The sequence below is a fragment of the Lepidochelys kempii genome, chromosome 4, assembly GCF_965140285.1.
Source record: "Lepidochelys kempii isolate rLepKem1 chromosome 4, rLepKem1.hap1, whole genome shotgun sequence".
Lineage (NCBI taxonomy): Eukaryota > Metazoa > Chordata > Testudines > Cheloniidae > Lepidochelys > Lepidochelys kempii.
The window spans coordinates 23,119,587-23,365,140 of record NC_136383.1 but is presented as its reverse complement, the minus strand read 5'-3'; the positions used below and the strand labels follow the sequence as shown (position 1 = coordinate 23,365,140).

Sequence of the window (245,554 nt, the reverse complement as noted above, 5' to 3'; positions counted from 1 at the left end):
AACACATTTCAAGAGACCTTATTCCAGAGTTAAGGGTTTAAAAACTGATCTTGCAGAGTCTAATGATTTAAAATCCTTTAAGAACAAGTAATAGTATATATTTAGTTACCAACCAGAAGCTAGACACATTCATATCAACAGAAAATGGGCTATACAAAGTTGATACTCAAGGCCTAACAGAATGCATCCATAGTAATGCCATTTGAGTTAACATTTTGTTGATTAACTTTTCGTAACTTCCATTTACCAACTTCTGTGGAACACTATTGAAATTAATCCACTGAGTGCTATCAGACTTTAATATGGTCAGGAAAGAGAGAAGCCTTGTCCTTTAAAAAAAAAAGAGAGAGAGAGAGAAAATACTAACTTTTGTAGTCCCTGCAGTAAAGAAGAAATAGCTACATGATATTTACATCTTGTGAGGCATGACCAGAAAGGGTTAAGCATCCTCCGGGATGAATAACTCAAATTCAACCCTTAAAGACATATGGGAAGATAATGTTTGTGTTTTTGTGTATTTACATATAGATTGGTAGTGGTCAACAATGTAATCAACAGTCCCTGTCTATGCTGTATTCTGTTAATTCAGAGTTCAAAAGAACATCCTAGCATTTAAATTAACTGTAAACACAGGATATCGCTGTTTTCATCTCTCTTTGAAATGTATAGCCAATCATCTGCAAATGATGGAAAAAACGGTAATTGCCTTACGTTAATTTGTGGAGCTAATTACCGGTGATGGACCTACTTCAAGTCATCCCGATTGCCCACTGTAATCCAAGGCACTCCGGCCTGTAAAAGAAGGCCTGAAATTATATAAAAGATCCTTGGGTCCTGATCCTATCATCTCAGATCTGCTTAAGCTTCATCTGGGGAAGTTTGAGTCACAAGATGAGATCCCAGTTGGTATGCCCTGAATATGACATTGAACTATAAGCTATGGACGAAATTCTAAAAGAACTCTTTGCAACTACAAAGCTCTCCATCTCTGCTATAAATCTGAACCTCAAGAATTGAACTTATGTCTGTATGTATATTAATCTTTTAACCATAGTCTGTCTCTCTCTTTTCTTTTTTAAATACATTTTAGTTTAGTTAATAAGACTTGGCTGTAAGCGTGTATTTGAGTAAGATCTGGAATATTCATTAACCTGAGAGGTAACGTGTCTGATCTTTTGGGATTGGTAGAACTTTTTTATATGATGAAATAAGATTTTCATTAATCCTCATCATATTTGACTTGGGTATCTCGGTGGAGGCCTGAGGCTGGGTTACTTTAAGGGAACTGTGTTTTGGACTTCTGAGTAACCAATAAGGTATAACAGAAGCTGTTTAGTGCTGTCTTGGTAAATCAAAGCCACAAGATTTGAGGTTGTCTACCCCATTCTTTACAGTTCACCCTAATAGAGTGACCTCAGCTGGGTCCCCTGGGATCTCGGTCAGACATATACACAGATAACTGTCTCTCTCTCTCTCACACACACAGATACATGGGAAAATAAAATGAAAATAGAAAAGGGTGTCAGGGAACTGAGAACAACACTGATTTACCTTTGCTTTTAATATAGTTCTTCATTTGTGACAATAGCTATCATATGCTTACAGAGCCTTTTTTCTACTCAGAGTTAAAATATATGAATCACATATGTTCAGACTCAATTGTCCAGCCCTCCAAGTGGTATGAGGCCTTCTTCAAGACCCAAAATGGTGCTAATCCACTGATGACATGCCCAAGAGCTTACTGATTTCCAAGTACTACAGTGCTGAGGAAGCATATAAAAAACCTAGATAGACAGAATCTCGATTATGAAGCATTTAACTACTCATAGATATATCGTTAAAAACTTGAGACTAGCTCAAGTATGTTGTCATTTTTAAGAAGGGACCACTCAAGATGGCATGAAGTAAATATTTATTAATATTAAGTTATCAGTAAGATCTTTTTTCCAAAGACAAACTTGGAACATTGACAAAAAATATGGAGGAAAATACTCTTCTGAACTTTCCAGTGAGTCCTTAATGTAGCTACTTGAAGCTGTAATGAGAGACACTTTCTGAAGGATTTTAGGGCATATAGCACTAAGAATGGGCATCTTAAAATTGTAGCAATGGACACATTATGAGTCTGTGGATGGGATGTTAGTTAACACAACTGAAACTTACAGAATGATTTTCACCCCTTCTCTCCACTATAATCTTAATTTAAATCATTAGCTAAACAATCTAAAGTTTTAAAATGATCTTTTGTGGGAAGGCCAGTGGGTAAACTGAATATACTAGAGTGAGAACAAGGTATATTCTGGACGCTCCAACTGATATTTTTTCTCAGGGAATATAAATATTGATTTCTTTTTAAGCCACTGTGACATTTAATTAGAACACATACAAACTACAGGGGCTGGATAACAAATGCCTCTGGATACTCTAGTCAAGTCGACTGCTTTAGAATTTTAAAATATCATCTGACTACAGAGCTGGTAATAGCAGTGATCCTGTGGGGGGAGAATTTAATCTAATTAATCCACAGATGGATTAATCACTTTTAGGTGCTTATTCACCAGCAAATATGAAGAATTCATTCAGCCAGTCAGCCTAAAATCTTCCAACAAGCCTCCCACAGTGCTAGTGACCACCTGGCCACATCTCAGGAACTGGTTCAGTGAAGTGTTAAGTAGTTCCCCTCAGCAGAATATGACCATCAGCCTTTTGTTCTAAATACATCGCAGTCAGGTGGCGCTCATCCTAGAGCCAGGAAAAAAAACAAAGTGCAGCTCTCACGCAACATGCAGCAGTATAAGGAGCCTTCGCTGAGATCCAATTGTATCAGGAACCTCCTTAGGAACTTCCCCAAAATGTGTCATCGAGACCTGGAAAGCACATAAGACTAAAACTCTATATGATACTTCCTTGGCCCAAAGAAAAGAACAAATGTCCAATTCCAAAACTGGTTTCATTGTGTGTTATTTTTTTTAAGTTGATAGGAGGCAGGGGGGATTTCCCTCTCACCAATAACAGAAGCTTTGTCCACCCTTAAAGATCAGCTACGACTGATGTTAGTAGGTGATGATGTGGAGATAGACCGTGAAAAGGGAGCTTGTAGAAGTGTTACTGGGTGGGTTCCATGTTTGTCCCTTAAGGCCTGAGCTAAATCCCATTCAAGTTAATAGGAGTTTTTCTACTGACTTGAGTGGGAATTTTCTTGGGTCCTTAATGACAAGCACATCAAGTTGGCTCAGTTGACAAGTGGAAAGTGGAGTTTTTAACTGCCAGTCCTACAAATTCAACATGAGATACGAAAGTCAAAATTCTGTTCCTTTTGAGTTAAGCATCACCAGGAGAAATAAAGATTCCAATGCTGGAATCTATTTAACACATCTGTTGAGGATACATATGGCCAGAAAAAATAATCCAGCTCACTCTCTTTCAGCTGTATTGGATCTGCATTGCTAGCAGGAGTAAAGAATAGCAAAATGTACTCTTCACGTTGGTCAGTAGACAACTACTGGAATACACTTAAGGGCGAAGTTAAGGGCTAAGCCCATGTGCAGTGGGCTACCGCAAAGCCAATGCATCACTTAAGTTCCACTAAGTGAGCTTAAGTGCTTCCTAAGCCTGGTGCTGTCCCTTAAGTGGCAGATTTATTGCTGTTTTATAGAGCCAATTTTCCAACCACAATTACATTTTAAGGTCATAACTCTTCATTATTGTAAGGCACAATTGTTCCAGGTACTTCAAAGTATATGAAACATTGAATGCTAAGAGAAATTTCTTTTAAGTATCTCTGTTTCATGTATTTTATATCAAGAGTAAATTTCTCAACTCAGATGCCTGTGGTGAACCTGGCATTCAATATCCTACTTTCCCCGAAGGGGTTAATGACACGTAGAAAGGGCAGAATGTCACAGCAGAGATCCTCCATGTGTAGTTGAGAGAATTCAGACCCTCATGATTTTAAGACCAGAAAATAGACAAAATCTTTCAGTAACTTTCATAACCTTGGGCACAGTGTTTCCAGGAGTTGGACGAAATAATCACATTGCTGTTAGCACCTAAAACTACAAAGGGTACACCAGAGTGTCACCAAGTTATTTTATCATCCAAGTTTAGATAATCAGAAATTAGGAAATGCCAGAATTAAGGTTCCTGTTCCTGCTTTATTTGGCCCCTTGTGCATATGCACTATGATATAGTTTTTAATTACATGATCACATACTATATTTAGCAGAAGAGCCCTACCTCATCATTCAGTGCACAGGATGGATGGTGCTCAGTTAAAGAGCAGCTATTCAATATTTTGCTTTATTCTCATTCTTCCGGGTGTAGCCCCATGCTTTATTTATTGCATTCTAGTCAAACCCTGCCCTGAAGACAGAATTAACAATTTCTTCATGGTTTTTCTCTGCTGATCATTGTAGCATTTGAGTACTTCACAAACATTAATTAACTTATTTTCACAATACCCCTGTGAGGTGAGGGGGTATTAGTACCCTCGTGATAAAGATAGGAATGTAGGCATAGAGAGCAGAAGGTCAAAAGTATCCACTAATTTTGTGTACCCAATTTGAGAAACCTAGGACCTGATTTTTCAGAGTACTTAGCATTATATAGTGTTCTATATGTTCAAAGCACATCTCATTGACTTCTGTTGCAGCTGTGATTCTTCAGCACTTTTGCAAAACTGACCTCAAGCACCCAGAAAATGAGGAACACACCGTTACTGATCACCTGAGAAAAGCTTGGTTTAAGTGACTTGCCTAGCATCTCATTAGAGTTCTAAGGCACAAGCAAGAATAGAATCCTATTCTACTGCATTAACCAGGAGGCCATCCTTTCTCTTCTTGCAGTAGCCCGCCTCCTTTACAACTCTCCCTCTCCAGCCCCTTGTCTCATTCTGTTCGCTGAGAGTCCCAGTTCTCCTCCTGCAACCTAGCTACTCATCACATCTCTCTTCCCACCCCTGCTCCCAATGGGTTCTCATTCCCAATCTTTTTGCCCAGTCAGTCCCAGTCTCCTCCTAGCTTCTCATCTGATCTCAGGACACCCCTCCCAGTTTTCCTCCCTGGTTGTCATTCCCACTTCCACCTCAACCGAGTTTCCTTGCTTATCCCCCTTCCCCTCAGCTCTGTCTCACTCCCTCTGACCTCCAGTCATCCCCTCATGTTTCCCAGTCCCAACCTCCTAACCTGGGCTTCTGATCCAATCTCAACATCCCCTCCCCGGCTCCTTGTCCCGGTCTTTTATCTCCAGCCAGTCCCACTTCTCCCAGCACACTCTGGCGCCTCATCAGAACGCTCTCTCTCTCATAGATTCATAGATATTAAAGTCAGAAGGGGCCATTATGATCATCTAGTCTGACCTCCTGCACAATGCAGGCCACCAAATCTCACCCACCCACTCCTGCGAAAAACCTCTCACCTATGTCTGAGCTATTGAAGTCCACAAATCGAGGTTTAAAGACTTCAAGGAGCAGAGAATCCTCCAGCAAGTGACCCGTGGTCCATGCTACACAGGAAGGCGAAAAACCTCCAGGGCCTCTTCCAATCTGCCCTGGAGGAAAATTCCTTCCTGATCCCAAATATGGCGATCAGCTGAACCTTGAGCATATGGGCAAGATTCACCAGCTAGATATCCAGGAAAGAATTCTCTGTAGTAACTCAGATCCCACCCCATCTAACGTCCCATCACAGTCCATTGGGCCTATTTACCATGAATAGTCAAAGATCAATTAATTGCCAAAATCATGTTATCCCATCATACCATCTCCTCCATAAACTTATCGAATTTAATCTTGAAGCCAGATAGGTCTTTTGCCCCCACTGCTTCCCTTGGAAGGCTGTTCCAGAACTTCACTCCTCTGATGGTTAGAAACCTTCATCTAATTTCAAGTCTAAACTTCCCAATGACCAGTTTATATCCATTTGTTCTTGAGTCCACATTGGTACTGAGCTTAAATAATTCCTCTCCCTCTCCGGTATTTATCCCTCTGATATATTTAGAGAGAGCAATCATATCTCCCCTCAACCTTCTTTTAGTTAGGCTGAACAGGCCAAGCTCCTTGAGTCTCCTTTCATAAGACAGGTTTTCCATTCCTTGGATCATCCTAGTAGCCTTCTCTGTACCTGCTCCAGTTTGAATTCATCCTTCTTAAACATGGGAGAACAGAACTGCACACAGTATTCCAGGTGAGGTCTCACCGGTGCCTTGTAGAACGGTACTAAAACCTCCTTATCTCTACTGGAAATACCTCGCCTGATGCACCCCAAGACCGCATTAGCTTTTTTCATGGCCACATCACATTGGCAGCTCATAGACATCCTGTGATCAACCAATACTCCAAGGTCCTTCTCCTCCATTACTTCTAATTGATGTGTCCCCAGCTTATAACTAAAATTCTTATTAATCTCCTTTCCCCTTCCTCATTTGTTCTCACTTCCAGGCTTCTTTTCCAGCCAGTCCATTTCCACCCAGCTCCTTGTCCAATCTTAGTTCCCTCCTTTGACTTACTGGCTCCCAGTCTCCACCAACTAATTTCCAGTCTCCTCCCACATCCCACCAGTTTCCTTCTTCCCCTTTCAGTCTCAGTTTCTGACCCACTCATCCCAGGCTCCAATTTACTCACTTTCTCTCACATCCAGCTCTTATCCCATCACCATTGGAATCAGGCAGCTTCTTCCTCTATGTTGCCTGGGCATCTGCTGGGAGTCCATTCGGAAAGACAAGCTCCTTGCTCTTAGTTCCAGTGTGTGGACCTGGCATGCCCCATAGCAGCCCAGAGGAAAGTCCAGGCTGGAGCATATTTAGAGTGATTGGAATCTTCAGAGATTTTAGCTGTGAAGTTCTAGCAACTCTTTGCTGAGCATTTTTTCAAAAGTTTATAATTTGGGTACAATTTTCATGGTGATGGCAAAAAGGCATAACCCTGACATAAAAGACACTCCTGCCAAATTTCAAGTCCTTGCTCCAAAGCATGGAGGTGATACAGCTTCTCAAAGCTTCTCCAGATTTTTGTAACACGGGCAAAACAATGTATTTTCTCTAACTTCATTCTCAGAAATGGCTGAAATATATTTAAAAAAAGAAGAAGAAAAAAGCCTGAAGCTGACAACTAGCATGCAAAAATGTAGCCTGAATGGTTAAAGTTTGGTGAAGTGATAACAAGCAACTGAAAACAGGATTTTCAGATGTGAAGTATTAAGCAACCTTAATAATAGGCAGTGTTACCTGCTCTGAATATAATGCATATAAAGGTAATGGGAATTCAATAACAAAAAGTCATATAATGTTTTAGAATCCTAGAGAAGATATAGAGTTTTTATAGATGACAAAAATATCGTAGAGCCAAATATGTTTTGACATTTAAATTTGCAAGGTGAGGTTTGCTCTGGTCACAACATTTATTAATATCACAAATATATGTTAGGTGTATGAAGATAGATATAAGCAGGCATACTGACAGTGTTTAGTAATAAAAAGCTTCTCTTTATGTTGATGGTACTTTACTGTCACAAAACCAAAAATCTTTACAATATATTTTGCTGGAAACAGAAAAACACATTCTGCAGTTTGCAGTCAAATTCATTTGCAAAAATCAAATTCACCAAAGGTACCTAGGAAATATACAGACATAAGTATACGTGAAATGTTTAAAATACTGTTCGGGATGTCAATTAATCACAGTTAATGCATGCGATTAACAAAACAAATTAAACTAGATTTTAAAAACTGTCAATGAATGGTAGGTTTAATTGCACTGTTGAGCAATAATAAAATACCAATGTAACTTTATTATAAATAATTTTGGATGTTTTTATACATTTACAAATATATTGATTTCAATTACAACACAGAATACAAAGTATACAGTGCTCACTTTATATTATTTTTATTACAAATATTTGCACTGTAAAAAAGATAAACAAAAGAAATATTTTTCACTTCACCTCATACAAGTCCACTCAGTCCTCCTCCTTGTTCAGCTGATCGCTAAGGCAAAAAGGTTAACAAGAGATAATGCTGCCTGCTTCTTATTTACAATGTCACCTGAAAGTGAGAGCAGGTGTTTGCATGGCACTGTCGTAGCTGTCATTACAAAGTATTTATGTGCCAGAAATGCTAAACATTCGTACGCCCCTTCATGCTTTGACTTGTATGCTCCAACATTTTAGATTGCTTTGTTTTTGAGTGCAGTTATGTTAAAAAAAAATCTAGCTTTGTAAGTTGCACTTTCATGATAAAGATTACACTACAGTACTTGTACGAGATGAATTGAAAAATACTATTTTATCTTTTTTACAGTGCAAATATTTGTAATAAAAATATAAAGTGAACACTGTACACTTTATGTTCTGTGTTGTAACTGAAATCAATATATTTGAAAATGTTAGACTAGCTGCTGACAGGATAAAACAGCAGCAGGTAGAGGAGTTCCCAAAGGAGCTTTCTTTAAAGTGAAGGAATGATAAATGTGGGTCAAGATGCTGCTTCCCCAATTAGGGGGCTAACCAAACTAAACAGATATTTCAAAGATAAAAAAATAAAAAAGGCCTGGATGGCACACAGAATACTGAGAGGAAGTATGAATTTTTGGAAACTAGAACACGCTAATTTAGGAAGTATAATGGAATTTTATATTTATATAGCACCTTTCATCCCAAAGGTTCCTAAAGTGCTTGGCAAATCTAACAAATTGATGTACACTATATACCATACATAGGAATCATTTTATCTGCCACTGAAAGGTATCCCCACTGGGGTGAAGAGTTACAGCTGTTTAACAGCTTAGGCTAAGTTGTGAAGACTACTGTATCAAATTAAAGCTGCAGGGATCTTCAGTAGGCATAATATAATTAACACAGCTGGAATTTGGTCAGAACCTGGGGTCGAACATCTAACTCTTGCAAAAAGCATTGCAGGATTTTTAAATGATAGCCAATGGTCAAGACCTCAGTTTTATACTGACTGCTTATATAGCCCCCATCACTACAGCATTTGAATATTACTCTCATTTTACAGATATGGAGCAGAGGCACAGACAGTTAGTGTCAAGGAACAAATTAAGGCAGAGGGATAAACCCAAGGTCACACAAAGTCTGGCAGAGCTGCAAACTCAACTCAGATCTCCAGCGTCCCAGTCCAGTATCTTAAACACAGGATCATCCTTCCTCCATCTCATCTGAAGGATGGCAACTCCAGAAAAACGTTATCCCTCCCCAGCACCATAATTGGGCATTAGTTCACTGGCGTTTCAGACAAAAGAACAACTGAAATAGCAGCACTGCTTCCCGTGGAACCTAAGCCTGGAAGCACAGTGCCTGACCAACACATCAAGAAACCCATAATACTGTTAATCTAGTGAGCAAAGGCAGACAGGATGGAGTGCACAGCTATGGAATGTCAAACAGATTGGACATCAAAGGAGCAGTGCAAAAACCACAGAAAAGATCCTACTGGGTATAGATTCAGCAGGATGAATAGTTTTCCTTTCAGATATTAATGTCAGGAGTCTCAATCCTTTTAAGGAAGTGGTGTTTGCCCATGGTCAATTATGCTATTTTCACTGGTGGATCCAAGACAATGTGCACAAGCAGAGCCTGGTTATTAATTTACAAAAAGCAGCAGTAGAATAGTATTAGGTATGTGAAGTGCATAGTCATGGAATAGGTGCATTATGTTACAGAAGGAAAAGAAATGGCGTCTCCAGACATCGCAGGATGTTTAGTAGTCAGAGCCAGAAAGGAGCTAGAAAGAGAGTGCGAGAAATGTTACATTGCCAGAGATCACAAAATAATCTGGGATCCCTTTGTTTTCTATGTGCTGTACCACATGGAATTATAAAGCAGCATATTTGGAAATTCATCTGTTGATTTGTAGCCTAGAGCAAAAAGAAACATAAAATAGGAGTACCACCCTGCGTCAATGAGCCAAGTGGATTGACCCAGTGGTTGGATTTGCTCCAGATGAAATTTGTCAGTGCTTTAGGAAAGCTACAGGTTGGTCTGCCAATTAACATGAGCGTTATTTCTGAGTCACATGGCAAATGCTCACAAGTGACAAGGCTCACATCGTCAAGATAACTGAAAACTTGAAAATACTTCTACACATTTCAATAGGTTTCTACCACATTTTCATTTCGAAGAAGGAGAATCGAGAGCTGACAAGAGCCAGCATGCCTTACTTGATGTGTGAAAGAAGTAGGGAATTGGAATACGTGAAAGCCACATTCATTTTTTTGCCTTACAAAGAGCTAATTCCTGAGATGCATTCCAAGTCACTGCTGCATTAGAGAGCCAGCCGGATGTCCACTGTGCGACAAGGGAGAGTATTCATGTAGGCTGGGTTTTATAATCAAGTAGCCCCCATTGAGTCATCAAGCTGGATTTGGCTGACTTCTGGATATCCATCAGGCTACACCCTATGTCCACACAAAGGTATTTAAAAGCATATTGAAAAGCATATGCACCTTTATTTTTACGGATGCAGATTGGACAACTCCCATGCCTAATATGTAGTCAGTCAAGAAGGCAAAGTTTAAATCAGTTTGCATTATTGGATAGCTGACAAATGGATATTGCTATGTTTAAAACAAAGGATTTCTGTCTCCTCACGGCATTTTTACCAGCATGACCCACAGCTTTTGATACTCCTACTGCACTGAGTGTACTTAGCTTACAATCCACTGATATACTTGTTAAAAAGTCACTTCAGTGTACAAAATTAATCCAATAACTTTGACTATTTAGCAGCTTTCCTCTCACCCCATCTACTGAACTCTCTCTCTTCTAGACTTCTGACAAATCTGAAAACTGAAGTATTTCTTTGAGTTTTGATGCAAGGGGTAAAATGCTTTGTTGCTTTTTAGTATGTATTGATTGCCCATGTGTGCCCTTTTCAGACAGCATTCCATGAATAGCATTTATTGATAAGGAATTAATTTTCAAACGTGGATGCCTCAAGTTAAGCAGCCAAATCCATCTTTCGACATTAAATACTCATTTCAGGCACCCAAATTAGCCCCAGGTGCTTAGTTATGGATGTAGATGCCTAACTTTAGGACCCACTTTTGAAGAATAAGCCCACAGGATGCAATTCAACTCAGTATGAAGGCCCTTGCAGTACCCTGGGCATTATGAAAAAAGCCATAAAAGTCATAATCTCTGCCAGAGCAGTTTTGACTGTGACAAACACTTGTGACGGTCATACTTTCAGCTTCCCTACTGAAGTTTTCCAAGCCTAGGCAAATGTTCTCATACTGCAATATTTTAATTTTAATTATTTTATTTAAAAACAAACAAACCAACCAACCCTTGCGTAGATACTAGGCTAGGAAAGTTTCACCTGAAAGGTGAATGTTTCAGAATGCTATAAACATTGAAAAGGGGCCTTAGCAATGGAAACACATAGGCTACCTTATATATATACATACACACACACACACTTACACTTACTCCAACTACACTGTGACTCTACAGATTTAATTAGGAGCAGTGGAGGGGGGAAAAAAGAAGAAGACGACGACGAAGAAGAAAAAAAGACCTACCTGGAAAGGCTTCAAGTTCTACAGAATAAAGCAGGTGGAAGTATATTTGGATATGAAATAAGAACCTCCAGTGTGTCCTTGAACAGACAGATTGGCAACAGTTAAAATCCCAAAGGAATATACCTTCAGTAGCAGTGATGTATCACTTCTTGAATGGCTTAGCCCAGAACACTTAGCAGAAAAGCTTCTATTCCTGTTAAGTGTGAACTCTAGAGAACTTGAAGTATCACCTAAGAGATCCCCAATGGAACAAACATCCCAAATGTTATGGCAAAGTTAGTTACATGTGTAGTTCTTTCACTGTATACCCACCAATAACAATCCAGCATCTTCTAAATGTGCTACTTTCCAGAGAAAGGTTATAAAAGTTCAAGTACATCCAAGACCTTCTTCTTGAGGCTTGCCCTGACGAGTATCTCAGTGTTCAGACACCAACTCTGTTTCCATAGTCCCTTCACTTTTGCAATTCAGTAGGAGATGGGCCATTTGCTATGGTGCACTATAGGATGGGGAACTCATTTTCCCCTTGACGTTCATCTCAATGAGATTTTCAAATCTACCTAAGGGATTTGGACATGCAATTTCCATTAAAAATAATTACATGAAATGGCATCAAACTTCAAAGTCACTACCAACCCATGCTGTTTTGCAAATTGGATGCGGAAGTGAAGAGTCTCATAGAAAACATTGAATTCCCTGAGCCATATAGTACTCATAAAGGCTATGTTAGAGTTAATCTGTATATTATCCTTAAACCAAAAGCAGAATGAAAACAAGATGCCCTTGGAAGGCCAACACATCTATTCATCCCAATTTTTTGCCTATATTTTTCACTACTACAAGGAGATCTGTCCCCTGTTGGCTCTCTCATCTCTCCAGGAGACCAGAGAGGGAAAAAGGGAGATTTTGGTGATAACATGTCCTCCCCTCCAGGGGAAACAGGAGAGCCTACTACCAGATTTCCTTCCCAAATCCAGAACCTGTGAGCAACAGTAGAATGGCCCGTTCAGTTGCTGCTCCTTTCTTGGCACCCCAGAGAAGGGTGTGTGGGAGCCCAAGGAAGCACCTCGTATATCAAGCTTTCCCAAACTTACAAAAACTGAGGCTTCTTCAGGAAAATGAACCCAATTATGGATCCCTTCAGGCCTGCCATGTGTTGTTGAAGGCCTACACATCTTAATTTATACATTCTCCATGCCCCCACAGTTAGTCCTTCATCTTCTCCAAGGGGACCATGCCCTTCCCAGTTCCACATTCTATATGTTGTGTGCACGCAAACACACACACACACACACACGTCTGGCTGGACGTAGGCCTGATTGATGGCATGGAGTCCTTTCAGGTACGTTTATTTCCTTTTGCCCATTCTTTTCCATGTGCTATATATTGCCACAGATTAGTTACATTGCCACCTCAGCACATGATTTCAATACCCATGACATCATAGTAGCACCAGAATTGGAGTGTTCCCCCTTCCTTTTTGATCTACTGTAATCACTGTGCCTGTTGTAAGTAGAACCATTTTAGCTCTTTGTACTAGTCCTTTGGGGAAAAACAGGATCATGTGGGAAACATTTGTATGTATTATCTGATGGACAGCTGTAAGTACAGTGCATGTCAAACTGCACCCATGGCACTGGAAATATACTACATCAACGGATTACATAGGAAAGCTCTGGTGTTTTTTTCTCCCTCCTGGTAGATAAATGTAACAGCATGTAAACACACATTAAACTGCGTTCCTAGTCACAGTAATGTGGTTTAGTACATGTACTTACATCCAGCAGGAACAAATGAAGGCTTCTCAAATAATCCACTTCTCCTCTTCACCAAGCAGACGAGCTCCAGTATATAAACTGTTCTCTGTCTGTAGTTTTAGTTTCTGGGCTTTGCTCAATCTAATACTGATGAGTTTAGGTAATCCTTATTCTATCTGGCACAGCACTCACCAGTACAAGTTTAACTTGCCCAGCAGAATAGCTGAAAACACCACACTTCCCCAAAATGAAACACACAGTATCAAACCTGCTTCAGGAAAGCAAAGAATGAACCCAGCAGTGCACACAGGTGTAGTGTATGGGCATCGTATCCCTTTAAATAATTTGTGAACCCTCTAGAAGTGTTCACTATGTCCTATGTTTTAAAAGCTACCAGAATCCTGCAAGAGCAGTACTATGCATATATAGCCAGGCCCTGCAAATTGTGTGTATTCAGTAAACAAAGTTATTTGGACCCCACCCTACCTGTGTGGTTCCTTCAGCTTATGTTTGTTGCGTAAAGAGCAAAAGATGCAACAGGTATATATGTACAACTTCCACTGTCTCCAGTAAAAACTACACAGATTGACTTGAGAGCCTCGAGAGCCAAGTATAGCAGAAACAGTAAAAGTAAAGACAGAGAGAAACTGACACACAAAATCCTTCAAAAGAACAATACAAATTCCCCAGAAGAGGGAGAATGGAGAGTCCTAGAATCTTGGGTTAGACAGCATTTTCCTGCTTCAATGAACTCTCTCTAATCCATCCCTCCTTCGCTGTGGGGAGGGTGATTCGAGCATCAAATCAAAGCATCCCTGGCGGGTGGGAGTCAGCCTTGACTGTCTTAGTGATAGCTACTCCACAGCCTCACACAGTTCAAAAGCAGAAAGCAGGTGAAACCATGATAACATGACAGAGAAGCAAGAGAATAAAAGAATTTTTTTAAGGGCCTGTAGGGAGAGGCTGTGGGATGAAGCAAGCAGAGACACTTCCAGGACCGAATAAGGTACTTTTTGTATCCTGCTTTCCAAGTGAATTGTTGCTTCCTTACTTAATACTGGGGGTCTGAATCTATATATTTAAAATAGATTTTAAAGACCCTAATTATGGTCCCAGATGCACAGATGCTATTGAACATTTTGGACTAAAGCTCGAAAAACTCATAAGGCACCCTGGGCAGCGAGCCCAATCTCTGTGTGTATGTATGTTGGAAAGAAAATAATTACAATACAGTCTATTTCAATGTAAACTGAAACAGAACCATTAGCACGGAACAGTCTTCACACACACAGTAGGAAATCCATAGATAAAATCAGTTTGATGCCACTCAGTTCAGACTTCTCCTTTTCATTTTGGCAAGAAAAATAATTTCCTACTGTAGTGCATTTTCCACACTGTGATGTTTGTTGAAATCAAAAGTACTTACACCTCTATTCAATGGAAAATTACCCCTGGTCTTTCAATGGCTGCTATTTTGGCTCTTCAATTTACTGATCCTATTCAACTGAAAGCTGGTTGGCCTTCAGAAACCATGTTGTTTACTATTTTAATTTCCCATCCAGAGCCCCAGGCCACTGAAGAGTTGGAAAACTCAAGCCTTCAATCTCCCTATATGAAATTGAATCTGAATCAGTACAACCCCTTAAAAGAATTTCTATAAACACAGAAGGACTTTAGTCCTCTCTCGATAGCAAGCAATACTGCTGCATGACCATTCTTAAGGAAACCTTAGCCTGAGGCTCTTAAAAGCCATGGGTTCTCGTAAGGCCCAAGAATTTCTTTTGCTCTTCCACCCTAATTTTACCCTGCTTCCCCTATCCTCAAATGAACCACATCATAGTGATGCTTCCTACCACCTGACCACAGCTTCCTCTATCATGCCCTTTTGCATTACTTCACATGTCCTTCATGTGGTTCATTCTTTGGAGCAACAGCTCCCCTTTGATCTCCCAGAGCTGGGATTGGCTTCTCCACACACAGCATCTTCTGGATGAAAAGGAGGTAGCAGAAGAATTATGAGAAATAATAGAAGTTAGAAATGGAAAAGACCTATTAGATTGTCTAGTCCAGCCTTCCCACAGCTTCCACTGTCAGTCAATGCAAGGCATATCCTCCGGGAGAACATAGATATATGTTGTTTCTTAATTCTCTCTGAGTCCCAGATACAATGTGATTCTCCAAAATAACTGAAATAAAGCAAGCAGCTTGTGTTTTGTATTCCACATATACTAACACATGCTTACAAACTGCCAAGTGTATTTAAGTTAAGTGTCCCAATTCTGTCAGCAGCCAATAGCTGATGCAGCAGAAAAAGGTGAAGTCATTCTTTCGTCTTATCCCTACCTGTTGTTTTCCCTTTGATTTTAAGGTGTTGGTTTGACCAATTTATCTAAGAGATCATGTCTCTGCCTGTGAGATACTGCCCAGTTGTGATCATGGCAGCTGAACTTGCATTTGATTGACAAAAGAGAAAAGGGTCTGCTGGCAGGGCATTCACCATTACAGTGCCAAGGAATTTACTCTCCCCCTTGGCTTCTAATATTCCAAGCATGTTATTCCAATTCCATGTTCATATTCCAATTTTCAGGGAATGCTGCAAAGCCCATCTATTTTTCTTGGCTGGTAAGGAGCGGGGTTAGGCTGGGTAGTGGAGTCTGGGAAGGATTCTGTTGCAGGGTTGTTACATTTATGTTATTGGCAGTGGTATTACAATCTGTGGGTAGCTGACGTCTGTTTACTTTAAGAGTTCATTTTTAAAGCCAATGTCAAGGGTGTGCAGAGCTTGGGATGGGTGCTCGGCTGTGGTTGAGTCGTACAAATTGCAACAAACAAATAAGTGGTTGGATCTACCAGTTCTACAGCTAATTAGTGTCACTACAACATTAGCTCCTGACAACTGAAGCAATCTTGTAGTGCAATTAAAAAAAAAAAGTTCGTGCACCCACTTTCTGCACCATTCATAAGAGATGAACAGCAGGGTAGATTTAAAGAGAACTTTGACGTCAAACATGGCATACTTTCAGATGGCCATTCTGCATTGCCCCGGGATCCTGGTGAAGGTTGCTTCTAACAAACTGCGTTAAATAATTTTTTTGCACAGAAAATTCACTGACAGATTTCCTGAATAATTTTTTGATCTATGAAGTGTTTGGATCATACTTATGAAACCTCTTATGGCGTGCAAAATTTGTAAGTGAGATGGATTCCATTTGAACTAGTTATTAATTGTCTAGATAATCCAGATTAAAGTGAGTTTCCAAAATAAAAATCCCAGTTTCTGCACAGCTTTTATAACCACTGACACCACTTCTGACCTACACATTTTACGGTTCCATCTTTTTCTGCTCCTTTCCTTTCCTTGCCAGAACTTCCCCACTATCTCACACCATCCCCAGCTCCTGATTTTTTCAGATGATGCCTTCTTTTCCTGTTAAAACTCCCTGAAGGTTTCCTCCTCTCAACGTCTGCCCTACGTCCCCACCTGAAACTCAGACATCAAACCACTGAGAATAGGCAATAAGGGTACGACAAATAAATCAGGCTTTGCCTATTCTAGCATTTTCTTGACCATCAATGAGAGACCATATTGATCTGGAATCATTCTCGGTCATGACCAAAACAGAGAGTTATTCTAATTGAATGCAATACATGGTAGTCCTGTTCCTCCATTTTAAACTAATTTTGCTCACAATCATAACCTGGCCATGTCATGCCATCAGGACTTTAAGCTGAATTTCCCACTGAATTGAATGGTGAGTGCTGCTTGAAAAACAATAGTGCAACACTGACCCGATTTCTGCAACACATTTGCATAAATTAACAGCACAAATGAATATTTCTACAGCACCGAATTTTTACACACTTGAAACTTAGGCAGTCACTAACTATTTCTAAGATTAAAAGCCAGTCATGAAATAAAATTTAAAGTAGTAAGGTCACGACCTCACCTCTGTAACCAGAGAGACTCTGCTCCTCCCACCACTCCCCTCCTGCCCCACCTCTGTGAGGTCACTGCCTTAACTCCCTGTACCCAGAAGGTATGTCTAAAAGGGCCACCGCAGCAAGCCTCCCAGCCTGGGTTGCAAACTTGGGCTAGAGAGGCTCATGCCAGTTCTCTAAAAATAGCTGTACAGACAGTGATTTGAAGGTGTGGTTCAGGTTGGAGTTTGTGCTTTGAAGCCCAAGCAGGGGAAATGTCAATCCTTGATCCACACCAAAGCTGCCTTATACCATTACTGGTCAGATGGCGGTCATCCATGAATAGGTGCTTCATCAGAGCAAGACCCTCAGCTAGTCACCTGCAGAGTCAGTTCTGGAGAGGGGGGTTAACATGTGAGGGAATGGTTAGGGGTGGGATTTCTGGAAAAGGGGAGGGATACCCTGGGGGCATGGCAGAGAGCTGGGAGGGGACTTTCAACTGGCAAACTAAGGAGGTTCACTGCCTGAAAGATATGTCAGTTCCAATAGCTATTAAGCATGACAACAATACTGAAAATCCATCAACTGTGCCACACTGGCACATAACGGATTGAGCATCAATTAATTGAACACCAGTGCTTAACTACAAATTTCAAGGGTATCTTGCACCCTGTCATTTGCAGGGGTAAGCTGTGGGGCTCATATGATTGAGGCTGAGTTGAGCGTGTGCCAGGGTATGCAACACATTCACATGGTGCTTGCAGCGTTGAAACTTTAATGCAGGTAAGCATTGTAGGAGTTTACTTGAAATCAGCAGCCAAATTTGACTCATGCAGGAATGAATCACAGATGTTAGAGATGGACTGGATCGCTTAGGCCTCCCAGACAATCTCCCTGCCAGCGCAGGACATTAATGTTTTGATCAGTCTAGCTTTAAACATTACAGGTAATGGAGTATCTACCATTTTCTTTAAATCATTCCAGAGCCTGGAATCACATTTCACTCCCAGGAAGTTTTCCCTGTTATGCAGTCTACATATTTCTATTCTTCATTTCATCACATTATTCTTACCTGCACCCCTGCTTTTAAAATGTTCAGTGCAGAAATTATTCTTTCGTCAGGAATTCATTTCACAGGAACAGAAGACATAGAAGTAAATAGGAAGGGGTTTGGTATTTTGAGAGACTAGATCAGATAAGCACCTGATTCCTTTACCTGGTATGCATTTCAGTGGGCTCAATAGTATAGGGCTTGGAGTTGAGCATGAATCCCCAATATGAACTGCTAAAAACCTCGATCTCTGGCAAGAACATTAACAACAGCGTCAGCAAAACACAACACCAGATAATGCACTGATAATGAGATGGACTGAATGACCTATTTTTTGTAGATCTTTTTCATCTCACGTGTGAGATTTGGATAAATGGTAAGAAAGACTATTTTCATTATATTCCTTTGATTCTCAACAATCTTAAATTATATAAAAAAGAAAACCAACACCAGTTAATGTCAGGAACTAAATAAATGAGAAAAACACAAATGAATAGAGGGGAAAGATTTATATTTAAGAAAAGCAATTTGGAATCCAGTTACATACTAAGGCCTGATTCCTAAGCCCATTGAAGTCCATGGGCACCTTTCTATTGACTTTGATGGGATTTTGATCAAGGCCATAACTAGCCAGTGTAAACAGATGTTCTTATTAGTTACCCCACCTGCTTTGGGGTGCCATGCATGTCCAGGAGATTAGGGATAGATAGACCAGTCCCTGCACTTCTCTTTGTTCAGACATTGCCTCCACAGATCAGAAGACAAAGCTACCAGAAGAGTACACTTGTTACCACCTATTTACTTTGTTCAGGCAGCAGGAGCACTTCAATAAACATCTGGTTAACAATTAAATGCCACATTTGTTTTATTAGCTGATTGTCTTGGGAGGATTGAAAGAACCCAGGATAGGGGATAGAGTACTGTAATGTCAGGACCAAAGAGGCAAACTGGCAAGTACAGAACAGTCAGTCATGTAGCAAATAAACATTAGTATCTTAAAACGGCTCAAGGCAAGTTTGCCACTTGTTGAAATTCAGAATCTGAAATTGTTTGACATTTCAGACATTTTTGGTACAGAAACAAAATTGTTGATATTATTATTTATTACTTATATTGTGATAGCACCTACAAGCCCCAGTCAGGGACCAGGGCCCCAATTGTCCTAGGCACTATACAAATAAAGAACAAAAAGATGGCCCCTTCCCCCAGAAGTTTAACAATCTAAGACAAGAGAAAACAGGTTAATACAGACAGATAAGAGAGCACAAGGAAACAAGGAAAAATATGCATTGCTTAAAAGTTTAGCAGCAAGCCACACAAACTTTTTTTGTGTGTAAAGATGTTTTACTGTTTTGCTTATAGTGAAGCACAAAGAATTGAGGGAGCCCATGTGAAATATGCAATGTCTATCAGATATTCCCCTCCATATTCCTGACCAGAACTTTGGAACAACCTAAGTGAGAGACTTGCTCACAGAGAATACATTCCAGATTTTGCAATGAGCCCAGTGCATGCAGGTGTAGGACTTTTGGAGCTTAATGCTGTGTGAATACACTTGCAGTGAGTGATCAATAAAGTTCAGCGGTGTTCTCATAGTGGCTCCGTGCATTGTTTTATGAGGCTCTCAATGAGAATAGAGACAACAAAATATGTGCAACTATGCTAATGGCACAACTAGGATAACGACTTTCATCCAACAGAACCCCAAATCCTTTATGAACTATGGCCTCAATCCTGCAGTGAACTCGGGGCATCCAGATACCTGCACGTGCATGAAGCACTATTGGTATCAAGGAGAATTTTACCAGACACATGCCATGTATCACTGACAGACACACACATTTTTGAAGGAGGCCCTTGTTAAAAATGGGACTCTATGGGTCTCTGCAGGGACATGCTGCAGAACTCCCAAGTAGTTAAGCAGTGGCAGCATCTTGATCCTACCACCTTTCCTACTTGTGCACTGGTGGAGAAGTGGCAAGGAAGGTGGGGCTGACTCGCCAATGGGAGACACAAGGTGGAAGTTCCTCTAACAGCAACTGCTTCAGCCACAGCAATAGCAGGGACACAAGGGGAAGCAGCAACTGGCTCAGCATTTTAACAAGCTTTATCCATTTTGGACAGAGCGGAAAATACTCCTTTTTTGTTTGCTATTGTTCCCCTACTTCCTGACCCCTTCTCATTCCCCATGCCCACCCTCAAAAAATCTAATTCCTGTCACCATGATCACATCACCGTGCACCACTGGCTGAAGGTTTTGGGAGAGGGCTGGGAAAACTCTTTTTGGGATAAACACTAAATGTAACTACAAAAAGAACAGGAGTACTTGTGGCACCTTAGAGACTAACAAATTTATTAGAGCATAAGCTTTCGTGAGCTACAGCTCACTTCATCGGATGCATAGAATGGAACATATATTAAAATATGTGTGTGTGTATATATATATATACACACACACACACACACAGATAAATTGGAAGTTACCATACAAACTGTGAGAGGCTAATTAGTTAAGATGAGATATTATCAGCAGGAGAAAAACAAACTTTTGTAGTGATAATCAAGGTGGCCCATTCAGACAGTTGACAAGAAGGTGTGAGGATACTTAACTTTAGGAAATAGATTCAATATGTGTAATGACCCAGCCACTCCCAGTCCCTTTTGCAGATACAGACTAACACGGCTGCTACTCTGAGACTAAATGTAAATGACTCATTTTTTCATTTCAAGTATGCACGTAGGGTGGACAGGGTTAGATATCTTATGTGTTGCCTGGACAACACCCACCGCTTCCTGCTACAGAAGTGGAGCTCAGCTCCTTATTCCTTTTAACCCCAGCAAGTGATTTCCATTTTCAAGTTTTTAAAGGGCTGGAGAATTATTTTAACAAATCAAAGTCAAGATTCTCCTTTGCGGGATGTAGGTGCCAGTTTTATTAAAAAGGAGTTTACATAACCCCTCTTCTGATCATCAATACCTTGAATATAATGACAAATTCTTTCCTTTGGCTGGTGTGTCCATATATCTCCTCACTAGGACCTTACTTTGGGGGGAGTGACTTAAAGTTGGCCCTTAAATATAGTCCTTTGCCTTCAAGGGAATTAATTAGTTAACTGCTTGCAATGTTTCATGACAATATCAATTAGTTGGTCCCTTACTTCAGAGCCTCTCAGGGAAATGAAAACAAGATCAAACTCTTGACCTCAGGGTGGAAAAAAAAAGTCCCTAACATGCTCTTTCCCCAATACCAGCTTCAGTCCCAGAAAAACCCAGTCTCTCTGGGTCAATGAGGAGACAGAGCACCTGATATTTCACTGTCTTGCCTATTGTCAGGTCACCTCCGCTTGTGTAAGGTGGATGTAACGCCCCTAAAATCAGAAAAATAGTGTTTTTCACTAACACCACAGAGGTGTAAATGGTTACCAGAGGCAAGGTATTAAAGAATCAAACCAAGAGTCTCTGTATACAAGCCAGTTTGGCCCCTTACTCTAAGGCTTCTTAAATTTAGGCTTCTGATGGACAGGGAGAAGAGAGGTTCTGCTTTTCTACTTGAAAATAACCAGGTTAAGACTTCTTAACAGGCCTCATCTGAAAGGCTCTCCTTCTATTAACGGCAGATTATACAGTTTCCCTAGTCTAAGCCAAATTCCTTTTCTCTCTCTAGGATTTTAGCCCCTAATTTGCTTTGCATGGGTCACACTGACAGAGCTAGAATCCATGCATATTTGGGGCCCATAAAATGTTAACACAAAATTTAGATTTTGTTCTGGAACACAGCCAGTATTTAACAAACCCTGACAGTGCCACATGCCCTCTGAAGATTGTGACCCACTGGGTAATCATCTCCAATATATATTATGTACATGGAAAGTAACTGCTGGCCAGCACAAGTAATCACACTACCAAAACCAGACAAGTCTGTCCAAATATGAACTGATTATAAGGTCAAAGTAAAGCAGTTCAGTCACAATAAGAGCTCTCTTCGACAGGTCAGGCAATCTGGCCCAGCATAGAGATGCAGTACTAGCCTCCTAACTCATCCTTGCAGCCAGACCAGGTGGGTCCTAATAATGCCGGCCTAAGACTACAAAATGTGCTGGAGAGTTTCTGGGCGGCAAAGAGAACTTGGGGGCAGGGACAGAGACAGAACAGTTCTGCAAGGAGACAATCTTAGAAACTGACAAGTTCAGGCTGTAATGTATATTGTTTGTTAATTAAGTTAGAAACAAAGGAAATCCCAATAAGAGGATACATTTGAACAATATTTCAAGTGTGTATGTGTACTGTGGTAGGAGCAGGGGGAGAATGACATCTGATTACACTATTCTTTGTCCACTATGGGAGATTTATTTGCAATGCTAGCAGGGATCACTTATGTAAGTAACCCAATTTGTCAGAAGGCTTATGCAATGTAAACTAGATCTGGACTCAGAGGTGTAGCGGATGGTAAATATTTACTGAAGACTGTACCACACCCTAGACTGCTGTATAACTTTACAAGTGTGCCTGGCATGTTTCAATTGGTTATATACAAGAACTTACAAGGACTTGATTTTGCCACATGATAATGGTAAAGAATTACAGATTGTCACTTTCTACTAACAATGAAAAAGCAGCTATATCAGAATAAGGAAAATACCAGTATCCTTAAACCAATTCACTTGCTATCTGCTTCACTGCCTGGAGCCTTCCCAAAACCCTTCTTCCTGGAGACCTGACACAGATATAAAGAAACAGCACATACCTTTTTAGTTTCTTTGACGATAAATTAACTGCAAGCATGTCTGTAGAGAAACACCTCCAGATTCCAGAGAAGTGCTTACTTTCCTTACCACCAAATATGTAATATGGTGAGCCATGAATGCTGAAGCTGTTGCAGTCGTATTCCAGGCATTCTAGGCAAAAACATTTCTGAACTCCACTCACTTTCAGGTGTTTTCATTAAATGCATTTTGGTACTTTTAAAGCCTTTCATCTGTAGTATGATAAGACCTTTATACTGTATCTATAGGTACAAAGTGGCAAGCAGTGGATATGGCCAAAGGTGTGCAAGATTGCTTTTAATAAATGCAAACAACAGTTATTAAGATTGCTGTTCACCAGTGCATTGTGACAAACACAAACCATTCTGTCAAGCCTTTGACAAGTTGCATTGTGCAATGGGAGCTTTGGTGCAAGGTGATACAAAGAGAGACTAACTGGCTTGGTCTCTATAACTTTAATCATTAGCGAAAAGAACTGCAATTTGGAAAAGAGGTAAAAAACTTGGGTCCAAACTTGGATTTGGAACCAAAATTCAGGTTCCAAGGTTTTGTTTCAGACCTGTCTTTAGTTATAAGGATGGATCTGGGCAATCTCCTATTTGAATATTGTACCTCAGTAATCACTCTGTGTGGATGCAGAAAGCAATGATCTTTTCAAATAAGTGATGTGCATAGAAACAAAGACTTCATCTTGTCAGGACACACAGAGTTCTAACAGGAATTTTAATTCAAATCAGGTTAGACATTTTGGCTTTGAATAGAACTTCCACAGTTATTTTTTTTTAAATTGCAGCCAAATGACAATCAAAAAGGTATGAAATTATTTCTGCCTTGGCAAACAATTTACAAAACCCGACCTCTCCCACTTTGAGTTACACCTTTGAAAGCTTTGCTGATCAGTGTACTGATGAAAATGCTAACCGCAATGGAAACTTGCTTTCAGAATGTAGTGTTTGCTCCAAACAGTAGAATGATCACTAAAAGCAGTGGTCAGTGTAACCAGATTACACTCTAAATACCAATAAAGTGCCACGAGCCCAAGAGCAGCTTTGTAAAGGATTACTGAATGTTATTGTTATGATGTAACCATGAATGAACCAAATCTTAAATTAATTTAAACCCATTGAGCAAATTCTAGCAGACGACATACCTGTCAAATTTAGCCCATGCAGAGAGCAGCAGAAAAAATTAAATGTCAGATTGCCATTTTCTTACCCATCACCTTTCTGCAAATGCATGCAAAAGCTCCTGCCACAGATACCTTCACCACTGGAAGGATGGTTTCACCACTGGAGGGGGGGTGGAGGGTGACTCCATGTTTCTGTTTCCTTTTCTGTCTCTGCTCGAGAAGTCAGACATTTAGAACAGTTATTAGTCATCTTGTTAGGAGAAATTTTGAAGATGGGAGATACAGTGTCTCTTGCCATGCCACCCTCACCATCACAAGAGAAAACGAATATTTGGGTGTGACAAGGGATCACCTGACAATAGGTTGACTGATACATAACAAAACCTGCTTTCCTTGGGCCAGAATGTGGGGGGGGGGGGTAGACGTGGTATGTCTGGACTTTAATAAAGCTTTTGATACTATCTTGCATGACCGTCTCATCAACAAACTTGGGAAATGCAATCTAGATGAAGCTACTACAAGGTGGGTGCAAAACTGGTTAGAAAACCTTTCCCAGAGAATAGTTATCAGTGGTTCACAGTCATGCTGGAAGGACATAACGAGTGGGGTCCCGCAGGGATCAGTTCTGGGTTCTGTACTGTTTAATATCTTCATCAGTGATTTACATAATGGTATAGAGAGTACACTTATAAAGTTTGCAGATGGTACCAAGCAGGGAGGGGTTGCAAGTGCTTTGGAGGATAGGATTCAAATTCAAAATGATCTGGACAAACTGGAGAAATGGTCTGAAGTAAATAGGATGAAATTCAATAAGGACAAATGCAAAGTACTCCACTTAGGAAGGAACAGTCAGTTGCACACATACAAAATGAGAAATACTAGGAAGGAGTATTGCGGAAAGGGATCTGGGGATCACAAGCTAAATTTGAGTTAACAGTGTAATGCTGTTGCAAAAAAAAAAAAAAAAAAAGCAAACATAATTCTGGGATTTATTAGCAGGAGTGTTGTAAGCAAGACACAAGAAGTAATTATTCCGCTCTACTCTGCGCTGATTAGGCCTCAACTGGAGTATTGTGTCCCGTTCTGGGCACCACATTTCAGGAAGGATGTGGACAAATTGGAGAGAGTCCAGAGAAGCACAATAAAAGTGATTAAAGGTCTAGAAAACATGATCCTATGAGGGAAGATTGAAAAATTTGGGTTTGTTTAGTCTGGAAAAGAGAAGACTGTGTGTGCATGGGGGGGGGGCGGGGGAGGAAGCGGGGGGGGGGGCAGGGAGGGAGACATGATAACAGTTTTCAAGTACATAAAAGTTTGTTACAAGGAGGTGGGAGAAAAATGTTTTTTCTTCACCTCCGAGGACATGACAAGAAACAATGGGCTTAAATTGCAGCAAGGAAGGTTTAGGTTGGACATTAGAAAAAACTTCTTAACTGTCCAGGTGGTTAAGCACTGGAATAAATTGCCTAGGGAGGTTGTGGAATCTCCATCACTGGAGATTTTTAAGAGCAGGTCAGACAAACACCTGTCAGGAATGGTCTGGATAATACTTAGCCCTGCCATGAGTGCAGGGGACTGAACTAGATGACCTCTCAAGGTCTCTTCCAGTCCTATTATTCTACGAATATGTCACAATGGGAAAATGCAATTTAACGTTGAACTGGCATGAAACAAAGCATTCTGGGTCACTTCAACAAATTGAAATGAAAAATTTCATGAATGTCAAAATGTGGTGTTTAGATTGAAAACGTCAAAACAAAGCATTTAGACATTTTTTAACTGAAATTTTGTGGAATTTCCATTCCATTGGAAATTTCAACGTTTGGACACAATTTGGGACAAAAAACAATATTGAAATGTTGGAGTTTCCCAGGACAGAACTTCTGAATTTTGCTTAGCTCTAACAATGATATAAAAGACATGTGGGAGAAATAAATATTGAAATCAAAATCTGTTTTTGTAAATTCAAAGGGTTCATCTTCCTCGGAAATGTTCAGACAAAGATTATTAGTCTAGTACAATTGCTAAACTGGACAAGTTAATTCACTGAAGGCAGTGTGCCCTGTCTACACTGCACTGTTGAAATGTGTTAGCACGTTATCTAGCGTGCTAACATGAAACCTTCAATCCAAGTCTAGACAAGATCTTGAGACCAGACATGGCAGGGGCTCAGGCCACATCAGGTAACAGTAAAAGGGATCTGGGATGGCTTATAGCACAAACTTTATAGATTTCTGGAATATAAGTGGAAGTCAGTCATTCATAATTAATTCCTCTTGCTCATTTTCTTGTAAAATAAATCAATGGTTAATCAGAATATGTATTTACACAAAAGTTCCATGGTACAGGAACTCTTGAATATAAAAGAAAAACACTAACATGATAGATAATAACTCCTTGGCTTGCAGGGGTGGAATGGGAATGACTGTTATTGCACATAGTATCTCATATTAATAGGGAAGAATTAAAGACAAGAAAAAGACAAATGGAAAGGGAACTATTTTACCATCACGAACATCTCCAATGATTATTTTGAAGCTCTCCTTACATAGTTCTTATTTCTGAAAAGAATATAGCAGCAAATCATTTAGATTAATAAAATCCCTTGAAGGCATTTTACAATTGTGAAAATTTCACAATTTCTCAAAACAAACATCCCCCTCCCAAAAAAGCCACAGAAATGAAACACCCCCCTCTACCCGCATTTTTGGGGGGCTTAGTAGCCAGATGTGAGCAGGGACCTTGTCAATAATAAACTTTCTGATTAGTTATTCAGTGAGAAAGAGGTATTATGGGCCAACTTCTCTGCTGCCATAATTCCACTGAAGTGAATGGACTTCCACCACCAGATATGCTGGCCAAGTAATTTGATCAATAGCTATTTTCCCCTGTCTAATACCATCACCTATATAAAATGGACTCAAGTAAAGCTGTCTCATATGTGATCAGCAAAGAGATTTTTTTCTCTTTTTCTTCTAAGCAATGTGCCACAATTGCTCAATTTTCAGAAAAGTCTGTTAAGAGAGTAAATTTTATCTTAAACATCAGGTTTCCATTTACCATTTACTTTTATTTGTTTGGTACTTTTCCATTTGGAGGACCAGACTTTTTCCATTATGAGGCTTTGCAAGCTGCAGTTAGTTTTATTTGCAGCTAAGAAATGTATCCTTAATCACTGGGCGAAGGATAGGAGGACCCACTGATGAGCTTCTCTTTCAATACCTGATCCCCATGCATGGGATCTCATATCAGCGCTGGTGAAGATGGGGACTTCTGGGTGAAAAAAGACAAAAGAGTGCTTTCAACTTATTCCATTACTTGGCATTCAATTTCTTTAAAGTCTAACTGTTCTCTCTTCATTGAGCTAGTCAGTCAGAGCTGTCAGATGTATACATACTTTCCTCAAATAACCCTCTACCTGCGTTCTTTAGAGAGAAACAGTATATTTTGCTAGTTCACATGACTATGCAGCATGGTTACTGGGAAGGGACTTTTCTTATTTGTTTAGCTGAAAGAGGGATCCAACAAAACTTCACAAAGCTTCCAGAGCCAGCTGCGAGTCATTGTTATTTGGCTGATAGATACACTTTGGTGAAGTCAGAAAGGAGACTTGATTTGACCAGTGGTCAAAAGAACAACAACACTAGAAATAGTCTCTTAGCAGCCTGGTCAATAATGAAGTCTCCAGTGAGTCCCCCATTTTGGGGACAAAAGAAAACTATGAAGTAATTGTACGGGCCTCAAGTCAGGAAAGATGAAAGTTTCATGGTGTGTTAAACTTGCAACGTGTCTCTCAGAAAGAAGTTGTTCCAAACATAGGCAGGTGGGACACAGTCAAAAACAGAAAGAAGCAGAAGAAGCAGTCAGAGGGTAGGTAAAAAGGAGGGTAATGGGCAAAAACACAATATAGGGCAGAGTCATGCAAAGCACTGAAGGTGAGAACTTGGGAACTTGATGAGGAAAGAGGATGTAATCTAATAAATACTTTTGTCCATAAATCCTGAACAGGCATGCTACAAATCTACCTGTTTCTCTCTCAACATTGAAGACAATGGGCTAAACCCACCCTAGGATTTGTGTAAGTAACCTTGCCGTGCCATCCTTCAGAGTGAAAATCCGCTCCAACACTCAGGCTCAGGAGGCTAGTCTGGTACTTAGTGGTATCATTTAAACCTCCCTGTGCCAGGATCTCTGCATATGGTCCCACAAGTGCTAGAGGTCTTAAATGGAGGCTGCTAAATTATGTCCTGATCCTTCAAGCAAGTCAGCGGGACGGGCTGAGGAGATGTAGAGCAGCTTTCAGGAAGAGGGCCCTGATGATCTTGGACTCCTCTCTCCCTAGTTTTTGTAGACCTGTTTGTTGAAGCCACTAAGGCAACAACCAAAAAAACCTAACCATAAAAAAATTAAGGAGCTGCATTTTCCTTGACCCTATTTTACTTGAAAATAGTCTAGGCGCTACATTTGCATTAAACAAAGAACTCAGGAGTCTACCACTACCTAAATTCCTTCTGCATTTTACTTTTCTACTTCTGTCCCTCATTATGGCCCTGATTCTGCAAAACATAGAGGCAAGTGCCTAACATTATGCCTGTGAGTAATTTCCCAGTCCTGTTCAGCAGAGCATTTCACCATATATCTATGGCTATGCACATGCTTAAGTGCTTTGCAGTCCCATTGTTTCCATCACTATGAGTCAAGTCACAACAAGACAACAGTGAGGTTTCATACAGTATTTCAACACAGAACCCTAAAGTAACTGACAAACTCCAGTGACAGGTCTTTCTAAGTAAAACTTACTAAATTATTGGAGTGCAGCTAATAAAGCTAATTACTTCTTCGCTAATAGCTGCTGGGCTCCAACAAACAGCTAATGGCATTGATCCAAATGAGATCAGACATCAGTTCCTCAATACTATCAAGCTCTATTTGATTTCATGGTTTATTAGAAAATCAATTCATTGTTTCATTGCTTAGTTATTTTAGGAGTTATTTATAAAACATGTGCTGGACATTCAAAAGATAGTAGTCAGCCAAAATATTTTGTCCAGCTAAATGTGTTTTGGACATGCAATTGTTTGTGTGTGAAAAATGGCATTAGTTTCAAAGGATGCAGTAGCCATGAAATGATGCCGGAAATCAGAGTTTATCTGGTCAATGCAAAGCCTCACAATCACTTGGACCAGCCATCAAGCATTTCCTGCATACCTGCTGTTTCACAGAAGCTTCAAAGACATATAGATATATGGATATGTGAATGACATACCCTGTCATTCATTTATTTTAGAACGGCACGGTATGTCATTCACATACACATCTTCCTCCTCTCCTTTCATCTCACAATCTTCCATAGAAGTCTCTAAATCTGTTTTCTGGGGTGAAGGACATCTGCTCAGTGCATTAGATATATTTTAGAAGCTAAGTAAACCTAAGCATGAAACAACAGTCAGCATATACGCATGAATAAGACACACAGACCTTTAGGGGATACGCCACACCAAACAATGCTGAGAGCTTATCTGTCTTTGCATACTTCAAAAGGAATTAAAAATACTAAAGGTATTTAATGTGGATGATTATGGGAAAATATGCCATACGCACAAGTAGGACTTTCCAATTGTCTTCTAATTTCATTTTGAAGGAAATGATAATGGTACTGTACTGTACACTGGCATGTTTGTCATTTAGGCCTGGATTCAAGGAAGCACATAAGCATGGGCATTCTTGGCAATCTCAAGCATGGGTTTAAGTCCCATTCAAGGAAACAAAACACTGATACATGAAGCCAACATATGAATTTAAAATGCACTTCCCATGAATATTTACCAGGAAAAATTAATGTTAGTATTTTATGAAAATAAGATTCTAGAACTAATATTAGCCATCAGCATAGGGAGAACATTAGCCCTTGATCCTGCAAACATCTAGGCAAATGCTTAACTTGATTGAAAGGTATGTCTACATTGCACCTGGAAGCAAGCCTCCCAGCCCAGGTTCACAGACTTATGCTAGTCTTAGTTCATGCTAGTGCTCTAAAAACAGCTGTGAAGACATTGTGGCTCAGGCTCAAAGCACGGTCTACAAGTTATTTTTAAAGCTCTAGCATGAGCCCCATTATCACAAGTGGACCTAGGCTGGGCAGCTTGCTCCTAGATGCAGCGCAGACGTACCCACTGAGAGCTGAGCTTGAAACCTAGAGCTGGCTGGAAAAAGAAATGTCCCTTTTGGGGGATATTCTAGGTTGCTGATGTTTTGTTCCACGTTGGAATAAAATGCCGACATCCCACGATTGCTGGCAAAATGAAAAAATCCATTTCACTGACCAACCTGTCTGCTGCCTGCTGGGCAGTCAGCTAACAGGCCAGAGCGCCAGACATCCCACCCGCCCACCTGTCAGCTGGGGAGCCAGCTTGCCCTACCAAGATGGCAGCTGGACAGTCTGTCTACCCACCACATGGATAGCCGGGGAACTGGCAAACCAGGCAGCTGGAGCTGGTAAGCTGGGCAAAGCCCACCCTACCAGCCAGCCTGTTTTCCATCAAAAGTGTAGACAGAATTAACAGGTTCCTGGAACATTTCGATTCTGCCAAAGCAACTTTTCCCAATGGAAAATAGTTCTGTCAGAAAACTTTCACCATCCCTACCTGGGACTACTGAAAAGTAAAGCTAAGCATATGCTTTTTTGTTTGCAGGAACAGAGCTTTAGTGCATATCTAAAAACTCTAAAAATCACCTGAACAGAATAAGAGAAAAAATATTTCCAATATCTGGATGGTCCAAATAAATCTTTGCAGCAGCAGTAACCTGATTCAAATTACTTTCCAATTTTGCCTCTATTTCCTGCTTATGCTACGGCACCTCAAAGGTTCTAACTGTTCAAAAGATAAGTTTAGCTACATCATAATTCAGAAATATAAAATGTTATCCTTGATAAATTACTATTAAAGTTAAAAAAAAGCTTCAGAATTCAACAGACAGAAACTGGATCCTAATACTGCAGGCTGTTGCCTTCTACTCTGGTGGCATAAAAAAAATATTAAAGTATCTGAATCCATCAGAAACGGTTCTATCTGGAGGATGTGATTTCAGTGGAATGGGAAATGCTTTCTCTATAGCTGTCATATATTGTTCCAACAAGTTTATCTACATACTTATATGGCCCCACCATGGTAGTTTCTCGAACATTAAAATATATGCACTCACTATACCCCTGTGAGGTATAATTCTCTCCAATTTTGAAGTTGAGTTACAGATTCAGTTCAAATTACTATGCACAATCTAGAGTTTCATTAAATTTTGTTTTCCTGAGTTAGTGTACCCATCCTTGACTGTTAACTTGATCGGCGGTATTCAATATGGTCTATCCACTACCCTTTAATTTTACTTGTGAATCATTTATCTTATTCTCTACTTCTGTGACTCTTAAAATATTAGTCAGGCATCAAATTTAATATACAGAGATTGTACTAAAACTAATATTTATTTCAGGGAAATATATTAATGTTGTACATCTTCTGCTGAAAACTTATCTTGCATAAGGGAGGTGCAGAGAGAGATTGTCTATTGCAATGTCCCATTCCTTCAACCCTGCCCTTTTTTAAAAGGTAGAAATCATTTCTGCATCCCCTGTTCACAGTAGTTCTTAGATCTCTCCCCATTAACATAGGAGTTGCTATACTGAATCAGACCCATAGTCCATCTATCTCAGTAGCCTGTCCTTCATAGTGACCAGTATCACCTGTTTAAAATGAACTGTGCTTTGTGAAAGCTACCTGGTCATTGGTAAACACAGTCACTTTCCCTTGAGAGAAAGCAAATCACAAGGGGTGGACTAAGGTCAGATCTGCTGGGACAGTCCCAGTGAATTACAGTGGGACTGAAAGCCCAAATCCCAGGTCTGGGAGGGAGAGGGACATAGGTCCCTGCCCATAGAGAGATGACAGCTGGAGGCCTGAGACCGAAAGGGGCACCCCTGCACAGGCCATGAAGGGGCAGATGGGCAGTTAATTCTGGCTCTATGACAGGGTACACGCAGCTTTGTTCAGTAGACAGCACATTGTGCAGCTAGCTGTGCTAGGGCAGACCTAGAGTTAGGTTGAGCCTTGAACAGGAAGTAGCAGATTTGCCATGATTCACTTAAAAATAAATCAGTGTATTGTTAGTAAATCGCCATGAATTTGTTCATGGATCTTGTCTAGGTGGCTAGAAAACATGACTGGTCAAGTCAGATATATTTTTAAAGGAACAGCAGTAACTACAGCGAGCCTGATGACAGAAGAATCGTGCTACACTGTGCCAAAATCATCCTGAAAGTATTCTCATTTGCTTAACGAAATCCCTGGTGAATCAGGGTTGCTTGTCCACTTACAAATTAACATAATTCCATGGATTTCTTTGCACTTTATTTCAGCAGCCATCAGCGTTTCTATTATTAAAAATAGGAAGCACAAGTAATATGATGAAAGTCTGATACAATATACAGATTATATATCAGAATAGTTCCACATTATTAGTACTTTTATTGTAAGTTTGGCTGTCTGGAGAGTCACATACGAGAAAGTATTCAGATGCACCAGGATGCACATCCAGTTTCAGAACTTTCCTCCTCAGTTGAGAGTCTGGACATGAGGTGTGCAGTTGCATTTGTTTTCCTTGGGAAAAGAGAAGCTAAGCAACAATGCATTGTGGTGAGAAGTATTTTGCAAATCCTGTGTTGCTAGATTACTCACTCAAGCAGACTTTCTTCTTTTCTTTTTGTCTGAATGAAACAGCAGTGCACCCGTCTCTAGAATTAGATAAATCTACCCTTGACAACAATTTGTGAACGGCCCAATCTAATATGAATCCCACACTTCACTCATGTCATTGAGAACTTCATACCAGCCTTCGTTCCAGGCCTCTGCCTTTACTGTTACAGCATCAATACAGGATGGCTGAGTACTTACTGGTACAGTATTATGCCTCTGTCTGATCAGAGAGATAGCCAAGTCAATAAATTTAAATTCTGAGAAAAGATTTCTGAAGGGTATTGTTGCCCCTAGGGAAAGGCAGACACAAGAACTATATACTTCATCATCATTCAATTGTTTTCATGTAATTTATTGACTTCTGAAAGCTTTCAGTTTCTATAAAATCATAACGTTCCCTCCCCTATAGATTGTTTTATTTAGTGTCTCTGTAACGAAAACCCAAAGTGCCAATTCCTACAATGCTAATAAACAGAACTCAAAATTCGCCAGAGACTCCAAAGCTGCAATTAGATCATAAACAAAATGGAGATCAGGAAAAAAAGCATTATCTGGGGAAGTCTGCAACTTCCCCAAGACTGTAAAATTAAAGAGACGAGGCTGTCAAAGCAATACTGCTTTACCTGCAAACTGACATTGTCATCATGACGACTGCTCTTTAGACCTCTGAACTGTCTCCATGTTCCAGCATTAGAAGCAATGGAGCAAATCCATCTGTAATATAAATCTACTGACTTTGGTGGGGTTACAACAGAGACACATTTTCTCAGTGAGTGTCACATTAGTTGGTTAACTACACATTTATATTAGGGCTGGCTGAAAAGCAACAGTTCCGTTACACAAAAATTTCAAGTTTTCAATATTTCATTTTGTGCTGCATCAGAACAAAACCTAGACCCTTCATGTTGTTGTAAAAATAAAATAAAATGAGACTTCCCTTCCTCCCTCCCTCCCCCAAATTAAAAAAGCTAATAGCTCAGTGTTGAGGGTGCTCACCTGGGATGTGGAAGAGGCAGGTTCAAGTCCCTCTTCTGAATCAGGCAGAGTGCCTGCATCATCAGGCCATTGAGTTAGTCTCTCCTGTTGGAACTGTTCCACTTTGTACAAATATTTACATATTTATTCTGAGAGAGACAGACTCACTCTACATCCTAGTGGGTAGAGCATTCACTTGGGATGTGGGAGATCCACTGCAAATTAGGCAGGGCAGTGATTTGAACCACATCTTAGGTGAGTGCCCTAACCATAGGGCTATTGGCTATTTTGATCTCTGTCTCTTTGCTTTTGTCCTTGCTTGACCTGAGGAACCTTCCCAACCCAAGTTTTGTTGAAACAGATACGTTTTCATGTTTCGATGAATCCATGTGGTGTCAAATAATTTCTGACCAGCTCTATTTTTATGTATATTTTTTGTAAGAATTTTTTTTTGACAAAGGTCTTTTGCAATAAAAAAAAATTGTATCTGGCCAGCTTTCTGAACAGGTAAATGGTGCCAGTTTAGACAACATTACAAGCAATCTCCTTCAAGGAAGTGGTAAACCCCAAAGCAGTAACCATAATATCAGGCAAACCTGTTGGACGGTTACGATGACGACACTTCCGAAAAAATATTTCTAGTTGTCAGCTAATTTGGGATGGTGGGTCTGGGTATTTACAAACAGGCTGACTACTTGTAGATTACAGCGGAGTACCTTAGCAAAATGAGAAGCCCTTTCTAGGGCTCAGTGCTCTGAAGTGCTGGGCACTCTCAATTTGCATTGGCTTCTGTAAGAGGTGAGGGTGTGCCAAACCTTACAGAGCCAGGTCCTAAATTTGGCCACTTCACTCAAACTGGTGGACACTAACGAACCTTTTGCCAGGAGCTGGGCACAGCATAAAACCCAATTTCAAGAAAAAGCACAGTTTCAAGTGTTTTTATTAAAACAAACAAACACACACCACTGTACTTGGTAGTACCACAACGAAACAAATATAATATCTGACCTATGACAGTTCATTTTCTTGCACATGCAAACACATATGAACACATTGATTTTCACATCATGTGTAGCTTTCACTGTAGTACAAGTAACAACAATTAGTTCTCATTGATTAGCTCTGAGTTGGTGGGTAATTTCAGGAATCTAGGTCAAAGATAGCTGCAGCAATGGAACAAACCTGTCATCTGCTGCCCTGCTGTTCAGTCAAATTATGTGCAGCCAAAGTCATAAAAAGGTCAGTTTCTTTCTTTCAAAATAGCACACTGTGTTGGAAGGGGTTCCCTCGTGATGGCTAGTGATTACATTGGCTACAGAGCATACAAAACTCTATGTTAAGTAAACCTTGCCAAAGCTGTGAACCATGAGAGTGTGTCATATAGAGTGCCTGAATATTTGTCATGTTTTTTCTGAAGAAAGAATACAGAGGCATGTTAATTCCTGAGTTAGAAAGTAATTGGTCAACTCATGTACTTCTGAATGTTGAGATCAATCAGGGCTGGCCTTGCCGTGAGGCGAACTGAGGCAGCCACCTCAGGTGCCAGACTGTGCGGGGGAGGAGGCCACTCCCAGGGTACAGAAAATTGTGTCTGCTGCTGGTGCATATGTATTCTCTCCGCTCTAGATGCGCAGAGACGGCGGAGTGCTGTGCTGGAGGAAGGAGGGCACAACAGGCAGGCAGGAGAAAGGGCGAGAAGGAAATAACAGAAAGCAGCAGGAGCTGCAGGGAGCGAGAGGAGGAGGAGCCTATTATGTATCTCTCTAGCACCTCCAGGAGCCTGAACTGATTAACACCAGCTTCTCAGGGAGCGTCCTGTTTCCTGCTGCTTCCCTGAACCCACTTGAGGAGAACAGGCAGTCCACTGAAGTAGTAGGAGTCAGTTAAGATGCTGATCTCTTCCTTCACTCAGGCCCTGCGACCAGCCTGCTTATTTGTCCCTTTCCACTGAGTGTTGAGAGCCACTATAGCTGGCACAGAACTGCAGTCCTGAGTGAAAGAAGAAAATGCCCCTCTGGGGCAGCATTCAGAAAAAGAAAGCAAGCAAAGGAAGCTTTTCTATCTAAGCAGGAAGGAGCTCTCCTGAGATACACAGATACAAATGTTCACGGTGAATCTTCCGGCCCCAGTGAGGATGTGAGTGGTGAGGAGATGCCTGATCTTCCCGTTAGTCAGAGTGCAGGTGACCTGGCAGCTACTGCAGCATCCATGTCTCCATCTCAAATGATGTAACCATGCACATTCGTGAAGAAAACTGTAGATCAGAGAAGAGTGTGGCGGAGGCGCAAGAAACAGCTGCTGCTGAGTTTAGTTCCTTAAGTCGAGATGATCCAGGACTGTGGATCCACTTGAGCAATAGCCTCAGGAACTTCCTTGTACTGCATGGGCCACAGCAAGTGAAAAACTTCATGTTCCCCAAAGACAATGAAAATAGAAGTTTCCATCCAACACATTACTGGTGTGAAATCCCCAATGGTGACAAAGTGGAGAGGTCATGGGTTATGTACTCAAAAACCCAGAATGCTGCATACTGTTTTTGTTGCAAACTCTAATGTTCCAGCCACATTAGGTTGTACAGGAACAAAGGACTGGAAAAGCCTGGCTAAAAAAACTGGCATGCTATGAAAAGACAGCAAATCACCAGAGAGCATTCCATAGATGGAAAGACCTTGAGATGAGACTAAGGTTAAAGGCCACCATAGATGATCAGCATCAAGAGAAGATTGCATCAGAGTCTCTTTACTGGCAAAATGTTCTGAAAAGGCTCATTGCCATTGTGAGAACTCTTGCAACCCAAAACCTAGCACTGCGTGGCACTTCAGATCAGCTGTAGGTGCCAAACAATGGAAACTGCCTTAAAACTGTGGAGCTGATGGCGGAGTTTGATGCTGTAGTCCAGGAGCATCTAAGAAGAGTCACCACCCAAGAAATGTACACTCACCACTACCTTGGAAAAACAATTCAAAATGAGATCATACAGTTCCTGGCAACAAATGTCAAACAGAAGATTGTGGCAGATCTGAAGTCAGCAAGATATTACTCTGTTATTCTGGACTGCACACCTGACATCAGCCATACGGAACAAATGACTTTAATGGTGCGTTTTGCAACAACAACAGAACCTAGGGAAATTGTCCCTACAATGGTGACTGTCAGAGAGCATTTTCTAGCGTTTATTGACATTGATGATACTACAGGAGGTGGTATGACAAATGTGCTTCTTAAAAAGCTGGAAGATACGTGAATTGCGATAGCTGACCTCAGAGGTCAGGGCTACGATAACGGTGCCAACATGAGAGGAAAGAACGGAGGAGTGCAGACACGGATCCGAGAGTTAAACCCTCAAGCTTTTTTTGTCCCATGCACTTCTCATTCATTGAACTTGGTGGTCAGTGATGCAGCATCAGCTTCTAGTGAGGCTGCTGAATTTTTTAATGTAATTCAAAGCATCTATGTGTTTTTCTCTGCATCAACTCATTGATGGAAAATTTTGAAGCAACATCTGGGAACATCCTCTCTGACACTGAAACCACTGAATGCCACAAGATGGGAAAGTTGAGTGGAGGAGTTAAAGCCTATCAAACACCAAACTGGGAAGATAGATGATGCCATACTTGCCATTAGGGAAGATAATGCTATGACAGGAACTGTTCATGGGAGAACAGTGGCAGAGGGAAATGGAATCAGCAGAAACACACACAACTTCAAATTTCTGTGTGGCTTAGTGTTGTGGCATGACATACTGTTTGAAATAAATGTTGAAAGCAAGAGACTCCAAGGTGCTGACCTTGATATATCTGGAACAATGGAACAACTGGACAAAGCAAAGTCATACCTACAGTCTTACCGGTCAGATGAGGGATTTCAAAACATTCTGAAGAAGCCACAGAAGTTGGCAGAGGAACTTCACACTGAAGCTATGTTCCCACCCATTCAAAAATACAAGAATCGCTGAAAAAGACGACATTTTGATTACGAGGCACGGGATAATCCCCTAAGAGACCCTAAATAACAATTCAAAATTGAATTCTTTAACCAGGTGCTAGATTGTGCAATACAGTCAGTTGAAGAACGTTTCATGCAGCTCAAGGAACACAGCGGTATATTTGGAATGTTGTGTGATATTCCAAAACTCCTCACTAAACCTGAAGAAGATCTACACCAGCAATGCAGGGCACTAGAGACAGTGTTGACACATGATGACATGCGCGATATTGATGCGAGTGATTTAGGTGATGAACTGAAAGCCCTTTCAAGATACATTTCGGCAGGATCAACTCCAAAGGCTGTTCTGGAATATATGTGCACAAATAAGATGACCACCCTTTTTCCAAATGCTTTTGTTGCTCTGCGCATACTTCCAATACTTCCTTTAACAGTTGCCAGTGGAGAACACAGCTTCTCCAAGCTGAAGTTAACAAAAACACATCTGCGCTCCACAATGACCCAGGAGAGGCTGGTCGGCCTTGCAACCATCTCAATAAAGCATGAGCTGGCCCAGACTGTGGACCTTCAGGAAGCAGTTCAAATCTTTGCAACCAAGAAGGCAGAGAAAGCACCACTTTGGTTATTCAAACAGATAAAAATGCCAGTGTTTACTATGCAGACAAGAAAAGTTGGATTTGCTGTTCAGGCGTCTGAAAGTTAAGTGTTACTAAAAATTTTTGAAAAGGCATTTTAAGTTGTTAGTTCTCCTTTATTGGGGTAGGTAGCAGAGCAGTACCATGAGAGGCGTAGAACAGGAAGAAGGCAGAATTGAGACCTTTCAAAGTTTTGGCCCAAGCGAGGGGGCGTCGTTTGAGCTCCCCGCCTCAGGTGCCAAAATGTTGTAGGCCGGCCCTGAGATCAATACTCAGCGTGACAAATCATAATAAAGTCCATAGTCATGTTTAAGCTCTACCACACATCCAGTCACTCACTGGTAAAATCCCACAGTGCTTGGGCTCCAGAACACTGCATTTAATCTGATTATAGTCTTATCCAACCCATTAACCTCTTTACAGCACCATCAAAATATTAAGATAGCATAATAGCATTATCCAACATTGTTTAGGCCTGGACTGTGGCTGACTCCTGTATTAAGGATAAAATCTCTTAAAAGCAGCTCAAAAAAAAAAAAATCAGCACCATCAAATTCCTGCCTGAATGTAATCTGTGAACTGCTTCCCCGGCTCCTTACCAGATAAGAGTAATCCAACTCATGGTAAAGGAGCACTGATGTAGGAAGTGTGGGAAACAGGACTGTACCCCCCCTTTTTTTGCAATATCTTCCTTATAAATGACCAAGGGACTTGCATCTTCATTACTTTTACTCTCCAACTTTTAAAACCTTTAAACACATTATATGAACCTTCAAGAAAATGAAAATCTTTTCAATATTCATTATACTGGCCTAAAAACCTCAGAACAACTTTTGGCTGCTACTTGCTAGCTCTACAGGAAAAGAGAAATGTGTCACCAAAAGCATGCACAGTACAGCAGTTATCTTAATCTCCTTCTCCAGCTGAGAAAAAGAATCCTTCACATTTAGTAAGATTGCTGAGATTTTGGCAGGAGTAGCAGTTTCAGAACAAGAAAAGAATGTACAGGAAATAGTGCCAGCATGTATAACACGCGCTTCTCACTAACATTTTTTTCTCAGTGATTACTCATGCGTCACAGGGTGCTTCTTCAGCTACCCAGGCAGCAGCACTGCCTAGCCTGTGTTCATGGTCTCAGTCACAAACACACACACACACAGTTTATTTATTTTCCACCACATGTACCTTTAATCCTCTGTTTTCAAACAGGGCAGGATATAGAGCAGGTATCCAGCAGGAGGCGCTTCCCACACAGCTTCTCTCCTCCCCTTCCTGTTCCTCCCAATTATATATACTCCCAGGTACTGAACCAATTGTCTCATCAGCCCAGCAATTACTATCAAGTGTCAGCAGTCCCCACCAGAAACAGGTTGATTGGCTCCAGTTAAGCCTGCACCCATCTCTGTGCCACAGCAACTTCAGTCACCAGGCTGCTGCAGCTAGCCCTCCGTCACACCATGCTATTGTGTGTCTGAGGACAGGCAGGGCCATCCTTAGGCATACGCAGAATACACAGCTGTGTGGGTCAACAAATTGTCCTAAATTTCATGGTGCCCTAGGCAGCTGGGTGCTGCATACACGTCAGCACCAGCCCCAGTGACCAGCCCTATCCCTTGGCCGGCCCTCGCTGTGGGCTACACCCACTGCAAGGGGCAGCACCATCCCTAGGGGGGTCCGGAGCCCCGGAAAACTCCACCCCACCTCTTACCCTTCCCCCCTGCTCTGCCCCCATTCCACCTCTTCTCCCAGCGACCCCACACTCACCTGGCCCCAGCCTGCTCCACTCCGCCAGCTCCCAGCTATGGCGCTCTGCTTCCCGCCACTGGTGAGTGTGTGGGGGGATCCCTTCCCCCAAGCTCCCTCCCCTGAGTGACACAGCTGAGGCCGGGGTGAAGGAAGCGGAGCGCTAATCCCCCGGGCCACTCTGGGCCTGTGGGGCACCCAAAAGTGCCCCCCCACAGCTCCTGCCTCACAGACCCTGGAGGGGGGAGGCCTGGGGCTGTGTAGGGCACCCAAATGGCTAGGGACGGCCCTGCAGACAGGACATGTATTTATATGTACACTGCATATGTTGTGGTTAAAGGAGAAGGAGTTCACCATTTCTAGTACTTTCGTGTCACTTTGGTGGGGGCATTAGATCTTTTTTTGGTGCAATACAGCAGGGAGAAGAGAATGGGAAAGAGGGAATACATTTATCACATTTATCAGAAAGGAGTCCACGTCCCCAAGCAAGACCACAGCCATCCGAACAGAGTGTCTGCTCACACATAGAATGTGGGACCATGGAGAACAACAGTGTCCAACCCGTAGGCCCACAAGTCTCTACGTTTGCATTTGATTATGAATTGAAAATGTGTTCCCTAAGCCATATAGTTCTTTTTAAACTCAAGTGTTTGAATCAGGGCCATTGCAATGCACAGGTGGTATGGGGAGCCTCCTCCCCAGCTGTCTGCAACCTCTTCCCCTTCAACTGCAGGAGGAGTTAGCAGCCAGATCCGAGCAGCTGCTATCTCTTTCCTACAGCCATCTTCCACATCAACGTGGAAGAGAAGTTGCTCTGGCTACACCAGTGCCTGCTTTCTTGCCGGGATGAGAGAGTTCCGTGGAGAGCAGGATGAGAGTTTGGGAGCTTAAGTGACTCTGTCTGAGGCTAGGAGAGCATCTGGCAAAGGACAGCTCCCTGCCAGGGCAGTCTAGGAGATAAGTAAAGCGAAGAAGCTGAGAACCAACAGCCCACTCGGAAAGAAGCCTGCAGGCAAGCCACAGGATTCTCAGTCTGAAAGTTAAATTTGGGGAAATATCTATTTTTTATTCTATCTGCCAAGGACACACCATACCGGCACAACTACACATCCAATTTTCAACACCACCCGAAAACTAATCCATTCTTCCAAAGATCCGTGTTATAACATGCTTGCTTTGGTTCCATACATCTGACAGCAAGTCACTGGAATCAGGAAGGTGCATTGTCTGAACTAGCGAGCAGTAGTGATTAAGCATGACTTTCAAGAAACAAATCACTGGCAAATGAAAATAAGATGACAATTTATTTAGCCATGATTTCAGTCCTGTGTAGGAAGAGCAGTGTTTTTTTTTTATAAGTGCGCCGGGCAAGAAGCTTGTATCTCGTTTGTGGACTACATGTGTCCACAGCACCGATGCTCAGTGTAGAATATGGTTATAAGCCAAACCATATACCGTGTGATGATAAGTACCCAATTGGGTCAGACTTCCACAAGGAATTAAATGGAAGAAGTTTCTTCAGATTCACCAAGAAATTTCTGTGAACAAAAGCTTCACAGGAAATTTCATTATTTTTGGTTCAGAAGAAACATGGATTTATGGATGAAGAAGAGGTTGGGAAATAAAGCCTCGTGACTGCAGCAAATTAAGGACATACCACCTCAGTGCAGTTGCAGTTTAAGGAAATTGCTCTCTCGTAAGACAATCAGGATGTTGGATGAAATGGCCTGAGATGTGTCTGAGCAAATCAAATGATTTCGGTCAATGTGCCATTTTTTTCAGTAAGAAAAGGAGTACTTGTGGCACCTTAGAGTGGTGCCACAAGTACTCCTTTTCTTTTTGCGAATACAGACTAACACGGCTGTTACTCTGAAACCATTTTTTTCATTGGGAGTTGACAAAAGTATTGTCTGCAAAATGACAGTTCAATGTTTTCATAAACCTGGAAATCCTGGGCGCCCCATCATCTCAGGCATTGGCACCCTGACAGCAGGATTGTCTGGCTATGTAGACTCCCTCCTCAGGCCCTATGCTACCAGCACTCCCAGCTACCTTCGAGACACCACTGACTTCCTGAGGAAACTTCAATCCATCGGTGATCTTCCTGATAACACCATCCTGGCCACTATGGATGTAGAAGCCCTCTACACCAACATTCCACACAAAGATGGACTACAAGCCGTCAAGAACACTATCCCCGATAATGTCACGGCTAACCTGGTGGCTGAACTTTGTGACTTTGTCCTTACCCATAACTACTTCACATTTGGGGACAATGTATACCTTCAGATCAGCGGCACTGCTATGGGTACCCGCATGGCCCCACAGTATGCCAACATTTTTATGGCTGATTTAGAACAACGCTTCCTCAGCTCTCGTCCCCTAAAGCCCCTACTCTACTTGCGCTATATTGATGACATCTTCATCATCTGGACCCATGGAAAAGAAGCCCTTGAGGAATTCCACCATGATTTCAACAATTTCCATCCCACCACCAACCTCAGCCTGGTCCAGTCCACACAAGAGATCCACTTCCTGGACACTACAGTGCTAATAAACAATGGTCACATAAACACCACCCTATACCGGAAACCTACTGACCGCTATTCCTACCTGCATGCCTCCAGCTTTCACCCTGACCACACCACACGATCCATCGTCTACAGCCAAGCTCTGCGATACAACCGCATTTGCTCCAACCCCTCAGACAGAGACAAACACCTACAAGATCTCTGTCAAGCTTTCTTACAACTACAATACCCACCTGCAGAAGTAAAGAAACAGATTGATAGAGCCAGAAGAGTTCCCAGAAGTTACCTACTACAGGACAGGCCTAACAAAGAAAATAACAGAACGCCACTAGCCGTCACCTTCGGCCCCCAACTAAAACCCCTCCAACGCATTATTAAGGATCTACAACCTATCCTAAAGGATGACCCAACACTCTCACAAATCTTGGGAGACAGGCCAGTCCTTGCCTACAGACAGCCCCGCAACCTGAAGCAAATACTCACCAACAACCACATACCACACAACAGAACCACTAACCCAGGAACTTATCCTTGCAACAAAGCCCGTTGCCAATTGTGCCCACATATCTATTCAGGGGACACCATCACAGGGCCTAATAACATCAGCCACACTATCAGAGGCTCGTTCACCTGCACATCCACCAATGTGATCTATGCCATCATGTGCCAGCAATGCCCCTCTGCCATGTACATTGGTCAAACTGGACAGTCTCTACGTAAAAGAATAAATGGACACAAATCAGATGTCAAGAATTATAACATTCATAAACCAGTCGGAGAACACTTCAATCTCTCTGGTCACGCAATCACAGACATGAAGGTCGCTATCTTAAAACAAAAAAACTTCAAATCCAGACTCCAGCGAGAAACTGCTGAATTGGAATTCATTTGCAAATTGGATACTATTAATTTAGGCTTAAATAGAGACTGGGAGTGGCTAAGTCATTATGCAAGGTAGCCTGTTTCCTCTTATTTTTCCCTACCCCCCCCCCAGATGTTCTGGTTTAACTTGGATTTAAACTTGAAGAGTGGTCAGTTTGGATGAGCTATTACCAGCAGGAGAGTGAGTTTGTGTGTGTATGGGGGTGGGGGGGATGTGAGAAAACCTGGATTTGTGCAGGAAATAGCCCAACTTGATTGTCATGCACATTGTGTAAAGAGTTGTCACTTTGGATGGGCTATCACCAGCAGGAGAGTGAATTTGTGTGGGGGGGTGGAGGGTGAGAAAACCTGGATTTGTGCTGGAAATGGCCCACCCGATGATCACTTTAGATAAGCTATTACCAGCAGGACAGTGGGGTGGGAGGAGGTACTGTTTCATATTCTCTGTGTATATATAAAGCCTGCTGCAGTTTCCACAGTATGCATCCGATGAAGTGAGCTGTAGCTCACGAAAGCTTATGCTCTAATAAATTGGTTAGTCTCTAAGGTGCCACAAGTACTCCTTTTCTTTTTGCGAATACAGACTAACACGGCTGTTACTCTGAAACATTTCTGATGTCATCCAAGCACCTCTTGACCTACAATTGCAACACAGAACAGCAAAAGGAGAAGATTTGTTTGAAAAACTAAGTGTTTCTGTTGAATGTGCTGTACTGCATTGGTCTAATTTTGGAAGCATCTGTAACGATGGAGCCCCAACGATTACTGACTGACATTCTGGATGTGTTCTTGGAAAAATTCCTCAATGGTTTGTTGTCCAAATACCATTGCATTTTGCATCAAAAATGTCTGCGTAGCAAGTATTCAAGATTCACAGAAAATTGTCATCGTCAAATGTGGCAGAATATATGCAGAAACCTAGAATCAGTGAAATTGGCAATGTCACTGAAGAAATAGAAGCTGGCTGAGGTGAACTGTTAATACATTGTAAAGTGAGAAGGCTGCCAAAGGTGAAAGGCGCTCTCTTGATTTGGGTTTCTTAAAAATTAATCATGTAGCTTATGAAAGAAAAATGGGAATTAGAGGAACTGAAAGTATTAGAGGATGATGACTATTTGAATGATTTTGCATTCCTCAGATACTACCGCACACTTGAATCATATGAAGGGGATATTTTCTTCACCTCTCCAATGATGATGATGAAACGTTCAGAATTAGACTAAACTTCTTTTTTAGTCATTTACAAAACAAGAATACTGACCATTTCAAGCATTTACTATTACAACATGAAATGGACTTTGATCATAACAAGAAAATGGTACAAAAAAGTTTCAATTCTGCTTTGAAGGCTTCTCTTTGGAAAGTGATGTTTGTTCAAAAAGATATTATCCTGTATGCCGCAGAAGATAAAAAGAAACAAGGCGGTCTCCAGCCTTCGTACGGAAATACTAGTGTTGAAGTATAATTCTGCACTGAAGGAAAAGTATGATGGATTGGCAGAAACAAAGTCGTCTTCTGACAAACTTGTTTCATCTGGGAAATTTTTACCTAAAAGTGACTGTTTACCAGCTGTGTAAGTTCACTCAATGCTGCTTTGGAAATTACTACTTCTGTGAACAAACATTTTCAGCTATCTAATAATAATAATAAAATATTGGTCATGACTCACCTATGTGAACTTAGCCAAGGTGCTTTGGGCAACATTTCCAATTCAGCCAGAAAACAACAAGTGAGAGACAAGCAAAGCAAGGGGAGGATAAGGTAGGACAATTTTTCTGTATAGAATTTACAAGAAAGCATATTGATTGTGATCCCTGACCTTTTGGAAACAATGTGTTCAGCCATCAGGCGGAGAAAGTTGGACCCCACTGGTGTTGGGGGACATAATTTTGTTCTGAATCACCTATCTTGGTGCCCGCAAGGAAGAGGAAACTCAGAGGATGGGAGGAAGAGCTAAAAGCAGATGGCTTCTTCCCTCTCAGTCCTCTGGAGAGGAGAGAGGACCAGAAGGGTGACAAATAATAATACAGTAAAAAGGAGGCAGATAAGGTACTCCCAGATTGGAGAACTCAACTTCTCCCAGCAGGTTCTGGGGCTCTTCCATCTCCTAGTAGGAAAGGCTTTGAAACGAATTCCTCTGCCAAGCACCAACCTGGATTCTCCTGCCCAATGAGTCTTCATTTCACTAGACAACACAGTGAAGACAACACAGGTGGAAAATTGTGAGGCATCTGAGCTTCCCCAAACTGAACAGAAGTAAAGAAGAGGAGTGGGAGTTGCACTTTCCCGTGATCCCCCTTTGGTACCTACTTAGCAACTGTGGTTTGCTGGTTGATGTCAAGGCACAAGTCTGTGTGTGCTCACTGAGCTCAGCTAGTGATGCGAGAATGCTCGTCTGATCAGAAAGCTCTGGTCCCTGTGAGGTTACTGGCTCGGCACATCTAGCATGCTGAGTGAATTGTCCATGTATAGGCTTCTGCGACACCACTGCCTCAGCAGCTACAGTCTACTGGGCTGATGTCAAGGCTCAGGCCTCTTTGTCATCATCAGCTCAGCAGCTGTAGAATAGTGAGCTCATGTGAAGGCCCAGACTTCTGCGAGGTCTCAGGACCTCTAGTTTGTCCAGCTCCCCTACAATAAGAGCTAGTCCGCAGTTAAAAGTTTTACCAGCATAACTATGTCGTTTAGGGGTGTCATTTGCTGGCATAATTATTCTGGTAAAAGCCCTCATGTATATGCATTTATACCAGCGTAAGGTGTTTTACACTCATGTAGTTTACTTCACTTTGCTGAACCAGAATGAGCTACACCACTAAAAGCACTTTTCGATCAGTATAACTGCATCTAATCTAGGTGTTTTTGTTGCTCTAGCTATGCCAGAATAGTTAAAGTGCCAAGGCTTAAGTATAGACAAAGTCAATGATTTCTGATCCTATCCCTTGTAGGTTGTGACATTCTGTTTGAATTAACTGCATAACTCAGTAATTAGTTTGTCACTTCTGAGGAACACAGTCAAACACATGATTGATTCTGTGTTAACTGGCTTTAAATATCAGAAACACAAAATGCAGGAAATTCCAAGTCAAGGTTCATTCACAAAAGTTTAGCATCATTTCCTTTTCCAAACATAATACCTCAGTGAATTCACTCATGTCAGCATGAATAAAAACAATTCACATAGCATTCTTAACCCTGACTACAATAACCTTAAATTCAACTTTTCAAAACAGAATTCAATGCATTTCTGTGCTTACGTAACTCCTTTTCCTGGAACCCACTGATACAAAGCTGTGATCTGTTTCCCACTTCTCGTTCCAGATAAGGTAGCGAGCCCTCCTGGTGCGTGGCCCTCAGCTTCAATTTAATTGTCAGTGAACGAAGTGAGATGCAACATCAGTTTGTACTTGCCTGAGAAAATATAAAACTAACAGTAATGTAATGCAAAAAAATAGAAATATGAACCAAACCATAAACATATTTCATTCTGTACAAACTGAGGTGCCCTGCTGCAAACACAGCCATCACAACCCTGTGACAGAATCCCTCAACCTCAGTGTCTCCCTTACACCGGCTTTGCTTTGATTAAAAAAAAAAAGGTGAATTTTTCACATTGATATAATTATCTCACTGTCAAATCCTAATGGAGACAAGGCACAGGTATGCACAGCTACTTGAGGTAAACCCCAGATGGAGGTAGGGTTGCTAATTTGGGTTGGATGTATTCCTGGAGATTGTGTCACATGACAGTCTTTAATTAAAGATTAATCTTTAATTCCTTGAGACTCCAGGCCAAACCTGGAGGGCTGGCAACCCTAAGTGGAGGTCTACCAACCTCAAGGCAAAAACTACCTTTGCTTTGTCTTGACTAGGTATTTAATCAAGTTAGGTATCATGTAAAAATACATTTTTTCCAGCAAAGACATAGCCAGAGTCTGTCAGGCCTCTTCTGGACTTAGCCAAAATCTGACCCTTTCTGGCCTCTGTTTCTCAGAACTGCAGAGTCACACACTCACCCCCCACACCCATCAGAATGGCTGCGCTCCCTTCAGTCTTTTCCAGACCCTCACCAAAACCGGGGTTAAGTAGCAGCCACAAATATCGAAGAGAACCAAGCTGAGAGATGATGATGAAAGAGTGAATCCTTTCAAGGGTTAAACTTGCAACATGTTCAGACCTCTTGTGAAAAACTTCTATGCTCTTAACAATTGTATTTGTATGATATGGCTCATAATGTAGGTACATGTACATCTACTAAACAGAGTAAAATGACAATGTAGTGAATCGATTAGAGCGCACTATTGTCACAATATATGCATATTGCCACCCAAAATCGTCACTACAAATCACAAGAAACATTTCAGAATGCCACATATAAACAAAAGATAGTAATGTCTGATTTACACTTGTTTCATGGACTTTAAAAATAACTTTCTATTTGAGACATTATGAGGCAGAACCTGGGTGTGGCTAAACTGCAGAGAGCTCAGATCAGATAGTGGCAAAAACACTCACCTTTGCACTCCCCTGAACATGGAGTTGCTCTGGGCAACCTATTCCCCTGCACCAAGTTAGAGCAGCCTCAGTACTTCTCTAACTTACTCAGGGTCGCAATGGCCACAAGGGCTCAAAAACGTGGATGACTGCAGGGTATCATAGGGGTATTTCGGCCTCCCCTCTTTCCTTCAGCCATGCTCCCTTTTTTCCTGTTGTTACAACTGTAGCCTCTTGCAAGTTGCATTAACCAAGGATTTAGCACCTAAACTTCAATTAGATCAAATTTCTACTGCAGTGATGCTTACATATTTCTAAAGGATCAGAAAGAGCACAAAAGTCTCTGCTGTGTTCTGAGTACTAGCTGCCATAAGATGCCATTTTGACATTAAAATTATATTATGGATCTCTGAGGCACTCAAGGGCTTGAAACCTTATCATGTTAATGGTTTGCAAGCTTCATATAGAGTAGAATGGGCTTTAGGTCTTCATCTGCTGGTTTGTTTTCAGCCCCTAGCTTTTACCTTAAGGTGACCTGAAAATAAAATTCATAAATTTCATTTGCTTCAGAAGTCTATGCTGAATGCCCCCCTGCTAATCAGGATTAGAGGGACATTCAGCACATCAACTAAAAAATAATCTTTTTTTTGTTTAGATCTCTCAGTTTTATGCTGCTTTTAGCTCTACCATGAGGCTCTGGAATATGTTATTCTAAGGCATTACAGGCAACAAAGAAATCCTGCTGGAGTGTGGAGTTGACCAGTTAGCTCAATGGGTATAAAAATATAACAAATGTATGTTGAAAACCACAACCCTCGCCATGTCCCTATCGCAGCTTGTATGATTCACTTGACCAAGACCCTCAATTTGCTGTATTGAGTCCTGGGCCTGGAAAACCTCCAAGTAAGCACTTCTAGACAGAGACAGCAGCAAAAGTTTTAGGATCAATGTTTCAGATGTAGCCTCCAAGTTTGTGGCCCTAATTTTGTACCCTGTATGGCCATTTTGACTCCTACATTTTGGATGCTGAAAATGTGAATGTGCAACATATTTGTACGTGCAACTTGGGAATATTGCTATCTACCTGACTCCCACATCTGAATTTTCTGCATCCAGAACTTTAGAGGCATCGAAAAAGAACATTCCCAAAAATTTAGGGGGATAAATTATGGCACACAATACTGGAGGCTGGTCTGAGGCCCCTTTGAAAATCTGACCCTTCAAGACTAAAATCTTGTAAACCAATAAGTCAAGGGGAAAAATAAAAGGCTTTAAACCACTAGAAAGCTGGGAATCGCATCTCTCTTTGACAACAGTATAGCATAAAGTAATTGTTCCTGGTTATGCTGAGAAACAGGCTGAAGTGTTCGTTCCCAACCAGAAACGCCTTGAGTTAAAAGTCAAAGCTCTGATTTTTATCTGAATCATGACATCAGTTCAGATCCAGTTAGCAAGTGAACACAGTAAAAATCTCATGAATCACAGGTTTGATTTTTGCAAGATTTGTCTCTCTCCTCCAAGCCAACCCCTCACCCAGGACTCTCTCCTACAACATGCCCGTCACTCACCACTATAAGCCCTTCCTAAAGGGGATCCCACCCCCAGATTGCTAAGGATTCCAGGAGCACCCACTAGCCATTCCCCTGCCATTGGCAATTTTGTGGGAGAATGCTCTCAGATTTGCAGTCTATCTGGATGTAACCCCTTTGGGGTTTAGAGAGCATGGCCCCTTTAACTTTTTTTCTAAGGGGGGAGGGGGAGCAGTGGGAGAAAGGAGGGAAACTCCAGGGGTATGGCTCTGGAGCTCCAGAGAGAAGGGCTGCAGCCTGCAGGCCCTCACAAAGCGAAGCAGCAATACTGAAGCCTGGGAAGGACAGGGTGGCCGATCGGGGATACCCCAGGACAGGAGCCAGGAGAAGCACTGTGCCAGGGAGGAATTGCCCGAGAAGGACAGGCCAGAGCTGGACCCAGTATCACTGGTGCCCAGAGCTACATGGGGCTGTGAGTACTGGGGCTTGTGACTCTGCATTGGGAATAAGGAGGGAGGCTGCTAGCTAGTTAAGTGGGGCGGTGGTCGCTCTGTGTGGCTTTGCAGAGAGCGGCAGAAGATGGCACCGGAGGGGTTTGTTGGGGATAGTTTACTGGCGCCAGCTTCCAAGTAATATAAAGTATTCACTTTATCTTGAGTGCTTTATGAGCTGTCTGCTGCTAAAACACAATGGTAATAAGACTAATGGTTTGATCTCTTGCCTCCAGCCCACGCTACCTACATTTTGGCAGGCCACATCAGATACTTTCAGGAGCAGTGAACTTTTCCAAGTCTGGGCCCCAAACAGCAACCTGAAAGAAACAATTCCTTCACTTACCATCCCTCCATGTACCAGCAGGGTTTCTGTGGTAGCTGTCATATTTGCAGGATGATGCATTTTGTCGAGTCACAAAAAGAGCTGTTGCTTCACAAAAAGAGCCTGGTGTGATGTGAGCGGAAATCTCAAGTTTTAAAAGGGTTGATTTGTAATTGTCACTATAGCCCAGTTTTCAAATGCACACATTTGCAATGATCCAACTTGCCAAGTGTGCCACAAAGCAGCTGGGTTCATATGTGCTCACTGCCCCTCTGGATGTGACCAGTGAGAGCATTCAGCACCTATTTCTGACATAGATGAAACTCAGTTTTTTTATGATGGACCCCCTTAAATGCTTTTGATAATTGCTTGTTATGCCCCACATTTTTGAAACTTTGTCCCTCTTGACACTGGTGGAAGCTGTCAGTGAGAGTTTATGCAATACATTAGCTCAAAGCTTAAAGTTAACCTAATTGCACTGACCTACTTCTGCGAATCAGAGATTTCTCTTCTTTGTACAGCATATTTTACTTCTTGGTATAGTTTCCTGTGCAGTGTAACACAATTACATTAACTAGCAGAGGGTCATGAAGTTTAAGAAACCCAGTGAATTAGCTGTGAGAACACACAGAGCCTTAATGAGTTTCATATTTAAATGTTGATTGCACAACATGAGCAAAATCAAGAACCACGTCAATTTACCGCCACCTATCCCTTTTATGAAGGGAAATGATTAAGTTTTTCCTCTTGCTTCCTTTGGTTTGTGGGTTACTGCAAATTTTGAAATCACAAATGTGTCTAGCAAAACCAGCTGATTTTTAAGCCAATCTCACGATGTCATGCAAACTTGGAGTTGGTAATACTGCGTTCTCTCATTCTGGGTTAGATGTACTCTAATTACACAGTGCTCAGGTATTCAAACTCTTTCTGGGTAGAATAGGAGTGAAATCCTCCCCTTCATTCCTGTAATCTTTCTCCAGGCATTAATGATGGCCTCAGCCCTTCAGACTAATTTCATGAGGCAATGAGGCCACTGCATCTGTGGCCCATCCCAGGTTCCCCATGCCAGTTTACGTACACTTTTCACTGAGATAGGGGTGCACCTCTCTTTTTATTGGTACTTTTATATTTTAGGATTTAGCAAACAAATACAGGCATCAAATGACAGCAAAGCTCACCCTTAAGAGCGTGCAGCACAGAAGCATACAGCTGACAGGCTACAAAATTATTGCTGTGCATGCTGCTGCGAATCTACAAGAGAGCCCATTTGCACAGCTATTGTATGCTGTGTAATCTGTGAAACAATAAAGCCCCCAAAATATTAAACTTACAGGCCTCTTTTTCACTATGCATCAGGTTACCTCCCCAACCTGCCTAATTTTGAAAGGAAATGTCAGGACACAGAGATTCTAATAATTATAAATGTTGCCTACAGCTGGGCTACTACCACCCCCATTTTTTTTGGCTAAGAACTGCTGTCATCAATATAAAGGGAAGGGTAAACACCTTTAAAATCCCTCCTGGCCAGAGGAAAAACCTTTTCACCTGTAAAGGGTTAAGAAGCTAGGATAACCTTGCTGGCACCTGACCAAAATGACCAATGAGGAGACACACACACACACACACTCTCTCTCTCTCACTTACCTGTCAGTTGAGCCATGAAATAACCCGAAATTAAATTGAAATTTAATTAAAAATATATTTTACTGTTTTCTCAATTAACATAATATTTTGAGGAAAAACTCCTCAAATCGCTGTGCAGGAACATATTGACAGGAGAAACTGGTAGGATATTCTCTGTAATCTTGCAAGCTCGCTTAGTTGAGATATCTTTGCTGAGACCACGCCGTCATTTTTACTCTATGCTAATTACAGTCCACGTTGTAGCCATGAAGAATAAGAAAACACCAACTGAATTAATTACACAGTAAACTTAAACCACCAAAAGGGGAATCATCAATAACTAGCTACAAGGATAAGAAGGCAGACGAATGACAAATTAAAGTATGAAACAGATTCCAGCTAAGATCTGAGGAAAACAGCAGCAAAATGGGAAGGAGAAGTAGCTGAGGGTAAATAAAGATACAGGGTCAAATTTAGCCTTTGTAGCATAAGTGGTCTCTGAGTTCAGTAGCTTTACAACAAAGCTGTATTTGGCTCACAGCACTTAAGAAAAAATTCAACTTTCTGAAATATTTGTGAGCTTCCTCCCTGCCCTGCCAACCAGTAACCTCTGCCTTGAAGAAAAAAGGTCATTCATTATTTACTTAGGATTTTTCTCATACCAAGCACATATAGAATTTTGCAATTCTTGCAACATGTCACCTTCTGTGTTATGCACTCCAAAGCATGCAGGAAAGGGATAGAAAAACATTTTGCTTGCCTTAGAGGCACAAGAATTAAAGTGGCAGAAAGAGAAAAGAGGTGACTAGCTCTCATCTATTCTGAGCACCCATTATGATAGGAGCACCCACAATGAGGCTCCTTTTTCAATATGTGGAGCTCAGCCTTGGCATAAGTAACAAACATTAATAAAAATTACTGATGGGTAAAAGCCTCAAATGTTTAGGTGCTTATCCAAACCTATGGGGGGGGGGGGGCTTCTCTCTCTTAAGAAGCCAGTGTGATCATCCCAACTACATAATAGGCTCACATTATTCCTTCCCTCCTCCTGCCAGTCCAGGCCTGAGTGACTCACTTTCTTTTTCTGATGGGACTTCTGGTCATCCAGTAGAGGCCCATAAAGCACCCTTGCCTTCTGGTCTTGTAAAATTCTCTCTTCTTCAGGCCTAGCTCCATACTGCCTAATTCTTCTTCAGACCAGTACCACGTGTCCTGTCCTTCCTTTCTGGGTCCCAGAAACATTCTTCTTTCTTCCTAGCCAGGGTCAAAAAATCCCTTTCTCTTCCATCAGTCAAACCAGCATGCTCTTCCAACCCCACATATCATCTCAGAAAAGTCTCTCTCTTGGGCTTTGGAGTATTTCTTCCTGTAAGTATCTTGATGTTTCAGGGCTTCCCTGTTAGTTTCAAGGTGATACTGCAAAGCTCCGAGAATGAAATTTTGAAGCAGCATAACATTTAAATGTAAGATAGTTCTAGGCCCATCAAAGATCCCTCAGTACTTTATTAATTGTAAGGTGGTTAAGGCTATAGGGAGATGGGTGTAATTTAACCAAACTGCAGTGAACACTGAAGGAGGTTCAGGAATAAAGCTGAAGTTCAAGACTCGCCATTTCCCCAATAAAAACACAAATGGATGTGGTCTCTTGCTCTCTACACAACAAACGTAAAATGAAGAAACCACATGGGCCTGGTGATCTCCAAATAACTGTGTTTATAAACTATATACAACATTCAGTGCCTAACTACTTATATACACTGCTGCTTTGGCAGGTTTCGAAACATAGAAACTAAGCGCATGTATAAGCGTATATACACTGAAAAAAAAACCAACACAGCGCTGTGGCAGCGAGTCTCAGACCATGGGTCAACTGACTCAGGCTCACGCTACCGAGCTAAAAATTGGGGTGGAGAGGTTCCGGAGCCCTGAAACCTGGTGAAGGGGGTGAATCTCAGAGCCCAGGCTGCAGCCTGAGCTGGAACATCTACATGAGTATTTTAAGCCCTGTGGCACGAGCCCTGTGAGCCTGAGTCAGTTGACCCAGGCTCTGAGACTTGCAGCTGTGGTGTTTTATGGTTTTGGTTTTTTTGCAATGTGGATGTATCCTAAAGGGCTTACAAACTATCTAAAGGGTAATTACTCAATTCTTATACTCTACAGTGACCGACTTAAAAAACTAACCTACAGTATGAAACTATTGTGTCATTAAACAACAAGAAGAAGGGACTATGTTTCGGGGGGAGGGGAGAACTGAGCCAAACTGCTTCTCTTTTGAAATTGGATCTCAGACAATAAAAGTGAAGAAAGAACCCTGAGCCAGATTCTGATCTCAGTTATGTTGGTGTAAATCCACTGATTTGAAGTTACTCTGGTTCTACACCAGCATAGCTAAGATCAGGCTATGGTCCCGATTATGTTTCTTTTACAGAATCATCTTTATTGAACACCTGGGAGTGTTGTCCCCAGACAACATTACTAGAGCTAACACGGTACATTTTATAAGTCAACTATTGGAGATGGGGGAGAAATTACACACTAATGCCAACACCCCTGAACATTTAAGAATTCTTGACCAGAATCTAGAATAAATCTCAAGTTAAATATCACCATCTTAAAACACTATATGCCTGTTTAATTCCGGTCTTTATTGACCGCCCCTTCTCTCGGGTCTGTTTGTATCAGAATACAGGGGAGTCTGCTATAAGAAATATTCTCCTGTACTGCCCAGGGATTCATCAGTTGATAGGAACTACACTGAAGTACAGAGGGTAGAGTTTAAAGATAGTGATTTAAAAAATGGCCTGTTTTCAGAACTTGATTCTTTTGTATTTCACTCTTGGGGAACCTGTGGAATAATCAAAGGGGGGGGACTTAAAAAAGGACTGACACTTTGTTGTTGCCCAAAATAAACCCTGATAAATTAATATTAGAAACGTGATCTTACATACTCTAGCCCAAATCAACTAATTTTTTCCTTTCAGGTTACTCAGAAGGAAAAATCCCCACAACACTCCTGGTTCTAAAGACGATTAAAACATGGCTACAGCTAATTATTGGTTTACTAATTAAAGGCTTTTTACTCTCCCACGCATGCAAATGTAGTCAGACATTCTACATGGCCTACCAGCATCATTTATATGGAAAGGGATGGCAGTAAAGTTTTAAGAATTTAAAGGCCTATTCTGCCCCATGCTAAATGACCTTTGTGACATCCTGACAGCACCAAGGTGACTTAAAACGGCACTAAAGGGTCATCTGGGGATTCCTCTTCCATAGGACAATCCCTGAGTATGTTGGAGCCCCCACTGTAGAGAGTGAGAGGGTCCAGGGCTGCAGGCATCTGAATTCTGGTGATCCTTGACAACATCACTGCACCTCGGACTACTCTAACTCGCAGTAGGGGCAGACCAGCACCTTAGCATCCCCCAACTCAAGGGGGATGGTAATGGAAATGTTAATTAACCCCACCTTGCACAGCCAGCTGTGTCAGCTGGACCTTGGTGCACCTGAGAATTGAACCCTCCTGGTAAACAAGCTGTTCGATAACAGAGACCAAGTATCCCAAGAAAAAGTGCTATGTTGTGTCATTGCTTAACTACTAATATTGGGGTGAAGAGTAGAGCCGAGCGTGGGTGGAGTGGGACTGGGAAGAGGATCTGGATAGTGATTCAATAATATTTACAGAATCACGGAGAAAAAGGACTGTAGAACTGTAGCATGATTTACTGATCCAATAATAGCCCACAAACCCTCTGAAATAGACATCTGCCAAACTAAATCTTGGATTTAATTTTAATCCATCTGACTTCCTCTGGATTTATCTAGGGCTTTCCAATAAAGAGAAGAGCCCCAGAATTCATCAAGAAAGAATGTCATTTAATTAATGTCCTCATCTCCCTTAATACATCCTTCCCATGCAGTCTCAAGTACGGCATTTAGCTGACACTATGACTGGAGCCACATCATCTCTAAGAAAGTCGCCCTCTGACATTGCCCATGCTGCTGTGTTAATGTGAGTTTCGGCCCACTTTGATTAGTTCTGCCGTCGCATCACAAGGAACCTGGGCCCCATTCTGTATCCGAAAGACAAGCTGCTGAGGTGAAAGCAGTACCGTCACAAATAGGTTAAAACTGGAAGCTGAGAAACAGTGGCATTTGAGGAGACCTCTCATAATGAAAGACCTGTTATAGCTCTGCCATTATGTTGATTGATTTGGATGGATGTTCTCTTTACTAGACTAAGTCCATGTCTTTTTTTTTAAATAGACTGCCACCTCTTGTTTTAGCAACTGTGATAAAGTTGTCTACCCTTCATAAATTTGGAGACCAGTATAAGTTCCCTTACATGAAGCATCTCTTGCACCAGACTGTAAAACACAGTTTCTGCTTTACTGCTCTGTAGGACTAGGCAGTTTAGTGCTCTTTTTCATGCTAGAAACATCTGTTGTAAGCTGAAATGGAAAAATATATAAAGAGCTTAAACTGTAGGAAATCATTATCAAAGGAAGCTAAGTCTAAATCAGTTCATTACATTACCAACTGCAGCGTTTTAAATTTAGTGGTATAAATCATTCCAGTTTCAGCAATCTAGTGTAATTACTTCATTGTCCTCAAATAAATTAAGCAGATATCACTGGGGCTATGCATGATCAGAATCGAACAGAAAAAGGGATTATTTTTTTCTTCAGAATGATAAATCTACTGTGTGATCCGGCAAAAACCCTTACTCACCTGTGTAATGTTTACATGTCCAAATTGTGCCACTGAAGTTAATGGGAGTGCTAATTCACACATAACAGTTTGCATGATCAAGATCTTCATTCGTCCACTGGACTTTCAAAACTGTGGTGGGGGAAGACTCTACTTATATAGGTCTCTTGTACAAGGGGCAGAAGGTGGGTTCCCTTTAACATGGACACAGTTATACAGACTAAAACATAGGTGAAATCTTGGCTTGATAGGTCAGCTGTCGAATGGGCGAACACTTTTCCCAAATTGATTACTCTATGTCTGACCTATCAAGGAAATCCTGAACGCTTTCAAAAAACGAGCACGGGAGCTTAAATTCATTACTAGACACTAAAAATCATGGACTGAATAGAGACTCTGGATTTATGGTTTAGTACAATAATCCGTAACCCCATATCCCCTTTTTTTTGGTCCTAACTCTGCAGAGGTGTTAATGGGCCACTTCAACTTAAATGACAGGTTTCAGAGTAACAGCCGTGTTAGTCTGTATTTGCAAAAAGAAAAGGAGTACTTGTGGCACCTTAGAGACTAACCAATTTATTTGAGCATGAGCTTTCGTGAGCTACAGCTCACTTCATCGGATGCATCGGACGGGCTTTGTTGCAAGGATAGGTACCACACAACAGAACCACTAACCCAGGAACCTATCCTTGCAACAAAGCCCGTTGCCAACTGTGCCCACATATCTATTCATGGGACACCATCAAAGGGCCGTTTCCACAGTATGCATCCGATGAAGTGAGCTGTAGCTCACAAAAGCTCATGCTCAAATAAATTGGTTAGTCTCTAAGGTGCCACAAGTACTCCTTTTCTTTTAACTTAAATGGTCCCTTACACTATGTGCGAACTACTTATGCTAAACAATCTTGCATTTAGCTGTGATGCTGGGAGTACCTTCGGGTCTGGGAAAGGAGAGCTCTGTGTGGCTCAAAAGCTCGTCTCTCTCACCAACAGAAGTTGGTCCAACTAACGACATTACCTCACCCACCTTGTCTCTCCCTCTTCATTTTACTGCCAGTTCTGAAAAAAACTGGAAATAAACATTTGGTTCAACCCAAACTGAAACCATTTTTTTCCAGCATTTTTGGCCAATCAAAAAAGTTGGGGAAAAAGTATTTTTGAGACAAATTAAACATTTTGTTTTGTGCATTTTAACAAAACTAAAGGCAATGAAAGGCTAGACTCACAAAATTGAGGTGGTCGTGGTCCCCTTATAGCATTTAGCCCAGTGGTTTGGGCACTCACCTGGGACATGAAAGATCCATTTCTCGTCCCCCAGGCTGTACGATATAGCCTGACTCCCAGGCTGTCTGGTAGTTTGGAGAAGAGCTCCCTCAACCTCTCCTGCTGAAGTTGTTCCACTTTGTATAAATAATCAAATGTTCCCTGCACATGGGACTGGAAACTGTGTTCACCCCACTCTCCAATAAATGAACTAACCACCAGGCGAGAGTGTCTTTCTCTGGTTCAATGAATATTTGATTATTTAATTACTTATTCAAAGTGGACACCTTGAACAGGAGAGACCTGGCCCGAAATACTCTATAGCAGGGTCTCAGACTCAGTTTACCTCAGGGCCAGTGCCAGTCCTCAAATCCTCCCAGTGGGCCAATAATGTCACTCATGCCACCCAGAATCCACCCCCCAAAACTCTGCCCCCCACCTGCCTAAGGCTCTGGGAGGGAGTTTGGGTGGGGGAGGAGATCTGGGGTAGGGGATTGGGGTGCAGGCTCTGGGAGGGAGTTTGGGTTCAGAAGGAGAGAGGCTGGGCTCTGGGAGGGAGTTTGCAGGCTCTGGGCTGGGGCAGGAGGTGGGGTTGCAGGCTCTGGGAGGGAGAAGGGGGTGCAGGCTCTGAGAGGGAATTTGGGGGCTTGGGGTGTATCGGAAGGGGAAGGGGGTGCAGGCTCGGGGAAGGAGTTCATAGAATCATAGACGATCAGGGTTGGAAGGGACCTCAGGAGGTCATCTAGTCCGACCCCCTGCTCAGAGCAGGACCAATTCCCAATTTTTTTTGCCCCAGATCCCTAAATGGCCCCCTCAAGGATTGAACTCACAACCCTGGGTTTAGCAGGCCAATGCTCAAACCACTGAGCTATCCCTCAGGGTTTGGGGGCTGGAGGTGTGGGGGAAGGGGGTGCAGACTCTGGAAGGGAGTTTGGGGATGGGAGGGGGGTGTGGAAAGGCAGGGGGTGCAGGCTCTGGGAGGGGGTCGGGGATGCGGTGCTTACCTGGGCTCCAAGGCAGGGCGGGCCAGGGAGCCTCTGAGCGCTGCTGCCCCCAGGCCCCGCCGCACAACTTCTTATTGGCCGCAGGGGCATTCGGGGCAGGGGCAATGTGCAGAGGCACAGCCTCACCCTGGGGCTGCAGGGAGGGGCCGGCAGCCACTGGAGCGAGCAGGCAGATGCTGCTCAGCTCCGCTGCGCTGCTGGGGCCCCTGGGGCGGGGGAGTGCCTGGGGGCAGCAGGTGGGGCCAAGGGAGAGACCCGGCCCCAAAACTGCTGGAGCCCCGCGGGCCACATTGGGGAGGTTCGCGGGCTGCAGATGGCCTGCGGGCTGGGAGTTTGAGACCCCTGCTCTATAGGATGAGGGTCAGGACCACTGTTCCCTCTAAGCTGTGTGTACGCACACAGATCCTAAACCCCATGCACATGGCGAAACACCCCACGCACAAAAATTTGCACAGAAACACAACAATTTGCACAGAACAAATTTTTTGTGCACATGGCCTGTCAAAAATTAGAGGCAACATTGGTCAGGACATGCACCTGGAAGGGGCAAACCTGGATTTAAAATCCCTGCTCCAGACTGGGAACTCACACCTGGATTTCCCACATCCTGGGTGAGTGTCCAAACCACTGGACCAGTGGGCAGAGGGTGCTATATCTCCTTGGTTTTTTGAATGGCATCCAAAACTATCCCAAAAATATTCAAGTATTTTATTTTGGAAATGTGTAAAGGAACTGTTCTGACATTAACACTTTTTTTAATTTTCTTGTTTTGACCGAAACAAGTTGCTGAAATCAACACAAATTCACAAAACATTATGGTTGGCCCGAATCTGCATTTTTACCCCTCCCCCCCAAAAGTTTTGGCTGAAAAATGTCACCTAGCCTGAAGTTATTGGTTACCAAGCTATACTGATATCACACACAAAAACTACATTTACAGCATATGAAAGCTGTGAAGTCAAGCATTCAAAAAAGAAGAAATGCCAGAATTAAGATTTATTACGCGACTGGCACAAAAGCTGTGTGTAGACCAGCCCTTTGCAGTGAAGCTTGACTCTATGTATCAAGTTTCTCTTTGCTGTAAGAGATTGGGATACTGATGGTGGGCAGGGGAGGGAAGTAATGTGTGGTAGAATGCATTTATACAGCGTTTAGCAACTACGCAGCAGATGATTAGTGCTGCTAGCCCTAGGGATTAAGCACCTCCTCCATGAAGGAGAGTGGTGCCCTGGTTAGTCCTGCTCCCTGCATCTGTGAAGAATGTGATGAACATTTACAAATATTAATTAGGCCTCACAATGTCTCTGTGTGGGAGATTTTATGCCTATTCTTATGGCAGATGTCACCAGGTGGCTCTGTTGCGCCATGTTCCAAATGAGCCCAGTTCATACAAATCTGTGTCTAATAGGCATGATGAGACATTCTAATTCAATTAATGATATCTTCGAAGTGCTATAAAAATAGTTAAATTTCTTTTGTAAAACCAAAGAGATTTGCAATCATGTAAAAAAACAGGGGAAGCAATTCACCTAACTGGTGGTACAGTGAAAAGACTGGTCACAAAAAGACATGTTATAAATTCAAGGCCAATCAGGACGGAGCATCACAAGTACATAAAGATCATCCTTCACCCAGTGAAAACAGGAAAAACAGACTGACACCAAATTGAGGAACCAAAGCTTGGTGGTAACAGGGAATAGTCCTCAAATTTTGTTTAGATCTGGGCAGCTAACAACAATAATGAGATCATGGACATGGTGATAGAAACTGTGAAGTGCACAAGAATTTTAGATAGTGGCTCAGATTTAATAGTTTTTAGATCAAATATAAGTAAAAATGCTCAGGGATGGAGGACCTAGAACTGAGCAACCTAATTGGTCTCAGATTGGATTACTGTAATACACACTTAATGGGCATACACCTAAAACAGCTTGACAATTTTAGCTGGTACAGAATGTGGCTTATTTTTGTTGATCAGGAACAGGTTTCAGATAAAATAAACTAACATGAACTGTAGTTTGCATCAGTTACCTAAACCACACCAAATTGCCCTGGAGGCAAAACAAAGTTAGAGGAGTGTCCTTCCAAACACGCTGCTGCAATTCTGGTGAACGTCAGCACTGCAGAAATGAAAATATACAGTAAACAATACCAGACTGTCCCTTCCCCTTAATCTTCTGTTGAATAAGCTATTTAAAGATCAAGTTGCCAGAGAAACAACAAGAACTTTCAGCACATACTGTTCATGGTACCAGGAGGAGGAGCAACCCTGATAGCAGTCCAGTCCAATCCCTGCACTGAATGCCAAATTATGCTCTACAGGAACAGTGGAGAGGATTCTTGGCTATTTCTTTCTTTATCATCGTTATTATTAGTATTTAACTAATAATTAGTATTTAAAACTATTTGGCATTCCTGTAGTGCTTTTAATCAAAGGATCTGAAAGCCATTTTATAAACACTAAGCTGCATACCAGCACCTCCCCCTCTGGTAAGGTATTGTTATTGCATACAAGTTACAAAGGGATAAACTGAGGCACAGTGAAGCTGAAATGACTTGTCTAAGGTCACAGCACAAGCCTATGGCAAGTTTAGACTCGGGGGCCGCCAGATCCTCAGCTGGTATAAATTAGTGTAGCTCCACTGACTCAAATGATTAATGCCAGTTAACACCAGCTGAGGATCTAGCCTTGAAACACATCTTCATTCCCCCAACCTCCCAGTGTTCTAACCCTCTGGAACACATTTTAACAGATGAAGATCACTTCTTTCGCCACACATTTCGTTTTACCTGAATTGCAGCAGAATGCAAGTGGAAATTAAGTGGGCCGAAATCTCCTGATAGTTTATTTATTCGTGGCTATCATGGGTGAAAAATGTTAGGCTAAATCTGAGCTAGTGTTCAGTTGGCAGAGTCTAAATCAGTCTGGCTATCCACTTTCAATAAGTAAAAACATCTGTTCTATGTTTCTGCACATGCGTAAAATTCAGACACTACTCACAACTTGGTCATATAGACATGTTTTCGATTTACAAGTATTTTCCTAGACTTCTCTTACATCAATGCCCTAAAAAGGTACCAAAAGTACTTCATGGTGACTTATAAAAATTTTGGGATTGTATTGATTAATTTTTTACTTCTTTTAAGTACCCATGCCTGCCTCTGTCTAATAAGGTTGCAGTCATTTAGTGCATCACTGTATGATTAGATAAAATACTGGAGGGATTTGCATAATCTGTAGACAATGCACGACAGAAGAGTCTTGGCTTCTTCCACACTTTTTATAAGATGTGGTTTGGCTGAGTTCTCTGGTGCTGTTCACTTTTTTGTTGTATTACCTGACCTCATTTTTAATATTTTCTACAGTTAACCTTTAGATGAAAAGGTCAGATAAGACACCAACAGAATTCATGTTTACATGTGGTCTTTATCTGAGGAAATGATGTGTCTGCTATTCTTAATAATGTGTTCACATGAGTGTGTGTAAAGAAACTGATGACTGCGTAGTCTGAACTACTGGGAGTGGTCTGCACATTCACACAGTGATATACACATAACCCTTTTCAACCAAGACTAGCATTCAGAAAAATTCCTGTTCGCTGAAGGAAGGATTACATTGACCAGACATTACTGCAATAGAAGTGAGTGATATCTAAGAATTGAATAAGACAAAGAAACTGACTTCTCTCTCCTCTTTTCAATTTTCCTTTTCCAGTCTTATTCTGTCCCCTTTAAATACATTGCTGCTACTAGGTAGAAAGAACTATATTCTCCTACCATATATGGCACTTGTACAGCAAGTACTTAAAATGTGTCATGTTTGCAGTTTTGGGGTTATTAAACACAGAACTGAGGGACTAATCATGCTAGCTAGAGTCAAGTATAATAATCAGTTATGTGCAACAATTCCTGTATATATTAGCTTGTAAGTGTATCTCAAACATACCTGCAATATACTTGCTATTCTGCCTTTAGGCTTTTTTTGACAGCTTGTTGCGCTGAACTGCCTGGAGGTTTTGTGATCTGCACAAACCACAAGTGCACTACAAACTAAACTAAATTCATGAACTACAGTAGGTGTTCAGAGGCAAAAAGTCAGTGCAGTAACCTGCTGAGTGAGATAGCATCAGTTAAATGATGAGGAACAGGGGCTATTTGTTTTGATCCATTTTGACAGTCAGGATACTTGTTTAATATGAGCTAAAGAGATACTGTGGAAGAAGCAAACACATTCAAAGAGTGAAAGAACAGGTTTGCATGAGAGAGCTGCTCCCATTCTGGAATAAGTTGCTTCAAAGCCTTTTATTAAGTTAAGACAATATTCTGTTATAAATAAAAGCTGACCTTCATCTCTGTAGCCAGTGGTTCTGGAACAATTTGCATACTGGGGGTGCTGAATGCCATTTAACAAAACTGTAAACCCTGTACATGGTGGAAATCAGTCAGAGCCAGGAGGTGCTACTGCACCCCCAGCACCCTTAGTTCCAGCACCTATTTATGTAACCAGCCCAAAGGCAGAGTCATGTCAGAGGAATTAGATGGCTATTAAACAGTACTGAGCAGTGCCTTTGGGCTTCTCACTGGTCATTTTCTACAGGATCTCCTCTCTTTTCATTCATCCAACCACACTCAAACTTTCATACCCCTTGCAGTATTATTATGCAGAAAGACAAGTAGCTAAAAGCGTTTATTTTAGCTGGGTTTTTCTTCCTTTGCAATTCAGCCATTGTTATTTCAGTGTCCAAATATGGTTTTCAAATTTTTGAAATCCTATTGTAAATCTTTGCCCAGACTTCTTCTATTCTCCTTCTATCTGGCTCCTGTCTTTGTCCACAAATACACCTGTGCACAGAATACACCTGGGCACATGTCCTTCGTTAATAGCCACTTTCATTTAATAGCAATACCTTTACTGTGCAATTTAACACACAAAACTTTGCATATCTTTAGCCAGAAATATCCTGCCATTGCTTTCTGTGCTCCGTGCCTTTACATTTTGGACAACTCTGCCTGTGTGCAGAGACGGCAGCCATTTTGTACTGACTTGCTGAAACTTTTGCAAAAGAGATGCACACACTGAGCTCTCTTCTGGAGATTTTACTTTTGTTCATTCTTCTTGTTTTTCTTAATCTTAAGTAAAATACACCTACATGCTGAAAATATGCAGTTGCTCTTTGAATACAGAAAAACATAACACTTAAAATATGTTTTCATCTCAAATACGCTATATGGGGATGAAGGAGTTTTTCAAATTGTATGCAGAATAGAAAATGCATACAGAGTGGCTCGGTACAATTAGTTTAATTTCATATTTTCAGGGGAAAAATGACTAGTTTAAGGTTCATGCTGTTCAGCTTAGTATCAGATAGTAGTCATATATATCAATACAGCCATACTTTGTCATTTAGTTTCTTATATACGTATATATTTACAAGAGGCTTCACTCACTGAGGTGATTCAGTGGAAGTGGAGACTTTCAGTTTAATTATCCTCTTTTCATTGCATGGATTTGTTAGATAGCCATCATTCTTACCTTTGGGTTGTTTTGTTCAACGAGGGAAAATTATTTCATACAATAGGTCTGAGCTATGTGGGAGTGGAACCTGAATAACCGCACATATTGTCCATGAATCCCTTTTCCAGAATGGTTTTAAAGCTAAGTATTCCCACTCTCTGCTTCTACACTTTGCAACGCTACACTACTGCTACTGCAAGTCCAATTCCTGCCATGTTTTTGCAGAAGTCTAAGTACAGGAAAGGGAATTTTGGGGGGAAGGGGACATTAAGTATAATCTCATGTTCTTTGTAGTTTACTGTGTGAACATTTTCTAATTCCACTGTTGCGAAATCTCCTTTAAAATTTGCATTCCGTCGATTTTAAATTTTTTGTCTCAAAACCCAAGTCAGTACATCATAGGGTGACAGAACATGGAACTGAGTGGTATAATTTTTCTAGCTTGCACTGGAAGCAAACACATCAGGAGTGTGTGGCACAATGTTCTTGGCTGCAGTTTGGTAGTCATATATCCCTACTGAGCAGGTAAGGGGGTGTGTGTGTGTGTGGGGGGGGGGAGTACAGTAAATTAGATGTACTACAAGCTATCCTCACTTTAAAAGTGCCCTGGAATTAAAGTGTCACTGGGAAGTAATTACATTTAATAGAAAAAATGGTTTCTATAAAGATGGACAAGATCCTCATCTGGTATGCCTTCAATAGAGCTACGTTGATTTACGCTAGGTAAGGATCTGGCCTCTAATGCATATATCATTTCAAACTGGCAAATATTCTGCATCCTATAAACATTGCACCGGCTAACCCAGGTGATTTTTTCTAGTTTAATAATTATATATATATATATATATATATTTTAGATCCCACATAATATAATATTGTATGTAATGATGAATCAAAATAATCTAATTTATACAGAGTCAGTGGGTCCAGGCTCTCTAGGAACCTTACACAACAAACAGAAAATATTTGATCAAAAAGAAATGGTACCCTAACCCCTAGAAAATGAAAAAAAGCCTCCGTATTGCCACTATATAAGTGGCTAAAATCCATGACACTGCAGTGCCAAGGTCACACAGTAAGGCATTTTGAAATGGCCCAGTGAAAACAAATGGGCACTGGAAATATCTCCCTTACAACCCTCTGAAATCCAAAGCACCAGCCCCTCTGACCTGAAAGGGGAAAACACATGGCAGACAGAAACAATTGGTAACAATTAGAATAGCTTTAGACCTCTCTATGTTTAATAATCACTAAAAGAAAAGAGAAAAGCAACACCTGGATATTAACAGAATATCAGAGTATTCATATGTTATATGAAAACAGTAACCGTTAGGCTAAGACCACTAGGGTGGGCTAAGACCACTGCCTATCATATTGACCAATACCATTTCATTGTTACCTTGTATTCTCCTGTCTGGTGTCTCTTGTCGGGCAGGGACTGTCATATTGTTCGGTTTGTACAGTGAGGTCCTGGTCCATGACGTGGGCTCCTAGGTACTATGAATGTACAGATAAATAATAATTAGGTTCTTGAAGACTCTGGGCCAGATCTCCAGCTGAAGCATTGAAGTAACGGAACTGTACTGATTTATATCAGCTGAACATCAGGCCCAGTAATTTTTGCTCACATGAACAGGGCTAAATTGACTGCCAAATATGGGGTCAGGAATCCATTTCCTGAAATGTTTCGGCAGAGATCTTGGTTTTTCTGCCTGCCTTTGGAATATTGAGCAGGGGTTATTTCCTACATGATTAACATCTTTTCCTGCCATGGGGCTGGGACATTCTTGGACTCCAGGACTTTGTGTCACCTCGGTATCAGATTTCTGAAAACATAGAGGGATGTCAGAAATGCAGACTGCACACACACACACAAATATGTACCATATTTTTACCATTCATTAAAAAAATAGTGTTTAAGTTTATATTATCAGAAAAAGATCTACGGCCTTTCTTCTCTGCCTTAACCATTTAATCCGACCCATTTACATCATCTTTCTCTTGTAATTTATTTTTAAGATGGTTCACTGTATTTGGCTCTTAGATACTTGAGAAATGACAGAGATATTTGGTTTCCTTATTCCTCTTCATCCTACATACATGTGGGCTGGAAGAGAAGATCCTCTCGTTTATCACAAGTGAAAAGATAAAAAATGACAGACTGTGTTCATGCAAATGAATAAAATGAGAGTTTAGACAATGGGCAAACATTGATTTTGGCAAGTTTACCTGCCTTGAGAAAGCCCAACTAACCGAGTCAGAGGAAGCCAAGAAATTGCTTTTATGTGAATTATGTTCTTTACTATATAAAATATTCTCTCAAGAATTAATTAGGCATGCATTTATCTGGAAACATACACAATTGCAAGAGGAGGAAATATTCAACAGGAATGACCAGTGCAGACAGGAATTATTATGAGTGTTTTATGCAATAATTCCACAGACAGCCATCTAGGGAGTTGAAAAAGTAAATAAAAAAATCATCAGACTCAGACTTTAAGAGCAGAAGGGACCATCGTGATCATCTAGTTTGACCTCCTGCACACTGCAGACTACAGAACCTTACCCACTCACTCCTGTAAGAGACCGATAAGCTCTGGCTGAGTTACTGAAATCCTCAAGTCATGATATAAAGACTTCAAGTTACAGAGAATCTACCATTTTCACTAGTTTAAACTTGTAAGTGATTCATTCCCCACACTGTAGAGGAAGGCAAAAAAGCCCCCAAGGGTCTCTGCCAATCTGACCTGAGGGAAAATTCCTTCGCAACCCCAAATATGGTGATCAGTTAGACCCTGAGCATGTGGGCAAGACCCTCCAACCAGACACCTACAAAAGAATTCTCTGTAGTAACTCAGAGCCCTCTCCATCTAGTGTCCGATGACTGGCTGTTGGAGATATTTGTTGCTAGCAGCAGCAGATTGGCTACATGCCATTGTAGGCAGTCTCATCACATCATTCCTTCCATAAACTTATCAAGCTCAATCTTGAAGCCAGTTAGGGTTTTTGCCCCATTTCTCCCCTTGGAAGGCTGTTGCAGAACTTCATTCCTCTGATGTTTAGAAACCGGTGTCTAATTTCAAATCTAAACTTGTTGATGGCCAGTTTATAGCCATTTGTTCTTGTCTCCATATCGGCACTTAACTTAAATAACTCCTCTCCTGGTATTTATCCCTCTGATGTATTATTGAGAAGAATCATATCTCCCCTCAGCCTTCGTTTGGTTAGGCTAAACAAATGAAACTCTTTGAGTCTCCTCTAATAAGGTAGGTTTTCTATTCCTCAGATCATCCTAATAGCCCATCTCTGTACCTGTTGCAGTTTGAATTCATCTTTCCTAAATATGGGAGGCTATAATTGCACACACTATTCCAGATGAGGTCTCACCAGTGCCTCGTATAACAGTACTAACACTTTACTGTCTCCTCGCCTGATGCATCCTAGGACTGCCTTAACCTTTTTCATGGCCGCATCACAATGACAGCTCATCGCGATCCTGAGATCAACCAGTACATTCCGGTCTTTCTCCTCCTCTGTTGATTTGAACCAGTACATCCCCAGTTTATAGCAAAGTCTTGTTGCTAGTCCCTACGTGCTTGACCTTGCACTTTGTACTATTAAATTTGATCGCATTTCAATTACTCCAATTTTCAAGATCTTCTTGTATGATATTCCAGTCTTTCTCCATATTGGCAATACCTCCGAACTTTGTGTCATCCACAAATTTTATTTGCACACTTTCACTTTTTGTGCCAAGGTCATTAATAAAAACGTTAAATATGACTGGTACCAAGCCCGATCCTTGAGGAACTCCACTAGGAACCTCCCTCCAGCATCACAGTTCACCTTTCAGTATGACCTGTTGTAGTCTCTCCTTAAACCAGTTCCTTATCCATCTTTCAATTCTTCTATTGATTTCCATCTTCTCCAATTTAACTAATAATTTCCCATGTGGAACTGTATCAGGTGTCTTACTGAAATCCAGGTAGATTAGCCCTACTACATTTCTTTGGTCTAAAAAAATCAATTATATTCTCAAAGGAAGAGATCAGGCTGGTCTGGCACAATCTACCTTTTGTAAAACCATACTGTATATCATCCCAATTACTGTTTACTTCTACGTCCTTAATTACTTTCTCTCTCAAAATTTGTTTTAAGATCTTGCATACAATTAAGGTCAAACTAACAGGCCTGTAGTTTCCCAGATCACTTTCCCCCCCCCTTTCCCTCCGGCCACCTTTCTTAAAAATAGGAACTGTAAAAGCAATTCTCCAATCAGATGGTATGATCCCCCAAGTTTACAGATTCCTTAAAAATCCTTGCTTTTGGTCTTGCAGTTTTGTGTGCAAGTTCCTTTAATATTCGTATATGGAGATTATCTGGGCCTCCTGATTTAATCCCATTAAGATGTTTGAGTTTGATTTCCACCCCAGATGTGGTCTTATCCTAGCACCTAAGAACTCTAGTCAAGGACCAAGACCCCATTGAGCTTGGCACTATACCAACACAGACGGCCCTGCCTAAAAGAGTTTACGATCTACGTATAAGACAAAAGACAACTCATGGATAGGCAGGCAGACTGACGGGAATAATGGTCAGCAATAAGAATTTAATTTAATTAATTGAGAAACTGCTTTAGTCATTTCCTTCTGCATGCTTCATGTGACATCTCTTGTTTTTGTTTTTGTTTTTTTATTGTGAGAATCTTGAATATAGAAGTAGCTGATTTATCTATTTAGTGCTCTTGGCCTAACAGATTATCTGGGATGCTGCACAAAAAAATTTAAAACAAAATTTTCACTGGGGCCAGCCAATGACCAGCCAACAAAATTGTACAAATCCAGAAGGAAGGACTGGAGTCAAAAGAAAACCAAAACTTTCACGGGCGTTCCAGTCCCAAATGAAAAACTTTGCACTGAACCTGAGCAGTAAAGGTAAAAAATGAAGCTTCAAAGAGATCCCAACACAACATTATGGTCCAAGTCATTAACAGTAGTACATAGCATCAGCCAACCCCCGCCCCTCCTCGCCAGGTTTCAGAGTCTGGGCTACACCCCAAGCCTGAACATCTACTCTGCTATTTTTAGCCCCACATGATGAGCTCAAGTCAGTTGACCAGGGTCTGAGACTCTCTGCAGCCAGGTGCTGTTTCCTCCCCGCCTCCCCCCCGTATATAGCCCTTTTCATTCACAGATCTCAAAGCACTTCACAAAGGTGGTCAGTCGCACTGTCCTCATTTTACAGATGGGGAAAATGAGGCACAGAATTGATGTGACTTGCCCAAGATCACCCAGCAGGCCTGTGGCAGAACTGAGAATAGCACCCACTTCTCCCGAGTCCCCATCCAGTGCTCTACCAGGCCACCCTGCTTGAATTATTTTTACATAGTGTCCTGTCTGTGCATCGTACTAAATTTGAATGGTTAGGGTTGATTTTTTTAAATGCACATGATGGTGTTTGTGAAATGGAAAGCTACATTTGTTGTCTGGCACTTATTTAAGGTTTTTCCAAGTTTTCTGCTGCATCGGTTGCAAAATGCACAAATCGCCACTAGGTCTGCATCTCCAAATCACCGCTTATATGAGTTGTTTCTGCTACCTCTGAAATTTTCTATGAAGGGATGTCAGATATAATCTATCAGTTTAGTGTTATATAAAATCATATGCAGATATACAAGATAGAGACTTGTGCAAGCTTGAAGCAACTGTTTCTCCACAATAGGCTTAGTTTATATATTCTTCCCATCTGGAATAGAATAGAAATACAATTCATCTTCAGTCTGGTCCAGACTATGTGAGACATTTACAAGTCAGAATTAAACTTTGATGCAAGCCCATGTCTTCTTGCTCTATTGTATAAAGAGCTCTGCGGAGAACGCTGAATTTGTATCAAAAAGTGATTATGAATTTAAGATAGGTAATCACTACCATCTGCTGGGAAAACAGCTACAAATTCATCCATCACTTGTACTAGAGAGACAATGAGGAATGTTGCCGTAGTCTAAAAGCTGCCTACCCCCTTCAGCTATTGCTCTATTCAAGTGAAATCCTTGAGTCTCATTTGCTGTCAATGGGGTTGTACACGTATTGTTGGGGACATAATCTGGCTTCCAATATTTTACTATTGGTGGTGATGACAATTACAATGAAGATTTTGGGGGGAATTTTTGTTTTGGGTCAAGATTTTCTAGTTTTTCATCAAAAAACAAAAAATGATTATTTTTTGGTAAAAAATTTCAGTTCTTAAGTGTTTTAGTTTTCAAAAGCTGAATATTTTTATGGAGAATCAAAAAAAAAATTTTAACCAAAAGTTTTTTTCCAACAATTTTTTTTTCTATTTTATTTAAGCAAACTCCAACATTTTGGATCTGTGGGCAGGTCTTAGAGGGAGATTCTCCACTCTGTTACTTTTGCCCCTGGAGTGCTTGCTCCTGCTCTGCTATCTTTATAGGGAGCAGAGGGGTTTGACTGGTGCCTGCTCTGCTCTCCTCTCTTAATTAATGCAGGATTTTGGATGTGGAGTTGCTAGATCCTGCTCCCCCACCTCCAGTTCCCTGCCAGCTGCAAAGTAATGATGCTGACCCACTTCTCCCCACAGCTTCCACATACTTATTCTGATCAACTCCTGCTGTTACTATTAGGGGGCCCTAAGTGGCTCCCTATCAGATATCAAAGCCAGAAATGGGTGAGTCTTATTCCTGGTTTGGGAGGGGGAATCCCACGGGCTCTCCCTCTGGCTTTCCCACCCAAAACACACACCATGCTGGGCAATTACTAACTCTCTAACCCTTACTTTTTTTTTTTTAAGAGAAAAAACAGAAGTCAGCCATCCTTTAACAATATTACTTATATTTGAATAATGCAGACAGCAGCTTGTATCAAGTGCTATATTATTCTACTAAGGTTTCAGAGTAACAGCCGTGTTAGTCTGTATTCACAAAAAGAAAAGGAGTACTTGTGGCACCTTAGAGACTAACCAATTTATTTGAGCATGAGCTTTCGTGAGCTACAGCTCACTTCATCCGATGAAGTGAGCTGTAGCTCACGAAAGCTCATGCTCAAATAAATTGGTTTGTCTCTAAGGTGCCACAAGTACTCCTTTTCATTATTCTACTAAGACATTCCTTTTATAGCGTAAAGTCACCAAACTAAAGTCAGCTCAGGCAGGCTTCTTCGCAGTTGCGAAATCATGACAGACTCAGCCCCAGTCATATGGTTGCTTCTAGAGTCACAGATTACTTACAGTCAGAGCAAGATTGTCCTTTCCACTCTTAACTCATTACATCCACCCACACGCCTCAGATTCTCACAACAGATGCAGCTCTGTAAGAAGTACACTGTATGTGTCACTTGGAAGCTTAAGTACAGTTTCGGTAAGAATCATTCCCTTAGGCCTTGTCTACACTATGAAATTAGGTCGAATTTATAGAAGTCGGTTTTGTAGAAAGCGTTTTTATACAGTCGATTGTGTGTCCCCACCCAAATGCTCTAAGTGCATGTAGTCAGCGGAGTGTGTCCACAGTACCGAGGCAACCGTCGACTTCCAGAGCGTTGCACTGTGGGTAGCTATCCCACAGTTCCCGCAGTCTCTGCCGCCCATTTGAATTCTGGGTAGAAATCCCAATGCCTGATGGGGCTAAAACATTGTCGTGGGTGGGTCTGGGTACATATCATCAGGCCCCCCCTTCCCTCCCTCCTTCCGTGAAAGCAACGGCAGACAATCGTTTTGCGCCTTTTTTCCTGGGTTACCTGTGCAGACGCCATACCATGGCAAGCATGGAGCCCACTCAGCTAACCGTCACCGTGTGTCTCCTGGGTGCTGGCAGATGCGGTACTGCATTGCTACAGAGCAGCAGCTTATTGCCTTTTGGCAGCAGATAGTGCAGTATGACTGGTAGCCGTCGTCGACATAGTCCAGGGTGCTCTTTCAGTTGATCTCGAGGAGATCGGTGTGCCTGGGCAAACATAGGAGTGGCTCAGCCAGGTCATTTCCCTTTTAAGCTTCATCTCATGGCGATTCAGTCCTACTGGCAGTGCACTGTCTTTTAATCAGCAGCCAGGGGAAGACGCTGGCACTTCTCTCAGAGTAGAATCCCATGATTCACCCCACTTTTAGATTGGGTCTCAGTGCTACAGCCCCCCCCCCCCATTTAACCAATCATGATCCCTCAGCAGATCCAACTGGGTGTGGATTCCCTTTGGGACCAGTAATCAGTAGATAAATGCAGGGACTCAGAACAGCCTCTTCAAAACACAGTATCATATATTTATCCATAAGAACAAATCAATCAGAGAGAAAGGTTAAAACAGCACAAGGGCTACATGCATATCAGTCTTACCTAACCACTTAGGCACAGCAACACCTAGGGAGGGAGCATATTCTGTTTCCACTAGAGTTAATCTCCCTCTTATCTTCAGGGCTGAAGCTTTTAATCCCTCCAAAGCTGTTTCATTTCTCCCTTTTGGCTTTTGTCCCTTGGGTTACTAGCCATCCTGGGGATCAGAGCATGGTAGGGGCTAAACCTTCCAAGGAGGTGATATTTAAGTTTAAGTACCTACAATTGGGTTATTTGGAGCCACTGACTTTGGTTCCTGCATATGTGCAAAACCACCTGAGACTGACTTAACCCTAATTTTCCTTTAGAAATTAATACCATAGCCATCCAACAGAGGGATACAATCTTCATCAAACCAATACAGATAGCTCCCGTGTTCTTCACAATAATAAATGAAAGCTTTTGCCAACCTGCACCTCTCCGACTCCTGTGGTGAACATGAAATCATATTCTGTGACTGAAGCTCCCAGTGGTGCCATGTTTCACCTTCCTGGGAAAGTTTATAACAAAGGATGCTCTTTATTGATTCCAATAGAACAAGTCAATTGTCATCCACCGAAAGTTCAGTAAATGTGTCCGGAAAGTTCATGGACTTAAAGGCATCAAGTTCAATGTTGATCAGACTAACCACCTTGGTTGAGATTTTCAACATAATTCGTGATTTTGGGTGCCCAATTTGTGATATCTTAAAGTGCTGAGCACCATCTGAAAATCAGGCACCTTTAAGGTATCTGAATTTGGAGACCCAAAAAATGAGGTACTCAGAAATCACTAGTTGCTTGGTTCTAGTTTAAATATATTAAAAGGCACCTACACAACTTCTTAGTCATTGTTCAACTATTACAAACACAAGAAAAGGAGACACATTCAAAACGTTCTCTATAGCCCAAGCCACTTCACAGCACAGCCTGCTTAACAGTACTGCCAAAAGCCCATGAATAGCAACACCCCATGAACAACCCCAGATCCCTCAAACCCTCCCATAACAGTCAGAGAGCTTGTCTACAGCGGGTTCGAAACTGCCGCAATGGATGCATCTACAGTCAATTAAGCGGGTCGAGTGAAGACCCACTAAAGCAACTGCCGATCTCTCTCCGTCCACCCCTGTACTCCACCTGAATGAGAAGTGCAAGGGGAGTTGATGGGAGAGCATCTCCAGTCGACACTGCGTAGTGTGGACCCCGTGGTAAGTAGATGTAAGTACATCAACTAAGCTACGTTACTCATGTAGCTGAAATTGTGTAACTTAGATCGATCTTCCCCCCCCCCCCCCGCCCAGTAGTGTAGACAAGGCCTAAGAAAAATAGGTGAACCTTGCAGCATGCCCTGAAAGTTAATCTATCTGGGCTCCATGAAATAAAGGGGGTGGAAGTAAACTCCAGATTAAAGGACTCTTTCTGGAAAAATGCTTTTCCAGTGCCCTTCCTCCCACCCCCTTTTATACCATGGGACTATCAGCACAAGTGCCTCCTCTGATTACAACTACCAGCTAGCCACAGAGGCTGCCGGATAACCAAAGCTCAAATCATTTGAAGCTTTGTAGTTAGAAACCAAACAACCTTAATTTCTGTCTAAATTTTTATGTTGCCCCTATCACCATTGAATCTGAGCCCTTTCCAAGTATTTTAAATAAAACCCAAACTCAGTCACCCCCTCTTTCTTCCCTTCATGTAAGGAATCAATGGCTAGCTTGATGAGAGAGGGGGAGAGGAGAAGCAGTGTTTAACTTCATTCCAAGGGAGAGAGTGTTATTTAGAGGAGGCAGGAAGAAAGGAAACAAACAAATGGTGGAGAATGTGGTCTGGTACAGAAAGATTCCTCCAGAAGTTCTTACAATCCTATGCCATTGCTTTGAAGGAGGACACCACTTTTCCACGGCACACCATCAGCAAAATCACGCTCCACAGAACTTTTCCAGACTGTAAATTGCTTCATAAACCCAGTGACACTCCCACTCAACTCCAGAACCTAGCATCTCTCACTGTAAGGAACTAGCTTATTTCACTGAGAACAGCAACAGCATCTGAACAGGCCTCATGAGTCAGGGACTGGGAGGATGCCTTGGTCAATAGCAGTCGTCTGATAGCGATTGTGGTGCTTCACTAAATCTTCAGCTCTTTGGCCTCCTCATTGGGCAGAGTTTACAACAAGCACATTTTGAAATCTAGCAGGGTCCAGGTGGCTTCAGTGAACTATGGTGGTGGTAGATTCCTCTTGCATGGCAAAGGTAAGAGGGGTTCAGATTTTCACCAAGAGGAGGAAATAGTCTTACCAAAAGGTAGGTTAATTTGTTTTTAATATATCCATATCCAGGCCAAGAAATTGCTATCAGAAACTAAAAGTGCAATTAAAGGAGACTTTTTCACCACACGGCACTTCTTCATTTGTGGAGAGAAATAGACCAATAGCTAAGCTCAGCTATGTTCTGTTTTCTCCACAGCCCAGGGAAGAGCTCATGGTGGGCCATCACCTTGAATCTAATGTTATTTTCTTTAAAAGAAAACTTATTGTGTCATCTGCGTTCAGGTTACTGTATCTGTGACTAGCCTGAGGAAAATATATACTTGTACTGTACAAGGAAGTTAAGGCTGAATTTTTGAAAATTAGGAGTGAAATCCTGTCCTCTAATGAAGTCCACAGGAGTTTTGCCATTGACTTCAGTGGGGCCAGGATTTCACCCTGGGCAAAAAAGGGCCCTCACCTGTATGCACTTAAGTCAGAGGCAACATGCAGTGGATACAGGATAAAGTCAGTAAACTGTACCTGCAAAAATACATACATATCCAAAAAGAAGTAGCTTGAGCATGTAAAATGAAAGCTGTACATTTGGGAATTACTTCACAGCACAGCAGGGATACTGAATTGCCCTCAAGATAGACACACATACTGCAAGTGTCTAAATTCATTGTGCTTCTAGAAACAGACTCACATCACAAATCTGCTCCTGTATTGAGTGGTTTCATGCTCTTTAAGTCAGAATGTTTACTGCGTACTGGAACTCTGTGAAATTCAGCCCCTTTGGTTTTCAAGGCTTCATGCGGACTCATTCCTGGCCTTTGGTTTGTGCAGATTCTTATCAGTCCAGTTTAGCTTTTGAGTTTGAGGTTTGAACAAATCCAGGAGCTTAGCTGCAAGTTGACAGGATTTGCCTTGTTTTAGTTTGAAAAATGGTCCAGGCTTGCTGAAAAGTTCATAAACATAATGTGAGTTTGGGTTTGCAACATAACCTGAAGGGTGCAAATGTTTTGCATTGTTTTGCTGTTTACATGCACTTTTTAAACTCTGCTTGATTGTAGTGGTTTTATAAAGTTTGCAATAGGCTGACTATAGTAATGAAACACACTTACCCATTGTTTAAAATTTAAATTAGTTTTTTAACCAATTTGAAGTTATTGCAGAGGAATGTAAAACATACAGAAATCTACCAGTGTAAGATGTGCTTTTTGGAGGATCAGAATTTTTAATAAGAGACCAAAAACAAAACAACAAAAAAACAGAACTAGGAGACTGGGATAAAAATAAAAAAAAACCAGAACTAGGAAGACTGGGACTTTAAAAACACCCTCAGCACTGTGTATGTGTAGTAACTATTTGTGAGTTGGCTTTTCAGTGAATTTTATGCTCGTGACAATGGTGATACAATAGCACACTAGAAGACAGACATACTACACCAAAATGCTACAAAAGGCCCCGACCCTGCAAACACTAATGCATTCAAATCAATGGGACTTATGTGCGTAAGTGTTTGCAGGATCAGGGTCCAAGATGCCTCACATTATTTTGCCAATACCTCTCCTTAACTAAAGTGAGTCAAAACACTTAAAAACAATGTTGCAGAAAAAATTCCAGTTCTGAAGTTTTAATTTTGTAGCATTTAAATATGTTTGATATGTGTGGTTTCTCTTTTTATATTTTTTTCCTGTTTTCCCTTTCCTTCCTCCCCCCAATCATTTTAATAAATTGATTTTAAAGACAGGAAAGGAGATGGGAAAAAGAAAAGTTTAAGTAGATATTGCAAACCAAAATCTACATTTAAAAAAAATGAATTTTATTTTACCAAAAATGCCTATTTTGAAAGCAGGCCATTTTCTAATTAAAAAACTTGTGAAAATGTTTAGCAAGCTCTAGTACTGATGTTCATCTACTTTAATACAAATAATTACAACAACACACACACACACTCAGAAAACTGCTTTTAATTAAACTATAAAGGTAAAACAAAATCACAGAACAAATGTCAAATGTTTTTGGTAATGTCCTAATGGGCATTTCATCAGCAGATGAAGTAAATGCATAAGATAAAATTTACATTGAGAATTATACATTTAGCTAGATTAGAAATACTTGATTTTCCCTTACGGTATATATACTAGAGGTCTGTCTAGCTCTGTTTTAAATGTCTCAAGCAACAGAGCTTCCTCTACTTCCTTTGGGGAACAAAAATATTCCACAAGCTGCTATACATCTCTGTTAGGAAATTTTTTGTGACGTTCAGCAAAAATTCCTCTTTCATTTTTTTATTCCACCACTTCCTAATACATGTTATTGTACTATCCTAAGTAATTCTGCCATGTTGGTGTACACACCACCTTGAAATATTGCATACTATTATGCAGTCATCTCTTAGCTATGCTATTTTGATCAAATGCATCCCTATAGTCAAACCTTGCACACTCATGTAATAATCTTCAAACAAAATATGCTTTGTGAGATATCATTTGAAAACTAATAACTCACTTTACACAATAATATCATGGTGAAAGTTATATATATGTGAAGTTATGAACATCAACTGAAATGATGACTGAAATATGTTTCGCAAAAAGAAAAGGAGTACTTGTGGCACCTTAGAGACTAACCAATTTATTTGAGTATAAGCTTTCGTGAGCTACAGCTCACTTCATCGGATGCTTACCACACAAGTCTTGTGAGGGGATAAACCTGTTTCGCAAAGACAAAGGACAAGCTGATGCCTCTAGCCAGGTCAAGCTGATTGGCTGGTCAAATGGCCATTCTTTGGCAGAGGAGCGGGGCAGGAACAGATCAATCCGCATATTAACAAACAACAACCTGGAACCCCGAGACTCCATCTCTCTGTCCTCACAGTGGGAAAAAATCTTTATCTGGGGTAACCTTCAGGAAAATGCATTTCAAAGGGTGACTGGACTATAAAAGCGAGGGGTAAAAAATACCCCAGGGATTCTCTCTCTTTCACTGAAGATGACAAAAGAACCAGCCTTTGAACTTTGGGATGAGTTCCTACGTGAGTATTTCGTCAGCCCTATTGCTGGGAACACGAGGTAAAATTTTTACTTTGAACCAAGTCTGGTTGACTAAGTTTTAGCTAATAGAAAGCATTTTATCTTTACTTCTCTGGTAACTATTTTTTACTTTAATGCCTTATACCTGTACTCACTTAAAATCTCTCTCTTGGTAGTTAAATAAACTTGGTTTATTCTTTAATCACAATGAATCCAGTATTGTGTTTCAACTTGACTTGTGTGGTAACACCACTTAAAATAGCCAACTGTTAAATATTGGCCCCTTACGGGCAACAGAATGCTAATATCTCAGTTGTCCAAGAGAGGACTGGACACTGCAGAACTCACTTGTTTAGGGGGAAATCCAGGACTGGGAGTGTGTTGGGCTTACTTGGCAAGTGTTAACCAAGGCTGGTGGAAGCCAGAGTGCTACTGGAGTGTTGCTGGAAGGCTGTAGCTATACACAGACACTCAAGGTGTGACCTGCATGCTGTTTATGAGGGGCCCAGGTTGGGAGTTACAGCAGCAAAGCATTGTAAGGCACGCAACATTGCAGGGCAGGTGGTGACACAGCCCCTCCCTAGTCTGGATTTCACCCCAGGAAGTGATAGTTAAACATATTTATCTATTAACTTTTCCTTTTGTCAACATCTCTCGCTTTAAGATCTTTTGTTGTTCTTTTCTCAGCTCCTTCCAATTTGTCAATATCTTCCTGGAAGTGAGACTCACAGAATTCAATACAACATTCGAGGAACTTGAGCTATGCTGGAAAAGTGCTGTTAAGTCAAATCTGCTTTTGTAAAAAAGCCTCTTGGAATCTTTACTGATCACAGATATTCAGGAGCTCAGGCTTGTGTGTCAAAAACGAAACCACCAGTAGTACAGAGGCCCCCGTATTACGATTAGTGGAAAGCAGGCTTTTCTGGTTTTCACCAAAATCGAGAGAATTCTGGTCTTTGATGCCTAGAACATACCCCAAAGTTTTGTAGTGTTTCTTTTTCAAAAGTTATTGCACCACTGACAGACAGAAATACCATCAAGTTCAGTGTAAGGCCTCACTTTCCTTGACCAACAATGACCTGACATCCTCTGTTTCAGTGGTCATTTCTGGAGCTATGTCTGCCAAACTGCACACAACATTGTAGGTGGAATAATAAACATGTGCCTTTTAATACAATTTCTTTTGCCTTTAGTGCCTCGTTTTTCATAAGGTTAAAAAAAAAAAGCTCAGCTTTCCTAATTTTGGAAACAATGACAGCAGTAACTTTGTTTTGAAGCTACAGCAGACGTTTCATCCTTTAAGCTCAGGATGTCTGTGTGCAACTGCTTCAACTCCAGGCCATGGTCTTTGAAATCTTAAATGATCAAGAATACTTTTTGTCCCTGCTGCATGCTGCAAAGGAACAGATATCTTTCATGGTAAATTTAGTGAACTCCCATGTGCTTATCTGCCAGGAAAATTATTGGTTTTTTGACTGCTCTCTCACTGTAATACAAAATACAGCGCTGTACCTCTGAGGACAGAAAACATACTTTGTTTCAGAAATAATCAAGTACAATCAGTCTTCATGTCTCCAAAACAGAGACCCCCTTCTTTCAAGTGTAAAACCAGTCTTTCATCTGCTCTCAAGAGCATATGTTTTGAATCGTGATGGCTAAATGGCCACCGTCTTTTACAAATCTAAGTATCACAGGTTTACTTAGCAGAGTTAACTCATTCCATGAAAATGTTCCCCTTCTACTGTAGTATTGAGAGATTCAGTTATGTGATTTATTACAAAGACTAGGGCTGTACCGTTGATCACTTCGATATAAATGGATGTATAATTAATATGTCTGCATATATGCCAGACCACCCCATCCCCATCAATTGAAAAAGGACTTTTTAAAGTGATCTATATATTTAAATAATGTGCCCAGCTCTATAGTATGTAGGCAGTGTGCCAATCTATCAGACACACATCTTTTTAAGTGGATATTTTCTTTAGATACCTGTCTCCTGTCCTAGAGAAACATAGCTGTATCTCCTTACCAACTTTTTACAAAACCCATGCAAATTTAGCCATTAGGCTTACTTTGTTTTTTTAATTCTGGACCAGGAATATAATTTCCTCTTTCTACACAGTTCCTTTAGTAATTGTCTTTAAGCACCAGTAAAGAGATTGTAATGGAATTAGATGTCTAACCTTTGTTCAAATTTATCTTATTCCTTTTATTCAAAGTAATGTATTTCTTCATAACCTCCTATATTTACCTGGAAATTTGCACCTATTTGCTGAAACTGTATTAGAAGCCTCTTGTGTTTAGTAACATTTCTGAAGGACATGCATTAAAACAAAATAGTTGAGCAAAACTTACAACACATATAGAGCACCAACACCTACCTCCTTCTTTCCATAACATTTAACATATATCCAAAGCCAGTTTGCATACTATTTTATAGATAAACCACATTAAGCACACATTCAAACTACATTTATATTATCTGATAGATAAGTCACCCCCACACAAACACTAAGGGTTGTTCTTCAGCATTTTTTATAACATGCACAGTCTAACTTAAAGGAACTCTAAAAGTGCAAAATTAGCTAATACGCTCATGTATGAGACAAAATGCAAGCTTAGTTGATGTCAGAGTTGATAACACTTTTTTACTTCTCCGTCCACAAGCTATGCCCTTTCCATTAAGGTAAAGCTGTAACTCTTCCAGAATTTAAGGCATGGAATGGAGGTTAAACTTATTAAACTTGGATTTAATAAAATAAAACCAGCAGTGGCATATTAGAGAAACCTATATTCTAGTATTTAAGATACGATAGATACAAATCATGAACGTAGACACAAGCATCTACACACAAACACACACCACCACAAGACTTTTAAAGGTAGCCTGAAAAAACAAGGCACAGGGATAAAAAAATCTGATCTGGATTTTAAGGGGAAACTTTGACATGGGTTTGAAGTGTTTATTTAATGAAACCGTTTTGTGTCTGTTCATTGTTAGTTATCACGTTTTAGCATGGGTAAATGCATGTCATACAGCCTCCTCCAGCATTCTGTTCCCTCCCATCTCTCCTTCTCCCTTTGTTTTTCCAATTTTCTACTCACTTTTTCACAAGGGGTCAGAAAACGTAAACACCACCCACAAAGGCACCAGGAGGATTGGGCATACATACCAAGGCAAAACTGCAAGAGTGGTCATTTCTGACTGGGATGAAACACAGTCACTACTGAAATCCTTGTCTATACATGCTTAGGGATATTTTATAGAATAAACTTAAAAGCAATCACAACTTTTCGTTGGGCCCTAGAAGAGCAGCAGTAACTAAACAGGAAACCTAACAAGAACAATATGATTCACAGCCAGTGGCAGTGCATGCAGCCACACTGGTGCAAAAACTCCATGCCCAGACATTTTTGGACTGATAAAAAAGCCCTGTGAGATCATTAAAATGCAACATCTTTACATTTGTAGCTGCAAAAGAGAGACTTTTCCCCCATCTAATTTATCATCACTATGAACAGCATCAAAAATTAATTTTCTTGAGCTTATATAAACCTCTATACTGTACACAATGGCTTAAAAAACATAACCTCTAGCTCACCCTTGTCCTACCTCACCTCCCCCAGACACTTGCATTTTGCATTTACTAGTGAGGAAGAAGTGAAATAAAAAATAACAACACAACATTTAAAAGAGATACTATTCCAGCCTTTCAAAAATACCATTGGCTTGTTTTTAAAGTTTTGCCTAAATGAACTGCTTAGCCTGCAAATACCCCCAAAGAAACAAAAGCTTCGCTAAATGCAGTTTACGAAGATAGAACATAACATCATTGTGGGCTCACATCATTTATAAGTTGTGAAGTGCTTCAGATTCCAGAGAATATAAAACTCCCTCATTTGCAGATGGGTTTTACAATAAAATAAAACTGTAAAAGACAAGCCATAGCTTTGTAATTGCATGAAGGAGAGAGATAAAGACTGACATGCCCCTGTCCTCTTCTCTTCCTGACTCTTCTTGTTGAACTCAAAATGATCATCTTAGCTTTAAGCATCCAACTTGGACTATTTTGGCTATAGAATGTGGATTTACAGGTGTAGCATGGGGTGGCCACGCAGTACGATATATTGTGGGTAGGAGGCTAACATACATGTTTAATTTGACATTATGGTCACAGTATTGACATTTTATTACCATGTCACAAACGTGTAGGTATATCTTCTGTATAAACGGGGCAGGGTAGTTAACGTGTTAAATCATCAACATGGGCTTTTTCTTTCAGAGATCCATCATGCCACACTACAAGCTAACGTATTTCAATCTGAGAGGAAGAGCAGAAATCATTCGCTATCTGTTTGCCTTTTCAGGCATAAAGTACGAGGACCACAGGATAGAACAAGCTGACTGGCCCAAAATCAAACCAAGTGAGTAGAACAGATTCTTGCATCCAAAGCTTTACAAGAAATCCCATCAGAACACAAAACCGCATGGGATGGTGCTGATTTAGGATGGGAAGAATCCATACATGCTAAAACCTCTCAGGTGAAATCTTGGCTTCATTGTCATCAATGGGAATTTGGTATTGACTTCAGTGAGGCCAGGATTTCATCCCTTGTCTCTCCACCAGGGAAGACGAGTCCAAGGACCAGATCCTCAGTCAGTGTAAATTGGCATAGTTCTTTTATCTTCATTGAATATACTGACATCAGCTGGGGATCAGGCCCCAAGTTTTCAATTGCTGTCAGCTAGGAACTGATGGAAGCAAGGTATGCATTAACACACTAAGGCTCTTAGGAAAAAATGGTTCCAAAGGGTACACTAAAGCCCTTAAACCAATTTCAGAAACAAAATGAAAATTAAAGAAGCAAAGAGGGAACTGCCCCTAGTGGCTTGAAAAGTTCTCTAAGAGCGAAAGCAACAAGAGCGGTTGAAAAGGGAAAATGTTAAGAACACAGCCTTCCTCTGAAAAGCAATATACAGCCTACTGAGAAGCTAACAGTGCACAGAAAGCTACAGGGCTCCTTTGTGTTTACAGTTAAATTAACTTGAGATTGACATAGAATGAGAATAAAATGTCAAAAGGTCAAAGCAATGTCAAGTGTATACCAAGCCCTTTGTTTACATGGCATAGTTTCTACCCTTTAAAATTGTTTAATATCTTAATTCATCAGCAAGTCTTAGTCTGGAAAAGACTGACGTCAGGCTGGTAGTTTGGAGGTAAGCAATCAGAGGACTTGCCAATTTCCTCTATATTGTCACTTGAGGAAATTGGCTTCTATTGTTACCTCCCGAACAGATTGCTTTTGTACTTTCTATATGGGGGGAGGGAGGTACACTTTAAGATTGGGAAAAATGTGGCTTTCCATTTGTAAAGTGGTACTTCCTGGAAGAAACACATGAGATGATCAGCACTGGCTTCCAAATTCTTTCTTGGTGCAATCAAAGGTTATTTTAGCCTATAAAACCCCAAATGGTTTGAATCTTGAATGCTTTAAACATCATTTTCTCCCTAAGTGACACTGAGATGTTTGCTATTAGCTGGGGTGCTCAAACTAAGACACCCCTGGCCAAAATAAGAAGGGGCACAAGGGGAACAGGGCAGAAATAGAGACACGTTGTTTTCAATGAGGGGCCTTGGATTTTGGAAACCATGTCTCCACCAGAGCCTGATTCTGTTGACCATCACGTCATGCAGTATAACTTGGGTGTCCCCAAGGCATTTTCAGGTAAGAAGGGGAGAAAAGTGGGTGGGAGTGATGGTCAGAGAGTTGGTTTTGGAGGTATTTAGGAGAATTTTTAGTGCTGGACTTTTTTCAAGTTGAATTTGTGTGTGTCCACAAATAAAGTTGGTTTACATTTTCTACACGTACCTAAAATTTTGGATAGGTGATTTTTTAAATAAGACTAAATAAAACAGATAATATAAATGGAGACTTAGAAATCACAAATGCATTTACAACTTAAAACATATGAAAATCAGACTTACTTGCCAAGTCTTGAGTTCAAACTGCTGTATCTCCCATGCAGCAGTTGAAGATATCACAAACACTGAAGCCAGTCAGGCAGTAGGGCAGAAAAATACTTTCCAAAATATTTTTAGTGTTCAGGACATGAAGCCATCAATGATGAAGCTTTTACATTATCCAGTGTCTGTTTGCCATTATGCTTGACTGCGGCCCATCTGCACTACCATCATCATGATCGAATGATAAGCGATGCAAGGTCTCTTGAAAAAGAAACTGGGAACCATGATTTCTAAGCTCGGTTCTTGGATCTGCCCTTACTCTAGTGCCTTGGGCAAATCACTTAACCTTTGTTTCTCAATCTGTTATATGAAAATAATACTGACTCCCCTATGCCCCCCCACCGGGGTGTTGTAAGGTTTAATTAAAATTGTAACATACTTTGGAAGTATATGTGATGAAAATTGCTATATATACACATTGATAATGTTACCATTATTACTATGACTCTTACATTGGATTCAGAGTAAATAAGACATTTGGTAAAGTGCAGGGGGAGGAAGGTTCAGCTGGTGTCCCACTTGGGGCTAGATTCTGCAAACCCTCTGCTTGGAACTCCCACCGACACAGTGGAAAATCTGTGAATGGCAAAATCAGGCACATAGAGTGCTTCCTCAGGGTCACGAATTGTTTTAGAAATACAAGTAAAGAGAGAGAGGGAGGATTGGACATATAGTGGTGATTGTCATGGGAAACTCTAAGCCTACAAAAATAATTGGATAGACGTCTGAAAATCCCACTTTGGCCAAGAGTTGGATCCTGAATCCCTACCTCTGGACAGCTCAAGGCTCACATCAATGAGACTGGGTGAGGGTGAGTTCATGCAGAGATAATGGCACCATTCCAGCTGCACTATGTAAAAAAAGAGTTGCATAATTTTCACATGTACCAGGAGCTAATTTAACACTGCTGAAGATATGGGTTTTGTCATAAGACCAGCCAGCAGCAGAATACTTGCTGACTATGGGAAAATCTACTCCATAGGAAATAATAATAAGTTATTCACCCTTACAGTGTTTCTAGACATAGCATGGTGAAATGTGTCATGTTGTGTCACAAGAGTATATAAGTGCTAATGTTTAATGGATATTTAGGTACTCAAACAATACAATTTCGCCTCCACCCAAATGCAAGTCAATTTGTCAGATTCAAGGTTCATGTGTGTGAGGAGAGTGTAGCTCAGTGCTTCTCTGATGTTGTTTGGTTGTATTGCAATTTATGCAATAAATATAACTTCAAGTTGCACGTACATAATTATCAAGAGCTATGGGTAGTAAAAGGTTTCAATGCTGAAAGTGTCAAATCACAAGAACTCTCAAAGAACTCCACAGCAAAAAAAACTCAAATAGCCGTTCTAGCCAACTCTGCAGGCAAACCTTCCTTCCCATGCCCTCACAGCCAAAAGCCTGAATAAATAGGTAGGTTCAGTCATGTAAACTTGGGCCCTGCAGAGGAATCAAATGACAGTCCTTCAATGCAATTGCACTGCCTCCAACCTCAACAAATAAAAATCTAGACTTTTCTACCTCAGCTGATTTTAACCATCAGGATGGAGCACAAAGAGACAGTCTTTTAGCCAGGGCCTAAGCTGTACAGGGTTTTGTCTATCAGAACTATGGTAATTCTAATAGAATAGAATATAGAAACAAACTGGAAGCCAGTGTAGTTTTCACAACACAAGTGTAAAACTCTCCATGTAAGAAACAGAATCACATTCTGCACGAGCTGAAGTTTCTGAAGTGTATTTTGTTTTTACTAGTGTCAAGACATAATTAGCGAATGTAACATAATATAATACAGTAATATAAATAAACAAGACAGTCAAAAGAAAATAACCTTGGCATGAAACAAGATCCAAATTAAATATGCCATCTTGTTTTTTAATTGTTTGAAAACCTCGCTGTGGAAAATATCAAATAATATCTTCATTCAAAATGTTCTGATTTAGATGAAACCACAATTTTGGATGGAACACTGTTCTATCGAAAAAAAATTCCACCAGCTCTCCTTAAAACTGGTCTGCTACAGACTTCACCTACAAAGAGAATACTGACATTACCAGAACATATGCCCATGTAAATCATGGGCTGTATGTTCCTTCTTATCCCCTCATTTCAAACTGCCTCGCCTAAAAGTAGAAGCAATAAAAACTGCTATGTCCTGGTGTTTCAGTTAAGCCTCCCCAATAAATCCTGGATAAAGCAAAGCCACAATGCTACATAATCACTGAAAGACTTTCTGCTCTAAAATACCAGCTTCACAGTTGTAATGATAAGACGACCGCATCAGCTCCAGTGACTAGCTTTTACCACTGATACGAGCCAACAATTAGGAATTACACTAGTTATGTGGTTATCATGCTAGATTTCCTCATTCACATCTGCAATAGTTTGTATCACAGTTCACACAGGTCTTTAAATATTAGGAGACTTTGGAAGACTACAAACATTAGCAGAAGGAGATGCAGCAGCAGTGCGGTGCATGGCTTATTTGCATCTCTCTGAAGTATTAATTTCATTCAGACTAGACAATAAATCCTACATAGCTCAAAATGTTTTGTGCAGATTCCCTTTTTAAACACAAAAATTATATCTGAAAAAAATAGTCTATACAATATAGCAGAGCTGTGTATTTTTGGTTGCTACAAATTATGTAACTCTAATATTGAAAATAGGTTGGGGGAAAGCACAGAAGCTAAATTTCCATGGATGACCACATACACAAGAACATGCATGCATTTCTACACTTAATTCTGTGAACAAATCAGGGCCCAATTGTGAATGCTGACATCAGAAATCAAGCCCACAATCGGACTCTTAAACTACTCTTTCAAGGGAAGAAAAAGGTTGAGCTATCCAGGGGAAAGAACAGCATCTCTTCTCTCCTCCCATTATTGTAGACAAGGGACAGATCTTCTGATTCAGAGTCTAAGGGAGCTCCTCAGAGAACATTTCAGATTTTTAAAAAAAGTTTGGAAAACCACATCCACAGGGACCATAGCCATGGAAGCATGAAAAACCACAAAGTGGAATTTTTTTTAAAAAACGAAACAAAACAAAACAAAAAACCAAGCATGGGACAAAAAGTGTACTCTCCATCCTGTCTCACAAGCAAAGATATTACTGAAAAATAGCATGCATGTATCTCTGTAGAACAGAGTTTGAAACCTCGTCCCTTGCCCAGAGTTAGAATTCATTTAAATTCTCCTCCTAGGAAGACCAAGGCAAACAAACACTGCAGGATGTTAAGAGTTAATCTTAACATGCAGAACAGTAATTTAGAATACTGTAGCTTTTACTTTTGAACAGGATTAAACAGTATGATGTAGCAGTGTGTGTGATTTTGGAGCGGCCAATTTTGCCAATCTTTGAGCATTTCTCTTAACTCAATATTACTGTTCAGCAGCTTTGGCTGGACAATTCATTCTTTACTTCTAATGCTATTCTCTCTCTCTCTTACTCTTTCGCCAATTACTATAATGTGTTCTCAGTGCACCATAAACATGAAAGCTTTGCATGGTTTGGTTTAGGTACTTTGACAACAAAATGTCTATAAACGTACATTTCATTTATTTCCTTTTGTCACCAGTCAGACAATCTACTGTCGGATTTCAAAATAGCAATTTCGGGAAAAAATTCTGTAACTTCAATATTCAGCAAATTCAAGAAGACCGGTAAACAAGCAAAGCTATGTAAATGCAACTCTTCCGGGTTGCTTTTCAATAGAGCTGGCAAGAAATAGGAATCTCCATTTTGCAGGAAATGCCAAGTTGCCAATGTTTAGTTCTGTATGGAAATTTCTGACAAAATGGAACAATCCATTTCACTGTCCAGCCCGCTTGCCTCCCTGCCAAGTGGACATTCATGAACTGGGAAGTCCTGGGGCTGGCAACTGGGGAACCAACCGGGCAGCCAGGACCCTGACTGGTTTCCTGCCAGCCTGACCAGCAGGCTGCCAGTATACCAGGCAGGCTGGCCAGTCTGTCAGTCTATTTGGTTTCCAACAAAAGTATCAATGGAATCAACACACTCGCATGGAATGTTTCTATTCCATCAGATCAGCATTTTCCAGCCGAAAACTGTTGCACTGGAAAAACTTTACCCGGCTCTCCTCTTCAATGCCTGCTCAGGGCTAGCACAGACCACCTTTAGGCTAATATCCCAAAAGCGGGAAAGGTAGTGCGTGTGAGACATTGGATCCAGATGAGCTTCCAGTCTTTTTCGGAGCCCCGCAACAGTTGTTATAAGCAAATAAAGCGTAACACTTACCTAACACTTGATTTTCGACACGCTGTACAAAGTTTAATTGTTATTAATTTGGGATTCCAGGTCTGATGATTTAGGGACAAATCCTGAGAGAAGCTGACCCCTGCAACTCCCTTCGAACTCAATGGAATTATAGGTTTCAGAGTAGCAGCCATGTTAGTCTGTATTCGCAAAAAGAAAAGGAGGACTTGTGGCACCTTAGAAACTAACCAATTTATTTGAGCATAAGCTTTCGTGAGCTACAGCTCACTTCATCGATGCATTCAGTGGAAAATACAGTGAGGAGATATTTTCCACTGAATGCATCCGATGAAGTGAGCTGTAGCTCACGAAAGCTTATGCTCAAATAAATTGGTTAGTCTCTAAGGTGCCACAAGTCCTCCTTTTCTTAATGGAATTATAGGCTGTCAGTGCCTCTTGAGATTTGGCCTGAAATCATCACACATGCAGACTCAGCAAGCACTAGGCACCCCACCTGTCAGCCTACCTCCTCTTGATTGCCAGTCTCTCTTCCCTGCATGAAGCCTCTCTGAGCTCCATGGTAAATCCACCCTGACAGCCTGCCTGACCTGCTGATGAGACCTGCCTCCTCACTACTGGGATCAACCAGGAACTTGCAGCAGGGGAAAGCATTTTGCATAGTGAGTGCGAGAAGGGAGATAGATACAAGAGTGGGCAGACTCTCCTGTTTGGCACAGGCACAATCCTATATTCTTAACCTGGTTCTGACTCTCAGCAGTCAAGAGATCCTTCCCATCTCCCCAGATGGTGCCTCTTGGCAGCCACCAAAACCTTCCAGAGTAAGTATTCATGTCCCACCTGGAAATCACCCAGTTTCCAATAGTTTACATCCACCAGGAAAGTTCCGAGTTCACAAAGGGTTGAAAATACTGCCAGATCAAGAGGCTGGGGTTGGTGTTTTGGCTAAAGAAAAAAAAGTGGGTGGTTTGGATTCAGGCTCCATGGGATTTGAACCAACAAAGTTGAGGGTTGGAGTGGAAAGTCAGGGTAAAATGATCTTGTTTCAACCTGTCCCAAATTAAAATAATGTAAATTGCCAACCAGTGCTAGAGAGGAATGCACTTCAAATGTAGGTGCAAAACGTGGCTACCTGCAACTATAGCCTGTCAAGCTATTTGGCTTTATCTGAAGCCACATCTAGATGGGAATTTTTGATTCTGACTCTAATCTTTATAATTCATTGAACCAAAATCCCAGGCCCATACACTCCCCAGCTGTGGGGCATTTGGATTAAGCGATGAATCTGGATTAAGCAATTTGAGCTCACCTCGTATCATTCTTGTCCATTTCAATAGGTACAGAAATGTAAATCCGGAGACACAATCTCTTCATTCTAGATCCTTCAGAACTTGGGAAACAAAATTGGCAGAGAGGGTTCAGATATAAACATACAATTTAAATGACAGAATTGAAACTATTTCAATCACTAGCAGAAATGTACTCAATTCAAGACCTAAAATGTCACAGAATAGACTCTTTTAAAAACGTTTAAAAATTCCTTGGCATAGAATACACTGAAAAGGAATGGGTGTTACCATTTCATCGTGTCATAAAGCTACTAACATCTGCAGTGTGTTATGTGAACAACTACAGTTCAAGGGGAAAGCAATGACAATTAATAGCCACTTTGTAGAAGTAGCATGGAATATTTTTATGTCATGCACTGCTAAATATTTACCATCTCTTCAGGGAATGCTCAGAGGTTGGAAGTGTGGTTGAAAGGTCCAGAGGGAAGTTGCTGAGTGGGTGATTATTGTGATGAAAATTAATTCTGCTGTCATAAAACAGATGAATCTTCGGAGATTTAGTGTCTGACAGCAGAAAGCAAGCAAGAATTCCTCAGGGGATGCTCACCCTTTTTCCTGAATGGCTCTTGCTGGAGTGATATAAAATAGCTTTACAGAACACCACTTGGGCTCTTGGTGAACAGTCACTTTAAAAAGAAACACGTATTATAGTATTACTTGTATTAGGGTAATAGCTAGATGGCCCAACTTCAGTCAGGGCTCCATTGTGTCACAAACTCATTTCAAAGGATAGCTCCTACCCTAAATAGCCTACATTTTACATTCACAAGATGGACGGGCTCGGGGGAAAGAGTATTATTCCCTTTTTTTGCAGAAAGAAAACTGGGGCACAGAGAGATTAAGTGGCGTGCACACAGTCACATGGGAAATCTACAGCAGAGCCAAGAACTGAACCCAGCTTCCTCGAGTCCCAGTCCAGTCCCTTCAACACAAGACAATTCTTCCTCTATTGGCTTTATAAAATCCTTCTCAAAAGTGAAATTTCCTTCCATTTACCCCTTCCAGCAAATTCTCTCTCTAAAACATTTCTGACATCAAATATTAATTAAGCATTTGTTTCCCAGGGCTCAGTTTAAATAAACATCCACTTAACCGCAAAGAAACTGATGCTATTGTTGATTTTGGGAGGTTGTCATTTCAACAGACAACACAGCAAACAATGCTGAATGTAACTGTTTGTCAGTCTCTAGACAACCCAAGTACCCTGTTTCAGAGACAAGTTAGCCTGCTGGCATTGCACCATAACTGAATGAAGCTCTGGGGTCCAAGAGAAAGCTTAAACACAGACGCATCCTGGCTTGGACTCCAGCAGCTCTAGAAACAGTTTTAATACTAAAAAAAATGGTGTAGAGAAGGAACAGTTCATGTCAGGAGTGCAAGCCCAGGGAAGGGAGGAGGAAGGTGAAATCACACATGGGAAAACAGCTGAAATGAAGGATTGGGATCTACGTGGAAAAGAAGAGTGGACACCAGAAAGAGGGGAAGGGTATGAGACGGAAGGGAAAGGGAAAAGAAATAAGACTAGTCATATTGATTTACCTTCTCTGTCTCCTTTCCTGGTCAATAGCAGGAAGGAGGTGGAAACTATTTTAAAAAGTCTGGCCCAGAAAGGGAGTTGGGTCTCCAGGGTCCAGCCACGGGAGGTAGCTTGAAAACTAGGAGGCTGCTGAGGGGCACAGAGCCCTTAGGAGAGCAGGTTTATGCAAGGAGAAGCTGCAGTAGCCTGTGGGAAAGGGCTGTGGGGTGATGATTGTGGGGCATTCGTCATGCACAGGTCAACTGTCTGTTATCAGGAGCCATGTAGGAACCACAACCAGGAAGCATAACACAGGTGATGTCTAATTGCTTTTGTTGAAATGGACTAAAAGCGGAATCCCAGTTACAAGGCCTGAGGAGCCTTAACCCTGTCTATTGGGCTGCCCCTAAAGGGCCAAGTAGGGAGCAGTTCTTTATCATTTGTTATGAGTGAGAGGTTGTACCTTGAGTTTGAAAGACCTTCCTTTCTGTCCCCCTAGGAAACAATCCTTTCCTTGAGCAACAGGCCTAAGTGTTTATTGGGAGTCACCAGGTGCTAGAGTCTTCAGGAGCTAGCCAATGAAACACCTTCACAGCTTGTATCTGAGCTGAGGCACACCCAGCTCCAAACTTCTGAGGTGCACTCAATGACTTAATTGGGTGGCAACATTATTGACTTGCAGAGGGGCTATGTGGGATTTAGTTCAGTACAGAATTCAGGGCAGTGTGCCACACCCAAAAACAAAGTGTAATCAGGAAATGAGCAAAAACAGGGAAGTGCACACAATTAGCTACTGAAAGCATACATTAAAAATAGCTAAGAATTAGAGGAAATAATTTTTATTAGCCAGTGACCCATGCTGTTTGCTTGTTCTCAGACTCACCTTCTTATTAGACAGTCCTCATTCTAATCTAATAAATCAAGTCGCACTCACCACACATCCAGAGGCATGCAGATAAGAAAGGCAGCAACCGGGAACTGCACAGGCAAGGAAGGCAAAGCATTTATTTCTCACACAGCTCAGACATGGAGATATTTCTAGGAAGACCACAAGATGCTTTTATGGAATCCTTTCTTAAAATTACTCCCGTGAGAGTTGCAGTTTTTTGTAGATGAGAATTTGTATTACTGAAAAGGCGAAAATACCACCCATGGACACTTGGAGCTAAACTGACATAAGCACAGAAGATGACTTCCTAATTAAGCAGGACTCAAGGAAAAAAAGTCACATTTATGATTCCTTCCAGCTTGTCAAGGCTCCATACACTGAGCCTGACTGTTAACCCATGACTTCTCTCTCTCTGGTTCTCAATGCTGCCCAGAAACCTTATCTCCAAGCTATGGAAGGCTTTCCTCACCTCATGCTATCATTTACTAGCCCTGCCACTCACCTTTATCTCCTGCTCACGTACAAGTGCAATAAGTGGCTTCTTATAGGTGGCCAGCGAGCCTGATCCATAAAGAAGCTGATGGTTGGCAGGAGGGACTCAAGTGGCACTGAAAATGTAGCAACATTTTAATAAAGCTTCTGCACAAGCCCTGGCAGTACAAGTACAAATTTTACAATGTTCTTTTTCATCTGTGTTGTGAATTCACTAGCGCTACTGCGAGACATGCTAGGCCTGGAAAGAGCCACCTACACGGATGTAACAGCAGCTTTCAAATGTGTTTTTAAGCACTCTTTTAGCTCATTTGTGGTTGGGTCATATCCTAACACGTTTTAGCCTGTCCCTGGGAATGGGGTCCAGCCGTGTCTAGAATGGTGCTAAAAAAACCACCATGTTCTAACTGAAGTCCATCTGGACTTGTGCCATGCCTGGGCTTTATTCTCAGCAGACAGCTTAACTGTGTCAGAAGCTGAGTCAACTACTGCTGACTTTAAACTGTGCTTAATCACACTTTAGAAAGTTAATTATTCTAGCCCTGTATGGGACCGTTGCCCAGGACCTTGCTCATTTGCAGGATTGCTGTATTCTAGAGTAAGGCCCTGTCTACACTGTAAAAACGTCCAAGTTGGATAGATCAGGGCATGGTCTGGGGACACCAAAAAACACCACAAGGTTCCACATATGCTAGTGTTTTAACCCTGTTGGGGGAGATCTGTATTGTAACCAGGTTCCCTGACAGCTGCTTTTACAAAGAGAATGGCCCTGAGACAGTTAAAATGAGTACTCTGAAAGCAGGGTCGAGAAGGTTTCTTTTTATTTCAATCACTTTTGAAAAAACATTCCCTTTCTGAAAGGGGGGGGAGGGGAGAGCAGAGCAGCACAAATGTGGGAAGTATGATGAGCGCTGTAACCATGGATGGGTGGGTGGGAAAAGTCTGACACCAAGGAGGAGTGGGAACAGCTATTATACAGAAGGCAAGTGGTGGAAAGAGAGAAGGAAGAATAGAAGAGTTGTTTTATTAAAAAGGCAAATTTGGCCCTCTGCTAGTTCTTCCATTTAACATCAATGGGAAATGTGTACAGATACCGGATAGCTGAATTCTGCCCAAAGTGCAGGTGACGAGAGACAAGAGGAAGAAACAGAGAGAGAAAGTGAGGTGTCAAAATGGAGAGAGAATATTGAGAGGGGGAAACAAACAAAATGGAGACAGAAGCAGGACTTCTGTCAATCAGACAGGAATTGCTGCTTCCAGAAAGGCTAATTCAGGCAGCAAAGCAGTCACCTGACTGAGAGAAAAGAAAACTTTTAAAATAAAGTAAAAAGAAGAAAGGAAAATGTTAAAAGGAAGCTGCAATAGGAGTAAGAAAGAGTGGGCAGCAACTCTGTAGGAGATGTCTCCATCTTTGTGTAGCTTTATAGCATTGATGTTGGGTTTACTTAACAGTAAGATGCATTTTTGAAACATCTTCTGGGCATTTTGGCTTGGTCTGCTCTGCTCCTTTGGGTTGTAGAATCATAGCAGAGAGCATTCTGAAGCTACCCGAGCACTTTTGGTTGTGGTGTAGAGAGTCAGTGAATGCCGAAGGTTTTTGTTTGTTTGTTTTTACATGTTCCTATTGTTCTCTTGAGGAAGGAAATGGCATCAGATTTCCCCATCCCATCCAAAGTGGGACCACAGGGGAAGCCATGTTGATCAGCTAACATAGTGTTAAAATACAGTTTGCCCTGTCTACATTAGAGCTTTCAAATGAATTAGTTAAAATATGTTACATAGTGTGTTCCTTAAAACCACCTTTTATCTTAGTGTGGACAGGCTGTGTGAGGGTAACAGGGAGAAACAAGGATGGAGAGGGGAGCAGTTAATGCTTCACTTGTGGGGGAAGGGTAAGAGAGCCGGCTAGAGCAGAACTTACCCTCAGTGCTGAGGAAATGTGGCTGCTGTAGAGATCCCCTTGGAAGCAGGCTGCCTGAGGGACGCTTCAGGATCTGAGGCACAAAGAGAGGCAGCATCAGAGCTGGCCCTCTTGTTACTGTGTAAGGGCTCTCAAAGATAGGAGTGAGATTCCTTTTCTACTCCTCTGGTCAGAGGAGGGATGAGGTCTGAAAAACCCTGTCTTAGAGCCCTGGGAGATGGAAGGAGGAGGGTTGTCTGGGTTCTGGGGGTGACCGTGGCAGGAAACTCAAAGGCAGAGATACTATCCTTTTACCCATCTCACCATCTACTTTCTCTCCTTTCTTCTAGTTCTTCTTTATCCTTCCTCTTCTCCTCTTTCCAGGACTAGAAAGGGAGGAGGGAGGGAAAGAGGCAGAGTTTAAAAAGGAGGAAGCTGGGTAAGAAGACTGAGGCATCGACTCCATGCTTCTAGTCACAAGGCAGCAAAAGAGTTGGAGGGAAATGGGTGCACTGTGTGGTATTGGGGACGGTCTTTAAGAGCTGAATTTCCCAAACACAGTCTGGGTGGGGTGCTGTGAAGCTATTGCTATGCACAACCAGTTTGTCATAGTCACAGAATAAAGAAAATCTCTTTCAAGCTCCTAAAGCACTGTCTGATCACTGAACACAAGTCCCAGGAATAAAAAGGAACTAACGTTTCCTACGTGGAAGAATGAAGCAGATAAAAATTCCACATAGAGTCAAAACTAGACAGTAGAAGACAACTGGAGAAGATTTAAACAGTGCTTCATCCTGCATCTTCTGTGCCAGCAAAAATAAAGACAGCTGCAAGGGAGCCTCATAAAAGTTTTGTGAATTTCTCTCATGATAATTGCGGATCTTAAAAAGTGTCCCAGAACATATTTAATTCATATATTAAGGAAGTGCTTGAGATTCAAGTGAATACCTCCATCCAGTAGGGAAAGTCTCCTTCCTAACAATCACTACGCTGCTCAAACTCACTCTTCGTCACTGGTAAATGGTGATTTAAGTCTCCAGATGGTGCCAATCTCTGCCCACAACATTTAGCTTCACATTAAAAACTATTCTCCGGTGACATTTGGGTTTTTATCTGGACCAGGTCTACCCTGTACAATCCGCAAAAAAGAGAGAAAATTTCTGTGTTATTTCAGATATTTAAAAGCCATGGCATTTCCTGATTTGTCTTGGTAATGACACTTCAAAGGAAAAAGGCATTTAACTTTTGCAGTGTGAAGTTGAAAATATACAAGGGAAATTTAAACTTTTATAGCTCTACCTCTGTCCAATTATATGGAATAATTAAATGTATTGTAGATAATTTATGGCCCTAACCAAGTCCTGTTATTCTGAGGGATAAAACTGTAAAGCAATATAAGCATCTGCCACACACTCTGGTTTGATACACTACACGAACTCTAGAGGAAGGATCACTGATGAAATGCCAGACATTTAAAATGGTTTATAGCATGAGTCTGTTTGTCTTCAGAAGTGTCAAATTAGTCCCTAAATGTGTGGATTAGTAGCTCTGCATTGGAAAACAGATTGGTTATCCTGACTGTGATGGGTTTGGTCACAGAGACCCCCTTGGGACTGTCACCCGATGTGCTGAAATTATCTCTGAGCCAGTTTTCCCTGATGGCTTGGGACTCCAGAACCCTGCCGACTTGAGCCAGACATGCTAGTCTGCTGCAACACAGTCCCAGGTCTGAACCACGCCCCCAAAGCTGCAGGCTTTAACCAGAAACTGCTCAGCAGGTCACCTCTCCCCAGCACCCAGTGGGATCCAACCCCCAAATAAATCCATTTTACTCTGTATAACGCTTATACAGGGTAAACTTATGAATTGTCCGCCCTCTATAACACTGATAGAGAATATGCACAGCTGTTTGCTCCCCCCAGTATGAATCACTTACTCTGGGGTTTACTAATAAACAAAAGTGATTTTATTAAGTATAAAAAGTAGGATTTAAGTGGTTTCAAGTAATAACAGACAGAACAAAATAAGTTACTAAGCAAACTAAAACAAAACATGCAAGTCTAAGCCTAACACCTTTAAGAAACTGAATACAGGTAAATCTCACCCCCAAACATGTTCCAATAAACTTCTTTCACAGACTAGACTCCTTAGTCTGGGACCAATCCTTTCCCCTGGTACAGGCCTTGTTAGTTCTAGCTCAGGTGGAAACTAGGGGATTTCTCATGACTGGCAACCCCCCTTGTTCTGTTCCACACCCTTTTATAGCTTTAGCACAAGGCAGGAATCTTTTGTCTCACTGGGTCCCCACCCCTCCTTCTAAAAGAAAAAGCACCAGGTTTAAGATAGATTCCAGTACCAGGTGACATGGTCACATGTCCTGTGAGACCCCCCCCAAGCCTCCATTCTTTCCGGCCTGACTCTCACAAACACAGGAAGGCTTACAAGGAAACAGAGCCATTTACAATCAATAGTTCTAGTTAATGGGAGCCATCAAGATCTTTAGTCACCATTAATGGCCCACACTTTGCGTAAATTACAATACAACCTCAGCGTAATGCTTCATTTTTCCAGTTTTAGATACAAGAATGATACATTCATACGAATAGGATGAACACACTCAGTAGATTACAAGCTTTGTCATGATACGTTACAAGAGATCTTTTGCATGAAGCATATTCCAGTTACATCCTATTCATCCTTATAAACATATGGAGTGCAATGTCACTCCTAACAAATATATATAGTGCATATTCATATTTTTGTCATATATATACATACACACGAATCATGGACAAGAAAATGTAATATTTTCTGCTTTTTCCTCTTTCCCATTGATTACAAAAGATCACATTTTGAAGAGTATAATATGCTGCCGATTCAGAACAATTCCTTACGTTCAAGGGTTAGATGTTAATATTTTCTGTTGTCTTTCTTTTTTGAAAAATCTTCATCCATGTTTGCTCATTTCAGGGGGTCTGTCACCCAGTTTATGGCCTGAGATAGTTGATTGATACTGATGGGGACATTATCTGTACCATCTCTTTACAAAGATCTACTCATCTTGCCTTCTGATTTTAAAAATGGGAAAACATTTGCAATAAAACTATTCAGAAGTGATAGTTTTTGTATTTGCACTACTAGTGAAAAATGGGCCCACGTCACATACACAAAAAGACCCATATTTCAAAAACATTTAGAGATCTAAAATGAGTCATTTCTCCAAGAAAAATCTCAGCTTATCACTGAGCAAAAATGCTTTACAAATGTGAAGCTTGACGTTGCCCATGTTTTCAATGCGAAAATAGCCAGTTAATGGAAATCTGCGAGTAAACAAAATTTGAGGCTCTGTAACAGGGGTGGCCAAATCGCGGCTCATGGAACCCCTCATACTCACCCCCATTCTCTGCCTACCAGGCTGGGGTGAGCTCAGGGCTTCTGCCCTACAGCAGGCTGGTGGGGCTAGAAGCTTCTGCCAGAGAGGACTGGTGTGGTGCCCGCTGAGAACTGGGGGCACGATTTAAAGGTTCGGCCCCCTCCAACAGCTTGAATCACGCCCTCCCCAGCATGCCCCCACCCTTACCCTCAGCAGTCACTCCTTGCAGCTCCCAGGCCTTTGCTGCTGCCTCTTCACTGAAGCTAACAGCTGGGAGCTGCAGGGAGGGTCCTCTGCTTTAGCTCTGCAGGGAGAGGTAGCAGCAAAAGCAACAATTCTCCCTGCAGCTCCCAGGTGTCTCCTGCTGCTTCTCCCCAGTCACAGCTCCCAGCTTGCCAGCTCCAGCAGCTGCCCTGCAGGGAGGGAGCCCAGCAGCACCATGTGACAAAGTGGGGCAAGCAAACCCTGGCAAAAGTATGGGGGGGAATGTGACCCCATGTGCCCCCAACATGTGTTGCCTCCTGCCCAGCGAGGAGGAGGGTCTTGGGGTTTCAGGCCCACCGGACGCACCAGTCAGGGCTTCAGCAGGAGTGGGGCTGAAGCCCCAAATCCCAGCCGGCGTTGCCCAACGGGGCTGAAGCCCCGAGCCCTGGCAGACACGCCCCGGCTCTCAAACTTCTTAAGATTGTTGCATATGGCTCGGATGGTCAGTAAGTTTGGCCACCTCTGTGCTATAAATTATCTAAAACCAGCAAAATAACAGAACTTCAGCACTTACCAGCTTTGCTTATCTCATGAATTCCCTTGATAAACTGCATTTCCTGTGTCTCAATCTACTTTCTCCAACTGTCAAGAAAGCAACGTCCTGTAGGGTTCATGTTTTTTTGTTGTAACTGACAAACTTTGAAAAGTGATTGACTCTTGTTTGTAATTTGTAGTGTTGAACAACGGTTTTCAACCTTTTCATTTGCAGACCCCTAGAAAATTTCAAATGGAGGTGCAAACCTTTTGGAAATCTTAGACATAGTCTGTGGTCCTCTGGGGTCCACAGACTACAGATTAAAAATCAAGGGTGTAGAATCATCTTTCATACTGTGCTGCTAAGTTTGGTGTGTGTGTGGGGGAGAAATGATCTCATTGGCTCAAAGTGAGGTGCCAATTATAAAATTACACTGTTTACCTCGCTACCCTTCGTAAGTGTTTGTGTAGAAAACAGAAAAAGTAATCCTTTGCTCAATTCAGTTTCCAGATTAATCAATTCTGGTTTCATAACTGCCAGAAGCTGGGGCTAGATAATAGGGGAAGGATCGTTCGATAACTACCCTGTTCTGTTCATTCCCTCTGATACATCCAGCACAGACTTCTGTCAGAAGACAGGATACTGGGCTAGATGGACCATTGGTCTGACCCAGCATGGCCACGCTTATGTTTTTAGGATTTTATATATATATATATATATATATATATATATATATATATATATATAATAAAATCAGTTCCACTGTATTGTGTGGCATTTTGTTTTAACAGCAACTCCAAAAGTTGAGTCACACTGATCCACTCACTGACTGCATGATTTTTGATCAGTCAGCTGAAATCTTGTGCTTCTCTCATTTCTTCCGTTAACTTAATTCACTGCTGATCAGCCACTGCTCCCGATCTGGTGCGGCTGTACTATTGACATTGTCAAAAACAATCACAGTTTTGAACGTAACCACTTCCTCAGAGCAGGGATGTATTGTACACTGCTGGTCACTAAGTACACAACAACAGTTGTTGAGAGCAGCCTTGTTCCACGGACAGCAACACGCTCTGCCTGGATGTACTTGGAAGGTTCAACAGCTGATAGTGCATAGTGATAGCAATAGTGTACCCAGTTTATCTCACTGAAACAAAAAGCTTTGGGCATTATCCTTTGTAGATAAGCCAGCTGAAGATCACACAGCTTTAAACATAGTGGTAATCAGGGCACAATGCACTGCTAGCGCTGAATACAAGGCCAAGCACTTTGTCAGCTTCACAGTCATGGGGTCTTTCAGTTTAGTAGGCAAGAATGTGCCCTTCTGTTTGATTCTTAATTCAGTAACACACTGTTGTTGCCTGGAACTTGCTGCTCTCTAGCTAATAAACATAAAAAACCCTGTTAGCAGAAGAACTCCATTACTGCATCAGTAGTGACGAACAGCATGTGCTTTCTCATCGGGGCAAAGCAATTCTAATTTTCTCTTGGCATCATCCTCATCATCATCAAAATTTATCCTGGCACCCTGGGATGTTGCACTCAAAAAAACCTGCTGTCATTGGCACTGCATACATGTAAATTCTTGATGTACCCAGTGAAAGTGCATACAGGAGCCCTTTAAGTTCTGGGCAGCTGCCAGCTGGCTTATGTCTGACATCTAAATTCTCTTACCCAATGTGATTTATGTACTACATGCTAAAAAACAGAAGCATGAGGTAAAAGTTAATCAATTTCCATATCAACTGAGCTTTTCTTGAAAGCAAGTCCTGGACTCACAATGCTTCAGTGTTTTTCCTCTTTCATTTTCTCTCTCTCGACACATCTCACTGGGGACTCTAGTTTCTTCCTCCCCCCCCCCCTCCCCAAAAGATGCTCATTGTGATGTATTGTCCAAACTGAAATCTGGGCAAATTTGTTCTCACTGGAGAAAGTGGCAGAAACAGGAAGGAAGAAAATAGAGCTGAAGCAGCGACAGACATAGCAAGTCACCACAAACTCTTAAACCTGTCTTAAAGACAGGTTAGGCCTTGTCTGAAGAACCTTGCACCATTGTAACTCCATTTAGAAACTGATTTCGTTAAATTGGTGCAAACCCTGCATGTGGACAGTTATTTTGGTGTATATTCACCTTTGTCCAGCTTGTCCTCGTCCACCACTCCACGAACGCAAGTCAATGCCACACCATTCCATTTTGTTGTGAGCATGTTCTTTCCAGAGAGTTTTGTCATGGGATCAGTCCAGTACGTTTTCAGTCTGCCCAGGGGTCACTTGTGGTCTCTGGGGTTCCAGTCACTGATGTGGGTTGTCCACCTATTGTCTTGCGTATGGACTATGTGACATGGTGTTTATTGATTCAGCTTAAGTCAGAAGGAAATCAATCCCAAAATAAATCCATGTAAGGCACTCTTTAAACAAACTAGAGCATTCACCCAAGGAGACTGCACCCATCTAACTAAACCAATTTTGAAAAAGGGTACGATTTTCTCCTGTAGAAAAGGCTTTAGTGTTGGGAGTAACTGAGAGGTCCTCAATAGAATAAAAATGCCACACCAGCTATCACTTAATGATGATCGTTCTCCAGGGGTTGAACATGCCTTGTCTGTTTACAAGCAGCAAGATTATCTGTTGTGTTCTTTTGTATGAGATATGGACTGGCAACAGAGCTTGCTTAAGCACACACCGGATGCATTCATCAAAATGCTGTGCCAGGTCTGGCTGAGATTCATTAAGCTAGGGTATTTTATACACAGTGCCACCTAGTGGCTGCACAGTATAGTTTAGCCTTCCATTCGATCTCCCCCTTTAAGTCCTATATTTCTACCATTTGCAGTATTTACACGATCACACTGTCTTAAGTTCAGTATGAATCACTCTGTTGAGTGTCTCTGAATCGTTCATAACTCCATGACCTGAATGCATAACAACTTGGTCATCTGGCTGTCCATTAGTTGCAAGGACTGGCTGTGGTCGGTTTTGTATCCTTGAGTAGTCTTCTTCTGCATCTGCCATCTTTAGAGTTTGCTCTGTTGAGTGTTCTCTGTGAGGAACAAACTGTAGATGTTCACAGTTTCTCTTGAACTCTCCACTACTGGTCTAAAATCACATATGAACTAGGTGCTGAATTCTTTTTCTTCACAACATATGGAGTTGTCCATCTTTCTTCACCGTCCCATTTGAAATTAACATGGTGATCAGGCTCTAGACCTGGCAGTTCTCTAACTGGGTGATGTCTGTTGTACAAGTGTTCATAATTCTTTCAGCCTTTTTATCTGATTTGGCTACTCACTTCATGTCTGGCCACTTAGGAAATAGGTTCTTTTCCAAAATTGGAACAGTAGCTCTGTGTTGTCTTCCCATCAGGAATTATGCTGAACTATGTCCAGTAGTAACTACTGGTTTTAATTTTTAACTTAGAAGAACAAGGAATGGATCTTCCTGCTAAAGGATTTTCTTGGCTGTCTGTACAGCTCTCTCAGCTTCTCCATTCACTGACTAAAGAAATTTGCCAGAATCTCATCCAGGCATCCAGCTTGGAGAATATCATAGCTCCTCTCTCTTTGGGGAGGAAGTTACCCAGTGTTGGGAGAATATATTTTTCTCTTGCTTCATTAGGTGTTTCAAGATCCACAATGATTTGTATTTTTCCATTTTTCTTTATAGCTGGCACCACTGGGGCATAATATGCTGTCGGCTCACAGATTTTCTTGATTATGCCAGTCCACTCCATTGTCTTCAACTCACTTTCCACTTTATGCAGTAGTGGAATAGGAATCCTGCCAGGTCAATGTACACTTAAATGGTTCAGCACTGTCTCTTAAGGTTATTTGTACTGGATCTCCTTTCACAAGTCCACGGTCACTAAACATTCCACTGTTTTCACTAGGCCCATGATGGCTGTCACTCTGAGGCTGACAAGGCTGTTGATCTGTGGTCCTTTGATCACATATCCTCTAAATGCAGAGCTTTTGTCCAAGTTATTTCTGTGGTGAACTGGCCCATGCAGTTCAGAATATCTTCAGGGCTAGACAGAACTATGTCAGGTGACTTCAGCCCTTGGAGGGGTTGAAGGTGATTTTAAGTCCCTCTGAGATCACTGTGACATCAGCTCCTGAGTCAATTTCAACGTCAATAGTCTCACCATGCATATTTAATTTCACTCTCCAGGCTGGTTCTATGTAATCACAAGTGATGATCCCAGAAACAATGGCTCGATTGTCTGTAATATGACTCAACAACCTTGACTGATTTGGTATTACAAACAGGGGTAAAATGTCCATATTTCGTTCATGTATTACATCATGCGCCTCTGGCTGGACACGCATTGCCTCTTGGGAAATAGCTTTTTCCACACAGTGTGCATGTAGGCTGGAATTTATTCCTCTTAGCCTGGGGGTTCTCTCTCCTTGCCTTGAGGGTTTTATGACAATGACTTAGACATTAAATGGCCTGTTTACAGCATCTGTGGTAGTTTCAGGTGTTTCAAGTTGCTCCTGCCTTTTGTTCTGTTTGACTAATTCTGACTACTTTGCTATCTGTATAGCTGTGGCTAGGGTTAAATCTCTCTTCAGTTGGAGCTGCTATGAAAGGTTTTTTTCTGTTAACTCAATAACCAATCACACACAGATATTTTCATGTTTTGCATTCCCAAAATCACAGTTTTCAGCCATTGTATGCAGAGATCTTCCAAAACCTTCAACATTTACTCCAGGTTCTTGAATTCTCTGATGAAAACATGCTCTTTCATAAACCATGTTTCTCTAGGATATAAAGTATACATCAAACATAACCAGAACCCTTTCATAGTCATCCTTGTGAGTGTCTTCAACGACGTCAAAGGATTTAAAGATACGTTCCTGCTTGTTTTTCCATAGCATATATTCAAGACGACATCTATATGTTGCCAGTTTCTTCATGGAGTTTGTTTGCAGGAAAAAAAACGTACAAAATCTTTTTTCCAGTCTGTCCATTCTGAAGGTTTTCAAAGCTGAAGTTCTCTGGGGCATTGAAGAGTGGCATGCTGATGAATCCAGCAACCTTTGTTGCTCTCTTCTTTCTGATTCTGTTCTTAGTTTGCTGCTGACACCATGTCAGATTCCTATGTACCAGATATGGACTGGCCAGAGCTTGCTTATGTGTTCATCATAAGAGCCTTTAATGCTCTGTCCATAACGTACTGCATTTTATACTTAGTGGCTCAATGTATAATGTAGTTTAGCATTCCATTCCATTATCATTTACACACTATGATCTCTTTATACTGTTCTGACAGATTAAAGGGGCTGCAAAATGAACATAAATTATGTTTATGTAACCCACACACCTTCTCTGGGTGTGGTGTTCTGTCTCATCTAGTGGCACTGAGACCCCCTAGAATGAGTTAAATCAGTCTGCTCTACAGCCTTAGCTACCAGCCAGTTGGCTTTTCACTCATGCATGAACTCCAGAGGCCCCAGGTTCAGTCCTGCCTGCCAACGAACTGGGTCTGTCAGCATTACATTTACAGTCACTTTAAGGGGCCTTAGTGTAATTAAGAATCAGACCCAGTGTCTCTTGCTATTATCAACACGGATGTACACTTATAATTTGCCCGAACAGCATCTGCTTGAAATTTATAATCCCTTCAGTAGCTGAGATGAGAGAACGGTGGTTAGTTCCCCACAGGCAGATTCTTGCCACCCTAAACTCTCAGGTCTTTGTTTTAAATATTGACTCACACTACTCTTTAAGGAACAGGGTTTCCCTCACCTTTACATCATAGAGACCATTTCAGGAGATCCTCTCATGGACCATCTCCCCAAAGAAGTAACTCCTCAAATCTTGGTCCTCAAAACATTTTATTCTGTGGCTCACAGATTGAGAACTGCACCTCAGTGCACTGAAGGCTAGTATAGTGGTCAGTATATGCCAGGTGAGTACACACTGCTAGTATCTCCCCCTCCCTCTCCTTAAGAGAACAAGATCCATCTCAACTCCTTAGCCCCGTCGCTCAAATCCAGAAAGATAGGGGACCCTCCTCCTCTGGACTGACTCATCTTACACTTCAGCCTCCTTCCCTCTCATATCCACCCAGCTACCTGTTAGTTTTTCCCCATTCCCAGCTTAACTGCATCTCCAAGGCTTTGTACCAACCCACTGGAGTCTCCTAGATAGAGCAAAAGATGAGTCCGAGCTTCTAGGTATATCATGCTACTGGACCAGTGACATTTTTATTTAACTCTCTTTAAACACTGGTCTCGTCTCAATTTGAGTTGCACAGTTGATGCCAGAGATTAAGCCCTCCTCTCTCAGAATAGCCATGCTAATTTTGTTTTGGTTAGAACTTCGCTCCCTCCCTATTTCTCAGACTTCGTGGTTTTCCTGTAGTTGCTTTTTTTTTTTTTTTCCTTCTAACTGTCTCTGACATGGAAGCCAGGTCATAATGTATTGCATTAGACTTGGTGTTTGTGTCTTGGTGTCAGAAGCAGTTTGCCCTTACCCTTCTGCATCCTTTGTTCCTCTGCTGGTGGACTGTCAGCTGAAATGCTTGATGTATTTCCTGCCACAATGTGTTTTTTGGAAGAAAAAAATGTCTGAGTCAGTGAATATGATTTTTTTTTAAACAATAAGAGCATAACAAAAGCATCTGTGTTAGCCTCTGCCCACCTCCCCACCAGGCCTTCTTCACTCCTCCAGAGTTATAAAGCCTGGACTGGCCCTTTGTCAGTAAGATCCAGACTATCCTATTAGAAGGGAAAAATATTAGAAAATTAAACCTTACTGAAAATTCTCCTTGCATACTATTGGATCTGCAGAATTTCAGACACTGAGGTAGCACATTCAGTCAAAAGAACACAAAACTGGGTTCTGGTCCCTGCTCTACCATTGCATCACAGAGTGACCTTGGGAAAGTCACTTAACCTTGTACCTTTGTTTATCCATGTGTAAAACAGAACCTTATGGGGTCCTGTGAAACAGTTAAGTGCTCTGAGATTCTCAGAGGGAAGGCACTATTATAAGTGCAAACTATTACACTGGTGTTGAGTTTAACATTGTTCTAATGTTTTTCATGTGTGATTTTTTTGAAGCTATCCCATTTGGAAAAATCCCCATTTTACAAGTGGATGGAGTTACCCTTCATCAGAGCCTGGCCATAGCCAGATACCTAGCCAAAGAAACAGGTAATGTAACACTGCTACTTTCTTGGTACTTTTGACTGCTCCTGTGTTTAATGCTGCCTACTAGTGTGTGTTGACAATACAAACAAAGAGCCAGCCTGACAAACTGAAATTAATAGAAGTCAATGTGAACAGGCCAATATAGGCACAAGTAGTTTTCACAGAGCGACAAAATTTATCTGTTGTCAGCATCTCCTGCTGCAGCTTCATTTCATCTGATCACAGAAATTTAAGGGGCATTGTGTGATGCTGCAGGTCCTGTGTCATATCCTACACTAGATCTCCACAGTTGATAATGATGGTTTAAAGTACCCCTGCACCCAGAAATGTCATATGGAGGTCATCTTTGAGGGGAAAGGGGGTTGGCAAGGTATACTTCTATAATTGTCCTGTGGGATGTTATCAGTGTAAATCAATTTCCATAGCACCTCCAATGCGGCCCTCTCCCCTCCGTCTCCATTGCTCCCAATTAATTTACCTTGCCTCAAGCACCCATTCTCCACCACTATCCCAAGGGGCAGTAAAGTATGTGTGGACAATGTGATGTTAGCTGAACCTTGGGTAGGGCGCCTGGAGGGATGTCTTCCTTCTGGATATGGGCTTGGACTATTCCCATATCTGGATCCTAGAGGGAAACCAGAGAAGAAAATTGCTACCTCAGCTACCAAACAAATAAAAAAAAAAAAGCACTAAACTGAAACCAGAAAAATAATTAAAAACTTACAAAGCTTATGGAAGGTATACAACGCTCAAAGGTGCTCCTCCAACGAGGACCAGAGTTGGGCAACTCTGCTATGCCATCTGCATTGACAAGGAGAGCGCACAGATCTTGCCCCTCATGATGCACACACAGTAATTTGTGCTTGACAGAATCATTTGCAGCATCCATTGGAACAAACCAAACATGGTGACCAGGTGCAAAAAGGCATTCTTATACCATACAGAATAAGGCTCCGCCCCAGAGTTAATACATCCAGTGGTTCAAACAATAGGGAGATTGGTTTATGATCATTACTATCACAACTCCAGCACAGTTTTCTGACCAGTGCAGCTGAGATGGATGGTTTTCAATTAGCTGTGTTAGACTAGTCTAAGGAACATTTGTACTGCGCAAATATCAGAATAAATCCCAAGCTTTGCCAGCCAGAAGAACTATGCTAGAACTTGAGTATTAAATCAAGTTCAAGTACCTGGGTGTGCTACCTGGATTTCAGCTACAGTGTGGGTAACGTTAAAAAGATATTCGCACAGTGAGACTTCTTGCATTGGTTTCTGCCTTTCATAGAATTTAGAGAAACTACAATCCCATTGTCCAGCTCCCTGATCATGCCTGCTTGTTCTCTCCAACGTATTATAGCAGAATGCTAGCTCTGCTATAATTAAGGTTAAGTTTGCTAGTGTTTTATCCAGTCTAGTTTTAAAATTTTCAAGCAATCTGACTTCCACACCTTGTCGTGGGACTCTAGAACTATCAGAATCCAATCCAGTTAGAAATCAGTGCATAACAAATAAGTGTGTGATTTTCCTACCAACTTCAATATAAAGTTTGGAGAAAACTCGAGTAAGCTAGACTAAATTAAGATAAACTCCTCGGGTCAGGGACTCTCTCTCTCTTCATATGTGTTTATATAGTACCTAGCACAGTGGACTTCCCAATCCTGCCTCGGATATGTAGGCACTACAATAATACAAATAACTTCCCTCCTTTCTGCTAATCCTTGTTGCATCTGCAATGCAGACATATTCCATACTGAACTCCCATCTTCTCTCCTTTACAGCAATAAAAAAACATAAAATTTGTAAATTCTCCCCACTAAATTGGTTAGAGTTCAGAACAACTGCAGCTTCCACCCAACCAACTGGCATTGTCTCTGCTTTTCAAAAGCAACATAGTCAAAGCATCCTCTGACAAGATCAAGCTGTACATCATCAACAAGGTTATGACAACAGTGTTGAAGGGACATGCAAATACTACATGGGGATTAACAGGTGCCAGACAAGAGTGTACCTGTTGTATAAACTCTAGGCCCAAGGTACTCACATTTTAAGTCACTCTAGATAGATCCAAATTTGCATATAAATGTATATACTTTAAAAAATTAACTATAAATGATACACAACTTAATATCGGCTTGAATTTATATCTCCTTGAGAGATCAGTACACTGCTTATTATCCGAGTTTACCAGCAACAAAAATCTTACAGCTTTGCCCTCACTTTGCAGATACAAGGAGAAGATAGCTGTGGTTTCCCAAGATGTTGTAGTCTGTATTTCATGAGGCTAGGATTTTGGGCTCTTGTGCTGTGGGGAGTGGAGGTTAGACTTGGTCCTCTAAGTGCATGGTACTCTCCAACTGTTTTTCAAGGCTGGAAAGTCTTGTTTCAGGAAACTGCTAAACTAACCTGGACAGAGCACTTAGAAAATATGCTTAGGGCACAATCCCACTCTGGCAATGAGGCTAGATCACCTAATAAGATCACTCCCAACTCTAAATTCTATGTTCTGTGGCAGAGATTACTCAGCTGCTTTGATAATATGAAGTAAGATTCTCGAGTAACGTCAGTAATAATGAAAGTTGCAGGAGCCAGGGTTTGTTTTAGGAGTTATCAACCATGATTCAAATCCATTTGCAAGACTAACACAGATGAAGGAAGATATTCTCAGGGTGTGCTGAATTTATGCAAATGAATAATGGGAACTTGGTAGTACATTTCTGTTGCCTCTTTCATATTGTGAGCAAACAGATGTAATCTTCCTTTTCAAATGTTTCCAAACATTGTTACATTTTCCAGTCTGAAAGAAATGTACAATAAACTCTTTAAAATGTAGTAAAATAGTTTTACCCATGTCTGCTTCCCTGAGAAAGTCTGGCCTTCTGCAGAGTTCCTTTTTGTTTGATAAAATTGGATCATTTTGAGAGAAGCATTAATACAATCCATAAAACACCAAAAAGTGCCAAAATATTAGATACTGTAAAAAGTGCTATAACAAAAACAAACAAATCTAGTATTTTAATGGTTAATACAAACAGGAAAAGGAAAGAAGCATGACTGCAGAATGGAATAGCAACTAGGATCATAGTTTCTACCCAGCTTATGTATAGTGTGACAGAGCTCTGTCCTTGTCTCTGCGGGCGAATTTCACTAGCCTCAGAGGCTCACTGTGACCCTCCACATAACCCTTCTCTCTCTAGAGACAAGGGTCACAGTCTACTGAGCCATTTTCATCATAAGCCAGCGAGGGAGGGGAGGAGAGGAGAAGCTATCCTCCCTTGCACAGTCTCTGTTGTCTCCCAGTCTCAGTGATTAATCGTGGGAGGGCGGGGGGAGAGGGGAGAGCCTGGGCCCGCCCTCTACTCCGGGCTCCACCCAGGGACCCTAATAGTATCAGCTATGGTAGCTGACCTTTTAGAAACATGACATGTACAATTCCTTGCGCTACTTCCCCACAGCAGCCCCCACTTCCTCAAGCTCCACGTCACCCTTACCTCAGGGCCTCCTTCCTTGTGCCTGATATGGCATGTACTGCTCAGTCTCTCCAACAGCGCAACTTCCTCTCACAGCTCCTGACATTCACACCCACCTGATTAACTGGGAGGCTTTTAACTAGTTTCAGCCAGCCCCTGATTAGCTTCAGGTGTCCCAATCAACCTAGCATTCTCCCTGCCTTCTGGAAAGTTCTTAATTGGCCCCAGGTGTCTTAATTGACTTGGAGCAGCTGCCATTTACCTTATCCTGGTACCAAGAATTTGTTTAGCCTGGAGCTAATATAGCTGTCTCCCACTGCTTTTCTATAGCCATCTGACCTTGCCCCATCACAATAGTTTATTACAAAGTAGACAGCAGAAATGAAATAATCTACCCGGTTTAGTAAGAATTTTAGCTCTATGTGGGCATCCATGTAATACAGCACAAATCATGGCTCATTTTCTTTATAAGCTGCCACTAAACCCCACACTTCTAAAAGGCATATATGGCATGCTTTGCACATGGTATCCAATAACTCAGAAGTGAAGAGGATAACAGTAGAGGGGATGAAGAAATCAAGTGACCCAGGAATCAATCAATACAGTTCAAGGGACCTAACCTCTGAGTCATTTTAAAACAACTTTTATAACTGCAAAAAGGTACCCAAGTTGGTGTTGTTTGCATTTAACCCTTTTACCTGGTGTCTATAACTCCATCTTAAACATCAACTAACAATCCATGTCTTGACATTTCTTATTGCTTAAAATGTGAAGACTCTTCATACATAAATCATATTAGAACTCTTGCAAAATTTTCATAAAACCCAGAACATCCCACATGTCTAGGCCAGCCAAGAACTCTCCTTCCCTTTCAATAACCGCTTTCTTCCCCAGAAGCCCAAGGTTTCCCCTCAACTTGAGCAGTTTTAAGGAGAGCAGGAGAGGTCATTTGGCCTTCTACGTCTCTCCCCTCCAAAATGTCTTCAGAAGATGGCTCTCCCACCAATACTCTGACACAAGCATGGCAATTTCCCTAGGCCAAATGCACTTAAGAGATCTCTTAGCCCCAAAGTTGAACAACAATGCTACAGCAAAAACAAATAGGACTGTTTCCAGTGCAGATGTTGTGGAACAGACTGCTAGAAAGCTGCCTGCGCCTGAAGGCGAACGTATGGAATTGGCCTACTAGCTAACATGCCCTCTGCTCCCATCAGAAAATGGACCAGAGAGAAGACTGGACCAACTTGCTACCATCTGAAAACCGATGTGAGAAGGGTTGAAAGCCACTGACCTCTTCCTTCTCCCCCAAGAATTTAGCAGCTAAAAATAAAGAGAGCCTGAACTTTCCGGAAGGAGGGGGGATGTCCCCAGGAGTTTTGCTGTATGATTTCAGCTGTTTCTCTGATTCGCTTTTTGAGTCAATGTCAACGCAAAACACAAAGTGAAACTTCTGGGTGCTGGACCTGAATGAATTCAATATACCTCCAAGGTTTGCTGGAATCTGTGAACCTGAAAGTAGCAGGAATCAGGCAGAAGAGAGGATTTTCACAGAGCAGGTCTTGGCTGTGGAATTCAGGACCAGAAGAGATAAGAGTGACCTGACGATGGTCAGAATGAAATGTAGAACTCCTTTCTTAAACTTATTTCTCCCACAGTAAGTACTGTATGCCTGACACCTTCCTCCCCTGGCCCCGCACACATGCACGTACACCGCCCCCTCAATTTTAATTCTATTCCAGCATTTTAGTCTTACTTGCTGGAAAGTAAAAGTAGAATGTAGTTGTGTTTTTAATGCTCAGACGCTGCAGTATTGGCATCAATATGAAAGCAAACAGGATAAAGACAGAAGAGTAGACTTAAAAACATGTCTGGGATTTCCAAAGCAACCCAAAGGAATTGGGTGTCCTAATCACACTCAATTCAAATGTTGCCAGCTTGTGCTTTGGGTGTTTGTCGTAAAGCCCAAGCTCCTGAACTAGTGATTAGATGAACTCAGCTTTCATTAAAGCAGTCAGTTTCTAGACCTGACGGATTGAAGATAAGGAATTAAATTTTCAAGCTTATCACTCCACCCAACAAGAGGCAAATAGAAAGAACATCAAATTTATTATTTTAAATCATCATCATATTTTGGGGGGACTGACTCAGGAAATTGAATGCTTGGGATTGGCAATAGGCTCCTTCAAAAATCCCAGCCTTCATGTAAATAATGTACACCTTAAAAATGTATTATTTCACAACAATTTCTCCTTCACTTACCTACTGGGTCCTAAGTTCAGGAGTCTCAAAGTTTTCCCTGCTACAGCTGTTGACCTAGCTCAGTCCAAGCAGTGAGAGGGATGCAGTGCCCAGCTCAGATTAAGGTTCTAGTGATGCTGTTAACTCTGGCAGAAAAATATATGGAAAGTTTTTGAAAAATAGCCTTTCAGTTCATATTGAAAATATATCACCAGTGCCTGTTAAGTTTACATAGGTATCATTAAATCATTTTGAAGTAACTAACAACATTTCATGTCCCTTTTATTGCTGAGACTCATTTATGTCATGATGTAGGTTTACAAGGCTTTACGTGTACAGAAAGAGGCATGTTCCCTGCCTTGAAGAGCTTGAAATCTAAATAAGGCAAGAGAATAATTCAGCAGAAGGAGCGTGTGGGGATTATCGGTGGAAGGAAAAGAGGTTGCCTGAAGGGAAGTTTTCAGAAGGAACTGGAACAAAGTGAGATGAGGAGGAGTAGCCTGTACCAGACAGCCTGAGTTAGGGCATGATGGTGGGGTAGGACAAGAAGACAAAGGGAAGAGTAAGGTGAAAAGGTTGGGAAGACCGCAGGTGGAAGGAATATAATGGGGGAGAGTAAGAGTGGAGCTGTAGGAGGGGACAAGGTTAAGCTAAGGAACATGAATATAATGTATTAAGACACAGGAAGAGGGTTTCAAAGAGGGGGTGATATTGAAATGGAGAGGAAGGAAATGGACTTCAACTGAGGCACTTTGGGAGGAGGCAAAAGCCAGGAGAGGATGCGATTCCTGGCAGTTGGGACAGGAAAGGGTGGAGTCTGATGATAGTGAAAAAAATTGTATCAAGGCTTTGAGGGTCTGGGGAAGCAAGACTCAGAGATTACAACAAGATCGTGGGGCTGGGAGACAGGAAGAACAGGACTTGTCAGTGAGTGAAGATGGAGCAGGGAGGCAGGAGGATGAGTTCAGTTATAGAGCAATGGATCTGAGGTAGCTGCTGGATGTGAGGGGTCAGAAGCAGCTTGAGAGATAGATAAAAGCTCTGCAGCATTTGAAGTTTGCATTGGTATGAGCACAAGCACCTTATTTTTAGGAATAACCTATTTGTGCGGATAGTGTCTCTTTACTCTCCCTTTCTAAATTTGAATTCCACAGGTCTGGCCGGTCAGACGCCTCTGGAACAAGCTCTGGTTGATGCCATTGTGGACACCACTGATGACTTCATGTCTATGTTTCCCTGGGGAGAGAAAAATCAGGATGTGAAAGTAATGTGATCACTGATTTAAAATCAAAGAGATTTATACCTGCCAAAGTGTCTTATCTAGAGTGACACCTGTACACTGGTCCCTGATGTCACATGGTCACTTGCCCAGCTCCACTGCCACTCAATAAGTTGGGCAGCAGATATCCTCTGCAATTCTTCCTCCAGGCTACTGAGCAACCAGCCAAGGATTTCTGCTTCCCCCCTTTTCCTCACTGTTGGGAGGAGGATGCGGCCAGCACCCTGGCTTATCTTGGATGGAGGGTGCTATCTATACAAATGCCAAATATCAATACATTATTATTAAACAGGGAAGGACAGGCTGAATCAGAAAAAAAACTCTGTCACTTCACTGACTACTCAGGTGTTGTATTTTGATTCAGGCTAGTAGTTAAAGAATCTAACTCTTATTTCTACTATTTAACTAACTCTAAAAGCATAATGGCTCTATGCCATCCTATGCTTTCTGTACTTCTGACTACAGACACTCCCTCTGGTGTTCGGAAGCACGTATTGTCTCCCCTTGCTCCTCCTCTGCTCAGCCAACTTCAAACATAATCTAGGTTTTTAATTACAACTTTACAAGTTGTATTAAAAAAAGACAGTTAGACATGATTAATTCCTATACCCACTGTGCAGTTCTATGACCATGAATATATTTAAGATCAATTTCATTTGCTTCTAACTGCATTCAGTTTTTGGTCTGCTTTAACTTGTAACATTAATAGCATTCCAACTACCTCAAAGAGCGCAAGAGACAAAACCCACACCTGAAGCAAAATTCTGGAAATAAGACTTAACTAGGGAATGTACCCCAGTTAGGTGTGCCTCTAAACTCTGTTCTCTCTAAAGCTGTAAAGAGTGGCTTAATCCAGTGCAGTGTCATGGGTAGTTATTTAGAACAGCAAGATTATGTCAATGGTAATGACATATAGGTTGCTACAGGATGAATATTGACAGGTGCTGTATAAATTCTAAAGATGTCCTCCTGGCACTTCTAATGAAACAAAGCAACGTTTTATGTATCCTTTTGTTCTGGTAACTAACTGACTCTAGAGAGAGCATGAAGGGCTGGACACTGAACTGAACAGATATGTTTGGGGGAAGTTGAACTGATTCATAAATAGGGGGAATAAGTGGTGGAAGGCATGTTTGAAAAATAAGTGGACAGAAGGGAAGTTTCCAATTATTTCAGACAGCTAGCCGTATGGTGGAAGCAAAGTATAAAATGGTGTCTTCCGGGCAATATATAACCCCCAGCTCCATCCATCCAGTCCCAGTCAGTTGTGAAGCCAATTTAATATGAAGAATCACAGGTCAGAGCGAGGATGGTTGGGAGGATTTGTAGGACAGAAAAAAAGGAGACAAGATTATGAAGCAGTTACCTTTTAAATCTAGCCTTAACACGTGCTTTCCTGTAATGCTTGGAGATACAGCTTCCCTATAATATTTACCACTATTAAGTTTCTGATGAGTACTCTCAACCTCAACTCCACCTCACCATGATTTTTATCTGGTAGTTTCTTTTTTTTTTTTACACTAAAAATTTTCATTTGTGAACACAAAATAGAAAAAAAAACAACTCGTAAATTCTCAGAAAATTCATTCAGTGCTCAGAAGTGCTGTAATTTCAGGGGAGGGTAGCGTTGTATTCTTTGTATGTTAAGAGGTTGAATCCCTCCAGAAAGCGCAAAGTGTTGTCAGCTCTCACGATTTTTATCACAAGTCTCATACTTGGGCTTTCCTCGAAGCCCCAGCTGGAGTCATGATTATGTGAGAAAGACAGCTTTCAATTTAAAGAAAAAGTTTCCTACAGAGCAGTGCTTGAAAACATGAACCCTAAAAAGGCTCAAATCCCAGAAAGCAGAATGCCCTCAATCCCAAATCCACTCTTTTTAAAAATCATTTGGGGAGGGGGAATGTTGTTTTAATACCATGGGGATGGCAGTTTTGCTGTAACTCCTGAAGTGACCAGTGCCTCCATAATAATCGAAAGACATTTGCATGATGCTAGCCTATACTGCACCTGTTTTGTGGCTGGAGTTTTTAATGTCTCCAGGGCTAGCAGTGAAGCTTATGTCACCAGCACTAAATTCAGTTTAAAAAAAGACAAACGCACCAGTGCTCAAGTTGTGGTGGGGGGAGGAGGGGAGGAAACGGGCAGGAGAGGAGACACAGGAAAGATTGGAGTGCTAGAATATAGTTTCTTTAGAAACTCATCTTATGAGCCTTCTTCCTTTTAGCCACTGCCCCCCTTCCTTGCTATTCACCTTACAAACTTTTCTATTTTGGGTTGGGATGCTGCCATCTTATGGTAGAAATGAAACCTAGCAATTACGGTAACAAAAAATGTTGAGCTTCCTGGAATGTGAGAGATTTGCAACATTTAAATTCTTTACACTGCATGGAATTACATTCATTTTGTGATGCACAAAACCAGGCAGCTTTCAGACACCTGAAAAATGATAGCAGAACAGCATATCCCTAGGGTAAACTTATTAATGCTATCAGCAAGGATGTGTTGGAAAAAGAAAAAAACACGCCAGAAACTGAAGATGGCTATGAAAAGCCCTGATTTACTGCTTGTGATTTGTGATTTTTCAACCTGTTCTCCCACCAATGCTGACGTTGCAGCAGCCTTGCTGAGGGTGGTGGAATGGCCTTGGAAGTTAGGAAGAGTCCATCAACATTGCAGAGGGTTCAGCATCCTGACTTGGTTCCCACCATCTTAGGGACTGAAGGCACCTGGTAATCATGGGGCTGGAATGAGCAGATCACTAAGCTCAGGTCCATAGGCAACCCAGCAGAAATGAATTTTAGTGAGGTAGCACAGGGTATTTAGTACATAGTGAACCTGTGAAATTGCTTATAACAGTCCTTATAAATAGCGAAGACTGCATAAAAGTAAGCCTAACTGCAGCTTCTCAAACTTGTAAGAAGTCCGCATCAGAGAAAGAAGGAATTCCAGGAGTGTAACACTGTAAGTAATGTTGGACAGGACTCTTGTCTTTATTTGCTCTGTGAAGTGCCAGGCACATGCAGGGTGCCACACAACAAGAATCAAATAAGAATTATTAAACAACTCAATACAAGTAATAAGGCAAAGCATCAATACCTCACCCCTCTTTGCCAAGGAAGTATGAAAATGCTTAGTAGGCTAAACTGCTAACACAAATGATACAGGAAAAATCTGGCTCAAGATGAGTGCTTCTGAAAGTCCAAGTTACCAGCCCTTTTCATGTCAGACATATAAGGGAAGGTAATGCACTGACCGCTCTGTTTGTCAGTGGACCTTGACTGCCAGTGTTATGGCTGCATCTCAGGACCTCCTCACGTGCAGAACTCTTAGCTACCTTTGGGTTTCAGATTGCAGCCTACTGGGAAGGTTTTGAGAGAAACATTTCTCACTCCATTTTGCAAGCTAGAGCAGCTGAGTCAGTGACATGACATCAGAATGCCTCTTGACATCTGCCAAGCAGGAGGTACTTAGCAATCACCTCACAAAAGTCAGTCCCTCTTGATATTATTCACAGCAAGTTGAAGGTGCTGAGCCAAGTCACAAACCTCTGAGAGGTCACAAAAAACCCAGGAATCTGACATGACTCAACATATATTGGCGAAAGAAATTTTAATTAAAAAACCATTAGGAGGAGTATGTGGAAGCTCTGCTGTTCCTGCGATGAAAGCATAGGGAAAGCTCTCCTGGTTCCTCCTTGGCTTGTGGGTGCAACAACCAAACACTGAAGCAACTGAGACCTGAAAGTGAAACAGACCAAGAACAAAAATTGAACTGACTTCACAGCCTATCATTGTGAAAATGGGGAAAAATACAAAAGGCCAGCAGACAGCATGAATAGGGGAAATATGTAAGGTTTTCAGTTGACCAGACGAAGATGTTACTATCAGATAATTGTTTATTGTGCTACATCAGATCAAGTTCAGGTAGCAAGTAATGTAAAAGAAACATTTTTGTTTTGCTATTAGATGGGCGATGGGGAATGGATCACTTGATGATTACCTGTTCTGTTCATTCCCTCTGGGGCACCTGGCATTGGTCACTGTCAGAAGACAGGATACTGGGCTCGATGGAGCTTTGGTCTGACCCAATACGGCCATTCTAATGTTATTTAGCCATTTGGGTGCAATATTGTACTTGATGGTTTATACATGGTATCTGATGTTGTTTGCATTAGGTGGTTAGTCTGGGACTTGGGAGGCTCACTTCCTTGTTCCACTCCTACTTCCCATGTGATGTTGGGCCAGCCATTTTGTGTCTCTGTCCCTAAGTTCCCCAGATGGGGATAATACTACCTCGCAGGGGTGTTGAGAGAAGAACCATATTAAAAGACACTATAGCAATGGGGGTCATATAAAACACCTAAGATAAAACTTTAAAATCAGTAAAACTAGATGATGGTAAGAGGAGCAGAGAAGGGGCTTTCCACTGACATCTTCAGGGTCCAAGAGCTGGACTCAGAGGAATGGTGACAGGGCTGGAGAAGTGAGGGGGGGTTCTAAAGAGCATCTTCCAGCATAAAGGCTGTGCAGGTTCTCGCTGGAAAGTGTAGGATTTTAAGGACTATATGTATGGGGCTTGACAGACTATGTTTTGGGACTTTTGTTATGAGCTGATTTATACTACGCTTTGTAAGGAACTGGCTCCCAGGGGAAGTAGTATTTAAGCAGAAGAGCCTGAAGTTGAGTCCTTTGGGTTACCTGAGAGAGGAAACTGAGGCAGACATGCTTGTTGCGCTGTGGCCTGTTGCATGAGGGTGCTCCAGGTGGGGTCATTGTACGACAATCACACACTTTGTTGCTTATGTAGTCTGAGTACACCCTGCTGTGCATACCAGAATGAATACGATTATGCTCATTGATACAGAGAACATTCCCTGCAACGTTGGAATTAAGCAGATGTGGTTTTCAGAAGTTATTGCATTACACACAGAGAAATACCAGTGAGTTGCGTGTAAGGCCTTGCTTTGCTTGGCCAAAAAATCTTTAAACAAAGCAGTAAAGAATTCTCACCCCAGTAACACATCTTATTTGATATACTATGCAAGAAGAACTCTAAATAGAACATACGTAATAGTTGACTCTTATTTTTCTTATAGATTCATTGTTCTAAACAGCAGGAATGGCGCATAACCATTCCATGCATGTCTCTACACCAGCCCAAGCTTTTATTATTTTAAAGCAGTGATATTCAGACTGGGGCTTGCAAGCTGCCAGTGGGTCTTTTGTGCGTTTCTTGCGGCTCTTTGCAGCACACGATATTAAAACACTGATTTAATTAACCTAAGTTATTAGCCAGTCAGGATGCTTTTACTATGTTATTAACCAATTGTAGTTGATAAAATAATAATACTTGGGCAATCATTTTGCTGTGAGAATAATACATATCTCTCACACACACACACACACGGGTCTTTTGGGTAATGTTGGTTGCTAATTTGGCTCCTGAACCACTGAAATCTGAGTATCACGGTTTTAAACACTACCAATATCAGCAATGAAAATTGTTCAAGGCTACCATATAAGGAGTGAATGAAAATATTAGTTTGGGGGCAGGGTGGAACAAATAAGAGGAGACATGAGGGACATAAAATGATTGGTATGGGGAAGGTTTATCTAGGAAGTTTTAGGCCCCATTACTGTGGTATGGAAATATCCAATTAAACTTGTTTTTAAATGATAAAGGAGATTTTTTTTACCCAACATCATTAACTTGTGGGACATTGCACACAAGATATTATCATAACATAGAGCTTAGTAGGGTTCAAGAAAAGATTAGACATTTATGAGAATATCCACCGATATATTAACATAACATTCAAAAGGGATATAAACCTGCATGCTTTACGTAATAAACCAACTATTAGCAGGAAGAGAACTTCACTTACAAACAGGTTATTCCAAAAATGGTCCATTGCAGTTTCTTGCACCTTCTTCTGCAGCGGCTGGTGTTGGCCAAAGGCAGATGACTAGACCTAGCTGGACCAGCGGCTCAGCCCATCTAACTTGCTGATCCGACGTCAAAGGAAAAGCTTCTGTGAAATCACCGAGTTGTTGGTTTGATGTCAAGGTGCAGGTCTTGCAAGTCAGTGGAGGGTTCACACCTCTTCTCTAGGTGTCTGGTGTCAAGACAGAGGACTCACTGAGGCTTGTTAGGCTCATTAGCATCAGACCAAAGAAAAGGACATTGTGCAAAAATGCCCTTTTCAACATCAATATATCAGGCAGCTCCTCAGTTAGCTTTAATGAATAGTGCAGTGCCCACTTGCACGCTCAAAAGAGGTACAACTACTCAATCATTTTGCCAGTAAATATTTTTCCGGCCCCATTCATCAGATCAAATGACTCCATTGTAATGAAGTTTTCCAAGCCCTTATTTATGCTATATTTTTGGTTTCATAGAACAGTGCACTCAAGAAATAGAAGGATCAAATTTGACCACCCTCTCCACTGACATGTGCTTTTTTGCAGCAACAGATATTTAATGACCTCCTCACGAATACAGCTCCTGGACTACTACGAGATTTGGAAAGTTTCTTAGGGGATCAGAAGTGGCTGGTTGGGAAGACTGTGAGTATCTTCTTTTCCCTCTTCCAAATCCAGTTATCATTGTAGCAAAGTAACTGGAGGAAATTAAACAATTTTCACCTTCGCAGCTAGAGATCTGAGAAACATCCTTTGTTGTGTGTTGGTTTTAATTCTTTGCTTTTCTTCCTAACACCCTTTCAGGCTCCGACTACCCTCACAATTTCAGGCCCACAGGCCTGGACTCATGTTTGCTGAACCAGTTTTGAACCAAACCATTTTAAACACTGCTGGTCAGCGTGGCTGGACCTAACCTATGTTTGAACTGAGTTAAAAATAATGATTCCAGCTTTGCTTAAAAGCCTCAGGGTTTGACACTAGACATTTCAAAAGTCAATTTGCATAGATTGATCCTGTCCATCCTGCTGACCAAAGCCACATATAAAAAGAATATAAATTGAACTGGTTTACAACCACATTTTAAAATCAGTTCAGCAAACATGATTTCTAAACAGTTTAGGCTAATATCCTTGTCTACAGCTAAATCAAGTCAGTTGGATCAAGTTACAACGTGGTTAAAAATTTATCGCATGGATAGGATTTAAACATATCACCTTACGCTAAAAGCAGTTGATTGTAACCTCATCAGGGGATAACTTCTGTAACTGTAGATCGAAGAAAAGGAGTACTTGTAGCTCCTTAGAGACTAATAGTCGCTAAGGTGCCACAAGTACTCCTTTTCTTTTTGCGAATACAGACTAACACGGTTGCTACGCTGAAACCTGTAGATCAATTAAACAAGATATAGCTGGCTAACGTAGGAGGGGCCAACCCATATTTAAAGTGTGGTTCTCTATCCTCATTTTGGATCGACCAGGTCTTTGATGTTAATAGGTCTGCTATTTGATTGTATATACTAATTGAGTAATTTTGTTTTACCCTTTCATTTTCACCAGGTAACCTGGGCTGATTTCTACTGGGATGTGTGCAGTACTACACTTCTGTTCCTTAAGCCTGACCTAACAGACAACTACCCGAAACTTTTGGCTCTGAAAGAGAGAGTACAAGCACTTCCTGCTATTACAGCCTGGATTCAGCAAAGACCAAAGACTACGTTGTAGATCCGCTTTTCTTGTTTAGAAGAACATGTGTATTAAATTAAACACAGTTATAATTGATTATAAAATGGAATAAAACCACACCAGACTGTGTATTTTTTCTCTCTGACTATAGTATGGAAATTTATACTAAGAATGCATTTCAATACATGTTTAAGCGTGTAATGATTATTTACGATATCTCAGTGACTGATCATGCTTTTCACTGTAGAAAAGCAACTTGATCAGCATGGTAGAGTGGGAATGCTGTGGTGAGTTTGGAGACTACCAGCACTTTACATCACTTCCCCCACCCCATGTTCAAAGATTTAAAATACAGCAATTCTGAAACTCATCAGTCCAATTCTGCTTTCACTGCACTTTCCAGAGAAACATGTTGGGGAGGGGGAAGAGACAATGGAGGAAAGTTTCATGAACAGAAATTGTCTTGACAGTACTATTCCACATCTTTATGATTATCTCAATGCGAGCGGTAGTAAAACTAGTTCAGAGAGGGAGGAAAGGGAAGAGACATAGGGCAAAACAGAACACCAGTGTGGGTGGGGAAAACTGCACGAACCCAGATCCCTGTGGGTTCTGTTCAAACGTGCTGTTGTGTCGGTAGGTAAAACTGGTTACTCTTTAAAAGGCAGCCAACTTTACCTCTCTGCTCCCACAGGAGAAACTCACACACAATGCTGCAAGAGGAAGCTGCAGCAGGCAAGATTTTGTGGAGCACTGGCTTGCACCAACAGACACGTCTCACCTCAAGGGCACACCATGTACCTATCTGATGAGTGGGGGAAGTGGAGCTATAAAAGGAAGGGCAAAGCAGGAAGTAGAGAGAGGAGCCAGCAAAAGAATGGAAAAAATAAGGGAAACAAGTTATAGAGAGAGAGGGAGAAGAAAAAAAGATAGAAAAGCTGAAGACAGACAGACACAATAAGATGGCAACAATCACTGTGAAGAAGGGGGCACACCCATTTGTCAGTCCAACCCAAGATGGGGCTCCAACAGAAGCTGTGAAACGCTGATATGCACAATGCCTTTTACGTGGCACTTGTCAAAGATGAGTTATATACTCATTCTACAGATGCGGAAACAGAGATATAAGTTAAATTACTTACCTGAGGTGACACTTTGAGCATTCGGCAGAGTGGAGAACAGAATCCATACCTTTTGACATTCAATCCCCTGCTCTAACCCGACACCCCGTTTGTTCTAACTAGCCCCAATAACTTTTCTGAAGTTAACTACAGGACTAATTATCCCTCCATGTTCTCCCAGTTTAATATTGCAGGCCACAGGATCCTCAGTATGTTTATTTATAACATCCACAGAAAAACCACTCACTAACTTCATAGTATTGAACAAAAAACAGATGCAACAAAAACTACAATTTTGAGCCTGTCTAAAGCTGTCTGACTCAAAAGGCAGTATTAAGTAAACTGAAGAGATAAGTAAAGACAAGCATGAAAGCAAGTTTTATTTCTCCCACATTTCAGCTGTGGCACCAAACTGGACGAGAGCTCAATTCTCCTTCAAAACTTAAATCTTTCCTCAGCACCTGTTCACCATTTATTCTGGAATCTGGTAAATTAGATTAAAGTAACTACCTTGGAGAGGTCCTAGAGATTCCTTAATCTAGTTTGTGCTTTCGATGACTACAGACTGGGGAGCCAGCTCCTCCAGAGAAAGCCCCATTTGTTCTACTTCTGTACTCCCACTCCAGTCTTCTCCTGGACAACGTGAAGCTCAGTTTTTTCTTTCAGCGGCAGGGTTTGTGTTCTTGTTTAATTCAAAGACTAAAGGAAAAACGCAGTAGGTGTGTCAGAGCAGGGCAGGACCACCCTTTCTATTGCAGGCAAGAAACAAGCCATACACCTACTTCAGTTTCCTCTTCAGCCACCCATACAAAGGAATATTGTCTTTATTAGCAGCAAATCACAGATTCAAACCCTTTTAGTCATATAAAGCATCACAGTTCTCTTGCAGTCAACACAAGAACACCAAAAAACCTGCAAAACAATTGACCCCAAGTAAAACAAGGCTATAACCCAGCAGGTCTTGAATACCATTAGGAGGTCACTATCCCTGGTCACTAACCTGAGAGTCACAAACCACTCTGTCACAGTTACATCATCCCTGTTCCAGGGCTTCACTCTCCAGGTCTCCTACCCGTGAGTTCAAAGAACTGTTTCTCTCCCCCAAGGGGCTACAGGACAAGACAAGTCAGCTTTCCCACAAGAAGCTCCCTACAGAATTTAATTCCCCCAGGCCTTCCTTGCTTAGGGGAACCTTCTCCTGGGCTCCTCTTGAAGCCCACCACTCCAGGTCATCTGCCAAAAGGCTCCCTGTAGTGTTACACTTTCCAGACCTCCTTGCCTGCGAGTGCTAACCCTGCCCTCCAGGGCATCCCTCTGAAGTCAACCCTTACTTCTGGGCCGAGCTTATACGGACCATGCTGGTTCTTCCCCTCATTCCTAGGGGCCACTGCACCAGCCTTCCTTCAATTTGGCAGGGTCCTTCAGCAGTTTCCTTTGAACTTATCACCAGCAGCTCACGGTTACTGCTCTCCTTGAGCTTTCTTGCAGCTCTTTCCCTCAGGCAATTCTCTGCTGCTTTTTGACTCTCTTCTTCTCCAGCCTCTCATCTGCTCTTTACTGTCTTCTTCCAAGTGCCTTCTCTAAGGTCCAACCGGGAGGCAGCTGGTGCACTGCATCCTGCTTCCTCAGGCTAGCTACCCATACACACATCCAGGAGGTCAGATGGGATTGTACTTGGGTGGCTAGCCCAAGCCACTGTTGATGCAGCTGCAGCTAAATGGCTGTTTTTAGCATTCTACCCTGAGCAGAGGTTATCATGTGTATGTCTCACCTGAGCTAGAAATCACACCTCCCAGCTGTTGTGTAGACATAGAATCATAGAATATCAGGGTTGGAAGGGACCCCAGAAGGTCATCTAGTCCAACCCCCTGCTCGAAGCAGGACCAATTCCCAGTTAAATCATCCCAGCCAGGGCTTTGTCAAGCGTGACCTTAAAAACCTCTAAGGAAGGAGATTCTACCACCTCCCTAGGTAACGCATTCCAGTGTTTCACCAGCCTCTTAGTGAAAAAGTTTTTCCTAATATCCAATCTAAACCTCCCCCACTGCAACTTGAGACCATTACTCCTCGTTCTGTCATCTGCTACCATTGAGAACAGTCTAGAGCCATCCTCTTTGGAACCCCCTTTCAGGTAGTTGAAAGCAGCTATCAAATCCCCCCTCATTCTTCTCTTCTGCAGGCTAAACAATCCCAGCTCCCTCAGCCTCTCCTCATAAGTCATGTGTTCCAGACCCCTAATCATTTTTGTTGCCCTTCGCTGGACTCTCTCCAATTTATCCACATCCTTCTTGTAGTGTGGGGCCCAAAACTGGACACAGTACTCCAGATGAGGCCTCACCAATGTCGAATAGAGGGGAACGATCACGTCCCTCAATCTGCTCGCTATGCCCCTACTTATACATCCCAAAATGCCATTGGCCTTCTTGGCAACAAGGGCACACTGCTGACTCATATCCAGCTTCTCGTCCACTGTCACCCCTAGGTCCTTTTCTGCAGAACTGCTGCCTAGCCATTGGGTCCCTAGTCTGTAGCGGTGCATTGGATTCTTCCATCCTAAGTGCAGGACCCTGCACTTATCCTTATTGAACCTCATCAGATTTCTTTTGGCCCAATCCTCCAATTTGTCTAGGTCCTTCTGTATCCTATCCCTCCCCTCCAGCGTATCTACCACTCCTCCCAGTTTAGTATCATCCGCAAATTTGCTGAGAGTGCAATCCACACCATCCTCCAGATCATTTATGAAGATATTGAACAAAACCGGCCCCAGGACCGACCCTTGGGGCACTCCACTTGACACCGGCTGCCAACTAGACATGGAGCCATTGATCACTACCCGTTGAGCTTCGCGAACCAGCTGAGCGGTGGCGAACCAGCTGAGCAGCAGGGGACAGCAGAGCAGCTCACAGCAGGAGTTTGCCTGGGACTGGTAAGTATCCGAGTGTGTGTTCGTTTGCTTGCTGAGGAAGCATCCGAGTGTGTGTTTGCTGGGAGGGCAGTGTGAGAGCCTGAGTGAGTGTCTGATTGGCTGCTAGCCTGCAGGGGGCGGGCATTAGGGTGTCTGTTTGTTTGCGTCAGGGAAGCCTGGCTGTTTAAAAATAGCCAGAGCTTCGCGAACCAGCTGAGCGGTGGCGAACCAGCTGAGCAGCTCACAGCAGGAGTTTGCCTGGGAGTTTGCCTGGAGTGAGCCCAGTGAGGCTTACGTCTTGCAAACTGCTCTGAGGAAGCTCATAGTAGGAAGGTGATATGGAAGGGGGTGTTCAGCTGTTGTGACCTGCACTGGATGTACCCTTATAGACTAGTTAATGAACCAGAGTAATTATAAGGCAGGACTAAAAATTAAGAGAGTTTGGATCAAAATGCTAGAAGTTTCCCGAGACATGGAGAGGTCAATGGAGGTAAAGTCCAGCCCCAACTGCAGCAAGGAAGCAAGTGAGGTGGTTGGGGCTGCATAACATTTGTATAGCCTTCTCCAAAAAGCACTGTTTTCCAGAAGGTTCCCAAAGTTTAGAGTCATCTTAGATGCCACTTCAAAGAAAGAAACTTATGCTTGTAATCCTGTTAGGATTCCTCTCTTCTCCTTACCTTGGTTTTTGATTTCTCTTGTGCCCTGTCCCTAATTAAATCTTTGCCTTACATGCTTCTTTTTACACAGTGAGTTGTCCCACTGAAATGAACAGAACTACCCAGTACTCTCAGTGCATAAAGTCTTTACAGGATCAGGGCCTTAGGCTGAAAGCTCTATAGGGCAGGAACCCAATATTTACATCCATATTTCTCAGCACAGTTCTGAGTGCAGTACAAATGAAATACTACCAATATTTGATTAAGCAAAGAGTAGTTAAAGTAGAATATCTGAACTAGTTTGAAAGCTGCTTCTTTTTATTTTGTTCCTACCGATAAAGTGGAACATTGTTTCAAATAAAAGACGACCCTGGTCATCTAGACAATTTTATTTGAACAAGTCGATACAAAAACAGTACGGTACTTCAAATGAACAAAAACAAGCATAAACAGACATGAGCATTGTCAAATAAGGCACATGTAAAAAAAATCTACACACATTATCCAGTGAAACAGACAGTTCTTATATATATTTGGGAGGTAGAAATAATTACAAAAATACTGACAAATCTTAAGCATTAGCAGATCTGGTAAAGTGATCACTAACTAGGTCCCCATTTTTAAAACTGCTTTGTAAAATATGGATTATTCAACATTTTATGCACTACGTATGTGTGTGGCATTTACACATTTTGTTTTCAAGCATCTGGAGAATTCTATCAGTGTTAAAAATCTTCAATACCATGAGAAATACAGTAAAGGAATTACAAAAAGTTATAAATGTTCATAAAACTTATGGTCACCAGTTACGTCAAAGTCCATGGGTGTACCACATTGCCTTTTTCTCGCCAGTGAAATCCACAGCTATGTTATTTACATTTTACAGACCTAATGAAGCTTTTAATAATGTGGCTATATCTGCTGGAATGGTCCCTTCTTCTCCTGCAGAATAAAAGCAAAGCATTAGTGCTGCATTAATGAAAACATTTCACACGAATAAATCCTGTTCATCCAAGCAGTAAGGCTCTGTCTAGTTTTACACTTCAACAAGAAGTCCCTCCCCCTTGACTTGACTGTAGCTCTTTCAATGTGTACAACACCATTGGGTTTTCACTACTAAATTAATCAACTGTAATCATCCACCATGCCCAGAGTATTCAGAGGCAAGCTGGACTTACATTCCACAGCATAGCCCCTGCATTTGTGTTATTCCAGTAGTGAGTTCTGGGGCAGCTTCAAGTGATATAAAAATTAAGGTTTTTATTGAATTAACTAGGAAAGCGAATATAATCAGTACAGTACATCTGGTGGCATTTTTAATATTAATTTCTATTTTACATAAGTGCATTGCAGAAGTTAAGAGAAAGCTAGGTGACAATGCAACAGGGGACACGGGAAGCAGTTTGGATTTTCAACACCAAGGACTCAGTTTTCAGAGTAAAATTGCACTTTAAGGAGAAGTAGCAAATTTATTTAGTTCTATATAGAGCAGGGGTTCTCAAACTGGGGGTCAGGACCCCTCAGGGGGTCGAGAGCTTAGTACATAGGGGGTCGCAAGCTGTCAGCGTCTACCCCAAACCCCATTTTGCCTCCAGCATTTATAATGGTGCTAAATAGATAAAAAAGTGTTTTTAATTCATAAGGGGGGGTCGCACTCCAAGGCTTGCTGTGTGAAAGGGGTCCCCAGTACAAAAGTTTGAGAACCACTGATATCGAGAACAGCTATGAAGCATGACATCAACTAATATGAGTAATAAAGACTTACCTAAATCTACTGCAGTCATATCTTGCTCTAGCTTCAACTTCTGCTGACTGATTTTGAGCATAGATTCCTCAATAGTCCCTTTGCTGATTAGCTTTATGACTTGTACTTCTCTGAAACACAAAAAAGAGGATTAAGTCCTTTATATCATTACTGTGAATTCAGAATTACTTGCTCCTTTCCACAATTTGGAGCTATTTAGCCTGATACTTCCCAGAAAGTTGTCATGCCTACCCAAGGCCTGCCAAAATCAAACTCTCTCAAATTAGTGCAATCACTTCCTCACTTCACTTCTTTTCCCACGTACAAGGGACAGGAGGTGCCCAAGGGGGTGGTTTGCAAATGAGTACAAAACAAATCTGGTCTATTTCTTGTTTTGATACACTCCATCTATCTTTTACATCTTTGGCTGGCAGCAGACGGTGCAGAAGGACTGCATGCCATCCACATCTCACGGCTGCTCGGCAGAAGATGGTACAATAGGACTGCTAGCCATCCTCATCTCTTGCCTGCCCGGTAGAAGATGATGCAATAGGACTCCTAGCAATCCGTATCACCTGCCTGCTCACCATAAGATGGTTCAATAGGACTGACTGCAGGACTAAAGAGAATGACCTGATCAAGTCACTCCAAATTTAGTCCCTGCGCCCGTGTCTGCCCAGGCACTCCTGATCGACCTCACAGAGGTGACCAGGAGCATCTCGGACATGATGATGACTGCTACCAGTCCTACTGTACTGTTTGCTGCCACAAGGCAACAGGTTGATGCTGCTGTGTAGCAATGCAGTACCACGTCTGCCAGCACCCAGGAGACATACGGTGACTGTTACCTGAGCGGGCTCCATGCTTGCCGTGGTATGGCGTCTGCACAGGTAACCCAGGAAAAAAGGCACGAAACGACTGTCTGCTGCTGCTTTCACGGAGGGAGGGAGGGAACGGGGGCCTCACGACATGTACCCAGAACCACCCGCGGCAATGTTTTAGCCCCATCAGGCATTGGGATCTCAACCCAGAATTCCAATGGGCAGCGGAGACTGTGGGATAGCTACCCACAGTGCAACACTCCGGAAGTCGACGCTTGCCTCGGTACTGTGGAAGCGCTCCGCCGAGTTAATGCACTTAGAGCATTTTCTGTGCGGGGACACACACTCGAATATATAAAACCGATTTCTAAAAAAACGACTTCTATAAATTCGACCTAATTTCGTAGTGTAGACATACCCTGACAGTCCTTCCACCATATCCTCAGTCTTTCATGGCCTTTCTTGCTGCCATCTTTCTCCCATACTTTCTTTGCTGATTGCTCTTCTCCGATTCTTATCGCACATACAACCCACCTCAAACATGCATTCTCCGCTTATCCAAGTCCCAGTTCATCTTCCCTCTAATTTCTTCCATGTGCACTCTGTCTACCCTCCGCTTGCCTGCCACTCTCCTCAGCACGTTATTTTCTAAGACACCGGACACTGGCTAGAACGCGGGATTTGGGATCCATGCACGGTACCGCGTTAACCGTGTTGTAGCGCGGACCGTGTTAAAATGACTTCCAATTAAAGTAATTAAATTTGGGATTCACGGCTGCGACCTCTTCATATGCGATTTAGCACTGTGTAGACGCGTGTTCTAGTGAGAGTCTGGTGTACCTTCATTCTCTTTTCTTCCATCTCCCTAATATCCACCATCTCCAAACTATAGAGCAGGCAGAGACAAACACACGCCGCATACAAATCTTCCTTCAGTTTGCTTGTGTAATATTAATTAAAAACTTACCTGGTCTGACCTACTCTATGGCATCGATCTTCTGCTTGCTTGTCATTGTAAGGGTTGCAGTCAATGTCATGAAGAATGACAATATTGGCTGAAGTCAAATTTATTCCTAGGCCACCAGCTTTGGTCGAAAGCAGGAATACAAAAATACCCATGTCTGTATTGAATTCATCTATCAGATGTATCCTACAAAATTGAAGCATACACAAATCATGCCTTGTGAAAAACAATTTCGTTAATTACAATAGCTGTTTTCCAGACAGAGTAATGGGGGGTGGGAGGGAGAAATCAACATGTAAGCAAAGCAGTTAGGATGGAGAGAGATATCTTTTCAGTTCCACGTTTTTAATATAAATACATCCCGCCCCCGCCAATTTACACGTGAAAATACATTACTCCCAAGAGCCTCACATCCTAATCACTATCAGATGGCTAAAGAGGGTCTTAAGGAGGAGAAAATTGAGTGAAGAGAGGTTAGTGGCCTTCCAAACCAGCTCAGAAGGGCACTCTACAAATAGGTGGTGACAGAAGAAAAAGTAGAGAAGATTGTGGAAGAAGCCAAGGAGGGCATTGACTGGCATCCGTGGGAGAGTGGAGAGGACGATGCTTAAAGAAACAAAGGGAAGATACGAAAGAGGAGAATATCAGGGGACCAGCCGGTGAAGACAAGAAACTCAAATTTGGTTTAGTGGAGAAAGGAGAGCCAGGTGGAGGGACAGGGAGGTCTACACTCAAAAGTTAAGTCAATCCAGCTATGTCACTCAGGGGTGTGAAAAATCAACATCCCTGAGCAACCTCGTTAAACAACCCCCCCCATGTAGATAGTGCTAGGCTGACGGAACAACTTTTCCGTCAATCTAGCTACCACCTCTTAAGGAGAAGGTGGATTAACTACATGATGGGAGAACCCCTCCCATTGCTGTAGTGAGTATCTACACTTGAAATTCTCAACTTTGTGGGAAAAACAACGGCACATCTGCATTAACTTACTCCCTCCTCATGCAAAGAAAGTTTCACTTACCTTTCAGAAATCTGTGTCTTCCCATCCAGCCTAATATATCGGTGCTGTTGCTGTTTTAGGAGAACTTCTAAAATGTCCAGCATCATAGTAAACTGGCTAAACAATACAACTCTATCACCCTGGGGAAGGAGGAAAAGAAGTCAGATAGGGAAGACATTAATTACATAAATGTTTTATTAGAAACTCACTTATTTGCACTTTACATTTGGGCCTAAATTTTCCAACTTCGATGCCTAGATCAGCCACCAAAATCCATATTTAGGTACTTTTATTTTAGTGGTCTACTTTCAATCAGAGGTGGGGTGTTTAGCATCCCAGAATAACAGTTCACTTTTATTTAGGTGCCAAAACATATATTTAGAATACTAACTTTAGGCATCCAAATTTGAACATTTACGTAATTTGGGCACTAGCAGTTAAATACAGTAAAATCTCTTATTGATGCAACTGCAAACACACAAAACCCCCCACAAGTAATACTTTTACTAAAATAGATTTATTTTTCAATGGTTTTCCTTGCAACAGGCAAGAGACATAGCCTTGCTGGTCATTACTGTCTGAGGCACCTGTACAAATGCCTAAAGTAATGAACATCATAATCTTGTCTTTGTAATCCACCATCATCTTCGCCCCCTCCTTCCTAACTCTGCTTGAGCCAACATGCAAAAAACAGCCGAGTGACCACAATGGCAGAGGTGGCGGCTTGAGCTAGCCGCCCGAGTACAATGCCACCCAACAACATGTGTACATACTTGGGCAGGTAGTCCAACCTGTCACTCGTGCCACCATGGCCACGCTGCTATATTTAGAGTGTTAGCTCGAGTGGAGCTAGCACAAGTATGTCTACCCATGCTAGGAATTACACCACCCAGTTGCTGTGGAGACATACCTTCAGAGACTATGGTAGTGTCCCAGGATGAATATTCTAGTTATTGGAGACAACAGGGAAAAACATTTAGTTTTCCCTAAACTTTAAATATTATTTTTGCACAGTTTTACACACACTAGAATATCAAATCCCATTTATTAGTACAAAAGGTAAAAAACAGCTTTTTCAGAAAAGCAATAGGATTCATTACTGTTAGCACTGAACACTGAGCAACCCTAAACACACTTGTTTGAACACTTTTGCAGGACTGCCATTTCCACTATCAAATCAACTGCATGTGAGACACGGAACAGCACTACAGTTCTATCAAATAGGTGCCACAAAGTCATAAGATATCCTGTAATATTCTATAGAAAAATCCAGTTAGCATGTAAAAGCTGCTTGTTAATAGGGATTCAGTAAATCAGTGGTAAACAAAGTTGTGAACAGCAGAAGACATTTAATCTAGAATACTCTTTTAGTACAAACCTTGTCTTTAAGGTGAGAGAGGATGCGCTCTAGTGTTCTAAATTTTCCGGAATCCAAAATGGTATCCATCTCTAACTTAAAGTCACTGACACTAGCATACTGTTTACAAAGCAAATGCAGCTCAAAATCTGTCATCACAGACATATCTTCGAAGATGAGGTCAGGATTGGCATCACAATGCGTGGGTTCCTAAAAGTAAAAAAGGTAACAAAGTGAATATAATGCATTCCACTGTAGGCATATTTATACTTCCCTTAAGAGCCAGTAAGACTACGCAACTACAGTTGCATCCAATATTTTTGCAGACAACAAAAGCACCAGAAACTAGGCCTGTGCGCACACACTAATTTGGGTCATAGGGGTCTAATGCAAAATTAACTCTGCAAGTTCTGTTTATGGGAGAGGGTGGAGGATTGATGTCTGTCATCTGGGGTAAGATTCTACAGAAGCTTGAATTATGAAGAACTACTGGGGAGACTTTTTACTTCACTAGCTACCAACCACACACCCTCAAACCTTTTATCCCTATGTGAGATCTTTTCCCTTAAGAAATACTCCTTCCTGGGGAGTCCAATCCCTGGACGAGTGGTAGAAAACATGGGAAGCCCTGCCCAGGTTGTAGTGCGGGTAGAGGGATGTCATGCCTGGGCACGAAGAGGAAAGGAAAAGAGCCATAGCTAAAAAATGGGAAGGGGAGACTGGGGGGTGGTGGAGAAGAGACAAACTACATCACCACCCATCTGGAGTCCCCCCCCATTGGCTCCAGGTGCAGCGGACACGTGCACATTAAAAACTGGTTACATTTATACTTTTATTCAGGAGCCTATTATATTTTCAGATGGGTTCTTAACTTTTTTGTTTTAGAAAGAGATCTAATCCAAAACACAGTGCGAGTTAATCAAAGCCAAATTAGGAAAAGGACAGTTCATGTACATATGCTTTCCCCACTTCGGTTCTCCACAGCCCGCATTTGGTGACCTTCAGGAAATGCTGGCAGACCCAACTGTTCTCCCAAGCTTTTCATGTATGAAGGAGAAGGGTCAATTTAGAAAATGAGGTGGCTGACGAAAAGTGGTCTAATGTGGGGCCAGAAATGTCTTCTCCTAAGCAAGTCTTCTTAGAGCTGATCTGGAAGTTTATTTTCAAATTTTAAAATGCCTGCAGTGCAATCTGGGCATTGGATAGATGCAACTGGAAAAAATCTAATGAAATCAAGTTTCACAAATATGTACTTCTAATCAAGCGATTGGCACCCAAACATCTTCATTCGAGATCTTGAAAAGAAGAATGCAGAGAAGTTACAGTACGTTTGTGAATCCTATGAGCTTACCTTGAGCATAAGCGTTGACATCATCTTCAGTTTGTCCGCTGTGTAATACTGGCGGTGTAAGAGAGGATGATTTGCCATTTTTCTAAGCTGCATCATGACATTGCCCATTTCTGAGTTTTTCTCTATGGCCAAAAAAAATATTGCAATCATTTCCACACATTTGATTTAATGAAATAAAAAAATTAAACATTTAATCTATGCAACTATGACTTGAGGTTTCTAAAATCTAATATGTTTATTTTTAATAAGCATTTGATGTTTCCACAAATCAAAAATTAGTACAATTTAAGAGACAGTTTGGGAAAAACAACCAGACCCTCACATACCCTGGCTGTCAAAAGATTTCTTTAGTTTGTTGAAGAGATCATAGTACAGCTGTTCCTGTTTCTCTGACATATCACACAACTCAATAAGATCTTTTTTTGGGGGTAGTTGTTTAAGGACCTGATGAGACAAGATAAACATTTCAAGTGAATAACCATTACTATGAATGGTTTGAAATTGTGCATTGCCCACAAGGTGAACTGCAACAATGTGTATTTAAGAGCAACTCTTTAGGGGCCTGATCCCAGACCATTAAAAATCATTCAGTCTTTTCACTGACCAAAGTGGACTTCGGATAGACTGCAAAGTTAAAGAACTATTTTTAAAAATATTTGGAAAGTATTTTCCTACTTATCAGACAAATCTCTGCTTAGGGTTCCTTGATTAACTAAAACAACAAGGAGTCTGGTGGAACCTTAAAGACTAAGATTTATTTGGGCATAAGCTCTCATGGGTAAAACACCACTTCCTCAGATGCATGGAGTGAAAATTACAGATGCAAACATCATATAATGACACATGAAGGTATGGGAGTTACCTCACAAGTGGAGAACCAGTGCTGACAGGGCCCGTTCGATCAAGCTGGATATAGTCCACTCCCAGTAACAGATGAGGTGGTGTCAATTCCAGGAGAGGCAAAGCTGCTTTTGTAATGAGCCAGCCACTCCCAGTCCCTATTCAAGCCCAAATTAATGGTGTTAAATTTGCAAATGAATTTTAGTTCTGCTGTTTCTCTTTGAAGTCTGTTTCTGAAGTGTTTTTGTTCAAGTACAGCTACTTTCAAATCTGTTACAGAATGTCCAGGAAGATTCAAGTGTTCTCCTACTGGCTTTTGTATGTTACCATTCCCGATGTCCATTTATTCTTTTACATAGGGACTGTCCGGTTTGGCCAACGTATATGGCAGAGGGGCACTGCTGGCACATGATGGCCTATATAACATTAGTAGATGCACAGGTGAATGAGCCTCTGATGATGTGGTTGGGTCCTCTGATGGTGTCGCTAGAAGTCTTTAAGGTGCCACCAGACTCCTTGTTGTTTTTGTGGACACAGACTAACATGGCTACCCCCTGATAATTAACTAACTATTAACAGATGACACTAAGCAGTGAAGGGAGCACATTAACAAACAGGGAAAGAAGAAACCTCAGCAAGGTAAGTTGCAGTGGGGGAGGTTTAGGTTGGATATTAGGAAAAACTTTTTCACTAGGAGGGTGGTGAAACACTGGAACGTGTTACCTAGGGAGGTGGTAGAATCTCCTTCCTTAGAAGTTTTTAAGGTCAGGCTTGACAAAGCCCTGGCTGGGATGATTTAATTGGGGATTGGTCCTGCTTTGAGCAGGGGATTGGACTAGATGACCTCCTGAGGTCCCTTCCAACCCTGATATTCTATGATTCTATAAGGATTAAATTTCTACCCTTCAGAATGCTAATGCTGTTAAAATTTGTTCAATTCTTACATGCAGGCAATTCTAGATGGAAGGGGCCAGTGACAAGCTACTTCTATCAGGGACAGAACCAAGCACTCTAATAGTCTTTGGGTTCTTAAACAGAACAAAAAAGGCCTTGAGGACCCCAAGATACTTTAAATCCACAGTTGCAGCTATACCGTATACATGCAGTTAATCTTTTGATTAAAACGATGTTACTGTGAAGCAAAATAGCACTTTGTGATAAGTGAGGCCACTCATTTGGTGGCTACAGCTTAACAGTACAGCAAATCTCAGAGATGCCATCAGGACAATCACTTACAATGCTGTAAACAGAAAGAGGCAGGAAACAATAAGCACCAGAAGCAGTATGGGCAAAAAGTAAAGTTCTAACAGGAATAGAAGAGTAACTCATGGAAGAAGAAAAGTAGCTCAAGCCTCATTTTTTTGGGGTGGGGTGACTGGGAAGGAGTTGTAGATTTCTGGTGATGAAGAAAAGTGGACTGATTGGGTCTAAGGTATGGGACAGAGGCTCAAGAAAAATCGCACCCAACCCTTACAGGTTCTTGCATATACTATAAGAATTTTCAATGCCTTCACTGCTATTACGTTTCCTAAAATTGAGTTCTCAATGTTTTACATTACAAAAATAAAAATGTTTCATATCCATTGAGGGAGATGAGTTGGGTGAGGTAATATTTTTTATTGGACCATCTTCTGTTCATGGAGTGGGGATAAGCTTTCAAGCTTCACAGAGTGACCTGACAAAAAGCTCTCTGAAGCTCGAAAGTTTGTCCTCTCCACCAACAGAAGCTGGTCCAATAAAGATATACCTCACCCACCTGTCTTCCATATCCTGGGACCAATACGGCTACAACATCACTTCATATTCATTAGCATAGCTGCAAGTAAACAGATTTACCTCATCCTTTACTCTTCTCAAGATAAATGGCTTTATGATCTGCTTCGCATGAGCGATCCTCTCCTTTTCATATATACTGTGTTCTTCAGCAGCTTTCTAAGAAAAATATGAGAAAAAATGTAAAGTTGTATAACGTGAAAACTCTCAACTCTATTAATACCATTATTATTACTTAGTTTGTCTCTCAGGTTGGAGCATGCAATCACCCAGGAGCCAGAGAGGGGGAAAAAGTGCCCTCCTTTGGTCTCATGTAACCAAAATTTACAAGAGTTTTGGGACACCGAGATAGAATACAATCTCACCCATTTGGTTTAGTCTGTTTGGATGTGATGTTTTCAAGGGTGTACCAAGGTCCCGTAACAGGTTAATAACTAAACCAAACCTTATAAAAAAGGAGTATTACAGCAATGAAAGTATGCTTTTGAAATAAGTATTTTTACTGCTTACTGTTTTTGAAGAGAACATCCTCCGGATTTCACTGGTGCTACCACTGAACATGTGTGGCATGACAAAATTCAACAGAGACATTAATTCCAACAGGTTATTTTGAACTGGAGTTCCTGTTAGCAGCAGACGATTCTTTGCCTATTTGACCAACATGAAAAAAGTCACAAAAACAACACAACATGACTACCAGAGCAATCATCATTTCCCTTCTAAAGAATAGCTTAGGCAACTTTTTGTGCTGAAAAAGTCACAGAAGACAGGAATTTAGCATTCAGTTCTATCCCTTTTTCCAACCATATATTTCATGTCCACAATATGCATCAAATAGACTAGTTTCCAGTGATGTTAGCTTCTTAACAAAATAAGCAGAGCATGCCACGTGGAAATTTTCACCATGGCCCAACCTAGTAACATGCCTCAAGTTTTCTGAATGGATGATCTGTCTTACAGCCACATTTTGCTTCTTCTACAAGAAATGCTGGGTAGACTGGAACTTTTTGAAAGGGTTAAGTTGGAAATTTACCTCATGAGATTTGCTGTATACCTTTCTTCTGTTCAAGTCAATTGTAGTTGAAAAGTGACACCTGAAATCCTCATGTTTCTTCCTCCCCCAACTTTAAACCATGGCATGTTTTCAAAGAGTTTAACAAACAGCTCATCAGCAAAATACCTCTTACAAAGTCATAATTTGTATGATTTATATTAACCAGAGTAGTAAACCCTTCATACACACCCAACTACCCTATCATTTTGGCACAATCTCTTTTCTATAGTTTGAGAACTACTTACAGGTGGTCATTGCATCTTAGACAATTTATATTTCAGTAATACTTTGAAATCAAGCAAAATCTAAAATTTAACTACTACCTTAGGAAGATCCTGTAAGAATAAGATGCTTTATATTTAGTTGGGAAATATATCTCCATTTACAGTTACCAAAGTAGGAACCAGTTCTATATGCAGACTGGCATTTAGTTGCATGCAATCGTGTTCCTAAATTTGAAACATACAACGCCTTATATTAAAAATTTTATTTCTTGTTTCAGCCCAAAATTTCATCACGCCCCCACGAGTAAATGGAGGGTAGGACTACTTGAAAAAAAATCCCTTACGTTAATTGTCATTAGGTGCTGGTAGCGTACAGAACCCATGTTCTTCAACATGTGACCCTCATCAAAGATTGCATAATTAAGCTTCAGCCGGCGAAACAGACTACGGTCATCTGCACTGCTAATTGCGGAGTTATACCTATCAGAGGAATATATAATAAGTGACTGTTTAATACCTCCATTAACATAGGTTATACTGCAATTTAAACTGAAATTATAAGCCCTAAAAGTATGACATAACAGACATTTAAACAAAATGATAATGTCCCAATAAGCAGTATCTTTGAAAGAGACCAACCACAACAGTTTGGAGTTGACAATTACAGAATACCAAAAAAGAAGCTGATATTCTCCATAATCAATTCTCAATATAGAACTTCAATATCTACTACGGGGTGGGCAAACTACCGCCTGCGGGCCATGTCCGGACCTTTTAATTTGGCCCTCGAGCTCCCGCCAGGGAGCGGGGTCAGGGACTTGCCCCGCTCCGCGCTCCAGCCAGCAAGCGGAGTCAGGGGCTTTCCGTGAGGCTCCTGGAAGTAGCACCATGTTCCCCCTCTGGCTCCTATGTGTATGGGCAGCCAGGACCAGGGCCAGATGCAGCCCCCACCCCAAGTGCCACCCCCCACAGTTCCCACTGGCCGGGAACCGTGGCCAATGGGAGCTGCAGGGGCGGCGGCTGTGGACAAGGCGGAATGCAGAGCCGCCCAGCATTGCGCCTCTGCATAGGAGCTGGGGGGGGGGGGCGCGGTGGCATGCCGCTGCTTCTGGGAGCTGCAGGGGCGGTGTCTGCGGATGGGGCAGCGCGCAGAACTGCCTGGCCGTGCCAGAGCTGGAGGGGAAACATGCTGCTGCTGCCTCCGGTAAGTGCCGTCTGAAGCCTGCACTCCTGAGCCCCCCTCCCCACACCTCCATCCCCTGCCCCAGCCTTAGCCCTCATGCCCATCCTGCCCTCTGAACGCCTTGGTCCCAACCCCCAATTTGTGAGCATTCATGGCCTGCCATACAGTTTCTATATCCAGATGTGGCCCTCAGGTCAAAAAGTTTGCCCACCCCCGGTCTACTACATTCTGAGCAAAATCCTTACGGCCATCAAAATTCTGTGAGGGTGCAATACACAGATTTCTTGACTCAAAAAATTCACGTTACTTTGTTAAATGTTTTCTCTCATTTTTAAAAACAGGACTATTACATTTCTTAGGTTTTAAACTCAGTCTTCACTGAGAATGTTTCAAGGCGTAAAAAGTTGTTTGAGAGAACCAAGTTATGCATATTTACAAATTACTGAGTATGTGCAGAGGTTTAAGTTTTAAACATGCACTTAAAGAGGTGCAGTGTGCCTGTGAACTTAGGCACAGATTCTAGGAGTTAAACTAATTCCAAACAGGTTGAATGACTCCTTCCCATCTCCAACAGCACAAGGGACAACTGGTCCTGCATTTGCACATTTCTCCATCTAGTTAGGGGATGGTCCCATGGTCCTGTCCGACACCAAAACCTCTGTCCTGCATCAATCAACCAGCTCCAATTTAGATCTGGTGAGCAGGTCTCACCTTTAACTCTTCGTTCCTAAGGTGAGTGACTGATAGGTGTCTTTCTGAGGAAGAGGAAGTGGGAGCAGAAAGAAGTAATCCGGAAAGCAGTCACAAAGGAAGAAGGGAGAATGAAGGATAATGGGAGTGAAAGGCCCTTTAGTTTAAGGAAAGGAAAACCTAACCAGCTAAAAATCTGAAAGTATAAAGTCAAGTCAATGGCAGAATCAAACAAAAAATAGAAAAAAAAAAAAAAAGAAAAGGAGTACTTGTGGCACCTTAGAGACTAACCAATTTAAGTACTCCTTTTCTTTTTGCGAATACAGACTAACACGGCTGTTACTCTGAAACCTGTCCAAAAAAAGAGAGAGAGAGAGAGAGAGAAAAAAAGAGAGAGAGAGAAAAGCAGAAAACCTATGAGATCAAAAAATATTTAATGGAAAATTTAGTGCAAAAATATTGAAGGCAAGGCACATTCTTGTTTGATTTTAACCATCTGGGGGCACATTTCTGCAGAATGAAGGAACTTGAGAGCCACAAATGAGGACAGACACATAAGCCTCAGTATTTTTTTTATAGAGATGGGATAAATGATGTAAAGACCAAAGCAAGTTATGTTTGCATTTTGCAAATTTTGAGTATCTGTCCCTGTGTATTTGCAAGGGGCACAAGAAGGACTTTGGGACACAATAATACTGGTGACTTTCGGGTACAGTTGCCTTTTTTCCATTTGTTACAGAACATAACTTGGTACTGGCAAATTACAGAGGAACGTGAGCTTCCTTCCCCCACAGCCCTCCATACAGTTTCGCACCCCGATGTGGCCCTCAGGCCAAAAAGTTTGGCCATCCCCGCTACATGATGTTGATATCCAGTATCACAATAGTCCAAGTTTGTGAGCTTCTTCCACCTATCTTGAGCTACCAGTGATGGTGGCATTCTTTGTGTAGCTCCTAGTGCTCTTGGTTGTATTCTAAATTCTTCCTTCTGTCTTGCCTGAAGGCAGAGAAAGCAGTAGAAGCTTCTACCAGTACCATGCTGTGGGTCAGAGTGGTTTTACATATCTACCACAAAAAAGGTGTTAAGCTTTGACAATGGCCATCTGAACAGTAAGACTGAAAAAAATCAACTGACAGTACTTTCTGCTGACTCAAACTCCTTGTTTGAGAGCTGAAATATGAGTCTATATTCAAGAAGTTGATGATGCTCAATACCACTAGAGGTCAGTAGAGCAACGTTTTTATTTCATTTACTGGTTTCTTTTAATTACAGTACTTACGTGGTCACAATCACATTGAAATTTACAACTTTATTATTAATGTCAATTCTGAGTTGCTTACGATCCTCTTGGGATCCTACAGGAAGAAAAAAATAGATACATTAGTACAATATTTTCTGTGCATTAACTATCTGTATTTAAACTATTAGCCTGAAAATTCTGTTCAATGTCTATTTCATGTTCTATTATGTGGCACAGGCAGCCTACCACATTATCAGCTTAGCCTTAAAACTAATGTTTTTGCTTCTGTATTTTCAAGACTAATAGATTTCTTACCATAATAAAAAAGGACATCAAGAGCAGGACACCACAGATTAACCTCTCTTATCCAGTTATCTGTAAAAGATTATTAGAAAGCAATATATGAATCTTATATAAACTAATACACTTCGCAACACATTTTAGCCTTCTTCAACACTAGACTAAAAATCAGTTAAAAATCAAATGAAATTATGCTGAAGCAAAAATGTGATATTGTTTTATGATTTCTGTGTTATAAAATCTTACAATGTTAAAAATGGCTGACAAAGATGCTAAATATTTCCCACGTTCACTGGAAGCTAATATATATAGGAGCTTGAGGATTAAGAAAAGATCAGGTTTTTTACAAAATTAAAAGAAACATCTTTAAAGAGGATTTTCATTATTCCTGTACAGCTCACTTTTTAGACATAAATTTACGAGGACTCTATTTTTTTCTGCTCATTAACATCGTATTTGAGATAAAACAGTATTAGTTAAAACTCAACTTCCCGGGGCAGAATACTCAGACTCTGGGCTGAATGGACATTTATTTCTCTAAAAAATTTATTTCTAGAGACCTTTATTTACAAGAGCCTCATAACAAAACTTGATGCGGGAATTGGAAAAGGGATCGAAATTCTTTCACATCTACATTCAAGTCCAGGCAGATAATGATCAAAAGTTGTTGCCAACAGTCTTACTGAGTCAAACTGACATCGGTGGTTTTATGTGACACATGGGTTGGTCTCAATGGACAGATGCCCATATCATCACAACTGGCATCTCTGCAGAGAGGTCTAAGGACCGAATGGGGATGGACTACCCTATGGCCTCCTAAAAGGGACCTTTGGGACAGGATGGAGGCATCTTGACAACACAGCTATAGATACCTTGCCTTTGCCCTCCCTATACTGTACCTGTTTTTTGGCTAAGGACTACAATCTCTAGAGCGATCAATTCGGCACCTTTCACAAGTCTTTAAAAATCACTTAAAAAAATCCAAGAAAGAAGATTTTTCACTGTACATCTTTCAGGTGTAAAGAAAAGATATCCTTTTAATTATTGGAATAAATGGACTCAACTGTAAAAATGCACATTTAAATGAAGTTATTTTAGACAAGCAAGAAGGTCTAAATTAAAATAGAGACAAGCTGGGTGAGGTAATATCTTTTACTGGCCAATTTCTGTTGGTGAAAAAAACAAGCTATTTAGCTGCACAATACCATAAATTAAAATAGGCACTTTAAAACCTGGAAGTTATAAACTATTCTATTTAAACATCAGCTAGGAAGTTATCCAATGATAAATCCTGCCTATGGGTCATCAAAGCAAACAAGTTGTTAAAAAATTCCACAAAATTGTTTTACAGTTAGGGAAATTTTATGTTCTTTAAAAAAAGGAGGAAAATCGCGAGCAAGTTTAATAATCATGAAAAAGAAAGATTGATAGCTCTGCACAGAGCCAGTCATTTTTAGGGATCTAGTACACCTTTGCGAGGGATTCTGTGGTGCAAAAGGGGTCCGGTACTATTTTAAAAAAAAAATGAAATCTACCCTTAAGTTAAGTGACCTTGGTAGAGAAATAAACCACCAATTACATCAGTCTTATTCTGTGTAAAGTGACCAGAATCTACCAAAGTTAGAGTAAAATTAACACACGAGCACTGCATTAAAATTGTAGCTGCATTTTGTAAAACATACATAATTTTCTTTTTTAATCATCACTTTTGTACCTACTTACAACCTGTAATTTCAATGCAAGTGTCTTAAAAAAAATTCAGTATCAATATAGGCTATGGCTTCAACTCAGTTTAACAGCTTTAGTTTCAGCCACCGAGGGCATATCTCTACTGCAGTTAGACACCCACGGCAGGCCCACAGCAACTGACTTGAGCTCGGGATGCGGGGCTGGTTTGCAGTGTAGGCATTCAGGCTTGGTCTGGAACCTGGACTCTAGGAGCCTGCGAGGTGGGAGGGTCCTAGAGCTTGGGCTGCCTGATCTAGAAAGTCTGCACTGCAATTAAACATCCCTGCAGCTCAAGCCCAGCAAGCCTGACTCAGCTAGCATGAGCCAGCCATGGGTATCTAATTGCAGTGTAAATATACCCTTAGAAAACTCAACATTAGCATAAAGAAATTACATCACCAACTTTCCTCTCAAGTAAAAATGTATATATAAAAGGTGTGATCTTAAAACTTCCATCTGCATAATCTTTTTATTCGTGAATCAGGATGGTTTTATTTCATTACAAATACTTGCGAAATCCTTAACTTACCTAAAGTTGAAGCTGGCACAACAATCAAATGAGGACCTTTATCACCCTCTTGGTAGAGGTATGCCAGGAATGCAATAGCTTGTATCGTTTTTCCTAAACCCTAGGAAGAAACATTAACAGTTTAAACTAAAATTAATATAGTCATTGTAAAAGTAAGAATAGTTGGGACGAATGAGTTGATATTTCTCAAGTGTTTACACATAGTCAGTGGAAAGGTGTAACAAAAATAAAAAAATATGAGTGTTTATCAGCTATATTTTAGACAATATACTTCCTTTGACTCACCTGAATATGAGAATAATCATCCTCAAATCATTTAATGACTCTCTTCCTCTTAACCCTCCCTCATTACAGATTAATCTGTCTTTTCATTTATTCTTATAATCCATTTGTAATGTTCTCATTTTAGTTTAAATTTTAATCTATTTCCCCTCTCCCCGCAACTTTTGACTGGTCTTCCCACAGCCTGTGGTATTGATGTGCAGACCATTATTTGAAATCCAGAGCATTCCTTTGAGGGCCCTTTATAAAAAGGGCCATCTTTGTAAAGCGTATTCCAGGTATTTACGACAAGAGAGTGAGAGAAACTAGGATTCTGAAGAGAAATTTAGTAGAAAGCTCTTTGCAATAGGAGTAGGCTTCAAGCAACTTTTACTGTACTGTCTTTTTGTGTTTTCTACTTAAAATACTGAATACTTATCTACCCCACACACAGGGTAGTAGTAGGATTAATGTCAAGTGTAGAGTGAAGTACTTGGAAATCAAGGAACATTATTCGAGTCCCAATTAAATATCCACACCAATAGCACCAATCATATCACTTGTAAATGTAACCGAGGGTCAGAATTACAAGTGACAGCCGCTTAAGAACCCAGAAATGCATAACCTTCTCTCACAAACCATTTCAAACCCAACCAGACACACAGGGAGAAGGGAATTCACAGCTGACAGCCAAACAGCCAAACACTGTGGGGGGGGAAAGGCAGGGGAAGGAAGGGAGGGTCTCTGCTATTCTACTTTTCTCACAATCTTCTAGCAGTTTTAGAAGTGGTGAAGAGAATTTGAAAAATTTTATGGGTTAAATTATGGGTTAAAATGGTGCTAGACACCTGAAATGTCTGATGTTACTGCAGTGAGAAACATCCACTTGTTCAAGCAAGCTTTTTGCTATGCGAGTGGCTTCCACTACCCAAAACCATCATCTGATCCCCAATTATCCAAGGCTATGAAATTCAAGCCCTTCTCTCTTAAAGGGATATTGCAATTTGAGTAACTCTGTGCAAAACAAAGGAACTTGTGGTTTCCAAATTAAAATTAATTTTACAATACAGTATGAATGAAATTCTCACAATCTCATTTCTACTTCTGACTTACAATAGATATTAATGGTATAGCCATCAGGATATTTAAAGACTTTTTATTGTGAGATTGTGAGTAATAGTTCACTAGTTACTGCTACAGTAACTCACAATTAATTTAAGAAAAGGAAAAAAATTCAAAGCAACAGTTTTAAAGTGATTTTCCACTGGTAAAGTTACTAATTTGTGGTTATGGAACACATCATTTAAGCATTTTATATGAACTATTTAGACAAAAGTAGGTCAGATGAGCAGTTTAAAATTTCCTAAATATTCAGTTTTCTACTTACCATTTCATCAGCTAAAATACCATTCAATCCATGTTTATGCAGTAGTGCTAGCCAGTTCAAACCTATCTTCTGATATGGCTTGAGCTCCATACTGAAAAAACAGAATAGTTTACAATTTTAGCTCCTTCTGATTGCTTCTATATGAAAGATCACCACGAAAGTAATAAATTTTTACAATGGTCATCCTAAAAGTTTATTGTAGAGTTTCCTACCATTTACTCCACCCAAGGCCCAGTTGGGAGCCAAGAACTCACTTTCAGGAGTCGTGAACGTCTCTCCCAGCTCATGATTACAAACAAAACAAATGTCACTTAGGTTTAAAAAACTGTTTTTAGTTGTTTGAATCCTTTATACGTTTTCATAATTATTTAAAAATAATGAAACTACACTGTTATCCTTTAGCCATTTATATTTTGTCTTTTTTATCATTGATTGACATGCAATAATTACTTAAAGATATGGAAAAACCATTTTAGTTCTATTATAGAATGTGATGCAGCTGCAGCTATTGGTAAAGCAGAAAAACTTATTAGCAGTCTCTCATACAGTGACCCTCTTTAGAAAGTTTATTTTAACAATTAAAAACTGAACAGGAGATACAGAAGAAAAGTAGGGTATGCAGTCAAGAATGATCATCCATTTTTCAGCTTTGAACACACTGGGAAAGTGTTAGCTCAACTCTATTTTTATTTAAACACCAAAAACAAAACAATTCAACAAAATATCTATTTGTTCTTTTAATCAGAGGTGTAAACAGTATTCCTCAGTTATTACTATACACTACACAGGGAATTTTTGGTGACCACATAGTGTGCACAAGACCTTACGCTCAACTCCTGAAAATTGCTCGCTATGGGTGGGCTGCTCTGCAGCACGGAGGTCAAAAGGGGCACCTTGGTGGGTTCAGGCATCAAGCTGTGCAGAGCAGCTTGTAGCATCGAGGCCTCAGGTTGCAAGATCTCATTCAAAACTGAGCCATACAGCAAACTGCACAGAACTTATTTTTATCTGCCTTGGAAAGTTGAAGGGCTGAGTCAATTCTGACAGATTCTGAACATCAGGGCATCTACGCATTTCAACCCTGTAACGCACAAACCCTAAGCCATTGCTGAGGCTCTAATAACATTTCAACAAAACTTTTTATTCATAGTATGCACAGCAGGCTGTCTTATTTACTTCTGTAATTCCATTAACTTATTTTATCCAGTTTATGAAAAAGTTGGGGGTTACCAATTAATGCATGTGTAAGTCTCCCTCACGCACGAATGGCAAAAACTCACATTTTTACCTTCTTTTATGTCCCTTCCACAAAGATTTTTTTGTTGTTGTTGTAAATTTACGTGAGCCCAGTGCATGTACCTTGTAAAGCACGAAGGAAATCCTTTTGGGTCAGATGTCCAAAAATAGGTTCCTAGCCTCTCAACTGTATTCAGGCATCTGAGGTAAGTAGGAACTGAAGCAGCTCCTATTTAAGTGAAGGGGGCCTGCTGGATGTTCAACAATTTTGAAAAAAAATCAGTCCCTTCATTTAGGTGACTAAACATGGTCTCGAACACCTGATTTCAGGCTCACATTTTTGAAAATCTCTGCCTCCACCTGTACATAGTATCAGACAATGTTTTCTGTATGTCAGTAGTATTCAGATGTACCTTTGATTCAGAATGGAAGGTTGCTCTATGTTCCATCCACATCCTCCATCTTCAGTGATCCTGGTAACTTGTTTTGTCAATTTATTTGAAATGTCTTCACATTTGTTCATGAGTTTTAGAACCACCTCTCTCTCTTTGAGCAATATTTTACAGTTCCATATAATATCTTCTGATAATCCGTTTGTCTTACTCATTTTTGTAAACTATTGAAAGAAAAAAAATACTCCAATTGACACGGATAGCAAAATTAAAAATGACTATCAAGCAGCTTAAACATGGTTTTATAACTCTAATCTTTCATAAACACTGTATTAGTCATTTTTTGTAAGAAAAATACATATAAAGGTTATTACATCACTGCCAGTGTGAACTTTCGTTACTAATGCTCTCAGCTGACTTAGCGTCCTTTCATCCCTGTTAGAAGCTGAAGGAACAATCCATAAACCTGTTTCAGAAAGGGGCTTTTTTTTTTTTTTTTAAATCCTTTAAAACCACCTATAGGTTTGTGAAATTCAGCTCACATTCCCTGAGTTATTGAATGGCTTCAAGACTATACACAATAGTGTTAGTGGTAAGAATTATAGTACCATGTCAGGAGTTTGCCCACCTCTGGTAAAAAGGACAGGAGCCAAACTACGGCCCACGGCCACATCCAGACCCCGGGACCCTCCTGCCTGGCCCAGGAGGCTAGCCCCCGGCCCCTCCCCCTGCTGATCCCCTTCCCCCGCAGCCTCAGCTCGCTGCGCCGCTGGTGCAATGCTCTGGGCGGCGGGGCTGCGGGCTCTTGCAGGGCAGCGCAGCTGCAGAGCCACGGCCTGACCTGGTGCTCTGTGCTGCGCGGTGGTGTGGCTGGCTCCAGCCGGGTGGCATGGCTGCCTGTCCTGGTGCTCTGGGAGGAGCGGCTGTAGCAGCACCAGCCACTGATGCTCCAGGCAGTGCGGTAAGGGGGCAGGGCGGTCAGAGGGTGGGGAACAGAGGGGTTGGATGCGGCAGCGGGGGGCAGTCAGGGGCTCTGGAGACGGTCAGGGGACAGGGAGGGGTGGAGGGGGCAGGAACGCATTAGGGGACAGGGAAGTTGGATGGGACAGGAGTCCCAGGGAGGCCATTGGGGTCAGAGGCGGAGGGGGTTGGATAGGGGATGGGCTCCGGGCCACGCCTGGCTGTTTGGGGAGGCGCAGTCCCTCTTACCGGGCCCTCCATATAATTTCAGAAACCCAATGTGGCCCTCATGCCAAAAAGTTGGCCCGCCCCTGCTTTATACCTTCAAAATTGGACAAAGAGCCTCCTTAGACAAGAGAAACAAACAAAAAACCTGCTCCAAACATTTCTTCAATATTTCATACTGTGACTTCATAGGGCCACTACATTAATTTGCTTAGGAACCTCATTTTCTTTATGGCTTCCGGACTAGAGGTATTTAATATGTGCGATACAGGTGCTATTTTTATTAAGAAAGATGACTGCATGAAAGATTGAACATGCATACCTAGAACTGTTTTACACTCAAGAGTTTCAATCAGCCCCAGCATTACAGGGTGTACGTAGCACCTCCCACTGTGGCTTCTGCAGACCCAGGAACAGATCTGCTGGAAGCCAAGAGTTTTAGAAGACCTGGCTCAGGAACATGATTGACTGCTAATGTTGATTTTCAATAAATCTTAGGAGACTGGGAAAGTTCCAGAAGACTGGAAGAAAGCTATTCTTAACCCAATTTTTAACACGGGTAAACAGAATGATCCAGGTAAAAAAAGGCCAGTCAGTCTGACATAAGTCACAGGCAAAATAATGAAGCAGCTGATATGGGACTTGATTAATGAACAATAAAAGGAGGGTAATTAATTAATGCCAATCAACATATTTCTGGAAAATAGATCCTGTCAAACTAAACTTTTTTTTTTTTTAAAAAAAAAGGAAATTACAAGTATGGTTGATAAAGGAAATAGCGTTGGCGTAATATACTTGGACTTAGGGTAAGATGTTTGACTTGGTACCCCACAATATTTAAATAAAAAACTAGAATGGTATAAAATTAACACGGCAGAGAATAAATGGATTAAAAACTGCCCAACTGATAGGTTTCCAAAAGTATTTGTAATCAGGGTATCACAGAACAAGTGTGTTTACCGTGAGGTCCTACAGGAATAAGTTCTCAGTCCTATGCTATTTAAAATTTTTATCAAATGACCTGAACGAAAACAAAATCACTAATAAAGTTTGCAGAAATTGAGAGAGAGAGAGAGAGAGAGGGGTAAATCATGAAGAGGAAGGTCACTGATTCAGAGTGATCTGGATCACTTGGTAAACTGGGCACAAGCAAACAATATGTGTTTTAATAGGGCTAAATATTACAAGTATTTGTCTAGGAACAAAGAATGTGGGCCATACTTACAGAATGAGGGAAACTATCCTGGAAAGCAATGATTCTAAAAAAGATTTGGGGGTCATGGTGGATAATCAGCTGAACATGAATTCCTGGGATATACAAACTGGGGAATCTTGAGGAGGAGTGGAGAGGTTATTTTACCTCTGTATTTGGCACACACGTGACCACTGTTAGAGTACTGCATCCACTTCTCATGTCCATAGTTCAAGGAGGACGTTGATAAATTGGAAAATGTTCAGAGAAATGCCATGAGAATGATTAAAGGGTTAGAAAACATGCCTTAGTGATATATTTGAAGAGCTCCATCTATTTAACTTAACAAAGAGAAGGTTCATTAGTACCTACACAGGGAACAAATAGTTAATAACGGGCTCTTCAATCTAGCAGAGGAAGGTATAATACGATTTGAAGGCTGGAGGTTGAAGCAAGGCAAATCAGACTGGAAATAAGATGCAAATTTTAAACACTGGAGCAATTTACCCAGGTTGGCAGTGAACTGGCAATGTTTAAATCAAGCTTGGATGTTTTTTCTAAACAACGTGCGCTAGGAATTACTTTGGGGAAGTTCTATTGCCTGTGTTATACAGGAGGTGAGATAATATGATCACGACTGTCCCTTATGGCTATGAAATCTATCAAATAGAAATATACAAAAATATGAAATATGAAAATATAATGAAAGTTGACAGAATTTAAGGCCATTTTTGTTCACCATTCTAGTTGTCCTTCCTTTCAGATTTTAACACTGGATACTGTAACAAACGAGGATTATTTAATATACTCCCACTTTAAGATGAGCAAGTAAAAATTAGCGTCACTATCAACAGAAAATGCTATAAAACTGAGGATAATATACGGAGGTTTGCACAAGCAGAATTTATAAAAACAATGACATTAATAACATGACAATTTAGCAGGGAGTTCAAAGTTCCCAAATGTAACATTTTTAGTTTTAGATACTAACTGGATTTGAGACAAAAACATAATTAGACTCATTTTCACTTTTCTCCAACCATTTCCTCACTTGAGTCATGGGCCTGGCCACTACTCTGACAGCTTGTGGGGCAGCATACATTTGAACAGCACCAGTACTTAGATCTCAAGTCCCAGGCTATGACTTCTCCTAAGAGATCTATTCTCCCTCCACTGGGAAGCCAATATTATTTTGTTGTTGTTTTTGTGGGGAGCAAACAGAGGAATTGGGTGGAAGGGCTCCACAGAGTCTAACCATGCTGATGGGAGTAGCAAGAAATTGGATGCCACCATGACACTGGAACTGCTGTAGGCAGCCAACAATTTCTTTTAAAGAGCTACATGGGGGAAGGGTTTTCCCATGAATGTGTCCTGACCAGCTGCCGGGGCAGCCTCCTTACCCTGCAGTGATGACACAGCTCTCAACAGGCTCCCTGCTTCCTAACCACTGATTGCCTGCTGCCAGCATTCATCTCTCTCCAGTTCAAAAAGATGCATGTGGCTTACAGGGGAGGAGTGGCCCATTTCTCTGTAGTATCCTCCACCTCCCAAGTTGAAGCCTTAGGGAGCAGCAAAGAGAAGAGTGCCCCTCCACACAGAAAAAAAAAAATCAGTAAGGACTATGGCTGTCAGCTTTCTGGGTGCTGCTGCGAAAGCTGCTTCCAACATCAGAGCACCATCCCACCAGCCTCTGTTAACAGAGAAGAGACTCAGGGCTAGAAGTTAATTTTTTTTTCTTAAATCCAGAATGTGGTTTTAGGCTACACAGACTCATGTTCTGCAACCATTGTGTGTGAGAGAATGAGAAATAGACAACTTTCTGTATAGATAAATCCTTAGCCTCAACTCCACAGTCTTGGCTGGAAATCATCCTTTCCATTGACTCTCATGTAAATGGGTGGGCACTCATACACAGAGATGTGGTAGGAGGTCAGGAGCACATGTTGCTAGGTGTGCTGTTTTTATAGGAGGTTTAGGGGTCAGGTAACCATGTCAAACTAGCAGCAGCTCTATATGCTGCTCTCAGAAAACTTATTTCAATTGTACCTTTGTTGTTAATAAACAGGAGTATAATGGTAGTGCACAAAGGTCCCAATTAGGACTGTGACCCCACTGGACTGGGCACTGTACAATCAGTGCTGTGGAGGGCTTACTATCTGCAAGATAATGGTAGCACATTCTCAGGAAAGTCACAAGTGGAGTGAAGCAAAGCTAGGTGCCGGGGCACAGTACTGCAAATAAAATGAACCCATAAACTGAAGTAAAACCGGTACAAAAATAGTTATTTTACTGCATAAAACTCTTGTTGGACCTCATTTGCAATGACACGTGCTGTTGTGCATATTACGTTTCTAAAAGGACATTGTGTTTTGGAAAAGGTTTAGAAGTTGCTAAAGAACAAAATTATTTGTGCAAAGATGCAGGGAATGTCTTGAAGAGTTTTAAGAGAAACACATTAAATGTTTCCATCACCTTTTATAAAGCCACCCAATTTAACTGTATACTCTGGTCTATATAAATTCATGTTCCTATTACTCTTTCCTCACACTCCCTTCTCTGTTCCTGATTTTAGATATCCACAAGCTCTTTGGGTCAGAAACCATAACTTGCTGGGTGTTTGTACAGTTGTGACCCAAGGATCTTTTGATGCCACCTGGCAGACAGCACAGGGGTGCATAAGTATTACAGGGACCCTCCAAGTCTGGTATTTACATTCAAAGTCACCAAAAAGGGTCTTGTAACATTTTCACTGAAATCAGGTGTCATACACTGGTGGTCATCATCTCTGCGAAATCTATGGGTGGGTAATATGTAAGGAGATGTGAGCACACACAGACACACACAGTGGAAATTATGTTCTTAAGGCCTTGTAGTTAAACACAGGTCACCCAGAGGTAGCATGCCTTGAGACCTACTTCTTCAGACAGGAGGTGGGAGACACTTATCTCTGCAGCTGACCACTGTGACCACAGAAGTTTATTAGCATTCTACATCAAATGCCAATGAAGATCTTGCAGGGACTTTGGAAGAAAAATTAAAAGGAAGAGGTTAAAAAAATGGGGGAGGGAGTAATATCCCTGTTTCATAGCTGAAGAACTAATGACTGGTTGGACACATCTAAGGGTGCAGAAAGATGCCATGGTATCCCCCATCTGGGGAGACAAGTTGCCAATGGGCTTGATCTCATGAAGAGAGGGTCTCAGGCATCCTGGTTGGAAAATGCTGTGAGAAGGATGTTGGGGGAAGCAGTGCATCATTGGACAAGAGTGCATCTCGTTAGCTAAGCTTATGTGCTAGAATGTGTTATGATTTGATTTTGTATATAACCTTTGTTTCCATTAATCCTGTTTGCTATAGTTTAAATATCTCTTCTTTATGATGAAAACAAAAATATGTTTACGGAACAAACAAATCTAAGTGCTCTGTGTCAAGCAGAGCTAGAACCTCAGGTGTAACCAGTAAGCTGTGGCGTAACCGCTCCTTTGGGAACGGCAGGTCTGGTAATTCTACGAGTGTCCAGTGGATACAGTCTTCACACTCCAGGGGGATGGTCAGAGAAGCTGGGGCTGGAATGCGTCAGGTTGCAGAGGGACAATGGTGCACACCTGGGCTGAGAGGAAAGCGCTTGTGTTGCCTGTGACTCGGGGTGTCAGCAGTCACCTGGCAGGGATGGACAAAGCTCCCTGATGCTAAGGGGAGGAAGTTGCGGGATACCTCACAACCCTGGGTATCCCCAGGGAGCATCACAACAGGACCTAGCACAAGAGGGCAGCCTTAGTCGCCCCCCCTAATATAGTGTCCTAACTATGATATGTTCGTAAAGTACTGAAGTAGATAAATTGAGATAGTTCCCTCCACAGGCTATGTCAAGTTTCTGCAGTTGCCAAATAACTGACCTTCCCATAGCATCTGCAGAACATTGGTTCCTTTATCTGAACTTGGTCCCTTCACATTTCAGCTTTAGAAACCCTCAGTCATGCATGTGCTTGCCTAATCTCACTTTCTGCTGGGATGATAATTTCATTCTCCAAGTGAGTCTTCTCATCAGCACCATTTACGCCACAAAGCTCAATTTTCTAGTCCTTGCCTGAACACTTTCCTTAAGGTTACACTGCACTATACTGAAGACATTTCATAATGTACCTTCTTCAGAGTGGCTTTCATATTCTCCAATTACTTCTACTAGAATAGTTTTTCCATCTATTATTCCACATCATGTATCAAACTTCACAGCGCTACGCAATCTCATTTAATTTCATTATTACTACCACCACTTCACATTTCTAGCATCATTCAGCAGAGGCTCTCAAAGTATTTTGTAAAGTTAGTAATGCTCTGTTTTACAGAGGTCTGAACTGCGGCACAGAGGTTAACTTTCCAAGAGTCACATCAAGTGAATTGGAAGAACACAAGTCAGAATTCCAGGACGGTATTCTAAAAACTTTACAATAGTCTCTCCTTCACCTTGGTCCATTTCCTTTGTCACTTTTTATTTTTCTGGATTTCACCATATGTTCAAGATATAATCTTGGATCTGGGAGCCTGAAGTGTGCTCTAGTTTAGACAGATAGAAGCCTCACAACAATAGTATTTCCTCGCCAAGGGGTTCTCAACATGTTAACAACCAAAAATGCTTTAGGACCTCTTTGCCATCTAGCCATAAAAGTAAAAGGAGAATGGTTAGAATCCCCCAGACCTGTTTGCAACCACCAAGTTCAGAATCCATGTTGTAGCTTATCTGTACATCACAGATAATCAATGTCTAATTTCATTGCCTTATTCTGAACTTGAAGTTAATGAAATGGAACAGAGTAACCAATTACAGCCAAAGGCAACCCTCTTATTATTTCACACTATATTTCTCCCTTTAATCAACGCACAAAACTCTTTACCTGGGAATAATTTTGTGGGCAGTCAGGCACTGTTTATTCTAACATGTAGCCTCATTTCTTCTGTCACATGCCTGCTTAAAATCTACACACATCACCTTCATTTGTTTGCAATTCCTCAACACTTGGTATCTTTTCACTCTGATATAATACAAACAGAATCAATATTTGTAGGGTTTTAAATAATATTTTAACTTCCTACCACTGGAAGGAATGGCTGACAAGAAACCTCGACATGTGTCGCTACCCAGATTCATACGCAAAGATAGGCTTGAAGTAATGACTGGCAATGAGGAGAGGGGGATTCTATTAAGTTCTGCCACTTGCACCATGTGTGACTAAGCACTTACTTTGGGCCTCAGTTTCCTTAACTGTAAAACTAGCAAGGCTTAACTGCCTCAAAGGGGCATTGAAAGGCTCAACCCCGATTCTTCATGAAGACATTGGAGGTGGACCTTTTTTATCTGCATGAAGCTCCACAGAAATCCGTGGGGATTCGCTTTAGGTCAGAGGTCAATCAACACCTATCATTACAGGATTGGGGGCTAGGTTTGTTATCCTCAGGCAGAAAACATTAAGTGCAAAATATATTTCAGTTTAAAGAGGGAAATGATAAGTATTTTTAACTTAAACAATGTTAAATTGAGAACACTTAAGAACACTTATATTTGACAGTCTTCAGTATTATTACTGCTATTATTATTATTAAATTAACTTTTCAACATGTTCTTCACACAATTATAGATAACAGGGTGCTCTGGTAAAATTTGGTATATTAGTCTAACTTAAAACAAGTAAAAAGAAAAGGAGTACTTGTGGCACCTTAGAGACTAACCAATTTGAGCATGAGCTTTCGTGAGCTACAGCTCACTTCATCGGATGCATCCGATGAAGTGAGCTGTAGCTCACGAAAGCTTATGCGTGAAGTGAGCTGTAGCTCACGAAAGCTTAAGCTCAAATAAATTGGTTAGTCTCTAAGGTGCCACAAGTACTCCTTTTCTTTTTGCGAATACAGACTAACATGGCTGCTACTCTGAAACCTCTTAAAACAAGTAGTATCTGAACATCCTATACAACTTTCCCTTCCTTATACAAGATACCCAGTGATCATACAACGAAAAAGCTGAACTTTTAAATTGCTCAATCTCTTCCCCGCTCCCCATAACTGCAGAGTTTATCTGTAAAGAACCTATATGAAATGAACACAAACCTGGTTTGCTAATGTCAATTCAACAATTACATCTCACTTTAATTCAGTGAGTGTACCAATAAAAGGATATCCTTCACTGGCAGTTTGTGTGTTTGGGTTTTTGTTTAAACAAAAAGTGAAAAATCTTACCAAATCCCTCTAATTTAAGCAATTCTGGGATTTGCATGTAGATACCTGCAAGTAAGTTTTCTGAAAAACATCTTTTGTTAAAAACAGCCATGAAGAATGTGACTTTTAATAAGAGTCCAAATGCCTAAAGGTCTGGTTGGCATGAATATAAATCCTGTTATCTATAAATAAATGCACTGAAATTGAAGCCATCTGTTATAAAACCACATATTTTATTTCATATCAGCATTCATCTCCAAGTTACAACAAGATGAATTTTATCTGCCATTCTGAATTATCTACAGGAAAAAAGAAAAAAAAAAAGCGATATTACTGTGTCACAGAAGTTCAGGTGCTTAGCTCCGTGTTCACATGGGATCACTAGAGACTTAGGACTGGATTTTTCAGAAGCGTGCACAGTTAAGTAGGCCATAATACATGCATTTTTTTAAAATTCGGCCCCAAAAAGACACATTGTTTAGGCTACAGACTTCTTAGTCCCACAGACGATGGACACAACTCAACAGCTTTTATAGGACTCTTGAAGCACTGTCCAGTGAAATATGGAGTAGGAGCATACTATAACCAAGTAGCTACCACCAAGCAACGAGTTTCCTGGATACACCTTACATCAATTTTTACCTCAATGCTGGATAAAAATAACTCTGGCAAGAAGGTTTAAGATTTTACTTTGTTTGTTCATTTCAATAAACAAATGTGAATTCTTCTGTATGTGCCGTTCCTATTGTTATCTTTTCTTCATTTGCCCCTTCCATTTTTCTAATGAGATTTGGGTTGGGACAGGTGGGTTTTCTTTTGGTACCTCCAGTCAGTTAAGGAGATGAGATTTTAATCACAAATATATCAGTAAAAAGATAACTTTTTCCCACAGGATCCCTGACTTATTCAGTGCACAGGATGAATGATGCTCACTTAATGAGCAAAAGGAGTACTTGTGGCATCCAATGAAATGAGCTGCAGCTCACAAAAATTTATGCTCAAATAAATTGGTTAGTCTCTAAGGCACCACAAGTACTCCTTTTCATTTTGCGAATACAGACTAACTCGGCTGCTACTCTGAAACTTAACGAACAGTTATTCAGTATTCTGTTTTTGCCTCATTGTTCAATGTTTGGCCCTTATTTCTGGAACATTATTCAAGCCGTACTCTCAAAGACCGATTTATTAATTTCCTATGGGCTTTTCCAGGGCACTCGTCACTATAGTTTTTAAGCGCTTCAGAAACATCAATAAATATATGTGCATAATGCTATCAGATGAAGGAATGCTATCCACATTTCACAGAGGGAGAACTGAGGCACAGAGATTAGTGTCAAAAGGATCCACTCTGGGTGCCCAATTTGAGACATCTAAGATTGCTTCTCTTGTTTTTTTAAGCCAGTCTTTCACATTACATAGCAATTTATAAGTTCAATGTACAGCTCCCACTGAGTTTAACTGCAGGTGTTAGTGTTTGGTGTGTTTGCAAATTAAACCACACAATCTCACATCAGGCACCTGAAAAATGAGGAACACAAAATGAGTGATCACCTGCATAAAGGTCAGTTTAAGTGATTTGACTAGCACTGCACAGAAACTCTGCAGGAGAAGCAAGGAGAGAATTCAGTTCTCCAGGGCAACAGACCTATCAGACCATATTTCTCTTCCTGCAATCCTCTGCCTCATTCACTTCACATCTTCTAACTCAGGGGTGGGCAAACTATGGCCGGCGTGCCGAATCCGGCCTGCGAGCCGTTTTAATCTGTACTGCGAGCTCCTGCTGGGGAGCAGGGTCTGGGGCTTGGCCCCGCTCTGGCGCTTCAGCCCGGGCGCTGGGTCAGGGGCTGTACCACGTGGCTCCCGGAAGCCGTGGCATTGCCCCGCTCTGGCTCCTACGTGCTCCAATGGCCCCCTCCGGGGCTCCAACAGGAGCTTCAGGGGTGGTGCCTACAGATGGGGCAGCATGCAAAGTCGCCTGGCCACACCGCCTCAAAGGAGCCAGAGAAGGAACATCCCACTGCTTCTGGGAGCTGCTTGAACTAAGTGCCGCTTGGAGCCTGCACCCGAGCCCCTCCCCAGGCCCCAACCCTGACCCCACTCCCGCTCTCCAAACCCCTCGATCCCAGCCCGCAGCACCCTCCTGCACCCCAAACCTCTCGTCCACAGCCCCACCCCAGAGCCCTCACCTGCAACCAGAGCCCTCAATCTCTCCCGCACCCCAACCCCAATTTTGTGAGCATTCATGGCCCGCCATACAATTTCTATTCCCAGATGCGGCCCTCAGGCAGAGAAATTGCCCACCCCGTTCTAACTTTTGCAACCATTGATTCATGGTCCCTACAAACAGTCTCCATTGCTACATAACCCTGAGTCGTTTTCAGAGTAAATTAACCCTGTGCTCTCAATGAGGCAGAGATTGTGTAATCATGAAATTGAAGACTACCATATTGCACACACACAAAAGGGTAACTCCCTAGGTTTTTCTTCTTAAAAAGCAAACAAATTCCATCATGTGGGAGCCTACTGGTCACCTCTGCTATTTGAGATGAAGTGGTAACTGATGCAAGTAGCAGGTTGTCATCCTCAATATGGACCAGCACTAGAATGGGACGAAACACTTTGCCAGTGGGTTTCACAGATATTTATTGACAGCAGAGGAATGGTGAGACTCAGGAATCTTGGACTCCATTTCAAGCTCTGCAGGGGTGTGTACTCTAGTGAACCCAAACAGCTGCCTATACCACAATTAAACAGCTGCTAAGCCATTCCAGCTGACTCAGGCTACGCCAACTGTGGGTTTTAATTGCCGTGTAGGCATATCCCGTATGTCCCCGTTCCAGCTGCTCATGCCATTCTCTTTGCCCAGCTGGTTTCAGTTCTCTTCCCGCACCAGGGCTCTTCATCCAATCTGGCTCCCTCTCCCACTGCACTGGTTCTCAGTCCCAGACTCCCATTGCTCCCCATGTGATACCCATTCTCCCTACTTCATTTCCTTCCTAGCTGCCAGTCCCAATTCTCCCCATCCTGTACCAGCTCCGGTCCAGTTCTTGTCTCCTCTGCATTCCAACCAGGGAGCTTACACACACACACACACACACACACACACACACACACACACACACACACACACACACACACACACACACACACACACACACACACACACACACACACACACACACACACATCGTCTGGGCCCAGCAAGGGGGACACTAGAGCTCAGGAGAGGCAGTATCCCTGGTCTCAGTTCTGGTACCAAGACCCAAACTCGACATGGCTTGCAGCAACCCGGAATTGCAATGGGAGGGAAAGCCTGTTCGGCACCAGGCTGGAGTGTACCCAAATAGGATAAAATGTTCAGTGAATTCAGCTGCTAAAATAAGTCTCTACTGAGTATGTGCAAACTGCAATATTTTGTTATAATTTGGGCAACTTTGGGCAGATTTTCACAGAGAGTGCAAAAGGCACATCCCTGAGACAAAGTCACCCCATGCAAAATTTCAAATCTCTCAAACCATAGGATCGGTAGAGCGTTTCAAAGAAAAGATGGTTGGAATTTTTTAATATGGGCAAAACAATGCAGTTTTCTTTAGCTTCATTCTTGGAATTTTCCAAAACATTTCAGCCTCAGAGAAACATGCAGCATGAAAATTTTAGCCCAAACAGTTAAAGTTCAGCCAAGGCATAAGCACCTGAACACTCGTCTTAATGAGAAATGCTGGGTAACCTAAAGAGGTGATTCCAGCCCAGACAACAATTTCCATCAGAAATACATCTTACTGCAAATTCTTGTTGGAGAATGGTGACAGTTTCCAATTCATCTGTATTAGTAACAAAAATTCTAATTTAAATGCCACAGATGTGCAATGACACTGCAGACTCCTGTCCAGATAGTGCCAGATCCTGCAGATATGTACTTCTATGCTTAGTGCTCAGACCATCAGTGGTCACATAACTTTCAGTGGAAATATTCATAGTAGCAAACACTAAAAACTCAGTACTTGTGGGATTGGGACCTATGTTAAATTAAGAATAGAGGATAAAAATACTAAGAGCGTTTAGGTTTGAACTGGGCAAGACAAAGATGAAAACAATAAGAACAAGAGGTTGCTTGGGTGAAGAGAGAATGTTTTTGAGGTTAAACAAGTTTCCATTCTTTTAGGGTAAAAAATTAAGACTATTTGTATTTTAACTTTTGCATAGGGCTGATTTCAGAAAGTTATGACAGATATGGCATACATATTAAATATAGAGTTAAGGGAAAGTTCATTAAAAAGAACTCAAACTATTGAGGGTTCCAGAAAATTCTTGTTATGCAACTGAAGTTCCCAAATACACTAATTTCTGTTCAAGCAAATGAGCTGGTCAGAGCATTGAGTTATTTGAACAGTTTACAGTGGAAAGTTTTAGAATACCTTACTTCCTCCAAAAACAAAGGCCTTTGTAGCATTTACTTCAATAGGACCCAATGAGAACACAAACTTATGTGCAGCTTGAGATCTTTCTTGGCCAATATATACAATAGTGTTCACATTCAAAAGTTCTACTCAACACCTCTTCTAATTACCACAGTCATGCTGAAAGCGAGCGCATAGATGGCAGTGACGGGCTTTCAAATTAAAATGGTCCTTAATTCTAAAAATGTCAGAACAGGTTGTTCACAATGGACTAACCCCATAGGATGACATTGTCATCCCTACTCTGGCCCCTTTATGCCTGGTAAAAGGGCAACAGCAGTGTTAAGGATACCTAAAAAGCTCAGTTCTGCTTGCAGAGAAATTCCTACTGCACAGATACCAAAGAAGATCTTAAGATGGCCTTCCAAGGCCCCTTTTCAAACCCTAGCACTAGGGTTGCCAGTTTTGGTTGAACGTATTCCTAAAGATTTCATCACATGACATAATCTTTAATTAAAGATTTATCTTTAAATCCTAGAGACTCCAGGCCAATCCTGGAGGGTTGTCAACCCTACCTAGCACAGAGGATGATATGTCAGAGGCAGGGCTGGGAGGGGCATGCCAGGGCAGGACCCAAAGTACACAGTCAAGTGACCCATATGGCAGCCTCAGGGTACTACCATAATTCTGTTCAAATAACTCAATGCTCTGACCAGCTCATTTGCTTGAACAGTTTACAGTGGAAAGTTTTAGAATACCAGGGTCTCCAGGGCTGTCTCACAGTTATGATGTGGGCTATTCCAGCCAAAAGAATAGTGCAGGCTCAAATGGGGTGCAAGGGATACTTAAAGCCACCTTAGCCCCAACCACCTCAACCCTTGGTCTAAAATTCTGTGTTGTGTCTGTCAGAAACACAGCACAGAATCTCATTCATTGCCTCCACTGAGATCCTACTATAGTGGGCTGCGATCAAGTAACCTTATTTTACTGGCAGTTTGAATTATCTGAGAAAATGTTATTAACTTTCACATTTCAGCTCTCATGTTCTATAAAGACAGATTCACAGACTGGTAGATTCTTCGGTCAGAAGCTACCATTGTAACCATCTAGTCTCACCTCACACAAGCCATAGAACTTCCCCAAAATAATTCCTAGACCTGATCTTTTTAGAACAACATCCAATCTTGATCTAAAAATGGTCAGTGATGAAGAATTCAATACAAACCTTTATAAATTGTTCCAATGGTTAATTACTCTGTCAGTTGAATATTTAAACCTTATTTCCAGTCTGATTCTATCTAGCTGCAACTTCAGTCATTGGATCACATTATACTTTTCTCTGATACACTGAAGAGCCCATGATAAAATATTTATGCCCCATGTAGGTACTTACAGACTATAATCAAGACACCCCTTAACCTTCTCTTTGTTAAACTCAATAAATTGAGCTCTTGGAGTCTGTCACTCTAAGTCATGTTTTCTAAATCCATTCTCGTGGCTCTTCACTGAACGCTCTCAGATTTATCAACATCTTTCTTGAACTGTGGGCACCAGATCTGGACAGTATTCTAGCCATGGTCACACAAGTGCCAAAGTTAGAGGTGAAATAACCTCTCTGCTGCTATTCAAAATTCTCCTGTTTACACATCCCAGGATCGCATTAGCTCCTTTGGCCACAGTATCACAATAGGAGCTCAGGTTCAGCTAATGACCTAACATGACCCCCAAATCTTTTTCAGTCACTGCTTCCCAGACTAGAGTCCCCCATTCTATAAGTATGGCCTACCCTTTTTTGTCCCTAGATAGATACGTGGACATTTAACCGTATTACAACACAGTTTGCTTGTGCCCAGTTTACCGAAATATCCAGATTGCTCTTAGTTAGTGACCCGTCATCTTCATTACCTACCACTTCCTTAATTTGTGTGTCATCTACCCAACTTGATCAGTTACGATTTTGAAAGCATATTGAAAGACTATGAAAGCACAGTCTGTATTGATCACTATTATAGTTAATGATATTTAGAAAAAAACTAAGCAGAATGACAAAAAGCATTTGTTAAAACAAGGAGCAAAATACAGAACAGATTTTGATACTGCACAGATTATTTAAAACATTTGGTCTTAAACCAAATTTCAATCAGCTGCATTTTGAAATGGCCATACTAAGATAAAGGACACTGTTAAGAGAAATACACATTGTCCTTCCATAAAAAGCCACTAATCTACCAGAACAACAGGAAGACAATATTCAAAAAATCTTGAATTTGGAGAGAAAATGCTGTAACTTTCTGAATTACTGGCAAAATATATTACAATAAGTTGTATGCACATTTCTTTCACCCTGCCTTGAACTGAAGCACACACTAACATGGGTTTGAATAAAACAAATTAGAAACAAACTGTATATTCAATATTGTTGGAAGATTAAAAAGGAATCGGGAGAAAGTTTTCAGTTAGCTACATTTCTGATCATAATGTATAGAACCTTCAAAAATCTGCAACAGGAGAAAAAGATGAATACAAACTACAAAAATCCAGCAATTCCCACAACTGAAGAATAAAGTAACTTTACCAACAATTTAAATATTTGCTAAGAACTAGGTGACCCAGACATGCATACTCCTTGATTAGAAAACATTCATCCCAATAAATTATATTCGCCAGTATTTTCACAACATGAATGTTCCTACAGTTTAAAAAGTCACAAGGACTTTAATGTGAAAGTATCAATTACATAAATAAAAGTAGGTACCTAATTAAAGTACCAAGGAAATATTCAAGTTGTAACTTAGCAGAATGACTATTTGAATGAAATCCACCTTGACAGTGATCCACATTACCCCAAAAGTACTATTAGATGGTTTTCTTTTAAAATCTGTAACTATACCCTTGTAGATGTCATTAAATTAGCGTGAGCCAACTTAAATGTTTCAACCATAGTAAAGCCTTGCTTTTATGAACAGGGACACCAACTTTTTTAGGTTTAATGCCACTTCTCTATGGTTCTACTCCATATTCTTTGTACATATTTAATGTTACCATATTTACCATTCAACTGCCTATACTTTCCTTTACATATTTAACTACCTCCCCTTTAATGAACGAGAATTATTTATTCCAACACATTTTTCACTATTATATCCTTATACTTTCTACTTTTCATCAGGAGAAATAGCTATATAATCTGCCTCAGCCATTAAGATTCAATTTTAAGTAACTTCAAAATATTCCTAATAGTTACAACAATCTGCATTTCCTTGATATACTACATTTAAAGATTATTGTCCAGTACAATGCAATTAAGATGTTGATTTTTCAGAACAGAAAAAAGCATTCTTTAGAGCTGAGACTTGATTTTTCATAGAATAAGACCTTCAATTCAACTCTCAGAAAATTAACTTTTCCACCTATCTCTAATACAGCAGTACTCTTGGTAACTGAAATGCAAGCCTTCCTATATTATGCATTTATGAAGCTTTTACTACAGTTTCTGGATATCTATTGTAATACACTGCTAGCCCTTAACCTTATCATTTTTGGTTTACAAGTTTTTTTTTCTAATACTGTACAAGCCAAGATAATTTGTAATAGTCTACCATGTATTTTACATGTGAAAAAATTTGGAGAAAAAGATCTTGGAGAGTGGGCTTAGTTTTAAATTTTTAATAAAAAAAGAAATATCCAAATTGTTATATTATTCCAATTTATTAGTAGGGAAAGTATTGGGTTGCTGAATACTGGATTTTTTAAAAAACAATTAAAACTATATCCCTATTAAACATCTGCTAAAAACTAGTTTGCTATATCTTCGTTACATTTTGGACATATGGTTACAGCAACTATAGAAACATGTGAGTGCTGACAAAGGCAATCTATATGAAAGAAATATTTTGAATTCAATCAAACAAGCCCATACAACTTGATTCTGTTTAAATATTTTAGCAAATAGAGAGGGAGAAGGCAGCCCTTCAGCAAATACTTTTCCAAAGAATCAGCTCAGGCAAAGCCCAACAAGTTCGGAAAGGAACAGAATTATGACAGATGTTCTTTAAGAAGCCAAAGGCTTCAGGCAAAACGAATTTCTTTTGCAGCATATTTGTGAAGCTGTACTTCTATATTTTTTGAATACTTTATGACTTATGTGATTATTAATGTAATTTTCTGAAATATCTGATCCAGATCTCACACTTTTATGGTGTGAAATATTTGCACAAAAAATAGTGCAAGGTTACATTGTATTACAATGTCTTCCTCTTTAAGTATAAAAAGATACCTTTTTTAAAAAACAACTCTCAAAAACATGCACACAATAGACTTTTTTTTTAAACACATACTGATGAAAAAACTATATCAGTTATCTTTAAAAGGGCCTGTAAACATATTTGCTCCAAAAACCAGTGCCATCACACAGTAGATTAAGAAAAACTTTTGAAATCCACAACGTTTCCTGCCTGAGTGCTTCGAATTTCCTATCACAATGCTGCACAGATCAGGTCTGATGTCTTTCACTTTGTTGAAACACACAAAACTCTAAGCAAACACACACATTATGGAACACATTTGAAAATAAATAAAACCTAGGAAGTGACAGTACGTCGCGTACTTACCAGTGACTGATATTTTCCCATTCAGTGACAGTATGTCTTTTAGGTTTCCTGATGCTTTTTACCTTTTTGATTAAAAATACAGCTGACTGCTACAATCCTTAAAATGGCCGCACTGCTTAGCCAGCAAAACCATGCTAGTGACTGAGTTGCAATATTAAAAGAAAAACAGAACAAAACATTTGCTTCTCCTATGGTGAAGCTTAAAATATCCATGCTAACATCTTCAATCATGGAGCTACCTTGGAAGTTGCTGCTGCTCAAAGTAGCTGCAGTGTAAGTTCTGCTACATTCTTGCCTTCTGCATGGTTTTTCAGCTAAAACAGATCAGAACAGGCGAGCAAACAACTCCTTCCTAAATGAAAGCTCTAATTTCTTCTTCTGCAGTGAAATGAACCAAGTTTCTATGCTAAAGAATGAGTGACAGTATTGCCAGCCAATCAGCTTGGGTTTTTCAGGAAAATCGCCCCTTTATTCATTCAAAATTAGGTCATATGACACTATTTGAAATGCTATTGGCTTAAAATGTATATAGTGTTTTAGCCTAATCAGGATAAGGACACCCATCTATGCCTCCCTAGACTGAAGATACCTTGACTATAAACACAGTAGTAATATTAAAAAAAGAATGCAGACTTACCAGAGCTTCCCAACTATTAAAGGGCCGGTGCTCCGTTATCTTCTGAGCCTTTTTCTGAGAACACTGAGGAATTAAAGTGAGTTCACCAAGTGAAGCATCTTGCAGGAAGCTAAGTATTTTAGTTTTGTAACCATCCTCCATCACTTCATCACCACTGCTGTAGTCCTCATCAAGGGAGCTACCACCTTCTGAAGCTGACTCGTATTCTGAATCTTCTGTTTCTCTCTTAGTCCTCCAAACCCCTTTTTTGCCTTTATCTTTTTTCCTAAAGCCATTCTGAGCTTTTGCAGAAGATTTCTGTTTCACCTTCACTTTAGTGTCATTATTATAGTGCTTTTTGCTATTTGTGGAGACTTCGTTCCAACTAGAAACTTCACTTTTGGAAGGACATTGCACATCTGTGTATGTAATGTAAAAAAGTAAATGACAAATAAGATGCATTGTTCAAGAGCAAAAAATCTTCAAAAGAACTGCTGCTTTTCAAAATAAAGGCTCATGTAAATGCCAGCACTCTCCTCTGCTTTAGATATAGAACGAAACAAATTTCAGTTTACTAACTGTAAAACTTAACTCAATCTGCCTTTGGAACCTTTCCCTGTATATTTAGAAAGATGTGGTAACTACCACAGCAAATACAAAATCATCAAGTAATTGGAATCACAATGAAAAGACTTAAACCATAAGATCAAAACACTTCATACAATTCTAATTAAAAGTCAAGTAATTTCAACTTGTTAACTATCATTAATATAAATTCAGAGTATCTATATTAGTAGGACTTAAGTTACACTGCCAGTCACGCAATGATTTAATTAACTGCATCAAGGCAAAAATGGTCAAAATTGTAATATGTATAAAGCAACCTTTCATACTCGAAGGAGTCTGACTCAAAAGTTTGATTTTAATGTAACAGTTTTCCCCTGCCCCCCGGAAAAAAAAATGATGATGATAGATTAAGCAAACAAGCCTGATTTAACACATGCTTTCACCACAAAAAAAGCATAAACCTAGTCTCTCTTTAGTACATCTCACAGCAGCATTTCGGGCGGGACACCAAAAACATGCAAACGTTAAGTAACTTGAGCAACTAGAGCTTTTTAAAACAAAATGTTTTTGGTTCAGTAATGAACTTCTGATTTTTTATAACCCTAATCATGTTTTCAAAGAAAATAACTCATTTTTTTTGTTAAAATAAATTATTAGTCCTTTCTAGGCAAAAAACAGTCAAGGTGTATCCTTTTGACCCCTCAATTTAAAAATATACTTTAATACTATTAATACTGGAATGTCTATTCTCCTGTCTACCTATGCTTTAGGTTGATAAATCCTAAGCAGCTCTTTTTCCTACTAAGGAAAGGCAATGAGCAGCTACCTTTCAACACTGATATCTTCATCTCCATGCAAGAGATCACGTAAAAAGCACTATCCTGTCCCAATGATTCTTCGAGAAGCACACTTAAGTACAAGTTATTACATTCATGCACAAACCTATTATAGGTTGTTTCCATAATATATACAGCACATTTATCCACCTATCAGCCTATAGCGATCCAACAGCCCATCATATACTATCTAAACAAACAAACTATTTTGTTGTGTTGATACACCCTAAGACACAGCCTCTGTAATTCTGGGAATAAATTCTCACCACTCTTCCTGGAAGCAAGTGCACAGCTGCGCATAATAAACATAATATGATCCTAATCTATAATTTTGATTCTGTATTTTTCCCTCATATTTTATCAACATATTCTGCCAACAATGAAACATGAAAACATAAAAAGTCTTAAACAGAGAAAATTATAGAAATTGCCTAGGGAGGTTGTGGAATCTCCATCATTGGAGATTTTTAAGAGCAGGTTAGACAAACACCTGTCAGGATTGGTCTAAATAATAGTCCTGCCAAGAGTGCAGAGGACTGGGCAAGATGACCCCTGGAGGTCCCTTCCAGTCCTATGATTCTATGAGAACTAGAGTAATAAAAGACCTGTGTAAAATAGCCTTTTGCATGTGTGAAGTCTTGTTTCTGTAGCTCGGCCTTGCCTTTTAAAGAAACTCAATTTGGAGATTTTAATCACATCACCAATGGACTTGATTTAAAAAAAGATACATTTGTTTATGTATTTGTGACATACATATTCTAATGGGAACACAACTGAAATGATATTTCATTTTGTAAGTTCTTCGGATCAGGAATAGTCTCTACTTTTGAACTGTAGCAAGCACACTGCGGTTCCTGAGTTTGACTGGTGCTTTCTGGCACTACTGCAATATGAAAGAATTAAGATATCTGCTCACATTAAATATGGGATATTTCCTTTGTAATCGTCTGCAGATTTGTCAGTGATATAATGCCTATTTCTATCAAATCTCATGTACCGGTATTTCACTGGACTTTTAAGAATATTGTTCGCATTATTTCACCCTAAATACAGTCTCAATATTACTTCTGTGCTAAAAGACTTCTTAAACAGGATAGACTTATTGCCTTGAAATTAGTACTTTTTGAACTACTCAATTCAAAGAGAATCATGTTTGACGTTTTATCACAAACATGTTTTCATATAAACGAATAGGGAGTTATGCTTTGCACTTGACAAACCAATATACTTGCCCTAATTTCCACATAAAAAGGCATGCAACTCCATAAAAATAGGATGCAAATTCAACATATAAACTTTCTTTTACGTTCTTTTCCTCTCTTTCACCCCCCTTAAAACTGTTTTTGCTCATCACTGCAACTTTTAAGATATTATCTTAATCACTGTCAGGACTGTCTTATTTAGACATTGGGGAGATGTACACTTCTGACATCTGTTATTTTATTACAGAATAAAGTAGACTGTAAATCTGTCTTTATTTACCCTGTTGGTCTTCTGCAAATACTTTTAAAGACTCCAGTGCTTCATGAAACACCCAGTTATGTTCTTGAAGTACATCTTTCAGTTCCTATTAAAACAACATTTATTATCTCACCATTATGCAAAAAATATATTCTTTTAACAATTAAGAACAAGAGCAACACTTCTCAAAACAAGTATGGGATAAAACCTTTGATTAATCCATTCGTTTATGCACAGGATGCACGATGCATACAAAATATATTGTAAATAAGCACCTATTTTTTTAAAACTGTTCCTAACTTCAGTTATCGCCCTATGATGCAACAGGTCTTCTAATTAGAATTAACAGTATTCTCGATGAAAACACAAGGAAACGCTGTACACAAACTTCAGAATACTGCACAACATCAACTTACCATCTTCCTAATAGATAGTATACTTGATCTTCCACATTTAAAATATAAAACCACTAAAAGCTGACTGAATTCTCTACTTGACTGCTGATCTACTTCAGCTCTTTATACAACCATGTTTCTAATCATTCTTCCTCTAAAAACCACGTATCCCATGTAATTATCTATACAGATAAGCCTACTTCAGTTTAAAAAAAAAAGTTGAATTCTAAAAACAACATGAATATTTTAATGATAAAATAATGTAGTATACCTGAATAATTTTCACATACATTCATACTGTGAGTCAGACTCTCTGGTCTGGCCAACCCATGCGTAGTGCACGACCAGAGGGTGGGGCAACAGGATTTACATATTCTAAAATATGTCCAATTGCCTACAGTCTCAAGAGACCAACAGAAGCAGCAGAAAAGTGTTCCTGCCATGAACCCTTTCCCTAGAAACACTACTTGTGCTCGGGTCAGTTGGCTGGCTCCATGCCACCTAGAAATTCCCCTTAGCCAGGTAAGTGGTTAAGCGGGTAGAATGGGGCTTAAAATCTGGTCCTGTGCACTTATTACATTTTTATATACTTATATAAAACAGTAGGTTTGTCCCCAAAAGACACACGATAGCTTACCTCTTTATCCAAACTGGGAAATTTATTTTGCAGTTTCTTTACAAGAACTTCTTGCTTTTCCCATTCTTTTTGAGATTCTGCCCCTTCTAGCTACGGTTCAGAAAAGATGTAGCAATTTTAGAGATCATTTCACTTAATGCATCATAATACTACTACTCAAACAAAAATGAAAGAACATGCCTAACTTTGCTTACCTTTTAAATAGTCACCCTTTGAATGATAAAAACAATGTGCAGAAATATCTGAGCTGTGCAGACAGAAATAAGTGACTAATACTGTTTTCTTCATTTATAACTGTGTTCAAAATTAGACAAAACTCTCCAAGAATGGTATAGAAAATTCTTAGAGTACTGAAAGAGGAAAAAGTCTGAATTCAATAAGAAATAAAAGACATCAAAAATTTTAGGTTCTTTACCAAATTACAACAAACGGATCTTGGCCAACTTAAAATCATTTCAGTTCCTCTTTAAAAAAAAAAAAAAAGAGTGGTTTTATATGATCTATATGATTCTTTAACCAACAGTGCTCAATCAAGTTGCTTTTTTTTTTTTTTTTTTTTTTAACATGACATTTTGGAGAAAATAATTCAGTCTTGACAACTCTTCTTGTAGAGAGGGAAAGGGAAGGCAGACATGGTTAAAACAACTGAAACAGCCAATTACTCAAGTGAGAGATTTTATGCAACCCACATTGTTAACAATGGAATTTTGCACGTTAAAAAATGGCCCTTTAAAGCCATTATAAAGTTCAACCTTGTGTCAGAATTTTGGCAAATGTAAAATCTCAGGAAATGGAATATCATATTAAGGCACAACACAATTATACGAAACCCTTATAAAAGATTTCCTGACAAAAGATGTCCAACACAGAGTCTAGTATAATTATAGCTCCTACTGGTTTACAGGAAACAGGGAATGTGGCCTAGCAATTAAAGCTCACAAATAGGAGCCAGGATTTCCAGATTCTACTCACAGTTCTGTTATGGACTCACTAATGATAACAACATAAAAAAAAATCAACATAAGAACGGCCATACTGGGTCAGACCAATAGTCTATCCAACCCAGTATCCTGTCTTCTGACAGTGGCCAATGCCAGATGCCTCAGAGGGAATGAGCAGAACAGGTAATCATCAAGTGATCCATCCCTTGTCTCCCATTACCAGTTTCTGGCAAACAGAAGCTCAGGACACCATCCCTGCCTATCCTGGCTAGTAGCCATTGATGGACCTATCCTCTATCAACTGATCTACTTCTTTTTTGAACCCTGTTATAGTTTTGGCCTTCACAACATCCTCTGGCAAAGAGTTCCTTCCACAAGTTGACTGTGCATTGTGTGAAAAAATATTTCCTTTTGCTTGTTTTAAACCTGCTGCCTATTAAATTCATTGGGTGACCCTCTAGTTCTTGTGTTATGTGAAGGAGTAAATAACACTTCCTTAGTCAATTTTTCCACACCAGTCATGATTTTATAAACCTTTATCATATTCCCTTTTAGTGGTCTCTTTTCCAAGCTGAAAATCCCAGTCTTCTTAATCTTTCCTCACACGGAAGCTGTTCCAGACCCCTAATGATTTTTGTTGCCCTTTTCTGTATCTTTTCCAATTCCAATATATCTTTTTTGAGATGGGGTGATCACATCTGCACCCAGTATTCAAGATGCGGTCATATCATGCATTTATATAGAAGCAAAGTGATATTTTCTGTCTTATTAATCTCTTTCCTAATGATTCCCAAAATTCTGTTTGCCCTTTTACCTGCCGCTACTCATTGAGTGGATGTTTTCAGAGAACTAGCCACAATGATTCCAAGATGTCTTTACTGAGTGGCATTGGCTAATTTAGACCCCATCATTTAATATGTAAAGTTGGGATTATGTTTTCCAATGTGCATTACTTTGCATTTATCAACATTGAATTTCATCTGCCATTTTGTTGCCCAGTCACCCAGTTTTGAGAGATCCTTTTGTAGCTCTTTGCAGTTCGCCTGGGACTTAACTATCTTGAGTAGTTTTGTATCATCTGCAAATTTTGCCACCTCACCGTGTACCCATTTTTTCCAGATCATTTATGAGTATGTTGAACAGCACTGATCGCAGTACAGACCCCTAGGGGACACCACTATTTACCGCTCTTCATTCTGAAAACTGACCATTTATTCTTTGGTCTAGATGAAGTTGTAATCTGATCTTCACACCTTCTATCTCCCAGCCCAGCCCAAAGATAAGATCCAGAGCATGTCAAACAGCAGGAGTGAAGCCAGCAAAAGTCCCAGTCCATTGGTGACACCATGAGGTACTGAACAAAAACTAAAGAATTATGGTTCCAGGTCATTTCAACATCCACACCAACAGCAAGTCTTGATGACTTCAGTGTCAAGGTCAAAAAGGGCTCAGCTCAGGGAAGGATGTAGGACATTAGGTTACTTCTACATCAGCAAGTGGGGGACACCACACAACGACTCCAAATATGGGGTGCGGTAGGGCCTACAAAAAGAATAACCAGATCTCTCTACCATCCAGATAACTTCACGTGAGCCACCAATGATAAGTGACCAAGTGGATGAAGGCCAGCAGCATTTTCTAGCCAGCTCTGGGAATCACGTGCTTAAGCATATTTTTAGATCACATAAGCACAGTAGGGAAGCTTCTTTAAAACTCACCACATCAGTCAGGCCAACGTGCAATCCCTTCTCAGCAGAGGCCAGGGACAGAGCTCGTGATAGACCAACTCCCCTTTCACCTGAGGTGAAGGTCATGATCAAGCTCACAATGCAGCTGCCTAGCAATATTAGCAGTGGTACGCACGTACTGATGAATCACCAGACATACAGGCAAATCACCTTACTTCTCTCTCTCATCTGTAAAATGGTTATACTACTACTTACCTATGTGTCAGAGGTGTTATGAGGCTTAGTTAATGTTCATGAAGACCTCTCAGATGTTTAGCTGCATGATGCTAGAAGCTACTGAATTGCCCAACAGTAGTTGTCAGCTCACCTGCTAGCACTCCTGCCTATGGAGCACATGGGTCCCAGGTTAAAAACTACAGTAACATTTAAAATGAACACTTAGCAAGTCCAGGTACTGCGTCTAGTTTCTAGTCACTAATTAGCAAACCAAGGTAAGTGGTAGCCCTTAATTTGTAATTCTCTCACCTCTGTTCATTTAGGTTGAACACAAATATTTTATGAAGGCTTTTTGTGAAACTGGTTAGAAAAATTCAGACAATTTTTTTGGCGGAATTTGATTTATTGAAATCAAAATGTTTCGTAGAGATTATTTAATTTGAAGATTCTAACAGAACACTGCCCACCAGGCAGGTTTCAAAACCCAGCTACCGGGTTTCCTTTGGAAGCCTGCCCTATCTCCTGCCAGCTCATCAGCCCAGCTCCTCAGCAGCCTGGACCTTCCAGGCTCATGGCTCCCCAGCAGCCCACCTGGCAGGCTAATAGCAATGCAGGAGCCTGGAACCCCGGAGTCCCATCTCCCAAGCTTGCTAGCTCCTTGCCAGCTTGGGCTCCCAAAGTCCATGGTTCCAGGGCAGTCTAGCTCCATTCCCTTTTGGGGAAGGGAAAAAAAAAAAAAAAAAAGGTTTTTTTTTTTTCCTCCAAATCAGAACTAAACCAGATTTCTAAATTCAGTAGATTCCGCTTATCAGCAACCTCTCAGTTCCAAGAGAAAAGTTGCTGTTTTCCAGAAGTTGCCAATAAGCAGAAGGTACTATTTTCAGGGGGATACATAGACATGAGTGTAAAACAATGATGCATTGTACAATGAATTGTTTATTAACTTTCAGTTTGATACAATGTTCTGAAGAAGAAAATCAAAGGTGACATACAGAAATGGATATATTGTATAGTGTACCACAATGCTTAGAGCAGATGTAGGAAATCTTAGGTTGCCATAGGTCACAAAGACTACAGTGGCACACAGTTCTATCATGACAAGCATTTAAAAAGCACCCAAGAAAACTTACTATGTGTGTCTAACTGTAAATACAGTGCAGTTCAGCTTACAGTGTTCCTCATGTGTGTCACAGAGTAAAGCAGCACAAAATGTTACTGTATTTCATATACAAAAAACTTTAAGAACACCATTTGTCCAGTGTTATCTTCTTCACACAGTCTGCCACCTCCAATCGTAAATCCTTCTCAATTTTGCGTGCAGCCTCGTAACCACTCTCAAAGCCATGATTCTGGCATATTCTGCAGAAAACATCCACTGCCTGTAGCTGTTGTATAAGTGAAGGCTCCGCAGGTTCGTCGTCCCATCCACTGTCCACTTGTGCCTCAGCCTGTAGGCACCTGACAACCTCTACCGTCTCTACATTTAGCGTCAGTGAACTCACCTTCCATCTCCAAATGACTGTCAAACTCAACAATGGCCTCAAATTCCTTTGCTGTTAGACCATCAGGAACTGAAACATCGGCCAGCACATTAATGTCCACCAAGCCAGCATTTTCTGTTGTTCATACAAACCCTCCCTTTCTGAAGCAGTTTTGAATAGTCTTCAGGAGAACAGGAGCCCATGACTCCTTAGCGAGATGAAGTGCATCAGAGTTATTTTTTTGGCAACATCCACTACTCATAGATGTGGGTCAGCATAGAAAGAGGCCATGATGTGTGCATTAAGACAAGCATGGCAGTGACCTTTGAAGTTTTTAATGACCCCGATCTCCATCGGCTGCATGATGGAGCCTGTGTTCAGAGGCAAAAATTTTAACATGTGTGATAGCTCTACATTAATTGAATGAGCTGGGCAATTATCAACAGGCAGACACAGCAGTCCTGTAGTCGCAACTCCCTGTTCCAGTTCTCTAAGCACTCTTCAAACAACACACTTGTCATCCAGGCATTGGCTGAACTTCTGTAGATCACGGGCACCTTTAAGTGGTCCTTAAGGAAACAACGAGGGCACTTGCTCTTTCCAATCACCTAAGAGACCCCTTTCTCTGTCCCATCCATGTTTGCACAACACAGCACCGTGATGAGGTCCGTAGCTTTTTTCCTTCCTGCAAGCCCTTCTTTAAGCATACCAAGCAGGCCTCTTTCAGGAAAGCCTCAGTAGAGGAGACTAGTCTCATCAGCACTGAAAATATCATGAGGCTGGAACTCCTCTCGAATGCTAGGTAAGGCATCCACCCTCCATTCATTAGCCACCAGATCAGCATCTTGATTCTTGCCAAGTTCCTTATGTTGAATGACATTGTGCTGGGCTTTCCACCGACAGAACCAGCGATCCGCAGGGTTGAACTCCTTTCACTGCTCTGCTGCCAGCTGACTCGCTTTCTGTTTCAACATCAGCCCAGAGTCGAGCATCTTGGCCAAGCTTATGCTGAAACCAGAGCCCCAGGGCTTCACCAGCATCAGTCTCCTTTCCATTGCCTTGATGCTTGCGGCCTCTTTGTGCTGCTCCCATGCTCCTGTAAAATGTTACGGCTGTTCTTCAGAATGCATGAAACAACCAACTTTGAGACAACTAACTTCTCAGCTACTCAGATTTGCTTAGCACCAGGCTCACACAGGGCCTATAGAACCCAAATTTACTGATGAGAAATAGGTTGAGAAATTTGGAAGCCATGGCGAATACATACGTGCTCAGCTGTGCATGCTCAGAGCCAGGAATCTGATTACAGGTAGGACCTCTCCTCTAAAGAATTGTTAGTAAGCAGCATGCCTCTTGTTAATATTTGAATCTCATTAACATTGATGATGATAGGTGTGGATGTAATCGCTGGCAATATGTTGCCATTAGAAATTGGTAATAATCAAGATTGCTATTAAGCAGAATTTACTGTAACAAAATCCTCTGAAATGTAATTGCCTTTCTCCACCCAACTTTACTTTTAACAAAAGAATTCCTATCCTTGCTATACAATAGTCTAATGTCATCCTTTTGCCATGATACCGTGTTCTTTTCCAGGGTTTGGCCTGAAGATGGGATTGTAGAACTGTACATCAAATATATCAGATAAAAGACTGAATGAGTCACCTTCAGAATACAGCTCCTCTTTACTAGCTAAGGTTATCAACATTACCCAAAATTACCCAACTGTTCTAAGTTCCTTGTAAACATTTCCCCACAACACAACTAAATTGCCATTTTATTTTATATATATCACTGTCCTTCCTCAGAGAAATTATACAGAAAAACTTAAGCAATTTCTTGATGCTTAACTTAGGATCTGATGCGGCTGGACTCTGCACACCCAACAGCTTCCACCGACTTTTATGGGAACTGATGGTGTCGAGCACATCACAGGACCATGTCCTTAATTGTAGTTCCCTTTTTCCCATGACAAGACTGCAGTTGGCACTCGGATATAATTCAATACACATAGAATAATGAAGCATATAATCTCAAGAAAATAAAAGGGATCAAGAAATAACGAAAAAATTAAGTCAGGAGTGTTGTCAGAGACAGGGAAGCAAAGCTATTAACTCCAATGATGAGAGGTGTGATTTCCTGAGATAAGGCACTAATTCAGGAAGCTCCTGATGTTCCCAAAGCCACCAGGGATCAATTTATTTTGTGGTTGTAAGACAGAAAGGATTACACTTACAGAATTCGTTTTTTGCTTTTTTGAAATTTGGTCACCACTGTCTTCAGAATTGTTTGTGGGTGATTGGTTTAGTTTCCTTTTTCGGGATGCAGCTTTAAAAATAAAAAAAAAAAGCAGAATTGAAAATTACATCAATTAGAAATTCATCCTGAAACAGCAGAATCATTCAAATCAACATTACAGAAGCTACCAATTATGTGAACTTTGAGAAATATCAGATTTAACAAATGTGAGAATTTGTGTAAACACACCCATCCTTGTAATACAAAACAGCATAGGAACCAATTATTTTTAGGCAATATAGAATTAATAGGATTTTTACAGCAGATGTTAAGCATCTGGGAGCAGAAGCAATCAAACATTCTATTCTAATATGGTGACAAATTTAAAAACCAATTCCCTTTGAACTATACTTTTCATCTTTATTAACGTTAAGAGGGTGGAATCAAATACTGCATAAAATTTAACAATTTGCTATACAGGAACTGGAGGGGCAGGTCCAAGACTGGGAGTACGGCCAGTGCTGCCAGGCTGGGCCATGGTGGGGATGCTGAAACCGCCCAAGGAGTCCAAGCTGCTGGACAGAAAGCAGCGTGGCAAGTGGGTGCTGGACAGCCTCAACTCCAATCTGCTGCCCAGTCCGAGCTACTGGCTGCTGGCCATTAGTCCTGAGCACGCCACACCCCCAGGGCTGTCTGAGCCAGATTCCATGGGCCAGGCACCGCTGGTGAGTAGAGCCCTGCATGGTTGTATCTGCATCTGATTCACCATCCGCAAAAATGGTCCGCGCATATGAAGCAGATATCCGCAGATTTGCAGGGCTCTATATATGAGAAACAGCGAAACTGACCACAAAGTGCTGTGAAATGTGCAAAGCAAACAGGATGGCAAAGAAAAAAAATTGTCTCTCTCAGGACCACCAGTTGGGTGTTATAAAAATAGCCTGTTCAAAATACTAAGATGACAGTGTTCCATGAATACAGAAAAGTTACATGATATCACTCAACAGCTATTTTGTATACAAAAGGAACAGAATGTTTCAAATACATTCCAAGTTTTTCTTCATAATATTTCTTGCATCTAATCAACAATTACCTTATTAATAAAGCAAAACTCAAACAGACTCCAGGTGAACAAAGAGTCCGTAAGCGTGCAATAGTGCATCAGTTTTATCAATGAAGAAGTTGCACCCCTTGAAAAAGTAAATCCTCAATAGTCGCTTGTACCTCCCTAGCAATCCCTGATGCCTGGAGCCCCAAGGATTTGCACATATAAATTGCTGTTGCCATAGATTTAGACATTATGTCTGTCATGTCACGTGCCACCTGCAGAGACGCCTATGCACCATTAACCCTCTAATTGTGGAATTGAAATCATCCCTCTTATCCTCAGGGAGTTTGTCAATAATTCTTGCCACGGAGTCCAAATTAATGAAGTTATTTTTAGGCAATATCTAGTAGTTTCCTATGTGCATTTGAAGGTTGGATGTTGAGTTTACCTTCCTAAGAAGTCTAATTCTCTTGGGCTCTTTATCCTTGGGGATGAATTTGAATAGGCCTTGGCAAAATCTTTCACTGGCTGTGGTGACAACCAGCCAGCCTACTACAGATTATGAGAAAAATTGTTCAAATCCCTTGGAGGGTACACTATACCATTGGTCTGTTCTCTTTACAGTAACTCCTCACTTAAAGACATCCCGGTTAACGTTGTTTTGTTGCTGATCAATTAGGGAACATGCTCATTTAAAGTTGTGCAATGCTCCCTTATAACTTTGTTTGGCAGCCGCCTGTTTTGTCCATTGCTTGCAGGAAGAGCAGCCAGTTGGCAGCTAGCTGGTGGGGGCTTGGAACCAGCATGGATCGGGCAAACCCCCTATCAGCTCCCCGCTCCCCTAAGTTCCCAGGGCAGCAACCACCCAAAAGGCTAGCAATTGCCAGCAGTTCAGCTGTCCCTCTCCCAACAGCCAGGTGCTGCTCCTACCCTCTGCCTTGAAGCTCCTCCCCGGAGCCTCCTGCTCGCTGTGCAGCGGAGGGAGGGAGGAAGGAGGACGACTCATGTCAGGGTGTCCCCCTCCCGCCTACTCTGGCCCCTGACTTACCCGTTCTCCATATAGAGCAGGGTTGGGACAGGACAGAGCTGAGGATGGAAAGAGCTTGTTGGTCACAGCTGCTGTCTCAACTTCCTGATTTTTTTTTTTTTTTTTTAAAGGCAATGTACTTAGAATTGGGTCAGCATACTTAAAGGGGCAATGCACATCTCTCTCCCCTCCTCTGCCTCCCCACACGGTGTGTGTTTCTGTCTGCCATGCTGACTCCCCTCCCTCCATTCGTGCTGCCTTGTAGCGCGTGAAGCTACATTAGCAACAACATGTTAACCCTTGAGGGCTCAGCCGAACGAACGCTAATTCGTCATTTAGCAGTAAGACATTCCCTGGGAAATATTCCACCCTCTTCCTCCCTCTAATTTCACCACCTCAACCAAGCTTCACAATCATCATTGCTGTGTACAGTATTAAATTGTTTGTTTAAAACTTATACTGTGTGTGTGTGTTGTATAATCATTTCCCCCTCATTCCAAATGTTCATGAGACTTTTCAGGAGCTCATGTGTAAGGTGGCTTTTGCTCTGGGTATTCAAGCCGAGGTGGTTCAGGAAATTTTCATAAACTTACTAATATCTTGCATTTATATTTATATATTTATATATTTATTTATATATTTATATATTTATATATTTATATATATATATATATATATATATATATATTTATATATTTATATATTTATATATTTATATATATATATAAAGCGAATCCAATTTCCCCATAAGAATTAGTGTAAATAAGGGGGGGGTTAGGTACCAGGGAAATTTTTTTCACCAGACAAAAAACTATAGTTGGATTCGCTTAAAGTCGCATTTTTCAGGAACATAACTACAATGTTAAGCAAGGAGTTACTGTACTGCGGGAGTCAAAGTGGCTGGGGTCTACCTGAGAAGTTTGGCAGTATCTGCTAAAGTGTAATTAATAGATAGAGACACTCTTCCTTAATACAGCAGAATGCAAGATATCAGTAAGTTTATGAAAATTTCCTAAACCACCTCAGCTTGAATACCCAGAGCAAAAGCCACCTTACACATGAGCTCCTGAAAAGTCTCGTGAACATTTGGAATGAGGGGGAAATGATTCAGATACTATGACCTCATCGGGACAGGACATCTATCTATGCATATGGGTTTGATGTTTTGCTTCTGTAATAGCTTCCTCTGGTTCTTGGGTCATGACTTTGCTCAGTCACTGAACGGAAAAGGGAGTCATAGAATGCCTTCCTGAAATAATGGATGCTCACGACCTCACAGAAGATGTCTCCCTACTGGATTCAGACCCTGAAAAAGAGAACAGACATTCCAGATGTAAAGGTGGAGCAGTATCAATCAGTGTAAAGAGCCATCTGGCTTGCCTAGTATGTGCGCAGGATCCGGACATTTCTGGAGCCGGCACCAAAGTCTGCAGTCGAGCCAAAAATTAACGATTGTGTCAATCCAGTACCAGGATATAAGTTGAGGTCAGCACTGAGAATGATATCGGGGCTGGCATCAAGGTTCTCAACTTCAACAGTGGAGAGTCCAGTATCAACAGATACAGGAAATCTTTGGCTACGACATAAGGGTTGGGAGTTCGTACTGAGAATCCCGAAGTATACACTGCTGTCAGAATGGGTGACAGAAAAGAAGTCACTGGAAAGGAAGTCAGTACAGCAGGTACCAACCAGTCTCAACAGTACTGACGAATGGGGCTCTGGAGTCAACGGTACCGATAAAGCATAGATAAGTTCACAGTACCAGGCAGCAGCAAATCAAATTTCTCACTCTAATCTTGGTACCAGAGGACTCAGAAGGCAACCTATCAGACAAGTGGCATTGCTACAGTGCTTGTGGATGTCTGAGAACCCCTTCTTTGGTCTCAATGCAGCCTTGAGTTCCAAAAACCTAGAAGTTTTAGGGACACTCCAGGATGGTCCAGGTGAAAGGGAACAGCTCTTTTCTGAAGACTTGTGCGTCTGTATTCCCCTGAGGTGCGACGATAAAACAGACAGAACTGGAGCACTGCTTTTAAAACATGAACTCTGTCCATTCTGACATGGTGTGGGTAAGAGGCTGGACATGCAGATTTTCTATGAGATGTTCCCTTCCTATACAACTCCCTGGACTTCCGAGTTCTCCTCTTCAATGATTTGCAGATGATTAACTTCTCTTTCACATATTCCAAGACAAATAAGGCATTTAGTAGTATGACTGACACCTGCATAACAGTCTCACAGGAAGGGCAATGTTTGAAGCCCAGGGATTCTGTGCTGAATCAACACCTCTGGGCTTCAGAAGAAGAGCAAACAAAAAGGACAAAGAAAAACTATTGTTATTCACACTAAACCTAACTAAGAGCTATTTACACAAGAATTTAGTGCTAAACCCTAAAAAGGAACCATAAGCTGGAGCTCCAATTCCCAGTGGGGAGGGGAAAGAGAGGCAAGAGGAACTGAAAGTGGGTTGGAGCAGCTCAACCCTCTACACCTTTGGTTGCATGCATGGGGATGCACTGGGGCACATGTGCTGCCCTGACAAGTACTAGTGACGACTGCATTGGTCACACACAGACCTACAGTGATATACAGATGTGAACAAGCACTCAAAAATACAAGGAGTTCAGTCAATAAACACCAATATTACCAGCATTCAGTAACACACAAAAAAGAAAAGTGAACTGAATTCTATAAACCACTGATTCAATTTCATACTTCGTTTCCACGCTGTTTTTCAGGGTTGAACAAAGCACTCAAATAATCTAACTATACCTTTTCCATAAAATTTGAGAACTTATGTTTTTAATATTTCAATATTTAATTTTAATATTAAACAATTTAAACTGTTCCTACTACTTACAAATTGTTTAAATGAAGAAACTGGCTATGACTCAATTTCTGGCTATAAACATGAGTTCTGTCATTAGCCAGAGAGAATCTGAATAACCCAGGTAATTAAGAATTTTGCCTATTCTCTCTCACCCAATCAGCTGTAAACTTTCACAAAAAGAAAAAAAAATTACGTGTTGAGGCAGGAAAGCAGGTGTTCAGTGATGTCTCTTCTTCTAAAAACAGGCCCAAAGTCGGATGATTTATGCCATTGCATTCAGACATGCTAACTCCTGCCTAAATCATTTAAATAAGAGTAGCAGATGTCATTTTTGTCATAATTTTATTTCCTAGAACACCTGTTTCTGTGGGCTTGTAGGCAAGGACATGAAATTGCATTTTTGTATGAAAAAGTATGGCTATAAGGTAAAGCCCATATAGTAGAAATCAAACTTGGCATGAGCTCATAGCAAATATTTTGGAACGAACATTTTAAAAATGCGATGCTGACTTATATAAAATTATTTTAACTTAAAATAAATTTGGAAATAATAATAATACCCACTTAATTTAGGATTAATTTTCTTCCAGGTGGGACTTGACTTATTTCTTGAAACAGGTCTAGCTAAGCATTTCATCGCTAAGTTTTATCTTTCAATTACTCGCATCACAATTCTCATCCTCAGCATATCATACATATAATGGTAATTTCAAATGCTTTTTGGAGATCAGAAAGTATAAATTCGCTGTGCACTCAAACATACACAACACAACATAGAAAGTATTAAAACCATTTGATAGTACTAAGCATCTGTCATAGCTATACTATCAATAGATCAAAGTCTCAAGATGCATAGAGGATCATTGCACATAAATTACTTCCTAATGTAAGCAAGCACAGTGCATGGGAGAGATGAAAAAACTAGTTTCTCTTAGGGCATAGGGACACTGAGCTGTTGCTCTGCTAATGTCACACAACACCAACATTAAATCTTTAACCTGAAAGACATCTTGATCATTTAAAGCAATTTCCAGACAATTAAACTGAAAGTGATCTTATTACAGATAACTTCTCACTTTCACACCTCCAGTCAGAGCCATCCCAAGGGGATGGGGAATCAGGGCGACTGTTCCGGGTCTCCCCCCCCCCCCCCGCCCATTTTAGGAGGCCCCGCATGGCAGTGCAATTGGCTGGCGCTGCATGGGCAGCAGGCGAACCACTGGCTGGGGAGGCTACTACCAGCCTTCCCCTTCCACCCAAGGGAGAGCACACCGGGATGGAGAGAGCACGGGAGCGCTTCTGCAGTCTCCCCAGACCTGGGAAGGCGGGTGGCGTGGCCTCAGCCCCCTGGAGCCCAGTGGTGCAGGGCCCGGGGGAAAGCATGCATGGGACCACTTCGGGCTGTTTGGGGAGGCACCGCCTCCCCCAGCCTCCCTACCCGCCCCTGGCGCAGTCAGTCCAGGAAGTGACATCACTTCCGCCCCAGGCCCCGCACTCCACTAGGGACGGCTCTGTCTCCAATTCATTAAGGACACTGGGTATAGGTCCTGCAGCTAGATGGAAACTGCATAACCAAAACCTGTTATTTCATCTCTTGTATTATTTGATCTTGACATTATTGTATTCTATTACCTCGATCTCACACAATTCAGGTTTTTGCATAGGCCACCAACCACCAATAAAACTAATACAATTTAATCCTGGGGAAAAAGGTTTGACTCTGGATTTATAGGGAGGACACGAAGAAAGCCAAGAAGTAAGAGTGTCACATGTTTTCTGCTCTGTACCATTTCACACACTGGGATTTTCCATCACGTTACTAGGCATCTCAAATACCCCATAAGGCAACATTAAGAAAAAAAAAAAAAACTCTCGGGCCTAAAGACAGAGTTTGTTAGAGCTTCCACAAATGTATGGAGATACGCAAGATGGCTAACAATTCTGACTTAATATTTCAAACACTCATCCTAAGCAAACAACCTTACTGGTTGAATTTACTCATGAAAAAGCCCTGAAGGAAATAACTTCTTCATGCTACTGCTAATAAAAGTTTATCTGAATCTAGAGAGGTTTATGCTGCTTCCCTGCATTCATTGTTAATGGCAAAAACTACTGAGCTAACACTCAACAGGTCCTTTGAGGAAAACTTTAAGACTTAATTCACAACAAACCATGAATATAATACTCTAAAAAGTACCAATCAATACGTAGGCATTTGTTTATTCAGAATTAGAATCCAGCCAACTGGATTTTAGTGGCCAACTTCACATGGGCCACTAAACCAGATAAAATGAGTGTCAATATTGATCTGCGCTGGATTTGAACAGGATCGAGAGGTAAAAAGCTCTGGTACCCCATTGCAGTTTCCTTACATATGACATTAAAAAAAGATCACTTCCCCATAATTACTCAATCTGCAACTCCTGTTCTACAGAGAAGCCAGCAATAATGTATATAATTTTGGGTTCATAAATTAAAGCAACCTTGACCTACAGAAACCACCAAACTCTCCTTTTATTGTGAGAGCATGGAAAGAATCTAGAACAGTTTAAGTGAAGGGAAAAACTAAACGGTGTGAATATTTTTCCTCTTTGCATACATGTCTTGTTGGACTTCAATTTAAATATCCTCCCCTCAAGTTTGCTGCAATATGAAAAATCTTCCTGAATAATGCACAGTTGGTATAACGTACCAGTGGTAAAGGTTACTGCATACCTTCATCATTGAACTTCAAGCCAGCAGCTATTGCTTCATCCATTGTGCTTGTTGATTCTATCAACTAACAAGAGAAAAATTAAGTGATCAGTGACAAATTGAACAGAAAAAAGGTGCTAAGTAATGGTTGAAACTATTATTTCACCGTTTTACAACATTTATAGTAAAATCTAACCACAGTAACATGCAGTCATTAGCCAAGCCAATTAGAGGTGCCAGTTATTGCCTTGGAAGGACTGCAAAAATATGGACTGAAATACTGCTTTTCAGGCAGGCAATTTTCACTTATTGCACTTCTTGAATATTCTCAAGACATCAGTGTTCACTTTTAATTTCTTCAAAAACTTACCTTAGTTAAAATTACAACGTTGGAAGCTTAAAATTCCATCGAGTTGTAAATATAAACATTCTCTATTTAGCAGTTTTATTACTTCGTGCTAAGTCTTTCATATCAGTTGACTTCCTGGATCATGTGCATAAATAGGGTATCTTGTGCTGCTCTCCGAGTTTATATGAATTCTTATTCCCAAATCTAGGAACAGACCCTTCTCCCTCCCGTTACATAACATCTTGCATTTCAGGCTCTCAGTATTTTTATAAACTTGTGAACTTCAACACCTCTAAAGTGTTGCATTAATTTCATAAGTGAAATAATTTGACAAAGGTCATAGAACGAGTCAGTGACATAGATGGAAACACAACGCAGGAGTCCATGTTCTCACCCCCAATTTTAATCATTACACAATGCCTCAGGTTGACTACAATAGGATAGCTATCTTAAGCAAGCACCACTCACCCTAGAATCATTCATTTCCTGAGGGCTTGGTAGGACGGGCTGTACGGGGTGACAAAAGGACTATTGTTTACAATGTCCAGAAGAATGTTGCACAGGTGCAAACAAAGGCAAAAATTAGCCCTGCCATTAGAATTTAGAAAATTCTGTTGATAGGGAACCAAAACAGAAGCACTCTTACTCTCTCATGACAATGCAGTCAATTCAGCTAACAGGCGTTCCAGTTAATAGCTAAAAAACTGTCACTTAAGTCAGCAGATATGATTGAACACAAATCAGGTAGCCGATCTACTGGGTAATTAAGTAATATTTACTCATTTTTCTGACCCTTACTACACCGTGAAGTGCAATTCTTCCCTGCAAAGTGACACTAAAAATGGCACTTTGTATTTTCCAACCCAAATTTACTCAGTATACAAGTAAAAAAGAAGATTTCTTACTACTAATCAGCGCCCTTCACAATGATCCTCTACACAGTCACATTATTGAGAACGTGCACCGACAGCTGAGCAGAGTGGCACTCTCAAGAAACAGTGCCAGTTGGAGCACCCACATACCTCAATACAACACCAATCCACTTGGAAAGATACTAGGCAGTGGGGACCAAGATAGGTTTCAGGAAGGACCCAGGAAGGCTATGGTGAAAGGAGAGACTCAATTTGGCTGACTTAAAAATGCCAAGGCTTTAAAAACTAAGCTAGCAGAGATTTATTCCCTGAAACTACACTAAAACAATAAAATGCAACCATATACAGGCATTAAAGTTCATTTTTGTTTTAGAGCTAAGTTTGAGTAAGAGCAGCCAGAAGTTCCAGGTTCATACACTAGCACATTTGGAAAGAACTAAGATGATTGAAGCCCCTTACCCCCTTTATAACACTGCCGCAAACATTTAGAACTATGGGGTGGGGCTTGTGGGTACTCCAACAGGCACTGCTTCTACTACACTGGTTGGCATCTCGCTAACACTGGTAATGTGCAGAGGCCATTCAAAAAACTTTCACCTCTCCCCCTGTCCAAAAACCAGCTCTGAACACTCACTTTGACATCTGAAAGTCAAGATGGGTTCTTTCCTATCTACACATCGGTGACACCTATGACATTTTCAAATTAAGCCTTCACTACTTATTTAAGTTCTCAGAAAGGAAGCATAGCCCAGTGGTTAGCATGTTAATCCGGAACAAGAAATACACAGGTTTGATACCCTGATCCACCACAGTCTACTTGTGTGACCCTGAGAAAGTCATTTAGTTCACTTGTAAAGTGGGGAGAATATTTCCCTATCTCACAGGGGTACAATGAGGATAAATACAGTAAAGATGGAGAAGTGCTCACATACTATGGCAATGGGGGCCATATAGAAGTGCCATAGATACATGTCTGTGTAGCACCATTTAAATTGAACAGGTGTGACTGAGGTCTTAATCTGAGGAAAGTGGCACAGAATAAATTTCAGCTAAAGGAGGGTAGAGCTGTCAACCATTACATAGTATAGATGGGCTTAAATGCAAGCATCCATACTGTGACAACAGCAGCCAATAGGCATTAGGCAGGCCACCTGAGACTAATGAGAAATATCAGAGATGTAGCTCTAAGTCAAAATGAATTGAAGCTGTATGGAAATTCTCCTTCATGAAGTCCCAAAGCAGTAGTCTAGGTTTCATTTTCATTGCGGAAAACTAAGGACTAGGACTATGAAAAAAAAAAAAAAAAAGATCTACGATAACGTGTGGGACTGAAGTCCATGCCTTTGACTATACTAGAAAAAAAAAATTAAAAAAACCCAAAACTATATAGTGGCTGATGATCAGCAAACATCGGTTGCCTTACTCTGCCTGTCTAAATGGGGCTGAAGATCATTTTTACTGAGAGGGGAAAGGGCTAACCTCTGTTAAACAGGTGTTTCTTTCTGTAAGTTATTTAGCAAACAGTTTAGTCTCGTTTGCACGAACATGTTCTTAATATATTTAAATAAGAATGTAAAAGCTCTAAAGGGGGACTTTTTCGGAGTGTGGTAATTAAATTTTAAAATCTTATCAAATGGAAATACGCTTTTGTAAATAAGAATTAAGAAGTTCTTCCTCCATTCACATGGAAGGCACTAAAAAACACATATTGCCTTGGAAATAGGCTGCAAAACCAAACAGTATTACTTGTAATAATTCTTGGTCACTTCTTTGTGGAAAGAGTTCCTTCAGTGTTTGGAGTTTAGCGTCTCTGATGTCTTCCACCTCATCCATGTCTGGTGACTGGTCTGCATCATTTATATATGTAAATGTAGGTGGTACATCTTCAGCCTCTTCATCATCAGACTGTTCAGAGCTACCATATAAGGAAAAGAAATAAGACTTATTTCTACTTAGGAATTCTGTTTTAGCATCCCCATAATTTTTCAGTAAAATTGTAACACTACATAAGCTTATCTTCATATAAAGTAGCGGTTCATGTATTACCATTCTTTGAAAGAAACTAGAAACAATTTAATAGAACTGAAACCACACATCACTGACAGCACAGTTTAACAACAGGAAACAGTTACCTTGAAAAAAGGCCTTCATTCACCATAAAGCAAAAAAACAGCACAACCCCAATTTTTTTGCAAGATACCTTTGAGTCTTGCAAGCTAATATCCAGCAGAGCAGTGGATCTGGTTGTATCTTAGTTATCATCTATTGTTCAAAACAAAATGAAGCATCAACAATTCACAGAAGTCTTCAGTACATTAGCCTAACAATACCAGTGAACCCATTTCTGATGTGGGGTAGGGCTGTTACCTATTGTGTCGCATAGCCAGCCAACAGAATGATTTACATCAATCGGTAACGTCACTATCTGTGTCTTGTCAGTACCATCAGAGTTAATCTATTTCCATTTATGAAAGAATGAAGGCATTATCTAAACTCAAATTCAGGCTAAAAAGGTCCAACATAAATTTTTCCCAGAGATAAGACGACCGAGTTTGTAAAGGCCCTGTCCACACTCTCAAGGAAGGATCAAATCCACATCCAAGATGTGATCTAAATTACAAAATGAACCACGTGAAAAGACCTACTTGCAATACTTTAAATATATTAAAATGTGGCTCCATCTTGCAGTGTAGACAGAACCTAATTTTGGTTTTAACTATGTCCCTGAGATATACCAAAGCCTTGGATATATCCAAATCTATCAGGCTTACGCACAACTGGCAACCCTACAAAATGGAACCACGTTTCAGTTTATGCTTAGTTTTGTAGCACAGGCAGGACCTAAACGGAAATTCCATACTTGACTGTCTTATTTAGCTAGTTTGTATTTAGCTTATGTAGCTAGATGCCTAGTTTCTGTTTCGCTGCACTAAAGTTTGCCTGACAGTTAAAAATGACATACTTATACAGAGAATAGCATCACAGCAACTTAATTTAGGTAAGTGTCTGCAGAGAGGTGGGGCAGAAGAGAGTAAAAACTCAAACTGTTGCTGTTTCCAACTGACTCCGGCTATATACTTTTCCATTAGACTTCAATATGTGAATAACCATCATGCTGAGAAAGTGTAATAAAATATCATCTGTAAAAGATGTGTGCAAAAGTTTGAGAAAATATTTTCATTTTTCATCAGATACTACCCTGTTCTTGCATACAACTAGTGCTTAGAAAACTAAGCAAGCCTAAAACACACCTGGCCAACAGCACAAAGCTGTAACAAAGCAAAAAATTCCTTTCTAACTTCAGCTAGGAATCAGTTTATGCCCTTAAGCAGGAGGATGAGTATCTCTTGTAATATTTAAATACAGTGATGGTGCAAATGATAGTTCTATTAATATATTTTAAATCCTTTTTGCTTCAGTACCCACAAGAAAAGAATATTTGTACTAAGTCCAAAGAAAAAAACAACAAAAATCATTTGAAAGGTTGCATTTGCTAAATAAGGTGCTTACCAATCGTATCATGTATAAAATGCCAAGTACTTGACAAGAAGGTAATAAATAGTTAAGGACATCATAAATCTTACATTGCCCATATGATTGAGCATAAAGAAATGCATACTTAATCACAACATGGCAAGTTTAGTTCTGACCCATGAACTGGATTTTTTAATATATTCTAGGCAACTCAGATAGTGACACCTACAGTTAAGGTTGCCTGACACTTTCCATTAGAAAGATTTTATTTTCAGTGGTTTATAACCTCACAAAAACTAATGGTGAAGGCTAAAATTTTCCATGCTAGGTGTCTGCTTCAAACTGACAATGTTATAAAAGTTTGAGCTAAAACAATTTAGCTGTCTCAGAGAACAAGATTAAGGAAAAAATACATTTTACCCACGTTAAAAAAAAATTAACAGCAACATACATTGGAGCAGGGATTTGAAATTTGGCAAGGGTGGTTGAGGGGGGGATTGCTCAGGTGTCAGAATTACCATCCCTGTAAACATTCCCCCAATTTTGGCAAGTAAGATCCCTCTGGAAAAAAATTGCAGTTTGCTCAGTTAAGACTTAGCATTTGACAGCTAAATTCTCTGAAGACTGTTTGCAAGAGCATGCTCCAACCTCAAGTAGTTCCCACATATCAACATGACTACATATGCTATCCCACAGCGCAACTGAGCATGCTCCCAACGCAGGAATTCAGGGGCTGAGCAGGACTTTCGCCACAATTGTAACTAGCAGGGGCCAATATGGCACCAGACACTGGAACAAAGAGAGAGCTTCTCTCCTGTGCTCTCAGTGGTCCCCATGCTGGCACGATGGCAGCTTGGAAAAGATCTATGTAGCCTCACTCAAATGCAGAGGCGTGAAGAACACAGAAGGAAGACATGCAGGAGAAAGGAATGTAGGGGGTAACCACCATATGTAACCTCTCCTTGAGAGAGTGTTTTGAGATGATGTAACAGAATACCCAGTTTCATTGCAAATGGAAAAGGCAGCAACAGAAGAGGAAGAAAACAGGCACCATTCTGTTCACCATTTGTTTTTTAAAATATTCTTGACCTACTTTTCAACAGCACTGAAAACCTAGCAGTTTCCACTGACTGCAGTAGGACCCATGCAATGTAGTTGTAGCCATATCAGTCCCAAGATATTAGAGAAACAAGTTAAGTGAGGTAATATCTTTAATTGGACCAACTTCTATTAGTGAGAGAGACAAGCTTTCAAGGGACACAGAGCTCTTTAGGTCAGCTCTTCAGTAGTTAGCACATATTCTAAGGGACCATTCAAACCTCTGACTGCAGAGAGTATGTGCTAACTACTTACGCTAAACAATCAGTTCCCTACTGCCATTAGCTATAACCTTCAGAGTACGTTTCCCAGACCTGAAGAAGAGCTGTGTGGCTGGAAAGCTTGTCTCTCACCAACAGAAGTTGGTCCAATTAAAGATGTTTAACTCACCCACCTTGACTCTCTAATATCCTGAGACCAACATCGCTACAACTACATTGCATACAGTAAAATGAAAAGTCAGTTACTTACACAACTCTAGCCAAACTGCGGGATTGCACTAATTTAACTAAATAGATTTTTCTACCAGTTCAGTTAAATCAGTACAGGAATCCCCAGAGTACCTTTCCCAGACCTGAAGAAGAACTCTGTGTGGCTCAAGAGCTTGTCTCTCTCACCAACAGAAGCTGGTCCAATTAAAGATATCACTTCACCCACCTTGTCTCTAAAATAAAACCCGTCATACATTCAACAATTCTGAAAGTCGAGCCATGTATGCATAACTATTTTTGTGCTGAACTCTCTTCACTATATAAAGTTTATTATATATTATGCCCTGAAGGATCACCTGACCATCTATCAACAATGCTTCCTCAGGGGCAGAGGAACTGAAAAGCATTACGCAATTCTGAAGACTTCTGAAAGCTATAGTAAAGGAGTAATTTCCATTAACTTGAGGCCTCTGGTCATTCGACAATTTTGGCAAGACATGAGAACTAATCTGTCTATAAAACCGGGATGAAAGCAAGCAAGCTAAAGCAAAAGCCAATAGGTAAACACTTCAGCTAACCTTTTAAAACTGAATTTTGAGAAATCCTCTTGGTGGTGCTTGAATTCACTGACAATTGCCCATAATGTGATAAATACCAGAAGTATGATTGAAACTCATGTATTCTGGGATTTCTCCAGTGAACTAGGTAGTACTCAGAGGAAGACAACTCTTTAAAGAGGTGAAGCTTTTTGAGACAAAAGCTCAATACAGTCTGGTCAGTGGGGACATTCAAAACCAACATGGCATTTAGTCAGCACACATGAAATGCTTTTTTTTTTTTTTTGGAAAGTAGGACATTAAAATTCATGAACTCACAAATGAAGATAATGAATACTACAGAAGAGTGGTATGGTGAAGACTTACATTACAATCACCTCGCTCATGGGAACACTGTCTTGTTTTGTACTGGAACACTTTGGTGGTCCTTGATCCTCACTATCCGAAGACACATCAATAAATTGTATCCCTCTTAGATTCTTGAAAGACGATAAATTCTTTTTCCTCTCTGCTTCTGGGGTTTCTGGGACACTGGAGTCTTCTGTACAAGCCATTTGGAGGATGGAGGAAAAGAATATAAATTCAAAATGTTTCATTGCAACTAAAGCCTCACCACAAAAGTTAGGATCTTTCATTAAAAAACATTGACTATTCAAATAAAGATCACACATTATGTGTTCACGAGTCCCCAGAATCCATGGGTTTCCATCAGCAGACTTCTCATTTAAGTTCTCTAGTTGACCAAATTCCTGTGTTTGAATACCCAATAGCTTTAAACACAAAAGCCATTCAAAAACATGAATATGGCTATTAAAGTGAACAACTGCTGGGTTACAAGCCAAATGTGTATAACCCACCTTGTGACACCTGTGACTTCACGGTTAGGCTGACCAATTACTTGACCAACTTGGTCTTGGATTTGCTGAGGCATACAGCAGACTTAAATTTCCACAATGACTCCGAATCAAACTCAAGATCTCTGGGCCACCCCAGACGTCATGTAACTATTCCAAGTGGCTTTTCACTCTACTCAAAAGTGCCCAGACTACCTTAATTCTTGGGTTAGAAATTCCCTTTGATTTCAAAAGGAGCATGTGTAGAGAAATGCAGCTCTGAGCTCTGTTTTCCAGCTAAACAAATGGCTCCCTACATCTCCTTTCCTTCTAAAATCTTTAGTGGCATAAATCCAAGATGGGGTCAGAGAGAGTAGATCTCCACTCAAGCCAAGCTTTCCCCATGCCTCCAGTCAGTCCTTTTTACTCCTTCACTTGAGCGGATGATGGAAGTGGTGATTGGAGCACCACAGAATAGTATGTTTGAGATTTAAGGTATATTTGGTGAGGGTGGGTTCACTTACACTACAAGCACATCTGTAGTTTAGGCCGTGTCTACACCCGAGAGCTTACAGTGTTGGATCACATTAAAGAAGTTCTGTATCTATGATTAAAATCACAAACTAGTTTGATTCCCCACAGTTTAAATTCCAGGGTATTACTAATTAAGAGGTCTCTTGGTTTTTGGTACTGTTTCTCTCCCTCTATGTGTGAAACTTGCAAGCTGCTAATTGTGTTAGTACATTCTAAGACAGAGTCTGTTCTCAAAGCAATTCTCTGTAACAACAACTACTCACACAGAGAGAGACTCAAAGCAATACTCTAACAACAGAAACAGCACCCAGAGACTCCCCGCCCTTTCGTTGTATTCATCTCGCTTTGTTAACAACTGTGATTAGAAGAGAGAGAGAGCATGTATGTGGATGGATGCTTGGTGTGGATAATAACTGAACAATCAGGGAGGTGTCAGCCTAAGAATCCAGTGTCCATCCGCCGAAGAAGGCGTCAAGTGGAAATAACCAGAGGACCCCCCAGAGGGCAGACTGGAATCCACCCAACAGCCTCAAGAATGGGAGAACCAAAGAACAAGATAACATCTTGCAGCACGGAGCCGTCAGGAACGTGCCATCTGCTGACTGATTCAGCAACAGCATGAGGAAGCAGTTCCCATAGACTGGCATAGGAAGAAATTCCGATAAAAATGGACTCTAGGAAGTGAGAACTTTGGGGTCTGATTCCGCAAACCAACTTCCAGGAGCGTCAGATGAGCATCTGACAAGGCCCTGCTCCCTCTTCATGTCCAGGCCACCTAGCCAGTGGCTTGGCATAAGCAACTCTGGTAACTATGATAACAACCTTGCAGAACTTGTGTGTGTGTATGAATAAATACGAAATTGAATGGAATGTTATAGCTATAACTGCTTACTATGATTCTTTCTGTATTCACAGTAAATGTGGCATTTTGCCTTTTCCCTTTCATAATATCCTGCTGGTTTTTATTTTATTGGTATAACAGCAGCACAGCTGTACCGATGTAGCAGTGCCAACATAAGACTGCTCATGTAGCTGCTCTATGCCAATGGGAGGAAGCTCTCCTGTCTACATAATAAAACCATCTCAATGAGCGGCGGTAGCTCTGTCAGCAGGAGAAGCTCTCCCACCAAAATAGCACTGTACACACTACCACTTATGCCAGTGAAAATTATGTCACTCAATGGGCTGTTTTTTCACACCCCTGAATGACCTAAGTTTTGCCGACATAAAAAATAGCGTAGACATGGCCGTAGAGGTCATTTCACGATGCTGTTTGTTCTCTTTCAGATAGCTATAGTCAGGTAGATATTGCTCAGGCAGCTCCCATGCCAGTATATCCTACTCAGGTTATAGTCCACACTGCTAAAGCCCAGCAACCCAAGCCAGCTGATAGGGGCCAGCCCCGGGCATTTTATAGCAGCATAGACCTGCCCTTACATTACACACCAAAACGGGCACTTGGAATAGGTGGGAATTTCCACGTATTCATTTTTCAGTTGGGTTAGAGAATACAGTTTCAAGCGGTTTTCCAGAGAATACATAGGAATTACACCTCTACCCTGATACAACATGAAATTTGGATATAACGCGGTAAAACATTTTCCCTCCTCCCCCCTAAGCTTGCGTAAGCCTGGGAGGGATGGGGGAGAAGCGGAGTGGCGGCATGCTCAGGCAGAGTGGAGGTGAACTGGGGAGCGGCATGGGGAGGGCCGCAGCAAGTAACCGGGAAGGGGGGGGGTGTGTGCCAGGCAGAGGAATGGCTTCCCGCCCCAGATCACCTCCGCTCTGCCTCCTCCCCCGAGCGCACCGCTGCTCCGCTTCTCCCCCCTTCCTCTCTCCCTCCAAGGCTTGCTGCGAATCAGCTGTTTGGCGCGGCAAGCCTTGGAGGGAGAGAGGAAGGGGGGAGAAACAGAGCAGCGGCAGTGCGTTCAGAGGAGGAGGCGGAGGCGAGCTGGGGCAGGGACCTGCCGGTGCGTGCTCTGCACCCACCAATTTTTCTCAGTGGGTGCTCCAGCCCCGGTCAGGGGACAGGGATCGGGGGGGGGGGGGGGGGGGTTGGACGGATCGGGGGTTCTGAGCAATCGGTCAGGGGGGTGGGGCCAGGCTGTTTGAGGAGGCACAGCCTTCCCTACCTGGCCCTCCATAGCAAGTTCGATATAACATGGTTTCACCTGTAATGCGGTAAGATTTTTTGGCTCCCAAGGACTGCGTTATATTGGGGCAGAGGTGTATGTGGCACTCAAGAACTCTGATCTGAGGTAGAAGCCCCATGTCTTACTCACATATTCTCAAACTTTTTTTTTTTTTTTTTTCAAATGAGCAGAACTAGAAAAAACTGCTCAAGCAACTAGAATAAATTCAGACAGAAGCTGTATGATTTCCTTCAAGATGAGAAAAATTACAGACCCTGGAGGCATGCAAGACTGAAGGAAGCGGGAGAAAGCATGCATTGGAGACTATGACAGCTGCAGAAGGAGTCTGTTGTCAGAAAGCAACCGTGCAGGAAATAAATATAAAATAACCTGCAAGGTACTGTAGCAGTATTTGACAGAAACTCAGATAAACTAAATATATGACCTCAAGCAATTTACTGACACTGTGGAAACTTCTAAAAAACAGTATGAATTTTAAGACTGGAGGGGGAAAAACTGCCCATTAAATTGTAAAATGTATTGCTGACATATAACAGGGCTTTGTACAACAAGGCAGAGTCACTACAAAAATCAAGTAAAAACTTGAACTTGGATCCTGGCAGGGTTGAACAAGTGGACCTTCAATATTCTAGGGGAAAACTAAATCATCAGCCATTAATAAAATGTAACTTTTGCATGGGCCAAGGTCTAACAGTAATTGAAAGGCCTCAGGATTTAAGATAACATTGGAATATGTGAATACAAAAGGAAAAAAAAAAAAGGTTTGTATCATTCCTGGCATTTGTCCATTGAGATGAAAAAAGGAAGAAAGCTCCTCTTGTGGAGGATGACCTTGTGCATAGCTAAAAGATGAGGCAACAATCCACTCTTCTCACTAAATTAAAAGTAAAAATAGAGAACATGTTTATTTTCTGGAATTCTGCTTCAGCAGAGAAACTCTTGTTTTATCAAACTGATAAAATTCCCTGGAACGTTTAGACTTGTAGCAAAACTTAGAGCGGGTCTACACTACACCTTAAGTCAATATAGCGTACATCGCTCGGGGTGGGAAAAAGCTCTCCCCACACCCCATCCTCGAGAGACAAGTTTCGCGACGCCCATATTGGCACTGTGTCAGCAAGAGGCCCTCTCCCACCAACATAGCCTCCACTTCTCACCGAGGTGGAATAATCATGCCAGTGGGAGAGAGCTCTCCCGTTGGCATAGCAAGTCTTCACCAGATGCACTACAGTAGTGCAGCTGCGCCAATGTAGTGCTGAAGGATAGACTTGCCCTTTGATTTACTGCCCGAAGTTTGATCTCTATCAAACTATCATTTTGTGATATACTTGTTTCCTCCAGTGACAATTTTTTCTACATGCGACTGTTCACTCTACAGGAACTGTTACGTGCCAATCTTATGACGCTTCATCTGATATAAAAAGTATCATTAAACAGAAAAGCTTTGGAAATTCAGTCTAGTTAGTGTCGATTCAAAATGGCGCACACACATGCAGGAACCTGTGCTTTCCAGCCTTCTGCTGTCAAGTAGGAGACTGCAGAATCCCAACTACACTGTGAAATTTGACTGCAAAATATAAGCTTTCATTTTAAAAAAGTTTTTAGACAGCATGACAGCAATATGGTACCCAAATGGGAAACACAACAGTGGCTTCATGAATCTGCAAGCAGCTGGTAACAGCAGCAGAGATATCAACCTTGCTCTGAGACTTTTAGGGAGGTTTATGAAAAAAGCTAGGGAGGTTGCCTGGAACTCTCTCTTTCACCCCTCCCTTGAAAAAACCAGGACCGCTCCCCCTTCTTCCCCATTCGTTAGCCAAAGGGAGGGGGACACACCTGGGCCACCAAGCCACCCCTGTTGTGCTCCCCACCTGCACCTCAAACAGGAAGAAGGGGAGGACAGGCCCTAGGAAAGCTGCCTTCCTATGCCACCTAGGTCTTTTAATTACCTTCACCAGTCCCAGACCTGGACCTCCTGCCAGGGATGATTTTCATTCTCTTCTCCCTCCTCTCTCACTTTCCTTTCTCCCCTTCGGCGCTGCCTTCTCCTGCCCTGCAGACTGTGCAGTGAGGGTCTGATAGGAGACAGGCCGCAGCAACTGTCAGTGGGGGCTTGGGATGTTGTATTCTCTGGCCCCAGGCTGCACATTGCACTCCAACTGCCCTGTGTGGCTCCCGCTACATAGTCCAGTGTGGGGTTTTTTACTTTATATACAACGAAATTGCATATGAATTAACATGTGCTTACAAAATTAGTAGGCTTAAGCCTGAATTAGTAATTTCATAATTACATGTTAAAAAATCAGGAGGATTTCTGAAAATTGGGGAGGGTTGGCATCTCTGCTGTTGCTCAAATTAGGGTTAACTCTCATTTTAATGACAGAAGTTTATACAGGCTGAACCTCTCTAGTCCGGCACCCTCTGATCTGGCAACATCTGTGGTCCAGCATGATTTTATTTTATGTTTTTTATGCTTTATCTACTTATTTCCTTGTGCCAATATAGTAAAACTGTGTAACAACAATACCACTTGGTTATGAAGAGAGCCAGTAAGCCTTGGCTAGGCAGCGTTGCAAGCGTTGTTCTGTTAAATCGCCTTGGCGATATAAAAATAAAAGGAGACCCACTCGCTACAATACTGACCTCCCATGGTTTGGCAAATTCTCTGGTCGGCACCAGTCAGGTCCCGAGGGTGCCGGACTAGAAAGGTTCAACCTTCATGTCAATATTCTTATCTTTCACTGCTGATGATTTTAGCAGAACAATACAGCTATATGCCTATCTGCCATTAAGGGAGGCAGCTGCAGATGCTAGGAGAGCAGGGAAATGTCTGGTTGTTGTCAAGGGTTGACATGATGATAGACTAGTTCAAGTCCCCCAAAAGAATTTCTAGCTAGCTGTCTATTCACAAGGGGTCAAGGAGTAGGACGCATCCTCTTCCTAATGCAAGAAGTTTCAACTGATTCCTAGTGAACACCACCCCATCTGCCCATACATGCAAAAACTCAGCTGACAAAAACCAATCCCCTCTTCCTTCCTTCTACACCGCAGTCAATATGCATTGTCAACACAAAATCCTACAACACTAAAAGAACAAATTACGAAGGCAGCATAAAATTGAAAAGCATTCCAAACTTGAGATCTGTATTGGGTTTAGTATCAGCATCAACACAAGAAATATTACTTCTATAGCTCCACAGATATGCATGACACTTCATAAAGTAGAGACAGGCTCCCTACTGTATTCCCGAGGGCGATCTGTGCAAAAAAAATTACAAATTTTGCACGGAGTATTATAAAATTCTGCAAATCGTATTTGTCAATAAGTAAAGATGGCAGCTCCAGCATGGCAGTGGGGAGCACAGAACACCAGCTGAACAGAGGCTGGAGATCACCCTGCAGGCCACCCCTCTGGCACATGAACTCGGTGGTGAGGCTGCACCCAACCCTGACACAGTGCAAGGATATGGCCTACCCCAAACACATCCCAGGGCCCTGTCCCTCTGTACCAGACACACAAGGTGTGGGCTGGCAGGCTCAGCCTGGCAGAAGTCAAGAGGGCTCTGGGTGCAGGGGGTTGAGGCTCAGCAGGGGGCTCCAGATGCAAGGGGGAGGAGAGTTGTTGAGGCTCAGCGGGGGGCTGGGCAGATAGGGGGGGCAGTTCCCTGTAAAGTGACCCTCCTCCCCCTGCAGCTGAGGAGCTATGAGAGCTGGAAGCAGGGGGAGGCACAGCATCCTGCAGCCATGGAAGGTATCTGGGGGTGGCTTTGTCCCAGCCCCGTACACACCTTGAGGAGGAAGAGCAAGTCCTCCCCAGTCCTCAGCCCAACCGGGATTACCAGCTGAGCCCAGCGCAGGATAGGAGCCAGCGGCTAGAGCGTCTCCAGCAAACACAACACCTCCCTACGCCGTGATTTACTTCCCTGCTGGCTAGTCTGGGTGCCCAAAATGACGCGCCTGCACGGCTGGGGAGGGCTGTGTGACCGCGCTTGTGGCTTCCCTCTGCTTCCCCATCAGAAAGACATTTTTCTGCAGGGAAGCAAAAAAATATATTTATGTATCTGTTGGGGACATGAATTCTGCACATGCACAGTGGCGCAGAATTCCCTCAGGAGTAGAGTTTACAGTCTAAATTTAGAAAAGTAACATGAAAACACAAATGGGACTAGGAAGAGGGGATCGCCAAGGACAAAGACATTATGATTGTTTAGAAGCTTGGAGCTTTGAGGATTATTGTTTTTAAAATGTTAATGACTAAAATTACAAGCCTCTTGGTGGTGATGAGTTTTGATAATGGACTTACAGCACAGTTCCTTTTTAAGAAAAGCATCAGGGAGACCACATTTGTATCACTCCTTTCTAGCTTAAAGTGTGCTTACTTTCCAAATAAAAAGATACTTTTCTAGTGCAAGACCTGGAAACTCAACCTAGGATGTGAAAATATTTTTTTTCCCCGTTATGCCCCAGAATAATGACATCTATTTATCCTGTGCACGCCGCCAAGCTTTCAAATTTCGTTTCAAGTCAAGGTGGTGGGAAAAGACTGGAAAGAAGAGGGAACTAGGGATGGAATTAAAATACACTTGCACAAATAAGGCACACATTGCTCAATTCATTTGTGGAAAAGAATATTTTTCAACTGACATAACCCAGGCATAAAAGAAACTAGACAATTGGGTCACTTACAAAGGATACTGTCAAGATTGAAAAATAATTGTTTTAAATAAGATACAATATTGTATGTAATGCAATATCTTAATCTCTGGGGGAAAAACCTACCCTAAAAACAAACACAATTTATTTTTAAACCATTAGTGGACTTTAGAAAGCCTAGACATCACCAATCTAGGGTACTAGCTCTCAGTGCATGCATTACTGCAGCCAATGCCTATGCACTAATACATCCCCCAAAACTCCTTCTGCCACACTGAATGTCTGCTCGTATCTGTGAGTACACAATCTGTTGTACTTTACACAGTTGGTTTCTATACCTTAAATACCCCCTATACAAAAGTCTACAGAGGGGAGCAAGTGAAAATGCAACTTACGCCATGTGCAGAACGGCTATCCACAACATTACTTAAAGTCACACTAGTCCTGTATTTGATAATAGGGCTGTCGATTAATCACAGTTAACTCACACGATTAACTAAAAAAAAATTAATCACGATTTTAAAAAAGTAATTGTGATTAATCGCTGTTTTAATTGCACTGCTGAAAAGTAGAATACCAACTGAAATGTAATGAATATTTTTCTACATTTTCAAACATTGATTTCAGTTACAACATAGAATACCAAATGTACAGTGCTATTATTTTTATTACAAATATTTGCACTGTAATTATAAATGAAATCGTATTTTTCAATTCACCTCATAGAAGTACTGTAGTGCAATCTCTTTATCCTGAAAGTACAACTTACAAATGTAGATTTGTGTGTGTGTGTTATATAACTGCATTCAAAAACAAAACAGTGTAAAACTTTATAGCCTACAACTCCACTCAATCCTATTTCTTGTTCAGCCAACACCAACAGAAATAAGTTTGTTTATACTTATGGGAGATAATGCTGCCCGCTTATTTACACTGTCACCTCCAAGTGAAAACAAGCTTTCATATGGCACTTTTGTGGCAGGCATTGCAAGGTATTTAGGTGCCAGATATGCTGAGCATCCGTATGTCCTTCATCCTTCGGCTACCATTCCAAAGGACATGCTTCCATGCTGATGACATTTGTTTAAAAAATGGGTTAATTAAATTTGTGATTGAACTCTTTGGAAGAGAATTATACATCTCCTGCTCTGTTTTACCCACATTCTGCCATATATTTTAAGTTATAGCAGTCTCGGATGATGACCCAGCACATGTTGTTTGTTTTAAGAACACTTTCACTGCAGATCTGACAAAACACAAAAGGTACAAATGCGAGATTTCTAAAGATAACTACAAACACTAGATCCAAAGGTTTAAGAATCTGACGTGCCTTCCAAAATCTGACATGGACGAGGTGTGGAGCATGCTTCCAGAAGCCTTAAAAGAGCAACACTCCAATACGGAAATTAAAGAACCCAAACCACCAAAAAAAGAAAAGTCAACCTTCTGCTGGTGGCATCTTGACTCAGATGTTGAAAATGAACATGTGCTGGTCCGCACTGCTGTAGATTGTTATCGAGCAGAACCTGTCATCAGCATGGATGCAAGTCCTCTGGAATGGTGGCTGAAGCATGGCATATGAATCTTTGGCACATCTGGCATGAAAATAGCTTGCGACACCAAGTACAACGCCATGCTAACACCTGTTTGCACTTTCAGGTGACATTGTAAACAAGAAGCGGACAGCATTATCGCCTGAAAATGTAAACAAACTTGCTTGTCTGAGTGTAGGAAGTAGGAGCGAGTGGACTTGCAGGTGCTAAAATTTTACATTGAATTAAAAAAATAAAAGGTTTTTTTGTACATAGTGCTACATTTGTAAGTTCAACTTTCATAATAAAGAGATTGCACTACAGTACTTGTAATGGGGGAATTGAAAATTACTATTTCTTTTGGGGGTTTTTTTTGTTTTTTTTTTACAGTGCAAATACTTGTAATCAAAAACAAACAAAGTTTGCACTGTAAACTTTGTATTCGGTGTTTTAATTGAAAACAACATATTTGAAAATGGAGAAAACATCCAAAAATATTTAAAAATAAATAGTATTCTATTATTGTTTAACAACGCAATTACTTTCTTTAATTGCTTGACAGCCCTATTTGATAATTAATATATGAACATACAAACACAGGAGAAGCACAAAACAGCTGCATGGCTCAGTTCCCTCCTTTGAATTCAACATCTACATGAAGCTACTGGGAATGCTAGTGAGACAGAACAGGCTGAAGTGGCAGTAGCAAACACCTAACACTAAATCTCCGTGTCAAACTTTGCATATTGAGAAATCTGCAATATATTGCAAAAAATATCTGGATTAAGAGCAGCTGGCTAAAGCTCAACACAGATGAGCCTAAAGTTATGCTGGTAGGAAGAGACATGCATTTTGAAGTATTTCCCTCGTTTGTAACAACTCCATCCATCAAAGGCATGAGTCCTTGGATTGTTACAATGGTCTGCTGCTGCTCAGACACAACACTGTACTTGCTTACCCAAATGAAGCTGGTTACATAAACACCCACATTTCACCTGCATCTGGCCAGAAGACTGCACCCGTTTGACTCTCATCTGTCCAGAGAGATCCATGCTTTTGTAACAACTGGCTTAACTATTGCCATTCTCTATACCTATGAATGAAGCCTAATGCCGCGAGAAAGAGCCAACTAGTTGAGAAACCAACAGCCCGCCTACTCACCAACATAGGTCACCGGGAACACGTATTCTTATACACCACACTTGGCATTGGCTATACATTCTACAGAGACCAAATCAAGATTGCTGTCCTGAGTTTCAAAGCCCTGCATTAGTGTAGCGACTGCACATGCACACACCGTCCATATGCTAATCCAAGATTAGCATGAAGCCTGGAGGGAGGGAAACTGTTGTGTATGCACAGTAGCTTTCAAATTATTTCTCCCTTAAACAGACATGGTTTAGGGTCCAGAGTCTACTTGAAAATTAATTAATTGAAAATAAGTTAAGAAGTTTTGGATACCTCATCTGCCCTTAAATCCCATGCCACTTTCTGTGTTTTCAATAATACATGTCCTTTCTCTCTTCTCTATATGATTGCGACACAAAAGCCCTACAACCAGTAAAAACAGACTGATTCAAGTGGAAATACTGACTCAGGCTAACATACAAAGAAAAAAAACACACTTTTTCCTTTAATCTTTCCCTTTAAATATAAGATGACTGTTAACATTAGACAGTACAACCGTTTCAGAAGTAGATGTGATTATTAAACTGACTGATTTTTTTAATTAACAACTATTATGATAGCTCAATAGACTTCACTGATTAATCTGAAGACTTGATCCAAATAGAAATGAAGTTGGCAACCCGATCAGATAAACTATTCTCTGGGCCACCGCTCAAAGCTTACATTCTTACCACCCCCTACAGCACACGGAATCCCTAGTCATGGATCATGTACAAACACAGAACAAAAAGACAATCCAGCCCCACAGAATTTACCATCTGAGGCCAGGTCTCCACTCCCAAATTACTTTCAGTATAACTACATCACTCAGGGATTTGCACAATCCACACCTGTGAACAATGTAGTTATGCTGACCTAAGTGCCAGCATAGGCAGTGCTATGTGGATGGGAAAGCTTCTCCCACTGACATAGTTACCGCCTGTCCCGAAGGTAGATTAACTACACCGACGGGCAAGAGCTCTCCCATCGGTACAGAGTGTTTTCATTAAAGCGCTACTGTGCCGAAGAGCGTTTTAAGTGCAGACCTGCCCCAAGCCTAAGATAACAGATAGACTAACAGACTGATAGGGAGTACAAGGATACAATGAGACAATATTGGTCAGCACATTAGGCAGTGTGCTAGGCCAGCAGCCTAGCAGTTAAAGTTTTTTTTTGTAGGAATCATGGCAATGGAGGATACTGAAGGAAGGTAATAGAATAATTTTCTAGATGCCTACAGAGAACTCCTCCCAAATCGGAAGTGCAGCATGGGAAAAATCACAAACGTGGTTGTTTGAAAAGGTAAGGAATGGGCAATGAAGGCTGACATCATTGATTCACGAGGGGGAGGAGTCAACTTTAACAGCGAACGAACGAGAGAGGGTAAGTAGAATGGAGATAGGTTATAAAGGGCTTTGAGAGTGAAGACAAGTGGCTTATGTTTTGATGCAACAGATAACAGGGAAGCAACAGAGGGATGCAAAGAGAGGAGTGACGTGTCAAATCAATGGACTAGGAAAAATATTTTGCAGCAGTATTCTGAATAGATATAAGCAAGACAATAGTCAAGGCCAGCGAAAAGGATTCTGTCGTATTCAAGATACAAGGTAAGTGCTTGGATAAGAATTTTAGCTGTTGTGTATGGATAGGCACAGCAGTATTATAGCAATGTTATAAAGAAATACTAGGCAAGATTTAGACCTAGCCTGGATGTGAGGACCTGGAAAGAAATCCTAATCAAAGACAACGCCCAAGTTAGAAGCCCGAGCAACAGGTAAGCTTGGTGTGATCATCCACAAAGAAGGAAACGGGAAGGACTCAGAAGCGGGGGGGGGGGGGGGGGGGGATTTTAAGAGCTCCAAAGAAGTCTGAAGGAGTGACTGAAACAGAGGAAAGAGAACCAAGAGAGACACAACCCTAGAAGCCAAAGGAGGACAAGATTTCAAGAAAATTAAGAGCATGGTAGACTGTTAAAGGCAGCTGACAGATAAAGGAGATTAAGGATGGAGTATTAGTTCTGAGCTTTGGTTAGGAAGATGTCATTCGACACTTTGACAAGAGTGGTTGTAGTGAAATGCAAGGTGTAGAAGCCAGATTGAAAAGGGTCTAGGATGGAAACTGAAGAGAGGAATTCCAGACAGCAGCTGTAAATACCATATTAAATTAGCTTAGAAATTAAAAGAAAAAGGGAAATGGGGCAGCAGTTGCTGGTGCAAGTGGGGTAAAGCGTGGGTTTTAAGATGACAAGGCTACAAAATGCTTATGTAGTAAGGTGAAAAGCCTTAGAAGAGTGAGAGTTTATGGAAAAGAGTAAGAGAGAATGAGAGTTGGCACAAGGGAAGGTGCATCACTGTGGCAAGTGGAGGGGTTAAAGGAGGTGAGCAGAATAGAAACTTCTGTATCAGTAATAGCAGAGATGGAGGAAAGAGTTGTAAGAAAAAGAGGAACTCACACCATATTTTGTCCATTTTCTCATCCAAGAAATCAGTGAGATCCTGTGTGGAAAAGTGAATGCAGGAGGACAGAACTGTTTGAGGAGTGAATTAAAGGTGATAAAAAGGCAGCTGGGATTCAATTACATTGGAGAAGTACAGCTGTTTAACTAGGAAGCTGACAGAAGTGAAGAAAGAGAGAACAGATATGTACTGGAGGAAATTACCCTCAGCATAAGATTTCTGCAAGGGCAGGAAGCTGGTACTGGCGGGAGCCAAAGCTGGAAGTAGGCAACGCAGAGCATTTGATGGAAGAGGAGTGTCAAACATGGAGAGAGAATCAACCATATCAAAGGAACAAGGGAAGAGAGGACTAAAAGCACAGGAAAAGTCATCAACGTTGATGCACTGACATCATGGAAAGGCTGCATGCCAAGTTGCATGGGGGTGCTGATGGATGATGTTGAAAAAGACTATGTGATGGGCAGAGGGTGGTAACTGAACAGCAGAGAGATTAAGGGTTTGTACAGCACACATCACTGTAGTATTAAAGGTACTCCATAGATAAGTTAGATCTGCATAGTGATGTATATAGGGGATATCACATCCTCTGGTTTTTGGAGGTTCAAGGATACTTTCCTTGAGTGGTAGATAGGAGGGAGAGAGAGAGAGAGAGTGTGTGTGTGTACAATGTTAAATATAAAAATGCTTTCAGTTACAATGGAAATGTTTATACAAAAGGAAGGGCAACATGTTTTAAAAATTGTCAGGCTTCGGGTTAGCCTTAGTCAATGAAACACTTTATTACTGGTTCTCAGCAAGCTCCAAGCCTGACCTTTTAAATCCTGATTCAGCCCTCTATTCACTTTTATAGAAGAAAATGTTATGGCAGAGTCTGATGCTTTGAAGGCAGTTATCATGGAATAGTGGTATTTGGAAAGGGGGAGTTCTGAAGAAAAGCTGTAAGGGGGCAGATGCTTTACTCTTATAAAAACATTATCAACGTGTTTGTGCGAGACACAAATCTAACACATGACTCACCAGTTTTCTCGGTCACATCTGATGTTGGAGTATCTGGCCTGCTGCTGTCATCTGTAACCTCATCATCACCACCGCCACCAGCAGCAGCAGCAACACTGTCTGCTGCAGCAGAAGGAGCAGCTGCTAGCTCAGCTATGGGAAGAGAAGGAGGTGGATTTTCCTGTTCCACTTTTTTAGACTTCTTCTCAAAGCGAAAGCGGTCCAGATTAAACAGACTCATAATCTCAGCCTATAGCTCCTGCTGCTGTCTGCAAGAGAGGAGACAGGATTAATTCTGCAGTCTCTGTGGGAGAAAGGAGGGAAGACAATCACCCATGGCTTACTCAAAACCAAAAGGCATGAAGACAACAAACGAACAGACACAGAAACTGCTACAGAAGAAAAAAACCGACGGGTTGTTCGCCCTGCCCTCCACCCAGCATGGCCCGGGACAGGCCTTGGCCCGGAGACAAGGAGAAAACAAGCCCATGTGGAGGGGGCAATGTAATATATTACACAAGGAAAGGCGAAGCGGGAGTCCAGTCCATCCCCTCCCGACCCCCAATCCGCTCCCCGAGAGGCCAGGAGAGGTCCCCATCCAACGCCCCCAGCCCGCACCTGTCTCACCCGGGCAGAGCCACCTGGCTGACAAAGACAAAAAGGAGGCGGGCGAGGAGGGACCGATGATGCAGGCGGGGAAGGGGAGGGGGATGAAGCGGAAACTGGAAGCGGCTCAGCCCGCCGAGGCCCGGATAACCCTGCCCCGGCGAACGCGGGTGCAGAGGCACCAGCAGCGCCCCCGCCGCGGCCTCTCCAGGTACCCACCAGGGCGGGGGCGGGGGGGGGGGGGGCAGCGGCGGCAGAGGACCCTTTTCGGAGGCAGAGCGCGGCGGTGGCGTCAGAGGGCGGCGACAGCGGCGCGCTGCTTCATGACGACTTCACCGCTTCCCAGCAGCCCCTTCGCCTGCCGGCCTCTGGAGCGCGCGCGCGCGCGCCACAGCGCACCACCCACCCCGCCCCTTCAAGGGCGGGCCTCCGCCGGCCTCCCGGGGGACCGTGTCCAGCCCGCAGCGCGGCCCCGGCGCTGCTCCTGGGTGGCGGCGGGAGGGGAGTGAGCTTCCCCCGCAGAGCGGCGCCGGCGCCAGCCCCTGGGGCAGGAAAAACTAACCCCTCCCCCCGGCAACCCGCCGTGCGGGAGCCCTGCGCTGCTCCCCCTCCAGCCAAAGCCCGCGTCGTGCGAGCAGCAGCGCGGGCCGCGGAGCGCTGGCTGCAGGTGGCAGCGTACGGATCAGGGGTTAACGGAAGAGCAAGGGCTTGGCTGAGGTCCTGCCTCATCCCCCGGGTGCTTGGGCCACGGAGAATTGCCCGACCCGTTCCTCGGGCCCTCACCCCTGCTCGCTCTGCCAGGGGCCCACTTACCCCCTCCTCTCCCACCTACTCAACTGGTGAACTTCCAACCCCCGCTCCCTGCCTCAGGCACGGCCCAAGCTCTGCCGGCCGCACGTGAGCAACGTGACAACCGCGTGTCCCTGTGCCCCGCGGGGCTGCGGAGACGCTCACCGCGGCTTGCCAGCTTCCTCTGGGCACCAAACCCAGCCGCCTCGCCTCGCCCCGCCCCTTCCCCCCACGCCCTGCCTTCTCCCTCCCTCCCTCCTTCCCTGGCTGGCTCTCCCCCGCCCTCGTTCCCTTGCACCGGGCTCGGGCAGGGGCCTGGGGGGGCTCTAAAGGGGGGTGCAGGCTCCAGGGTACAGGAGGGGGCTTCAGGCTGGGGGTGGGGCCAAGGGATTTGGAATGTGGGAGGGGGCTGCGGGTTGAGGCAGGGGGGGTGTGGTGCAGAAGAGGGTGAGGGCCCTGGGGTGGGGCCACAGATGAGGGGTTCAGGGAGTGGGAGGCAGGAGTTGGGGCAGGGGGGTGAGGACACAAATGAGGGGTTCAGGGAGTGGGAGGCAGGAGTTGGGGCAGGGGGGTGAGGCACTGGGGTGGGGCCACAGATGAGGGGTTCAGAGAGTGGGAGGCAGGAGCTGGGGCAGGGGGATGAGGGCCCTGGGCTGGGGGTACAGGCTCTGCTCTGCAAAAGGGAGCTCTGGAGGGGGTCATGGTTGTGGTGCAGGAGGGGACATGGGCTCTGAGCTAGGGCCAGGGATGTCAGGGGTGGGGGTTCAGGGCTGGGGCAAGGAGTTCCCAGCCAATGGAAGTGTGAAGCCAGTGCCCAGGGTGGGGACAACATCTGGAACCCCATAACCCCCCTCCCAAGGAGCCAGACCAGCTCGTCATTTCCAGGGCACAGCGTGGTGCCCTAGCTCAGGTAGGGATGAACCTGCCTTAGCCCCGCTGCAGCGGCACCTGGGCTTTTAATGCCCCAGGCCACTGTGCCAACTGGAGATGCCAGCTGCCTTTTTCGATCGCATGTTCTGGTCGACAACTGGTGATCCTAAGGGCACTGGGCATGGAGCAGTTGGAAAATTGGAACTGTGCTGGGGCCCATCCATGACCCATAATTCCTCCACTGCTTTTTTTTTTTTTTAATACAAAAGTGCAAACATACTCCTTTCTTTTATATTTGTATGGAGGAAACAAAATTAACTAACCCCCTGAAACTAGATACTTCTGACTACATCATAATATGTCTTTTTCTGGTCCTCCCTGGGGCCTTATGACAGCAGCTCTTCTCCCTCCTTTGGCACTACTGTTAGCTTTGTCTTTTTTACTCCACATTGTTGGTGCTAAATAAACAATGAGGTTAGTCAGTCAGAAGGAGACAACTGGAACTCCCCAACTGTCATGGAACCTTCTCATTGCAACATTAGGAGTAAAGAGGGAAGGGGTCTTCCTAAGTGACAGAATCTTTAAAATGCCTGCCCTGTACAACACCCATTGTTTCACTAGCAAATTCCATGCCTGAAAAACATGCTGCAATTTCTTCTTCTATCCCATCCCTGTACAACTACAGAAATGCATTCAGGACACCTGGCCTGCCACGCTGTTGCAAGAGGGATTGGCCACAGTACCAGACAACATCTGCAAGCAATATGCTTCCTCCCAACCTCTCAGTACTTTCTCCCAATTGACATAGGCCGAAGGAGGTGTCCATAAAGGATTAGAGTCTCCAAAACAAGGCTTTGGTAATATCTAAGATAGACAAAAGAGATGAGTTAAAACAGGAGCTTGCCTCAGGTAGGTCTTGAGTATAACTAACTAACAGTGAACAAGGACAGATGTGGCCTGGAGGGAGTATATAAAACACAGGCAGGACAAGTTTGCAGAAAAGGCATATGATAGGATAATAGGTAGTTCAGGGTTTATGGCAAGGATATTTGGCAACTTTCAGAGGATGTCAATATAGGAATGCTTTGAGGTTATTGTCTGAAGAGGGATGAGATATGCTGGAGAAATTAGGTCGGTTAGAGGCAAAGAAGAGACTGGAAATGGAAATAGAGATCTGAAAAACAGAGACAGCTGTGGGTAATAGGTAGGAGGAAGATGGAGGACAGGAAAGTTAAAATGTAGCACAGGCTAGGAGAGAGTAAGGAATTAGCTGATCAAGGAAGAGTGTGATTGGAAGTTGAAAATGGGACGGTGGTTGGAATTGAAACTGCTTTAGGGTCATTAATGGATGATCTCCTGCTGACAACCGATACAGGATAGACATCAATTTTCCCGATCCTGGATACATCTGAAGCATTGAATGCTGTCGACCATATAAGATACGGCTCTCTTTCCTGAGAGAAGTGGCAGAGGTCTGAGGCTGTAAGCTACAGTGATTTGAGTCCTTTTTGGAGGAATGCTCCCAATGAGTAGGGATGGGAAACTGCACCTCCATTATTAGACCCTTCACCTGTGGAGTCCCATAATGAATATGACCAGAGACACACAATCCATCGACATCTACATGCATCCGCTAAGTGCATATTGTTATACCAGTAAAATAAAAACCAGCAGGATCTTATTAAAGGGGAAAGGGCAAAATGCTACATTTATTGTGAATACAGAAAGAATCATAGTAAGCAGTTAGTTATAGCTATAATATTCCATTCAATTTCATATTTATTCATACATTCTCACACACACACACAAGTTCTGCAAGGTTATCATAGTTACCAGCCTTAGAGTTGCTCATGCCAAGCCACTGGCTAGGTGGCCTGGACATGAAGAGGGAGCAGGGCCTTGTCAGATGCTCATCTGATGCTTTTGGAAGTTGGTTTGCGGAATCAGACCCCAAAGTTCTCACTTCCTAGAGTCCATTTTTATCGGAATTTCTTCCTATGCCAGTCTATGGGAACTGCTTCCTCATGCTGTTGCTGAATCAGTCAGCAGATGGCACGTTCCTGACGGCTCCGTGCTGCAAGATGTTATCTTGTTCTTTGGTTCTCCCATTCTTGAGGCTGTTGGGTGGATTCCAGTCTGCCCTCTGGGGGGTCCTCTGGTTATTTCCACTTGACGCCTTCTTCGGCGGATGGACACTGGATTCTTAGGCTGACACCTCCCTGATTGTTCAGTTATTATCCACACCAAGCATCCATCCACATACATGCTCTCTCTCTCTTCTAATCACAGTTGTTAACAAAGTGAGATGAATACAGCGAAAGGGCGGGGAGTCTCTGGGTGCTGTTTCTGTTGTTAGAGTATTGCTTTGAGTCTCTCTCTGTGTGAGTAGTTGTTGTTACAGAGAATTGCTTTGAGAACAGACTCTGTCTTAGAATGTACTAACACAATTAGCAGCTTGCAAGTTTCACACATAGAGGGAGAGAAACAGTACCAAAAACCAAGAGACCTCTTAATTAGTAATACCCTGGAATTTAAACTGTGGGGAATCAAACTAGTTTGTGATTTTAATCATAGATACAGAACTTCTTTAATGTGATCCAACACTGTAAGCTCTCGGGTGTAGACACGGCCTAAACTACAGATGTGCTTGTAGTGTAAGTGAACCCACCCTCACCAAATATACCTTAAATCTCAAACATACTATTCTGTCGTGCTCCAATCACCACTTCCATCATCCGCTCAAGTGAAGGAGTAAAAAGGACTGACTGGAGGCATGGGGAAAGCTTGGCTTGAGTGGAGATCTACAGAACTTCTTTAATATGTTCCAACAATATGTCAGACAACATGAACTCAGATGCCAGCAATATGCAGCTGAAACCCAGTACTATCTATCCTTCACCACTGTCACTAAGATGGGCCAGTGCTTAGGTGAAATCAGCTCATGATAAACACTTGGTTGAAACTGAACCTAAGCAAGAGAGAAATTTTGCAGATGGTCAAAGAATGCACAAAGAGTGTGCAACCACAGTACAGTCTCCTTTGGTTGAAGGTAATGTTATAATATGAGGTTGGGTGAAGCCTCACTGAAGCTTGTTGGGCAGGATAGCCATCCTACATTCAAGATAAACATAAGCAGCACTTGAACTTTTTGGAATAAGATAGCTGAATCTTTTGGAATGCCCAAAACACAGACCACATGCCAAGCTAGTCAAAGCTGATTTATGTAGGCAGAGGGCCATCACTGAGGGCTGAGTGCAAATGCAGGGGGTTAGGTCATATTTTGGTGAAGCTGTGGAAATGTCTACGCTGTAACAAAATACCCACAGAACTGTTTCAGAGTCCAGATCAATTGACTCAGGTTTATGAGACTTGAGTGGCGGGATTAAAAATAGCAGCATAGACATTCCTGCTCAAGCTGGAGCCCAGGCTCTGAAAACCTGCAAGGTTAGGCTTTAAAACTCCAGCTCCAGCCTGAGCAGGAACATCTACACTGCTATCTTTAGCCCTACAAGCCCAAGCCCAAAGCAATAGACCTGAGCTCTGAGACTTGGTGCTACAGGTTTGTCTTTGAAGTATAGATATATCCTGTGTGTGCTGAAAAGAAGCAGTCAAGGAAGGCAGGAGAAAGCCAAGCACACAGTAAGATGCACTAACAGTGCAGCTTTCAGAGAAAATGGAGAGGGGGAGCTTTTGGAGTAGATTGCTGTCTGGAAAGAGGCTTAGAACTGTGAGCAAAGAAACTGCTTCCTGTTCGATTCCTACTGTGTTCAGGGGGAGTGGATGTTGTGTACATTTTTTGTTAAACAGAATTGCATAAAAAACCCTGAGCCCATCATCAATCTCTCCTTTTAATGAAAACAACCTGCAAAAAAGGGTAAACACTGTACATATCCCAACTGGTCAATTCAATCCATAGCGTCAGAGTGCTCCTGGATTCCTCACTGACACTAAGCTCTCACATAGCAGCATCTGCAAGTAACACTTTCTATAATTGCTAGTTGTCTAGGAGACTCCATCCCATCATAGCAAAATGATGAGCTGAGCTCATTAATGATGGCTTTGTCACTTCTTGGCTGGCCTCCAGCAATGCAGTATACCTATGCAAGCCTTCAGCGGTTAGGAAATTCCCAGCAGTAGCGAATGCTGCAGCGCGTCTCCTCAGCAACACTGGCCATCACAAACACATCAAAGCCATCATTTGCTCTCTACCTCAGTTTCCCCTAGGTTATGAATCAAATTAAAAGGTCTCATCTCTCAGGCCTCCATGGCACTCAGGATATCTAAAAGATCAAATAATGTTCCAGAATGAAGACTGTGCTCCAGGGGTGTTGGAATGGGTGGGGTGGGGGGGACCATGCCCCCCATTTTAAAGATAGTGCGGCATGGGGGGGGGCACAATTCAGGCATCTGTAGACCCATTCACACACTTTTAGGGTACTTCCACCACTCCTGCTGTGGTCAACAACTTTGCTCCTCTGGCACAGTGGAACTCTCAAAAGAGTGAAGCACATCTGCGCAGGAGACAGAACTTTCTCAGGGGCTAGCCAAAGGCTGTGGAACCAACTCCCATAGGGAGTAAGGCCAGAACAAACCTAACCACACCTTCTTCCACTGTAAGTGCAAGAGGCATTTCTCTGACTTTGCCTTCTCTAACAAACATATAGGGGTGGGTGGGTGTGTAAAAAATATTTTAAAAATTCCACAGCAGTTCACTGCACCAATTTCTGTCCCTAGGGAAAGGATGAGAGAACACACACATGACAAATGTTAGTCATATTACTTAATGCGCTACTGGAAAGTGATCAGGTGCTATGGTGATGACCACAGTGTAAACACAGAATAGAATGAAATAAAATAGAGGCGAAGAAAAAGTGAGAAGTTGAAGAAGGGAAGACAAGCAGGCAGTTGCAAGAGAGCAGTAGGTAAGGGAAGTTGAAGTATATAGGAAGTTGAGTGAGATTTTAGAAGAAACATTTAGGTATCCCAGCAGCCAAACACAGAGAATTCCATAGTTTTGACTCAATGAGGTAGACTGTGCCACCCATGGAGGTCTGAAGCTCTGGAAAAAGATGACAGGATTTTGGAACCTAGTGGAGAAAGCTAAGAAAAGAGTAAAAATGCAAGGATTAAACCAAGTGGCAAAAAGAAAAACATTACAGAGACCCAACAACACTAAACATGTTTGAGCTTACAAAATTTTGTAACACCAGCAGTTAGCAGTAGCTTAGAAAAATCATGCAGTAGATTAGTTAATGTTTTTACAGTACTTTGAACTTGTAAAGACTATAATTGCTAAGTATTCATCATCATCATTATACCTTTTGTGAATTCTTGGCAAGCAAGGCTGGCAAAACTTCAGTTTGAGATGTTAATGATACCAGCTAGGCAGCCTGCGCTTAATGGAAGACAAATAGCTTGCTATCTGCTGCTGTTACGAGGACGTAGATTCTAGGGACTGCAGTACTAAGGGTGAATTCTTGCAGAGGAGTTGTAAGATTTCACATAAGGAAAAAATGTTAATTCCAAATGTAAACAGCATGGAATTGAGAAAAATCTACTTATACACAGAAATGTCTTACATACTATCTTGGATCTCTACACTGTATTTTTTTTTTTTACTAAGTTATGGTTATGTTGCTGAGATAGTAACACAGACAGGCATAATAAATTGTTTTCAGGACTGAGGAGATGGTTCAGAAAACCATCAGAAAGTTAATATAGGACCCATCCTTCTGATATGGAGGTGTGGTTACTGATCATCATTACTGGTAGAATTGTTTATACTAGGAAATTTATCCATGATAGAAAATCGGTGCAGCTGAAACATTGCTGAAAAGAGGTGTAAATAGGAACAAATAATCTTCAACACCATTTCGGAAAGCATGCCAGCGAAATTGTGCTGAATTGAGTTTGTTACTGCCTACATTTATAGTGAAAACTCTTTTCAGTATCATTTCAGCTGCCCCCATTGCAGAAACACAAATACAAGGTCCTTCCTTCAGGACCAATCCAACTCAGAAAACAATGATATACAACACAATATAAAATGAATATGGCACTGATAAATAGTTTGTGGGGAGCGCCATGTAGAAAGATTTTGTGAAAGAAGTGGATTTTGAGAGGGCAACTGAAGGAAGATTGGCAGGATATATCTGATCTATTGATTTATTTTCTAGAACATCCCTCACTGAAATATCTAGTCCCTAATCACTAGTTAAAGTTTTAAAATGGATTTGTGGGTATTCTGGAGGGTAGGGGATTGACACATTGAAAGAAAAAAATGGCAAAAGAATATCTAAAAGTAAGTGATATTCAGATAGACTAGATTCTGCTCCCACTGAAATAAATGGGCGTTCAAACACTGACTGCAGTGGAAGCAGGACCGATTTTAATAGATTCCTAATAGACGTTAATATTTGTCCAGTCATAGAAAAAATTCCCACTTAATTCTGTAATGTACTTTTGAAATTAAAAAGTGAAAGTTATTGATGAAAGTGCTGCTTATCACTTAATGACTGAAAAGAAAGTGTCCATAACTACTGCCGATGAGTCTATTTTCTTCCAATTATCATTCTTTTGACTTTGATTCACATCTTCTCTAAATCCTGTAATTTCAATGAATATTAGCACACATATACCATAATACGATATAATGCTGTAAGAGAGTGAGAATAAAGATTAGTTAATTCCAGTTTGAAACCATTATACTGCAGTTAGCATTGTGGTGTAAAATCAACAGGGTCTTTGACAGAGACTCTCACAGCATATCTGTTGGGGCCTGCCCCCGAATATTGTATAGCATTAGTGGGAGGTGTTTCTGGTTTGTTATAAATTGTGTGCACCAAGACAAGCTGTCAACTGCAGATGGGTTTGTACTTGATTGTAAATAAAAAAGGAAATCTAATAAAATGTTTAAACTAGCTCACACATCTGCAGTTGGACAAGTGATGGGAGTCACACGTTGTACATGATGTTGCTGTAGCAACCTCACCATACCTTAATTCATGAATATCCAAACTGTTTTGATGTGTGAGCTGCACGGTGATTACTGAGTAAGGCCTCAGGTCGGAACTGTCCCAGAGCTGTCTCCTTTCTTTCTTACTCAAGAGTTTGTTCCTTTTTTTATTGTCTGTTGAATAGACAGTGTGTTCTATTCAGGAGATGATAGAAAGGAAAACCCTTTGGGGAAGAACAAGAGGATAGAACTGGTTTGAGAACACAATATGGATATTTTAAATTATTCCCATTTTTTTGTCTGAAGATATTCTTGCAGTGACAGACCTTCACACTATCAAGTACATAAAGCAGTTCCTGTTTACTCGGAATGTGTTATTCTAGGAATTGTGTGACTATTTAAAGAGTCACGGTTTTGAAAACTTTAAAAAAAAATCAAACTTTTTCGAAAATTCTTGTACCTACTATTGTTTCAAACATCTAAGATTAGTATAAAGGAAGATTAGAGAACGTACATATATTTCTCTTATTTTCTCAATTTTATTTCATTTGTGCATTTGACAGAACCCTGTGTCTGCATTTCAATCTTTTCTTCTGAATTATAGTTAGTTTCTGCTGTTGCTTTCATGCATCTTTAGCAAAAACATACAAAAGTTTGATTTTAATACCCCCTGCCCTCCAAATTGTCAGAAGATCTCAGGAGTTGTGGCAGTATCTGAAATTACATTGAACTTAAGTTTTAATAATTGACTAGATTTCAAGTTGGCAGTATCTTTTCAAATACTATTTATTTTATTTTCATTAGATTTTGCATGCTAAGCAGGACCGGCTCTGGGCACCAGCAAAGCAAGCACGTGCTTGGGGTGGCACAATTCCAGGGGTGGCATTCTTTTTTTGCTTGGGCACTTGCACTCTCGGAGCTTGGGGTGGCAAAAAAACCAGAGCCGGCCCTGATGCTGAGGTTCATTCTCATTTCGATTTTTGAAACAATGTGATCTAGTGTTTGATCACAGAATGAGCAGCCAGGAACTCATGACCTCTAATTCTTACTTGGATACTGACTTGCCCTCTGGGTATAATCTGCAGAATCGAGCCTCCCAGCCCAAGTCAACAGACTTGAGCTTTCAGAGCTCACACTACGACACTCAAAAGAACTGTGTAGACAGCACTTAGAAGTTGTGGCTTGGGCTGGAGCTCAGACCCTGAAGCTCAGCCCCACTCCTAGGCTTCAGAACCCAAGCCACAATGTCTGCACAGCTATTTTTAGCTCAGTAGTACAAACCCGGCTTCCCCAAATGTGTCGATCCCACCCCGTGGCAGCAAGCTTCCCACCCCGGATCTTTGGCAGATCACTTAATTTCTCATGAAAATATAGATTGTGACAGGTCACCACTCGTGGGTCTACATTCCTGCACATGCCATTGATGTCAAAGGAAGTAGGATTGGACCTGGAGAATCTAATCTTGCAAGGTTTAAAGTACTCTCCACTCTCAGAATGGAAGCTCAGCAGCTTTCAGAATCAGGACTCATGTGTGCAACATATATGAACTTGATTCTGCAGCACTAAAGCAAGTGGGAGTTTCTCCATTTATTTGAATGGGAGCAGAATAAAGCCCTATGTGCATCACTGCTCTTTACCACATATGGCCCTAATTCTTCAAACAGTCATGCACATTCTTAACTTTAAGTAGTCCCAGGGGCCTATATGAGTAGTCCCAGGGGCCTACATGTGTGATTCTATCAGTGTCTAGCAGCTGGACAAGAAGATATAAAAATTAATACTATTACAAACACCAGACATTCTCCTAAAGTAAACTATATTTTAAATTTTACAGTGTAATTTGGATTTTTGCAAGACTATGCATTTACAGTAATTTCTTTGGAAGACAAAAGCTGAAGTTTTCTAAAAACTGTTGGCAGATTCAGTCGGTTATGCTTCTCCATATCCACAGAATATCAATGTTTTTCATTCTGAATTACTTATTTTAGATGACAGGAAATACAACCAAAAAGTAAGCTCTATTTGAGACAGCACAGTGCATTTCTTCTGTTACCTGATACATCAACTTTGCCTCATAAAATGGGACCTGGTGCTGGTGATAAGCAGATCTATTAGCAAAGTTTAAGGGTTAGAACAGAGGAAACAAAGTTATAATAATTACAAAGTCACTTTTGTTACACAACCTTTATTTGGGTGAACCCTGCTCGGTACTGAGTGGCTTCTGCATAGGCCACATAGATTTCCGCTCCCAGATGAAATTCACAATTCTGATTCTGTGCTGCATCTCTAGAAGAGGGGATCAGAAATATAGCTTATGTGACACTTTCTCTCTCTAGATTCTGGGCAACTTAGGAGGCCAAAAGAGCACCCCAAATAATGTATGGCAGCTGGTCTTAGGCAGCCAAAAGGCTGCAGTGCAGGCCAGAATCCTTATAGCATCATGCATTACAGGCCTGCCTTGTCTTGTCCTGGTGTACAGTAGGGCTTGCAGAAAATGCAGCAATGCTGTTTGCGCATCAGGGAAATTCTTCTTTGGCCAGTTGTGGCACGTGAACAGCCCCTACATGCTGCCACAGTAGCCTGCAGTGATTGGAGAAAACAGAATCTGTCCTCAATTAAAAAAAAAAAAAAAGCAGCTGATATTCGTTAATAAGGCGCACATCATAGTTTCAAGGTAACTGCACCTGGTCTCCCCGTCCTTGATCCCTGTAAGGCATCCACTTAAGGTTTCAGGCTCCCAGCAGTCATCATTCTTAGATGGAGACCCACATCTCTCTCCCTTCTGACGAGGCGTTTTAAGGCCACACAGCCACCTGCTACATATTGACATCTCCAGCAAGCCAATCTGCATAAAGACCAGACCCTATACATTGCTTTCTCTGAGGGCTACAAACAGTGTATTGCCAGCAGTTACAAGTTACCACATAGCTATTTTTCATCAGAGCACATTTATTTTAAGAGCAAAAGCATGAGAGAAAACATTAAAAAAAACCAACAGAAGTAACTAAATGCTTACTAATCAATGTACCAGAAATTGCCCATCAGTCCTAGTGGCCCTAGTAGTCCAAAATCATTCAAATTCTTCAGCAGGATTGGACCCTCCCCTTGGACAGAATGTCCCATCTGTTTGCTCCCTCAAAATGATCCCATTTCAATTTAGCCTTTATAGATTCCAAGTGCTTATTTTGTCCCTTAATCTTTGGAAAACCCAGCTTGAATCTGTATATGCTAGCCACCCCAGAGAGTGGTGCTTCTCTGAAATTGTTCACAGTCCTCCTGTTTTTAGTTTCTGTAGGAACCGGGGTAACCCTCTCACATTGTGTTCTACTCTATAAAACATAAGCCATTAAAAATTACAGTACAGTGGTCCCCCCCAAAATACTGCATGGGATTGTAATATATAAATATTAAATATTGTGACAGATAAGTCCCAATGTGGGAATTTGTTTGTGCGAAACTGTGGGGAATTGGGCATGCAACTCTGGATTGGGCATGCAAACCCAATTTTAGGCCCTTGACCTATCTGTCTATTCCTGAAAGCAGGAATTGCCACCACGTCTAATTAAGGGAAATTTATCCCATGGACTAAAGTCCAGTCTATTGGCAGAATTTCACTATTTCTGTATCAAACAGCTATTTCTTATAGAATATTTTCCATTGATGAAAACAAATAAGATGTTCCTTTTTAGAAATATGTAGAGTTTGATTCAAAATCATTGGAATCTTCCTTTAAGAAATTCTCTGCGTGTGTGTGTGTGTATATATTATATATATATATATATGCCTTCAAGTAATTATACTGTATGTAGCAACAATACCAGAGTCATTGTTTAAATGATGGATCCAATCTCGTGAAAAAATAAACTTGCTGCTTTCAGTAAGTGTTGAACTAGTGCTTTTATTGTGTGCACTGCCAACAAAAAGCAATGCCTCGGTCTTTCTACTTACCTACTGAACCACACCCAGTAAAAATACATCTGACTTTTCCCCTCATGTTCTTAAAAATAATAAAAAAAAAAAAGTGTTTACTAGTCTGAACTAGCCTAACAAGTTGATTGATGGAAAGTTTATCTTAATGAAATATGTCTTAAAATAGTATGTGCCAGAAGTCTTTCATATCTACTCTTCCCCAACAATACGTGTTCAACACTAAGCACATCCATTTGAGGCTAAAATATCAACCTGACTAGAACAATTAAACAATATTTCCATCATGTTTCATATTTTAGTCGCTGGTTCTGCAATAAGCTGTAAGTGAGCACAGCAGTTCATTGGAGAATCAGGGCTTCAGACTATATCTTTAGACAGATCCGAAGCATTTTCAAGCCCGGTTGGTTAAACTCAATATTTGCTGTCCCTTAACATTTCCATGATTTGATGAGAAACATATTTTGGATTCTAAATACTTAAAATTAGTGTGGACAAATTATTTTTTAAAAGAGCAAACAGTAGCTACTGTTTACATAGGATTTAATGAGCCAAATTAATCACTGATGTATCTCCATTTAATGAAGTGGAGTTTCACCAAAAATTAATTGAGCCTCAAATATGTTATGCATAAACACTGGTCTGACAACCAAAAGAAGCATAAATGCACTAACAACATTTATTCTCATTTATACTACCACTGACATTAACTCATTATGTTCATGATCGATAAGAAACAGAAGACTAATAATAAATTGCCAAAAAAGACCATATTGTACATTACATTTTAAAGATTATTCTAGGAGAACGTATTTCAAGCAATGGGTCTGATTCTCCAGTACATCGACAACTTGGCGCATTGGAAGTTTCCTTTTATTATAGGGGATCCTTCGATGGCAAACAACTGCCATGGCTGTTCCTATACCAACCTCTAGCTGTTGGAAAGGGGATTTAGCTGGAAAAATAGGGATAAGGTCATGGCTCACACCCAGCTGATCGCTGTCTGCTCGAACAGTGGGTCAGGGCTGCTCTTTTTTAAGAAGGGACAGTATTGGCATTCCAACAGCCTCAAGATTGGAAGCTCACAAAGATGTCAAGTCACCTTTCTGCATCTCTTCCTCCTGAATGTTCTTCCATTGCAGCCTGGGATTTGGCCCACCATCCAGTAATAAATAAATATATAAATACGAATGCCCAAAGTTAAACATGTCTGAACAGCCAGCCAGTATATGTTAATAGTTTGTCGGTTAGATATAATTCCCCTGCAGATAGTTTAAACTGGGTGAGAAAACAAGTTCCTCCCTTTGTGTGTTGTTTCTTTGTACAAGGTACTAGTATCTAGAGGTCATAGTTGATGACTGAAAAAAATATAGTAAAATAAATCGAACAACAGTACTTTACAAACAGCTAGTTAACTTGAGAGACCAAGATTTTCCCAAATGACTAGTGATTTGAGGTGCCTCGTTTTTGCATCTCCAGCACCTTAAAGGAGCCTGATTTTCAGAAATTGCTGCACACCGACCCTCTTAAGGGCCCAAGAAGGGAAATACTCATAATCACGAGTCACTTTTGAAAATCTTGGCCAGAGTCAGTTTTTCAAGAAGCTTCTGAAAGGGAGGTCACCATGGGATTTGGGCTACAATCCAGCAAAGAATTAAAATACATGCTGAACTTTAAGCAGATGAGTAGTCCCATTTCAAGAGAGCTAATCACATGCTTAACGTGTACTTTAGCGCTATGCTGGATTGAATATAGCCTCCGAGATATAGTGTTTGATTCTGTCTTTCAATTTTTCAAAAACTATTGTGCACCAACATGACAAGAGTAGAAATGAACAGGGGAGCAACTGTGTCTTTAAATATTCCCTTGCATTTTCAGCATAAATTGTTGTGTAACTACTTTCCCAAACTTTATTAATGCATTTGCACAAGTTTTTAATTTTTTAAAAAATATTCCCGTAATACTTTGTCCTTCCATTTCTAACATGTCACCTTGCTGGTGGGGATAGACTGGCTTTGACTTCAGTGGGAGTAGCGCACGCTGCCAACGGTGAAGTGTGGCCCTAAGCAAATAGCAATCACAGATCTTCTACAACATATTATTAATGTTCAAGAAGTAAGACAGAAGTGTGATGTAATGTTCTGAGTTACACAGAAACTGGGGTCAGGAATATGCACTCTTTCTTTTTATGTTACAGACCTTCCTTTGTCAACCAACCTTAACTGGGATGGTTTAAAATACTTTTATAAGTCAATTCAGATGATTGTTGTTGTCATCATTGTTGTTTTTAAAAAGAGGAAAGGGGGAAAAAAACAAACCCCAGGAAATTAGTATAAAGGAGGTCCTGAAAACATGGCTTTCAATCCTTCTGTGTGGAAGGAAGATCACCACAGCAGTGTTTTACTGCTTCCTTCACACCATGGTGTGCTTCAGGCCTGGTCACCCACATGGCGGGAACATGCTAGTTGCAGCTCCAGGGAGATCAGGTGGCATGACTGTAGTGTATAGAAATATGATATAATTACCAATGCCATTTCCGCAGCTCCAGTGTGTGGTAGAAATCCTCTTCAAAAAAGTATCTTGGGAACAGTTTTATGCATTTGCAATGGACTTCTACTTCCAGACAGGAAGGAGACTGGAATTTTGGGGACACGGTACTAACTTAGATGCAGGTGACATCCACCCAAATGTTTTTTTCTGGATGCGTGGGCCAGCCCTGTTACCTGTTCAGGGTGACCAGATGTGCCAATTTTATGGGGACAGTCCCTATATTCAGGGCTTTGTCTTATATAGGTGCCTATTAACCCCAGCTCCCACCCTGATTTTTCACACTTGCTATCTAGTCACCTGTTAAAGAGATGCAAAATCTGTCATGTAACAATGGTAAAGTACCACAGAAAGAGTCATACTAGTAAAGTTCCTGGTTCAGTATTAGAAGTAAAACAGTATTATCCTCAAGCTTGTGTGTGTGTCTCTGCTCTGTTGTAGCATTTCTTACCCTCCTTTCTCATACCCGGTCTTCTGTCACAGTTGAAAGAAACAGCATACATGTTTTCACAACCCCACCATTTCAGCAGAACAATTCAGCAGGATTACTTCAAGGTGAACCTCTTGGAGATTTCCTTTACTTAGACCTCCCTTAGGTTATACCATGTAAGGAGACTAACAGGATTTATATTAAGAACAACTTTAAACTGCATAGTTAAAATTCAAAAGGATCAGGAAATGCAAGTTAAAGTAATTACACGCATCAACATTTTCATCGACTCATATTCTAAGACTAGAAGGAATCATTGTGGTCATCTAGTCTCATTTCCTGAAGAAACACAGGCCATTGGACTTTTCCAAAATAATTCCTAGACCAGATTTTTTTTAGAAAAACATCCAATCCTGACTGAAATATTGCCAGTGATGGAGAATCCACCAGGATCCTTGGTAATTTTTTTCCAATGGTCAATTACCCTCACTGTTAAAAATTTACACTTTAGTTTCATTCTGATTTTGTCTAGCTTCAACTTCCAATTATTGGATCATGTTATACCTTTTTCTGCTACACTGAAGAGCTCATTATTAAATGTTTGTTTCCCCATGTAGCTATTCATAGACTAATCAAGTCACCCCTTAACCATCTCTTTGATAAAATAAATAGATTGAGCTCCTTGAGTCTATCACAAAAGGCACGTTTTCCAATCCTTTAATCATTCTCGTAGCTCTCCTCTGTACCCTAATTTATCAACATCCTTCTTGAATTAAGGACGTTAGAATTGGACACAGTATTCCAGCAGTGGTAGCACCAGTGCCAAATACAGAGGTAAAATAACCTCTCTGTTCCTACTTGAGTTTTCCCTGTTTATGATTCCAAGGATCACATTAGCCCTTTTGGCCACAGCATTGCACTGGGAACTCATGTTCAGCTGATTATCCATTATGACTCAAATCTTTGTCAGATTCACTGCCTCCCTGGATAGAGTCCCACATTTTGTAAGTATAGCCTGCCTTCTAGTTCCTAGATGTATACATTTAGCCATATTAAAATCCTATATTGTTTGCTTGCATCCAGTTTACCAAGCAAGCCACATCACTCTGAATCAGTGACCTGTCCTCTTCATTATTTACCACTTTCCCAATTTGTGCGTCATCTGCAAACTTTATCAGTAATAATTTCATATTTTCTTCTAGGTCATTGATAAAATTGTTAAATAGTGTCAGGCCAAGAACCAATTCCTTCAGTGCCTCACTAGAAACATACCCTCTTGATAATGATTCCTCATTACAAGTTACAAGTACAAGTTACAATTTTGAGATTTATCAGTTAGCCAGCTTTTAATCCATTTAATATCTGCCATGTTAAATTTTATATCATTCTCTAGTTTTTTAATCAAAATGTCATGTGGAACCAAGTCAAATGCCTTACAGAAGTCTAAATGTAGGTCATCAACATTGTTACCTTTTTCAATCAAACTTGTATTCTCATAAAAATATCACATTAATTTGACAGGATTCATTTTCCATAAGCATGTCTTGATTGACAATTATATTACCATCCTTTAGTTTTTTATTAATTGAATCTTATGTCTGCTGCTCCATTATCTGTCCTGGGATTTATGTCAGACTGACCGGCCTATAATTACCCAAATCATCTCATTTATGCTTTTTAAATACTGGTACAACATTAGGTTTCTTCCGGTCTTCTGCAACTTACCTAGTACTCCAAGATTTATTGAAAAATCAACATTATTGGTCCAGCAAGCTCCTCAGCCAGCTCTTTTAAAACTCTTGTATGCAAATTACCTGAACCTGCTGGTGTAAAAAGGTATAATTTTAATAGCTTTTGCTTGACATCCTCCAAAGATACTAGAGGAATGGAAAAAGTGTTATCAACCTAATATATGACTACATCATGTGTTTTTCCGAAATACAAAACAAAAATATATATTGAACAAGTTGCACACCCTGTCAGCTTAATATATGAAACACCACATTTTGTAAAGAAAAAGAGGAATATAAAATATATGTGCAATGTGAGCTGTAAATTAATGTTGCTTTAAGAACTTGACTCCCAATCTTCAGTTCCTTGATTCTTGCATATGAGACAAGATCCGGGGCGTAAGAGGGCAAAGGCAGTATAAGCCCTTTCGTATTCTCTGTATTCTGAGCCTTGCTGGAAGTCTGCCCAGCTCCTGGAGTCAGTAAGGAGTTCAAGTGTGTTCCAACTTACATTTTTCTGCCTCTTATGGACCACAATAGGCCATGGAAAGCAGAAAGTTACTGCGTTCCAGCCACAGCCCCCCCAACATGTCACCTACAACGAAGGCTAGGAGCAGGGTTGGCTAGCTGGTGAGGCCCCCTGCAAAGGAAGTATTCTCACAGGTTTACTTCCACCCCAGTCAGTTAAAAAGGCATAAAGAGACCTTAATATAATTGAGAATCAGTCTCTGTAGTTTTTGTAATTTCTGTCTTTGTCATTTTAACTGTGAAGCTTGTAATGTTACATTAACAGGGTTTTGTTTGGGTTTTTGTTTTTTTAAGAATGGAGATGCCATTAACAGCTTCATATTTGATGTTGGGTTGGGTTTTCCCAAATCCCTTTGGGATGAAAACAAATATTTATCATAACCAGTGTTATGCTATTTATTCTGAGACTGCAGATTTAATTTTCTGGAAAATTACAAGTAAATATATTGTGTTGCTTGTATTGCAAAAGGTGAAAGGTACATATTCAAAATATTCCCTCCTAATACTGTTGCAGATTATTTTTCTACTTCACAGCTATGCCAACAGCATAGTTTCTAGACAATCATTTTGTCAAGTCTAAGATGTTTGACATTTCAGTTTTCGTTTATAAGAAGGGAAGCAAGCATTTATTTTCTTCTTTATCAAGGCATAGAATAATTAAACAGATAATCTTATGCCATTGTCCTTTTTGTGAATATTTGTAAAAATTGAAAGATAAGGAATTTATAATTTGAGATGCGCTGATACATATGCAAAAATCAAGCTAAATGCAACTACCTTACCTGCATTAGAAACATTCCAACACTGCTACATTAATTTCCTCAGTTCTAACCTGAGAAAGTCTTCTAGAACAATTTGTAATAAGGATGGACTTACATGCCAAATTATGGGCACTTCTACACCCACAGAAGTCAGTGAGTCAATTGCCTGAAGAAGAATACCATCAGGAACTATGGCTGGTTTTTAAAAAAAATGTGTGTTCATGTCCACTAGGGGGAGAAAACTATTTAAGATTCATACCATTCACACTTACGACCCTAAACTTCACCTTAAACTGGTTTTATTAAAAAGTCACCTTCTCTCTTAGTTTACAAGGTCTTTCAAGGACTATAACAGCATGCGGACTTAATTAGCTGCAGAAAATGAATTAATTCTAACTTATTCTAACATTTTAAAAGAATTATTTTAAATAAAAAGTTAACTTCCTTCATAAATATATTGAAGTAGTTTAGATATTCTAAGGGGCAAATTCTTCCTCCCTTACTCATACCCAGTAGTACCTCACTCCATTAGTAGTTTATTGTTTTCAACCTAAGTGTAAAAGAATATTGCTCTAACTGGTCACAGCAAATCTATGTGAACTACTTAAGGAGTGTAGCATCTACTTCCATCCCTCTTCCAATAACCTCAGAGCGAAGAAAAGAAAAAGAAACCTAACAAAAAAGTAATGTAGATTAGTTAAATATGAAATTATGTAAAGAAAAGATTGTTTTTTTATGCATTACATTCAGAACGTAATTAAAAAGAAAAATTTTTGTGATCTAACTCTAATCTCAATATAGTGATCTTGGTGGTGGCAAATGTAACACTATATTTTAGATCTCATTAAAAACATGTTCTATGTAAAATTAGAAGGATCTGATTCCTTCCTATAATATTTTTTAAAATAATGTAAATAAATCTATGTTCTTCTCTTTCTAATCAGTTATACAAGAATCCTCAAACTGTTTAATTTCTACTATTGTTTTACCAAATATTTGTATTCCCGGATAAAACTGGTGTTGCGGAAAACAAGAAGGAGTTCCTTGATTTCTTTGAAATACTGAGAAAACTTGGAATACAACCTTTTTAAAAAATAAAAAATTCTAAAGTATTTCCAACGCATAAGTGATTTATCAAGATTCTTGCACTTATCCTCAGAAGTTTCTAAAGTAATTAAACAGAGAACTGAATTTCCTACTGATTGCAATGGACACCTGTTTCATTTAAAATTTAACATTAATTTTTACCACCAGCTGGAGCTAAAATGTCACTCTTAGGCAGTTGTATTCAGATCTGGCACATTCAATTTAAATCTGAAAATCAAATTTGAAATACTACTATAGATTTTCTGGCATATATAAATGGGCCACATTTTCCCTACTAAACAGAGGTATCATGATAGAACAGCTGAATGTCCACTAGATGCCAGACTTCCTTTACAGAGCAGAGCAGTTTTGTTGGCTTTTGGAAAGCTTTATGCAGAGCAATCTTTCCCCTAACTTCACTGGGATTTCAATCAGGTGCTTAGTGAAAATCCTGACCCCATTGAGGATAATGACAAAATCCTCTTATTTTATTGGGACCTGGATTTGACCTTTAAATCTCAAAGTTCAAATCAGAAAAGGCCAAATAAATTTGGAAAAGTTTGAAAATGGGGGTTTAATCAACTGAAAGGACTGAGTATTTTCTATGTCTAACGAGCAAATTCCCATTGAATGTAATGGGGCATTAATGAGGTTTGTGACTGACTTCAGTGGGACTTGGTCTCTTTACCCTGCAAGCAAGCAGAGGTGAGCAGCTACCACATTGCTTTCTCAGTTTGCTTTCTGTGCTGCCGGTGACATCATAAGCAAGTGGTCTATAAATTCTGATCATCATTCATCAGGTAATGAAGGTAGCAGGTAAAAAAAATGGCAAATTTAATGTAACATTATATTGTGAAAAATATGTGTTTTAAAATCTTCAGATCAGGGTTTAGTAGAATGTGAGAGAGAGGCTGATTAACACTCTGAATACTTCCCTTTGAGGGCCAGATTGTGGTTATACTCATGTTGATTGGCATCTTACTCTGTGACGAGTGCCATTAAATTTCATGAGAAGTGAGGTATTACTCAAGGTAAGTAAGGATATCAGAGTATGGCTTTGTGCTAATATGGAAGTTTTACTGTAAGTAATGTGATGAATTTAGTGTTCTATTCCCTTTTTCTACCCAATGCCAAAGAGTAAACAAAAGGCTCCACTTTGGCATCAGTCTCTTCAGTTCAGGCCTATACCACAACCAAGAAAGCCACATCAAAGTCAGAAGTCAAATGGTTTCTGAGTTCTGAAACCAATCTAAGCTATGACATATTTGTGGCTATGACAGCAGATGGAATTAACTGATGGCCCAGCATTCTGACTCTCTTAGGAGTCCCATTCTGATGCTCTAACTCAAGTTGAGTAGTCCCGTATGCTTGAACTTCAAAAAGCTGCTACAGGTGGTATTCAGCTTGAGTAGAGGTAGCAGAATCTGATCCTGTATTAGCAAGTCATTCTAAAATCTGAGAAAACTACCCAAAGGGATAGTTTCCAACAAATGGAACTAAGCATATTTCTGCAGTCATTGTCTTGCCTAAGAAAAATATTTGGCTTAAATGCAAAATGGATTTATTTAAAAATGAACCATGGACAAAATTGTTATAAGCATTAACTTACCAGTCACCACTCACTGATCATTAAAGAAACAGCTACCAAGAGTACACTAGATGCCATCATCTCTTCAATTTGACAAATTATATTGCACATAATCCCCCTCTCCCTCCCAAGCCCATCAGTCGTACCATAAATGACTATCATTAGATATTTGGGGTACATCATTGTATGAAGGTGAATTTGATGTATATTATAACCCTTGCTGAATCCTTCATACAAAAAAGGGTGACAAGTGGGCAATTAACAAAACCATCTTGATAGGTGAGATAATCCAGACCTTTTGGGATTGAAATTCATAGGCAAACTGGACGCCACATTTAGCAACCAGAAGTGCATTGAGGTAATAAAAAGAAGCCAGGTGTAGACACCAATTCAGCATCAACAAGATGCGAAAAATAATCATAGAAACTAGAGCTTATATCTTGATGTTTAGGGATAGCTCTTACAAATAGCCACAACTGCTTTAGTATGGGAGAACTAGGAGAAGAAAAGGCAACACAATGACCACATCACAAGCTCTGAAGATGGCACTGCTAGTTGTTGAAATCACATTGTGTAAAGGTTTGTTTAGTAAAATTGCTTAATATGTCAAAGACAAATTTGTGTCCACAGTGTTCATTAATATTAACTGTAGGAAAGGCAATGTAAGTGGCTACTGGCAAATTGGTAGGTTTATTTTCTTCTAATTTTGATAACTATGCATAAAATGTCTGTATGCACATTGTAAAGGGCTTTCTTGACTTCAGAATGGAATCTTTTATTGTAAGCCTTTTTCAAGGAGTACTATGGATTTATGATAGAGTTAATGTAATTAAATCTCAACAAAGATAACTACTGGAAAATAATGACAGTAGCTTTCATAGGAGAACAAAGTTCAGTTTACTGTATTCATATTTGGACTATATCCAAATATAAATTATTCTCTTCCTATTTGGTAATGTAATAAAACTTGTTTAGTATGTTCCCTAGCTTTATTCAAAAGGAACAGGCAACCAACTTTTCTGAAGTGGCTCTTAACTTTGCATACCCCACTTTAGACACCCGAGGTCTGATTTTCAGTTGTGATAATCAGATGCACTACTCATTGGAGCGCTGTTAATAGAGGTGAAAAGCTCCATCTCATTACCATTCCCCTTGGCCATCTAGTCCTCTAAACTGTATCATTTTAGATTTTTCTGCTTGTAACTTTCTTTAATAATATTGCCGATTCCCTGACCTATGCTACATCCCAAGAGGATGGATTAATCATCAAAGTGTCAATTTCACAATATCTAGCATCTCTAGAACCACAGTCAGATCCACTGGGGTTGAATCAGCCCTTAATCTTTTTATGGTGGATAAATTGAGAACCATGCAGTTTACATGTATTTCATGTATTTCAAATGAGTCCAGTTGTGTTTGCTCTGAATGGACATTAAAGATCCCATAACTCTTTAAAGAGTAGCAGGTTTATCTCAGTGTCACTGGCGAAACTATGTCTGTCTCTAGTGTTGTGCTGCATACTAGATAGTAGCTGTCCTCCTGCTTAGGAGTGGCTGTCGTGCTCTACACAGCAGTATACAGTTTGTGAAAATCTTTGGAATCTTTTATAGACTATGAGCTTGATCCTCAGGTCTGGACAAGCTGCTCTTGGTGAAGGACCTGAGTGGGAGAGGGACAAATATGGCTGTAGGCCACGGTCAGTTCAACTCCTGGCACAAGTTAGAGCAGTTTCTCTCTGAGTTTCCCCAATTTGCATTGGCTAACAGTGATCCCCAACAGGGTCTTTTTCCCGCTAGGGAATCACTGGAATGCGGCAGTGCTCTGGTCACATACCTTCCCCTTGAGACACATCCTACACTGGAGGCTAGGGGTCGGGGGAGTACAACTCTACGCCACTAAGGTATCCTTATCTGACCCATTAGCATCTAGCCCCATAAAATGTTAATGGCGCTAATCATCCACTGTGCTCATCACTGTAGTACCTGAATAGCTAACAAGATTCTAAAAACTTACTATTTTGTCCTCATACAATGATCTTGCATAAGTGCAATGACATGATAAGCTTCAAACAAGTCAACTGGAAAATTTTAAAAGTTGTACTTTTCAGGACAATAAAACCCTATAAAATCAGCCACTGGTACTGCTGTCAGGGAAAAACACAGGGACATTTTCTTCTCAAACCTATCAGATAGCAGCTGTTTTACACCGGGCAGATCCTTGGTAGATAGAGACATTTCTTTATTCATGTATCACAGTAAGTGGTAAATGAGGCATGCTCACACAAGTTATTTGGGATGGAAATGAGTCTAATTAGTCTATCCTACATAGCAACAGTTAAATTACAGTGTGAGGCAAGTTTGCAGTAGCTAGGATTTAACTGTGCATTGCTACTGTCATTGTAAAATATCTGTATACTTACACAGAATATTTACGAAGTAAGATTTCATCTAAAGGAATAAAACAATAGACAAGATATTTAAAGTAGGCAAACACTTTTCAAAAGGCCAACTTTGGAAAACATTTTATTTTTTATTATTACTACTTCAGGAACAGTTCTATAAGTAACTCCTTCTCCAGGCTCACCTAAGTTTTCAATTGCCGTTTTAACAAAACAATAAATAATAAGTGTAGAGAAAGTTGCTCAGTTATTTTCAAGTTCTGAGAATGGAGCAGGGGACTGTGCCCTGAGCTTGATTTATACTAAAGGAAACAAGTAACTTTCCTACTTCTAAGTTTATTGAGTTCATAATAGATTATTTTTAAACGGGCTCCCAGAGCATGTATATGTATTTTATACTCTGATGAATCTTTTAATCTGCAAGAATCACATCCAGTAATGAATCACATTCTTGGAGTGAATAATTCAGCCCTTGACGCCAACCTCTGAGGGAGAATATTGTGGTCATGGTGTCTGAACAGTGTGGTAGCTATGGCTACCTATATAATTCTTAGCAATGGAAAAAAAAAGTGACAATGACATTAAATTTAATCAGGTTCCCCTTTTCTGTGGTTCCCACTGGGATGAGCCACTAGTGTCTTGCCTTACATATTCAAAGCCTTCAAAGTTTTAATGTGTTCATATACTGGGACAATATCCTGCTAATACAGAACAATAGATCTGTCATGTATTTTTCCTGTGAGTAGCCCTAAGTCTGAATTCAGTTAGTATAGGGTATTATGATTGCTTCTCCTTTAGCAATTGTCTTTACATTAGTCTTCACTTAGGAGGAGGAAGGGCAGTGGTGAAATGTAGACACTAAAAAGACAATGAACTTGGCTGTTTTGGTTTGGAAATATGGAGCAGAGGACTGTCCTCTTAAAAAGATCCAGCTTTATTTCCAGTCACACTTCATCGGATATGAATGAGCCGGTACTAAATATCACATGGTTGAATACATTTGGAAAACATGATCTAACATATATTTAGGAAGGGGAGCTTAGATTCAAGTCCTTTCAGTACAAATGCATGGAATTCTGAGGCAAATATTTTCAGATCCTGTCCTCAGAGCTGTGAAAAAGTGTGCTTAATATTAGTTATTAAAACATGCACATCCATTCAGATTGGATCAATCTCTTATAAAGTTCAGTACCAGAAAAGGTTGTGCCCGACTATAAGTAGTTTCAAATAAGCACTATCAGTAGGAATTTAGACACATTCTCATATATAGTCCCAATATGGCATCAGTTTCTTGAAGTGGAGAAGAGAAAACAATATTTTTTTGCTATCTGAATTTGAGCAGGTACAGTAGCAAATAGCTACCTGATCCTGAAAATACAATGACTGTTATTCTCAGTTAAGCATGCTATTTATAGATCCCCTCTCTTGGCTTATGTTTCCTTGGACCATATTTGTGACGAGGAACCGAGCAGATCTTTGGAAATTTTTTATCCTTTCTCAAACTCCAGTGACACCTGTGTGACACTACTCTATATCTTCATTTTTTGAGTGGTAAAGGCAGTGAGTCTATTCAGAACATTTTATGAGGCAATTCAGGACCACATTTTTAGGAGTGTCCACACTAAATTGCACACTCATTTTTTGTGCCACCTCAGCTCTGTGCTTACGACCAGTGATTTGTATATACAAGTTGGGGTTGTATGTACATCCTGGAATTTTTGCATGTGCACATTAGAACACTCAGAAGTACATGAACAATTTAGCATGTACAATTTTCAAAATCTGGACCTCATTACTATAAGGAACATCAAGTCCTACCTGTATTCAGCTTTTAAACACTCATGGGTGTTCAGTCCAGTAATGTGTAGGTAAATAAACAGGAAGTTATGCACTCATCTATTCGTGGAGGTTATTATAGGAATTTCTATGGCATTCATGATCCTGGTATCTGAGCACTTGGCGTAAAGTGTTCACATACAAATATATATTTGTCTCCCTCTTCCCTCCATGAGAAGGGAGTGAGTGAGTGAGTGAGAGAGTGTGTGTGTGTGTGTGTGTGTAAGAAATCTTTCATTAATACTTGTATTCTTGCATCACATTCTATAGTGCAAGGTGTTACTGTTAGGTGTTGCTTAAACCAAATTGGCATCTATTTTGACTGGTAAGCCAGGACTTGTGGTAGGAGACGCAGGTTTAAATAATCTAGTAGCCTCCAACTATAGCATGTAGTATGTGATGCAGGAATAAAAGTAGAACTCCGAGGTTCTAAATTATGCTCGTTAGGCACAGATCTCTGTAAAGGGTAAGGTGGAGGTGCATCACCCAGGAATACCAAGAGCCATTGTCTCCTGGGGCCCTCAGGTTAGGTTTAAGAACAAGTAATTTAAGGGATGAAGCATACTCCCGTTCCTGCTGCACTCCCTGCCCAATTGCTCTTGGTGGCCAGGGCCTTGCTCCTTGCTTCCCACATAGCTGTATGTGACTTAGCTTTCCTAACGGAAGGAACATTTTTGAGACCTGACCAGGTCGACCATACCATTTTGCTTCCACTTATCTTCCAGTTACTGATTCAGATTTTGAGGAGAGCTGAGCGAAATACAAACCAACAGTTTAGTTTTTGCCAACACAGAAACTATATTTCATGTCAGCATGTTTCACACTTTGTTCATGCATCTACTAACAATTACAGGTCTTGCTATCCAAACAGCTTTTCAGATTGCATTAAACATTTTTTTTATTTTGTGTCACAAATATGCCCATGAGGAACATTCTCTTCTTCCCTATTTGGGCAGTTGGAACACTATTTGCACCAGTGCCGGAGTATGTCAGTAAGATACCCAAAGAATTGCTCTCCTCTGCCCTCTCAAACTGCCATCTCTAGACTTCCCAAAAGGAAGCCCAGCACCCTCCACCCTCTCCAACAGAGTAACGGGCACCATGCGAAACTTTCACCATCTTAATCTTCTCTGTCAATTTGAAAACCATGCCAGGACTATTCATCTGCAGAGGAAGCCCAAGTTCAGATATACCAAATAGTTCTGCATCCACCTCATCCAACTTCTTTGATGAGATGCTTTCAACACAACCTTTCTACACAAAAGGATTTCTACAATCTCCATCCCTCTCTTTTTCCCAGTCCAAAAATGTATACATTTTGTCCCAGTCAGTCAAACTTTGTCTATAACAGACTGTTGTTTTGCAGCAAGTCACTTTGTTCCACATCTTACAGAAATTAAGTCTAAGCTTGTGTCACTTTTTGCTGAAGGAGTGAAAGAAATGGAAATAGAAGGCAAGGCAAGTAACGTAAGGGTGTAAAAAGATGTCAGTTAAAACACACGCCTCCATCTCGCCCCTCAATATATAAATTATGCCACTCTACTGTCACTGATTTATGTGTCATCTACAACAGTTTGCATCTAACCTCTGAATATAGCCCAGAAGAGCTGTCTTTTTACCCAAGTTGGTAGGGATGCCTCTGTTGCCAGGCATCTAAACTAAGATGTTTTAACAGTTGCACGATGGACACCCTGTTCCTGACTCAGATGGTAATGCAGGAACACACTACAGAGATTAGGAAAGCAGTTGGGAATATTCCATTTGCTACCAATCCTAAGCATCTGCTAATCAAGCCCTCTAACTCTGAACATATACACATACAGAGACACACACAAGTCCTTCTATAGCCGTAAAAGCCAAATTGCACTCCAAGCGTATTGAGAGTCAGAGGGAAAACCCCAAGTGGAATATTGTTTTGGGGATAGAAAGACATTTAAATACATTAAACTAATTTGAGTTTTCACAGGTGGTGCCTACAGAATTGGCCAGAAGAAATGTTGACTAGCAAACTGATTTGTCCAAGAATATATTTGCACTTTAAGAGTGACACCTCAGGGAATATTCTTCTTGTGGGTTCAAGTTAGGACTTTGGTAATAATTTAACAATGTTTTCAGTGTTTATCCTCCTTTGGGCCTTTTAATGGAAGTTTGACAGCGTTGTTTCATTTCATTTTGACCTTACAATCAAGTCTTTCCGCAGGCCTGTTTTAAAAGAATTGTTTTTCTATGTAATTGAACATTGTACAGTTTTTGTTTTTTTCTCCTTTTTGGCAATGCTGCACAAGAATTGCATTTGCCCAAGACATTTAACATACCATTACTAAATTGTGGGTGCTATGATTTGAATCAGCATTCTCTCTCTCTCTCTCTCATTTTTTAGAGCTTGTCTACATGGGTGGTGATGGGTGTTAGCATTGAGTTGAGGCGTACCGGTTGGTGCACAATAGATAAATTGCACTAACAACATACACATACTCGCAGTGCCATCATCTCATGGCATACAGATGGAGGGGGGTTTTGTATTCCAGGGTCCTTGGCTTCACTGGTGAGCTACATGCATTCTGGGATTTCTTTCGCTGCACACTGTGGGATGCATAACACAAGCTGGGAGGAAGCCAGTGGATTTCTGGGATTTGGGGTGAAATCATCTCATGATTCCGCTCCCTCTGTCCTATAGTTCCTCTTTTTGGGCAGACTAGCACTATTTTTGAATTTCCGTCAGCCAGCACAGACCTAACAATGCTCTGTACCACTATGCTGGCAATCATGAATATTTAGAAGCGTTTTGGGCTTTACTTGAGTTTTCAGAGCCATATGGCTTTGGTTTTGGACTTCACCTGCTGCACCACCAAACAGGTGATGTGGCTAACACAGTGGCTCCTTCTGCAGCAGCAGTGGTGGAGGCGGGAGACCAAAGATGACACTAAGGAACTGTGACTACATGAGCTGTTCCTGGAGCACCTTCACGTGGTGCAGTGCTGTTACTGGGCTCGGAAGATCAGTGTCAATCGATGGAAGAGGATCATTCTGCCGACCTAAGATGGCCAGCAATGGCAACAGAATTTCAGTGCGCCAATTTGAAAACATGCAGAGTGTGGGATAAGGGAGGGAAACCGGGGGCTGGATTCTCAGAAAGGCCCCCAGCTCATGTCTGTCAAAAATGACTGCAGCCATAGGGCACCCGGCACTGAAGCTAGCGTAGTAGTACAGCATAATCAATTGTAAAGATAGATAATTACAAACCAAGATTCCTCTCACGGTGGGATCTGCCTCCTCAGTCCTGGACTGGGTTTCTGGCAGGCAATCAGGCTTACTTCCTAACCAGCCACACGCAGGGTCCCTAGTCCCAAAGAATCATGGCTTTCCAGGGACAGTTCCTTATTGCCCTCCTCATGTTCCTCCTTCAAGGACTCTTGCTGCTTGTCCTCTGGGTGGGTATGGGGCACCTGCATGTGGGCCGCAGGCTCCACAGCCTCCTTGGTTTCAGTACGGGTGTGTCAAGGCCGATTCCCCACTCTGGCACTTCCAGTGCAGAAAGGGGGGCCCGCAAAGATTCTAAAAATTAATACTGGCCACTCCAGCCTTGTATTCAACTCCCAAGGTTACAGCTTCTCTCTGACTTTGGATGGGAAGATGCTGCCACCACCCAAGTGCAAAATGCCTTTGAGGACCCGGGAAGGTGCACTGTGGAATTCCTTCCTGTGGGGTATCCTCAAGCCCTTTCACACACCCCCTTCGGGGAAGAGCTGAGAAAGAAAAACAAAGGAAATCAGCTGTTGCCACCAGCTAATTAAACAACATGTGCACAAACCTCTTAGGACCCAAAATCCAATCCTGTTCTTAAAAAAGGTAAATTTTATTAAATACAAAAAGAAAATCCATCTGGAAACTCAGGCTACTGCTAGATTAAAAAAAAAACACTTTAATCATCAAGAATAACTTTCTTGAGGTCCAGCTTAAAGCTTACAAGCAAAACAAAAGCATTTGGAGCTAGTACAGAGGAGTCCACAAGCCACAAAGAAATATAAGGAGATAAATCAGATTACGGCTTCCTAGACATTTCCTGATCTAGTTATGTATCTGAGGTTACAAATGAGTAGTTTCTAGGTAGGATACCAATGATTTTTCCACACCTGGCCCAAAGCTTCTTACAGCTTCTTCCCCTCCCCACCCCCAACTCCCTTTCATTTAGCACATTGTGTAATTGCATAAAATCCCGTCTACCTCCTCAAAAACTGGTGAAGTTCTATTTCCATTGCCCGGCATCCCTGTTTTAATGCAAGTTCTGCTGAGCAGTTTGCTCTTTATCCATCATTGGTGGGGGTCCCAGTTGTGACCACTCATGGACGTCTGACTAGCAATGGCGGCAAACATCTTTATTGTGGTGGCTGGCCCCAAGAATTTGCCGTCCTGATGCTTCTTCCCAGAGGGCAAAGAGATCTAGAGTCTTAGCACAGCATCCAAGTGGCTGCTTGATGGATATTGTAAAGGTTGGTGGAGTAACATCACTATAAAGCCAATATATTGGAATCCAGGAGCGAATAGACCAGTCCTATAGCAAATAGGCCAGCACCATGCCAGCTTTTAAACAGGGGAGAGGCCATCAGCTCAACTTGACCCCAGAGCAGTGGAGGGCATGCAGGTAAACAAAACAGATTGGTCAGAGACACCCACAAAATAGTATGGAATAGCAGTTGTCAGACTGCCAAAGTGCTATGTGGCAGCACTGTGTTCACATGAAAAATAAACCACACTCAACTCAATTTGCATCAAACGTAGGCACGTTTTCGCTGGCAGCGCTTTAATGTGGCTTGTGTAGTCGTGGCACACGAGGGGCGTGGCTGGGCTCCCAGCACTTGTGCACAATCTATCCTGGCATGTTACAATGCTGAAACTTGCAGCGCTCAAAGGGGTGTTTTTCACCCCCCTGAGCGAGAAAGTTGCAGCACTGTAAAGTAGACAAGCCCTTAGTATGTTTTGAAAAAGAACTCCAGAGTTCGCAATAAGTGACAAGTTAGTGTGCTGTAATGAATTGTGGGGTATGTGTGTGTGTAGGCATTTTCAGATTGAATTAACTTGGGTTAGCGCAGGCTAGACCCCCTATGTAGACAAGCCCTTAGCTGCAGCATAAAACACTCAGTGTTCTACTTTGCTGTTGGATGCACATGTGCAATTCTCAGTGAGCTCAAAGGGAACTGCGTGTGCTCATCCACTGACAGAATTGGACTGTGATGTTAACTGATTAAAATATGACCACGTAGATCATTGTTGCTATCACTATTAGAAAATTGCAACAAATCTTCTACAAAGTATGTCAAGTAAAGTGTCAATAGAAAAGTTATGATTTGCTGAATATTATTATGCTATTTGTATACATGTATCATTTTTGTATCTGAAGTTGTGATTATTTACTATGTACTTGTATTCCAAATGTTTGCTCCTGTGGTAACACCCACAAGGTATTTAGCCTGCACATCTTAAAGGGACTATTCAGGTTAAATGGCTCATCAAGGAACACAACTCACAATGGACCAAGGGAGGCGCCTTTCTACACTTAATGGACTTTCCTGTGAACTTTCTAACTAGAGTAGGGGTGATGGCCTCGACTATGACGAAGCGAAGCATGCATGGACATGTGACTGGCCCATGTGACTCCAAACACCATCTTGCTACCTGTAATTTTCCACTGTGAGAACAATGGATTTCCCTTCACTGGGCAGAAGCTATAAAAGGTCCTGCTCAAACCTCTGAACTATGAACTTATACTAATGGGAGCATTCTAACCGAAGGACTGAGGATCTTCCAATGATTTGGAAGCAGCCAGAGCCTTAACAAGCCAACAGTTTATTTCATCACTGCTACAAGCCTGATCCAAAAACTTTGCAATTACTATATGTATTTGATTCCTTTAACCAATTTTAACTCTCACCTTCCTTTCTTTTTATAAATAAACCTTTAGATACTATAGGATTGGCAATAGCATGATTATTGGGTAAGATCTGAGTTATATATTGACCTGGGTATGTGTCTAGTCCTTTGGGATCAGAAGAACCCTTTTGTTTAGCTTTGGGGTGTGTATGCCCTTTTTCCCCAACAGCTTGTCCTGAATTTGGTATTCTCAGTTGTGACCCATGAAGGCATGGTGATACTGACCATAAAATAAAATTCCCCCGTTGTTTCATTATCAGTACTTAGGGTGACCAGACAGCAAGTGTGAAAAATTGGGACGGGGATGGTGGGGTGGGGTGGGGGATAATAGGTGCCTATATAAGACAAAGCCACAAATATTGGGACTGTCCCTTTAAATTCAGGACATCTGGTCACCCTATCAGTACTTAAATTCAAATCCATATAACTAAAGTGCTGTGAACCCCACAGAGCAAACCTTTCATTCATTAGAAGTGAAATGATATTTGAATTCGCAGCTCCCATTGGCCATGGCCCAGGGGCGACGCCTGCAGATGGGGCAGTGCGCAGAGCCACCTGGCTGCGTCTCCATGTAGGAGGCGGAGGGGGGACATGCTGCTGTTTCTGGGAGCTGCTTGAGGTAAGCGCTGCCCGGAGCCTGCACCCCTGACCCCCTCTGTGCCCCAACCTCCTGCCCCAGCCCACCGAACCCCTCAGTCCCAGCCCAGAGCACGCTCCTACACCCCCAATCCCTCATCCCCATCCCTACCCCTACCCCAGAGCCCGCACCCCCAGCCCGGAGCCCCCTTCTGCACCCTGAACTCCTCATTTTTGCCCCCATCCCAGAGTCTGCACCCCCCAGCCGGAGCTTTCACCCCCTCTTGTACCCCAACCCCCAATTTCGTGAGCATTCATCACCCACCATACAATTTCCACACTCAGATGTGGCCCTCAGGCCAAAAAGTTTGCCCACCACTGGCCTAGCTACATGTATACATTGCTACTTGGCTGGGTTCTGATGGCTTCTAAAATATAGAACATAGTGAGCACCAGCAGAGGACTCAAAACAATTTAAAGTGATAAAACCCTATTCCTACACACTACAAACACATTTACAGAAATTTAAAAAGAACCACCAAAGTTACCAACCACCTTTGGCTTTGCTGGTGCAGCCTATCTTTTGGGCCACAAGTTCTTCAGAGCAGGTACTGCTTTTTATCTGGTGTTTTGTGCAGCATCCAGCATCATGTCAGTGCTAAATAAATAATACAAGCGCTTATGGTTTATTGCCAAAACTTAGAAGGAATTTCCTTTTATTACATTGCTGCTGTGTATTTTGGTGGGTCTTTGGCTATTCTTGAATCTCTCCGAGTATTTCCATTCAGCTACCTCTCTTGGCAGGCTATTCCAATTTTCTCATATTCAGCATTTTTTTTTTCTTACTGCTCCTCTCAAGTTGCCTTTTAAAGCATATTAGACAAGAATATTTTAATCTCTTAATACCCTGGACTCCAAAAACATACATAGGATTCAATGCGGGTGGCCTCACAGTGATGTTTATGAAGGAATTAGGAGGGCTGTAAAAACCCTGCTGGGTTCTGCTCATACAAGCCATACAAACTGAACCCTTTAGGGACCGCTCCCAAAGGTTGGAGAATGGGTTCCCTAGCCACAGAGTGAGCTCTCTGCCTTTTTGCTTAGTTTGAAAGCAGATGAGTTTATTATCTGTTATGTTTACCATGCCCAGAGGTATCTCCTTGTCTCCTCCCTCTTAAACAGTAGATTCTGAACGAATCATGGGAGGCTCTCACCCGAGATGGTCCCTCCCTGAACCCCAAGGTGTGGAGGGAACCACTCAGCCCCAGGAAGGACCTGGAGTGCAAAAAGGAAAAAAAGACCATTTCCTCCTTCCTTCCAAGTGACACCTGAAGTCAAATAGGGAGAGAGTCAGATTGGAGACAGCTTCAGTCAGTTTACTGACTGGAATCTGGCATTGTAGCTGCATTGGTTCTTCAGGGGCACCAGGAGGAATGAGCAACACAAAAACATATTTTAGCTACCAGTCAGCAAGTATCATGCCAAGAATACGTAGGGAAGAGATCTGCTGAATCATAAAATATTAGGGTTGGAAGAGACCTCAGGAGGTCATCTAGTCCAATCCCCTGCTCGAAGAAGGAGCAACACCAACTAAATCATCCCAGCCAAGACTTTGTCAAGCTGGGCCTTAAAAACCTCTAAGCAGATGGTTCTGTTTTCATTTAGCTGTTTTTCAAAATACAGCAGCACTAGGAAATGATGATACTTGAAAAAGTCACCTAGCCACATCTTCTCTCAAAAACACACCAGTCTTGTTGCATTCATTGGTCCTCATTGAGCCTAGTGCCAAGGAATATTTTAAATTATGTTTTATGGATAAATTGAAAATTATTTGCTACAATAAATCAAACATCTGAACTACTGCTACCAAAGGGTCCCTTTCCAATCACCAGCATGTTTCCCTGCTCTGTTGATTCTTGATTTTCCAAACACATTTATTTATGGCCAAATGGTTCAGAGAATGAGGTTTCAGCTGTATTCTCCCAAGATATTACAACTTCCTGCCCAGCTGTAACACTGAAGACAAAGTTTGTGAAGTTGTACCATTCAGTTCCGTGCCAGAAGTTGCATCAGGCCAAAGAGGTTAAAAATACTCTGAGCTTTAAAGCGACAGGCTTCCAATAGCTGCCTGCAAGGTTTATAAACCAGCTTCATATTCTGTCTGGAACTCCACCGGAACCCTGCCGGCTGCCTGGGACAGGCACCAAATCCATGTCTTCTCGGCATCCTGCCTCTGCCCATCTTGGGCTGTCCAACCCACTTACAAAACTGCGCTGGCCAGTCCCATCGCTCAAAGCTCCTAGTAGACTTCCTGCCACTGGAGACCTGCAGCCTGGGCTGTGCTGGCACCCAGGAAGCCAACTGTTTCAAATAGGTGAATAGTCACTTTCTCTGCTTCGCTTGTGATTCTTCCAGCTGCTACAGCTGGAGAGCTCCTCTCCTCAGAGCCCATTGACTGTGCAGGAAAAAACAATGGGCTCTCCCTTCAGATTTCAGGAGCCAGCAGCAGTGTTGTTTTATCCCAGACTTAAGAGAGACAGATCATAATGGTGGTGTGTAGTAGGACAAGGAGAAATTGTGATGGATGCGCCAGACGTGTGTTTTGTAGGAAGTGGGTGTTAATTTCCTTTTGGAATTATTAACCTTGGCTAAGTACCTTAATCCTCTCACTACACACTGACTCACAAGGGGTTTCCTACATAAGCTAATTGCCTCCGTACATGGTGCATGTTACTAAGAGCTTCTGGGGAGGTGCAACTATAATTGTCTGCTAGGAATCTGAAGTATGCCTTGCTGATTGAACAGACATGAGCAGACAGATGGCTTTTCATCTCACATCATGCCTGTTACACCCTTTGAACACGCAACTCTAAAAAGAAAAGCTTCATGCGATGACATAGTTGTACAGCTGATACATATCAGTCAGGCAAAATGACAAGCTTGAGGATTTGTTTTTAAACTCTCTAGTCCTCGATGGTACTAATAATGATTTTACTTTGTGACACTACACAAATTTTTTCCTGGCAAATAATAAATCTTAGTGAGCATTACATAGATTAGGGACATCCATTTTTAGTTCACGGAACAAAAAACACTGGATAATATTGCAAACTCATAAGAAACTGGAGATTATTCTGTGTTGTCTCCTTAATAAAATATTGTTCGGCCTGAAAGAATCTTAGATTGCTGGATACTTTGTCATGGTAATGGCAACATAGTGCATATAATTTCCTTGAACAGTCTCCCAATCGCTTTCATCTGTTTACATCTGAAAGAGTTGCCTATGTTGCCCAGATGAATGTGAGAAATTCTGCAGATGAGCTGCTCTGTTTTCAGAGACACTGGAGAATCTGAGGCACCCGATTTCTGTCCTTTGAAGACATTGACAAACGGCCCTTTGCAGTGCAGGGTTCAAGTGCTGGGATTCCTCGCTCACATGCTTTACGGGACTCCTCACTCAGATGCCCTGTCAAGAGCTAATGTGGCGACAAGACATGCCAATCCCTAAGGTTCAGTGTCTGGTGGTCAGACTCATTACAATTAGTCAACTTGATATATTGTTTACAATTTACACCAAACAAGCTTGGGGCTAATTATGACTTAGACAGTTCGTCTCTTTGATGTCAAGGCCCACTGTAGGAGGCCCAACCAGCAAGGGAAAAATTGCAAACAGCCTCAAGTACAGGTAGAGACACACAATATGGCCTTCAAATTCAATCTTAGTTCTGCAAGTCCTCAAACATTCAAAGTGATATTAGTATAACAGGAAGTTACTTTTTCAAGTATTAATGTATATACCAATTTTAAAGAGCTGATATCCAGACAAGCAACGATTTGAAAGAAAAAAAAATGCTGCTCTATTGTGATTTTCACTTACTGGTTAGTGAATTTAGACACAGCAAAACTCCATCTCTAGCAAAATAGAATCAAAGTCCCCAACTGTTCCACTCCATTGAAATGTATAGATCGCAATTTTGGCTATAGGTAATCTCTCTGCTTTACACTGAAAGCTGTTTTACAAAAGTGAGGCTTCCTTGTCTCTCTCTCTCTTTCAGTTAGCATTTTAGATTTACTATATAGTATGTGGCTAGGAAAAATTTAATATTAATGTTATAATCCTAGAGTCAAATGTATATTTTATTATCAGATGTGATATTTTTGTCATAATTTGACAGTTCTGATTATTTACAGTTACTACTAATGCTCTAAAACACAAAATTAGATCTGGTGAGAAAAGCAGGGAGGAGATCATTTTAATCTTACAAAACATAATGCTCACTCTTTTTGAGAGTTCTAATCACAATACTCCCCTTTGCTGGGGCACAACTGTCAGATAACTGACCTTGACTCTCACTTTCACCTTTGGCTCAGGGTGCATAACTCACACTATAGCCAATTATCCCATAGTCACATCCACAATGGCAAGTGCAGTTGCAGTCAGAAAAGTGACTATAAGTGTAACACAGCGGAGTCCCATATTAATTCTCTCTCAATGACTTCCAGATCATATTTGCTCACTATATAATTTGAGGCGCTCGCGTGCACACACACACACTTTCAGCCTTGCAACTCCACCTGGAACCTGAAAAAGAGGCAGGGTTCATACTTCCTTTAATCACCACCACCACGAATACAGATTCTACAGTTAGATTTTAGTTGACCAATTCAATGATCAGGCACGAGGCAGAACGGAATTCCCCTTGTTTCTCCATAGCTGTGTTGGTTCTGCAGTGCTAGGAGCAGGAGGAAAAATTTATCTGTGTCACTAGAGTGAGCATATACGCAGAAATGGGATTAGCTGTTAATTTGGATTTTAGAGTGCTAGTCAAATACTCGGTGCTTTACAAAATTTCAAATACTCAGTACTCTGAACTCTAACCATTAACAAATTAATCCAACTGCAATATTAACTCCCCACCCTTCACCGTTTTTATCAGCCTGCCCCCTCTTTAATTTCTCACGAGAAAAGTTGAATAAATAAGAAATATGGACTCTGGCAAACCAAGAGTGCATGTAGGGGACGTTAATTGTGAAGCTGAGAGGCTTTTGCAGAGAACGTCCTGCCAGCAGCCCTTCCTACTTAGTCCAATGCACCTGCCGCTCGATGGCCTCTACGGATGGTAGAGAGATATCCGAAAGAGACACAGGGAGCAGAGATATTGGGTGAGGCTCCTATTCTACAAAGACTTGTCCACATGAGGAACTTTATCCACATCTTTAAGTCCCATTGAAATAAACAGCACTACTTATGTGGACAGGTGGTGTTTGTAGGATCCTAATCTAAGAAAGTAATATTTTCATATAGTCCCCTAACAGCCATCACACATTAAGGCCAAACTTGGGTGTCGAAAGTTAGGTATCTAAATAAATACCCTGATTTTTCAGAGATGTTGAATTCTCATCGTTCCTACTAACTCAGCTGCTCTGAAAAATCAGAGCATTTTTTGTTTACGTTCCTAATTTTAGAGATTAAATTTGAAAACTTGGGTCTAAACAATTGCCACCGTTGCATTCAGAACTTTGCAAAAATAAAATTTCCATGGAAAATCTCCTGTATCCTGTTTGCAAAAGAAATTCAGATTAGCAGTTTATTAATTCGGATTTCCCTATAAAAATCTACCCCATTCCTGAAAAGTAGTTCCAACTACCAGTATCAAAAAAGTAGGGGGGAGGAAAAAAATGATAAAGCAAAATTATGAACAGTTCACTTCCTCACCTCCTCATATACCAACAGATGACATCTAATGATCTTTGCCTCTTGTTAAAGGGATGCTCAAAAATATAGGGCCAAAAGGTAAACAAAATAAGAGGGTACTTCGGAGAGCAAGACGCTTGTAAATGCCACTTTCTTGCCTACCTGCAGAAAACACAACGGACTAGCACAAAAGAGGAAAACTTAACTCTGATTAACTGTCTATGTTTGGTTCTGGACAGTCAGAAAATAGCACACAAACAAAATCAGTTTTGCAGACTTTTTTAAAGCCAGTATCTGCATTGCTGGTTCATCCTATCACAGAGATGGGGATTATCCACAACTTTCAGGCATGTTCAGACCTGGGGTTTTATGTCCCTTCCATCTCTGTTTTACGAAGAAACTGTACGTTAAACAGGAAAAGCCTCATCAGTACCGTGCTAACTGGCACCATACCACCAGTGAGCACGCTATAGTCAGCTTTCTTCACAGGATTTTGAAAAGGAAAGCCGTGCCTTATACTGGCACTCTTGGGCGGACATCTGTATCGGACAAATTCTGCACACTAATCCACTTGCACTCCTATTGAAGCTGCATGTGCGTATCTAGGTGAGGAACTGTTGGTTCGGACAATTTTTCATTCTTCAAAAGAATAAGTTTGAACGTTTCTACCTCAGGTACATCATTCAGTTAGACTTTTTTCCCTGTCTTTCGAAGCTGTGAGAACCATTGTATTTGTGAATCAGTAGCTATGGCTGCTGTTATCTGATATGTTTATTTCACCTGAAAATCTTTGACCTCTGCATTACCTGTGTAATAAAAAGAATGGAGCAGAAAAAAATACATTGACACAAGACTCTACTTCTACTGGCCAAACAGTCACAGGCATAGATAATTTGTATTAAAGTAGAAAAGCAAGTCCTTTGAGATCAAACTACTGTTTTAGTTTTTTGGGATTTTTTTTGTTTTGTTTTTTGGTCTTTTTGCCATTTTCCTGACCTTTTTGCTATTGATTTACTCGTTTCATTCACCTGCTCTTCTGCTAACAAAGCTATATTGTCTACTCTTCTCAGATGCAAAGGTAAAATTAGAGAAATTTTATAATTACACTGTCCAGGATGGGAGACACTGGTGAATCTGAGCCACCTGAGTTCTGTCTCTGCAGGACAATGATAAATGACCACTTGAAGTGCAAAGATCAAGTGCTGGGACAGCAAGGTCAGATGCTTTACATGACGCCTAATGTGACTATCATTTCTCAGAATCACTAGCCAATGGTAATCTGGCGACATGATGCACCAATCACTAAGGTACCATGTCTGGCATCTAAATTAAGTGCAGTAATTCCATTCATGCCAAATGATTAGAGATCTAATTGCCATTGTATAATGAATTCCTTTGTGTGTGTTGTATGTGTATTCAAATATGTGTTTAAGTCTAGAAATGAACATTTATTACAATGCAATTTTTATATAAATTCCCCTTTTCTATTCCTAAACAGTCTCACAAATTAATAAAAAGGCACCAGATAGACTATTCTATAGTTTTTGCTGGGAATTACCTTACTGCATTTTCTAATACTTAACTCTAAGGGGAAAAATATTATTATTAAACTCCCATCATATATCATGTGAATTATAAGTTTAATTCTTGACTTTTAAAAATAATTCATTTTTTTAAAGATATGCTCTAGTTCAAAATAGGGAAGTCCTTTGGCCTATATTATACTGGCAATCAGACTAAATGATCACAATTGTCTTCTGTCTTTATAATCTAGGAAAATCTGATTTTGGATCCAGATTTGGATTTCACCCCACTCTCACACACACACTAAAATAAAAAATTGTCATCAAGTGAATATCCAAGAATGTGTATTTTTCTATCAGCAAAGTCTGCCTTCTCCAAAAAGGGGGAGGTCCTCCAAATGCCCCTTCGTATCATTTTTGATCTTCTCCTGGAGGTCAGATCAAAGTGTATAAATGTAGGCAGATAAAGTCTAACGCAAAGGGGACTGAGCTTTCTTTAGATCCTGTGATTGACAGCTAAGGGTTTGCACAGTGACAGTGTCACTTGAGAGACCTAAACTTTTTTCCCAGGTTTTCTGCAGTCTCTGGTGTCATAGGGGGACAACCTCCTGTGGTACTGCCAGGCTCCTCACTGTCAGGGGGCTAAGACCTGGACTAATTCATTGCAGTGCAGTTTAATTAAACGGCACCGGAGTTGTTTCCTTGGTAAAATAAGTGTGGGAAGAGAATGTGTGTCAAAAGAGACATGCCTCTTACTGTGTGTGCTTTATTGTTACACCAAAGCTAATATATTGTGGGAATTCCCATGGAGTCAATGATAAACTGTATTACCAAGCTCCATAAAATAGGCTTTCTACTAGTGCAGGTTACTGTAGCCCGCAATTCCATTAATCCTCCTAATTTATTATATTATAGCTGTATGTGAGGTCTCAAATTTATTATACCTCTTTCATCTCGATAAAAATGCTCGTTTCTCCTCTCAAAATGAACCCCCTTGTTATTGGTTGCATCTCTAAATATATATAACAGCCACTTGTAAGAAAATATAATTACTGGTTGAGAAATGTAAACTGCATTTGACATGTCTTCTGCCCTAAAATTAAAGCATTTTATTAAACCTTGTTTATTGAGTACAAATGCCAGCATATTAAGGACAACTGAATTTTTCATTTACTTTTGGCTTTTGCCTGTTACATTCTCTATAACTAGCTTCAAAAGATTTTTTGTTTTTGTTGGTTTAAAAAAAAATTAATTGAAACCTTCAAAAGCAGTATATGTTGGCACCTTTCCTTTTATGAAACAGGCCATTTTGTTAAGATACAACTTTACATTGCTATAGGAAATTGATCACTGCAGCAAATATAAACTTTTCCCTCTTGGGGGGCCTTTTAATAGGATTATTGCCAAATATTTTAGTTTAAACTGTAAGCATATGTAATTGTATTAAACTAATATTAAATTTAGGTAATTCAGAGTGGTGGAAGTTTAAGTGATAAACTCTGTCCATCTGGAGTTTAACCATCTGCAATTTATTTACAAGTAGATGTCATGGCCCCCTACAACCCACAGAGTAAGACAGAAGGCTCGTCTTAGCCACAGTCTAAAGGAAGGTTTTGCATCAGGCCAAGTACCAAAGCAAGTAATGTCAAACCTGGTTAGCAGTTGCCTTCTTGGACCTACATTGTTAAAAAAAGAATACCAACACCCTCACTCTCTTTTATCTCCCTCCTTGCTGGCTTATATACCCCAAACATCAGGGAAGGAAGTATCTGCTGTCAGCTGGCTAATTAGCACCCAGTACTGCGCACCAGCTAACCCAACCATCCATATTAGCAGAGTGCATGGGAAGCTGCTGATCCTGAGAAGGCCTCCTTCTAGCTACTTGGACAGTGCAGCAGAAAGCTCCACTTGCTTTGTCAGCCAATCTCTCATGCTGGACAGGCACATCAAGGTGGTCGCTTCACACTGCAACAGGGCATTGTCTGCCTGCTTACTCGCCCCTTCCCTTGATGTCTTTGTAGCAGTGCACTTCCTGCTGTAGCTGTACTCTCTTGGCAAGATCTTACTAGAACAATTCGATCCTCTCCCACAACTGCTAAAGCATCCACTCGTTAGGCCTTCCGTTTATTCATAGATACAAGGCTGGAGCAAAGGAACAGTCCCTCCTTAAAAGGCCTGTAAACCCCACAGAAAGCAACAGACACATCAGACAATCAAAACCAAAATTAATACTTTTAAAATTAAATTATGTTACTAGTTCAATCATGCAGCTTTTCATTGCATCTCTTTCTCCATCCTTCACTAGTACATCGCCTGTTTGGGCCTTGATCCTTCAGTAGGATCCAGGCAGGCAGGCCCTTGCACACCTGGAGAAGTCACCTTAGATTGTAAACCTTTTGGACCTGGGACAAATCCAGGAGGTCACAGACTTTCTTCTTTAATAGTCAGAAGTAACCCAATGCTTGCTCATCCTTAAACAAGAACAAAACCAAAAGAGACTCATGAGAAAAAAGTACCTGTTGTCTCTGCACATAGCTGCAGCCCAAGATCCTACATGGCTGTGATTGATCAAGGTACTCAGTATGGTAAAAACTGGCAGCCTACAGTGACTACAGTGAAGGGAGACTATCTTGTTCAGAAGTCCTAAATGTACTGAACAAGAGAGCCTACACCTTTGGGATTTGATAACACAAACGAAGCCACTGATGAAAAGCCTCCTGTAGACCAGATCTGAACACATGGTCAAACAAGTGAATCTATATTTTTTTAAGAGTTCATTCTTGTTAAAGAACGACAAAGTGTGTGTGAGGGAGGTGAAAATGTGGAGATGTGTAGTTTTTCTTTAAAGATATAGCAGGAAGACAAGCATGAAAGGGCCAGGGAAGGTTCTAGGCAGAAGCTGTACAGTGAAGCCAAGAGAGAGAGAAAAGCTTTAGAGATAATGCCATTTCCCTTATTTTAAATTTCCTTGTTCAGGATTAGAAGAAAGCAATCCTGTTTTGTTCATTTGTTTACGACTGTCACACGACAAGGCCAAACAATTATTAAATCCGACTAGAGAATGCTAGATTTGTCCCAAAGTAATTGATTGTAAATTTAATAATTAAACAAGAGACAATTTAGAGGAATTAGCAATGTGTGAGAAGCTTCAATTATGCTGCTTTACATGTTTCCTGGGTTACCTGAAAAAAAGACATTGAATTACCTTTCTAATCATTTGAC

At 41.2% G+C, this 245,554-nt stretch overlaps 2 protein-coding genes across 10 annotated transcripts; one reads left to right on the top strand and one right to left on the bottom strand.

Annotated features, from left to right (window-relative positions):
- Window positions 1-62,591: 62,591 nt before the first annotated feature.
- Window positions 62,592-120,549, top strand: HPGDS (hematopoietic prostaglandin D synthase). 2 transcript variants are annotated; one of them, XM_073340704.2, is made up of 7 exons: window positions 62,592-62,689; window positions 65,005-65,088; window positions 82,446-82,587; window positions 105,756-105,848; window positions 112,705-112,814; window positions 119,297-119,395; window positions 120,307-120,549. In XM_073340704.2, the coding sequence occupies exons 3-7, from the start codon at window positions 82,455-82,457 to the stop codon at window positions 120,469-120,471; spliced, it is 600 nt and encodes a 199-aa protein (XP_073196805.2). In that variant the 5' UTR covers window positions 62,592-62,689; window positions 65,005-65,088; window positions 82,446-82,454; the 3' UTR covers window positions 120,472-120,549. The 2 variants fall into 2 exon arrangements, with proteins under 2 accessions (XP_073196805.2, XP_073196804.2); XM_073340703.2 differs by lacking the exon at window positions 65,005-65,088.
- A 4,924-nt stretch (window positions 120,550-125,473) lies between these two features.
- Window positions 125,474-204,185, bottom strand: SMARCAD1 (SNF2 related chromatin remodeling ATPase with DExD box 1). Of its 8 annotated transcripts, none has more exons than XM_073340708.2 (24): window positions 204,120-204,185; window positions 202,581-202,828; window positions 188,602-188,776; window positions 184,422-184,590; window positions 181,476-181,539; window positions 173,854-173,945; window positions 167,292-167,381; window positions 166,281-166,365; window positions 163,417-163,814; window positions 145,210-145,412; window positions 143,561-143,651; window positions 141,913-142,012; window positions 139,671-139,730; window positions 139,395-139,470; window positions 136,587-136,722; window positions 135,475-135,612; window positions 135,028-135,123; window positions 132,678-132,795; window positions 132,352-132,473; window positions 131,022-131,210; window positions 129,665-129,783; window positions 128,647-128,829; window positions 126,880-126,989; window positions 125,475-126,056 (listed from the first exon to the last, which is right to left on the bottom strand). In XM_073340708.2, the coding sequence occupies exons 2-24, from the start codon at window positions 202,798-202,800 to the stop codon at window positions 125,995-125,997; spliced, it is 3,096 nt and encodes a 1,031-aa protein (XP_073196809.1). In that variant the 5' UTR covers window positions 202,801-202,828; window positions 204,120-204,185; the 3' UTR covers window positions 125,475-125,994. The 8 variants fall into 8 exon arrangements, with proteins under 8 accessions (XP_073196816.1, XP_073196809.1, XP_073196814.1 ...); XM_073340713.2 differs by lacking the exon at window positions 204,120-204,185 and adding an exon at window positions 204,003-204,092; XM_073340712.2 differs by lacking the exon at window positions 204,120-204,185 and adding an exon at window positions 203,385-203,530.
- Between the last annotated feature and the right edge of the window lie 41,369 nt (window positions 204,186-245,554).

Bases quoted from the DNA above. Each gene is read 5' to 3' on its own strand.
- HPGDS (XM_073340703.2), top strand. From the start codon at position 82,455: ATGCCACACTACAAGCTAACGTATTTCAATCTGAGAGGAAGAGCAGAA. The intron at 82,588-105,755 runs GTGAGTAGAACA...ATTTTTTTGAAG, and splicing joins CTGGCCCAAAATCAAACCAA to CTATCCCATTTGGAAAAATC. The intron at 112,815-119,296 runs GTAATGTGATCA...GCTTTTTTGCAG, and splicing joins AGAAAAATCAGGATGTGAAA to CAACAGATATTTAATGACCT.
- SMARCAD1 (XM_073340708.2), bottom strand. From the start codon at position 202,800: ATGAGTCTGTTTAATCTGGACCGCTTTCGCTTTGAGAAGAAGTCTAAA. The intron at 145,413-163,416 runs GTAAGTCTGCAT...TTCTTTCAATAG, and splicing joins TTAATAGTTGGGAAGCTCTG to TTTACAAAAATGAGTAAGAC. The intron at 139,731-141,912 runs GTAAGTTAAGGA...AATCTTTTACAG, and splicing joins TGTGCCAGCTTCAACTTTAG to ATAACTGGATAAGAGAGGTT.